We start from the raw sequence: 273,009 nt of genomic DNA on the forward strand, positions 1-273,009 counted from the left end.
GTGGCCGGGGCTCTGGATGTGTCTCCTCCTGCTTGTTCGCAGCCCCCACGCTGCTGGCGCCTCTCTGTCACACACCAACACACTGACATGTCCAGGGAAGGCAATGTGACACATCCAGAAGCTAGTCTCACACGAAATCTTAGCCGAAAGGATTCAGTATCTGGATGTCACCGAGACCACACCAGAAGCGGAAGCCATTTCTGTGTGAGTCAGCTGACCATTACCTTCATAAACCCAGCCAATGGGCGGCCCTTCGAGCCCTGCCATTGTGGTACATTTTTATGACCCTCTTTCGTCTTAGCCATAATGTAAGTTCAAGGAACAAGTATCCACCTATTTCTGCAAGGGACAGTCCCCTCGACTTCCTGTGGCCTTGGGCATAGGAACCATGAACTGCCAGCCCTTGGGACCCAGCCACTCCCTCTCTCCTGGTGGAAATGAAGATTGGATTTTCCAGACAGTGTGAGGGTGGAGCTGCAGCAGGAACAACACACAGTGTACCCCAAGAAAAGGTCAGAAGATGAGGTGGTGTGGCCAGCAGGTTCATTTCCCAGATACAACCAATCCCATCATGATGCAAACTAGAACATCCCAGCAGGTGGCCTGGCTGTGTGGAGAAAGAAACCCAAGGAGAGTGAGCACCTGACTAGATGTCCAACCTCATGATTCTTCTCGAATCTAGAAAGTTCTGGGCTCCTCACATGAGGTTGCCAGCACAGACAGCCTCACCATGGGTGGGTGGGTGGGGGTACAATTCTGCCACAGAAGGGAACAGTGGAGATTTGCTAGATGTAAATCAAACTTCCTATTTGTCCAAGTGATCCTTTTCTTCCCCCTGTTCCTATAAAGAATAGGAACTTTCTGGATGAGGTATTTCAGTTTCCCAGAATAACAGAACTGGAAGGGCCAGGCTTTTCCAGCCTCGGGCCCCTTGGAGCCTCACCCACAGCAGGCATATGTGTGCAGTTCAAAGGCAGCTGTGGCCTGGGGTGAGAAGACAGGAGAGCAGACAGAAGTGAGGGTGGGGTGCTCTGCATGGAGGGGGCAGTGAGCAGCTCTGTACTCAGGTAGCAGCCACCACTGGGGAGCTCCCCAAACCCCTCACTACTTACCACTCCTGCCCTGTGCAGCGGGACTCCCCACAGCACCGAGTATGGGGGTCTTTCTGAAAGCAGTTGTCCCAGAATGAAGCCCTGAGCCATGCAGGCAACCAGAGGAGGGGGTTCCCACTACTCCTTCCCCTCCCCCAGAAGGGACAATATGGCCAGTCCTATTCCATGGCATCCATACTTCACATACCGAGGGAGGAACTGGCTAAGATTTGGCCTTCTAGAGCCTCTGATTTGCGACCCATCTCTCACGACTTCATTGTCCCCATAGGTGACATAGATAGGTAACAGCTCAGTTTTAGAAATGGACCCTGTGGCAGAGGCTGCTTCTAGTGAGGCAGAGTAGACTGTGCCCAGCACATCTCCACCATCAGCTGGCAAGGGCAGTCTGGGGAGCCTGCTGGCCATTGTCCTGTAGGACTGAAGACCCACTGTGTCTGTGACTGAGTTGTCATCTTCTTGTCACTGGCTTTCCAGGCAGTTAGGTTCCCTTCACATCCCCTGGAGCACACCCTTCCTGAAGCTCTCTCAGATTTCCTCCCACCTCCCTGTCAGCTTTTCGCTCCCAGAGCCAACCCTAGCCACCTCTCTACCCCCAGGACAGGCTCTGGCTACTTCTTTCCTGTGCACTTTGCCACTCAAGGGACTTTGGGATCCTTTCTTTTGGGGTTTTTGCCCACCTCCTTTGTGGTTCTGTGGAGAGTGCCTGACTGGCCCAGTGTGGCCTGTCTCATTTGCCAGGAGATATGACCCACTAACACGTGGCAACTCTAACCCCCAGGCAAGTCCAGAGCCACAGACAGGTCCCCGCCGTTGGGTTGGAAGTTCTGTGTTGGGTTTACCTAGAATGCCAGATACTTGAATTGCTGAGCGCCTTCGAGTGCCCAGCTTCTGTCCACAGTATTAACAGGTGGCCATTGTCGTGAAGCCTGAACATCGCGAAGCTTGAACCTTTTATGTAACTTTTTATCAAGTCTTTGGGTCTCTCTACTTATTAATAAAGAAACAAAGAGAAACGCCTGCCTTGTTTCCTGTTCTCCAAATATTTCTGTAGTGCTTCTGGGAACAAGTTGCCGGGCTTAGCCAAGCCTGAAGTAAGCAGGTAGCATGCCACTGGCCGTGAGGGCACCTTTCCCTGCCAAGAGCCCCAAGGATGGAGGGAGATGAGTGTGGCATTTAGAGGCACATTTGGATTCTGGCTCTGCCCCTGACCTTTATGTGCATATTTGAACCAAGAGTCTGCTCTGGTCTTCAGCTGCCCGGTCTGTGAGAAGGACAATAACCACTCTTCAATTGCTCAAGGTCTCACGTCAGTGTAGTAGCCAGAAGGGCTGTGGGGACAGGACCCCTATAGGGCGACCCTCACATGGTGGTTCGAATGTGAAATGTCCCCACAGCCTCAGGTGTTAGTGCCCCAGCCTCACACTGGTGGAGCCTTTGGGAGGTGGGGCCTTGTTGGAGAAGGCGCATCACTTGGGGTAGACCTTGAAGTTGATTAAGTCCATCCCTACGGGGTGTTCGCTAGCTCGCTGACCTGCTGCTGACTCCCAGCTGCTGTGGCAAGATGGGATTGATTGATGCCCAGCCTCACTGTGCCAGTTTTGCCTGCCATGGTGGCTCTTTCTCGTGAGACTGGAAGCCAAAAGAAACCCTTTCCTCCCATCAGGTACTTATGGACAGGTGTTTTATCCCAATAAAAAAAGCTAGCCACTATACCGTCTGACATTCCTGATCAAGGACCCTGTTCCCTGCTACTGCTGTCTCGTACAGTGTGATTTCATTTCTTCATTTATTGGGCCTGGTGGGACCTTGGACGTAGTGGTATTCTGGGAGGGGGGAGGGCAGGATACCCTTTTTAGCATCACTTGAGTGATAATAGCTGAAACACATAAATTTGGGGACTGGAAGATGCACCTCATAACCCCTGGGCAGGGAGCAAAGAAGGCTGGACTATGGACTGCAGGGGGAGGGCACAAATGGTAGCTGTCAAATTTGGCTGCTGCCCATGCTCCCATTCCACAAAGACTGGGCCCTGTAATATGAACTACGGTATAAAAATAAGCTGCTCTGCTGGGCGCGGTGGCACACGCCTTTAATCCCAGCACTCGTGAGGCAGAGGTAGGTCGATCACTGTTGAGTTCAAGGCCACCCTGAGACTACATAGTGAATTGCAGGTCAGCCTGAGCTAGAGTGAGACCCTACCTCGAAAAACAAAAATAAACGGTTCCAATGAACTTTCACTTGCCACTCCATGACTCCCATTCTTGGGCTCATCAATAGCCTCCATCTTGCCAACAATTTCAATGGTTACTTCTTGGTCTTACAAGTTCATCACTACAATTGATCACTCCTTCTTCTTTGAAAACTTCCTTTCGCTGGCTTCTGGAATGCTGCCATATTTTTGCTTTTCCTCCTCTTCCTCCTCCTCCTCTCCCACCTAGCCTGCTAACTTTGGAAGCGCCTCCCCCAGAACTCGGTCTTTGGTCCGCTTCTCTTTCAAGTTCACCTGACTGATGAGCTCATCCGATCCTGAGACCAACGACGCAGCCTAGAAGTCGTCAACCTTTCACGGGATGATGACTCCCTGTTGAATCTCTTGAAACTCCTTGAGACTCATTCAGACACCCAACCGTTGGCTCAGGCACCTCACATGGCATCCAGACGAATTCCCAACGTCCCCTCCCTATGCCTGCTTCACTCAGCTTGGAGGATGGCAACTCCATGACTGCAGTTCTTGTGCCAGAAGCCCCAGATTTGTCCTTCATCCTCTCCTCTCGTACCTTATATCCAATCTGCCAGAAAGTTCCATTGACTCCACCTGCAGAGTCGATCCAGAAGTTGCTCTTTCCTCCACCTCCACTGCTAGCATTTGAGCTGAAGCTTCCAGCCTTCATGCCTGGATCTTGTCCTCCTGAAGGTCATTCTCAACACGGCAATCAGAGGTTTGGATTAGAGAGTGGCTTAATGATTAAGGTGCTTGCCTGAAAAGCCAAAGTACCCAGGTTTGATTCCACAGAACCCACATAAGCCAGATGCACAAGATGGCGCATGTGTCTAGAGTTCGTTTGTAGTGGCTAAGGCCCTGGCTCACCCATTCTCTCTATCTGCCTCTTTCCCTCCCTCTCTCTCTCTTTCTCTCTTAAATAAATAAATAATAAAATGTTTTAAAATTAAAGGTTAAAAATATGTTCGTTCAAATAACCCATACCCCCGAGCCACATGGCAAGGCCACAGAGAACAGCAAATCCCAGGCCCTGTGTCACAGGAGGACACAGGCTGATGTGAGTGATGAGCCTTGGTGATCTGTGCATAAAAACGAATCTTTTGAACCAGCACTTGGGAGGCAGAGGCAGGAGGATCACTGTGAGTTCAAGGCCACCCTACCCTGAGAATACATAGTGAATTCCAGGTCAGCCTGAGCTACAGTGAAACCCTACCTTTGTCCTAGGGGAACCAAAAGAGGCCTCTCAAAAATTGAATATTCACTAAATAAGGAGGCTGTTCACTAACAAGATGAAAACTCTAACTACAGGGCTAGAGACATGGCTTACTGGTTAAGCACTTGCCTGTGAAGCCTAAGGACCCCAGGTCAAAACTAGCTTCCCCAGGACCCACATAAGCCAGATACACAAGGTGGCGCATGCATCTGGAGTTCGTTTGCAATGGCTGGAGGACCTGGAGCACCCATTCTCTCTTTCTCTCTGGTCCATCATTCTCAAATAAATAAATAAAAATAAATAAAAGAACTCTAATTACATACAGGGCCCACTAATCCCAACACAGTTGAAGATTAAAAGCTTCCTTTTTGAAAGCATACCCAGGTGTCTAGGTCCTGAAAAGCAGTGTTTTATGGAGCCCACTGCCATTTCTGAAGAAGCTGTGCATGAATGTCCCCAGGTGTCACAGATCTCAGCATTGTCTTCATCCTGGAGCTTATTGGACATGTAGGCTTCAGCTCCACTGCAATATACTTAATCAGAAGTCACATGTGAACAAGGTCCCCAAAGATGCTTGTGCACAGTTAGTGTGAGTAGCCCTGCCCAGAGCATCAAGCTTGACATGGGAAAGAAATCCATCCATCCTTGGGTTCAGTGTGCCTCAGGGCCAAGTTTAAACGCAGCCACCAGAAGAAGGCTCATCCACAAACAGCTGCAAGAGCCTGCCTAAGGCGGTGGTAAGCTCAGAAGCGTTCTCTTGTGGTCAGCACAAGCGTTTCTTAATTATAAGAAGTTTTCCCACAAAGAGAAGTGGACTTCCAGTTTGCTTGTTTTGGATTTTGAAGCAGAGTCTCACGTTAGCCCAGGCTGACCCGGAACTCATTCTATAGTGCAGGCTGGCTTTCAATTCATTGTGGTTCTCCTACCTCAGCCTATCGAGAGTTAAAGGTGTGCACCACTATACCTGGCCCCAGTTTGTTTTTTAGTCTTGCACTTTTCTTTTGTATTCATTCATTTATGAAGAAAGAGAAGGAAGGAAGACAGAGAAAGAGAGAGTATGAGTGCACCAGAGCCTCTAGCCTCTGCAAACAAACTCTAGTTGCATGTATCACTTTGTGCATCTGGCTTTACATTAGTACTGGGGAATTGAACACGGGCCAGCCGACTTTGCAAACAAGCGTCTTTGACTGCTGAGCCATCTCTCCAGCCCTACATTTTTCTTACAGTGCAGGCAATGATGTTGGGTTTAATAACAAGATAAATCTGACCATCTGAGTGAGAAATTAATTATCCAAGCACTCTAGATGAAGAGTGGAGCACAGAGATGTTCTCATCCCTGCGATGGACACTTTCTGTGGCTGTTGGGTCTCAGCGTCATGCCAAATGATCTGTTATATGTTAACGCAAGTATCAAAGCATATTTTCTACGAAAAGGAAAACTAGGCTGAAGGGATGGCTTAGCAGTTAAGGCACTTGCCTGCAAAGCCAAAGGACCCAGGATTGATTCCCCAGGACACACATAACACATGCACAAGATGGTGTACACATCTGGATTTTGTTTGCAGTGGCAGGAGGCCCTGGCATACCCATTTTTTTTGTTTGTTTTCTCTTTCTCTGCCTCTTTCTCTCTGTTAAATAAATAAATAAATAAATAAAGGAAAGCTGAGTTCACACCCAGCAAAGAACAAACAGTACATCCTGGCAATTGTGGGTAACCTCTCACTCAATCCCAGCTCTCTGTCCAGGAGACCTAATCCCTGATAATCATGGGTGGCTCTCAAACTGTGGCCACAAATCAGTGGCTTCAGCTTCTGTGGGGAATTTGTTAGAAATGAACATTATCTGTTCTTACTCAGACCTCCTGAGTCAGAAATGATAAAGTGAGACCCAGTGACTTGTGTTTGACAAACCTTTTAGGGGACTGGGGGCTGCCTACAGTTCAAGAATCACTGAATTAAACAAATGTGGATAAAAATGAAAGTTTCCGCAGCATGGAGTACACAGTAGCTGGAATTTGTTGTTTGCAATGCGGCGGCTGGTCCCCCAGGGAAGGTGGTCTGCATCAGACTCGGGAGCGTCCCCCACGGTCTGGAGCGGAGGACCTGGCAGAGGGGCGATTAAACCTTGGCTTCGTGGAGGACCAGGAGGGGTGGCTGATACCCTGAAGTCATAAGGCGCACACCCCGCATCCTTGTGGGGAGACAGTCACATTCTGTCGCACTCTCACTGTACCACTGAGCACTGCCCAGTGTGAAAATGAATCGGCCTCTTTAATCCTCTTTTCTGCTGCCGCCCCTCTGGTCGTTTCTCAGCCAGAGAGAACGGGAAGAGGAAATGAAAGGCACAGAGATCCCGCTGCTCCAGGCAGCACTGAGACCGTTCACGGGAGGGACGTGTCCCCGAACGCCCTCCCACGACATCCTGCCTTTCTCCCAGTTCCCCTGCATGACCAAATATGTCACCCACTCATGACTTACCTAGCTCCTCCCCCACTGTGGCAAACACCGCTTGCCTCTCCGGCCTCCAACACCCTGTCCCAAAACTGGCAAGGGGGGCAGAGGAGGAAGCTCAGGATGCTGGAATAGCCCAGGGATTCTTGGACATCCAGTCACAGGGTTAGATCCAGGCTGGGATCCAGGAAGAGGAGACCTGGGAGATGTGCAGCAAAGGCGTGTGGAAGTCTTCACTCCAGTCCTGAGCCTGGGCTTTAGTCACTTAGGCTGTGTGCTAGAATACCTGGAGCTGGTGCGGGAAGCAGGAGAATCATCTTGTTGCCTGGACTAACCTCCAAAGAGGCTGGTGCAATTGGCCTGGGGCCCAGGGAACAAGACTTTACAGCTAGAGCCAAGACCATCAGCTGACGTGGTCTAGTCATGTTCCCTCAACAGTTTTGGCTTTTCACTGAGGATTGGTTCTTTCACATATCCGCGGCCTGCAGGAGGCAGTGACTGGAGTCACTGAAGGAGCAGTTTCTACCCCTTGTATGTGGTGAACGCTGAGTCACAGGCGACTCCTCACTTTTTTTGTGTGTATGGTGCTAGGGATCGAACCCAGGGCCTGGGCAAACAATCGACCACTGAGCTGCAGCTCTGGCCCTGTGTACAAAGCTAACACCTGCTATTCATTAAATGAATTCATAATTATTGCAGATATCAGCCTGCATGCCTCAAAACCCAAATCAGATTAGCTCAAACTTCCCTTCTCTGCCCTTTCTCTACTTCTCAGTCCCACAGCTTGTTGGCAGTCCCAAGGCTGCGGCAAACTTCAAATACTTTCCCAAGGTCAGAATGTCATGGTGACTTCCACATCCCCCTCTGTTCCACAGCCTCTCTTCTCAAGTTCAGCTCTGGCCTAGGTTTCTATAAAGAAAACCCACTCGGCCTCAGTAACCATTCCTGAATTTTGCTGAGAACCAAGGGATGGCCTCTCTTAATTGGCCTTCACCCATATCATGGCAGAACCTCCACAGCCTAGCTCCTCCCTCATATCAGCCCCCCTCCTTGCCCCAGACAGCCAAACACCTACCTCTTGGGTCCTCTCAACTTCAGTTACTTTCTTTTATTCTTTTTTTTTTTTTTTTTTTTGAGGTAGGTTCTCACTTTAGCCCAGGCTGACCTGAAATTCAGTCTGTAGTCTCAGGGTGGCCTCGAACTCACGGCAATCTTCCTACCTCTCCCTCCCAAGTGCTGGGATTAAAGGTGTGCGCCACCACGCCCGGCTCTTCAGTTGCTTTCTTTAGCTATCATGTCATCACCTCTTCCTAGGGTGAAATATGGCCGTCACTATTAACAGAGAGACAAAGCCACCAGCTTGCTTAGGGCCAAGGCGTTTTGCTGTGGTGTTGGTCTTATGTTGCTAAATCCAAGACAGGCCTAGGCCGATCAGGACCAACGGTGGCACTATTAGGGAGAATGAAATGTTCACCGTGCTCTGTAACAACAAACTCTAATAAATATGAAGTAGCTAGCAACTGGTGTAATCCCTGGGGGGGGACGGTTATTAAAGCATAGGCTTTTATGATTTAGCAGCTCCGGGTGGGGCTGAGAATTTGCTAGTCTGTGGGGGCGGGTCTCACTTTGTGAGTCCTGGATTAAACTGCCGAGGCTCATTAAGGAGCGCGCTTGGTGCAGAGCACGTGCGCGGTGGATTCGTGAATGAGCACCGTGCTGGGCACTTCCTGTCGGCCAGGCGCCTTGGTCCTTCCACTGCCCGGTTTAATCCTCATAACCACCCGGAGAGGTATGTGATGCTTTGCGTTACAGGCAGGGAAACTGAGACCAGGGACACCCAGAAATGACTTAGCCTAGATGTGTACCCACTTCCGATTCGAGAGCCTGTTCTCCACTTACCATCACCGAGGCACACTGAGGACGAGCCTAGCCCTGGCCATGTCCCCACACCCTTTTTACAGTTTTCCCCTCCTTTGAGGGATCTTGCGGTGCCGCGTCACACAGCCCCGCCCTCTTCCAAGTGAGCCGCACGCAGCCCAACTTCCTCCGGTGACTCAGCACAGCGTGCTGTGCTTCGGTGACAGTCACTTTCCAGAGGGTGTCTGCACGGGGCCGCCACCCAGGGCAGCCCAGGCTGTTTCCTTGGGCACCACCTTCGCTTCTGCCGCCCCCTCCCCCCTTGCTGCCTTCTCCAGCCTGCAATGGAGAGTCCAGGCTGGGAACCCCAGCGGTTAGTGCAGCAGGTGAGGCCCAGGAGTCCTGAAGCATGAGCCAGACCTGTGGCATTCTGTCCAGGGAACCAGGACAGCCAAGAGCTCCCCGTGACGGCAAACAAGTCCCTTGCTACGCGACACCATAACTGTTCTGTTGTGAATAGCACAAGCCCTCCCCTCCCGTTCGGTCCAGACGTCTGGGTCCCTCTGCGGCTGGCATTGCTGGGGTCTGAGGTGTTACCGGTGCAGAGCCGAGTGGGATGGGGACAAAGTCTCAGGCTTACAGCTCCAGCCTCGCTATGATGCTACCTGATAATCTTAGGCAAGTAGTCCAACCGCCTTGTGCCTCAGTTTCCTCATCTGTCAAACTGGTTGATGATGATGCTACTTCTTAGGGCTCATGGGCCATTGTTAGGGTTTTTGTTTTGTTTGGTTAATTTTTGTTGTTGTTGTTTTTCAAGGTAGGGTCCTGCTGTAGCCCAGGCTGACCTGGAATTCACTATGAAGTCTCAGGGTGGCCTTGAACTCACAGCAATTCTGCCTCCCAAGAGCTGGGATTAAAGGGGTGCACCACCACATCTGGCCTTATTGTTAGGTTCTTTTTAAGTTTATTTTTTATTTTAGAAAGAGAGAGAGAATTGGTGTGCCAGGGCCTCAGCCACTGCAATCGAACTCCAGACGCTTGCACATCCTAGTGGGCATGTGCCACCCTGTGCTTGCCTCACCTTTGTGTGTCTGGCTTACATGGCATCTGGAGAGTAGAACATGGGTCCTTAGGCTTCGTGGGCAAGCACCTTAGCCACTAAGACATCTCTCCAGCCCTCATTAGTTTTTTTAAATGTTTTTATTTTTATTTACTTATTTATTTATTTGAGAGAGAGATATAAAGAAATAGTCAGGGAGAGAGAGAGAGAGAATGGGCATGCCTGGGCCTCCAGCCACTGCAAACAAACTCCAAATGCGTGTGCCCCCTTGTGCATCTGGCTTATGTGGGTCCTAGGGAGTCAAACCTTGTCCTTTGGCTTTGCAGAGAAGCACCATAACTGCTAATCCATCTCTCTAGTCCCCCTCGTTAGGTTTTTAATTCAACATATTCTTTCAGAATAATGGCTGACTAACAGAAATTCTATTTAAGTGTTAGCGAGGACCTCAGGACCAAATGAACACATGCTGATTTGTTTGTTTATTTTTATATATTTGAGAGCAACAGACAGAGAAAGAAAGAGGGAGATAGAGAGAGAGAATGGGCATGCCAAGGCTTCCAGACACTGCAATCAAACTCCAGATGCGTGTGCCCCCTTGTGCATCTGGCTAACGTGGGTCCTGGGGAACCGAGCCTCGAGCCCGGGTCCTTAGGCTTCACAGGCAAGCGCTTAACCGCTAAGCCATTTCTCCAGCCCGAACGCATGCTGTTTGAATGCCTCCTAGTAACTACAGCCATCAGTTGCTGAAACTAGGCATGTGCAACTCACTGGGTTTTGTGTGGGTCACCTCCTGTAAGGTATATGGAAGAGTCAGGTGACTAGCTGAACTCCAACCTAGTAAACTGATCTAATTCGGGTCAAGGAGCAGACCGTACACTCAGCAAGGGGGCTCGGCTCACCCATGCTCTGACTGCAGCCCTGCCCTCCCTCCTCTTTCATGCCTGCCTCGCCCCTCCTTTGCTTCGGATGCTCTTTACCCCAAAGGCAGCCTTCTGTTGCCCTCTCTAGCCTGGATCATGGAGCTTGGGATCTCTCCTTGTCCATCTCTCCTTGACAATCAAAGTAACTTCAGTCAGACGTGCCTGTAATCTCAGGCAGCAGGATCATGAGTTGGAGGGCAATCTGGGCTACAATCTGAGTTCTAGGCCAACCTGGAATACATATTCTCTATGTAGAATTACCAAGGAAACGAACCTTTGAAAGCCTGCCTGTGAGAGGGTATCCAGAGAGCTGTAGCTGAAGAGGGAAGACTCACTCGCCATCCCTGGGCTAGGATACTGGACTAAATAAAAAGGAGAGAGAAAGTGGAGCCCCAGCATTTAGCTCTCCACTTCCTGCCTGCAGCCACCTCACACCCCTCTCCCACAGCTGCAGCTGCTCTCCACAGCATGACAGACAAAGCCCTCTGTGAGCCAAAGCAAACCCTTCCCTCCTTAAGTTGCTTTTGTCTGGTATTTTGTCACAGAGAAAGAAAAGTAATCAATATAGAACCTGCCTGAAAAAAAAAATACAGGGCTAGAGAGATTGCTCAGTGGTTAAGGACCTTGCTCAAAAAGCCTGATGGTCTGAGTCCAATTCCCCAGTACCCCCATAAAGCCAAATGCACAAATGGCACATGCATCTGGAGCTCTTTGGGCCCTAGCACACCCATTCATATTCTCTCTCTCTCTTTCTCTTTCCTGGGTGTGATGGTGCACACTTTTAATCCCTGGCTGAGGTAGGAGAATCGCTTTGAGTTCCAGGCCAGCCTGAGACTACATAGTGAATTCCAGGTCAGCCTGGGCTAGAGCGAGACCCCACCTCGAAAAGGTACATGTGTGTGTGTGACAAAAATTTAGTCTTCATGGAATCCAGTATCAAGAAACATAAAATTTACTAAAATATGCCACTCCCAAGGTACTCTTGTGCAGAAATAACCTGAGATGGAAAAAGTGATAAACAAAGGTGATGGTTGTACTCACAAACCACCAAAATAGTGTAAAGGACCTGAGGGAGCAATGACTGGGGAGTGGTTCAATAACCAAGATAGTACCCGTATAAGAGAAGGTTGTGCAGCTAATGTGTGAACAACATAAGAAGTGTTCATTTCCTGCCTCCTCCCCACCTGGAGATGTTATCATATTTCTTGAAATCTTTGCTTAGTGGAAACATTCATTTTTAAAAAAAAAAAAGTGATGCCCTTTTTCTACTTTAACTTCATTTCTTTGGCCCCCGATGAGACTGGACTTTTGAAGGTTTATATTTGCTACTCTTCTTGTTGCTGTGATCAAAGACCAGAATCATCTTAAGGAAGCAAAGGGCTGTTTTGGCTTGCAGATCAAGGGGAAGACCGTTATGGTGAGGCAGGTGTGGCGGCAGGAGTCTGGGACAGCTGCTCACATGCATCTGGAGTCAGACAGAGATGAGCAGAGAGGGGAATGCGGTGCTCAGCTTGCTTTTTCTGACCTCTGGACATCAGAGCCATCCATCTGAAGGTGCCACCTGCTCTGGGGGAAGGTCTGATGACCCCAGCTAAACCTTCCGGGAAATGCCCTGACAAACCCACCCACATACTGGCTCTTAGTTGATTCCTGATCTTGTCAGATTGACGAGATGGACCATCATAAGATAGATGAACTTTAATTATTATAAATTGCCTCTTTATACCTTCTCTTTAATCATTTATTAGTGATTTCACTTGTCTTATTTATTGGGCTTTATGTATTATTTATTGATCAATTGTATGTCATACTTATTTTAAAAAAAATTCTCATAGAATCTAACTTCTGTTTTCATTATATTGAGGATTTTTACCCTGTAAGCATTTTATTTTTAAAAATTCTTATTTATTTGAGAGAGAAAGAGTAATAGAGACAGGTTGGCAGGGGGAGCATGCCAGGACCTCCTACCATGCAACAAACTCCAGACACATGAGCCACTTTGTGTATCTGGCTTTATGTGGGTATTGGGAAATTGAACCCAGGCCTTCAGGCTTTGCAAGCAAATGCCTTTAATCATTGAACCATCTCTACCTCACTTGGTAGAAGTTTTTCCTCTTTTTTTTTTTTTTTTTTTTGAGGCAGTGTTTCCCTCTAGCCCAGGCTGGCCTGAAATTTACTTGGTAGCCATAGAGTGGCCTCGAACTCACGGTGATCCTCCTTCCTTTCCATCCCGAGTGCCAGGATTAAAGGCATGCGCCACCACTCCTGGCCCTTTATAGACATTTTAAATAGTAAATGTCCAAAGCTATCGTGTCCCTCTGCCCTGTGGTATAATGTTAGCATGGTCATTTCTCATCCAAATATTTTTTTCTAATACCTTAAGTTCCACTCTGCTTATTTTTTAAACTTTATTTTTATTTTATTCATTTGCAGAGAGAGGGAGAGAGAGAGGCAGAGAGAGGGAGAGAGAGAATGGGTGTACCACGGCCTCCAGGCACCACAAACGAACTCCAGACTCATGCACCTCTTTGTGCATCTGGCTTACATGGGTCCTGGAGAGTCGAACCTGGATCCTTTGGCTTTTCAGGCAAATGCCTTAACCTCTAAGCCATCTCTCCAGCCCAGTCTGCTTGACTTTTAAATAGATGACTATGCATAAAATGGGGGATGGAACTGTTTTTATCTCGTGGCAGCACGATGAGAATTGGGTAACAAGTGCACAGGAAAGCCATAGAAACAATCAATGCCACACAGCAGGCCCCTTGTTGATATTGACTACTATTCACTTAAGCTTCAGCTTTTTGGGAAATTTATTCTGGAGTGAGGTGTGCAATAGAGAGCTTCTTGTTGAGTCTGGAACACGGTTTTCCTGCTGACCTGAGCCCCCTTTGCATATTATTTCCTTTGCAAAGCTGTGAGGGAGGGTATTCCAAGATCCCCAGCTCCTCTCCCACCCCACACTCCCTGCGGGGTGCATTCACGGGGGTTTCCTAGGACACAGTGCAGGGGCAGGCCACACCAGCTGACCGTTCAGCATGGCCTTTCCCTGCCCGGGTCAGAGACCAGCGCCTCAGCACCCCCAAACCCTGCCCATTTCCCTTCCCTCTGGCCTCTAGGACCAGTGAGTTACCACTGTCTACCCCTCACATCCTGAAACTGTTGTGGCAATGAAGCCAAGGACAGCCCCCGCCCCCCACACCCAATCCAGCATGCCAAGGTAAGAATGAGGGTGCTGCTTCTTCCCACACTGGGTGGTGTCAAAAAGGTGGGAATGCTTCCCTCTCTGGAAAACACAGACAGGTGCCCTGGCAACTGCCAGTTCCTGGAGCCCAAAGGTGCAGGGTGGAAAGCTCAGGCAATGTTAATCCCTCCTGTTTAGCATGCCCCTGTGCACGAGACACATTTCTAGGAGAGGGGAGGGCATGGTATCAAAGGCCAAGGAAGGAGAGATGGATGGATGGACCTGGGTCTTCTTGTCAATAAGGCAGAACTGGACATCGGAGGGCTTATTATGCGGGTGCCGGCTCCTTGCCCTTGGAGGGCCTTGTGAGGCATTGGTGAGTATGGCATCCCTTTGCCTTGGCAGCAGCCAGAGCTTGTGTGGCAGGCTTTCACGACAACTGTCTGCATCAGAGGTGTGAGTAACTCCTGACGTGCCACAGGCCTGACCTCGGTGCGTCTGGCTTCAGTCCGGGCTGACCCCACACTAGCGTCTGAGAACATTTCCCTGGGATAATTGCTTTAACGCTATGGGCCGAGTTCCTTCGTCTGCAACCAGAACCACGTGAGCACGCACCGCTAGGGCCCGTGTGAGGCTTCGAGGAGTTCACGCTGAGAAGGGGAGCGCGCACATCCACAGGAAGCTCTCGGGTCTCCGTAGTTGCTATTTTCAGCATCACCACCCTTCTTACTCCCACTTGAGGAAACTCCGGCAGCCTGAGAACACCTGGGGAGCCTGGCCACGTCCCCTCTTACCCACCAGTGCCCTGTATTGAGTTCATACTACACATTCATGAAGCTGACGGTGAACCTGTCGAGAGCTCATGATGCAGTTGCCTAGCTCACGGTGCCCTGTATGAAGACATGGGTGCTCTGTGTTGAATTTGTAGCGCATCTGCATTGGAGTTCCTAGTGAATACCTTTTATAACAGCTTATAGTGCATCTCTTAAGAGCTCATGTGCTCTGGACAAGATTTCCTAGCAGCCTATATGAACTCCTCATGCCCTGTATAGACATCCTAGTATTTCACATAGAGCTTATTGTAGTCCTGTTTAAACTTGTAATGCTCTGTATCAAGCTGGTAGTGCAGTGATATACAGACCATAGCACACCAAGAGGGAGCTAGCGTTGCCTTTTATTGAGACCACAGTGTTGGTAGAGGCCTGCATGGAGCTCAGTGCTCCTGAACAGGGATCATGATTCACTTGTCGAGAGCTCACAGTACGATTTTACTAACTAACCTCATATGACCTGTATAGCATTGACAGGGAAACTTGTATCCAGTATGGAACTTGGTGGCCTGCACTGAGGCTTTCGTGACCTCTGTGGCCATCATGTTTTCCTGTGTGAGGTCATACTGCCTGTGTGCACAGCTCATAGTGCCCTTTGTAGAGGGCCTAGTTCCTTGTACAGAACTCATCATGCTTTGGGATCAGGTTAAGATGTCCTGTATAAATGGCATGTAGTCCTGAATTGAGCGCATTTTGCCTGGTGCAGGACTCACAGTTCACATGTGTAGACTTCTGCATTGACGTAGAGCAAATGATGGGCTGTAAGTTGATTCTGGTGTATCTGTGTGTAGAAGGTAGTGCATTTGCAGAGAGCTCATGATGCCCTCTAGAGAGCACATGTACCCCGTGCAGATCTCCCGGTGCCCTGGGGCAAAGGGACTTTTTTTTTTGTTTTTTTTTTTTTTGTTTTTCAAGGTTGGGTTTTCACTCTGGTCCAGGCTGACCTGGAATTCACCATGTAATCTCAGGGTGGCCTCGAACTCACAGTGATCCTCCTACCTCTGCCTCCTGAGTGCTGGGATTAAAGGCAAGTGCCATCATGCCCAGCTCCATAGTGCCTTTTGTTGTTCACCAAGCCCAATAGAGAGCTCATGGTGGCTTAGTGCCCTTCAGATTGCACCTCTCTGTGCTGCGTAGTGCACACATATAGAGCTCAGGGTGCGCGTGTAAAATAAAAAGCTGAATAGGGCTGGAGGGATGGCTTAATGGTTAAGGCACTTGCCTGGAAAGCCAAAGGACTCAGGTTTGGTTCCCCAGGACTCACGTAAGCCAGATACACAAGGTAGCACATGCATTTGGAGTTCATTTGCAACAGCTGAAGGCCCTGGTGTGTGCGCACGCTCTCTCCTCTCTCATAAATAAAATAAAAATAAGTTTTAAAAATGCTGAATAGGGTCCAGTATAGAATTCACAGTGCACAGTCATTATGGTCATAGCACCTTGTTTTGGAACAGTTTTCATCTGCTTTGAGATCACCTAGTATAGGCCATATACGGCACCCATCAGAGTTGATAGTGTTCCTGGTGTATGAGGCGGTCCGCTAAGAAAAACAACTGTTTCTATCTTCATGAGAAGCAGCTGCGACCACATTGAGAGAGTCCCCAGACTGAAATGCTCCTCCACAGAGGAGGGGCAGGGAAAGGTCACAGACCCTCCCTCCCCGAGACCTCAGGCGCCCCAAGTGTGCACTGTATTTAGTGATGCAGGAGGCCTCATGGTGTCTACTGAAGACAGAGTGTACAGAGGGGGAAATACACATGAGTTCCATGTACCTAGCCATCAGCAGCTGTTTTCCACTTGAGGATGTGGTCTTCCAGTGTGGCCACTTTGGGGTCTCCATGCTCCTATAAGGAATCCCTTTCCCATGCTCTGTACAAAAACCCAGTAGACTGATTTGTTCACCAAGGTAAACTTTGTTGAAATCAGCCTTGCATTTATTCGGGGTGCCCTGCCTAGAGAAGTGAGCGCTTGGGGCTTCTCCCCAGAAAGGTGTTCACACAACAGTGCCTGTATACAGTGCACATCTCTTCAGGGGTCATCATGTCACGTACAGCTCTCACAGGGCCTTGTATAAACTGCATACTGCCCTCCGTGGTGTCACGCTACACTTGCTGAGGGCTCACAACTCCATGTACATTGCTTATAGTTTTCTGCTTCCTTATCTTTGTGTTTTTTCTTTTGATCCAAGCCCAACAGACTGGCCTTTCTTATGTGTGTGTCAGAGAGAGAGAGAGAGAGAGAGAGGATTGGTGCACCATGGCCTCAGCCACTGCAATTGAACTCCAGATGCATGTGCCACCGTGTGCGCATGTGCAGCCTTGCACGCTTGTGTCACTTTGTGCAACTGGCTAGCGTGTAATTTCGAGAGTCAAACATGGGTCCTTATGCTTCACAGGCAAGGGCCTTAAACTGCTAAGCCATCTCTCCAGCCCATCTTTGTGTTTTGTACTGAGCTAATGGGGAACCTCCATAATTCATACTGCCCTTCACATAGGGTAGTGTGCTTCCACATAGCTCACACTGCTCCAGGTCGGAGAATATAACAACCTATATAAGCTCATGGTGCCCTACACAGAGCTCATAGTACCTGCACGGAGCTTAGAGGGCACATGAATAGCACTCATAGTGCACCTATACAAAGCTCCGAGTACCCGTCACAGAATCTTTACTGTCCTGCACATAGTGCATAGTGACCTCTATAATCCACATACTGTCCCTCATAGGGGTCATAAAGCTCTGTACAGAGCTACTAGAGAACCTGAAAGGGGCTCATCACGCTATGACTAGGGCTTGGAGTGCCTTGTATAGAACCTCATATAGTGCACCGCCATTGCGACCATAGTGCCTTGGGACTTCGTAAATGATACAGATGCACGTAGCTGATGCTGCGCTGCGGTAGAGTTGAAAATATAACTACATAGCCCAGTGTGCCCTGGATGAAATCCTGTCAGCACTGTGTTCAGTTCATAGCACACCTACATAGAGTTCATAGAGCCCTTTATGTACCTCATATTTCCCCTTTGTATAGCTCATGGTCCTTCTCAGCAGAGCTCATAATGACCGGAATGAGCTCATAGTGCCCTATAGAAAACACATAATGTCCTTTACAGAACTCAGATCGCCTGTTATAGAGCTCATAGAGCACCTGCCTGAGCTCATAGTGCTGAGTTTAGAGTTCACAGGGAACATGTATAGAGTTCATCATGCCGGGACATACAGGTCATAGTGCACAAGTACAGAGCTAGTGATGTCTGTACAGCATACATAGACTACTGTGCACGTCACAGTGCAGTTTATACTGCTCCTTGTGCCCTGTATGTAGGTAACAATGCACTGAACAGAACTCATATTGCACTATATTGAGCACCCGTTTTACCATATATGCCTGATGCTGCCTCGTGTACAGCTCATAGTCCATGCTGGAGTAGTTATAATTCTCTGTATAGAATCATATTGCAATGCACACAGACTTCATAATGCACTGTGCACATCTGTGCACACAGTACACACAGATGCTCACAATATACAGACCAGCGTTACCCTGTTTAGAGCATATGTTGATCTGCACAGCGCTCACAATGACCTACATGAAGCTCATAGAGGTTCATGAAGTGCCCTGTACACAGTGCGCCGTGATCCTGAACTGAGATCACTGTTCTTTTGTTGAGAACTCAGTGCAGGTTTATTTAGTGTGTAATGGGCCATGCAAGCTGACTAGGTCATTTGTATATACCTGTATATGAACTCATTGCCCCGTATAGGGTTTTCTTTTCTTTTCTTTTTGGTATGCTTGACCTGAAATTAACTATGTAATCTCAGACTGGCCTTGGACTCACAGTGATCCTCCTACATCTGCCTCCTGAGTGCTGGGATTAAAGGCACGCACCACCAAATCCAGCAGGGTTTCTGTGCCATGTATAAGCATCTGGCTTTCCTGTGTGATGCACTGTTTTCCAGTTTAATATTTGTAATGCTCTTTTTTTGTAGCTCATAGTCACTTTGTAGAGATCATTGTTTCCTGTAGGTAATTCATAGTATTCTGCAAACACACTTAGATGCCTGTACGGATCTCATATTTTTCTAAATTGAGCCTATGCTGCTCTGCACAGAGCTCAGAGTGCACCTGTATTCAGCTCATTGTGCACCAGCACAGAGAAGGTGTGCCTTACGTGTTGAGTCTACCGTATATGCTCATTGAATATAGCGCATCTCTGTAGAGCTCATGTAGAGCACATGCATCTGTATGCAGCCAGTACTGCCCTTGTGTGCAGCACATAATGACCTCCGTGAGCTCAAAGTGGCCTATACTGAGCTCATAGTTCCTTCCATAGAGGCTACTGAGCCTGATGCACCCCAACAGAGGACACAGTGAACCCGCACAGTACACACAGATGCTCACAATATACAGACCAGTGTCCCATATAGAGATCATAATGCACAGGATTTAGTGCACTATATAGATCTTACAGTAAACCAGAAAAGGACTCAAGGTGCACTGTCACTGAGGCATGGCATTCTTTTTAGAGCTAATAGGACATGCGCATGGAGCTGACAGTGCATCTGTTGAGAGCTCACAATGCAAACTCAGAGTGTCGTGGGTAAAAATCTTTCAGTTCCGTATAGAGATCTCCCTTCGTGAGGTCATTTACCCTTTACAGGATGCCGAGTGTCCCATGTGCAGCTCACAGGGCACTCTACAGAGCCTAGTATGCCTTCTGGAATTCATCCTGCCTGTTCTGGAGGTTACAATGTTCCATGTTGATGCCATGTATACAGCCATCACTCACTTCTCTCGAATAGACAATGCCATTTCTGTACCTTGTACTGGGCCAGTGTAGTGGTTTGCGTGAAGTGCTAGTGCCTACTATAGACCTCATAGGGTAGCTGTCAGAACTCATTTCACCCCTTGTAGAGTGCATCGTCCACGTTAAAACGCGCGGAGCAGTGAGGTAACAGCGCCCTCTACTGAGCTCACAGCACACTTGCCCGGAGCTCAGACTGCCCTTTTTCAGTTTCATATTCAGAGCTCACAAAGCCCTGTACATATAGCTCCTGCATGCCTGTGTAGAGGTCGTAGTGCACCTATGCAGACCTCATGTATAGAGTTGTAAAAAAAATACATAGACTTTTTTTTACACATATAATGTATTTTGACCATAATATCTTCCCATTACCATCTCCTGATGCCGCCCCATCCCCTTCCATTGAACTTTCTTCTTCTCAACTGATCTGTGGGTGTGGCACATTGGGTTTAATTAGGGTTATCTGCATGGCACGGTGGGGGATCATTTACCAGAGCACATGGGTCCTACCAGTGGGTATACCACTACATACAATGTCTCTCAACCCTCCAGCCTCCGTCAACTGCCTATAACTCCCCAGGAAAGGATGGGGACTCGTGCTATCCTCCACCATCCGTGGAAGAGTGTTAATAGGCCTAGTATTGTGTGGTATTGTGCGGGTTTACGACAGTCACTGTGAGGTCATGGATGCAAGGACCATGCCATGCCTAGAAAACAGAGTTCCCCTCATCTGACCCTTACATTATATCTGCCCCATTTTCTGCATTGTGCTCTGAGCCTTGGAGGGGGTGATATGGGTGTCTCACTTATCATTGAGTACTCCCCAGCCACTTTTTCTCAAAATTTTATGAGTTTTGAGTTTCCTCAGTAGTAACCACCATGTGCAAAGAGAAGTTTCTTCAACCAATAATCTATGAGAGGGGCTGAAAAGATGGCTTAGTGGTTAAGGCACTTGCCTGCCTAAAGTCCCAGGTTCAACTCCTCAGGACCCACATAAGCCAGATGCACAGGGTGGCATATGTGTCTGGAGTTCATTTGCAATGGCTAGAGGCCCTGGCATGCCCATTCTCCATCTGCCAATTTCTCTGCCTCTCTTTCTCAAATAAATAAAATATTTAAAAATCTATGAGAACAGCACTAATCTATGGGCATAGATATATATATACTTACAGGGCAATTTGATGGACATACACTGTATCCATTTAGCCAAACAACAGTAGTAGCTTCCCTCGTGGGGACCATGACAGCAGTGTTCTTTGTGCTCAGATAGATTCTGTTATTATATATATCTGGGGTCTTTTTTGCTTCCATGAAAATTTTAAGATTATTTTTTAATTTCTGTGAAAAATGGTACTAGAATTTTGGTTGGGATTGCATTGAGTCTGCAGATTGCTTTTGGTAGGATGGCCATTTTCACAGTATTGATTCTTCAGATCCATGAGCATGGTCTGTGTTTTCCTCAATTTCTTTCCTCACTGTTTTGAAGTTTTCATTGTATAAGTTTCTCACCTCCTTGGTTACTCCAACGCATTCTTGTGGCAATTATGAATAGGACCGTTTCCCTTATTGCTTTCTCAGTGCGTTTTTCATTGGTATGTAAGAAGACTACTGATTTTTGTGTATTAATTTTATATGCTGTTTCTTCACTAAAAGTGTTTATTAACTCTAGAAATTTTTTGGTGCAGGCTTTAGAGTCTCTAATGTATGGAATCATGTCATCTGTCAATAAAGAACAGTAGATTTCTATCTTTCCTATTTGGACCCCTTTTATTTCTCTATCTTGTCTTCTTACTGTAGCTAAAACTTCATTCACTCCATTAAATAGAAGTGGAGCAAGTGGACAGCCTTTCCTTGTTAGGGTTCTAAGTGGAAATGTTTCTAGTTTCTCTCCTTTAGCATGATGTTGACTGTAGGTCTGTCATATATAGCCCTTGTTTACGTTGAGGTATGTGCCCTCCATCCCTAGTCTTTCCCAGGTTTTTATCATGAAGTGATGTTGGATTTTGTCAAAAGTCTTTTCTGAATCTAATGAGATGAACATGTAATTTCTGTTCTTGAGTTGATTTATGTAATATATGACATTATTTATTTACATTTGTTTTTATTTTTATTTATTTATTTTTTGTTTTTTTGAGGTAGGGTCTCACTCTAGCCCAGGCTGACCTGGAATTCACTATATAGTCTCAGGGTGGCCTTGAACTCACGGTGATTCTCCTACCTCTGCCTCCCAAGTGCTGGGATTAAAGGCGTGTGCCACCACGCCCGGCATTATTTACATTTGTTGAACCATCCCTGCATCTCTGGGATGACTCCAACTTGATTGACGTGGATGATCTTTCTGATATGTTCTTGAATTTTGTTTGAAAGTATTTTATGGAGAATTTTTAGATCTATGTTCATAAGGGATTTTGATCTATAGTTGTATTTTTTGCTGTGTCTTTATCTAGTTTTGCTATTGCTATAATGCTGGCTTTGTAAAAGAAGCTAGGGAGCATTCCTTCCTTTTCTAATATATGAAATAATTTGAGAAGCATTGGTTTCAGTTCTTTAAAGGCCTGGTGAACTTCTGTAATCAACCTATGTGGACCTGAACTTTTTTTCCTTTTTTTTTTTGGGTGGGGGGGCAGGCTGGGGGATTTTTTTTACTGTTTTGAACTCATTCCTTGTTATAGATATGTTTATATATTTAAAGCAATATTTTATTTTATTTGAAAGAGAGAAACAGAGAGAGAGAGAATGAAAATGGGCACAGCAGAGTCTCCAGCCACTGCAAATGAGCTCCAGACATATAAGCCACCTTGTACATCTGCCTTAAGTGGGTTCTGGAGCAAACAACCTGGGTCCTTTGGCTTTGCAGGCAAGCACATAAATGACTAGGCAATCTCCAGCCTTGTTTACATCTTCTAAAAATCTTATCTCACTTTAACCTTGGTAGGCCATATGCTTCCAGAAATTCCTCCTCCTTTTTTTTTTTAGATTTTCCAATTTTGTGGAACATAGGCTTTTAAAGTATGCCCTTATTATTTTCTTGATTTCATTGATATCTATTTAAATGTCCCCCTTTTCATCTCTACTTTTATTAATTTGAGTCTTCTCTCTTTCTTTTGGTTAATTTGGCTAGTGGTTTGTCAATCTTGCTTATCTTTTTAAAGAACCAACTCTTTGCTTCACTGATTCTTCTTATTGTTTTCTTTCTTCATTTCTATTTTATTGATTTCTGCCCTGATTTCAATTACTTCTTTTTGTCTTTGGGCTTCTTGGTTTTCTAAGGCCTTCAGGTGCATCAGTATGCTATGGATTCGACATCTCTGTTTTTGTAATGCCAGAACTTAGAGCTATGACTTCCCCTCATAGGACTGCCTTCATCATAACTCATATTAATTTCCCTCATGGAACTGCCATTATCATATCTCATATTTTTGGTATATTGTATTTTCATTTTCTTTCAATTCTAGAAACTTTTTTTGTTTTTGTTTTTTCGAGGCAGGGTCTCACTGTGGCCCAGGCTGACCTGGAATTCACTATGTAGTCTCAGGGTGGCCTTGAACTCACAGTTAATCCTCTTAACTCTGCCTCCCAAGTGCTGGGATTAAAGGTGTGTACCACTGTGCCTGGCTTAATTCTAGAAACTTAAATTTCATTCTTGATTTCTTCAATGACGCATGCATTATTCAATAGTGTGCTATTTAATCTCCATGAATTTATGTGCTTTCTGAAGTTTTTCTTGTTTATTTCTAGCTTTATTGCATTGTGGTCAGATAGAATTCAAAGAGTTATTTTAATTTTCTTATTCATTCTGAAATCTGCCTTGTGTCCTAATATGTGGTCTATTTTAGGGAAATTTTCATGGATAGGTGAAAGAAAGGTGCATTCTGTAGTGTTTGGATAGAATGTTCTGGTAGATATCTATTAAGTCCACTTGATCTATAGTAACATGTAATTCTACTGCTTCTCTGCTTATTTTTTGTCACAATGATCTGTTGGTGATAGTCTTGTCTTGAATCATCTACTATGTTAGAATTTATCTCTGATTTTATATCTAGTAGAACTTGCTTTATGAAATTGGACGCACCTTTGTTTTGTGCCTGTATGTTTAGAGTTATAATGTTCTTTTGATGGTTTGTTCCCTTGATAAGCATGAAGTAACCTTCTTTATTTGTTCTGATTAATTTTGGTTTGAAGTCTATGTTGTCAGAGATTAGAATAGCAACACCTGCTTATTTCCTGGTTCCATATACTTAGAATATCGTTTTCCATCCTTACACCATCTTTGATGGTGAGGTGATTTTCTTAAAGACATCAAAAAGATTAATCCTGTTTTCTGATCCATCCCAATCCACATCTAGTCTGTGTCTTTTAATTTGCTTAATTGATACCATTAGTATTCAGAGTTATTATTGAAAACTGTGAGTTAGCTGGGCATGGTGGCAGAAGACTTTAATCCCAGCACCCTGGAGGCCTAGGTCGGAGGATCACTGTGAGTTCAAGGCCAGCCTGAGTCTACATAGTGAATTCCAGATCAGCCTGGCGTAGAGAGAGACCCTACCTTGAAAAGAAAAATACAGTGAGTTTAATGCCTGTCATATTGACGGTTTTGTAATATTTGGCATTTCCTTAGTTTTCATTTGTTCAGTAACTATTCTAGCATTAATTATTAATTTTCTCATGCAACCTCTTAACTGTGTTTATTCCTCTCTTCAATGGAAAGTATTCCATTCAGCAGCCATTGTAGAACTGGCTTAATTGTCATAAATTCTTTGGCCTGTTAGAAAGGAGACATAAAGGGAAGAGAAAGGAAGGGAGGAGGGTACTTAATAGGTTGATATTGTATATATGTAAGTACAATGATTGTGATGGGGAGGTAATATGATGGAGAATGGAATTTCAAAGGAGAAAGTGTGTGTGGGGGAGGGAATTAACATGGGATTTTTTTTATAATCATGAAAAATGCTAATAAAAATTTTAAAAAAATTCTTTGGCCTGCTTTTGTCACAGAAATGTTTTCTTTCTTCGATTATGAGAGATCATTTGGCTGTGAGTAATAGTTTGAGTGGCAGCTGTGGTCTTTCACTAAATACCTGAAACACATCATTCCATGCCCTTTTGGTTTTTAGAGTTTCCAAGGAAATTTGGCTGTTATTTTGTTGGACTTCCCTTTATATGTGAATTGATGTTTCTTTTGTGCAGCTTTTAATACCCTTTCTTTGTTCTGTATATTTAGTGTTTTGACTAAAGACTATGTGTGGAGTTTCTTTTCTGCTCTGCCTATTGAGTGTTTTTTTTTTTTTTCATTTGTTTATTTGAGAGAGAGAAGGAGAAAGAAAGAGGCAGATACAGAATGGCCACATCAGGCCTTCCAGCCACTGCAAACAAACTCCACATGCATGTATCCCCTTGTGTACCTGGCTTACATGGGTCCTGGGGAGTTGAACCAGGATCATTTGGCTTTGCAGGAAAACGCTTTAACTGCTAAGCAATCTCTCCAGCCCTATTTTTTATTTGTATTTATTAATTTGAAAGAGAGAGAAAGAGGCAGATAGAGAATGGATGCTCAAGGACTCCAGCCGCTGCAAACGAACTCCAGGCACATGCACCCCCTTGCACATTTGGCTTACATGGCTCCTGGGGAGTTGAACCTGGGTCCTTTGGCTTTTCAGGCAAATGCCTTAACCACTAAGCCATCTCTCTAGCCCTATTGGGTGCTTTGTATGCCTCTTGCACCTGAATGGGCACCCTGTTCCCTAGCTTTGGGGAATTTTTTTCTATTATTTTATTGAAAATATTTTCCATAACTTGGGCCTAAAATTCTTCTCCTTACATGCTCTGTATTTGTAGATTTGGGCTTTTATGGTGTCACAAATATCTCTTGTGTTCTGTTCATATGTTTATTTGTTTATTTATTTATTATTAACAACTTCCATGATTATAAAAAATATTCCATGGTAATCCCCTCCTTCCCCCCACTTTCCCCTTTGAAACTCCATTCTCCATCATATCCCCTCCCCTCTCAATCAGTATCTCTTTTATTTTGATGTCATGATCTTTTCCTCCTATTATGATGGTCTTGTGTAGGTAGTGTCAGGCACTGTGAGGTCATGGATATCTAGTCCATTTTATGTCTGGAGGAGTACATTGTAAGAAGTCCTACTCTTCCTTTGGCTCTTACGTTCTTTCTCCTACCTCTTCCACATTAGGCCCTGAGCCATGGAAGGTGTGATAGAGATATTACAGTACTGAGCACACCGGTCACTTGTTTCCAGCACCATGATACCTCCTGGGTCGTCCCAGGATCACTGCCATCTGAAAAGAGAAGATTCTCTACCAAAAGTGAGAGTTGCATTAATATAAGGGTATTAACATTAAGAGAAGTGCTTACTGGGCAGTTTGATGAGCATAGTATATACATTTAGCCAGACAGCAGCAGACATTACACACCTAGGGCTCATGACTACCCCTGTTTTAAGTTTTCAGTATCAGGGATGTATTCCCTCCCATGGAGTGGGCCTCCAGTGCAATTAGAGGGCAGTTGGTTTCCACCATGACAGATGGGTCACTATTGTACCTGTTGGCTCATTTGGCCTGGTGGCCAAATATAAGGCTTGCAGTGTCCATTGTTGAGTATCTTCACTGGTGGTATCTCTTTCTCCCATTGAACTGCATGCAGAATGGCTTCCAGCTTTCTGTCAGCTGGTCTACATGGAAGAGGTTATCAGCTCAGTTCTAGCAGGATTTCTCAGTGGCCTTGCAGCCCAAGTATGTGGAGTCTTCAGCAATAGGGTCTTACCATCTATTCCTGGTGGGACACCAAGGGCCTTGGCAATGGACTGTAATGTTTTGGGGGCATCAGGGACCTTCCTGGCCAACAACTCACTGGAAGGTATCCCATCCCTGGCACTGAAAATTTTCTAGCAACAATCTATGGCTCCTGAGTGTTCTATTGTCCAAAACCAGAGGATTCCATATGATTTATTTATGTCCTCTTAGATTTCGATTAGCCCTCCCTCCACCTTTCCTTTACTCAATCTCTTCCCCTGACATTCCCATATGTTCTTTTTAAAATACTCTTTGGTTTTGACTAGCTGATACAATTTCTCTACCTTGTCTTCAAGGTACTGGTATTCTGCCTTCCACTTGTTCTACTCAACTGGTGTGGCTTTCTATGGAGATATTTTTATTTGAATTATTGTATTTTTTTTTATTTCCAGCTTCATTTCAATTTGCTTTGCTTCAGGATTTTTATTTATTTATTTTTAAAGATGTTTATTTATTTATTTGAGAGTGACAGAGAGAGAAAGAGGCGGATAGAGAGCGAGAGAGAGAATGGGAGTGCCAGGGCTTCTAGCCACTGCAAATGAACTCCAGACATGTGTGCCCCATGTGCATCTGACTAATATGGGTCCTGGGGTATTGAGCCTCGAACCGGGGTCCTTAGGCTTCACAGGCAAGTGCTTAACCACTACACCATCTCTCTAGTCCAGGATTTTTATTTTTTTATTAAATTCCATTATCACATTCTGGTTTGACTTCTTTTTATTTTATTATTTTTATTTATTTATTTTGATTTATTTATTTGGAGCAACAGACAGAGAAAGAGGCAGAGAGAATGGACACACTAGGGCCTCCAGCCACTGCAAATGAACTCCAGATTCATGTGCTACCTTATGCATCTGGCTTATGTGGGTCCTGGGAATCAAGCCTCAATCCAGAGTCCTTAGGCTTCACAGGCAAGAGCCTAACCACTAAGCCATCTCTCCATCCCCTTTATTTATTTGAAAGAGAAAGAGAGAGGGAGGGAGGAAGGGAGAGAGAATGGGCGCTACAAGCTATGAAATGTTTTTCTTTCTTTTTTTTTTTTTGTATCCTTTTAGCTGCTAACTCCTGAGACCAACTGGCACTTGATCAGTGTGGATGGTGGTGGGCTTTCAGAGATTCTGCCCATGATACCATGACTCCATCACTCAATGGCTTGATGATATTGAACCCTTTATCAGTGACCCTGACATAAACCCTCACCCTAACCTCTCAGCTTAAACCCTTTAACACTGCCCCTCAAGCCCACTCTTGAACTATATACTTCAAACACCAACCCTCAGACTCTAACCCTAACTCAGACCCTGTACCTAATCCTGACCTATCATAACCTTTATGCATTATCTCTGAAGGCAACCTCTAACTACTCTTTGTATAACCGCATGGCCCCATGACACATGAAGCCACTATTTTATGAACCAGTGGCCCAATGTTACCATGATTCCAAGTCCACATGACCCCATGACCCTCTGAAGCTCCATGACCTTATGACACCAAGATGCCAACTTTAAGACACTGACAGGGCAGGAGAGATGGCTCAGCAGTTAAGGCAGTTGCCTGAAAAACCTAAGGACCCATGTTTGATTTTCCAGTGCCCACATAAAGCCAGATGCACAAGGTGGCCCATGCATCTGGAGTTCCATTGCAATGGTAGAGGCCCTGGTGCACCAATTCTCTCTCTCTCTTTCTCTCTATGCCTCTTACTCTCTCTCAAATAAATAAACAAATGAAATATTTAAAAGACCCTGATCATATGACCTAATGACTAAGACTGAAAATAATCCATAAACCATCACTGACACCTTAGACCTTAAATAAATGAATCTAACCATTTGCCTTAACCTTTACCCTACAATTAACCCTAACCTTATCTCTAACACTAGACTTAGCCCTCAACCCCTGAATCTCACCTTAAACTTTTGAACCCTGAACCCTGGCCCTCTAAAACTACTCGTCACCCTAGAGGTTAGAACCTTAGCGTCAACTCCAACCTTAACCCTAGCCTGAACACTAACTCTAACCCCTAATATTTTCTTATAACTAGCTATTTTATTTTTTAATATTTTTATTTATTTTACTTAAGAGAAAAAAAGAAAGAGAGAATATGGGCACACCAGGACCACCTGCCACTGCAAACAAACCCCAGACACAGGTGCCACTTTGTGCATCTGGTTTTATGTGGGAACTGGTGACTCAAACCTGGGTGTCAGGCTTTGTCAGGCTTTGCAAGCAAGGGCCTTTAGACACTGAGCCATCTTCCCAACCCATGAATCCTAATAAGAAAATAAATTACAACAAATGATAAAAGTTAGACATAATTCAAAATATTATAATATGTATATCAAATACATATTATCACATGTATATGTAAATGGAGACATGTGGGCACATGGGTGCATGTGCATGAGAGTCTCTTTCCACTGCAAACAAATGCCCATATGGGTTTATATGGACTGCCAGAGAATCACACCTAGGCCAGCAGGCTTTGCAAGCCAGCACCTTTAACCACTGAACCATAACCCCATCCCTTAAAAAAAATTTTTTGAGAACCTTAATACAGAAACATACCATAATTTGATTGCATTCCTCTTAAAAAATTTTTTGTTGTTGAGCCAGGTGTGGTGGTACACACCTTTAATTCCACCACTTGGGAGGCAGAAGTAGGAGGATCATCGTGAGACTACATAGGGAATTCCAGGTCAGCCTGGCTAGAGTGAGACCCCACCTCAAAAAATTAAAAAAAAAATATTGAGACTTTTAGTACACAAAGATACCATCATTTGATCTCATTCCCATCACATTACCCTCATTTGTTCCTCTCCCCCACCCTTATTCCACTAAGAACCCTCATTTTTCCAAATAGTCCTTCCTCTGTTTTGATGTCTCATTCTTTTTGTCTTCCTCCACCCTCCATGTCAAAATGTTCGTGGGCTCAGACCAGTGCAGGTTTTATGGGGGTACCATCAACCACTGTGGAGTCATGTCGGGAGGGCAGTGCCTCAAAGCACTCCTTTCTACGCTGTGGCTCTTACATTCTTTCCACTTTCTCTTCCATAATGTTCTGTAAGCCTAGGAGGGCATGACAAAGATGTCTCGTTTAGTGCTGAGCTCTCCACAGCCTCGTATTTTCAGCTCTGTTGACTTTAGAGTCGCCTCAGAGTCTCCGGCCATCTCCATAGACAACCGTGAGAGCAGCACTCACGTTCTTCCCACCACCTCCTCTGCTGTATGTCCTGGGCCTTGGCAGGTGTGATACAGAGGATCTGTCCAAGGCTAACCACTGGATTTTCTTTTCTTCTCACCATCCTGATGGACCTTGTGTCTCCCCAGGATTCACCACCATATGTTAAAAAGAAGCTTTACAAACCAACAGCGAGAATAGCATTAATCAAAGGGCATACTTGCATACATTGCAGAGGCTTAAGAGGCCTTATGATGGGTATAATGTCTCTATTCAGCCAAAGAACTTCTAGAGCCTATGACTTTCCAAGACATAGGCTTTTGGCTCAATTCTCAGTACCAGACATGAGTTCCTTCCCTCTGAGAGGGCCTCAAATCCAATCGGTTGATTACCCTCATAACTTATGTGCCACCATGGCACCAGTGGGTACACCTTGCCTAGCTAGTTGATTTGTGTAACTTGCAGAATCCACTGCTTGTTAAGACTGTTGATGACTTTTATCCCCCCCGCGGCCAGCATAGTGCTTTCCAGCCTTGTGGCAGCTAGCTAGCAGGTAGATTGCTTCAACCCAGTTACAGTTTGATTTGTCCTTCTCTTTTCACATTTTTTTTAGGTAGAGTCCCATTCTAGCCCACGATGACCTGGCACTCACACTGTGGTCCCAGGCTAGTCTCAAACTCACGGAGATCCTCCTAGTTCTGCCTCCTGAGTACCGGGATTAGAGGTGTGCGCCACCACGCCCATGCCCAGCTTCAGCTTGACTTTTTCAAAGTCCAGAAACTGCAGCGTGTGGTGCCTCAGCAAAAGGGCCCTACATTGATTTCTGGTGGATAACCAAGTAATTCAGCAATAGCCTAAACTCTGATCCCTAACCTGAGCCCTAACCCCCAACCCTAGCTCCCATCCCTATTTTCTGATAAACCTTTATAGTTCCACATTTTTATGAGAGAGCGAATGAGGGTGAGAGAGAGACAATTGGCACGCCAGGGCCTCCAGCCACTGTACTAGGACCCCAGATGCATGTGCCACCTACTGTGCATGTGCAACCTGATGCATGCACCTTGTGCATCTGGCTTACGTGGGATCTGGGGAATCAAACATTGGTCCTAAGGCCTCATAGGCAAGTGCCTTAACCACTAAGCCATCTCTCCGGCCTCTTTTTTGTTGTTGTTGTTGGTGTTGTTGTTGTTACAGATGACTGTCTCTCCATAAACTGGAGGATGGAACTGTCGTCACCTCGTGTCAGCACAATGCAGATGGGAAACAAGTACACAGACAGCTATGGAAACAATTCCTGGACCACCATAGGTCCCTTGTTGGTGCTATCATTCAGTATGTGGAAATTGACTCTGGAGTTAGGTGCGCAATAGGGAGCTTCTTGTCGAGTCTGGAACGCGGTCTTCCTGCCGACCTGAGCCCCCTTTGCATATTATTCCCTTGGCAAAGCAGCGAGCTGTGATGGAGGGTCAAACTTCCCGGCTCACCTCCCACGCGCACTCCCTGCCGTGCCGTTCACGGGGGTTCCTAGGACACGGCGCAGGGGCAGGCCACCCAGCTGACCGCCCAGCATGGCCTTTCCCAGCCCGGGTCAGAGATCAGCGCCTCAGCCCCCCCAAACCCTGCCCACTTCCCTTCCCTCTGGCCTCTAGGACCAGTGAGTTACCGCTGTCAACCCCTCACATCCTGAATCTGCCGTGCCAAAACTGCCAAGGCGCAAACACAGGAGGTTAAGTTCTCCCGAGTTGGTATTTTTAGCATCGCCCCGTTATTTTTCCCCATTTGAAGAACGTTTGGCAGCCTGAGAGCCCACACCTGGGAACCCGCCAGTGCCCCTCTTGTCCAGCAGATGGCGCCAACGCAGAGCGCACGCGTCACTCAGCAGCTGCCTCGCTGAGCTGGTTCTGCAGGGAAGTCCTGCCCCGCACAGGCCATGCCCAGAAAGGAGTTAACAAATGTCAGATCCCTCAGCTCACCTGTCTCTGCTCCTCCTCTGCCCTCTGGGACTGCCTAACCTTCTAGGACTGGTGGTGCCAGAGAATGTGCACCCGAGTGCGAGCCCACCACTTATATTTGCCAAATGCGTGTCCTAGGACCAGGCCAAGAACCCTTTGGACAGCCGTTCTTTTGGATCAAAAGTTCCTCGCCCTTGACTAGCTTAGCTTTTTTTTTTTTTTTAAATTAATTAATTAATTTATTTGAGAGCGACAGACACAGAGAGAAAGACAGATAGAGGGAGAGAGAGAGAATGGGCGCGCCAGGGCTTCCAGCCTCTGCAAACGAACTCCAGACGCGTGCGCCCCCTTGTGCATCTGGCTAACGTGGGACCTGGGGAACCGAGCCTCGAACCGGGGTCCTTAGGCTTCACAGGCAAGCGCTTAACCGCTAAGCCATCTCTCCAGCCCTAGCTTAGCTTTTATAGACACTTTATGACAAAGGTCAAACCCCAGCTCCTCACTGCTGACCTCCCAGACCTTCCGGAGACTTCCCCATTTGCTTGAGCGTCCCAGGTAGCTGCCGCAAAGGACATGAGGTCACCAAGAAGGACTTCAGGGACCGGAGAGATGGCTCAGCGGTTAAAGCACTTGCCTGCAAAACCTAACAACCAAAGTTCTATTCCCCAGTAGTAAAGCCAGATGGGCAAAGCGGCACATGTATCTGGAGTTTGTTTGCAGTGGCTGGAGGCCCTGGCGTATGTGCCCTCTCTCCCTCCCTCTCTCTCTCTTTGCGGGGGTGTGTGTCTCTCTGTCTGCTTGCAAATAAATAAAATAAAAAATAAACACAGTAAAATATTTTTTTAAAGGGCTTCACAAGCTCTCCCCTGGCTCCATTCTGACGAGGTTACACATACACACAGTCTTACTCTTCCCCCACCTGGGGGTTCCAATGCTCCCTCCTCAATTTTGGCCAGCATTTTCCAGCCCATGGAAGCAGGATTTGGGGGCCCATGAAGAGATGAAATTCTATAAAGATGCAGGAGATCCCAGGTCAAAGGACCCCAATTTGGGGGTTCTTATCTGAATCAACAAAGAACTGTCAAAACAGAGCTGGAGAAAAGTACATTGCAAATTATGAGTTTCATTTTGGGAGAATATGGATCCACAGGGAAGACCAGCTGACCTAAGCGAGAAGGGAATTCTCCCCCTTGCCCAGCTGGAAAGATGGAAGGGAGATGGAACACACACACACACCCCATCCCCGCCAAAGCATGAGAGCCCGAGATCCCCTTCACCCTCAAGCTCACATAGGAGGTGAGAGAAGACTAAAAGATAAGGTAGTAGCCAGCGGGAAATTGCCCACACAGAAGCAAGGACCAGGAAAGCTGTCGGGAGCCAGGGGAATGAAAAGGGACCGCCAGAGTTACACATGTGGCCAGGCCCATTTTCACATTAAGCATCCAATTAGCCTCGTCATCAGACTCACGTGTGTGTGAGGGAGAGACCTGATTGGCTGGTGGATGAAGAGGCTGAGTCAGGAGGGGCCAGCCCACCCAGGTGTGCTGAGCTGAGGAAGAAGCCTGAAGCTGCTGCCCGGGAGCGTGGCTGGCAGCCATCTTGGCCGACCCTGGGTCAGACGTGGGGCCCAGTCCTGCCCAGGCAGGCAAGGTGGTATCCGTGTTCTCCTTTGCACTCTGTCCCTGGCTGACTGCCTAGAAAAAAAGCCATTGTTTGCTATTGTGTGAGGACCATTTCTCATCATGAATAGAGCTTTCTGGGCAGATTCCAATGCACCAGTTTAAGGCCAGTAGTCTTCAAAATGGAGTCCTTGGACAAGGGCTACTCCTGGGAACATATGAAAATGTCAGTTCTGGGCTGGAGAGATGGCTTAGTGGATAAGGTGCCTGCCTACACAGCCTAACGACCCAAGTTCAATTCCCCAGTACCCATGTAAGCCAGATGCACAGGGTGATGCATGCGTCTGGAGCTCATTTGCAGTGACTGGAGGCCCTGGTGTGCCCATTCTCTCCCTCTCCCTCTCTCTCTCTCTCTCTCTCTCTCTCTCTCTCTCTCTCTCTGTCTCTGCCCCTCTCTCAAAATAAGTAAATAAAATATATTTTTAAAATGCAAACTCTCCCAAACCAAGTGATTTTAAATCTTGGGTTGTTGTTTTTTTTTTTCAAGGTAGGGTCTCAATCTAGCTCAGACTGACTTGGAATTCACTCTGTAGTCTCAGGGTGGCCTCGAACTCGCAGTGATTCTCCTACCTCTGCCTCCCAAATGCTGGGATTAAAAGCGTGCGCCACCACGTCTGGCTTATGAATCTGAATCTTTAGAGTGGGGCCTAGCAAGCTATGCAGTAAACCCTCTAGGAGCAGCATAGGGCTATTGGAAACACCCTGACTATAACACTCACTTTCTTGTCGCAGGTACAAGATACTTGACCAGAAGCAGCTATTGGAAGGAAAGGCTTGATTTCAGCTATAGCTTTGAGGGGGAGTTGCATCAAGGTGGGAAAGCATGGCAGGTAAGACAGCTGGGGTATTATTACATCTTGCCACAGCAGCAGGAAGGAAGTAGTCTCAGAGTGAGTTAGCTCTCAGCACTGGGTAAGGAAACCTCATGGTCCACCCCAGAAATAGACTGCCTCCAAGCAAGACTCCACCTCACAAAGGCTCCATCAGCTAGGGACTAAGGAGGCTTCATCACAAAATCTTGAGGCTATGGGGGACATTGTATGTTCAAACCATCACATGGCCTGCACTTGTGCCCTTTTCTGGGACTGTATGAACCCTTCCATAGATGGTGCTAAAACTCTTCCTCTGGCACTCCTGGGGTCTAATTCACAACATTCATGGGTGGTATGGTGTTCTGTCCAACCCAGTTATGGTAGGCACTTTCCCATATGATGGTGCTCAGAATTAGTGTGGTTCTAGCTTTTAATCTTGAGGAAAATGTGTAACGTTTTTGTTATAGTTGCTTAGCAAAAAACCCTGACTTATGACAGCCTAGTCCACAAACTATCAGGTTACATGATCCAGGTGTGATATTGTCTCCTTTCAGGAAGTGGGAAGTTGCCCTGGGACAGGGGATCCTGGGGAGCCCCCTGCCCTGGAGAAACAGAGGGGATGGGAGCAGCGGGGACCCACGGGAAGAAGAGACACAGACCCACTCATAATCAAACACACAGGAAAGCTTTCTGCAGAAAATGGGAACAGTTCCTTTCTTTCCCTGCTGGTCACCTTCAGAAAAAAACTCATAGTATTCCAAATTATCATTCAAATCCCACACTCGTAGTCAGAGAGGAGACAGATCTAGTCTCTGAGAAAGTGGATCAAGTACCATTGTGCAAACAGAGCTACATTCATGAGGCTGGAAGGTATTCTAAAAGATAGATTTTTTTAAATTAAAAATATGCTTAGGTTGATTAATGGCCTGCTTCAGTTAACTCTCTTGTTGCCATGACAGTATGTCTGGCAAAAGGGAGCATGGTGGGAAGGATACAGAGTGAGAGAGGAGAGAAGGGGCAGGGCAGAATACAGCCCCCAACACCTGCCTCGAGTGACCTGCTTCCTCCAGCTAGGCCCCACCTGCGAAAATTCCCAGAACCTCTTACAATAGCACCCCAACTGGAAAGCAAGTGTCCAGCCCACGAGCCTGTAGGTGACACACCGTAATAGACCCCCAAGAGGATACGCCTGACTCCTGACCTCCAATAAGCAGAAATGTGACAACAGTGAATTATAGTTGTTGTCAACTTGACAGGATCTAGGGTCGCCTAGGAAGGAACGTGTGGGCACACCTGTGAGAGATTATCTAGACTGTGCCAGCCTCTGAACACACGCATAAGGAATGACCTCCATGTCGTTAATTGAGATGGGGAGATCCACCTTAACCGAGAGTGACTTCATTCCCCTGGCTGAATAGACAGAAGAAAGCCGTTCTTTGTGCTAGAAGGTGTTATGCAAGCTGCTGGGGGAGAAGATGTCAAAGTCCTGTGCAGCTGTGGGCCCTGTGTGTTTCACAGCTAATCTGCCATGCAGGACAGGCCCGCTAGGGCCAGAGTGGCATGAATGCTATAGGCACTCACTGCTCTCTGATTGGAGTTGAGGTCGGCTTCAGAGGAGCAATTTCTTGTCTGGGAGTGTAAACCTGGCCCAAAGCATATGGCTAGGGACACAGGCGCTAGAGGGGAACTTACTACGGTGGCTGTGCTAGATGGACAGCATGTTAAACTGCCTTCTAAATATCTGCATTTGTTCCCATAGGTGAGTATGGCTTGAAGCCTTGATCACAGAATTTTCTAACTACAATGGCCGGTGGTCAATACAGAGATGCAGAGAAATAGCTGAGCATACTTGGCTACAATGTTCTCAAGCCTCAAACAGGACACCTACCCCTCCCCTCCAAGGCTCAGGGGCCCTCATGGAAAATAAGGCAGGGAGAATGTAAGAGCAGGAAGGGAAGGAGGCTGTGAAATTAGTGCTGCCTTATGGATCCATGCCAAGTAGCCATTGCACTCATGACTTATAGCAGCTGTGGTTTCCTGCGCATGAGTGAGCCTGTCAATCCTCATCCACAGGGAAAGGATGTGTAAGGTCCCACACCTCCCCCAGAAGCTAATGGCACCTCATGGTAGCTAAGAGGGGAGTCAGGCACACCAGTGGTGTAGCCACTGAGAGTTGCCCATTCCATGCTCAATGGTGTTCCACCAATGATCATTCAAACAACCCTAACTTAAGTCAGTAGGGGAAAAGGCAAGGGATAGGGAGATGATTGCTCAGTGCTTAAAAGCACTTGCTTGCAAAGCCTGACAACTTGAGTTCCCCAGTACCCACATAAAGCTAGATGCACAAAGTGGCACTTGTGTCTGGAGTTTATTTGCAGTTGAACTGGGCACTGGCATGCCCATTCTCTCTGTCTCTCTTTGTGCCTCTACATGAGTGTGCCTATCTGTCTCTTTATAAATAAATAAAAAAATATTTCCTTGAGACGCCATGAAAATAAGTTGCAGGAGAATAAGGATATTTATGAGAAGGTGAGGGATAAGAAAGAGTATTTGGGGTGGGAGGAATTAGAGAAAATACATTATGTACATGTTTGAAAATGTCTAAATGTAAAAAATTAAAATTAAAAAAGGGGAAATCTAGTGGAGCATCAGCAGTCATCAGTCTCTGAATGTGGCCAGCTTCCTCAAGTGCCTGCTCTCTTGTCTTCCCCACATAATGGCCAGTACCCTTAGAACTGTAAGCCAGAATAAACCCTTTCCTTCCTTAGGTTGCTTCTAATGAAGCATTTTGTCCCAGCAATGAGTAAAGAAATTGACACAGAAAACCGGTGCCAAGAAGTGGGGTCATTGCTGTGATAAACCTGACTATGTGGCTCACAGGACTTCGGAAGTGGTTTTTGGAAGGAATATGGAGTTTGGGACTTTGGGCTAGAAAAGCCCATGAATACTGTAAGCAGAGCTTAATGGGCCATTCTGATGAGCTTGGGAGAACAAGAATGCCAAGGGAAATGCAAATTTCAAAGGGGACTCTTATCAGGAACTGGGCTAGAGGCCATTTATGATACTGTGGCCATGAATCTAGCTGCCTTGTGCCTGTGTCTTGAGACTACCACTCCAGTTAAAGGAAGAGAGCCTAGGGGCTGGAGAGATGGCTCAGACGTTAAGACACTTGCCAGCAAAGCCTAGTGACTTGGGTTTGATTCCCCACTACCCACAGTACCCATGTAAAGCCAAATGTACAAAGTAGTACATGCATCTGGAGTTCCTTTCCGTTGGCTAGAGGCCCTGGTGTGCCCATTCTCCCTCTCTTTCTCTCTGTGTGTCTGATTGCAAATAATAAAAGATAGAAGAAAAAATAAAGAAGAGAGAGAGAGAGAGAGAGAGAGAGAGAGAGAGAGAGAGAGAGAGCACCTAAACAGACAATGCCACTGAAGTAATTCCCTTCTGAAAACAGCTGCCTAGGCAGACAGAGGCAACCACAGCTATTGCTGGAGGGGCCAGCCTGAATCTTAAGCTGGCAGTTGAACTTGGCAGCATCGTCAACCTGGAACTGCTTTTGAAGACATGTAAGATGCAAGATGGAGGAGGCCATGGAGTCCTTTGCTGTGCTGACACAGCACAACTCCTGCCTTCCCAGCAGCAGCAGCCCAGGCACCCGGCTGTCACAGCAACCTTCACTCCCTCCTATCTCCTTCCCTTCACTTGCACCCTGGCTGATCACCTGACTGAAGGACACATGGCTGAATCCACGTGTGGCTGGTCCCCATAGACTCTGGTGTTTTCAGCTTCAGCCCCTAGCAGGCAGACTCCTGCTATAGGGGGTATATCTCTGGGGGTGACTCTAAATCCAGCCTATAGGTATGCAGAGGTTTTGAGCTCTTTCTCTGCTTGCTTGTGGTGCTGGCTGTTTGGTGGTCTCTCTGCTTGGCTTTATGAATGGGATCCAGCTTCTTCTTCCATTTGATGGAACTTCCCATGGATCTGTAAGCTTGAAATAAATCCCTTCCTCCCATAAGCTGTTTCTGGTTTGGATGTTCATCCCAGCAAACTGTGGAGCTGTCTGCAACACCAAGGAAGCTTTCTCTCCATTCACTGGTGATGGTGATGGCCCCATCACCACAAAGGAACCTGGAACTGTTTTGAGGCCCCTTGATAAAAACCCAACAGAAGCTTAATTGCAAGATAACATCAATAAAGTGGATGGAACCTTGACCTTTCCAGAGATTTTTGACATTGATGGCTACAAACACTGAAGATAGAGACAGTAAGGAAGACATCTGTGAAGTGTTCCAGGTCTCTGACAAGGATGGAGATGGTTACGTCAGGACAGAGAGCTGTGTCATGTCATTGCAAACAAGACCAAAGCTAACAAGTGAAGTTGATGAAATGATCGGAGGAGCAGAGATCGTAGACGACAGGCAATCAGCAATACAGATGATGGTTGCAAAGTGAAGATCTGCCTTCATGTTCTCTTCTACCCTGGAAGAATCTAATTGAATCTTTTATGTACTTATTCTCTTGAAACAAGAGGTCATCTATTCATTCTGTTTATATATAACAAAACTAATGTCAAAACTACCTTATTATGGGCTGATGAGATAGCTCAGTGGTTAAAAGTGCTTGCTTGCAAAGACTGCCAGCCTTGGTTTGAATCCCCAATACCCACATAAAGCCAGATGCACAAAGTGGCATATGTGTCTGGAGCTAATTTATAGTGGCAAGAGACTTGTATTTATTCATATTTTCTCTCTCTCCCCCATCTTTCTCTTTCCCCTCACAAATGTATAAGAATATTTCTAAAGTATCTTTTTTCTACACACATAAAATATTAATGTATTGGTTAGTGGTACTACTTGACACTATTGGTTGGTGGGCCTGCTACTAAAGAGCAAGAAACATTCTCAGCTTTATAATATATGTGGTGGTTTGAAGAGATGGCCCCCAATAGACTCAGTTCTTTATTGTTTGTAGTTTGCATCTGCTGGCTACCTTGCTGGAGGCAATGTCACTGGGTGATCTTAAGGTGTGGTGGTGGGTTTCAGATTTCAATCTAAAGATATGCAAAGTGTGCCTAGCTGGAGTTCCTGAAGTGTGCTGTGTGCCTTTTGACTTTTTTAGGCTTGTGTGCTACTCTCTCTGTCTGCTTGGGCCTGTGAAGGCAGGCCAGCTTCTTCGTTCATTATGGAACTTGCCCTGGATCTGTAAGCTTCAATAAATCCCTTCCTCCATAACTGTGCCTGGTCTGGAAGTTCATCTCAGTGAACCTGAAGCTGTCTGATACAATATAAACTCTTATTCTATTTCAGTAATACATAAACACTTAAAGGACTCCTCAAAGCTCCATATGTTAGTGATTAATGTCATGTTTAGGCTGGCCAGTTTCTCACTCATGCAGCTTGTTGAAAAAGCACAGTCAGGCGTATGTACTAAGACTGAAAATAAAAAAAATTCAAATCTATATAAGTGGGTCTCAGTTCAGATTTTTGCAGATACTGTCATAGCTGGCTTTCTATGGAAAACAAACACATTTAAAGTTGCTTGCCTTAGCCAGGTGTGGTGGCACACACCTTTAATACCAGCACTCGGGAGGCAGAGGTAGGAGGATCACAGTGAGTTCAATGCCACCCTTAGACTACATGGTGAATCCCAGGTCAGCCTGATCTAGAGTGAGACCCTACCTCAAAAAAAGAAAAAAAAAGAAAAAGAAAAACCAAGAACAAAAATAAATAAAAAATAAAGTTGCTTGCCTTAAATACATATGCAGAAAATGTGTGAAGGAATTGGAGACAGAGAGGGGTTATTATAATGGATACCACTAAAATTCAGAGGATCCACAGGGATGATTATTATTTTTTATTTGGGGGGGGGAGAGGTAGAGAATTGGCATGCCAAGGCCTCTGCTGCTGCAATTGAACACCAGGCGTTTGCGCCCCCTAGTGGGCATGTAAAACTTTGCGCTTGCCTCACCTTTCTACGTCTGGCTAATGTGGTATCTGGAGAGTAGAACATGGGTCCTTAGGCTTCACAGGCAAGCACCTTAACCACTAACCCATCTCTCCAACCCTCCTTAGGGATTATTTTGAAAACAAACTACAATAAATTGGAAAATCTAATAGAAATGGACTAAAAGGGAATAGAACTGCTAAACAGATCAATAACAAGTAAAAAATTAAAGAAGTATTTAAAAATCTCCTGGGCTGGGCATGGTGGTGCATGCCTTTAATCTCAGCATTTGGGATGCTAAGGTAGGAGGATCGCTATGAGTTCCAGGCCAGCCTGAGACTACCTAATGAATTTCAGGTCACCCTGGGCTAGAGGGAGACCCCTTGTCGCAGTCAAATTTGAATTGCTGGTAGAAATCACCGCACCAAGAGCAGCTTGTGGGAAAAAAGAGGTTGATTTTGGCTTATAGGCTCAAGGGGCAAGCCCCATGATGGCAGGGAAAACGATGGCATGAGCAGAGGGTGGACATCAACCCCTGACCCACATAAGTCACAACAGTAACAGAAGAGTGTGCCAAACAGTGGCAAGAGGAAACTGGCTATAACGCCCATAAGCCCGCCCTCAATGATACACCGCTTCCAGGCGGCTTAATTTCCAATTGCCATCAGCTGGGGAACCTAGCATCCAGGCCACCTAAGTTTATGGGGGACACCTGAATCAAACTGCCACCTCCTCCCTTGAGAAAAAAAAAGAAAACAGTCTTCTGTGCTAGAGATAGCTCAGCATTTAAGGCACTTGCCTGCAAGCCTAATGGCCCAGGTTAAATTTCCCAGTACTCACGTGAAGCCAGATACACAGAGTAGCAAATGCGTAGGGAGTTGGTTTGCAGTGGCTGGAAGCCTTGGCACACCCATTCTCTCTGTCTATATTTTCTCTATCTGCTTGCAAATGAATAAATAATAAAATATTTTCAAAATGGACTGGAGAGATGACTTAATGGTTAAAGTGCTTGCCTGACATGTTATATGTTCTGTAGCCTAAAAATGCTGTTAGGTATGAACAGGAGGTGCTGACGTTGGCACTTGGCCTTGATGCTAAGAAACAAGTGCTGATGGAACATCATGAGGCAACAAAAGCGTTTATTGTGTGTACGGACATGTGGTGCATTACAAAAGCAGAGATTTCAAGTGCTAAGCCAACCATGTCTTCCTAGAATAAGCAAGTTAGTTATTACCTGCTATTGTTTTTATATATGACTTGATTTACTAAAATGTCTGTCATCTTTAAAAAAAAAAAAAGTGCTTGCCTGAGAAGCCAGGTTCAATCCCACATAAGCGAGATGCACAAGGTGGCACATGCATCTGGAATTTGTTTACAGTACCTTGAGGCCCTGGCACACCCATTCTTTCTCTGTGTCTGTGTGTCTCTCTCCTTCTCTCTAATAAATAAATAAAAGAACAATAAATACTTTTTAAAAGTCTCTTCTGCTTGGACTACAGTTCAATGAGACTGTTTTCCTAGCATTCACAGAGCCCCGAGTTTTATCACCAGTACTGAAACCTGGGTATGGTAATACATGGCTGTCATTCCAGCATTCCAGAGGTGAAGGCAGGAAGATCAGAAGTTTGTCATCCTTGGCTACATAATGAGATTAAGCCCAGCCTGGGTTACATGAGACCCTGTCTTAAACAAAGAAACAAACAATAAATCATTTAAAAGGCTTTCAAAGGGGGCTGTAAAGCCTTAAGTGCTAAGTCATTTCTCTAGTCCTTGATATTGCATTTTTATTATTAAAAATGGAACTGAGGGCTGATAGATTTCGCAGTGGTTAAGACAATTGCGTATAAACCCTAATGACCCTCATTCCATTCCCCAGGACCCACCTAAGCCAGATGTAAGGTGGTGCATGCATCTGGACTTTGTTTGCAGTGGCTGGATGCCTTGGCACACATGAAAACTTTTCCTAAATATTCCATCTACCCTTATGCTATATTATATACTACATATGGAAACTTCCAGTAATAATTATTTTTATTGCTTATACCCTAATTTGCCTCTTTCCCTAAAACACATTATGGATTGTTTTTTGTAAATGTTGACATATGTTGAAACATCACTTGTTCTTTTCTGTTGTATGGAATTACCTTGCACGTGGGAGAAATATCATATTTATCCACTGAGGGAATGGAAGAATGAATACCTTCCATTATGCTATTCAACTGAAAATATGAAAACTGAAAATATGAAGATTCTTGTTGCAGTCAGGTTCACATTGCTGGCAGAAATAACCCAACCAAGAGCAGCTTGTAGGGGAAAAGGTTTACTTTGGCCCCATGATGGCAGGGGAAGCAATGGCATGAGAAGAGGGTGGACGTCACCTCCTCACCAGCATCAGGTGGACAACAGGAGAGTGTGTCAAACACTGGCATGGGGAAGCTGGCTATAATACCTATAAACCTGCCCCCAAAATACACTCCCTCCAGGAAGCGATAATTCCCAAATCTCCATCAGCTGGGAACCTAGCATTCAGAACACCTAAGTTTATAGGGTAACTTGATTCAAACGAGCTCATCCCACCCCTGGCCCCCTAAACTGATAACCACATATGATGGAAAACGCAATACATTCAGTCCAACTGTAAAAAGTCACCATAGTTTTGGTTTTTGTTTGTTTTGTTTTTTTTTTTTTTTTTTTTTTTTTTTTTGAGATAGGGTATCACTCTGGCCCAGGCTGACCTGGAATTCTCTATGTAGTCTCAGGGTGGCCTCAAACTCATGGCGACCCTCCTACCTCTGCCACCCAAGTGCTGGGATTAAAGTATGCCACCATGCCCAGCACTATAGGTTTTTTTTTTTAAATTTTTAAAATTTATTTGAGAGCGACAGGCACAGAAAGAAAGACAGATAGAGGGAGAGAGAGAGAATGGGCGTGCCAGGGCTTCCAGCCTCTGCAAACGAACTCCAGATGCATGCGCCCCCTTGTGCATCTGGCTAACGTGGGACCTGGGGAACCGAGCCCCGAACCAGGGTCCTTAGGCTTCACAGGCAAGCGCTTAACCGCTAAGCCATCTCTCCAGCCCTGTTTGTTTTTTTTATGAGGCAGGGTCTTACTCTAGGTTAGGCTGACCTGAAATTCACTATGTAGTCTCAGGGTGGCCTTGAACTCACAGCAATCCTCCTACCTCTGCCTCCCAAGTGCTGGGATTAAAGGCGTGCACCACCACACATGGCTTACTGCAGTTTGTTTTTTTTTTAATCAATCCCAATGATGTTCAAACATCCATAGTCCAAGATCTTTTAATTGAGCCACAATACCAAAAAAAAATCTCCCCAAACCCATAATGGTACAGAATAAACATTCACACTGCAAAATATGGCATTGGGCATAGCAAAGATATATTCCACCAATACAAGATTGAAAACAACCAGGGAAAACAACAAACTCTGTAGCTCCAAGTCCAACAGCTCACCAGCATCAAGTCTCCAAGTCTGATAATTCTAACCAATGACAAGTCTCTGGAGTTCCAATTTTATCCCTCCAGCTAGGTTACTTAGTCCTGGAAAACTTCATCTGTGGCTTTCCCCAGCAGCCATCTTGTGGTCCTGGGATCTCCTCTGGGTCTCCACCGCGACCCGCGCTCGGTCCTCATGGCTCCAACCCATCTCCATGCAGGCAATCCTTAGCAGACCTGCTTCTCACTGCCCATGGCCATTTCCAAAATACAAAACCTTGTAGCAAATTCAATGACCCTCTCTTTCCTGCATTTCTTATACTCCATAATACCAGATAGGGTGCCAAGTTGTTAGTCTGGGGAGGGGGCCGTATAAAACATACTTTGAAGAACAGGATACTCCGTGAGCATTCAGGCCTCTTCAAAAGAATCTACATTCTTTGTTTTTTAAATTTATTTGAGAGTGACACAGAGAAGGAGGGAGAGAGAGAGAAAGACAGAGAGAATGGGCGCACCAGGGCTTCCAGCCACTGCAAATGAACTCCAGACACATGCGCCCCCTTGTGCATCTGGCTAACGCGGGTCCTGGGGAATCGAGCCTGGAACCAGAGTCCTTAGGCTTCGTAGGCAAGCACTTAACTGCTAAGCCATCTCTCCAGCCCAGAATCTACATTCTTTACATACAGACACACACAGATGTGATAAGCCCTTGAAAGGCACCAGTTTCAAAGGTACACAAAACGATGTAAAATTCTATAACCAAGTGGATGGATGGAACTGCAGTGGACCAGATGACAAGGTTTTCTTTGGACATTCAAGAAAACATAAATATGATTACCTACTATTCATACTAGCTATTCTCCAAATGAGCCATTTACACACCTTCCTTCTACAACCTTAGCTCTGCCAGTGCAAGTGTCCTATAACGACAGCGTCTGGAAGGGGCTTCTCTTTCTCAGCCTTGATCCTCACTGGGCCATCAGGAAGATGTGGTGGGCGGGGGGGGGGGGGCACAGGTACAGTCTCCAGCTTACAGTTGTTTCTAGTTCCCAGGCTCCATAAACACCCTGGTTGGTTTCCTCAAACCTACATTGTCTTCTGTAAATTATCAAATATATTCCCTTCACAATCATGTGTGACTGTACTTACTGCCACTGCTAGGGCCATGATGCAAACCATTAAAAAAAATTTTTTTCTTTTTTTTTTCATTTTTTTGATGTTGGGTCTCACTCTGGTCCAGGCTGACCTGGAATTAACTATGTAGCATTTTTAAAAATTTTAATATAGCAAATCAACAGTGGGATGGAGTCCTCAAATATTTCTCTGAAGCCTCTGAGGACTTATAGACCAAAAATAACACCTAAGGGGGTTTCCCATTTGTTCATATGTGACAAAATCACTATAATACCATGAGCTGTGCGTAGATAAAGTTGACTTGAAGAGTGTGTTTTAGAGTGAAGTTTAAAAATGATAACCATGGGCTGGAGAAATGGCTTAGCGGTTAAGTGCTTGCCTGTGAAGCCTAAGGTCCCCGGTTCGAGGCTCAATTCCCCAGGACCCATGTTAGCCAGATGCACAAAGGGGCGCACGTGTCTGGAGTTCATTTGTAGTGGCTGGAAGCCCTGGCGCGCCCATTCTCTCTCCCCCACCTCTCTTTCTATGTTGCTCTCAAATAAATAAATAAAAATTTTAAAAATAAAATAAAATAAAAATGATAACCAGGAGGGAATACATCCCTGATACTGAAAACTTAAAACAGGGGTAGTCATGAGCCCTAGGGGTGTAATGTCTACTGATGTCTGGATAAATGTATATATTATGCTTATCAAACTGCCCAGTAAGCACTTCTCTTAATATTCATACCCTTATATTAATGCTACTCTCACTTTTGGTACGGAATCTTCTCTTTTCAGATGGCAGTGACCTTGGGATGACTCAGAAGGTATCATAGTGTTGGAAAGAAGTGACTGGAGTACTGAGTAATATCTCAGTCACACCTTCCAAGGCTCAGGGTATAATGCGGAAGAGGTGGCAGAAAGAATGTAAGAGCCAAAGGAAGGGTAGGACTCCTTACAACGTGATTCCCTCCAGACATAAAATGGCCCGGATATCCATGACCTCACAGTGCCTGACACTACCTACATAAGACCAACATAACAGGAGGAAAAGATCATGATATCAAAATAAAAGACTGATTGAGAGGGGGAGGGGATATGATGGAGAATGGGCAAAGGCGAAAGTGGGGGGAGGAAGGGTATTACCATGGGATATTTTTTATAATCATGGAAGATGTTAATAAAATTTGAGAAAGAAAAAATAAAAATTAAAAAGAAAAGATAACCAATGGGCTGGAGAAATGGCTTAGCAGTTAAGTGCTTGCCTATGAAGACTAGAGACCCTGGCTTGAGGCTTGATTCCCCAGGACCCACATTAGCCAGGTGCACAAGGGGCACATGCATCCAGAGTTTGTTTGCAGTGGCTTGAGGCCCTGGTGTGCCCATTCTCTTTGTCTATATCTCTGCCTCTTTCTCTCTCTCTCTCTCTCTGTTGCTCTAAATTAAATAAATAAAACAAACCAAAAACATTAAAAAAAATGATAACCAAAGCCAGGCATGGTGGTGCACACCTTTAATCCCAGCACTCAGGAGGCAGAGGTAGGTGGATCACTGTGAGTTCAAGGCCACCCTGAGACTACATAGTGAATTCTGGTTCGGTCTGAGCAAGAGTGAGACCCTACCTTGGAAAAAAAAGATGATAACCAGTTAGGATCCAGAAGTCTCCACCCAGGAATGGAAGGGCCAGGTCCAGCAGTGCATCCTCTACCTGGTAGGATGTTGATCACGGCCATGTCACAGGATGAGGTGAGCCAGAGGCAGTCATGCCGATAAGAACACTGGGGTTCATGAAAACCAGCCAACTTGTTCATTCTTACTATAGATTAGTAATATAATAAAATGACTTTACTATTTTGCTATTTCTTTTCTTTTTACTTCTTCACATATGTTGGGGTGGAGGGCAGCACCAAGGCCTCTTGCCTCTCAAACAAATGCCTCTCAAACAAAAACCCTCTTGCTACTCATGGATGCCTTGCATGGGTGGCTGGGAATTAAACCTGGGCCAGCAGGCTTTGTAAGCATCCAGTCGAGTGAAGCACCAGGAATCTTTGAGGGCAAACATGGCCCTTGACTGGAGTTACCTTCTTGGTGATTGCAGCCTCCCAAGCTCTGTCGCTAACATGAAGAAACCTTACTGTCTGCACCTCCCTGAGGTGGTGCGACCACAGGAATGTCCTTGAGCAGAAGCCAGTCTGAAGGGTCATCTCCAAGCAGATGGCACCACCTTTAGGTGGTCCTGGGCCAGGCCATAGTCCAATGGCTAAGTCAGCAGGCTGGGGGTCTCCTTCCCTCTCAGCAGGACACCTTGATTACTGTGGCTAAGCTGCCACCTCTGCCTTCAAGAAAACGAAACTGTGCAGTGGGCTCATGTGGCCATGGGAAGGGCATGGAGGTTCCAGGCAGAGAGAGAACAGGTGCCTGGGTCCTCCTCAGGGCAGGCAGGACCTGGGCCAGCCTCTCACCCATCTGGAAGGGATCAGCTCTGGGTTCAGTGGTGACTCCTCACAAGGCTGGTCTGTAAGGACTTAATGGATGAGAGGGGTCCTGGGTGAGCCTTGGGTGCAGCCCTTCCTGCACTCTAGGGGATTGGCAACTCAGCACGGTTGTCCAGCAGGACAGCTGTAAACACTGACTCAGCCGGACCTGGGGGAGGCAAATAAGGGGAAGTAGAAGGAAGCCCCATCACCACCTGCCCCAGATTCCCTCCTCTGCTTCAGAGACCCTCGCCTGGGAGGCACACATTGGACGCACTGCCCCAGAGGCAGTGGACATGGAAGTGAATGAAAAAGCCAACCTCTGCCTGTCCACAGAGTTGTAACAGGCCAGATAAAGGGACAAACTACAAGGTATTTCAGGCAACAAGGAGAGCTGTGAAGAGGCCATCGAAGCTTTGCAAGGGCCAGGACAGAGGAGCACAGGCCCCAGGGATGGCCTGCTCTTGGACAGGAAGGAATGTGGGCGGGGAAGGACGAAAACAGAAATGGGAAATAACAGTTGAAATCAGGGCGAGGGGCTGGAGAGATGGCTTAGCGGTTAAATGCTTGCCTGTGAAGCCTAAGGACCCCGGTTCGAGGCTCGGTTCCCCAGGTCCCACGTTAGCCAGATGCACAAGGGGGCACACGCATCTGGAGTTTGTTTGCAGAGGCTGGAAGCCCTGGCGCACCCATTCTCTCTCTCTCCCTCTATCTGTCTTTCTCTCTGTGTCTGTCGCTCTCAAATAAATAAATAAAAATTAAAAAAAAAAAAAAAAAAGAAATCAGGGTGAGAAGGAGACAGTGCCCAAGCCTGCAGCACCGTGACAGGGTGGATCCCGGCTCTTCCTGTGAGGGAGACGCGCAGGAGATCTGGCAAAGGACGCGTGGGCCCTGCTCTGCTTGAACGAAGTCTCTCCACGTCGAGGTGTAGAAGTCATGGGTGAGATCCCAGGAGTGAGGGAGACAGAAGGAGCCCAGCAGATCACCCGGGGCACGGATGGGAACCCAGGCCACAACCAACACTGGAGCCACTGGCTGGGCAAAGGGGCTGCGCACCACGGTCTACTGATGCTGAGAATGGGATGGGCCACCAGGTCGGGGGGCGAGGGGAGTATGCCCCCTGGAAATGAGGCAGCCCGTGCCCTTGAATCTTCACACCTTTCCCTGCCTTCCAGACAGAACCAGCCCTCCTGAGTCCGCTTCTCCAGGCATGCTCACCCACCTCTCTGCGGCCGTCACTCCTCTGGCACTGGGCACTGAAGCCTGCCCTACCCCAGGAGACGGGAGCCATCTCTAGATGCTGCCGCCACACTCTGGACACCCTGTTCCTGCCGTTGCCTTACCAGCAGGGCACCCGGAGGTGGGTCTGCTGCGATCTGTAGTAGCTTTCAGAACAACCTCTGGCATAGGCCCCATGATGAGCACATGCTGCTGAGGACGGAGGGCTCCGGAGCCTGGGCACTCTCCTGTGCGTCCCACACAGTCGTCCCTCTGGCTTGATATCAAACAGGTTACCCTCACTTTCTTAGTATCCCCCGAGAGGACACTGGCAATGCCAGTGGTGTCTGCTCCTGAGAAGTACGCCAGCTCCGAGGGCCCCATCTCCTGGGATTCTGCCCCACTGCCAGTTCTAAAAGTCACTGGAGTGACAGGGTCCTAGGATGACTGAGCGCTGTGACTGTGGGCAGGGAAATCCTGACAGAGCATTGACCACAGTCCCTAACTCTTATCTATGAGGCTGGCATGCACTGGCATGGAGGGTAAAGGAGGAACTAGCCCAGCAGGTCCCAGGGCCGGGAGAAGTGTCAGGGGCACCTCACCTCCTGGTCAAGCTCCATCCTTCCTCCTGATCTTGAATTCTCTGACGGGGAGTTGTCAGCACACCACCTCACAATTCTAGATAAAAAGAAATTAAAAGCGGGTCTATGAGGTGTGTATGACTATAAATTTCTACATGAAAAAAGAACTCAGATCTGTCAAGCAAATTAATGATGCACTACAAAGTCACAAAAACAAGAACAGAACAGAACAACCCCAAACATAACAGAATTCATTACTAAAATCAATGAGGTGCAAACTGAAAGAATAGAAACAATCGCATTAACAAAAGGCTGATTATTTAAAATGACAAACAAAACTGACACACCCTTAACCAGACTAACCAAGAGAGAGAAGATGCAAGTTCATAAAATTAGAGACAAAAGAAGGCAAGATTACCACAGGCACCACTAAGATCGAGAGAATCACTAGGGAATGTTTTGAGAACTTATTCCACAGTGAATTAAAAAAAAAAAAAAATCTCAAAATCTGGGCGTTGTGGCACACACCTTTAACACCAGTATTTGGGAGGCAGAGGTAGGAGGGTCACCGTGAGTTAGTGGCAACCCTGAGAATACAGAGTGAATTCCAGGTCAGCCTGGGCTAAAGTGAGACCCTTCCTGGAAAAACCAAAAAAAAAAAAAAAAAAAAAAAATCTGTGAGAAATGGACAAATTTATCGACACATATGGCCCACTAACATTGAATCAAAAACATAAAACAGTAAATAGAAAAATAATGACAAAATTGAAATAGTAATAAAAAGTTCCCCAAAAGGAAAAGCCCAGGACCAGAAAGTCATCGACAGAATACACTAGATTCCACCTTGAAATAAGAAAGCGCACCAATGTTATCCAAAATATTCCATAGGAAGGGAAGGAACACTGCCAAACTCACGCTACAAAGCCCATTTTATCCTCTGATACTAACACCAGATAAAGGCACAGTAAACAGAAATAAATTTTAATCCAATTTCCTTAAAGTACATATATGTGAAACTCCTTGCTGAGAGTCCTGAACACCTCACACCCAGTAACACATTGACAAGGCAGCACTGAAGGAGTGACAGGTGAAAGATAGCTTTGTATTTTTATAGGCAGTCAGGGACATAAGCCCAGAGAGGGAACAAGGAGATGCCATTCTGTCTGTCCCAACAAAATTGGAACTTGAGTCTGATTCTGTCCTCTCCTGCAAGGCTGCCACAGACACACCCAGCAGGAACTCCAGGCTTCTTCCTCAGCTCAGCCACTGTGGGTCAGCCCCCTGAACCCAGGATCCAACAAGATCCTGGCTCCTCCTGGGTCGGTCCCTTGGGTCTATGAGGCAATTGCATCTCTCTTTATACACCTGAGTCTACTAAAAGGGGTCACCCTAATTGGATGTCTAATCCACATCAAGGGTGTTGCCCACACGGCCCAGCTGTCTTCCTTGTGATAACACCTCCCTGAGCCCGCGTGGAAGTCTGTCTCTCCCTCTTCTTAGCTACGCTGGGAATTTTGGCCTGGGGATTGACCTGCTTGCCTTCCATTTGTGTCTGTATCTGTGCTTTGGGGTAATTTCTCACTTTGATTACATGTATGGTTTTTCTTTGATCTGAGTTCTTCACTACTTCTTAACATTTGCTGCTCTTTTATTTGAAGGGGAAAAGGGTAATTATGGTCTCTCTTCCCTCTGTTCCACCTAGGCAGCCTGATTGATCTGTATTTCTTTCATCTAAACAGTGGGTAAGCGTCTCCCCTCTCCCAGCCTGACAGGAGAGGAGCCGTTACCTGTTCAGTCCACATGTATATTCTGTTTCCAAATACTTTTTGCACTTTGATTTTCCTCTAAACTCTGGGTCTACCACATGTGTGTATTTCCGCTAACTCTGGGCATACTGCTTGTGTAATTCTACTAAACTCTGAGACTAGCAAGATATAATTTCTCTAAGCTCTGGGTCTACCCACATGTGTAATTGCCTTAAACTCTGGGCTAACCCTGTGTGTAATAACTCGCTTCACTTTATTTGCTACCCATTTTTCCAGCATCTAGATTTCCCAGTCTGCTCTGGTACTTCCCCTCTGATATCCTTGCTTCGAGTCCATCCGCACTTACTCTCTGAACTTTCTCCTATGTGGAGAGGCAGGGCCGATGCTTTATGCTTGCACCAATGTTTCTTTAAGTCCTTTACAGTGGGCTTCCAGGTCCCATCTTCCTGTGTGTAACAGCTCTAGCCTCTTCCTAGAAACCAATTTTCTCTAAATAAACCTCACAATTCATAAGTTCTTCCTAAATAAACTCAATAATTCATAATGTATCCATATCAAGTCTGCTTTTAATTAGTTCCTTGTTAAACTAGGATAAGGACCCAAAAGTTGGGGTCCACAAATCTGGGGGACCGCTCTAAGCTTTAAAATCTTGTATTAGTATATCATGATCAAGATGGGTTCACTAAAAAATAAATAGATGGGGGCTGGAGAAATGGCTTAGCAGTTAAGGGGCTTACCTGTGAAGCCTAAGCACCCAGATCCCACATCAGCCAGATGAACAAGGTGATACAAGCGCAAGGTTGCACACACAACGTCTGGAGTTCTGAGCTAGGTGGAGGTCCTGGCATGCCAATCCTCCCTCTACCCACACCCCATAGAAAAAGGGAGTCATTGAAGAGTGCGAGGACGGTCCACACCCACAAACTGGTAATCAATACAGCACACAGACAAAAGACAAGAATCACATACACAACCTTGAGAAAGAATCAAATTTTACTACTTTTATGAAAATGGATGGTGTAAGGTACAGGAGAGACCAACACCATGGAGACCACTCTGAGGCCAAGATGCAAGCTTTTATTCGGGAAAAACCTGAGCAGCCAGGACTGACTCTCAGGAGTGAAGCAGTCGAGTTGAGATCACAGACAGGGGACTATATAGAGCTCTTCAGTTGGGGGAAGGTGAGGAAAGGGGAAATAAAAAAAAAACAAACTGGTTTCTTTAGGGGAGATCTAAAATAGTCAGGGTGCAACACCAGAACAGTAACCTGGTGTCCTGAAAGATAAGGGGGCAGGAAACCTAGACCTGGGGCATTGTTAGGCAAGGAAGAGACGATGGCTGAGTGGTTCCTTGAGGAATGTGGATGGCCCACTTCCTTATGTCTCTGTCGCCCTCCTGCTGTCCTCGGTGACTCCATTTTCTCCTGACCTAACATTCCAGTCTTTTGTTAATGATAAGAGATGAAGGTTAATTTTTCATGCTGACCATAAGGGCAATAATGAGTTCTTATGGGAGAGGCTAGAAAATGCAGTCGACGGATCTCTCTTCAGGGCAGGTGAGGAGGAGGCAGTTTCATGGTGGCTAGAAGTGGCAGAGTGGTGAGATCAATAGCACCATGTAGCATGTTGTTATGACTTGGTCCTGAGTGAAGCAGAGATTTCTCTCACACCATCGCTGTACTGAGCTGGCTTCAAGGCAGAGGCTGGCAGACATCTGTTATACAGAAGGTGAGGGAGATGGGCTCTGTGTGCCCTGTGAGAAGACAGAAGGGAGAATACAGGAGCTTGTTACTCTTGTCCAAATGCCAGATGTAAAGGGAGGGTGAGCATTCAGAGGTGAGAGTGAGAGGGCTTGGGGCAAGAGGAGACAGAGGGGCATTTTGGGATCAGAGGAAGAGTAGGAACACAAGAGAGTTTAGTTTGAGTGTGCCCACCGGGTTGGCAGTGAACTTATCCCTGGATGAGATAGGATAAGGGCTAAGGAATGAGGGGCCCAAGGAGTAGCTCTGATTCAGGCTTAGGCAAGTGGGAGGAGCTGGGGTTAGGGTAGGTGAAGTTAATCAGGGACAGGCAGAGGCAGAAGACTTGAGTTAATGTTAATACTGTAAGCTAGCATCAGACAGATGCCTTTGACCTGCTACTGAGGTAAGGGAGGTAGGTAAACAATGTGCCCACGAATCCAGTATCTTCACCCACCGCCTGCCTTACTGCTGAATGGAGCAGATGCAGTCACTAACAACTACTGTGTACCAAGCCCTTCACACACATCATCCCTAAGTAGCCCACAGACTGTACCCATACACATGAACATACACGACACACACACTGAAAAAAATAAAAATAGGGTTGGAGAGATGACTTAGTGGTTAAGTGCTTGCCTGTGAAACCTAAGGACCCTGGTTCAAGGCTCGATTCCCCAGGACCCATGTTAGCAGATGCACAGGGGACACACACATCTGGAGTTCGTTTGCAGTGGCTGGAGGCCCTGGCGTGCCCAATCTCTCCCTATCTATCTGCCTCTTTCTCTCTGTATCTGTCACTCTCAAATAAATAAATAATAATGAACAAAAAAATAAAATAAATGTAATAAAAAGAAAATCTGGTAACTGGGATTTAATCCCAGTACTCAGGAGACAGAGGTAGGATCACAATGAGTTTGAGGCCACCCTGAGATTACATAGTGAATTCCAGTCAGCCTGAGCTAGAGGGAGACCCTACTTTGAAAAAAAAAAAAAAGAATATTTGGTAGCAAAGACAGGAAACATAAGACCTTGGGCTCTGGGGATGAAAGCCATTGAGACTGTGAAGTGCTGTGGGATTTTAAAGGTCTACCCCTTCACTCTGAATCAGTTTCTCAATTTAGAGCTTATTGAGCACAGCCTCAAACCCTGATCCTTCATCCCTAAGTGACAGCTGATGGCACAATTCTGACTAAATGAGGTTTGAATGACAAGTTCTTGGCTGCAGCTGTTTGAGGACAAGACTTTCTACTGGAGGAGCTAGCCATGTAAAGGGACACATTCATTTAACCTTCTCTGTAATGTCAAGTGCCTGTGGGAATTATGTTACACACACACACACACACACACACACACGTGTGCGTATACATATATATATATGCATGTGTGTATATGTATGTATTTCACAAATGCAGAGAATATAAGGAAAATTCCTTTTAAATGTTCAGTGGCAGAGCACTTCCTTAGCATACACAAGAACTTGGGCAAAAGCAGCATGAGAGAGAACAAACCTCTCTGGTAATGGCATGCTGGACTACTAAACCTCAAGGTTTTCCCCAGTCGCAGACCTCCTCCATCAAGGCTCCACCTCTCTACTGCCTCTGGCTAGGGACCAAGCATTCAAATCACAGGAGACTCTGAGGGACATGTTAATCAAACCCCAATACCAAGTTTTACTGTTACTTTTTATTTTTATTCATGGCCTTCACAAAACACAATGAAAATACAGTGAACAAAATTCATTAGAGATTTGCTCTTTTTTTTTTTTTTTTTTTCTTCTCTTGCTCCTGGAAATACAGAGAGCCCTCTGGAAGTCCTGCTGGGAGAGAAAGCAAATGCAGTGGATTATGAAGAGCTCTGTTACAGTGTAATCCAATAGCCTTCTGCTCAAAACACTCTAATCCGTAAGTTCTACTACCTTAGATACATTACAGTTAATATTTGCTGTGTAAGAAACATAGCAAACTTTACTGGGTTAAGGCAAAAATACAACAATTTTTTTTTTGTTGTTAGAAGTTCATTAATCAGTATTGTAGGGTGTTTTCACATGGGCAGTTCCCATGCAAATATTTCCTGGACCACAAATAAAACAAAGTTTTAGTCAGTTGCTGCCTTCATTGACTCCGGTAGGTTTATGAAGGCTTTATGTCTATGTGTGGTGGTTTGAACTAAATATGTGCTGTGATTGTCACAGGGCAGCTGTAAGATTCCCCACATCACAACTGTGTCCGAGCAAGCAAGTACGACTATGCAAGTCACTTTCGACATAATATTTACATCACCTATTCCATGGTCTCACTCGCTGGAGCACAAGTGGGAAAGCCCATTTTGCCGCTGAAACATATTTTGCAAGAACTTGGATATTGGGTTCAATGGCTAAAGGCACTTGCTTGCAAAACCAGTCACTGGGAAGCACTGCTGGAGTGACGTGCCTTATACCTATATGTCACACACGTTTCAGGTATGTAATTGTCAGTGGAAATGTTATATTGGAGTGTGCACAATTCCCATAACTTTCCCTCAATGTATTCCAGTGGAAACATTCATACATAGCCCAGTGTGGAATCCCCATGTTGCTAGGAAATACTATTGCCTTGATGTTTTCTGTAAGTTTGGTGAAAGCACATACTATGTCTCTTTCTTTGGCTTAAAGTACTAAGTTGCATCCTTTGCCAACATTAAGTGAAATGAACCGTAGATAATATATGTTTTCATTGACCCAAATAAGTTCTGTGGTAATCCGTACTTGGCTTACTTTTTTCTTTGGGGGAGGGGGCTCACTTCTTTTATTTCAGCATTTGAAAGGCTGAAATAGGAGGATTGCCATGAGTTCAAGGCCAGCCTGTGGCTACTGAGTGAGTTCCAACTCAGCCTGGGCTAAAGGGAGACCTTGCCTCAAAAAAAAAAAAAAAAGTTTGGACTGGAAAGATTGTTTGGCAGTTAAGGTGCTTGCCTACAATGCCTAACAGCCTGGGTTCAATTCCACAGTACCCACATAAAGCCAGATGCACAAAGTGGCACATGCATCTGGAATACGTCTGCAGGGGCAACAGCAGTGGCATACCCATTATTTTTCTTTCCTTCTCTCTCTTTCTCTCTCCTCTCTTCTCTCTCTCCTTGCAAAGCAAATAACTTTAAAATTCCTTAGTGAGACAAATAAAAGAGACAAAAGAAGTCACAATGTTTCTGTAACAAGAATGTAAAAGAAAGCCGGGCGTGGTGGCACATCCCTTTAATCCCAGCACTCGGGAGGCAGAGGTAGGAGGATCGCTGTGAGTTCAAGGCCACCCTGAGACTACAGAGTTAATTCCAGGTCAGCCTGGACCAGAGTGAGACCCTACCTCAAAAAACAAAACAAAACAAACAAACAACAAAAACAAAACAAAACAAAACAAAGAATGTAAAAGAAACAGTACAGATCCTACAGATACCAAAAAGAAACAAGAATAAGCAGATTTATGCCAACACAGTTTAAACATAAGCAAAACTGAAAAATTCTTTGATAATGGGTATGGTGGATTGTGCCTGTAATCCTAGCACTCAGGAGGCTGAGGTAGGAGGATCACTGAGTTCAAGGCCACGCTAGCCAGCCTGGGCTAGAGTGAGATGCTGCCGAAAGAAAGAAGAAAGAAAGAAAGAAGGAAGGAAGGGAGGGAGGGAAGGAGGGAGGGAGGGAGGAAAAGAAAAAAAAAACTGAGAGGGAGGGAAGGAAGGAAGAAAAGAAGGAAGGGGGCAAATAAAAATTCCCTGAAAACAAATTTATAATTAGTTTAGAAAACAGCTGATTTGAAACAAGAGAAAAATCTTAAAGATCTATGAGTATTAAAACAATTAGATGTGAAGCCGGGTGTGGTGGCGCACGCCTTTAATCCCAGCACTTGGGAGGCAGAGGTAAGAGGATCACCATGAGTTTGAGGCCAGCCTGAGACTACATAATGAATTTCAGGTTAGCCTGGACTCAAGTGAAACCTTACCTCTAAAATCAAACAAACAAACAAACAAAAAACAATTAAAACCCGGGCATGGTGGCGCACGCCTTTAATCCCAGCACTCAGGAGGCAGAGGTAGGAGGATCACCGTGAGTTCAAGGCCACCCTGAGACTACAGAGTTAATTCCAGGTCAGCCTGGGCCAAAGTGAGACCCTACCTCGAAAAATCAAAAAACAAAACAAACAAACAAAAAACAATTAAATGTGAAATATAGCATCCCTGGGTTGAACCCTGGAGTTAGAGCGTAATGACCTGCAACCTGACCACTTGCTAGTTTTTGAGGGGCAGTGAGGACAGATGGATTGCCCATTTTTCATCTGGCCCTCACACTGCAGAGCCAGGTTACCAGTGGGCCTGGACTAGTCGTCACAACTTGGTGATCATGGTGGCTGGGATGGCTCCCAGGTAGCACAAGTAACTGCCTATGTGGAGACCTGAGAGATCAGTGACCTTCTCGGGTGGATAAAACTCTCCACCCCTGCGTCGAAGCTCAGGGAGGGTATGTGGGACACGATCCTATATCCTGAGAGTTACTCAACGAACAATAGGAGGAACCATCTTCAGCTGTGTAATGGACTAGACCTGACAAAACATGGCAGGCCAAAACCTCAACCATGTGTGCAAACAGAACCTTCTGTGAGCAGCGTGTAAGAAGACACTGGACACAGACTCTGTCTCTGAGTCTCTGAGGCTATGGCTGCGGCCTGAGGTTAGCAGGGAGACTTTGCTTATAGCCCCCAGGAAGAAGCTTAGCAGCTATGTGAGGTTTTTACAGAGAGGAATGGAAGGTGCTAGAAGAAAATTCACATTAGCTAGCCAAATGGGACAGAAACTAAAACTACAATTGATTTACCACAAAACCATTAGCCTTAAAAAGTTAGAATAAGTAGAGTGTGGTGGAGTGTGCCAGGAGTCACAGCTACGTGGGAGGCTGAGGTGAGGTGATGAATTAAGTCCAGAAGTTTGAAGCAAGCCAGGGCCAAATACTCACCCTCCATCTCAACCAAACCAAACCAAGCATCAAGGCTATTTCAACACCAGCTACAACACAGATGAACCTTGAGGCTGAGTTGAAACATGGCAGTCATAGGATAAAACACTGCCCTCTTCTTCATAAAAATTAGTAATTATTTTGTAGACACTTTATAAAAAAAAAACTTAATGGGGACTGGAGTACTGAGTAACATCTCGATCACACCATCCAAGGCTCAGGCTCTAATGCAGAAGAGGTGGCAGAAAGAATTTAAGAGCCAAAGGAAGGGTAGGACTCCTTACAATGTGCTCCCTCCAGACATAAAATGGCCTAGATATCCATGACCTCACAGTGCCTGACACTACCTACACAAGACCATCATAATAGGAGGAAAAGATCATGACATCAAAATAAAAGAGAGACTGATTGAGAGGGGGAGGGGATATGATGGAGAGTGGAGTTTCTAAGGAGAAAGTGGGGGGGGGAGGGTATTACCATGGGATACTTTTTATAATCATTGAAAATGTTAATAAAAATTGAGAAAAAATCTTAATGGGCTAGAGAGATTGCTTAATGGTTAAGACACTTGCCTGCAAAGCCAAAGGACTCAGGTTCAATTCCCCAGGACCCATGTAAGGCAAATGCACAAGGAAGGGCATGCATCTGGAGTTCATTTGCAGTGGCTGGAGGCCCTGGTGCTCCTATTCTCTCTCTCTCTCTCTCTCTCTCTCTCTCTTCCTGCCTAATTCACTCACTCTCTCTCAAATAAATAAATAAAAATAAAATATTTTTAAACTTATTAAAATTGCATAATCTGGGCTGGACAGATCACTTAGTGGTTAAAGCATTTGCCTACAAAGCCTAAGGACACAGGTTCGATTCCCCAGTACAAGGTGGTGCATGCATCTGGAGTTTGTTGGTAGTGGCTGGAGGGCTGGACACACCCATTCTCTCTCTCACCATGCTTTGTCTGCCCTCCCACTCCGCTCCCTCTTCCCTCCAACTCTTCCCTCTTCTATTTTGATGATCACACAACAATATGAGTGTACATAATACCACAGAGCTTAGAAAGGGCTACATGGGTAAATGTTACATTCATTTTAACTCAATCAAAAAAAATTGTGAAAAGTTATATACAAATCTATTCTTGTTGTAAAAGTCAAACCAACCAGACAAAACTAATTTTTTCCTTGACAACTTCCTCAGTCGGAGAAACTGCTTTACAAACAGTGGCACATCTTACTTGCTTCTCATAGCCACCCTATGACTGAAGTGTTACAATAATTTCCATTTTAAAGATGAGGAAGTGGAGCAGCAAAGAACTCCAGACCTTCCCCACAGTCTCAGAGACCAGACATGCTGGAGTCTCAATTTAAACCCCGGGCATATGCACTGGAGACTGTACTGCTGCCTCTCCCAGCACCCAGCTAGTCCACAAGCACTGAGATAGAAACTGCATCACCTCACAGAAGCTGCTGTCAAGAATGCCCCAGTCTGATGGTGAAGACAGACAAAAAAAAAAAAAAAAAAAAAAAAAAAAGCCCCTTCTGAGATGCAAAAGTAAAACTGGAGAGATGGCTCAGCAGTTAAGGCACTTGCTTGCAAAGCCTAACAACCAGTGTTCAATTCCCCAGTACCGACATAAAGTCAGATGCACAAAGTGGCACCTACACCTGGAGTTCATTTGCAATGGCTAGAGGCCCTGGCTTCCCCTGACTCACTCTCTCTCTGTCCTTGAAAATAAATACAAATTAAAAAAAAGTAAAACTAAGGATGTATGTATAATAGAGAATATTTAACTTTCTGTTTCAAAGGAAAGATGGGGCTGGAGAGATGACTTAGTAATTAAGGTGCTTGCCTGCAAAACCAAAGGGTCCAGGTTCAATTCCCTAGGACCCATGTAAGCCAGATACACAAGGTGGCTTATGTCTGGAGTTGGTTTGTGGGGCTGGAGGCCCTGGTATGCCCATTCTCTCTATCTGCTTCTTTCTCTCTCAAATAAATAAATTTAAATTTATTTATTTATCTTAATATTTTTAATAAAAATAATTTTAAGAAGTTGTATCTTTTTAAGATTTATTATTACTGGGCTGGAGAGATGGCTTAGCGGTTAAGCGCTTGCCTGTGAAGCCTAAGGACCCCGGTTCGAGGCTCGGTTCCCCAGGTCCCACGTTAGCCAGATGCACAAGGGGGCACACGCGTCTGGAGTTCATTTGCAGAGGCTGGAAGCCCTGGCGCGCCCATTCTCTCTCTCTCCCTCTGTCTTTCTCTCTGTGTCTGTCGCTCTCAAATAAATAAATAAAATTTTTTTTAAAAAGATTTATTATTACTTATTTATTAATTGATTAGCGAGAGAGGGAATGGGGCAACAGGGCCTCCAGCCACTGCAAACAAACTCCAGCTGCCTGCACCACCGTATGCATCTGGCTTACATGGGATCTAGAGAATTGAACCTAGGCCTTAGGCTTTGCAGGCATGTGCCTAACTGCTAAGCCATCTCTCCAGCCCCAAAATAAATCTTAATAAAATACATCTTTATTTACAAATTTTTAAAATTTAAAAATTTAAAATAAATTAAAAACTTTGTCAGGCACGGTGGCAAACGCTTTTAATCCCAGCACTCAGGAGGCAGAGGTAGGAGGAGCACCATGAGCTCAAGGCCACCCTGAGACTACATAGTGAATTCCAGGTCAGCCTGAGCTAGAGAGTAAGACCCCACCTCAAAAAACAACAAAAAAAAAAAATTTTTTTTTTTTTTTTAAGGAGAGATGATTTTACAAGGTAGCAAGCTTTGTATAAACATGAAATTGTATACACTTTTAGTCTTACATTTGTTTTTTTTGGGGGGAGGAAGCTTGAGGTAGGGTCTCGCTCTAGCCCAGGCTGACCTGGAATTCACTATGTAATCTCAGGGTAGCCTCAAACTCACCACGATCCTTCTACCTCTGACTCCCGAATACTGGGATTAAGGGCGTGCACCACCATGCCCGGCTTAGTCTTACATTTCTAATTTAGTTCTCAGCTCCCATGTTACTTCAGAGAATCCTTTCCATGTCACCCTGGTTGAAACAGCCCTCCACCCCTGCCAATCACAGTCTCTCACACCACTGATCTCATTGTCCTGATAGGTCCTTTCCTTATTCTTTGTCATCTGTCAGAGCAGGGACCTTCTCTGTCCTGTCCACCCTGAATCTCCTGTAACAAGAACAGTACCTAGCAATCAGTAAGTGTATGCGTTCCCAAGGGCTTTCTGGCCAACTTCCCACCAACTGGGTGGCTTAGAACAATAGCATGTTTTCCATTCCTTGGCTTAAAGCTGCATTACTCCAGTACCAACTTCTGCCTCCACATGACTTCTTCCCTTTCTCTGTCTCATCCGCTTCTCTCTGTGAAAATTTACCTTTTTTAAAAATTTACTTAAAAAAATTTTTTTGTTGGGCTGGAGGGATGGCTTAGCAGTTAAGGCGTTTGCTGCAAAGCCAAAGGACCAAGGTTCGATTCTCCAGGACCCACATTAGTCAGATGCACAAGGGGGCACATGTGTCTGGAGTTCATTTGCAGTGGCCAGAGGCCCCAGTGTGCATTCTCTCTCTCTCCCCCACCCTCTTTCTCTCTGTCAAATAAATAAAAATAAAATATTTTATAAAAAATTTTTTTTTGTTTATTTTTATTTATTTATTTGAGAGTGACAGAGAGAGAAAGAGGCAGGGGGGGTGCGCCAGGGCCTCCAGCCCTAATTGGCCACTTTTATAGGTTGATTGTGTTCCTCAAAAAGCTATGCTTAGTACCTGGGAATGCTTAGTAATCTTAGTACCTGGGAATCAAGTTGAGACCAGATCAGATTACCATGAGCCCTAAATCCAATGACTGACACCCTTTTAAGAAAAGGGAAATGAGGAAGAAAGCTGCCGGCACGCGTCGTCCTCGGGTCTCGCTCTCCCCGGGCCGCCGTGTAATTTTTGAACTACCAACCCGTGCATTTTTGCGGATTAATCTCGTGTGTCCTGATCGCCATGGCTCAGCTCCAGGCACGCTTTTACACTGAAAACAAGAAATACACAGTTGATGATGTTCCCTTCTCAATTCCTGCCACCTCTGAAACTGCTGACCTCAGTAGCATCATTAATAAACTACTTCAGGCCAAAAATGAGTTGCACAAGCATGTGGAGTTTGATTTCCTTATCAAGGGCCAGTTTCTGCGAATGCCCTTGGTCAAGCACATGGAACTAGAGAACATTTCATCGGAAGAGGTTGTGGAGTTAGAATATGTGGAGAAATACACCGCACCCCAGCAGAGCAGTGCATGTTCCATGATGACTGGATCAGTTCAATTGAAGGGGCAGAGGAATGGATCTTAACTGGTTCTTATGATAAGACTTCTCGAATCTGGTCCTTGGAAGGAAAGTCAATAATGACAATTGCGGGACATACAGATGTTGTGAAAGATGTGGCTTGGGTAAAAAAAGATAGTTTGTCTTGCTGGCTCCTGAGCGCCTCCATGGATCAGACGATCCTCCTGTGGGAGTGGAATGTGGACGGGAACAAGGTGAAAGCCCTGCACTGCCGCAGGGGGCATGCCGGCAGTGTGGACTCCATAGCTGTCGATAGCTCCGGGACTAAACTTTGCAGCGGTTCCTGGGATAAGATGCTAAAGATCTGGTCTACAGTCCCGACAGATGAAGAAGATGAAATGGAGGAGTCTACAGATCGTCCAAGAAAGAAACAAAAAACAGAGCAGTTGGGGCTGACAGGGACTCCCATAGTGACCCTCTCTGGCCACACAGAAGCAATTTCCTCAGTACTGTGGTCAGATGCTGAAGAAATCTGCAGTGCATCTTGGGACCACACAATTAGAGTGTGGGATGTTGAGTCTGGTGGTCTTAAGTCAACTTTGTCAGGAAACAAAGTGTTTAATTGTATTTCCTATTCTCCACTTTGTAAACGTCTGGCATCTGGAAGCACAGATAGACATATCAGACTGTGGGACCCTCGAGCTGAAGATGGTTCTTTGGTGTCACTGTCCCTGACCTCACATACAGGCTGGGTCACATCGGTGAAGTGGTCTCCTACCCATGAACAGCAGCTGATCTCAGGCTCTTTAGCTAATATTGTCAAGCTGTGGGACACAAGAAGTTGCAAGGCTCCTCTCTATGATTTGACTGCTCATGAAGATAAAGTCCTAAGTGTGGACTGGACAGACACAGGGCTGCTTCTGAGGGGAGGAGCGGACAACAGGCTGTCCTTCTACAGATACTCTCCTACCACTTCCCACGTGGTCGTGCGACCATGGATAATTTCATCACGGACGCTTTTTCTTGTTGGGATTTTGTTTTGTTTTGTTTTGTTTTTTTGAGATTGGTAGAGTCTCACTGTAATGCCATAGACACTTTATAAATTAAACTGGTAGAGAATCATCAGATTACATCGTTAACACAGAGACGGAAAACACCCTTTTAAAGTTTGCATAATGGTTCACCCTTCATAATAGGGAACATTTTACTATATTGTGTCTTTCTTTTGTGTTTATGAAATTATAGTATGTGGCCTGTATTCTCTACCTTATGTAGACTCTTAAAATTATACTGGTTTAAAATTTAAAAAAAAAAAAGAAAAGGGAAATTTGGGGCTGGAGAGATGGCTTAGTGGTTAAGTGCTTGCCTGTGAAGCCTAAGGACCACTGCTCGAGGCTCAATTCTCCAGGACCCACGTTAGCCAGATGCACAAGGGGGTGCACACATCTGGAGTTTGTCTGCAGTGGCTGGAGGCCCTGGCGCGCCCATTCTCTCTTTCTCTATTTGCCTCTTTCTCTGTGTCTATCGGTCTCAAATAGATAAAAAAATAAAATAAAATAAATTTTTTAAAGTGGCCAATTAATGTTTGAGATAACGTACTCTGCTGGTGCAATGTGATGAATTTTCAAATGAGCACTGCCAAAAAGCTCAATCTCCCTGGGTTGTACGCGTAATCAGGCAATCCAAGAATGTTTTTGTGCGATGTACTAACTAGATGTCCAAGTGAAGGAAAATAGTAGCTCTAATGTTCAGGCACAGGCTTGAGTTCATATAACTATGAATTTTAGATGTCATATAACTCAATCCCACAAATTTATGAAAGTAATATGATGACATAAAGAGGGTTTAGCCGGGCGTGGTGGCGCACGCCTTTAATCCCAGCACTTGGGAGGCAGAGGTAGGAGGATCGCCGTGAGTTCAAGGCCACCCTGAGACTACAGAGTTAATTCCAGGTCAGCCTGGACCAGAGTGAGACCCTACCTCGAAAAACAAACAAACAAACAACAACAACAAAAAAGAGGGTTTAGAAGGCTGGGCATGGTGATGCACACCTTTAATCCCAGCACTCAGGAGGCTGAAATGGGAGGAACTGCTGTGAGTTCGAGGCCAGCCTGAGATTACATATTGAATTCCAGGTCAGCCTAGGCTAGAATGAGCTCCTACTTTGAAAAACAAAAGCTTTTATTTAGAAGAGGGGGAAATCAAGTCATAACCCAACCATCCTAAGGTACTGTGCAGGAGACTTAGGAGAAAGGGACATTCCAGGGAGCGGAACCCAAAAGCCTGACACGCACACAGAAAAGGTTATGCAGTAGGGGCAAATAAGTCCCGCAGGAAGTCCACAGGTCTAGTGCTGGACGTCAGTCCTGGTGGGTGTGCATTCCTTCACAACCAACTGACCTTTTACCTTCCTCAAACAGGGCGTATTTCATATGCTTGTGACAACCCACTAAGCCAGTTAGGGCATCTGGGTGTGACCGTGGTGTGTGTGAAGAGTGAGGTGAATGGGAAGGTAAATACAGTTGCAGACTCCAAGAGCCATGGCAGCAGGTAACAAAACAGGATTGAGGCAGGAGAATGGAACAAAGAGTGAGGTTTGAAAGCAAAGACTACAAAATTAGCCTATGAAGGAAACTTGTTGACAAATGGAGTCAGGAAAACACACACACACACACAGACACACGTGAAGACGTCAGATAGAACTCGTTTAAGGAAGCCTGCACTATGCAAATGAGAGAGCAAGCCACATTATATAAATGACCTGTAAACATCCCACTCCTGACCCAAACATGGTGGTGCACACCTTTAATCCCAGCACTTGGCAGGCAGAGGTAGAAGGATCACTGTGAGTTCCAGGCCAGTCTGGGACCACAGAATGAGTTTCAGGTCAGCCTAGGCTAGATTGAGACCCTACTTTGAAACAACAACAACAAAAAGTCTCAATCATTTGGGTTATTGATCTTCTAAACCTTCCTCCTAGCTCTACCTCACTTCCTCTATTTGAAGTATGTATTCCTTTCATTAAGTAGAAACGGTATGGACACATGATGGGTTGGTACCATCATTTCCCTCTTCCCTTCCCCCGTTCCGCTGAGGGCCCTCCCCCGTGGGACTGCTGGCATTCACCATGGGGTAGAGAGTTATGAGCTGTGAGAGCAGCAGCCATTGGGGGGCAGGAGGGGTGATGCCTCTAGATATTCCCTCCCACCCTGCACCTCTTACAATCTTTCCGCCCCCTCTTCCACAAAATTCCCTGATGAAACGGAGGGTGTGTCTTAAGTCTATTTGAGTGCTGTGCTCTCAACAACTTGTGGGTTTCTGCCTTGGTGCGTTTTGAGGATCCCCGATGTCTGTGTCCATCACGCTGGCGCTGGCTGTCAGGCTCGCCATGAAGCAGCACTCTTGCTCAGCTCACCAGTTACTCAGTGGCTTCACCTGGGCCCTGGCTGATACCAGAGGGGTAGTTTTATCTCTTTGGTTCTAACTGCCGCAGGGGGCAGGGTCCCGGCAGTTCTTAATAAGCTATCCCTGCTTCTGTGACTAGCCATGTGTCTCTGTTTAATTCCCTGCTCCAGTAAACAAGACCCTGAGGGTGCCCACTGAGCTTCACATCCCCGTTACAGGGTCAAGGTATTTTCTCTGGACCTGTGCACCTGTGCGCTGCAGAGCTGGATGCCATGGGAAAGGTGCTGTGCTCTTCAGGGACAAGGCAGGCAGGTTAATGCTTCCTTGAGGGCCAGCCCCTTCTGCCTCGGATCTGTGGAGACTTCCCTGCATTCTTAACACGCATTCCCATTTCTTTATGCGGGTACTGGGGAATTGACCCCTGGGTCAGCATACTTTACAAGCAAGTGCTTTTAACCATTGAGCCATCTCCTCAACCCCAGTCCCATTTCTTTAGCTGCTGGTTTGGGCCAACCGAGAAAGAAATATCTTAAGAAATGGATTTTGGGGCTGGAGAGATGGCTTAGCGGTTAAGCGCTTGCCTGTGAAGCCTAAGGACCCCGGTTCAAGGCTCGGTTCCCCAGGTCCCACGTTAGCCAGATGCACAAGGGGGCGCACGCATCTGGAGTTCGTTTGCTGAGGCTGGAAGCCCTGGCGCGCCCATTCTCTCTCTCTCCCTCTATCTGTCTTTCTCTCTGTGTCTGTCGCTCTAAAATAAATAAATAAAAAGTTAAAAAAAAAAAAGAAATGGATTTTGTAGTGAAATAATGGGAGAAACAGTGAGTTAAATGATGTTTAACAGTTCATACCTGTAGTATGTTTTATAAACTTGAACATATGTGACTCCCAAAAGGAACTCCAGTGGTCAGCATTTCTTAGGGTGATTTCCCAGACTACCTTAGGTAACCTATGTTAAGTTAAGGAGCTTTCAGTTTCTGTTTTGGCCAAGTCCTGGAAAGCTAAAAACAAAAGAGAAGATTTTCTGACTGCCAGGAACACAACCATTACCAAAAAAAAATCAGTGCAGTGAGTAATTTTACCCATGGTGGGGGAGAAGAAGGGAGAGGAGTTAAGGAAGAAGGGGAGTCAGGGAAAGAAGAACAGAGAAAAAAAGTTCGTTTTTAATTTTATTTATTTGTAAGGAGAGAGTGAGCGAGAGAGAATGGGTACACCAGGCCTCATGCTATTGCAAACAAATTCCAGATGCACGTGCCACTTTGTGCATCTAGTTTATGTGAGAATTGAATTGAACCCAGGCCATCAGGCTTGGCATGAAAGTGCCTTAGCCATGGAGCCATCTCTCCAGCCCCCATGTTAAAAAAAATTATTTGTCAGGAGAGAGAGAGGATGCCAGAGCTTTCTGCCACTGCACATGGACTCTGCATGCACGTGCTACTTTGTGAATCTGGCTTTACATGGTGCTGAGGCTTCGAACCCAGATCATTAGGATTTGCAAGCAGGTGCCATTAACAACTGAGCCATCTCCAGCCCAAGAAAACAGTTTTCTTTGGGTTGCCATCCATCGGGCTTATAGTAGACAGCCTCAGGTCGCTGGGATGAACCTCCAGACCAGATACAGTTTATGGGAGGAAAAAGGGATTTATTTGAAGCTTACAGATCCAGGCGATGCTCCATAATGGCAGAAGAAGCTGGCCCACTTTCACAGGTCCAAGCAGAGTGCAGAGAAGCCAGAAGTCACCACCAGCACCACAAGCAAGCACACTTAGGAACTCCAGACAAAGCTCAGGCACTTTGCATATCTTTAGACTGGAATTCCAAATCCACCCCACACATTAGGATCTGCCTCCTCCAGTCATGTGGCTGTAGATCTAAATTACAAACTTTAACAAAATCCTGAATATATTTGGGGCCATCTATTCAAACCACCACAGGGCTCAACTCCAAAGTCACATCCCCATTCCTGATGTGATCTCTCATATGTGCCTACGGTGTGTGTCCTCCACAAGAGGAACCCTGAAATTACAAATTCAGTGCTCCACCTGCTCGGACGGCTCAGACAGGGCTCAACAGAATCCATGAGCTCTGCTCACTCCCAAGCACCCCAGGGGCTTGCTCCTCCTTTGTCTTTTTCACTCACAGGCCTCGTGTCTTTGCTCAGTGCCTGGCAGCTGAGCAGGACTACCTGGCCCTCTCAGGTACCCAGTCTAAGGACACAGGGAAATAAGCTCCCCACTGACTCTCTGAAGAAAGTTGGGAGACTGCAGCGCAGGTTGAAGGGCACAAGAGGGACCCTGAGCTCCGCTTGGCCGTCCAGGGGGACAAGGTCCACCTTTTACAGATGCCATTGGAGGGATCATCGAGGAGGACACTCAGGGCCAGTTGGAGGGCCCAGACACAGGGTCAGATCCTGGGCTGAGGAGCTGTTAGTTCAGACAGGCTCCCAAAATGCAGTCACCAAGGACAGCAGGGGCGACAGAGACATAACAAAGAAGGTTATCCACATTCCTCAAGAAACTGCCCAGCTATTATCCCTTCCTTGCCTCAAAATGCTCCCAGGTCATGGCTTCCTGCACCCTTATCTCCTAAGTTGCCTGCTCACTGGTCTGGTCTCACACCCTAGCCATCTGAAATGGCTAATGTTAGGAACGAAGGAGTTCTTTTCCCTTCCTCACCTTCCTCCAACTGAGGAGCCCTCTAAAGCCCACTGTCTGGAATCTCAGGTTGACTGCGCTCCGCTCTGAGAGTCAGTCCTGGCGGCTCGGGTTTCTCCCAGCAAAAGCTTTCCTCTTTGCCCGGCGGTCTCGGTCACTCCCCAACCTTACAGGGAGGAAGCCCCAAAAGCTGGCCTGTGAGGGGCCGCGAATGCCCGGCTAAATGGCTACACAAGACTTGAGGGCGGAAAATGGGTTTTAGGTGACTGTCCATGGTAAGACAGTTTCCCACGCCACTGTCAGTCACAACCGTCTGGAGCAGCACTTCGCCCACCCCAAGTGGACACTGACCCTTGCACCAGACCGCCTGCTCCAAAGACGGAGCTCACAGCCGCTGATGAGGCCTGTGGCCGGGTGTCCACGCCCCGCCCGTGCCCGCCTCCCGGGGCGGAGACTTCCCGCCTCGCGGCTCCGCCCGCGCGTTCTGCTCCCGGGACCTGGCGCTCTCCGCCCGCCGAGCGCTGGAGCTCGGAACGGCCGGGGCCGCAGGTGAGCCCGGGCGGACGCAGGTCGGGTCCCCGGCGCCGGAGGACAGATGAGCCCAGGCATCGGGGCGCGCAGGCCTGAGCTCGGGTGACGCTTTTGGAGAGGGTCAGACGGCGGCCGAGATATGCGAGCGGAGGAGCTCTGCGCCCCCGGAGCGCCCCGCGGCCCGGGCACCCACGACGGGACCCATCGAGCCCGGACCCCGGAGCTGCGCCTGTCCAGCCAGCTGCTGCCCGAGCTCTACGGTTTCGCGGCGCGCGTGCTCTTCTACCTGGCCCCGGTGTACCTCGCCGGCTACCTGGGGCTCAGCGTCACCTGGCTGCTGCTCGGAACCCTGCTGTGGATGTGGTGGCGCCGGAACCGCCGCGGGAAGCTGGGGCGCCTGGAGGCCGCCTTCGAGTTCCTGAACCACGAGCGCCAGTTCATCAGCCGCGAGCTGCTGGGCCAGCACCTGCCTGCCTGGGTGAGCCGCGCCGCGGGGGTTTGGAGGTTGAGGGGAACCCCCCAGGGAGGGCGCGCCCCCTGGCCACAGCTCGCTCGGCTCCCCCGGCTCCAGGCGCGGGGCTCCGGGACGGCGATGGGATCTGGGAGGTGGGAAGCCCAAGCTTTCACCCAGGGGTTCAGAGCCGAAGACTAGACGCGGGCGGGACACACCCAGTAGAAAAACAAGGGCGAGCAGGACTCGGTAAAGTTACTGGAGTGGTGCGGAGGACGCCGGGCGCAGCAGGCGCGCGCGAGGCCCGAGCTGCCGGGATGGAAACGGGCGGCTCTGGTCGTCCTCGGGTGAGGACCGGGGCTGGGCGGGTTCCTCCGCGGGGCTACAGGTGCGAGGGCCTGGATGCTGCGCGGGCACCTCCAGCCTCTCGCTCCGCCTGTGGGGATGGATGCTCAGGCCTGGCACTCCAGCACTCCACTTGCAAAACCCGCCTCTTGGTGGCGCAGGGCCTGAACCGAGCTTTCCAGAAGTGTCTGGTCCCAGGCATCACCTGGCTCACTTAACAAAACACGTTCCTGGCCCCACTGGCCAACTGTCCGGGTGGAACCCAGGAATGCTGAGTGAGTCTTATGATCCCGGGAGTTTGGCAAACATTGACAAGAGGAGAGTTCATTTCTTCTCCAAGGGCTGGTCTGTGACAGTCCTGCCTGTCTGTCCTCTGCACTCTTAGATTTCTTTCCCGTAGTGCAGACCCATCAGGGAAATGTCCAGAAGTCCCCAGGCCGCCCATTTCCTCTGGTTTGTATGTGGCTTGAATTATAAAATCCAGCTAGGTATTACCTCCTCACACCCGCCTGTGATAGGAACATGTAGTGTGGGTTTCAAAAGAAACTATGAGAAAGGCCTCTGCATATTTATTTTAACTTGAGGACGTAGGGAGAGAAAGAGAGAAAGAGAAATCGAGCCTTGCTTTATTTAGCTTGCAAGGGCCATCAATCATCACAAAGTACCAGAGACAGAGTGGCTTGAGAGAGAGACAGACAGACAGACAGACAGGGACAGAAACAGAGAAGGGAGGGAGGGAGAGAGGGAGAGAGAGAGGGGGGAGAGAGGCGGGGGGAGAAAGAAATTGAGCCTTGCTTTTTTAGTGTGCAAGCGCCACCATCACAAAGTACCAGAGACATGGTGGCTTGAGAGAGAGACAGAGAGGGAGGGAGAGAGAGAAAGAGAACTCGAGCCTTGCTTTATTTAGTGTGCATCACAGAGTGCCAGAGACATGGTGGCTTGAACAACAGAAATTTATCACTTCACAATTCTGGAGGTAGTATGTTCAAGACCAAGGTGTCTGCAAGGTTGACTTCTGAGGCCTCTCCCCTCTGCTTAGGTGTGACCTCTCTGCCTTCACAAGCTCTTCCCTCTATGTTCTTGTGTTCAAGTTCCTCTTCACATAATGACACCAATCATTCATTGTGTGAAGGTCCATTCTAATGACCCCATTTTGATTTAGTTACATCTGTCAACACCATCTCCAAGGGCAGTCACATTCTGAGGTCCCAGGGTTTAGAACATATGGATTTGGGGAAGGGAGACACAATTTAGCCCATAGCAGTGATATTTTATATGTGGATTGGCAGTAACGCTTTGTAAATATGAGTCCATATTTGAGGGTTGAGGAGGCCATAGACTTGCTGATAATAGCGCACAATTATAAACTTCAATGAGCATTTAGAGTGTCAGCTATGGGAGTAGTGCTTGGGGGTCTCCAGAGAAAAAATTTAAGCAGAAAAAGGAATTCTTTGGAAGGAATTTTGTTTGTCCTGGCTTCTGTGTGATGTCTGTAGAAGCTGAGGGCAGGCTTCATCTGTTCACAGCCCTTTCTCGCTGTTGAAGGGGCCCAGGGTTCCTTTACCTCTGTTGTGACAACATACATCACTGCCTTCAGATGATGACGGTAGGCCCATGAATCGTTGCTAAATAGCATCCTTGCTTCTCTCCCCTTCCTGTACTGGGGAGGCCTCTAGACATTTAGTCATGTGCAAAGGCAGTGTGTGAAATTGGACCAAGAATCAGATCTTGTGGGTGCACTGACATCCATCCTTACACACACATACACACACACACTTACACGTAAGGACAGCTCAGCTTTGAGGAAGGCATGGTACCCCAGAAACAACATGGGCCTAGGCAACAGGGAACTCAGCCCAAACCCCAAAAGAACCTCTTAAGTCTTTAACCTACAACCTGTATCTCAGGTGTGACCCAGCTGGGCATGGGCACATACAGAGGATGGTGATGGTGTCTTTCCAAGATGGCAGTCTCGGATGGAAGACTGAGGCATGGTGGATAGTTGTTGTGGGAGTTCTGGGGTGTCAGAGGCGGGAGCCTGTATAGTGTCTAGTCAGGGGTCTAACCTGGAGTGACTAACAAGCTCTTGGTTTCCATGTCAGGCTGTCAATAGACCAAGCTCTCCTTGCCTCCTAAAGGGTCTTAGCAAAGCTCTTACACCTACCTGATCAATATGGAGGGCCAGAACTTGATTCACTTTAATGTTATTTATTTATTTGAGAGGAAGGGAGAGAAAGATGGAGAGAGAGAGAGAGAGAGAAAATGTGCATGCCAGGGCCTCTAGCCACTGCAAATGAACTCCACCTTGTGCATCTGGCTTATGTGGGAATTGAACCTGGGTCCTTAGACTTCACAGCAAGTATTTGAGCTGCTAATCCATCTCTCCAATCCATTTTTAAAAATTATTTATTTGAGAGAGAAAGGCAGAGAAAGGATGGCAGATTCATTTTCAGGATTGAGGCAGTGGCACTCCACCGGGCTCTGCTGGCTGAGGGAGGCAAGCGAGGCCTGGTGGCATGGGCTGGCAACTCTGAGAGGGCTGCGTGTGCTTGGCCTGGCGGACGTGTGTGCTTGGAGTTGATGGACAGGACCAGGCAGAAGTGATGGAGCTTGGGCCTGAATGTGAAGGACCACACGCTTGGACGACTCCGCAGAAAGCGGAGTATGGGGGGCCGGGGAGCAGTGAGCCCAAGTGGAGAGACCCCAAGTGTGAAAACAATTCGAGCCAGGTTGGTCGTAGTGGGTGGAAAGTGACGCGAGACGTAGCAGTGACACACTAGCTGGCCAGTGACCTGTGGACTAGGGTGAAGGTAGGACCTGGGGGTGCTCTCTGGTGCCTGTTGCTGTGACTGGGATTCCAGACTGAGAAGCAGGTCTGGAGAGAGAGCTCACCCTTGAGTAGCTGGAAAGAGCACACAACTCAGCTCGTGTGTGGGCCTCATGCAGGACGTACGGGAGGCCTGGAGCCTGCCTGGTTGCACATTCTGCTCCCTTTCTGCTTCCCTAAGAATGGGAATTCACAGTGCTTGTAAAGTTAGGGAGAGAGGGAACCTTGGCTGTGGTGAGCAGCAACATTTGCCCAGGACCTTGGAGCATAGATAGATAAAGGGCGATCTTTACTATTCCATGTCAACCTTTTAACTTTAGCATCCCCTTTTAAAGGGTGTGTGTGTGTGTGTAAAACGCAGGAAATGGGAAATGGTTGGCTTGACATGGGTAGCTGGGGAATTGAACCCAGGCCACCAGACTTTGCAAGCAAGCAACTTTAGCCACTGAGCCATCTCCCAGCCCTTACCTAGCACATCTGTTTTGAGAAATTATCTCCTTGCGTGGGAGGTGAGATGATGTCTTATGACCGGCTTTGATGTCAGAGAAACATTTTCACAAATTACCAGATCACAAATCAATAATGGGGAGTCTGAAGTGGGGGGGAAAAAAGCCTCTTTGGTGACTGCCACACTTGGGACAGCCGCGCACGGTTGTCTCCACTGCAGTGGCCCTTGTGGGTGGGGAGGGGGCTTTCTAGTCCTCCTGCTACTACACTGGGTGCTGGTTGGAAAAGGCACCTTTCCCCAATTTGCACCAGTCTCTGTGATAGAGTGGAGTCCGGCCAGGCAGTCCTGAGACTGAGATGGCTCTTCCCTGCCAATCTGTAGCTGCCATTGTTAGCCCTGGGCTGTGCCCTTCTTTCTTTCCCAGTCAGAATCCTCTCAACACATTGCTCCAAGCTGCTGACTATAGAATTGCTTTCCTCGCTAAGCCCGTTCCCCACGTGGTTGGATAGTCTTCGAAGAGCCATCTAATTCCTGATAGCTGATTTTAGTCAAACTTCACACAGTCTGACCCTCTTCTAAGCTGCCTTCCATGGAAGATGGAGCTCAAGGGGGGAGGGGGGGCTCTTCTGATTTGAAGGGCCATGAAGGAAGCCCCGAGGATCCCTGCCTATGAATGTGGCCTGGGTGGAGAAGACAGAGGTGGCCCTGCTCCTGGCCCTTGAACCTGGACAGCTGCACACTGTCATGAGTAGATTCTCCAGTAAGGGGTTTAAACATGTGTATCCGCCTGCGACTCATTTTGTGTTGCTGGGGATTGGACCCAAGGCCTCAGGAATGCTAGGCAAGCGCTCCACCACTCAGGCATCCCCCCTTAGGTATATTTTTGAAGGAATCCACAGGCACCTCAGTAGCTGTCCTTGTCAGGGGGTGGGGACTCTGCAGCACAGCGACAGGTGACAGGTGTGAGACCCTTGAAACTACGGGTTCACTTTGTTGAACCACTCTTAGTTTCCACGTGCTGTTTGTGGCGAGCGGAATGTTTGAAAACCCCGTTTCTCAGAGCCAGAGGTAACCCCCGTGCCCACGTCTCAGCACTGTGGAAGTGGAGACAGGAGGATCAGGGGTGTAAAGCCAGCCTCAACCGCACAGCAAGTTCAAAGACAGCCTGGGCTACCTGAGACCCTGTCTTAACAAAACAACAACAAAAACCTCGTGCAAGCCAGGCACAAGGTGCTCAGCAAGGGCTACCACTTTAAACGCCCCAGTTTCCCAAGCTTCCTAATGACTTTTTCCTAATAGGAAACTAATGACTTGAGTATTCTAGGAGCAAATGTGCCTTTGGGCAGCTGGTGGGTTGCAGACAGTAGAGCAGATAGGGGGTGCACAGAGCACCCCAGGGAGGCTCCCTCGCACCAGGCTCTTCCTGGGCCTGCTTTAGTGCTCTGGAGACTCCAACTGTGGTGCCCCAGTGAGTGCTGGCCACTGGTCTGCCACGCTGACCTTCCTGATCTGCTCCCTTAGCCACTTCCGCAGCACAAGAGCGACCGTCCATCAGGACATCAGTTATTTATCAAGAGCTTCACTTTGTCTCTGCTGTGGTCTGGCTGCTGAGGAGGGAAGTCTGGGAACCCCTCCCCGGCCCTGGGACAGACAGGGTGTGTAAGGGATGAGAGCCAGTGGCTAGGAAAACAGCCTGAGGCAGAGTGGAGAGTGGAAAGAACTGTGGGAAAACTTGGCATTTGTCTGTCTGTGGTTCTGGGTGTAGCTTGGCTTGCTCTCTGGCCAGCTGATAGCCATCGATTGGCAGCTTTGTTGGGCACAATCAACCCTTGTGTACCTGGCTGGCAGGCGGAGCTAATGCGAAGTGGTAGGAAGTGCACGTTCATTGGGGGATACCTGTTTCTGCGTCTCTGTCTCCTTTTCTGGAAATAATGAAGTTTCAGCTGGATGTGGTGGCTCATGTCGTCCCGTCCTTGGGAGGTGAAGGCAGAAGGATCAGAAGTTCAAGATCATCCTTAGCTATATAGCGAATTTGAGGCCAGTTTTGGGCTACATAGAAGCCTATCTCAAAAAAAAAAAAACAAAAAAAAAAACAACCCACTAATAATAAGGGCTGGAGAGATGGATTAGTGGTTAAGGCATTTGCCTGCAAAGCCAAAGAACCCAGGTTCAATTCCCCAGAACCCACGTTAGCCAGATGCACAAGGGGGTGCACGCATCTGGAGTTCATTTGCAGTGGCTGGGAGCTCTGGCATGCCCATTCTCTCACTCTCTGTCTCCCTCTTTCTCTGTCAAATTAAAAAAAAACAATAATAATAAATAATCATGGTGGTAAAGTTGCAGGAGCTACTGTAGGGTCGGAGTGACCAACCTTTTAACATTGTGACATGACCTCATCATCTGTGAGTGTGCTGGGCCACGTCCGTAACGCTGGGGAGATGCGCGCAGACTGCGGGCCGCACTTTGGATATTCCTGCTGCGGAGAGTGTGGAGATCACGAGCCCGTCCCAGGTGGGCTTTTCTTTGTTGTCACGCTCTCCACAGGACCCACTCTCCAACCTTTCTTGCCACTCCCCACCCCAGTCTAACTGGATGTGCACTGGGAATGCCAGCTAGGACAAGTAACAGGGAAATGACCCATCCACACAAAGCAATGGGCATGCCAAGGTGCCAGCAGTGCCCCTGGAACCATCCCCTGGAAGCTTCCCTGCTGGCTGTTCTTGAGGTATCCAGGGCCTCAGTGCTTCACTTTCCTGAGTCTTCTTTCAGTAGGGGAGCAGCGATCCTTCCAGAACCCAAGCTTTCACGGTCTGTCCTGTACTGATACTTCTGTTAGGGAAGGTAAAGGCAGTGAGCTAGCCTGTGCACTCATAGATGCGTTTCCAAAGCTTCCTCCTTGCAGCCGGGTTTCAACATGAGGACTGATGGAAAACCACATGGACTTAGGGGAACTTCTTAACCTTGAGGTGCCTATAGGCTTGGGCAGTCATACAGGCGGCCAGGCAGGGTTTACTCATGTCCCTTGGGTTTCTGCCCCATGTCTTAGTGCTGCTTCATGGATTTACCATGACCTGGGCCAGGATTAGGCAAGAAGAGTGACAGGTCTGGGCCTTATTTCCTCCAAGCCCAGTCGAGGGATCTTAGGCATCTGCATGCTCATCCTCTACTCAGTCAGCAACCATTTCGGGAGGGCTTGCAGTGGGTGAGGCTGGGCCAAAAACGTGACTGGCACACAGTCCTTGCCCTCGGGGAGACAACAGAGTGAGGACTTAGACCCACGAGAGTGCTCTGTTCTAAGACAGCATAATCAGCCCTTGTGGTGGCAGTCCAAGGTGCCAAGCAGCTTGGGGAGGGATCTCCAGCAGGCCGGAAGTAGCTCAGGAAACTTTCTTGGGAGAAGAGGCACCATGGGGTTGAGGACTGTGGTAAGGGTGAGGGACTCTGGCCTCAGAGCTTCCCATAAATTTGGCCACTCGAGATGCAGATTCTGGGACAATAGTTCACAGTACCCAAGCTCACTCTGCCCCTGCTTTGCTTACAAGTGTTGCATCATTGTGAGACAGGAGGGAAACCTCTCCTACAGCCCAGATACCCGAGGATCTGAGTAATTGGGAGATCACATGGTGAATGTGAATCAGGGCCATGGGTGGGCACAGCCCATGTCTTCTTACTGTGTTGCGGCCCCTCCCCAGTGGACAGGAAGGTGTGGTGAGGTGCTCACTGACTTCCGTGGCTCCTGGCTTAGAGCTTTTCAAGCAGGCAGAGGTGGCACTGCTGTGGGACTGTCCCTTGTGGCTTTGGAGGAGCCTCTGGACGCTGTGAACTGCCCTGTAATGACCTGTGAGGGTCTCAGCCCAACTGTCCCATTCAGAGCAGCCAAGAACAGAGAGGAAGGGGCGGGCACAAGATACAGTCTTCAAGTCATGAATCCAGTGACCTACTTGCTCCAAAAGGCCCCACCTCCTAATGTTTTCATCATCTCCCGATAATGACACCAAGTCATGAAGCCACCAGTGGATTGATCCATTGGTGAGGTCAGAGCCCTTGTAATCCAGTCATTTCCCTAAAGCCTCACTCTGACCATGGTTGCACTGGGAACAAAGCCTTCCTTCCACACATGGACCTTTAAAAAAAAAAATTATTGAGGGGCTGCAGAAATGGCTTAGCAGTTAAGGCACTTGCCTACGAAGTTTAAGGACCCAGGTTAGATTCTCCAGTACCCACATACGCCAGATCCGCAAGGTGGCACGTGCATCTGGAGCTCATTTGCAGTGGCTAGAGACCCCGGGCATGCTCAATCTCCCCGCCCCCTCCCAACCATCTGCCTTTCTTTCTTTCTCAATATAATGAATAAATAAATAAAAACATTTAAAAATGTATTTATTTGCTAGAGAGAGGAGTATGGGTGCACCAAGGCCTCCTGCCGCTACTAATGAGCTGCAGACACCCATGCCCCGTTGTGCATCTGGCTTTATGTGTATACTGGGGAATTGAACCTGGCCCACTAGGCAAGCAAATACTTTCAGCCTCTGAGTCATCGCCCCCGCCTCACTCGTGAGCCTCTTGAGGGCTGCTTCCTATCCAAGCTTAGCCCCTTCCTCTTTCTTCATCCCCCTTCCCATCCTCCACACAGTTCCTCCTCCCAGCTGAGCCCAGGGGTTTCCAGCCTCAGCGAACCTAGGACACACACCGCGTTCATAGGTATTGAGGCAAAGGATCTCCCTGGCCCGCATGCTCCCCCTCAGTGAGCACCTTTATAGGGGCCAAGCGACGATCTTCTGACACATCCTGTACTCCAGCCCTAGGAGATGAGGCTTGCCCCCCTCAAGTCATATGGAGTCTCGTTTCCTGTCAGTCCTGTCTTTGCAGCTGGCGGGGCCACTCCTGCTCAAGGTGTCCCAAGCCTGTGTGCCATGTGTCCTTGAATTGCTAAGAGGAAAAACAAAAAACACAAAGCATTTCTCTGCACCACAGAGTGTTTCAGAATGCCAGAGTCATCCACCCATCCCTTTATGCATGTTGTATTTACTTTTTTTATTTTTTAGCATTTGTCCCTTCAAAATTTTTTTTAGTATATTTAGGTATATAAAGTAATGGGTTTAATTACTGAATTTTCATGCATGTGTCATTATCCTTTGTTCTCACTCATGCCTCTTCCCCAGTGGCCTTACCCTTATCCCTGTCTGGCTGGTTCCCCACATTCCCTACATAGTATCCCCTGTACTTTCAGGTCATACATGGCTCTTGCCCCTGCCTTTTATGATCCCTTTTCTAGTTTCATGACTTATATACACATATGTAAATACACACACATATACAATCTTAAACCTAGATTCTGCATATAAGAGAATATGTAGCATTTGTCTTTCTGTGTCTAGCTTATTTTGCTTGACATAATGATTTCCAGTTATACCCATTTTCTTGCAAATGGCATGATTTTCTTTTTCTTTTTCTTTTTTCTTTCTTTTTTTTTTTTTCAGAGGTGGGGTCTCACTCTAGCCCAGGCTGACCTGGAATTCACTACGGAGTCTCAGGGTGGCCTTGAACTCACTGCGATCCTCCTACCTCTGCCTCCCGAGTGCTGGGATTAAAGGCGTGCGCCACCACGCCCGGCTGATTTTATTTTTCTTTATGGCTGCATAAAATTCTACTGTGTATGTGTACTACTTTTTTTAATTTATATGTCTGTTAATGGGCCTCTAGGCTGGTTCCATTTTCTGGCCTCTGTAAATAGGGGAGCAGTAAACATGGATGTGCAGGTATCTCTGTGGTGTGGAGACTAAGAGAGCTTTTGTTGTATAATCAAGATTGTACAGCTTGGAGCTGGAGAGATGGCTTAGCGGTTAAGCGCTTGCCTGTGAAGCCTAAGGACCCCGGTTCGAGGCTCGGTTCCCCAGGTCCCACGTTAGCCAGATGCACAAGGGGGCGCACGCGTCTGGAGTTCGTTTGCAGATGCTGGAAGCCCTGGCACGCCCATTCTCTCTCTCTCCCTCTACCTGTCTTTCTTTCTGTGTCTGTCGCTCTCAAATAAATAAATAAAAAGTTAAAAAAAAAAAAAGGATTGTACAGCTTGGACTGGAGAGATGGCTCAGCGGTTAAGGTGCTTGCCTGCAAAGCCTAACAACCTGAGTTCAGTTCCCCAACACCTACATACAGCCAGATGTACAAAGTGGCATATGTATCTGGAGTTCATTTGCAGTGATTACAGACCCTGGTAGGTCCATTCTCTGCCTCTCTTCTCTCTGTCTCTCTCTCTCCCCTTGCAAACAAGTAAATAAAAATATTAAAGAAAAAAAAGAGTGTATAGTTGGGTCATATGATAGTTCTATTTTTAGTTTTCTTGAGAAATCTCCACACTGATTTCCAAGTACAAGTTTACGTCCACCAACAGTGACTACATCACATCCTGGCCAGCATTTGTTGTCATTTGTTTTCTGGATGGTAGCCATTGTGACTAGGGTGAGATGGAATCCAAAAGCAGTTTTAATTTGCATTTTCCTGATGGCTAAGGATGCTGAACACTTTGTCAAATATTTATTGATCTTCTGGGTTTCCTTTTTGCATAATTGAATATAAACCAGGTAAAAAGCTGGCTTTTATCGTTATAAACATATATGTTTACCCTTGTAGAATATCTGGAAATGGATAAAAGATAAAGTTAGAAAAACCACAATTCACTCAAGAGATCATTAGTTGTAATTTGGTACAATTCTGTGCATAGAAAGTATATGAAAAGTATTTTTATATTCACTTTTAGAGAGAGAGAGAGAGAATGGGCATACAAGAACCGAGGTCATTAGTCTTTGCAGATGAGTGCCTTAACAGCTGAGCCATCTCTCCAGTCCCTGAAAAATTTTTGTTATTGTTATTGTTGTTGGTTTTTTTTTTTTTTTTTCCCCGAGGTAGGGTTTCACTCTAGACCAGGCTGACCTGGAATTCACTATGTAGTCTCAGGCTGGCCTCAAACTCATAGCAGTCCTCCTACCTCAGCCTCCCAAGTGCTGGGATTAAGATGTGCCCCACCGTGACCAGTCTGAAAAGTATTTTTTAAACTTGTACTTTCCTTCCTCCTTATTTAAAAATATATATTCTAGGGCTGGAGAGATGGCTTAGCGGTTAAGGCATTTGCTTGCAAAGCTAAAGGACCTAGGTTCAGTTCCACAGCACCCATGTAAAGCCAGATGCACAAGGTGGCACAAGTTTCTGGATTTCATATGCAGTGGCCAGAGGTCTTTGTATTCTGTATGCCCATTCTCTCCCTCTCCCTCTCTAATAATATATATATATATATATATATATATATATATATATATATATATATATATATATTTTCTTGGCATATTGCATATATTCTCCAAAAACACAATTAAGGACAATGGTATAAATAACATGAATATGACATAAGTCACTGAGACATTTCTTGGACACTGATAATTTGGATATTTCCAAGTTACTGCCCAGTGGCCAGCCGTGGTAGGTGGTGGATCCTCCTATGTCTGTCTGGAGTTTCTCCCTCTGATCCTTCAGCTCAGGTTCCCGCAAAGCCCAAGCATGTCTCGTATCTCTCTGCTTCCCACACCCATTTGTAACTACCAATTTTAATGTCTGACTTTTTCTCCCGTCTGAATGTTCTTTGAAGGCAAGGCTACTGCTCATACATTTCTGTTTTCTCAGCTCCTGGCTCAGCACACTGAAGGTCCTCAATAAAAACCTGTTGAGGGGTTGGGGAGATGACTCAGCAGTTACAATTGCTTGCCTGCAAAGCTTGCTGACCAGGTTCAATTCCCCAAGACCCACATAAAACCAGATGCACAAAGTGGCACATATGTCTGGAGTTCATTTGCAGTGATAGGAGGCCTTGATATGTCCATACTCTCTGTCTCTGTCTGTCTGTCTCCCCCCCCCCCACCTTCTGTGTGTGTGTATATGGCTTTTTGAGATAGGGTCTCACTCTAGCCCAAGCTGGCCTTAAAAACACAACAGTGCAGGGATCAAAGGCATATACTACCATGCCTACCCTCTCTGACTCTCAAACAAATAAATGTATTTTAAAGAAACACCTGGGACTACAGAGATGGCTTAGTGGTTAAAGTGCTTGCCAGCAAAGCCAAAGGACCCAGGTTCTATTCCCCGATATCCACATAAGCCAGATGCACAAGTTGGTGCATGCATCTAGAGTTTGTGGCACTCCCATTTCTCTTTCTCTCAAATAAATAAATAAAATATTAAAAAAAAACCCTGCTGAATGATTGCCACTATAACTGTCTGCTGTGTGGAGCAGACTTTAGTCCACATTTCAGTTTCCCTGGTGGGGTCTTAGAAGTTAAACTGGATAAAGTTTTTGAACTTTTTTTTTTAAGGCAGGTTCTCACTCTAGCCCAGGCTGGCCCGGCACCCACTCTGAACTCCCAGGCTGGCCTCAAGCTCACAGTGAGCCTCCTACCTCGGCCTCCCAAGTACTGGGGTTAAAGCATGCACCACCATGCCTGATTCTTGTGAACATTTTAAAGATACTTTTTTTTTTCACTTTCTTCTGTCTTTATCAGCACAGAATAGTATTATTTTTGCACCCTTGTAAATCTGATTTGAAAGATGATTTTTTTTATTGATGGCTTCCCTAAATATAGACTATAAACCATGATAATTCCCACTCTCCATGCCCATTTCCCCCTCCCAAAACCACCCTCCAGTGAATCACTTCTTTCCAATGTCTCTGTTCTATTATGATGTAGTTACTTTTTTTCCTATTATGAAGGTCTGCTGGAGGTATTGTTATCTGCGGTAAGGTTATGAGTATCAAGGCCATTCTGTGTATGGAAGACAGCATTGACTCATAAACTCTTTCTGCCACCTCTTCCGAAATGGACCCTGAGCCTCAGATGGGGTGATAAAGATGTCTCAGTGCTGAACACTCCTCTTGGCAGTTCTTTTCAGCACTATGGTGACCTTTGAATCACCCCAGTGGTTACTACCATCTGAAAAGAGAAGCTTCTCTAACCAAAAAGGGAGAGTAGCATTAATATATGGGCATAAACATAAATGTTTAGAGGCTGTTGGGTGAGCATAATATATACATTTAGCCAGACAACAGCAGTCATTCCTCCCCTAGGGTTCATGACCTCCCCAGCCTAACCCTAGCCCTGACCCTAACCCTTACTGCTTTGGGTGACAGGCTACTGGGTGTCCATATGCTGGCCACTGATGGAATTGTGCCTGCTCAGCTAGAACAGCTGCTGGGTCTGGCTGGTTTAGACCAGTTTGCATTCAGGGAATGTGGTTAAAAAACAGCGCTGGGCAGGTTGGCAAAGCAATTATTTCTCTTAAAGCATGTTTAACAGGTAATTTAAAGCAGAACGGAAACAAATTTAAAAGGAGATGTCTTTGGGCGTGGTGGCGCACACCTTTAATCCTAGCACTCAGGAGGCTGAGGTAGAAGGATCACCATGAGTTTGAGGCCACCTTTAGACTACATAGTATATTCCAGATCAGCCTGACCTAGAGTGAGACCCTACTTCAAAAAACTCACCATGTAGTTGAGGCTGTCCTTGAACTCTTCCTGGTCTATACCTGGGCAGACTCTGCTGGGAATTTGACTTGGATTTGAACTTGCTTCACAGTAATGTCTCCCCTCAAGCTCTCATTACCTCTAGTTCATGGTCAAAAATGCCATTGTTAAAATCTGAGCCCGCTTTGCCTGAAGGCTTTGGTACAAGAACCCAAACAGTGTCAAGAATTATGTTTGCCTAGGAGCCCGCAGATGGGGCTGAAATCTATTTATACTCACCGATGTACATTGCCGAGGTCCCAGGGGCTAAGCCATGTCCTTCGGCATCTTCAGAATTGCCTCGTCCTGTTCTGGAGACACATTCTCACTGTAATAAATCAGATACGATAGTGTGTACGTTTCTTCAGGAACAAAGCTGCCTAGAACGCTGTCCTTTAGAAGCAGGCTCAGTAACAGTGTCCCTGGGTCATGGATGTGGACTGAGCAAAAATCAACAAGCTCCAAGGAATCCAGGGCTGGAGGAGTACGGCCAGAACCCCACACCTGTCTGCACCTCCTGCACCTTTCAGAGGGAAGTACAGCCCCAAATCCAGGCAAAATCATATGAATTAATACAATGAATTAATACTAATATAATCGAACTTCCAGCTCAACCTGGAAAAGCCAGTGTGAAAGATGGAGAAATGGCTCGGTAGGTAAGAGAGCTTGCTCTGCAAGCATGAGATGGGAACTTGCTCTCCAGCACTATGTGAAACGCTAGGTGTGGCTGCACAGAGCTAAGGGAGGAGACCGGAGCTCCGCATCACTGGAGCTCCTTGTTCAGCCAGTCTCACTGAAAACCAGTGAGCTCCAGGTTCACTGAGTCTCATTCTTTTTGTTTGTTTGTTTATTTGAGAGCGACAGAGAGAGAGAGAGAGAGAGAGAGAGAGAGAGAGAGAGAGAGAGAGAGAGAGAATGGGTGTGCCAGGGCTTCCAGCCACTGCAAATGAACTTCAGACGCGTGTGCCCCCTTGTGCATCTGGCTAACGTGGGTCGTGGGGAATCAAGCCTCGAACCGGGGTCCTTAGGCTTCACAGACAAGCACTTAACCACTAAGCCATCTCTCAAGCCCAACAGTCTCATTCTTGAGGGAAAAAAATAACCCAAACAGAAGACCAATAGAGGTGGCTACCTGATTTCCTCCTCTGGCTTGCACACCAGTGTATACAGAGCACACACATGTGTGCACACCCACACATCATGTATATTACACACAAGAAAGAAGGAGAGAGGAGGAAGGGAGGGAAGTCAAGAGAGTGCTGGTGAGACTTTAATGACATAGTACTGTCACTAAAGACCCAGGCTGTGACTTTGGAGCCCTCCCCAAGAGTCCTGGGAGGCAAAGGAGCTTGAGCAGGGCCCCCAGCCTGGGAAACAGTCTCCTCGTTCCTTCCCTCCCCCACCACGATCATCCCATAGCTTCAGGGAGCTTGGTACAGCTACAACCAGGTGCTTTCTGAAGCAGAATCCTGGAGGGCTTAACCATATATTAAATGAATGTGTGAATGTGTGTGTGTGTGTGTGTGTTAATACACTGCTGGGACTAGCTCTTGCTCCTCGGTGGTCTAAGAGACTGGATTTTCTGGGGAATTGGAACAAGAGATCAGTGATTTTAGGACTCTGTTCCATGGCAAGCCACCTACTTTCTTTCTTCTTTTTTATTTTTTTTGTTTGTTTTGCTTTATTTTATTTATTTATTTATTTATTTTTGGTTTTTTTGAGGTAGGGTCTCACTCTAGCCCAGGCTGTCCTGGAATTCACTATGGAGTTTCAGGGTGGCCTCAAACTCACGGCGATCCTCCTACCTCTGCCTCCCGAGTGCTGGGATTAAAGGCGTGCGCCACCATGCCCGGCCGCTTTATTTTTTTGAGGTAGGGTCTCACTTTAGCCCAGGCTGACCTGGAACTCACTATGTAGTCTCAAGGTGGCCTTGAACTTACGTCAATCCTCCTACCTCTGCCTCCCAAGTGCTGGGATTAAAGGCGTGCACCACAACGCCCAGCTTTAAGCCACCCATTTTCATCTTCTGTCCTCTCTGTTTCCTCGGTAAAGAGAGGCAAAGCAAAGGCTCTAGCTGGGTCCCTAGACAGGCCTCGGCCAATTAGTGGAGGTCAGGACAGCATCCGCCTTCTCTTTGTGCTTCAACCACTTGAAAAAGTTCTTGTGGATGGAGAGATGGCTTAGCAGTTAAGGCACTTGCCTGCGAAGCCTAAGGACCCGGATTTACTCCCGCACTGCAAATAAATTCCAGACACATGCACTGTTTTGTGCATCCAACTTTAAGTGGGTAGTGGAGATTTGATCCAGGGCCTGCAGTCTTTGCAAGCAAGCACCTTCATCCACTGAGCCATATCCCCAGCCCTGCTTCCACACTGTGGTCTGTTCTCTCCGGCCTCCGTTCCTTCTCAGTGGGTACTAGGAGATCAGCAGAGTACTTGCTGGGTTTGGGGTTAGGCAGAAGTGGTCATAGCCCAGGTGACCTGGTTCTTACATGTACCTGAGGCCAAAGGGATCAGAGAGTTTGCCCAACTTCCAATCACAGTTACAACTGGAATGCTCCCTCTGGGCAAGGAAGGGTCCTGAGCACCTTGTATGCATTGCCCCATCTCATGTTCCTGGGAACCATGAAGGTGGCAGTACTATGTCCCTTCTGCGGCTAAGAAAATGGAGCCACAGAAAAGAGAAATTTTATTTTTTATTACTAGAAATTTAATTTTAGGGCTAGGGAGATGGCTCAGTGGTTAAAGGCACTTGTTTGCACATAGCCTGCTGGCCTGGGTGTAGCCCAGGTTCAAATCCCCAGTACCTACATAAAGCCAGATGCACAAAGGGGCACCTGAATCTGGGAGTGTGTTTGTAGAGGCAAGAGGCCCTTCTGTCCTTGAAATAAATAAATACTTTTGAAAGGGCCCTGGTGTGCCCATTCTGTCTGTCTCTCTTCTATCTCTTTGCTTGCAAATAAAATAAATAAATAAGGCCTCAGCCTACCAATATTCTCCTCCCTCCTTCCATTTTTCTCTCTGGATCTCTCTCCTTGCAAATAAATAAATATTAAAAATTTATATTTATTTATTTAAAAAAATTAGAAAATGGGGGCTGAGGAGATGGCTCAGCAGTTAAAGGCACTTGCTGGCAAAGCCTACTGCTCTGGGGTCAGTGCCCCAGCATCCACATCAACCCAGATGCACAAGGCGGTGCTTGCATCTGGAGTTTGTCTGCAGTGGCAAGAGGCCCTGGTGAGCCCATACTCACTCTGTCTCTATCCCTCTGTCTCTCAAGTGAAAAAACAAGAAAAGCCATATGTGTATGGTTTTATTAAATGTGTGTATGGTTTTAGTAAAGAGAGTGAGTGGGACAAAGTAGAAAAGTGCACTCTGGTCAGACAGACCTGGAATTAGACCTGAGCTCTAGTTGGTATTCCCTAACTGGTGGTAATGGGCTACATGACTGCCGAGTCTCCACTTCCTAATCAGTAAAGGGGGGCTAATAGGAGATAAGGCAAATAGTAAATGATATGAGATGATATGGATTGTAAAAGGTTAACAACAGGAAGGAAAAAGATACAACTGGTCAATTTTGCAACAAAAGAAGGCTTGAATAGCAGGTGTTAGGCAACATGGAGTATTCCTGAAACAGAAAGGCAGGGAAGGACGTTATATGCTCATAAAGAGTAGTAATTAGGATGAGATCATGGCGCATGTATTTCATAATATAAACCACCAGGAGGAAGCAGATGAAACAGTAGCTGGGCCTGGAAATTTGAACATATCCCCGACTCCTGTAGCTCACGCAAAGAATGAACTGGAGCGGAGCTCACTGGCGTGTGTAAGGCCACAGCCCATGCTAAGAGCTCCTGACATGAGCAGGGACCAGCAGAACTGTTGGGAGTGGGGAGCCATTCCCTCATGCCAGGGTCTGCTCTTACTAATTCTAGAACTTGCAGGGCTTGGAAGGTTCTCAGGTCTCTGCTCTCCTGCAGGACTGGAGTTACAGGTGTGCATGGCCAGGCCCAGCTGTTTGATGCGGGATCTGGAGATTTGAACTGAGGAAGTCTCAGACCGCCCCCCCCCCCAAGCCCTCGTTCTTAAAATAAAAGGGGGGGGCTGGAAAGATGGCTTAGTAGGGGCCTGCAAAGCCAAAGGACCCAGGTTCAGTTCCCTAGTACCCATGGAAGCCAGATGAACAAGGTTGTACATGCGTCTAGACTTCATTTACAACAACTGAAGGTCCTGGCATGACCAATCTCTTTTTCAATCTGTCTCTCTCTGCTTATAAATAAATAAATAATATTTTTAGCCAGGCGTGGTGGCGCCTTGAGTTCAAGGCCACCCTGAGACTACATAATGAATTCCAGGTCAGCCTGAGCTAGAGTGAGACCCTACCTCGAAAAACCATGAAAAGGGAGGAGCTGGGCGTGGTGGCACACGCCTTTAATTCCAGCACTTGGGAGGCAGAGGTAGGAGGATCGCTGTGAGTTCGAGGCCAACCTGAGACTACATAGTGAATTCCAGGTCAGCCTGGGCTAGAGCAAGACCCTACCTCAAAAAAAAGGGAGGGGGGAAGGGCTGGAGAGATGGCTTAGCAGTTAAGGCACTTGCCGGTGAAACTTAAGGACCCAAGTTCGATTCCCTAGTACCCATGGAAGCCAGTTGCACATGGTGGCGCATGCATCTGGAATTTGTTTTCAGTGGCTAGTGGCCCTAGTGCTCCCATTCATATTCCTTTCTCTCTCTCTCTCCATGTGTGTATATGTGTGTGTGTGTGTGTGTGTGTGTGTACATATACCAAATAAATAAGTGCACTTAATGGCTGAGCCATCCCTCAAAACCAGCTTTTAAGCAGTTGAAGCATGTCTTTAATCCCAGCACTAGGGAGGCAGAAGTAGGAGGATCTCCATGAGTTCGAGGCCACCCTGAGAGTACATAGTGAATTCCAGGTCAGCCTGGGCTAGAGTGAGACCCTACCTCAATAAATAAATAAATAAACAAACAAACAAACAAACAAAATTGAAGTTGGCATGGAGAAAGATTTCTTCAGCAATGTCCGAATAAGGCCACTTACAATGGGAAAACAGGCTGACCGCACTACATCAGAATGGGAAGGCATGGAGCCTGAATAGTGGCTGTTGCCAGCCCTCTTGATGTCATCTGCTTTCTTGAGCAGTCACCACATGGTGGGCTCCCATGTCAGCTCACCAGGGTGAAGACAGGCATGAAGATTCACGCTGAGGGAAGCCCCCAGGAGCCTTGGGCAAAACTGGGTGCCCTGGTGGTCTCTTATTTTCTTGGACGTAATCACTGCCAGCCAGGGTCTCACACCATCTGTGGAGGAGCCTCTTGGTGCAGGGCCTCAAATTAAGTATAAGAAGCTGAGTAAAATCATGAAAATGTACGCAGCACGGGCCTGACCATTCTGTTGCTGCCCATACCTTCAGGGTAGGTGTGGATCACCTTAATGCAAGGTGTGGGCTGGTCATTGATACCTCACAACCTGACTGAGCTCCAGAATCATGCCAGGAGCTTGTTAAAAATAACTCAGAGGCTCGCCCTGAGGTACTGTGATTCAGAAGGAGCCGGGCAGCTCTGGAATCTTCTTCCAGCAGCTCTCCCGGGTGGCTAGCATTGACCTGCCAAGCTGGATCGCCTTCCAGGATCCAGGCGAAAAACAGCTCAGCTCCCAGGGGCAAAGATACACTTGGGCAGGGAATGTGGAAGGATCAACACCTCAGGTGTGCCCGGCAGCATGGGGAGTACGGTGGCTCGGGATGGAAGGAGAGGGGTGTGCGTGCAGACAGCAGGCCTGGGAGTAAAGGAGTGGACAGTGCCCGTGAGGGCCCGACTGTAGCTGGACTCTTTCATCTGAGATATCCGTCCTCTACTTGGTAAACCCAGAGGTGGGATGGGGATGAAGGTGCAATCCAGGGTGCATTCCAGAGAATGGCAGGCCATGGGCAGGAAGGCAGACAGCCCAGGATGCTGGGGCTGAGAGATCGACGGAGAGTCATGAGACGTGACTTGAGACGGAGACCATGTTGAGGCTCAGGTGCAAGTCTTACCTCAACCCGAATTCCTAACTTTTGAAGGAAAATACTGTATAGGGGCTGGAGAGATGGCTTAGCAGTTAAGGCACTTGCCTGCAAATCCAAACAACCTAGGTTTGATTCCCCAGGACCCACGTAAGTCAGATGCACAAGGTGGCACATGCATCTGAAGTTCATTTGCAGTGGCTGGAGGCCCTGACACATCCATTCTCTCTATATATGCCTGCCTCTCTCTCCTTCCCTCTCTTTCTCTCTCTCAAATAAATAAGTTAAAATAATTTTTAAAAAGTTAGGGATACTTGTGTGAATTTTCCTAGGGAGATGCAAATAAATCTGGGGTGTATTCAACCAGGATGAGGCACCAACAACAGACCAAAGACACGATTCCTTCGAAGTCTAGCTTGGCGATTTTATTGAGGTTACTTATGGGAGTGTGGATGACCTGAAGACCCCTATATCACTGGAAAATTCATGTCAGCTTGGGTAACAGCTCACAAATGCTGCATCCCTACAGCCAGCACCAGCAGGCGGTTTAGCCCTTCAGAGAGTCTGCGCTCCCCAGCAGCTGTCACTGTTATATAACCCTGGGGAGGGACATTGTGAATCTTGTTTTCGGAACTTCCTGAGACTTGTGAGGCTTGTGAACCTTAGTGGGCCTCTCTCTCCAGGATAGAAGCTTCCATTTGGAGGTCATTGCTATACACTACACATAACCCTTGAGTTTGTGGAGGCCACTGCTCACAGCTGGGGAAACCGAGGAACGGCATGATGTCCTAGGCATTTCTGAATCAGTGGGCTGGTTGCTCTCACCTCTGAACTCTCGAGGCAGTGAAACACTGTGTTCCTATGATCATACTGTTCTGTTTAACAGAAGCTAACAGGCTAGGGCCAAATGTGAACTTGGGCTTATGGGGCATCTCTGAAGCTAGGCCCCACTTGCAGGCATTTTCTTTTTTAATGTGATTTAATTTATTTTAGAGAGAGAGAGATAAAAAAAAGAGAGAGAGAGAGACAGATAGAGAAGAGAGAATGGGCACAACAGGCCTCCAGCTACTGCAAACAAATTCCAGATGCATGTGCCACCTTGTGTATCTGGCTTACGTGGGTCCTGGGGAATCGAACCTGGATCCTTTAGCTTTGCAAGCAAGTGCCTTAAATGGCTCAGCCAGCCCCAGCCTGGCTTTTTCTTTCTTTCTTTCTTTCTTTTTTAAATACTTTATTTCTATTTATTTAATTGAGAGAGAAAAACAGGCGGAGGAGATAGGCACACTAGGGCCTTCAGCCACTGCAAGCAAACTCCAGGCACATGCACCACCTTGTGCATCTGGCTTACATGGGTCCTGGGGAATCAAAGGTGGGTCCTTTGGCTTTGCTGGCCTTAACAGCTAAGCCATTTCTCCAGCCTTAGCCTGGCATTTTCTGAGTGGGCAGTAGTGTGTGGATCATGTGGGCACATCGGTGCTGCCCCTATAGGATAAGTCGCTGCGGTCCCTGGGTGGAGAGCAGGCCCCTTTCCAGCTCAGGTCCTAGGCCAGTGGTGAATCTAGTCCAGTAGGCCCCATACTCAGAGGACTGCCGCGTGTGAACATTGCTGATGTGTTATTGGTTCTGTGTTGTGCCAGGCACCTATGCACTTTCCTCTCTCCTTCCCAGCAAGACCGCAGGGGAGGGGAGCTCTGCAGACAGGTAGGCAGCCTGACTCCTACAAGGAAGGCAAGTCGTGCCGAGGCCAGCAGCAGCCCACCCTACCTAGCCCTGCTCCACCTCCTGAGCTCTCCCCGCAGCAGGCAGAGTGCTTGAGGTTGCAAACTAGAGAGCGTTAAGTAACCAGTGGACCAGGCCTGAGGGTCTCTTGCTGGGGAGGGGGAGGTTGGGGTGAGCTCCTGGGAGCTAGGTAGGGGAGAGGATCGCAAGCGTCTCATGAGGCCCCTGCAGTGATTGAAAATGGCAACCTGTGACACGTGGCTGTCACTGAGTGATGGCATTTCCTAATAAAATACTGAGTTTCTTTCTGCATAGCTAATTTTTGCATAGGATGGCTTTTCTACATAAACTGCGTATTTCCTGTTTCCTTAAAACTAATAAAAGCATGGAATTTGTGAGGAATAAACTTTGGTATTTTGGGCAGGTTGGGGGTCCCCACTGCTTGGACAGGACGTGGGGCTATTTTACGTATTTAAACTAGCAGCTTCCGAAGTCCCCCCTTCCCGTTCCCAACACACACTGCTGGCACACGGTGGTCAGGAGAGGAGAGAAACTGTCTCTACCGCAAGCTCAGAACAGGGCTGGGAGAGCAGGCTGGCTCTGAGTAGGTAAGGCCAGAGCCATAAGCTCAGTGGGTGGGTGTTGAGGGTACCTTGACCTATAAGAACGGGGAGTCTGCTGGGCATGTGGTGCACGCCTTTAATCCCAGCACTAGGGAGGGAGGCAGAGGTAGGAGGATCAATGGGAGTCTGAGGCCAGCCTGGAGCTACAGAATGAGTTCCAGGTAAGCCTGGACTCAAGCCTGGAAGTGAGACCCTACTTCAAATACTCCCCACCAAAAAATGGGGAGCCTGCTGGACCACCTGCCCAATAATAATAGAACCAAGCACACCAGGCCGCTTGCTCGGCTCCCAGGGGGATATGCAGCTCTTGTCTAAATTTTCTTTGGGGTTTCTCTTTCCTAGATCCACTTCCCAGATGTTGAAAGAGTCGAGTGGGCCAACAAGGTAAGGCATGGGTGGAGCTGGCGGACTGGATATACTGAAGGCCTGGGTCTCCCCAACCAGCAGTTCACATGTTGCCCAGTGGCCAAGCACCCAGGCAGCTCTGATGTGGGCAGCACTGTGCATGAACCAAAACCTTGGGCAGGGGCTGGAGAGTTGAATTTGTGGTTAAGGTGCTTGCCTGCAAAGCCAAAGGACCTTGGTTTGATTCCCCGGGACCCACGTAAGCCAGATGCACAAGGTGGCTGGAGGCCCTGGTGCACCCATTCTTTCTCTCTCTCTCTCTCTCTCTCTCTCTCTCTCCTTCTCTCCCCCCTCCCTCCCTCATTTTCTCTCTCAAATAAATAAATAAAAGCCTTGGGTAGTTGTTCATTTACTTGGGATGGACAGAGAGGGCCTTTCCACAGCTATATGAGTGGCAGTGTACCCCACTGATTTATTCAGTGAAGAAATTTCTTCTCGTAAAGGTTTTTTAATTTAAATAAGTTTTCTTTAATATTTTATTTGCAAGCAGAGAGAAAGAGAGAGAGAGAAGAGAGACAGACAGAATGGGCACACCAGGGCCTCCAGCTGCTGTAAACAAGCTCCAGATACATGTCCCACTTGGTGCATCTGGCTTTGTGTGGGCACTGGGGAATCAACCCCAGGTTGTTAGGCTTGGCAGGCTTAACCACTGAGCAGTCCCAACAGCCCCTTAAGTAAATTTTAAATGAATACCTGGCCTCAGCAGAAAAATTATAAAATGCAGAGAATGAATATAGAGAAAGGGGCAACCCTCAGCCAGCCTTCCCCCCCAAGACCATTTCACAAGGAGGGGAGACACTCACTAGGCAGCAGCTTCCACATTCTACCTGGATCCCAGCCCCATACAGCACCATTGGATGTACAACCTTGAGTCATCTCTGAGCTGGTTTCCTTATCTGTAAAATGGGAATAATTAAGGTTCCAGCTGGTGGTGAGTACCGTGTCCACTGAGGTCACCGTTAGGACTGGTGGCAGATCACTTAGGGAAACTGCCCCTGGGCTCTGCTGCCAGCCACCCTGAGGCTGACGCTTGCTCCATGTCTTTCTTCTGGCCCTCCCCCAACAGGAACTCAAACTTTATAGATGACAAACCCGAGTCCCACCCCTACTGACCAAGCCAAACCTGTGAGGACTCCACCTCCAGGTTCCTGACTCACATCTTAATATAACCCTGGGAGCAGGCCTAGCCCACAGTCAGGTGTCAGAAAGACACTTCTACCAGTACTAATCTAGATATGCCAAGTCCATTGAAAACTGTCCTTAGTCTCTGGGTACAAGTTGGAAGAAGCAGCTTGCTGCTTTAGAAGGAGTGATCAGGGTTCTGTGAGATAGACCAGGTATGGGACCTCTGGGCACTCCCTGTAGAGGCCTTCCTGCATGTGCCAGCCAGGTCCTCATTGCTGCAGACCCGACTTCTTCACTAAGAGCCACAGAGGCCGGGTGTGGTGGCACATGTTTAATCCCAGCGCTCAGGAGGCAGAGGCAGGAGGAGCTTGAGGCCATCCTGAGACTACATAGTGAATTTCAGGTCAGCCTGAGCTACAGTGAGACCCTACCTCAAAAAAAAAGGCGGTGGGGGGAGCTGGAGAGATGGCTTAGTGGTTAAGCTCTTGCTTGTGAAGCCTAAGGACCCTGGTTCGAGGCTCAGTTCCCCAGGTCCCACATTAGCCAGATGCACAAGGGGGCGCACGTGTCTGGAGTTCGTTTGCAGAGGTTGGAAGCCCTGGCGCGCTCATTCTCTCTCTCTCCCTCTATCTGTCTTTCTCTCTGTGTCTGTCACTCTCAAATAAATAAATAAGTAAATAAGTAAATAAATAAATAAAAACACCAAAAACAAGGAAAAAACTAAGGGCCACAGAGGCCACCTGAGGCTGTGGAAAGGGCTGTTGGGATGAAGATGGATGGGAGGCATTGGCACATGTGAACTATGTACGAGGGGTGTGCTCCAAAGACGCAGGAGAATGACAAGCCAGACAGACAGGAAGACAGATTGAGAGAGGCCTCCATGAAATCGAGGGGGTATTATGAGCCCCAGGATTCCATAACTCCAGGCTCTCAGTTATGGTTGGGAAGGGGAGGTGGAGGAGGGGCACCTTTTTACTGAGCCCCAAGCCTCCTTCCCCTCAATACCTCTAATTATGGCTGCTACTTGTCCCTGGCTACCACTGTCACCAGTCACCTCTGCTTCCTGCCTGCTACAACAGAAAGCAGATTAATGCAAAAAGTGAAACCTATATAGTCTACAGGTCAGTTAAAGATACTATATCAGGGCCAGGGATGGTGGCACACACCTTCAATCCCCAACACGTGGGAGGCAGAGGGAAGAGGATCACTATGAGTTTGAATCTAGCCTGAGACTACATAGTGAATTCCAGGTTAGTCTAGGCTAGAGTAAGACCCTACCTCAATAAATAAACAAACAAAAAAGTATCAGGGATTTGGAAGATAGGCCAATGATTAAAAGCACTTTCTTGCAAAGCCTGCCAGCCCAGGTTCAGTTCCCAGCAGCTATATAAAGCGACTCCTGGGCCAGACTCGTTTGCAGCGGTGAAGAAGGCAGAGTGCAGACAACTCTGACCTCCTCACATTGGCCCACATGCCCACTCATATGTAAATAAATAAAAGTTTAAAACATAGCGTCTCCACGTTAACTTCTTAGTTTTGATCATTGTACAGTCAGGTGCTGTATGATACCATTTTGGTCAGTTATAGACTGAAATACGATTATGATCCCATAGATTATAATGAAGCTAACAAAAAAGAAAATGTCCTGTCACCTTGTGTTTCCTCCCTTTACCTTTGCATGACTTAGGTATGTTTACATACACAAACGCTCCTCCCCGTGTCACGGTGGCCTGCAGGATTAGCCATAGCGGCATGCTGGGCAGGTTCGTGACCTGGGGCCATGGGCTGAGTGTGTAGTAAGCTAAACCGTCTAGGTTTGCATGAGTACACTCAATATTTGCATAATGACAGAATCATATATCCTTGAATTTCACAGAACATACTCATGACTACAGCACTGTTACATAAAGCCCTGACATAGTGACTGGGGGACTTGGTTCTGCACATGGCGTTCAGCCCTAGAACCTGACTCACTCTGCTGCAGAAATGGGCCAAAGGCTGCCTTTTCTGGCTACTATCAATTAAATCCACAGGATTTAATTTTACTGTCTCTTCTGCATTTTTCCTTAAGCCTTTGGTACCTGTTGCTCTGTGTGTGAACCACAGTATAGAATGAGGTTATGTTTTAGCAAGAACTAAAGAGTTGCATCTGGTTACACTTAGTGAGTGAGCATTTTCACGGTCTTCCACAAAATGTGCCAAATCTCGACCTGGGACTGGGACCCGCTGCTCTCCTTCCCAGTTGATAGGAGGATAGAGCCACAGACAGGTGGGTGGATGGTAGGCAGGCAGCAAGAGATCTGTGGGCTCCACCCCTGGGACCGGGCTGCAGAGGCCCGGGCCTTTGTCTCGAGCAAATGTGAACACGCAGTCAGGGACACAGGCCTGAGTGCTGAGCGCCGTGCCTGCTTCCAGATCATCACGCAGATCTGGCCCTACCTCAGCATGATCATGGAGAACAAGATCCGGGAGAAACTGGAGCCCAAGATCCGGGAAAAGAGCACTCACCTGCGGACCTTCACCTTCACCAAGCTCTGCTTTGGACAGAAGGTCAGTGCTGCCAGACATGCTGCGCAATCTCATCTCTGTCCCCTTTCTTCCTGCTTGTCTGTCACATGACTGCAAAGATCTCATAGGATCTCTGGGCGCCACAGCCCCCACCTTCATTCCCCAGCCCGTTGGCCTCAGTGCACAGCCTCAGCCCCTGCTCCCACTCCACCAACTCGAGTCTCCAAAGCCCTGGGGGCCATCACACAAAGGAAGCAGCAGGGGTTAGTTTCCCTCTTTCTAGAAATTTTTGGCAATTTCCAGGTAGGGTCACACACATCTTCAATCCCAGCACTCAGGAAGCTGATGTAGGAAGATTGCCATGAGTCCAAGACCAGTCTGGACTATAGAGTGGGTTTTAGGTCAGCCTGGGCTAGAATGAGGCCCTACCTCCAAAAACCAAAAACATAAATAGAAATTTTGGATATGTGCCATGGAGGAAGAGCGACTGACCGTAATTACTAACTTCAATATCAGCAGGGGTGGCCTTCCTTTTGTGATTCGGGACAATGCCACAGAACCGTTTAGGGTGTTAGGAGCGCATTCCAGTTCTATGAAGGCCAACAAAAGTTTGCGGGCAAAAAGCATGTGCCCAGCATATCTGACCTCAAGGTTCCTGTTCTAGACTTTGCTGCTGGTTCCCATGTGTGTTTTTTCTTAGGAACTTCAGTGATGGGGTGACATACCTTTCTGAGCTCCAGTTTTCTTGCATATAAGAGGACCCAATTCTGAGAGCTTTGGTGAGGTGCCCATTGGGTAGTGTTTTGTTTTCTCTCAGTGCTAGGAATGGAGCACTCAGGGTTTTAAGCATGCCAGACAAGCTCTCTCCCACTGTGGTATATTCCTAGCCCTTATTTTACTTGTTTCAAGTTTTGAGATCGGGTCTAATTAAGTTGTCCAAGGTGTCCTTGAACTCACTTTGTAGCTCAGGCAGGCCTTGATTTTTCCTGGCTCAACTTCCTGAGTACCTGGTATGATAGGCCTACTCGGCCAGGCCCAATTGCATGAGTCTTACCTTGATCATTCAAAGTATGCTCAGGGCAGGCGTGGTGGTGCACACCTTTAATTCCAACACTTGGGAGGCAGAGGTAGGAGGATCACTGTGAGTTCAAGGTCACCCTGAGATGACATAGTGATTTTTCTGGTCAGCCTGAGCCTGGAGTGAGACCCTACCTCGAAAAACCAAAAACCAGGAAAAAAAAAAAAAAAAAGAAGAAGCCTGCTCAGGCTCAGAGCTGCTGTGGTAGTATACATAATCAGTAAATTCAAGGCACTACAGTCCAGACTGCCTTGGAACAAGCAGATGTCACAAGGCCTGCCTGCTGGGAGCTGCCCACAGGTCCTCCAGAGGAAAGGCAGATTAGGCAGGACCAAGGTCCAGAGAATCTGGTTCATGTGTTACAGTCTGCCAAGACTGGCTTCTCCTGCATGTGTTGGTTCATGTGTGCCTTTCTTGTCTCAGTGACTGTGATTTCCTAACCATGTGCTTAGCACATAGTCAGGTATGGCCATGCCCTCTGTCACTAGGAGGGTGACACTCGGCCTTCTAGATGACATCATGGTAGCATGCATAGCAGGATGGCAGAGCAATGCATGAGTTTAGAATTGGAGATGAGGACTGCTGTGGTAGTCAAGGAAGACTTCCAGGAGGAAGTGATATCTGAGTTGGCTTTGGAAGACTTCAGCAGGCAAGAGCCAGGAGATGCAAAAACTGCCAAGCTTAGAGCAGAGCCTCCTCTGCCAGGCTACTCCTTTACACTTGCTGGCAAGTGATCACAAGGAATGGTTTTCACCTTGCTGGGAGAACCTGGGGAGGTTGACCAGATGTCCCAGCTCACAGGCAATTTGTCTATGACTTCCCATCCTGATTTTCTCACACCTACTAGTTCTGGCCCTGCCCACCTCCTCTCTGCCCTCTTTTTTCTATTGTAGGATCATAAGATTTTATACGATTTTCTTAGGTTCAGCCAGCTCACTGTCCACTTATCCCACCCCCTTCCTTTTCATCTACCAGTGCTCCTAGAAACTTCAGTGCTGGAATGACCTAACCTTTCTGAGCTCCAGTTTTCTTGCACATAAAAAGGAAAGGAGGGGCTGGAGAGATGGCTTAGCGGTTAAGCGCTTGCCTGTGAAGCCTAAGGACCCCGGTTCGAGGCTCGGCTCCACAGGTCCCACGTTAGCCAGATGCACAAGAGGGCGCACGCGTCTGGAGTTCGTTTGCAGAGGCTGGAAGCCCTGGCGCGCCCATTCTCTCTCTCTCCCTATCTGTCTTTCTCTCGTGTCTGTCGCTCTCAAATTAAAAAAAAAAAAAATTAAAAAAAAAAAAAGGAAAGGAGGGCTTTGGAGGAATGGCTTGGCAGTTAAGACATTAGCCTGCAAAGCCAAAGGACCCAGGGTCAATTCCCCAGGACCCATCAGATGCACAAGGGGGTGCATGTTTCTGGAGTTCATTTGCAGTGGCTGGAGGCATGCCCATTCTCTCTCTCTCTGTCTGTCTGTCTGACTCTCTTTGTTTCTCTCAAATATAATAAAATAAAATTTTTTTAAAAACTTTAAAAAAAAAGGAAAGGACTGCCAGGTGTGATAGCGCATGCCATTAATCCCAGCACTTGGGAGGCAGAGGTGGGAGGATTGCTGTGAGTTTGAGGCCATCCTGGGACTACAGAGTGAGTTCCAATCCAACCTGGGCTAGAGTGAGACTATACCTTGAAAAACCAAAAAAAAAAAAAAAAAAGAAAGAAAGAAAAGAAAAGAAAAAGGCAAGGCAAGGACCCATTTCCAAGAGCTGTGGTGAGGCAGTCTGTGTGACTTTGTCCTTCATATGGAAGCCTGATGTAGCCTAGTGCTCTAGTTCAACCCTGAGCCTGGACCAAGACCACCGTGCCTGGCACAGAGTGGGTGTGGGTGCTTAAAGATGGCTGTCCTTCCGCCCTGCAGGGTTTCCAGGCAGGCAGCATCCCCCATGTCTTGTCCCTGAAGATGAGGTCTTGAGACTAGTTGAGTTCTCATAGGTGCCAGTCAATACCCTATTCCACCCCGCAGGACCTGGGCAGTGGTGACTGAGCCACAGTGGCCCTTCCTTAGGCCAGGCTTCCACTGAGGCCAGGGTGAAGCCAGACTATGCCTGCTGATGCATTTATAATACTGAGAACTCCTACAGAAAATGCATATAAAATTAAAAGCTGTCCGGCACATGGAACGACCTTAGTTCAATTCCCAACGCCACAAAAAAGTATAAAATTTAAAATGCCAAGTGAAGATTAAATATGAGGGCTGGAGAGATGGCTTAACAGTTAAGCGTTTGCCTCTGAAGCCTAAGGACTCAGGTTTGAGGCTCAATTCTCCAGTACCCACGTTAACCAGATGCACAAGGTGGCACATACATCTGGAGTTCATTTGCAGTAGCTGGAGGCCCTGGTACGTCCATTCTTTCTCTCTCTCTCTCTAATAAGTAAATAAATAAAAATATTTTTAATATTAAATATGCAAAAAACCCATAGCAAGTTATACATTTTATGTGTTTTTTGGGTTTTTTTTTGGGGGGGGGGTTGAGGTAGGGTCTCACTCTAGCCCAGGCTGCCCTGGAACTCACTCTGTAGTCCCAGGCTGGTCTTAAACTCACAGCGGTCCTCCTACCTCTACCTCTTGAGTGCTGAAATTAAAGACATGCACCACCACACATGGCAAGTTATACATTTTAGAAAGTTGGCATGTCACACTATCAAAGATTCTGGTAAAACATTTTTAATTGCATGCTCAACATATTCCTATAATGCCTTTTCTACATTTTGGCTGCATAATCAGAGAGCATTTTCACAAACATTTTAAAAGTTCATTTTTAAATGCTACTTTCTGTGGAGTGAATAAAAAAGTTAATGGAGGGCTGGAGAGATGGCTTAGCGGCTAAGCGCTTGCCTGTGAAGCCTAAGGACCCCGGTTCGAGGCTCGGTTCCCCAGGTCCCACATTAGCCAGATGCACAAGGGGGCGCACGCGTCTGGAGTTCGTTTGCAGAGGCTGGAAGCCCTGGCGCGCTCATTCTCTCTCTCTCCCTCTGTCTTTGTCTCTTTGTCTCTGTCTTTCTCTCTGTCTGTCGCTCTCAAATAAATAAATAAATAAATTTTAAAAAAAAGTTAATGGAATATTTCCCCTAGTGGGGCTGATTACATTTTTATCTCCAATATTTTATTGAGAAAAAACTCAACCAAAAAAATTTAAACTATTCAATGAACTTCATGGAAAACTTACCATCTAAACTGTACAGATGTTAACCTTTTGCTGTGTGCTGTGTGAAACTCCCCCCTCCCCTAGGGAAACTTGAACATACATTTATTCACCCCAGAGAGCACAGGTGACAGACCAAAGCCTGGTTGCACAAAAACCAACTTTGGTGAACTGATTAATTTCTTGGGGTATATAAAGAGCATGGGTGAGGGGTGCCTACAAGAGCACGGAGACCCTGAAATAGCTGTAATATCGAGGAGTCTCATCCGGCATGAGTGTTGCTTAGATGGGGCGCCCTATCCCTTGATCTTCCACCCTGTGTGCTCTGTCTCCCCAAGAAGCCCCGGGACCTCGTGCATCATTGCATACAGCTGGCATGGGGACCCCTGAGGTCTCAGGTGGGGTTCTGATGACCTTCCCATACCCTTCTGTGGGGGAACGTCAGGAGGTCCAATCCCGAGCTTTGGGTGGTGCTCCTGTGACCTTGGGGAGTGGTTGTGTGACCCTTCAAGTTTCAGCGCTCCCAGCCTTATTCTTCTGGGCTCCCATGCTCCTCCCAGGAGAGAAGATTTCAATTCAGAGGAATTTGCAATACAACACTGTGTTTGATTTATTATATGTGTGTGCATCTGTTTCTCTACTGATCTCTATTTAAAATACACTTAATTAAATAGTAAGCATCAGTGAACTTTGACTCCAATCACTTCAGTGTGCATATTATGAACTCAGAATCAAGTGAAGTTTTGTTTTGCCTCCTGGTCAATAATAACTAGATATGAGAGCAGAGCAGAGGTGGGGGGTAAAACAGAAAGGAAATTACCTAGGGGCCCAGGTCTCGGCCCCAAACCTGCGAACCATGGCCCTAGAGCAGGGTGCTTGAGTTGCATGGGTCAGCTTCTTCAGCCAGGGACCCAGGCCCTCTCTGTGCCCATATGAAGCCACACATTCAGACAAACACTTCTTCCTCCAGGAGACTTCAATACCACCTGCCCTTGAGCTAGAAGATATTTCTGAAGTCCCTAGGTCCCCTGGGACCGTGTGGCTGTCGCACTCATCTCCTGGGCTGGGCAGTGAGTCCCCCACTGCCTCTTTCCTGCCCCCAAACCAGGGCTGCACAGAGCAGGTGTCCAGTGACTAGCTGTGGCAGACAGGGAGAGCTAGGAGGAGACCCACTGAGGGAGGAAGAGGCACCTTGGGCACAGTGGACTTCACGGTGTGCCTCAGTCTGGGACGGCAGAAGTCGTGTTTGTTGGTGGTGGGAAAGGGCTGCCCCTCCCCCACTGTGCAAACCCGCTAACCTCACCTTTTTACCATCTCTCCCAGTGCCCCCGGGTGAATGGTGTCAAGGCACACACTGACAAATGCAACCGGAGGCAGGTGACCCTGGACCTGCAGATCTGGTGAGCGCTGGTGTCTGGGGAGCAGGATGAGCTTTTGGGATATAGGACAGCTGTGGATGTGGATGCAGCTTAAAGATGGAGTGGCTTGGGTGCATCCTGGTTTGGAATTTGCAGGCCCTCCCAGGACCACATCCTCTTCCTAGCTTGGGCGTGGGTCCTTGCTGAAGAGGAGAGAGGGACGACCGGTCCCAGGAAGCCACCTCCATCTGACACATTGGCCTGACTTCCCCACCCACATCAGCTCTGGGCACTCTGGCTGGGACAGCAGAGCTTTCTTGGGCCTCGAGGGTCAGAGCAGCTGTTTCTTGGGATGTGGTTAGAGCTAGCAAGAGTGAGGAGAGGGTAAGGGAACTCTGAGTACAGATGGTGAGGCTGCCAGAGGGCTGGGTTCTGGCAACTCAGGAAAGCTCGAGTATTCAAACACGTGATGTTTAGTGCCTGTCCGGGCACTCATCCCAATGACGTTCATGATGGGCTTGAGTTAGGAAGGATCCAGGAGGTCTTCCTGGAGATGGCAGCGAGGCTCCTGGGGGGCTGGCATTCCTTTCTAGTGTCTCAGAGACAGGAGCCAGTTCTGGAACCATCCATTCCCTAAACGGGGGCTGGTCGCCAGTATGTCGTGATGGTGAAAAGTAATCGGGTGCTATTGACCCAGAGCTTCTACCATGAGCAAAAGATCGGGGCACCTTGAGGTCACATGGCCCACTCAGCCCCCCTAGTAGTACCTAGCATTCCTGTCACCCCACCCTGTCCATTCCTTCCTCAGGGGTACTGAGCATCTTTGCGACTTGTGCTGTTAGGTGCCTGTGTCCGTGTGCTCAAGTATGTTGCTGTTCTCCCTCCCCGCCCCTTCGCCTTTGGCAGAGTCTCCTGACCTAATTACCTTCAACGGAACCTATCCTGGGCTCCTCAGGCCTATCACTTGATAGGAGCCAACAGCTGACCCCAGACTCCTGGCCTGAGGCTTTGTGACCTCTGCCCACCTCCACTCCCAGTGACAACCAGGGCTGGCTGTAGCTGGATGTACCTGTGTCCTCACAGAAGAGACCCGGGCAGAGATGGGCCCGGGTCCAGTGATTGAAGGCCACTAAATTTACCAGGAGCCTCTCTTTTCAACTGAAGGTGTCATAGGGCAGGGGGTACCCAGAAACACTGTCCTCATGATCAGAGATGGGGTATGCCTGCGCGTAGAAGCGCGGGGAGGAGCCACCTCCTGAGGCATAAGCCTAGGTCGGTGTCAAGGTGGAGGTGACACACTGCGTAGCTGCTCAGGCTTGCTGGCTAGCAGTGAGGGCTGAGGCTGTACACCAGTGGACAAGTTTCCTGACTCTTCTGAGCAGTGCAACTGTCCCCTTTCCCTCCTTCCTCTGTCCTTTTCCATCTCAGCTACACTGGGGACTGTGAGATCAGCGTGGAGCTGCAGAAGATCCGTGCTGGCGTCAATGGCATCCAGGTGGGTGGGGCCCTTGACTGCGCTGCTCCAGCCCCTGCCATGGGCTCAGGAAAGCTGGAACGGCTCATGCTGAGAGTGGCCTAATGACAGTAGACGCGGGCTGGTGACGTGGAGGGGCAGCCAGCCTGCGATCGCAGGGTCAGGAAGTCCTGGGCGTCACCCACGCTGCTTGGCCTCCACCCTGGAGCCCACCTGCCTGCAAAGTCCCCGAGAGGCTTGGCAGCCTGGGGAAGTGAGGGGAGAGAGTCTCAGAGAGCCAGGTACAGGAGGTGGAAAGGCCTTGTGCCAGGAGCTGAGTCGGGGGACGGAAGTCACGTCTGAGGCCCAGCTGCCAGCACAGCCCAGATGGCTCTTGGACATCAACAGTGGTCTCACTCGTGTGGCCCCTGCTGAGTGTGGCCCCTGCTGTGACATAGAGCGGCCTGGGGTGGGTGGTCCTGGGTGTGGGGGTGGAATGGGTGTGGAACGAGGCCCCAAGTGCCTCAGATGAATGCCCAGTATGGGGAGGAGGCTGGCTCTTCACGACCCTCTGTGCCCATCAGTTACAGGGCACACTGAGGATCATCCTGGAGCCCCTGTTGGTGGACAAACCCTTCGTGGGAGCCGTGACGGTGTTCTTCCTTCAAAAGCCAGTGAGCCCGGGTCTGGGGGTGGCCAGCACCACCCACGGGGCCTCACATGCTGGGATTCAGCCCAAGAATGGACGGGGCACTTGCGCCTCCAACCTCATCCGGTCCCCAGGGCTGCCTGGGTAGTTAGGCTGGGCAATGCCCATCAGAGAAAGCTGAGCTCAGACAGGATCACACAGTGGGTCAGAGTGGAGCTGAGATAAATGCTGAACGTTCAAGTCCAGGCCAGCCTGGCTGCGTGGAGTGACACCCCTCGTGGTGGCCCTAGCATGAAGCAGCAGGCCCCACAGCCTGAGCTAAAAAAAAAAAAAAGCCTGGGCCCTCCGTGCCTCCTCTGGGGCCTGGACAGGCTGGAAGGCCTCTGCCCCACCTTCTCGAGACTTCCTGGGGGCGGAGCGGGAGGAGCTCGCTAGAGGGGCTGAGTCCTGGGCACCCAGCTCCTTGAGCCTAACAGCCTCCCTCTGCCCTGCAGCACCTGCAGATCAACTGGACGGGCTTGACCAACCTGCTGGACATGCCAGGCATCAAGTAAGTGCAGGGCGGGGGCAGCAAGACAGGAAGCTTCACAGAGACTGCACATCCTCCTGCTCTGCAGGGGGGGCCGGCGCCAAGGAAAACTGCGTGTGTGCGTGCGTGCGTGTGTGTAGTTGGATGGTGGAAGCTAACAAGGGTGTACAGCCTCTGTGAGCAGGTGCTACACCTGGAAAATACACATACACACACACATACACACACACACATATACACATACATACATATCTGCTGAAGGCTTTGCTCAGTGTTAGACTGAGGAACACTGAAGTCCCTGTCCTGGCAAGAGAAAGAAAGTGGTCAGATGAGATGTCCCAGAGGGGACCACAGGGGCCGGTGGGAGGTGAGCCCAGGTATGGAACCAGCTCCATCCAGTTCCTGGCGCCATTCCTCAGCAGACTTGGGACTGGAGAGGTTGTTCACTTCTCTGGTCTGGGCTCTTCTGCCTCCAGGCCTCTGAGGGACACAGAGGTCTGTGGGGTAGACACATAATGTGTGGACTCATGCCGGCATCTTCCTTCACTCTCCACCCCAGCCCCAGTCCAAGGGTGCTGAAAAGCCCAGGTGGTCTTTACGGCCGTGGTGGCAAGCGCATGGATGGGAGGGAGTAATAGCCCAGCAGAGGCAACGAGAAGAAGCTGGTATAGAGTTGGTCTGGTGGATGCCACCTCCCCAGGCCAGATACCCCATATACGAGGCCTGCCCCCAACTCCACGCTTTGAGGAGGAGGGCACCCGCACTGCAGGACATGCCTCCTTGGGAGTGAGGGACAGCTGAGGGGCCCAGGATGGATGCCAGGTCTCAGCAAGGACCACTAACTTGCTTGTGACCTTGCCACTCCGAATGGGGAGAATCCAGTCCTGCATTTTCATTCAAAAAACATTTACTGGTAGAATGTGCCTTTAATCCCAGCAGAAGTAGGAGGATCACCATGAGTTTGAGGCCACTCTTAGACTACATAGTGAATTCCAGGTCAGCCTGGGCTAGAGTGAGACCTTACCTCAAAAGACCATCCCCAGCAAAAAAAAAAAAAAAAAAGCACTGAGCACCTCATCCTGATTTGGGGCAGTGTCCCCCTGTCTCCCTGTGCTGGGGAGAGGGGAGCCAGGCAGAAGACATTAGCAGCATGTGGGAAGCGGGGGTGGGGGGTGAGAGGGAGGGGGATGGGAACTTAAGCAGCCAGCTCCTATGGAATGCTCAGTGCACCTCCGTGTCACTCTCCTTACACTCACCACTCCCCTCATGTCCACTCAGCAGCAGCCATTGTCACCCCATGTCAAAGAGGAGGGCACTGAGGCCCAGAGAAGGGAGCGCCTGCCTGGGGCCCAGCAGCTAAGGGCATGGAGTGGAGAGTCTGGCCCTGGGGTCTCTTCTTAGCTGCTGTGCTGCCTGGAAGCCAGGCTGGGCCTTGGCTGGGGCTCAGGGTTACAAGCAGGAAGATTCTCCTTGGGACAGGCTATCAGGGTGTTAGAAGGCCTGTGGCATGGGGAGGCAACGTCACCCCTTCACAGCTGGTCATACCTGGTGTCCCAGTGAGGTGTCAGACAGCCTGCTGGAGGACCTCATCGCTGCCCACCTGGTGCTGCCCAACCGTGTGACGGTGCCCGTGAAGAAGGGGCTGGATGTGACCAACCTGCGCTTCCCTTTGCCCTGCGTGAGTACCGGCAGCTGGGGAGGAGGGTCAGCTGGCCAGAGCTGGGTCCTGAATGGAGTTCTTAGGGGGTCATCCTTATCTGTCCTCCGAGGACATGGCAGCCCACGTTTAGAGGTTGCAGAAGAGGCTAAGCGACTTTCCTGAAGCCGCTGTGTAGGAGGCGCAGGGCCCACGTGGTCTTCCTGTGCTCTCCTGTCCCTGGTGCAGCTTGAGATCTAGAGGTCCCCGTTCTTCCCTCTGGAAGTCTCCCTTTACTGTTTGGTGATGGAAAGGGTCTTGGGGGTTTCTGGAAGAGGAGGATGTTTGCTTGAGCCAGGACTGGGACTTCTTTGGGTCCTGAGCTCTTTATCACCCAAATTCTGAGGGTGTTGCCCCTGATACTCTGGGCTTAGGCCTGGCCCAGCCAGGCAGCAGCTGTGTATTTTCCAGGGGGTGATCAGAGTGCACTTGCTGGAGGCTGAGAAGCTGGCCCAGAAGGACAGCTTCCTGGGGCTCGCAGGCAAGTCAGACCCCTACGCCAAGGTGAGCATCGGCCTGCAGCACTTCCAGAGCAAGACCGTCTACAGGAACCTGAACCCCACTTGGAATGAGGTCTTTGAGGTAAGCTCCTTGGCCTCTCTTGGCAGCCTTGATGCCTCCAGGCTTCGCCGTGGGCCACGTGAGCACAGTCATGGGTGGGCCTGGCCTGTGTGACTCTCAGCCCCGTGGGGAAGCTCTGGAGTGTGGATCTTGGGGATGGGCCACCAGATCTGTTTTTTTTTGTTTTTTTTTTTTTTTTTTTTTGGTTTTTCAAGGTAAGGTCTCACTCTAGCCCGGGCTGACCTGGAATTCACTATGTAGTCTCAGGGTGGCCTCGAACTCATGGTGGTCCTCCTACCTCTGCCTCCCAAGCACTAAGCTTAAAGGCGTGCGCCACCAGGTCTGTTTTAACTCCTTCCCCTGTTAGCATGCTACCAGAAATGGACCAATGTGGCCCCCATAGCATCCTGCAAGCTTCCCCACCCAATTTTCCCACCAAAACCAGCTTGGTTGGATGTTTTCAAAGGAAAGGAAAAGAACACCCGAGAGTCAGGCAGTCCTGCCCCGCTGTTATCCTTAGCCTCCCATACCCAAGTTCAACCACAGTCCCGAATCCTGGATAAGTGGGGGACCACATACGTACACACACATATATGTTCCAGGACTGCCTCCTAGCTGCCTCTACCAGCCTCCCCTTACACCATGCCCTGCCCTGCATATTCTCGGGGCCCAAGCATTGAAGCAGAAATAAGAAAGAGCTGGCCTGGAGAGATGGCTTAGCAGTTAAGATGTTTACCTGCAAAGCCAAAGGATCCTGGTTCGATTGTCCAGGACCCATGTAAGCCAGATGCACAAGGTGGCACACACATCTGGAGTTCATTTGCAGTGGCTGGAGGCCCTGGCATGCCCATTCTCTCCTCTCTTTCTCTCTCTCAAATAAATAAATATATTAAAAAAAAAAGAAATGAGAGAAGCCAGGCGTGGTGGCGCACACCTTTAATCCCAGCACCTGTGAGGCAGAGGTAGGAGGATCACTGTGAGTTCAAGGCCAACCTGAGACTACATGGTGAATTCCACGTCAGCCTGGGCCAGAGTGAGACCCTACCTCTAAAAAACAAAAACAAAACAAAACAGACAAACAAAAAAAGAAAGAAATGAGAAAGAGCAGCTTAGCTTCCTGGTGTCCTACAGCCCCAGGCCAGGAAACTGTGCTGGACAGGTGCCCTGGACGCTGCGTCTGAGGCAGAACAGATGGCAGCGCTGTCCCCTGAGCACCACGGCCTTGGCTTGCGTGCGCTGGCTCCAGTCCTTCCCGCCACCGTGCCTTGCAAGAGAGGAGCAAGCTACTTCCCTCTTACCGTCAGTGTTCCGAGGCACTGAGGAGGCCAGAGCTCCAAGCGGGGGTTTGGCTCCCACTGGTCAAGCCCCACAGGGCCACATGTCTCTCCTTGCAGTTCATGGTATATGAAGTGCCTGGGCAGGACCTGGAGGTGGACCTCTATGACGAGGACACTGACAAGGATGACTTCCTGGGCAGGTAAGGAGTTGAGATCTGGACTAGGGGGTCTCTTCCTGTGCTGGGGTCCATGGCCTTGGGACATTTAGAGGGCACAGCCTCTTACTGCTTCATGACCTGCAACCGTCCTTGGTCACAGACACAGTGACCTGCCTACCATTCACAGTCCTGCCACAGACATTCCCAGGTGTCTCTTGAGTCTCTAACCGTGATGTAGGCCCTAGGGAGTAGAGGACCCCAAGTTTCCACACCCACTAATAATGTACCCAGAGTCCCATTTGGAGCAGTGAGCAAGCCTGGCGCTCAGTTTTAAGGAGTCCAGGTCATAGCCCAGACCCCAAGAATGTGGGAAGGCTGAAGTGATCCTGGTGGGGTTGCTTGTCAGACCCTCGGATTTCCATGGCTGTTGGTCTAGCTGGCCCGCTTCCAAAACCCGCCTATGAAATAAAAGCACTAGCATTTGAAAAGCTGACTGCCAAAGTCTCTGGCAACATAACACCTCCTACCCTGCTAACGTGGACAGCTGCAGAGCAGACTGGCTGAATGCTTGAAGGCATTTGCTGACTGTAGAAAATTTCACAGCTTTCAAAAGCAAGTAGAACGCAGGCGTGGTGGCGCACGCCTTTAAGCCCAACGCTCTGGAGGCAGAGGTAGGAGGATTGCCATGAGTTTGAGTCCACCCTGAGACTACATAGTGAATTCCAGGTCAGCCTGGGCTAGAGCAAGACCCTACCTCAAAAAACAAAACACAAACAAATAAACAAAAAGCAAGTTGAGTGTATGTGTACTAGGCAGGTCCATCATGATATCTTGGCAAGTAGGGGATCTAGCCTTCTAGGGAAGGCCCCAGGGTGCATGTTTGCCTATGTCTATGAGAGCAGAGGAGCATGGGGGTGAAATGGTTGTCCATACCACAGAGCTGGAGCAGAGGAAGGAGTTGACCCAAACCTTCACTTCCTTGTACTGCTCAGCTTGTTTCTACAAAAATATAGTTATAAAAAGTAGAAACAATCGCCAAGAGTTCGAGGCCACCCTGAGACTACAGAGTGAATTCCAGTTCAGCCTGAGCTAGAGTGAGACCCTACCTCGAAAAACAAAAAAAAAGTAGAAACAAGGTCTAGGGAGATTGCTTGGTGGTTAAGGCACCTGTCTGGGAAGCCTAAGGACCCAGGTTCAGTTCTCCAGCACCCATGTCAACCAAGAAGCACAAGGTGGCACATGCGTCTGGAGTTTGTTTGCCTTGGCTAGAGGCCCTGGCGTGCCCATTCTCTCTCCCTCTCCATCTACCCATCCAACTATCTATCTCTATCTGCCTCTTTCTGTCTCTCAAATAAATAAAATATTAATTTTTTTTAAAGTCGAAACAAGACCTAATGGGAGACACAGTCATCAGAACAGAGCTAAGAAATAGCTCACCATCAGGTGTTATCACTGCTTATTTTTATTTTCGTCTTACTGAAAAACGTTGCAGTTTTTGCAGTGTTCCATATAGGAAGTGTGGCTAATAGTGCCTGCCACCGAGGGTTGAGTTCAGGTGTGTGTGGAGTGCACACACACACATGCCGAGTTACATAGAAATTGCAGCTGTCTGCTGGTCAACAGGACCTGTTGGTTGGGGCTGACTCCCAGTGAATGGGTTGGGGGGTGCAGTGATGGGGGAGTTAGTGAGGTGTTTTACATGCACGCCACCTATACTTGTTCCTTAGAGGAAACCTGCACCAGGTTTCAAATCAGAGGGACATTTCAACTGGTAAAATTACTGGGGAAGTGGTGCCCCTGGCATTTAGAGGGCACTGATCTGGGAAACTAAATGCCACCAATGCATGGGCAGTTTTGCACAATGAAGACCCATTTCACTCAACATGCCAGCAGTGCTTTTGTCCAGAAATCCCCGGGCAGTGTGTCCAGGCCTCTGCTTGTTTCCACTGGGGCTGGGAGGGGCCACCCTGCAGCAGGTGCCCAGTGGAGCCGCCTGGTGCCACGCTGGTCCTTCCTTCTCTGGAGCTGCAGTTGTCTCGCACTAGTACCCTGGGGTGATTGAGATCACTGTCCCGCCTGGCGTGGTGGTGCACGCCTTTCGGGAGGCAGAGTTAGGAGGATCACCGTGAGTTGAAGGCCACCCTGAGTCTACATAATGAATTCCAGGTCAGCCTGGGTTAGAGCGACACGCTACCTTTAAAAATCAAAGATCGGGCCGGAGAGATGGCTTAGCGGTTAAGCGCTTGCCTGTGAAGCCTAAGGACCCCGGTTCGAGGCTCGGTTCCCCAGGACCCACGTTAGCCAGATGCACAAGGGGGCGCACGCGTCTGGAGTTCGTTTGCAGTGGCTGGAAGCCCTGGCGCGCCCATTCTCTCTCTCTCCCTCTATCTGTCTTTCTCTCTGTGTCTGTCTCTCTCAAATAAATAAATAAATAAATAAATAAGTAAAAATTAAAAACCAAAGATCACTGTCCCAGTGGTCACACTTGGCCACTTGAGAAGGAGACCCAGGGGAAGGAGCCTCCAACCCCAGTGCTGGCTGCCTCCGCCCTGTGCTGACTCTCCTCCTGTCTTCCAGCCTGCAGATCTGCCTCGGAGACGTCATGAGCAACAGAGTGGTGGACGAGGTAGAGGCTGTGCGCCCAGTCCCCGGCCTTTCCAGGGAAGCCCCCCCCCCCCTCGTGCTGGCCCTAAGCAATGGGACTGTTTGTGCTGGGTTGCACATATGCCTGTCCTAGGGGACAAGAGCTAGATGAGGCCCAGGTAGCACCAGGGAACCCCGCATGGCCCAGGTTGGGAGAAGAGAAATCTCTCAGAGTAAGGACACCCAGTGGGGACCTCATAGCACAGGGAAAGGAAGGCTGGACCTGGGTTTTCCCACTCCACAGTGTAGCACTTCTGCTCGTCTAGGCCCAGGGTGCACCCTGTTGGGCTCAGGACTAAGCAGCAAGTCCCAGTCCCGGCGCCTCCCTCTTCCTCCCCTGCCCCACAGTGGTTTGTGCTGAACGACACCACCAGCGGGCGGCTGCACCTGCGCCTAGAGTGGCTGTCGCTGCTCACTGACCAGGACGCAATGGCGGAGGTGAGTGCGGGTGGCGGTCAGTCACTCCCTAGCAGAAAGAACAAGTGGGGGACTGAGAGCCTCACTTCCACCTCCTGTGTGCTGGAAGGGGCAGGGCAAGAGGAGGAGCTCCCGCATCTGCGCTCTGTGTGCAGGCAGAGGCTGGAAGCCCTTTCTTGCTCAGGCCCCCTCTACCCATGGCAGCCTGGTATCTCTCTCTCAGAATCCTCAGGGAACGTAGAGACTAAGAACTTTGTGTCAGTGTCTGTCATCCCAGTTCGTTGGGGAACCTACCCTGAAATCTAATACGAACCCATCATGTTGCTCACGTTTTCTGAGCCTCAACGAGAAAGCTCAGCTGTGAGAGTGCTTGAAGCCTGTCTGGAGCGGGAGGGCTGCCTGGCTTTTGCCCGAGTAAGCGTCTCCCAAACCGGTCTGTGTCTCCTGACTCCGGGAGGACCCAGTGAGGACTGTCGCCTGTTTGCAGGAGCACGGTGACCTCTCCACTGCCATCCTCGTGGTCTTCTTAGAGAACGCCTGCAACCTGCCCGTGAGTCATGCCACACCTGATCGTGCCCCTCGCTGTCACACATCTGTGTCCTACTTTAACTCCAGTTCTTGTGTTGCAGAGGAACCCTTTTGACTACCTGAATGGTGAATATCGAGCCAAAAAACTCCCCAGGTCTGCCAGAGTAAGTGAATTTGGCTGAAAAGTGAAAGGCAAATTGTGTCTCCTTTTCCCGGAAGTACCAGAGCCCCCTGTGTCTCCCGCCCCTTGGTCTGTGCACACATCAGCTGGGCTTCACTAGGTCTAACGGTACCTGCCAATTAACATGGACTCTCAAGGTGACTGTATGTCATTAGTGTTACTTGCCGTTTTATAAACAAGGCCTAGATGGTTGAGGGCCTGGGTCATACGGCTTGGTGGAACAGGAACTGTTCCATTGCATCAGGGAATGAGAACTGGCAGCCAGTGGGCTCAGCTCTGGCTTCTAGTCTGCAACTAGAAATCTTTCCCTGGGGTGATCCTGATCTGCCCCCCAGGGTTTCCAGGGAAGCCCTTTCTGTGCATGGCTGGCCCTGAGCAATGGGCCCTGAGCTTTACAGAGCTGCACACGTTCCTGTCCTCAGGGACAAGAGCTGAGTGAGGCAGCCCAGGAGGATGCCAGGTAGCCTTCTCTCCCAGGGAAGCCACTAGATGCTCCAGAGCCCGGTGAAGCTCCTCAGGGAGGGGATGGGCTCCGGCTGTCTTGCTCAGACCCTGCCGGCACCTCCAATGCTGTCTGGTTTTCCTCCCACAGAATAAGGTCAGCAGAGACCCTTCCTCCTATGTCAAGCTGTCTGTAGGCAAGAAGACCTATACAAGTAAGGTAAGACAGCTTGGTGTGTAGGCATGGGCAAGGAAAGGGGGACCCCAGCCCTTCCCAAAGAGAGGCAGATACACTGAATGCCTTGGGGGAGACACTTTGGCCCTCACAATTACCTTACAAAGGTTTTTGTTTGTTGTTGGTTTTTCAAGGCAGGGTCTCACTCTAGCTCAGGCTGACCTGGAGTTCACTATGTAGTCTCAGGGTGGCCTCAAACTCACGGCGATCCTCCTACCTCTGCCCCCCAAGTGCTGGGATTAAAGGCATGAGCCACCACACCCAAAGTCTTTATAGTTCAAGATCTAAAGACGAGAGACAAGTGAGTGACCAAAAGCAATACCTCAAAGCAGCACAGTCGGGGGTCATCTTGGGTGTGGTCTAAGGCCATGTCCTTTCCAACACTCCATGAAGTTCCCCGGGCCTGGCTGTCCCACTCTCCGCTGTACCATGCGAATCTGATCTCGGGGTAGACACACTGAGCGGAGCACGCCCAGCCAGCCCCTTCTAACCTCGCCTTTCTTCTGTCTGCAGACCTGTCCCCACAGCAAGGACCCGGTGTGGAGCCAGGCATTCTCCTTCTTTGTACACAGCGTGGCAGCCGAGCAGCTATGCCTGGAGGTTTGCTTGAAGCTGGGCTTCTGGGGAAGTTGGGAGATTTGGAAGCCAGGGGCAGCTTCCAGTGCACCTTAAACCCTTCTGGCAGGAGTCATCAGTCCCTAATGTGGGGGAGGGTACAGAGGCCCCACATGCCTCAGCTCCTCGAGACCAGTGCCCAAGGTTACTATGAAGGAGGCTGTGCAAAGACAAACCCTTTAGTTCTTTGGCTGTTTCTGCAAATGGGTCTTTACAAGCTGGGCATGGTGGTACACACCTTTCATCCCAGCACTCGGGATGCAGAGATAGGATCACTGTGAGTTCAAGGCCAGCCTGGAAATATAGAGTTCCAAGTCAGCCTGGGCTAGAGTAAGACTCTGCCTCAAAAAAAACATTAAAAAATGAAAAGATTTGTGGAGGAATTAACCTCCTTTATTTTACACATAAGCACATAGAGGCTAAATCAGTGATTTGCCAAAGATCTCATGACCAACAAGTTAGGGAGCTGAAATCTTTGAGGAGAGCTTGGGCTGAGGCTAGATGCCCCTCTGTGCAGCAGCACAGCTCACTGGTCCCTAAAGCCCTGTGGCCCTGAGCATGTGTCACTGGCTTCACACAGACCATAATCACCTCTCCTCAGAGTCACTGTTTCCTAGACGGCGATCAGGGACTAAGTCGGCCTGGCTCCATTCCAGAATAGGACTGGATGCCAATGGCGGCTGCACAGTCCGTGCCTGCTGAAGAGAGTCTAGACTCGCCGGGGCCACAGCTCAGAGGTGGCGCGGTGGGGAGACTTGTCCCTGGTTTTGTGACTGGCCTACTCCCCAGGTGCTGGATGATAACCAGGAGTGTGCTCTGGGCGTGTTGGAGTTCCCCCTGTGCCAGATCCTCCCCTGTGCCGACCTCACCCTGGAGCAGCGCTTCCAGCTGGACCGCTCAGGCCTGGACAGCCTCATCTCCATGAGACTGGTGCTGCGGGTACGACCCTCCTGTCTCGGGGCGGGAGGAGCGGGGGCTGTCCCGGGCTGCTCGCCTGCTCCGTGCCCGTAAGCGGAAAGACAGAGTCATATCTTCGTCTCAGGGCGGGAGGAGCGGGGGACGTCCCGGGCTGCTCGCCTGCTCCGTGCCCGTAAGCGGAAAGACAGAGTCATGTCTTCGTGTCGGCCATCGTCTCCTCATTGCTTCAAACACGGCTTCTCCCCCATTCCTTTGCAATCCTTCCTTCTAGAACTTTAGTAGTGGACCTTCTTTTCTGTCCTCCATGTCTCAGCCTCACCTCTGTTCCCACCTAACTTCCTCAGACCTGTCTTCCAAAGCATTGATCCTCTGCTGCTATGCCTAGTTATTTTTCCTGTGTGTGGGTTTTGTTTCTAGGGTGATTTCCTTTTTCATTTTTAATTACATCTCTTTCAAATCTACCTGGTCATGCATACATTCTCACTCCATCTTTAGTCATTTGTAATATTTACATTGCGATTTGTTGATTCTATCATCAGAGAATCTCAGTTAACTTTTTTTTTTTTAATGTCATGTGTAGTGTGGCAAAAAGGTGTGAGGGAGGCACATGTCACCCAGTTGCATCCATACCCAGTCACCATACGTAAGCCACAGGAAGATCTTTGAAGTAAATTGTGATGCTTCTTTTGTCTATTCATGTATTTTCATGGCGGCTGTCTGTTTTGTCATTTGGGGTGCACTCCTTCATGGCCTGGGTTAAAGTTGCTTTTTTTTTTTTATTTTTGGTTTTTCGAGGTAGGGTCTCACGCTAACCCAGGCTGACCTAGAAGAATTCACTCTGTATTCTCAGGGTGGCCTCAAACTCACGGTGATCCTTCTACCTCTGCCTCTCAAGCACTGGGATTAAAGGCCTGTGCCACCACGCCCGGCTTAAAGTTGCTTTCTGTTGAGAAAGTTTTAACTTCTGCTCAGTGGAGTACCTCAGAGGCATTACAGACCTCGACCTATTTTTATGTTAGTTTTAGGACATTTTTAAAAATTTTATTTTTGTTTGCTTATTTGAGAGAGAAAGAGGCAGAGAGAGGGAGAGAATGGACACACCAGGCCTCCAGTCATGACGCATGTGCCACCTTGTGCAGCTGGCTTACGTGGGTACTGGGGAATCAAACCTGGGTCCTTAGGCTTCACAGGCAAGCACCTTAACTGCTAAGCCATCTCTCTAGCCCCCATGTTAATTTTTACTGTCTAAACACACACCTGAACTCAAAATTCCTAAGGGCAGACCAATGTGGTACCCTTAGGAAAAACTTGTTTCCCTCAACCATAGTCCAAATGGAGATAGACACATCTTGTAGATCTTTGCTGGGAGATGGGATTTTTATTCTAGCTTCCTTTTTCACTGATGGTACCCCAGCTTCATGGATCTCACTTCACCTCCCAGCCTCCCATTTATTTCTGGAAACGGGATTCCCTAGACAGGGGCTTGATGATTGATGGCTGAGGAGGAAGGAAGGTTGAAACACGGCTGACTTGGAGAAGTGGAAAGCAGAGCCCATAAACTAGCTTGTCATCTGCTTCCAGTTCTTGCGCGTGGAGGAACGAGAGCTGGGAAGCCCATACACAGGACCCGATGCCCTAAAGAAAGGCCCTCTGGTCATCAAAAAGGTGGCCACCAACCAGGCTCCCAAAGCCCCACCCCAAGGAATTGACCCTCTGGATTTACCATGTCCTCCAGACTCTGCTTCTGCCACCAAGGGAACCTCTACAAACACTGACATCACCACCAGTACTGCCACTGCTGCCACCCAGCCTGAGCCCCAAGAGACATGCCCAGAGCCTAAAGGCAAGGACAGTGCCAAAGGGCTCTGTGAGCCCATGGGGAAGAAGAGCTCAACCATCACCTTCCTGACTGTCCCAGGCCCCCACTCTCCGGGGCCCATCAAGTCACCCCGACCCATGAAATGCCCTGCCTCCCCGTTCGTATGGCCGCCCACGAGGCTGGCTCCCAGCATGTCCTCGCTCAACTCCCTGGCCTCCTCCTGCTTTGACCTGGCAGACACCAGCCACAACACTGAGTATGCACCGCTCTGCTTAATCTTTCACAAAATGACCTGCATAAAAAAAAATAGTTCCTTGGATGGACAAGTAGGTTATGAGTTTACATTATCTGTGCAAGTTCTGGTTTTCTACCTATTTATTATTTATTTAGAGAGAATGAGGTAGAGAGAGAAAGAGAGAGTGAGAGAGAGAGAGAGAGAGGGAGGGAGAGAATGGGTTGCCAGGACCTCCACCTATTGTAAATGAACTCCAGAAGCATATTCATATGGTTTATGGAGGGTTCTGGGAAATCACACCCCAGTTCTTTGGCTTTGTAGGCAAGTGCCTTTACGGCTAAGCCATCTCTCCAGCCCAAGTTCTGTTTTTTTTGTTTTTTTTTTTTAACAAAATGTCTTCACAAGAGGCAACATGGTACAGAATTAAGAACATAGCTTGAGGGGGTAGTCTCTGTCTGTCGTGGTATGCATCTAGCTACATACTGTCAAACAGATGCTGGACGCAGGTTGTTAAAGGTCTCCTGTAGCAGAACACTGCCTGAATTCTAAGCATAGTCATATGACACAAAGAGTTTAGCACGTGGACTTACGTATTTAATGCCTGCCTCTTATTAAGTGCTTACCATGGGTTTAGCACGTTGTCCTATATAATTACATCATCACAATAACCCTATAGGGTAAAACATCCCATTATAGAAGTCAAATTCACCTAAGCCCCACAAGGAACGCTGACATATGGACAGATTTTTTTCCAGGGTCCATTCACGCTTTTCCCACTGAAAGTAGGACAATTCCTTATGGATAGTTACGGACACACTTGATTGTGTTCCTCATGGAGCATGCATCTCTGAAGTCTTGAGGGTGAGGGAAGAGGGCCAGTGTTTGCAGTGACAAGAAAAGTGACAAACCCTTTCTTCACAGAGGTGGGGAGTGGCGGCGGCTGGGCGAGATTCAGCTCACGGTGCGCTATGTGTGTCTGCGGCGCTGTCTCAGGGTGCTAATCAACGGCTGCAGGTGAGGGACGTGGGGGCCAAGGTCCTTTGGAAGTATCAGGTGACGATAAAGTGGCATGTGTTCCCAAGGCAGACGAGTGACATTTGAAGGCCTACAGGCCATGAGGCACAAAGTCCTCGTAGGGGCCCGTGAGCAGTCCTTCTCTGCTGGTGCTGGTGGGTTCAGGCACAACCATTACAAAATTATCTTGGGGTGCTAACAGCCAGTATGTTTTCCAGGCAGGATTCCCCAACTTCTCTCAAGTAGAAAGTACCTGGCTGTACCTCAGATGGTTAAATATATACATATGTTTTCAGAATCACATACTTGATATTTTGCCTTTAAATTCTGCAGACTTTTGCTCTTGCCCATCTACACTCCAGGGATTTTTATCCTCAGTGGCTAGTACAGATTTCTACCAAGTGAGTACTTTCAGTGTTTGAAAACCACAGCCTTTTTTTCCCTCCACAAATCAGAAACCTGACACCTTGTACCAGCAGTGGAGCTGATCCCTACGTCCGCATCTACTTGTTGCCAGAAAGGAGGTGGGCAAGTCGAAGAAAGACCTCAGTGAGGCGGAAGACCCTGGAACCTCGGTTTGATGAGACGTGAGTGAGGCATAGGCCTGCCTAACGTGATGCACCCATTCACGTTGTACTAGATACTGAGCCGTTGCTTGTGTGTCTGGCAGTGTGCCAGGTGCGGGAATGGGCCTGGGCTAAACAGAGCATCATCTGACCTCATGCAGCTTCCGTATACTTTCTAAAAATATTCTTATTTATTTATTTGAGGGGCAGATAGAGAATGGGCGCACCAGGGCCTCCAGCCACTACAAATGAACTCCAGGTGCATGGGCCACCATGTGCTTGGGTTATGTGGGTACTGGGGAATCAAACCTGGGTCCTTGGGTTTCGTAGGCAAGCACCTTAACCTCTAAGTCATCTCTCTCCAGCCCCTGTATACTTTTTAGTGAGACAAAAGGATAATCGTTTACCAGGGCAACTTATTTTTTAAAGAACAATAAAATGCTTACATTTACTGTCCACAGAAGCTAAAGAACTCCTGATAATGGAATTTTCCATGTTCATTCTCCTTAAATCAAGTCTTATTGGGACTAAAAAGATTTGAATCTGGTCTTGTTGTTTTCTTCTTTTTCTCTTTGCAATACTGAGGATTGAACCCAGGGTCTCATGCACACTCTATCAGGAAGCTACATGCCCTGCCCTCAAATTTTTGTTGTTGTTTTCTGTGTTAACTGTTAGAATGAAGTTAAACATTCCTTGACTCTAAGGACTAGCACTGCCTTCGAAATTTCAAATGCTCTGGCCTGCCTGTCCCCCTGCAACATAACAAGGCTGTCAAATGAAAGAGATCCTCTCTTCTTGTCCATGTCCTTGGGGACAAGACTGCACACAGACTCTCATCACAGTGCTTTTTAAAAAAAATTTTATTAGCATTTTCCATGATTATAAAAAAATATCTCATGGTAATTCCCTTCCTCCCCCCCCCCACTTTCCCCTTTGAAATTCCATTCTACATCATATTACCTCCCCATCTCAATCATTGTACTTACATATATACAATATCAACCTATTAAGTACCCTCCTCCCTTCCTTTCTCTTCCCTTTATCTCCTTTTTAACTTACTGGCCTCTGCTACTAAGTATTTTCCTTCTCACACAGAAGCCCAGTCATCTGTAGCCAGGATCCACATATGAGAGAGAACATGTGGCGCTTGGCTTTCTGGGCCTGGGTTACCTCACTTAGTATAATCCTTTCCAGGTCCATCCATTTTTCTGCAAATTTCATAACTTCATTTTTCTTTATTGCTGAGTAGAACTCCATTGTATAAATGTGCCACATCTTCATTATCCACTCATCAGTTGAGGGACATCTAGGCTGGTTCCATTTACCAGCTATTATAAATTGAGCAGCAATAAACATGGCTGAGCATGTACTTCTAAGGAAATGAGATGAGTCCTTTGGATATATGCCTAGGAGTGCTATAGCTGGGTCATATGGTAGATCAATCTTTAGCTGTTTTAGGAACCTCCACACTGATTTCCACAATGGCTGGACCAGATTGCATTCCCACCAGCAGTGTAGAAGGGTTCCTCTTTTTCCACATCCCCCCAGCATTTATGATCATTTGTTTTCATGATGATGGCCAATCTGACAGGAGTGAGATGGAATCTCAATGTAATTTTAATCTGCATTTCCCTGATGGCTAGTGACGTAGAACATTTTTAAAATTTATTTTATTTTTATTTTAATTTTTAAATTTTTATTAACATTTTCCATGATTATAAAAAAAATCCCATGGTAATTCCCTCCCTCCCCCTGACACTTTCCCCTTTGAAATTCCATTCTACATCATATTACCTTCCCATCTCAATCATTGTACTTACATATACACAATATCAACCTATTAAGTACCCTCCTCCCTTCCTTTCTCTTCCCTTTATGTCTCCTTTTTAACTTCCTGGCCTCTGCTACCAAGCATTTTCCTTCTCACGCAGAAGCCCAATCATCTGTAGCTAGGATCCACATATGAGAGAGAACATGTGGCGCTTGGTTTTCTGGGCCTGGGTTACCTCACTTAGTATAATCCTTTCCAGGTCCATCCATTTTTCTGCAAATTTCATAACTTCATTTTTCTTTATTGCTGAGTAGAACTCCATTGTACAAATGTGCCACATCTTCATTATCCACTCATCAGTTGAGGGACATCTAGGCTGGTTCCATTTCCCAGTTATTATAAATTGAGCAGACAGACTCTCAGCACAGTGCTTTAAAAAAATTTTTTTTGTTAATTTATTTATTTGAGAGCAACAGACAGAGAGGGAAAGAGGCAGAGAGAGAGAGTGAGAGAGAGAATGGGTGTGCCAGGGCTTCCAGCCACTGCAAACAAACTCCAGACGTGTGCGCCCCCTTGTGCATCTGGCTAACATGGGCCCTAGGGAACCGAGCCTCGAACCGGGGTCCTTAGGCTTCACAGGCAAGCGCTTAACTGCTAAACCATCTCTCCAGCCCATCACAGTGCTTTTGATGAGCCAGAGGTAGCATGTCTCATTTCAAATATTTGTACCTTGAGAACCCTTAAGCTGCAAAAGCCAGCACACTCACGCTCACACTCTGCCTCTCTCCCAGCTGCCTGACCACTCCTGATCCTCCAGCTTCCCATGTGGGCTCTTTACCCGCTCCTGCCCTCCATGGTTTTCCAGGCCCACCATGCGGGCTCTCAGGCCACGTGGGAGTATTCATTTACCTTCCCTTGGTTCTATACTTCCCTAAATGAATATCATAATTTAATAATTTACAAAAAGATGTAAAAGCCAAAATCTGATTACTGCCTCCTTTTGCTTCAAAAACCTAGAGAAAACATTTCTAGCTAGCATGGAAAGATACTACAGCCCTTGATTTTTAGTTCCCTCTTTGACTTATCAGGAATAGCTCCTTGTTGCAAAAGGCGGTAACTGTTCCATTACTGAAACCTAAGCGACTCCTTCCCCAGCTATACTTCATGATCATCAGGAAAAGCTGCAAGAAGGAATTATTCATTCTGCATCCACTCGATACCATCCTACAGCCACAGCAGACACTGACTTCAAAGAGAGGGGCTAGAGGTGGTCCCCTGAGAAGGCAGAGTAAGGGGCAGCCGCTTAGTGCAGTGTCAAGCCAGAGGTCTGAATTGCACAAACTCCAAAACAAAGTTGCCTGGGCGTCCCATCTTGGGCTAACAGCCGCTTACAGTTCCAGGGTTTGTGTGTGGTTCAGCACCCGTGAGCCAGTGTGATCCTTTCACTCTTAAAAGTCCATAGCTCTTAAGCCTGGTGTGGTGGTGCACGCCTTTAATCCCAGCACTCGGGAGGCAGAGGTAGGAAGATCGCTGTGAGTTCGAGGTTGCCCTGAGACTCCATAATGAATTCCAGGTCAGCCTGGGCTAGAGTGAGACCCTACCTCAAAAAAACAAAAAGTCGATAGCTCTTGTTTTACTGTGGAAGTAAAAAGAAACACTTAAAATTTCCAGTAAAAATATCTGTTTATTTTTTATTTTTAAAGGTTTGAGTATTTTGTTCCCATGGAAGAAGCACAGAAGAGGACCCTGGATGTTGCCGTAAAAAACAGCAGGCCGCTTGGCTCCCACAGAAGAAAGGAATTAGGAAAAGTGCGTGCACAGGGTCGTTCCTGCCCTCCCTCCGTCATGCCGCGGGTTCTAGCAACACAAGAACAGTTCCAGCTGCTACTAGAACTGACTGGGCGGCAGATACCTCATTGGGAGGATTGTTTTTTTGCATCCTTGAAACTAAATATAGAAATATAAATTAACATGCAAACCTTCTTTTAACAAATGAGACTCTATCCAAATTTAGCACTCCATAAATATGCGAACATCTGGAGCACTGTGTATTTTTATAAGAACAAGAACCTTTGATCTCAGCAGTTAAGATTTTGGGGGAGATAGGATTTTACCTAAAGTAAAAGTGGAGGGAATATAACTCCTATGAATGTGCCAAGGAGAGAGGAGTTCCCCATGGTACTTGTATAGTACTCTAGTTGTTATATTTTTAATAAACACCTTCTATGTGCACCTTTATGAAGCCCACTTCCATGAGGCAGAGAATATTGAGTTCATTTTTATAGATGGGCAAGTTCTTTTTTAAAAAAATAACTTGTAAAGTTGAAAAAAAAAAAAAAGCTAAATTGGCTGAAATTCCTGAAGAACTCCAAGTGGCAGCTTACCATTTTCTAGACAGTTCTGCACTATCCCTTTGGAGAGGCTCCATGTTGAAAGAGCCTTGCTGAAAACTCACAGTGAGACCCTTTATGCTCAGCTCAGTTTACCCCAGAATGTTTCCACGTAGCGGAGTTTTAGAAGGGACTAACTATCTGTGATTGTTTAGGTGCTGATTGATTTATCCAAAGAAGACCTGATTAAGGGGTTTTCACAGTGGTAAGTGTGCCCTTTCATTTTATCACTAGTTGGCTATGCAAGACACTCAGACAGTTGTCCTGTCTCCATAATCGCTCCCCTTTAGTACTACTTCAGCTCCTTTCGTCACTAAGACAGCAGACAGAGTAACCTTCACCCAGGCTTTGCCGCCTACAGCTCTCCAGTACCTGCAGGCCCCCTGTGAACTCTGGCCTTAACCCTGACCAGCCGGCTCCCAGAGAGGAGGGTCCGCTAGCTCCAGCAGGTCTGGTCAGCTCGCAGTGTCCCAGCCACACTTCTTTCCTTCTTATTGATTTATTTGCAAGCAGAGAGACACAGAGGGGGAGGAGTATGGGGACCTCTGCAAATGAATTCCAGGTGCATGGGCCGTCTTGTCCATCTGGCTTATGTGGGTTCTGGGGAGTCAGGCCATGAGGCTTTGTCAACAAGGGCCATCTTTCCAGCCCCACACTCTCATCTCTAACACAAAGTCCAAACCCAACTGTCTTACAGGTATGAGCTGACTCTGGATGGACAGCCCAGAAGCTGATGACAAGCTATCACCACAGGTGTGTTAGAATGTGTACACATGCATATTTTGTCATCTAAATGAGAACAGCCATTTGATGAAAGCATATATTGTGTGAACTCTAAACTGCATGAGGAAGAGGTGGTTTTGTAAATGCACAAACTGTTTCTGTTGACTGGGTTTGTTCAAACACAGAAAGGAATCATGGTATTCGTTTCTAAAAAGTTAAGACCTCCATGGTGATTTCTCACTCTGGGTGATTGTGCACATCTGATTTAGGACTTGCCTGAATCATGCAGCAGAGTGTATCCTGGGCCTGACATGGGGTCAAGAAGGTCTCTTCTGGAAGCACCTACCAGCAACCTCGGAAGCTACTGACCAAGAGAGGACACTTCTTTTGTGAAAATAAAAAGTGACCCAACCCAAAACTGCTAAGGCCCTTCTGGCTGCCACCTGTGGTCCTTGTATGCCCAGAGATATGTTCCTGGTTCTGATTCAAGCTACAGTGTTCCTAATGGCAACAAATAGGAATGATCAAGTTAAGTACTCTGGTATAGAAGGGACTGGCACATGGCATTATTCCCATGGGAAACCCAAGCCCAGGCCAAACCCTGAACTCACACAGCGAGCAGAGCACTGGCTGTGGAAAAGCCACTACCTCGTAGGCAAGGGGACTTTCTCCGCCTGCACGCACAAACTAGGAATTTACCCCATGTTTCTGAAAGATGGATGGCCCACCCAGATACCATGTTAACAGCTAAAGATGTAAGTTATTTGCCGGACGTGGTGGCGTACGCCTTTAATCCAAGTACTTGGGAGGCAGAGGTAGGAGGATCGCTGTGAGTTCAAGGCCACCCTGCGAATAGAGTGAATTCCAGGTCAGCCTGGGCCAGTGAGACCCTACCTCAAAAAAAAAAAAAAAAAAAAAAGATGTAAGTGGTTTAAACAAGTGCCTCTTAATGCATTTCACACTTTGTAAGATCAAACAGACTCTGAGGTTCCTAGGGCGACTGTCATCTCCCGCCGCTCGGGAAACACCCCTCACACACTTCCTTTATCTTCCCTGATGCTTCCTAGAACGGCAGCATTCCAGCTGGGCAGGGTGGCTCACATTTGCAAGCATGACCTGAGACTGGCCAGCCTGGGCTAAACAAAACACGAAGAATACCATGTTCTAAGTCAGTTTTTGTCAGATGACTGACTTATAAATCATCTGTGATTTCCTTTTTTGTTTTGTACAATTGAAATTCTTTATTTTGCCTTTTGTACTTCAAGTATCCTGTCTGCTACTTTAATCACGCGGTTGTGTATCAGGAATAGTCCTTATACCAGGCCCTTTCCTCTGTCAGGTCGTACTGAAGGGGGCTCTTTCTACTACCTATGTGGAGCGTCTTCCATTTAATAATTCTTAGTCCTGTAATATTGTTTTTAATATATCCTATTGCTTTATTTATTTGAGTCATAGAAGCAGACAGAGTGAGCATGAGCGCACCAGAGCCTCCCGCCACTGCATACGAACTCCTGGCAGGTGCGTCATTTTGTGCATCTGGCTTTACGTGAATACTGGGGAATCAAACCCAGGCTTTGCAAACAAGTACTTTTAACTGCTGAACCATCTCTCCAGCCCATATAATATTATTTTTAAAATATTAACATGGTATTTACTAAGGTCACATATCCTAAGCAATTACAGTATTGTTTGACACTTAAGGTTTCAGTTTACATGATAAATGAACTATAAATTACTTTTATTGTTTTTGTGCGTCTGTGGTTTGGCACATGTGTGTATGGTAGATACATGTGTGTCTGCGCCCTGTTCACATACATGAGGCCAGAGGAGAATGCGGTGCTCTCCTCTGCTGCTTTCCGGCATTGTTCCTTGAGGCAGAGCTGCTCACTACACCTGGAGCTGCAGTTCTGCTGTCGGACTGGCTGCCCAGCAAACGCAGGGATTCTGTCTGAGCGCTCAGTGCGGAGGTCACAGGTGTGGGTGGCCAAGCCTATCCTGTTACATGGGTGCTGGGATCAAACCCAGCTCCTCATGCTTGCACAACAAGGGCTCTTCCCTGCTGAGCCCTTGAATTGTTTTAATTTTTTTCCTTTCACCATTCAAAACTGTTCTAAGTTGATGTTAGTTGTGTAATAAAATTTGTTTTTGCCAAGATTTCTATTTTGAACAGCAAATTCACACAGAAAACTATCAGTGGTTGTCTAGCTCCAGAGAAGACCCTTGAAAATGGCAAAACACCAGAGAAGGATAATGTAAGCATGCTAAATATGAGAGTTGGAGAGACAGCTGAGCAGTGGAGGGCAGAGCCTGACGACCCACATTCGATTCCCCAGTAACCATGTAAAAAGCCAGATGCACAAAGGGGCACATGCATCTGGAGTTCGTTTGCAGCAGCTAGAGGCCCTGATGCACCCATTCTCACCCATCAGACACCCCCCCCACACACGGCTTGTAAATTAATACTTTTAACTCTTGTATTTATTAGTTTTTAGAGGTAGGGTCTCACTCTAGCTTGGGCTGACCTGGAGTTCATTATGTGGTCTCAGGGTGGCCTTGAACTCACTGCGATCCTACTACCTCTGCCTCCTGCATGCTGGTATTAAAGGCATATGCAACCACACCCAGCTAAACTCTTTATTTTTATTTATTTATTTGAGAGAAGAGCATAGAGAGAGAGAGAGAATGGGTGTGTCAGGACCTCTAGCTACTGCAGATTCCAGACACATGCACCACCTTGTGCATCTGGCTTATGTGGGTCCTGGGGAATAGAACCTGGGTCCCTTGGCTTTGCAGGCAAGCACCTTAACCACTAAACTATCTCTCCAGTCCATAAATAATTGTTTGTTTATTTTTATTTATTTACTTGGGAGCTACAGACAGAGAGGGAGGGAGAGGATGGGCGCACCAGGGCTTCTAGCCACTGCAAATGAACTCCAGATGTGTGCGCCCCCTTGTGCATCTGGCTAACGTGGGTCCTGGGGAATCGAGCCTCGAACTGCTAACCATCTCTCCAGCCCCCATAAATAATTTTTAAAAGCACTTGCCTGTAGGCTGGGGAGATGGCTTAGCAGTTAAGGTGTTTGCCTGCAAAGCCTAAGGACCCAGATTTGGTTCCCCAGGACCCATGTAAGCCAGATTCTCAAGGTGGCACATGCATCTGGGGTTTGTTTGCAGTGGCTAGAAGCCTTGGTGAGCCTATTCTCCCTTTTCATTTGCATGTCTCTAATAAATAAGTAAATAAAATATTTTTTAAAAGCACCTGCCTAAATATGAGCTACCCTAAAACAACTACTAACAAAGGGGGCAGACAAGAGCTACCCCTTCCAAACGTGAGGACCTAAACCATGAACAATGTTTGTTTATTTAAAAAATGATCATGGGCTGGAGAGATGGCTTAGTGGTTAAGCGCTTGCCTGTGAAGCCTAAGGACCCCAGTTCGAGGCTCAATTCCCCAGGACCCACATTAGCCAGATGCACAAAGGGGTGCATGCCATCTGGAGTTCATTTACAGTGGCTGGAGGCCCTGGCACACCCATTCTCTCTCTCTGTGTGTCTGTCACTGTCAAATAAATAAATAAAAAGAAGGAAACAACAACAAAAAAACTCCACAAAAAAATGATCAGGGGGCTGGAGAAATGGCTCAGTGGTTAAGGCGCTTGCCTGCAAAGCCAAAGGACTTCCGTCCGATTCCCCAGGACCCATGTAAGCCAGATGCCCAAGGGGCCACCTTTTTCTGGAGTTTGTTTGCATTGGCCAGAAGCCCTGGTGTGCCCATTCTCTCTACAACTCTGCCTCCTTCCCTGTCTCAAATAAATAAATAAAAATAAATGATCAAGGGCTGGAAAGATTGTTTAGTGTTTAAGGTGCTTGCCTGAAAAGCCTAGAGACCCAGGTTCAATTCCCAGTACCCACATAAGCTAGATGCGCAAGGTGGCGCATGTATCTGGAGTTCTTTTGCAGTGGCTGGAGGACCTAGTGTACCCATTCTCTCCCCTCTCTCTCCCCCCCTAACTCTGTCTCTCAAATAATTATCTAAAAAAAATAAATAAGGACTGAGATACTTCAGTGGAACATGAGACCATAGATTCAATCCCTACCACTAAAATAAGCTCATTTACAATTTTCTAAAACCACAGAAACAATCAAACACTATATTATTATTATTGTGGCTGTGATAGAGTATCCGACAGAAACAAGGGAGGATTTATCTTGGCTCACAGAGTACACTGTCCGTCGTGGTGGAGGCACATGGCTGGACCAGATGAGTCCTGCTGATACGGACGGGCGCTTCTGGCATGGCTGGGCAGGAGCTAGCTGGGTTTTAACCCTCACAACCCACCCCACAACCACCTGCTTCCTTTAGCCAGGCTCCACCGTCTCCCAAAACAGCACCAGCAGCTGAGGACTAAGTATTTAAGCATACAAGCCTAAATATTTTCAGGTTTCAACTTATTCTTCTAATCTCTACTTTCAGCCAAGACAGAGTAACAGAAACCAAATTTACCCTTCCACCTATAACCAAATCATAACAAAATCGGACAAAATACATGAAACAGTCTGAGAAACTAGTCATCAGACATGTCCACATGAACATGTTTTCCTTGAAGAAGTCAAAAATTGGAAACAACCCAAATTTCCATCAACAGTTAAAACAGGTACATTTGTGTAACAAAATATGAGATAGTAACAAGGAATAAACTTTGTTGTTTTTTTTTTTTTCGAGGCAGGATCTCACCCTAGCCCAGGCTGACCTGGAATTCACTCTGTAGTCTCAGGGTGAATTTGAACTCATAGCAATCCTCTTACCTCTGCCTCTAGAGTGCTGGAATTAAAGGCATACACCACCAAGCCCGGCTCTATTTTTTTTAAAAAATATTTTGTTTGTCAGAATGTGGGTACATCAGGGTCTTCTGTCCTACCACTCCAAACTCAACACATGCACCATTCTGTGTATCTGGCTTTATGTGGGTACCGGAATCAAACCCGGACCAACAGGTTTTGCAAGCAAGAGTCTTAACTGCTGGGCAATCTCCTCAGCCCAGGAATGACTATTAATACAAAATAGGTAAAAATCTCAAAATGTGTTAAATGAAGAAAACACAAAATCCCATTTATATATATCCTATAAGGTACAAACTCATCTATAGTAGTGGAAAACAGATCTGACCGTTGCCTTGTGAAGGGAGATAACAAGGATCAGCAAGACAGAAAACTTGGAGGGATGAATGTATCAACCTTGTATTGTGGCAGTGATGTTACATAGATAGATGTGCATCAGAAGTTAGAAGATTATAAGCTTTTGGGTTTTGTTGCTTTTTGTAAAAATTATATACTTTATGTTTAGTTCTTATGTTAATTATACATGAAAGTTGTTTTAAAATAAATGTATATTTGAAATGTTTATATTTAAATATTTCTATAAAGCAGAGACTACATGTAATGTTTTTCTAATTATAAATAATTAACATTAGATAAAAGTAGATCTGGCTGGGCATGGTGGCTGAGGTTAGGAGGGTCACTGTGAGTTCAAGACCACCCTGAGACTACATAGTCAATTCCAGGTCAGCCTGGATTAGAGCAAGACCCTACCTTGAAAAAAACAAAAAAGATTTGATTAAGAGGCCCTATAACCATTCCCATTAGTGTTACTGTCTTTTTAAGATGCCCTGAAGCACCTCCAAAGATCCCCTAGGACTCTGGAGAGTATTGTGAATTAAAATATGTATTTAGTTATTTGAGAGAAAGAGGCAGATAGAGAAAATGGGTGTGCTAGGGCCTCTTGTAAATGAACTGTAAATGAACTCCAGACACATGCCACTTCATGCATCCAGGTTTATGTGTGTACTGGGAAATTGAACCTAGGTCCTTTGGCTTTGCCGGCAAGCACCTTAACCACTAAACCATCTTTCCAGCCCTTGAATATGTTTGAAACAAAGAGTTAAGTATATGATCTTAAACTAGCTAACAAAACTTAGACATAATCTTTTAACTACATTTCTTTCTTTCAAATATTGTCAAGGCCAGGTATAAGTGGTGTACACTTGTGATCTAAGCACTTGGGAGGTAGAGGCAGGAGTATCAGGAGTTTAAGGTGAGCCTTAGCTACAGAGTTCAAAACTAGTGTGGGGGGTACAGGGATGGCTTAGTGGTAAAGCGCTTGCCTGCAAAGCCAAAGGACCCATGTTCAATTCCCCCAGGACCCAGGTCGGCCAGATACCCAAGGTGGCACATGTGTCTGGAGTTCATTTGCAGTAGCTAGAGGCTCTAGCATGCTCATTCTCTCTCTCTCTCTCTCTCTCAAATAAATTTTTTAAAAAATTAAAAAGTACTAGCCTGGGCTACATGAGACCCTGTCTTACACAAACACACACATATAATCAAGGCTTCTAAACTGTTTCACAGAATTTCATGGAGTAATTAAATCAATTAAGAGTATATTATTGGGCTGAAGAGATGGCTCAGTGGTTAAGGCACTTGCCCACAAAGCCTAATGACTTGGGTTAGATTACCCAGTACCCATAAAAAAGCTAGATACACAAAGTGGTGTATGTTCTGGAGTTCGTTTGCAGCAACAAAAGGCCCTGGCACGACCATTATCAGTCTCTGTCCTTGCAAAGAAATAAAATTTTTTTAAGTCTTTGTTTTTTGTTGTTACTTTTTAAAATTTGAAAGCAACAGAGAGAAAGAGGAAGAGAGAGAGAGAGAGGGAGAGGGAGAGAGGGAGAATGGGTGTACCAGGCCTCCAGACATGTGCGCCCCCTTGTACATCTGGCTAATGTGGGTCCTGGGCAATCAAGCCTCCTTGATTCCTGGGTCCTTAGGCTTCACAAGCAAGCGCTTAACAGCTAAGCCATCTCTCCAGCCAGATAAAAATATTTTTTAAGGAAGAGTATATAACTGAATATACAAAAAGTTTTCTACTCAGCCCTCAAGTTGTAGACTAATATTTAGAAATTTTTTAAGTTTATTTTTATTTACTGGAGAAAGAAAGGTAGATAGAATAGACATGCCAGGGCCTCCAGCCACTGCAAACAAATTCCAGACGCATGTGCCACCTTGTGTATCTGGAATGGAACCTTTGTCCTTAGGCTTTATAGGCAAGCACCTTAACCAATAAGCCATCTCTACAGCACTATAATTAGAAATTTAACTATAGGTTAGCAAAACAAAGAACGTTAAAGTTAGAAGAAACCAAGCCAGTCGTGGTGGCACACATCTTTAATCCCAGCACTCGGGAGGATCACTGTAAGTTCAAGGCCACCCTGAGACTACAGAGTGAATTCTAGGTCAGCCTGGGCTAGAGTGAGACCCTACCTCGAAAAACCAAAACAAAACAAAAACTAAGTTAGAAGAAACCTAAGAGGTTATTTTATGTTATTCCCCAAGTACAAAGCTCTTAGCTTTGAGGGGTTGTGTTCTCTCACGGTAGGCAAAGCATGGCAGAGCTGACAGCTAGGTGTCACATCTCTACAGCAGCAGGAAGGAAGTAAAGTGAGTGAACTTTTTCCCATTGTCTTGAGGTCGAGTCTTGCTGTAGCCTATGCTGACATGGAATTCACTGTGTAGTCTCAGGCTGGCCTCGAACTCACAGTAATCCTCCTACCTCTGCCTCCCAAGTGCTGGGATTAAAGGTGTGTGCCACCATGCCTGCCTGGCCCATGAGTAAACTTTTGACTACCCAGTGGGGCTGGACTAACAAACCTCAAGGCCAGCATCCAGAGACACTCCTCCCAAAGGCACCACCAGCTGCATATCAAGTATGTGCGTAAGCACAGACGCGCAGGCGGTGCAGGCATCCTGCACCCACCACCGCCCCAGGCAGCTGGGTGGCCATCTGCTGCCACTCCTCACCACCGTGCTGCTGCTACACAGAGGCCAGCAAGAGCGACACGGCTCTTCCCTGTCGGCTCTTAGAAAGGGGAGCGGAGGTGGGCCAGTGGAGCTTCTCCTCGTGGGTGTGATTAGGAAACCCGGGCTTTATAGGAGAAGCCAGCCTGAGAGCATAGAACGTGAGAGCAGCGCTCAACTGTACAACGCAGCACAGCCCACTGCCCACAGCAGGCTCGGCTCGGGGACTGGGTATGGACGAGCGATAAAAACAAGCCACTTCGGACACTGAGGTTTGGAAATTCTTTACAGAAATTTTATTTAAGCTCTCATGTCCTTATTTAAAAAAAGATACATCACATCAATATTGCAAAAGACACATTTTCTCAGAGATTTCTACCTATTCATCTATTTTACTTCATGATTCATTTCCTATGCTAACACAAAATATTCTTTTCTTGGTCCTGCTTTGAAAGGATAACAGCCACAAGGGATGTCTCAATAGAAAGTGCCAATTAATCCTTGTTAGGAAAGCAGTAGCTTCTTACTGGCTGGACTTGAAAAGTAACTGGCATTCCTTTTTGCCCTGACAAAAAGATCTCTAAACCTTCTTAAATGTAACTTTTCTATTATTTGCAATCTTTCCCCCCTTGTTCTCTTTCTGACTCATAAATCCTACCTTAAACAAATTTTAAAGCACTCAAGAACTATTCAAGAAGTTATTAAGGGACCTAAACTTAATTTATTACTTTAATAACCTAGGTATTTTCAATAAAAGAATCAAAAAGTTAATTGGATAGTGACCCAGGGCTAAGAAGAGGATGAACTCTGAGCACTAACACATTAGAACTCTTATCTTAAAATAAGGTCAATCCTATAAAATACTTAAATGTTAATGCAATTTACACAGTAAAAATGATTTGTTTTCAGTATGAAAGTATTTTTAATTTCTTTACTGCAGGTACAATGGCATCCAAGTCATCAACTTCTGAAATATAAAAGGAATTACAAAGGAAAGTTAAGTATTAGCGATAATCTCAGAGGAAATGGCAGCCTCTGTGCGGAGGCAAGCCTCAAACACAGGGCAACTATAACAACACCTAGTGACAGACTGTCACTGCCTCTCAGAGACGCTTCACAGGACATCTGTTTGTAAAAGCTGCCACTTACCCACAAGAACCTCTGACTCTGGCATTAACTTACTAAGTGATGTTGGTCACATTCATGGACTGCGAGTGCCTCCTTAGATATGGATGGGGAGGCAACTTGGTGAAATCCCAGACAGAGGCACCCCTTTCCTGGCTCTCCATCTGAGGGCTTGGGAATTGAACTTCTGAAAGAACATGGTGGCCCCCACCCTCTTGATTCTCTTAGGAAAAATTCTCATAGAGTACTCTTGGGATTTTCAGAATGAAGGGATCTGCCAATAGAGTCGTGAAACACTTCAGAGCAAACAGCAGGTGAAGGTGAACAGCACGTCCTGGTCTGGGTTATCAGACAAGGCAGTTCAGAGTCTTCAGAAGATTCTTTCTGAATCAAATTTTTCTTCCTAAAACTATCACATGTCAATGAGCCTAAGGCAGAATTCACCCTTAAGGCTGAGGGTCACTGAGGAAGAAATGGGCTTTCTCTTATCCAGATACCAGCCCCACTTATAATGACCCCAAATGGTAGTCTCAAGAAAGCTACTACTTTTTTTCTAGTGTGTTCTGCTAAGCCCTTGTTTATAAATTAATTTCCTTGACTTAAAGCATGATTCCTTGGATTTCAACTCCATCTTCCTTTAGCTTAAGCACGTGGCGATGCTACCCCACTCTGTGCTAGTTCTCTAAGCGATAGTCAGAACACTTGTCCAGATCCACTTACAAAGTGTTAAGACAGAAGAAAGGCAACAACAGAGACCAAACAACAGAGGTTTAGTACACTTCTTACATAGTGGTAAAATCAAGTTATACCCCGCCTCCCATTCTGGAACTATATTCTAAATAAGAAACCTTCCTGTATAAATGAACCTCACAGAAAACAATCTTGGCTAAAATGGGAATTTTATCGGCCAATCATGGCACTTGTATAAGAAAGACTATAAAAAGTATATTGAAGGTAGTCTCTGCTCCGGTCACTCAGCACTATTCTGTCCCTCAATATTAATGACATTGACTAATTTTAAAAAAAAGTCACCTTTTGCTAAACATTTAACTTTCTACCATTAAATATATTTAACATCAAAATTTTAGTTTTGACCAAAATAGAGAATTGACTAGCAAAGAAACCTGGCTTTCTTGGGCGTGGTGGTGCATGCCTTTGATCCCAGCACTTGGGAGGCAGAGGTAGCAGGATTGCTGTGAGTTTGAGAGAGCCCCAAGACTACATAAGGGAATTCCATGTCAGCCTGGGATAGAGTGAAACTCTACCTCAATTAAAAAAAAAAAAAAGCAAAGCTGGCTTTCTGAAGCAAATGATGTTGCTTACATGAGCCACGGTAAGGGAGTTTCTCAAGAAGCGTCTGTACATGTATTCTTGGTGAATCAACTAAAATATTTATTAATGTACAAAGTAGTACTTATAATAACTGGAACAAGCCAGGTGTGGTGGCACACGCCTTTAATCCTAGCACTCGGGAGGCAGACATAGGACCATCACTGTGAGTTCAAGGCCAGCTTGAGATGAAAGAATGAATTTCAGGTCAGCCTGGGCCAGAGCAACACCCTGTGTATGTCAACCCCCCGCCAAAAAAAGAAAGAAAAACTGGAACATAACAGTTCGTTAATGGCCATCTCAAGTATAGTAATATTTTTCTATGATTTCTGACACTAGACACAAAGCTCTCCGTGTTCTCAAGGCCATGCTGCCCAACGGTGCTGTTTTTGTTTATTCACCTGTGCACCAGAATGGAATCATTCCTTCTTCCTTTCAACAAATGTCAGTTCCTTTTTAAAAAATGTTTTATTTTTATTTATTTGACAGAGAAAGAGGGAGAGAGAGAATGGGTGCACCAGGGCCTTCAGACACTGCAAACAAACTCTAGACACATGCGCCCCCTTATGCATCTGGCTAACGTGTGTCCTGGGGAATCAAACCTGGATCCTGTGGCTTTGCAGGCAAATGCCTTAACCACTAAGCCATCCTTCAAGCCCTCCTTTTGTTCTTTATTTTGGTTTTGAGCTAGGGTCTCACTCTAGCCCCAGGCTGACCTGGAATTTACTCTGTAGTCCCAGGCTGGCCTAGAAGACACAGTGATCCTGCTATCTTTGCCTCCCAAGTGCTAGAATTAAAGATGTATGCTACCACAGCCAGCAAAGTGATTAAAAAAAGAAAAACCAACTTCCAGAGCTAGGCATACATGCATGTAAACCAACACTCAGAAGGCTGAGGCAGGATGATCATAAATTCAAGGACAGCCTGGGCTGCATGGACACCCTGTCTCAAAATTAACCTAAATCTTCCAGCCAGGTGTGGTGATGTATACTTTAAATCTCAGCACTTGGGGGTTCAAGGCCTGCCTGAGCTTACAGACTACAGAGTGAGTGCCAAGTCAGCCTGGGCTAAAGTGAGACCCTACCTTGAAAATATTTTTTTTAATTTTTCAAAATATTTTATCTATTTATTTACAAGGAGGGGGGGGGAGAGAATGGGTGTGTCAGAGCCTCTAGCCACTACAAATTAACTCAAGATGCATGCACCACTTTGTGCATTTGGCTTTACGTGAGTACTGAGGAACTGAACCCAGGTGGTGAGTCACTGCAGGTAAGTGCCTTAACCACTGAGCCATCTCTCCAGCCCAAGGAAAGAAACGTTTTTAAACATTATTTTTATTTATTTGCAAGCAGAGAGAAATAGAAGACAGAATGGTTGCACTGGGCCTTCGGTTGCTGCAAACAGACTTCAGATGCATGAGGCACTTTGTGTATCTGGCTTTACATGGGTACTGGGGAACTGAACTTAGATCATTAGGCTGTGCTGGCAAGTGCCTTAACAGTTAATCCATCTGTCCAGCCCCAAGAAAAGAAATCTTAAAAGTGGGGCTGGAGAGATGGCTTCCAGTTAAAGTACTTGCCTGCAAAGCTAAAGGACCCAGGTTCGATTCCCCAGGACCCATGTAAGCCAGATGCACAAGGTGGCGCTTGCGTCTGGAGTTTGTGTGCAGCAGCTGAAAGCCCTGGCACACCTATTCTCTCCTTCCCCCCCTCTCTCAATAAGTAAAATTTAACAATAACAACAACAAAAAAAGTGAACTATACAGCCAGTTGTGGTGGCACACGCCGGTAGGAAATCACTGAAGAGGAGGAGACAGGAGGTTCAGGAGTTCAAGGCTAGCCTGGGATGCACATTCTAAAAAAAAAGTGAACTATACAGGATAAGAAAAAATTGAGGCTGGAGAGAGGGCTCAGAAGTAAAGGTGTTTGCCTGCAAAGCCTGATGGTCTCAGTTTGACTCCTTGGTACTCACATAAAACCAGATGCACAAAGTGGCATGTGCATCTGAAATTTGTTTGTAATGGCAGATGGCCTTGGGGCACCGTATTTACTCACTCACTCTCTGTTTACTTTTTTTTGGAGGCTAAAGGTCCCACTCTAGCTCAGGCTGACCTGGAATTCACTATGTAATCTCAGGATGGTCTTGAACTCATAGTGATCCCATCTTCCTACCTCTGCCTCCTGAGTGCTGGGATTAAAGGCATGCCTTAACCAAAAAAAAAAGGAAAAGTGGAAAGAAGGAAGGCCTTCTAAGGTCATCAATTCTACTGATATTTATTAGGCAATGGGAACAGAGGTTAAACGGGATGTCATCAAATCACGACATTCTCAAAGGTCCTCAAAGTAGTCCATGCCTCTGTAAAGGCGCAATTTCTCAGTTCTGTGGGCTAACCCAGTCAATTCTACCTCCAGGGTAGGAGGGTGTTTCCAGAGCTGTCAGTGCTCTCCAGACACCTTCTACCAGATGCTTCAGGTAGGAATCCAGCAACTAAGGAACACCTGCCTCAAAGCCACTGATATCTGAACACTCAAAATTAGTTACCATCAGTAGAGTTCTTGGGACTGGAGAAATGGCTCAGCAGTGAAAGGTGCTTTCCTGCAAAGCCCAACACTCTAGGTTCAAGTCCCCAGTACCCATATAAGTGGCATATGGAGTTTGCAGTGGCAGAAGGTCCTGATGTGACCACATTCATTCATTTTTTTTTTCCTCTCTCTCTCTCAAATAAATAAATACAGAAATAAAAAGTATCATAAAGAACAGAGTTCTTACCTAAGATTTCAAGTAGATCATTAGCAAAAGCCTGAAATGCTGGAAAAAATTCCTCATGTTCTTCCAATTTGTTGATAATGCTGTTTAAAAAATGCACAGTTAGGGCTAGAGAGATGGCTTAGTTGTTAAGGTACTTGCCTGCAAAGCCAGAGGATCTCAGTTCAATTCCCCAGTAGCCATGTAAGCCAGATGCACAAGGTGGCACATGCATTTGGAGTTCGTTTGCAGTGGTTGAAAGCCCTGGTGTGCCCATTCTCTCCCTCCCTCTCTCTCTCTCTGCCTCTTTCCCTCGAATAAATAAATAATTTTTTTAAATGCACAGTTAGCCACGTGGTGGTGGTGCATGCCTTTAATCCCAATACTTGGGAGGCAGAGGTAGGAGGATCACTGTGAGTTCAAGACCACCCTGAGTCTATATAATGAATTCCAGGTCAGGCTGGGCTACCTACAGTGAGACCTTATCTCAAACAACCAAAACAAATTAATGCACCCTACCTCTGTCCCCAAATGCTGGAATTAAATGCATGCACCACCATTACTGGCTGGAACATTTTAAAGTGGAAAGAAACTATCCTGCTAAGCTAAATACAAACCTAAGGAGTGGTTACTACAAGCCCTCCTTTTTGATGAGTATTTATTCATCTAATACTTTTTTTTCCTTTTTTAAAAAGAGCATCTTATTACCACCAGTGTAAATATTGGTAAAATTTATATAATATTCCTTACATGGTGAATTTCCCATTGAAGCCTGAGGCTTCTCAGATCATGCTTTTATAGTAGTCACTGAAAACAGGTTTTTTGTTTTGTTTTGTTTTGTTTTACCAGTGTACTATTAAACACTGAGCATTAGTGGTCAATAAAACTGAGCAAAGGAGGAGAAAGACAAATAAATGGTCGGAAACATCAAATACAAAAAAACTCAAATGACAAATCACATGAGGGTTCTTCCATAATATATGGATGGTGTGGTATTAAAAACACTTCCTTTCCCAAACGTAGCGTAAAACTGGGAATGAGGACTGGGGACAGTTACTTTAAGTGTTGCTATAATGGCTGGGATGTTTTGTGTTTAAATATTTATTTACTTGAGAGAGAAAATGGGTACACCAGAGCTTCCAGCCACTGTAAATATACTCCAGATGCATGTGTCACCTTGTACATCTGTCTTATGTGGGTCCTGGGGAATTGAAACTGGGTCCTTTGGCTTTGTAGACAAGTGCCTTAACCGCTAAGCCATCTTTCCAGCCCTTGTTGTTTTGTTTTTTGAGGCAAGGTCTCATTCTAGCCCAACTTACCTACTCTGTAGCCCAGACTGGCCTCAAACTACCTCAGCCTCCAAGTTCTATGATTAAAGGCCTGGCTTCTGTCTCCGGTTTTTAGGGGTAGGTACACGTGCCTGAGACTGACCCCAGTACTTTATGCATGTTAAGCACATGTACTGTCAGCTTTTGATGTTGGTGATACCTGTTCTTCAAATAAAATAGTTACTGGTTACCTCCTAACTGAATAACAAATAGACAGTAGTCATTCAGTAATAGATTATAGGATACAATCTGAACTTCAACAGGCAGCTAAGATTTTAATTTCTCCACATACAAGCCTCCCTGGGAGCAGGCTTGTGAGCTTACAGGCCCAACAATCTATTTTCATCTTTTGTCTCTATCCCTAAGGGTGTTGGTTGTTTCAGGGTGTGAAGTTATTTTAAAAGTGCCACTCCAAACACTGAAGGTACATAATGTGGAGGTTTTGTAAGTCTTTAATTTCACCACTCCCAGCATTCTGGGATAGTTTTCAAATAAATACCTTTGGAGGTCTTCAGGTCCTAATACTTGCTTAACCTGCTGATTCACACCCTCATTAATCAGCTTACACAGTTTTCCAACTGTGCTTACCACCACACACAATGAGGATGAACTATCTGCAAAAAACAACCAAAGAACAGAATGGGATAGTTAAGAAAAAGAATTTCCAAAATCAATACATTATATGCTTCAGCTGCTGTCAGTTTTTTAAACTTTTAATATTTGTGTCGGGGTGGAGAACGTAGTGGGCACACACCTATGACTTTAGCACCTGGGTGGGTGAAGCAGGAGGGTGGGTCCAAGGCCACCCTTCGCTGCACAGTGACAGTGAGGCCAGCCTTGGCACAGGAGACCCTAATTCTACAATACACACATAAAAAAGGAGCTAGGTAGATTGCTCAGTGATTAAAGGCACTTGCTTGCAAAGCCTACTAGCCTGGGTTCAATTCCCCAGTACCCACATAGAGCCAGGTACACAAAGTGGCACATGCATCTGGAGTTCCTTTGCAGCAGCAAGAGGCCTTGGTGCGTGTGTGCATGCTCCTGCTCGCTCGCTCTCTCAATCTCTCTCTCTCTCTGTGCTCACAAATAAAAACAAAAATAATTTAAAACTTTTACCTAATTAAGCTGGGCGTGGTGGTGCATGCTTTTAATCCCAGCACTGAGGAGGAGAGGTAGGAGGATTGCCATGAGCTTGAGGCCACCCTGAGACTCCATAGTGAATTCCAGGTCAACCTAAGCTACAGTGAGTGAGACCCTACCTCAAAAAAATTTTTCCTAGTTGTTAACGTATATTCTTAAATAGGGTCCAAAACTGACAAAAGGCAGCCGGCGTGGTGGCACACACCTTAAATCCCAGTACTCAGGAGGCAGAGGTAGGAGGATCTCTGTGAGTTCGAGGCCTCTCTGAGACTACAGAGTGAATTCAGGTCAGCCTGGGCTGGAGTGAGACCCTACCTCAAAAAACCAAAAAAAAAAAAAAAAAAGACAAAAGGTAATTACCTAATTCTAAGAGTTCTTGGAGGTTTCTCACAGCATTGTTCATTTCTCCAAGCCTCGTGTACACTTCATTCATCCGGGGGTAGACTCCATTTAAAGATGGTACATCAAATAGTTTTTGAAAGTGAGAAACAATAGCTTGCAAAGCTTGAAAGTTTGGCATGTTCTTGTCCTGTCCAAAAAAGGGTGAGAAAGATAGTTCACATCTAAGTGTCAAACACGAAACATTAAAGTGAGAACACTTATGTAACTATAAAGCATACCTTTTCCTTATTTTCAACTTCTTCCAACATGATATCTACCATAAATAACAGATCTTCAACTTTGATGCCTTCGTTGTCATCCTGTTTCTTCAAGTTATGCCAAGGTACCAGTTCTGCAGACAGTGTCTTCAAGGACTTGTATAAATCCTTACAACAACAACAAAATCTACATGGTATTACCAATTTTAATAAATAGTTTGTATAGTAACAGGCAGATTAAAAATAGGTAGATAGGCCGGGGCATGGTGGTGCATGCCTTTAATCCCAGCACTTGGGAGACAGAGGTAGGAGGATCGCTGTGAGTTCAAGGCCACCCTGAGACTACAGAGTGAATTCTAGGTCAGCCTGGGCTATAGTGAGACCCTACCTCAAAAAACAAAACAAACAAACAAACAAAAAAAGATAGATAGATAGATAGATAGATAGATAGATAGATAGATAGGTAGGTAGGTAGGGCTGGAGAGATGGCTTAGTGGTTAAGGCACATGCCTGCACAGTCTAAGGACCCAGGTTCGATTCCCCAGGCCCCATGTAAGCCAGGTGCACATGGTGGCGCATACATCTGGAGTTCGTTTGCAGTGGCTAGAGGCCCTGGCACACCTATTCTCTCTCTCTCCCCCTCCTTCCCTCCCTCTCTGTCTCTAATAAATAAAAAAAAATTTTAAAAAAATAGGGAGGGCTGGGGAGATGGGTTAGTGGTTAAGTGCTTGCCTATAAAGCCTAAGGACCCCGGTTTGAGGCTCAATTCTCCAGGACGCATGTTAGCCAGATACACAAGGAGGCGCACGCATGTGGAATTCATTTGCAGTGGCTGGAGGCCCTGGCGTGCCCATTCTCTCTCTCCCTCTCTGCCTCTTTCTCTTTCTCTGTCCCTAGCTTTCAAATAAATAAATAATAATAAGCAAAAAAAATTAAAAATGTTAAAAAAACAGGCAAAGATATAATCATCTTGAATTTTTTAAAAATAATAACCAGTTTTAATCAAGTCTCTTATTTTTCAAAAAAATCCTAATTGTTTGTTTTAGAGACAGTGGACATACCAGGGTCTCTTGCTACTGCAAATGAATTCCAGACAAAGGCACTACTTTGTGTATCTAACTTTATGTGGGTATCAGGGAATCAAACTGGGCCAGCATGCTTTGCAAGCAATCCCCTTAAGCTGCTGAGCTATCTCCCCAGCCCTACAAGTCTTTTTTTTTTTTTTTAATTAGAGAGAGAGAGAGAAAGAATGGGTACACCAGGGCTTCTAGCCACTGCAAACAAACTCTAGGCACAAGTGTCACCTTGTGCTTTACATGGGTAGTGAGGAACTGAACCTAGGTCCTTTGGCTTTGCAGGCAATTGCCTTAACTGCTAAGCTATCTCTCCAACCTTAAAATAAGTCTTTAAAAATTGGGGTTTTACAGGTAAGTACTAGCCCCACAAAAAGTTACATCCTGTGTAGGTGGTATGACATTAAGTAGTGAGCTTTCACCAACACCCTGGCCCAGTGAGTAGAGTCTGATAGCAAACTGTGCTACAAGGAAAAGAAAAATTGATTATCCCAAATCTGGATCCTCTAAGCAACTATATGTTATTTAGGTAGTTATATTTTGATTTTTGATTTTTTAGTGCTAAAGGTTGAACCTAGGTCCTCCAACATGCTAGGTAAGCACTTTAGCACTGAATTACATCCCATCCCAGGTTTTGAATTTTCTAAATAATTTATTTATTTATTTGAGAGAGTAAGAGAGACAGGAGAGAGAGAAAGAGACAGATAGATAGAGAGAGAGAGAATGGGCACGCCAGGGCCTACAGCCACTGTAAATGAACTCCAGACACATGTGCCACCTTGTGCAACTTGCTCCGTGGGTCCTGGGCAGGCAAGTGCCTTAACCATTAAGCCATTTCTCCAGTCCTAGGCTTTGAATTTTTTGACTTTATATTGTTTAATTACTTCATTTTCTTAAACTCTATACATGTCCATAGATATAAACAGCTTTGCCCAATGTTAGGCCACAGGCAAGAACTCTCCAGTGCAATGGTTGTGGCAATAGGACACCGTGGATTTGTCAGAAGCTAGCACTGACACACCCCACTGTTTTGAGATAAGCAGTTTGGATTTCAGAAAATAAGGACCCTGTACAACACCTGGAGGCTTTCTATCTTGGATTTTGGGGAGGCCAACTGAACTAGAATTAGGGGACTCATAAGGTCACTATCCCTTGTAGTGGGCACTGGATAGAAAGCAATTCTTTATCCCAGGCCAAGCCCCTACTGGTAGGCTCATGTATTTGCCTGAGCTTGAAATCCCAGAGAGGAGGAACCAACTCGATTGTAGCAAAAGTGCAAGGCCTGGGGCTGGAATATGCTTTCTGGGGATCCCAACTCAGGGCCTTGTAAGCACAAGGACTTTCCCACTGAGTAGCTCCTTGGTGGCTGAGGCTGAGCTGTGGCCCTCCCGACCCGGGCCATTGTGGAGGACAGCGGCCAGGAAGTGGCTCGGGCTCCGCGTCCAGTCATGGCTATGGCCTGGAAGCCTTGCTGGCTTTGAATTTTTATAGCTATTTTGAGATGAAATCTACACACCAAAATATTCACTGGCTGGGGAGATGGTTCAGCCATTCAAGGATCTTGCTTGCAAAGGCTGGGTTCAATTCCCCTGTACCCATGTAAAGGCAGACTCAAAGTGGTGTGTATGTTTGGCATCCATTTGCAATAGGAGACCCTGATGCATGCACAGTGCACACACACGCAAATAAATTTTAAAAGTATTCACCCTAAATGCACAATTCAGTAGTTTTAATCTTTCCACAGACATGTGCAAACAAACATTTCCAGTAATAACAGTCGCATGTGACCAGTGACTAACATCTTGGACAGTGAAGCTCTAAGACACAAAGTACAAGAAATTCCCCTTTTTTCCAGCTCTTTTAGTTCTCCACATATTTAACAAGCTTCAGTTAAGGCCCATACCTCACATACTGATATGCTTAACTTTTCATCTGGCAAGAAGATAGTCACCTGTTTTAGCAATTCATAGTATTAAGTTCAATATTAAATGAATATTTTAAATTCTACACTTTGAAAAAGTCACCAAGTTGCAGCAAATGATAACCTCTGTTAACCAACACTCCATCAATGGGTGCATCTGTAAAAGTGCTCTGTGCTAACAAGCACATACAATCCTGTGACTTCCTGTTTGAAAATAACAGGGTATTACAGAGTGGACTGGTGGTACTACTTACTCAGTGTTACAGCACGTGCCTTGCATGTTTGAGGCCCTGGGTTCAACTCAGCAACACACCACAACCGCAAACACATACACACTATCACAAAACTAAGAAGAAAAGACGTTCTGATCTTTTCGGCAGTGACAAGATCATTGTAGCAGAGAGTCCACAAACGCTTGGGCTCCTCATTTGCCTACCTGGCAAATACAGAAATATTGCATGCCTTGTTACGCTGGCCTCTGGCATACTGGGGAGCAGAGGAAAAAAAATCACAGTAGACACCAGTATTCTGGTTGGGAAAAGATACAGCATGGGCCAAGGAGCTACTCAGTGGAAAAGCCCTTGCTGTGCAAGCATAAGGCCCTGAGTTGGGATCCCCAGAAAGCATGTTCCAGCACTGGGGAGAATCCCAAGGGCTTGCTGGCTAGCTGATCTTGCCAAATTGGTGAGCTCTAGGTTCAACAAGAGACCCTGTAGCAAGGAATCAGGTGAAGAGGGACGGAGGGGGCGCGTGATGTCAATCTTTGGAATCCACATGCACATGTGCACAGCACTCACACATATGAGCCCACGTACACACTGCACACGCATCCACATCTTTAAAAAGCCCCAGCATCTGCAGCCACCTTGCTTGGACCAGTAAAAGGGAAATGACAGAAGGGAGGCTGCTAAGTGGTCCCCACCTTTCCTAGCTTGCCTACCCACTATCCAGGCAGTTCTTGTCTCTCCTCAACTGTTTATTTTGGTAATTTTTTTCATATGAGATAGAGAGAACTGGTGCAGCAGGGCCTCCAAACACTACAATCCAATTAAACTCCAGACACATGTGCCACCTTGTGTGCATGTGTGACGTTGCATATTTGTGTCACCTTGTGTGTCTGGCTTACATGGGACCTGGAGAGTAAACATGGGTCCTTAGGCTTCACAGGCAAGTGCCTAACCCACTAAGCCATCTCTCCAGCCCCCTCAATTGTTTTTAAATTTGGATAAATACACATATATAAACTTTAACATTGTAGTATTTTCAGCTTAAGGTGAATATAAACTCAGCATGTCATATAGCCATCACCACTATCCACCTCTATAAAGCCTTTCTTATAAAACAAACTCCAAACTATTCAACAATGCTCCATTCCCTTGTCCCGGAGAAGCCACCATTATACCTCCTATATCTATGGTTTTATTGTTTTTAGTAGGGTCTCACTCTAGCCCAGGCTGATCTGGAACTCACTCTGTAGTTCCAGGCTGGCTTCAAACTCAGTGATTCTCCTACCTCTGCCTTCTGAGTGCTAGAATGCGCGGCGTGCACCACCACACCCAGCCTATGCTTTTTCACTCCATTATCGCGTACAGGGTTGTCACGTCATCACTGGCTTCTTCGACTTAGCTTATTGAGCTAATATTCATTGATGCTGTAACATAAGTAAGAATTTCCTTTATTTTTTTGCATGATATTCTATTAAGGGCTGGAGAGATAGCTTAGAGGTTAAGGGTGCTTGCTTGCAAAGCCTGAGGGACTGAGTTTGATTCTCCAGTGCCCAAGTAAAGCTAGATGCACAAAGGGGCACATGTATCGTGAGTTTGCCTGCAGTGGCAGAGGGCCTTAGCACACTTAACTCTTTCTCTCTCAAATAGATAAAACATTAAAAAAATAATTTAATATTCTAATAAGAAGCGGAATCCAGGGCTGGAGGGATGGCTTAGCTGTTAAGGTGTTTGCCTGCAAAGCCAAAGGACCCAGGTTCAATTCCCCAGGACCCATGTTAGTCAGATACACAGGGGGGGTGCACACATCTGGAATTCATTTGCAGTGGCTGGAGGCTCTGGCGTGTCCGTTCTCTCTCCTTCCCTCCCTCTCCCTCTTCCTCTGTCAAATAAATAAGTAAATAAAAACTAAAAAAAAAATTTTTTTAAGTAGAGGAATCCAGAGTTACAGAGATGGCTTAGCAGTTAAGGCACTTGCCTGCAAAGCCTAAAAACCAGGTTCAATGCCTCAATACCCACTTTAAGTCAGATGCACAGGGTGCATGTGTCTGGAGTCCATTTGCAGTGGCTAGAGACTCTGGCGTACCCATTCTCCCTCCCCCTCTCTCTCTCCCCCTGCCTTTCTCCTCTCTCTAATAAACAAACAAATAAAAATAAAATAACAAAAAAGAAGAGGAAATTCTCATATACTCTTCATGGTACTATAAATTAGCACAGCCATCATGGAAATCAGTATAGAAGTTCCTCAAAAACAAAAGAAAACAAACAAACAAAAAAACATTAGAACTGGGCTGGAGAGAGAGCTTATGGTTAAGGCACTTGCCTGCAAAGCCAAAGGACCCAGGTTTGATTCCCCAGGACCCATATAAGCCAGCTGCACAAGGTGGCACATGCATCTGGAGTTCATTTGCAGTGGCTAGATGCCCTGGTGCACCCCACCCATTCTTTCTCTCTCCCTCTCTTTACGTCTCTCTTTCTCAAATAAATAACATTAAAACTGTTGGGCTGAAGCAATAGCTTAGCAGCTAAGGTGCATGTCTGCAAAGCCCAAGGACCCAGATTTGATTCTCCAGGTCCCACATAAGCCAGATGCACATGGTGGGACATGCATCTGGAGTTCGTTTGCAGTGGCTAGAGGCCCTGGTGTGCCCATTCTCACTCTGTCTCTAATAAATAAATAAGATCTCTAAACAAAACTGCCACATAACCCAGCAACCCCACAGCTAGGTGTGCATCTAATGAGATAAAGGTAATCGTACGGTCAAGGGAACACTAGCACTCACACGCTCACTGTGGCTCTATTTGTAATTTCCAGGATGCAGAGTAAATGCCAGTATCCAATGACAGAAGAGTGGATGAAGTAAATATACATACACATATGAACATATATATATATATATATATATACATATATATATATGAATGTTATTCAGCCATGACAAGAATAAAATTCTGTCCTTTATAAGAATATGAAATATGAATGGGGATTGGAAGATGGCTCACAGGTTACAGGCACTTGCTTGCAAAGCATACAGGCCCAAGTATAATTCCCCAGTATCCAAGTAAAGCCTGGTGCATAAAGTGGCACAAGTGTTTGGAATTTGATTGCAGCAGCAGGAGACTCTGTTGTATCCATACTTTCTCTCCTCCCTCTCTTGGAAATAAATAAGTATACTACAAAAAAAAAATGAATGTAACTGGAGGAAATTATGTTAAATGAAATAAACCAGACAGACAAATATTGTGTATGTTCCTCTTTTTTTTTAAAGTTCTCACTTATAGATAAAAGCAAAAAAAAAAAAAAAAGACCCCACAGTGATTACCATATTCTGGGAAAGGTTTGGGGAAGGGGAATGGAATGGAGACAGGGTAGTTAATGGTTATAAAGGTGATGGTTGGACAAAATGTTTTATATAGCACAGTGGAATAACTAAAGCTGACAATGATTAACTCTGTATTTTTATTTATTTTATTTATTTGCAAGTAGAGAGATACAGACACAGAGACAGAGAGAGTGTGTGTGTGGATGTACCAGGACCTCTAGCTACTGCATACTTTATGCATCTGGCTTATGTGTACATTGGGGAGTTGAACCCAGGTCATCAGGCTTTGCAGGCAAATGCCTTTACTGCTGAGCCATCTCTCCAACCTTAACTCTGTATTTTTTTAAAAAATTTATTTAGGGCTGGGAGATGGCTTAGTGATTAAGGCTCTTGCCTGACAAGCTTAAGGACCCAGGTTTGACTCCCCAGAACCCATGTAAGCCATTTGCACATGATGTCGCATCCTTCTGGAGTTTTAAAAAATATTTTAAATATATATTTTGGGCTGGAGAGGTGGCTTAGCGGTTAAACGCTTGCCTGTGAAGCCTAAGGACCCCGGTTCGAGGCTCGGTTCCCCAGGTCCCACGTTAGCCAGATGCACAAGGGGGCACACGCGTCTGGAGTTCGTTTGCAGAGGCTGGAAGCCCTGGCGCGCCCATTCTCTCTCTCTCCCTCTATCTGTCTTTCTCTCTGTGTCTGTCGCTCTCAAAATAAATAAATAAATAAAATTTAAATATATATTTTATTTGGGGATTAGAGAGAGAAAGCTTAGCAGTTAAAGCATTTGCCTGAAAAGCCAAAGGACCCTAGTTTAATTCCTCAGGACCCACATAAACCAGATGTACAGGGGGGCACATGCATCTGGAGTTTGTATGCAATGGCTGGAGGCCTTGACATGCCCATTCTCTCCCTCCCTCTGTCTCTCTCATAAATAGACAAATAAAATGTATTAAAAAATATTTTAGCCGGGCATGGTGGCACATGCCTTTAATCCCAACACTCAGGAGGCAGAGGTATGAGGATTGCGTTGAGTTTGAGGCCACTCTAAAACTACATAGTGAATGCCAGGTCAGCCTAGGCTAGAGCAAGACCCTACCTCAAAAAACAAAAATATGTATATGTATATGTATGTATGTATGTATATGTATGTATGTGTGTGTATATATATATATATATATATATATATATATATATACACACACACATATATATATGTATGTATGTACGTATATGTATGTGTGTGTGTATGTGTATATAGATATATGTTTTTTAAATTGAGATGGAGAGATTGCCCAACAGTTAAGGCACTTGCCTGCAAAGCCTAATGACCTGGGTTCAATTCCCCAGTACCCAGATAAAGCCAGATGCACAATGTCTAGAGTTTATTTGCAGTGACTGGAGGCCCTGGTGTGCCCATTCTGTGTTCCTATTCTATCTTTCTCTGCTTGCAAATATTTGAGAGAGAGAAAGAGAAGCAAATAGATAATGAGCATGCCAGGGCCTCTAGCTACTGCAAATGAACTCCAGACACCTTATGCACCTTGCTTTAGGTGGATACTAGGGAATCGAACCTGAGTCCTTTGGCTTTGCAGGCAAGTGCCTTAACTGTTAAGCCATCTCTCCAGCCCAAATCTGTAATTTTAGATGGAGAAGATTCAATGTTCCCAACACAGAGAAATGATTTATTTGATGGACATGTAATTACCCAGGTCTGATCATTACTGACTATATACATGTATTTTTTAAAATTTACTTTGAGAGAGAGAGAGAGAGATAGCAAGAGAATGGTGTACTAGGGCCTTCAGACCCTGTGAACAAACTCCAGGTGTGTGCGTACTTGCATCACAGTGCATCTGGCTTACATGGGACCTGGAGATTTGAACATGAGTTCTTAGGCTTTTCAGGCAAGTGCCTTGACTGCTCTCCAGCCATGTATACATGTACTGAAATATCATAATGTAGTCTACATAGATGTAAAGATATATGTTCATTAAAATGAAATGTAAAAGTATTCCAGAACAGATTCCACATTTTATTTACCAATTAATCCCTCAGGCTCATCCTTCTCCTTTAAGCCAAATCAAACCTAAAGAACAAGTCTGCAATGTCCCAGACATTATAAATAACTCTTCATCTGAAGCCTCAAGGGGACTTCTACGCCTCTGACACTCAGTCTGTGTAGTTCGAGTATCAGAAGTAATGCCCAGCACCCATAAACTACCCAATGGCAGAAATAACTAATTCTAACCAACTGCGTCTTGAGTATCCTTACAATGTTCTAATTAAAACATTAAGTCTAGGCTGGGTATGGTATCAACAAAAAACCAAAGAATATATGATAATTCTATAAAGTAAATGCAAATACATTTTAATTCTCCACTTGCTAGTTGACCTGCCTTAACAGATACATAAACATTGAAATAAACTCAGCTCTAAAAAGAAAAATAATTTAATATGAAACATTACTGATTAAGATGAAAATAGGCTAAGATACTGCATCTGAGCAAGTGTAGAGCCAGGAAATCTATGGCACAGAGATAACGACAGGAAAAGAGGTGAGGGCAGAACAAGGAAGGGCCCAGCAGTACAAAGATTTTCAATGGGAAAGAGTCTAAATGTGTTCTTTTGAAGAACTTGACAGAAGGTAAACTTAATGGACATTACTTACAGCAGGTATGCAAGTCACAAAAGCGCGTTTTAGAAGCACATCTTCAGCTTTAGGGTTAACAAAATAAAGCCTCATTAACAAATCCCAGTAGACTGTAAAAGCATGTACAATATTCTACTCCTTACCTTTAGGGATGTTAGCTCATCTGCCCACCTTTCTATTATAGGAACAAGATGTTCAAATCCACAGTCTTGAACAATATCTTTATTGTAGTTTTGGGCTCCGCCTTTGCTTTGTTTATAAATTATAACTGGAGCTCTTGGATTATGAATAATGGAGTTGATGCTACATAACACCTGTAAACACAGTGATTTTAGTCAAAATGCTTCTCCTAGTCTTACAAAGTGAGCTTTGACTCAGATATGCTTGGAAGACAGCTCAGCAGTAAAAGGCACTTGCTTGCAAAGCCTGCTGGCCTAGGCTCTATTCCTGGTACATACAGAAAGCCAAATGCACAAAGTGAGATACATTACAGGAGTACTTTACATGCTAATATAACATCAGTTTCAGAGTTAAGAATTTAGGTATTAAGACCTTTACTGAGATTGACACTTGTAAATATTGTGGTATATTCTAGTACCAATGCACAACAATATGGCAATCTGATTAGCATAGTTAAACATGTAAGTTCTAATGAAAAACTAACATGAGTTTTTTTTTAATTACTTAGTATATGTTTTATTTTATTTTATTGCAAGTTAAGAGAGAGTGGATGTTTGTGAATGGGCACAGTAAGGTCTCCTGCCACTGCAAATGAACTCCAGATGCACATACTACTTTGTGCATCTGGCCTTCCATGAGGACTAGGGAATTGAACCTAGGCCATCAGGCTTTGTAAGCAAGTGCCTTTTACCGTTCAGCCATCTCCTCAACCCGTAAGATGATTTTTGAAATGAATTAGAGAAACCAAGATGATTCAGACCTAAAACAGCTACCATTATTATAATCCACATGGAGAAGAATCAGGCATCCTTATCTAGGATTTCCATATTTCCCTACTCCTGTCTCCTCATATTTAAGCTACCTAGGATGTTAAGAGAAGCTCTTATTGTTTCATAACATCAGCTGAAGCTTAAGGTAAGGATAGTTAATAATAAAGTCCCATATTTTCTAAAAAGAAGTCCTGGAAGTATAATGAGGTCTTGGTAAGAGGTGACCAACAGATACCAGAGAGTAATCAGCCAAACCAACAAAAGGGTAAAAATTTATTAGATAGAACTGAGCAATCCTTATTTATTTATTTGGGAGGTTTTGTTTGTTTGTTATTGTTTTTGGTTTTCAAGGTAGGGTTTCGCTCTAGCTCAGGCTGACTTGGAATTCACTATGCAATCGTAGGGTGGCCTTGAACTCATGGTTATCCTCCTAACTCTGCCTCTTAAGTGCTGAGATTAAAGGTATGCACCACCACGCCTGGCTTATTTGGTTTTTCTAGGTAAGGTTTCACTCTATCCCAGTCTGCCATTCTCTGTCACTCGCAAATAAATAAAAATACTTAGTCCAGTGTGGTGGTGCTTGCCTTTAATCCCAACACTTGGAAGACAGAGGTAGGAGGACTGCTGTAAGTTTGAGACTATCCTGAAACTACAGAGTGAATTCCAGGTCAGCCTGGGCAAGAGCAAGACTCTACCTTGAAAACCAATATGTATACATATTCATATATTTATACTAAAGGCGCAGGTTTTATTCTCCAGGTCCCATGTATGCCAGATGCCCAAGGTGGCTCATGCATCTGGAGTTTGTTTGCAGTGGCTAGAGACCCTGGTGTGCTCAAGAGCCAAAGGAAGGATAGGACTCCTTATAACGTGCTCCTTCCAGACATAAAATGGCCTGGATATCCATGACCTCATAGTGCCTGACACTACCTACATAAGACCATCATAAGACGAGGAAAAGATCACGACATCAAATTAAAAGAGAGACTGATTGAGATGGGGAGGGGATATGATGGAGAATGGAATTTCAAAGGGGAAAGGGGGGGGTATTACCATGGGATTTTTTTTTTATAATCATGGAAAATGTTAATAAAAATTGAGAAAAAGGGCTGGAGAGATGGCGTAGCAGTTAAGCACTTGCCTGTGAAGCCAAAGGACCCTGGTACGAGGCTCGATTCCCCGGGACCCACGTTAGCCAGATGCACAGGGGGATGCACGTGTCTGGAGTTCGTTTGCAGTGGCTGGAAGCCCCGGTGTGCCCATTCTCTCTCTCTCTCTCTCTCTCTCTCTGTCTCCCTCTCTCTCTCTCTCTCTCTCTCTCTCTGTCTGTGGCTCCCAAATAAATAAATTAAATAAACAAAAAAATTTTTTTTAATTGAGAAAAAAATATTGGGCTGGAGAGATGGCTTAGTGGTTAAGGTATTTGCCTGCAAAGCCAAAGGACCTAGGTTCAATTCCCCAGTACCCACGTAAGCCAGGTGCACAAAGTGGCACATGCATTTGGAGTTTGTTTGAAGCTACTGGGGGCCCTGGCACACCCACTCTTTTTTAAACTAGTAAATTATTTATCTGTAAGTAAATGCTCTGTAAAACAAGTACTGTTATTTTTCTATATCATATAGAAGATAGAATTTCACAGGGACTTAATTTAAGCAAAGCCAAAATCATGTAAAGCTAAAGATTTACTTATATAATAAAACAGCAACACCAAGATCAATGGAAGGAAGGAAATGGCTTAAGTGGGAGACTAAAGGATTAGGAAATCTGAAACAATACAGTATTAACAACTAGTTACATAATATTTACTTTGGACTAGATATTATAATAAAGAGAAGGTGTGTATAGGTAATATACAAATACCATGTCATGTTATAAGGGGTTTTGCAGATTTGAGTATCCACAGTATCATGCACACAACCCTTCCCAAGATACCAACCATTCTTTACCAGTAACAAGGACTACACTGAAACTGTACCCGGGGTTCATCCCCAACACCAGTCTTCTGTTAGCTATTCAATACCTGAAAGTATCTCTGGTCAATTAGGGCCTGCTGATGGCTTTCTTTGCTGGGTTCATCGTTTTTCTCCATGTCCTCAGTCTTTTTTTGACCAATAAGCTCTTGTAATCTAAAAGGGGGGAAAAAACAAGATAATATGAAATGCTTTCCTAGATATTAGATTAAAATGAACTAAACCAATGGTCCTGCTGGCCTCCCAAAAACCTTACATCAAATGTGTACATGTGTGTAAACATGCAAACAAACTTTAAGTATGTGTGTACAAAATATAAGTAATACTGTCATTGGAAAATGAAAAGTTCCTCCAAAAGACCACAAATTAGAAGGAATCCCTGGAAACAGAAGAGCTCAGACTGAAGACAACAATTTGAATCATCCTCCAACTTTCCCCAAAATAAATAAATAAATAGCATGAAAAAACTATAGCTAAAGAACAACTTGTACTCAAGGTGCTCTGACCTCAGAGGCTGCAGTCAAGGAGCAATCAGCGGCAGCAGAGCAACGGGCCCGTGCTGCGCAGGAGCATCCGTCTACTTAGACAGCACGGACCTCTCTTCACACACTAGGGTGCTGTTGCAGTCAGCTTCACACTGCTGGTAGAAAGCGCCTGACCAAGAGTAGCTTATGGGAAAAAGAGGTTTATTTTGGCTTATAGGCTTAAGGGGAAGAAGTTCCATGATGGCAGGGGAAATGATGATATGAGCAGAGGATGGACATCACTGCCTAGCCAATATACAGTGGACAACAGGAGAATGTGCCAAAAACTGGTAACGGGATACTGGCTATATCACCCACAAGGCCGCCCCAACAATACACTGCCTCCAGAAGGCGTTAATTCCCCGTTTCTATCAGCTGGGGAACCTAACATTCATAACACCCAAGTTTATGGGGGGACACCTGAATCAAGCCACCATATGTGCCAAAGGGCTGACAGCAGTCAGGCCTGGACCAACTAAGAGATGCAGAGACCAAGCCAGGTGTGGTAGCACATGCCTTTAATCCCAGCACTCAGGAGGCTGAGATTGAAGGATCGCTGTGAGTTCGAGGTCACCCTGAGACTACATAGTGAATTCCAGGTCAGCCTGGGCTAGAGTGAAACCCTACTTCAAAACAACAACAACAGTCTGTTTCTCTTTAAATTCACATGCTTGCAGCTTTAATCTCTCTTTAAAAGCCTGAAAGCCTGTTTCTCTTAAATCCTAATCTCCCTTAAATCCCACAAGTTGTGATCCCAAAATAAACTTAGTAAATCATAATTTATCCTTCTTGAGTCCATCTATTAATTCTTTATTAAAGGTAGGACAGAATCTAAAACTTAGGGTTCATAAATTTTGGGATACCCCTTCTGAGCCCCAAACCTTGCACCACAACACACATCTAAATTACAAGACACATGGCCTCCAGAGTTTGAAATACAAGTAAAAAGATACATCTGAATTTAAACGCCTAACCTTTCACCCAGATGAAAATGTTCAACTTACAATGAACTTTTCCCAAATCTGATGAATAGTACTTAAATATACAATTGAATATATGGAAACATGATTCCATAAACCAGATGAATAGAGATATTGCTCCTTAAAAATAAAAGTTCAGGGCTGGAGAGATGGTTTAGCGGTTAAACGCTTGCCTGTGAAGCCTAAGGACCCCGGTTCGAGGCTCGGTTCCCCAGGTCCCACGTTAGCCAGATGCACAAGGGGGCGCACGCGTCTGGAGTTCGTTTGCAGTGGCTGGAAGCCCTGGCGCTCCCATTCTCTCTCTCCCTCTATCTGTCTTTCTCTCTATGACTGCCGCTCTCAAATAAATAAATTAAAAATGAAAATAAATAAATAAATAAAAGTTCACTGGAGGCCTTGGGTGGTGGTGCCCACCTGTAATCTCAGTACTTGAGAGGCAGAGGTAAGAGGATTGCAGTGAGTTCAAGGCCACCCTGAGACTACACAGTGAATTCTAGGTCCGCCTAGGCTAAAGGGAGCCCCTTTCTCAAAAACCAGAATAAATAAATAAATAAATAAGTTCATTTGGAGTCTGATGCTAAGTAATATCTGAGAGCCTTCTTGCAGCAGGAATTCTAAGCAATTTGCATGTATCACCCACTCTTCTTCTAAACTTGATCAAGATGAATAAAAGCGCCGGGCATGGTGGCACATGCTTTTAATGCCAGCACTTGGGAGGCAGAGGTAGGAGGATCACTGTGAGTTTGAAGCCACCCTGAGAACACAGAGTGAATTCCAGGTCAGCCTGGGCTAGAGTGAGAGCCTACCTCAAAAAACAAAAACAAAAAAATAATGAATAAAATCTGGGGACATGGGAACCAGACCTATGGTTCACCTGGTACAACAGTAAATATCCAGCATACTAAAATACTTCTGAAAACTCTCAAATTCTGCAAACTAGAAACAAAACTACCAGCTCAGGAAAAAACAGAAAAGTAGTGTTAGAAACCAGTCTACTTAAAACTAGTGTAGCTTTGGACCAAGAACATTAACAAAACCAAAAACTTGGGCAAGGGCTGGAGAGCTGGCTTAGTGGTTAAGTGCTATCCTGTCAAGCCTAAGGACCCCGGTTCAAGGCTCGATTCCCCAGGACCCACAATAGCCAGATGCACAAGGGGATGCACATGTCTAGAGGTCCTTTGCAGTGGCTAAATGCCCTGGAGTGCCCAAAAAGAAAAGAAAAAAAACTTGGGCTAGAGAGATGGCTTAGTGGTTAAGGCATTTGCCTACAAAGACAAAGGACCCAGTTCGATTCCCCAGGACCCACATTAGCCAGCTGCACAAGGGGTGCATCTGGAGTTCATCTACAGTGGCTAGAGGCCCTGGCATTCTCTCTCTCTCTCTCTGTGTCAAATAAATAATGAAATATTTATTTAAAAAAAAACACCATGGGGGGGGGGAGTGCATTACCATGGGATATTTTTTATAATCATGGCAAATGTTAATAAAAACTGAGGAAAAAAAAAACACCAAAAACTTGTACCTCAGAAAGTTAGATGGTCTAAGTATATCTGAAGTTGCCTCAGGAGATATTAAAACTTCAAAGGCAAGAGAAAATGTCAGCTTGAGGATGCCAAAGCAATAATGATTAGAAAGGAGTCCTGAGACAAACAAGTTGTTGATAAAAATGGGCTATGAAGGGCTGGAGAGATAGCTTAGTGGTTAAGCACTTGCCTGTGAAGCCTAAGGACCAATTCCCCAGGACCCACATTAGCCAGATGCACAAGGGAGCGCATGTGTCTGGAGTTCGTTTGCAGTGGCTGAAGGCCCTGGCATGTCCATTCTCTCTCTATCTGCCTCTTTCTCTGTTGCTCTCAAAATAAAATAAAATAAAATAGAATAAACAAACAAAAAAAAGGGCTATGAAATAAGTGGAATTTGCCTGATACTGGGGGGGGGGGCAGGGACATCAAGCCATCCCCCCAGCCCCTCACCTGACTTTAAAACCTAGTTATTCACACTTAGAAGACTAAGATTCTGCAGTACCCAAGTAATGCCAGGTGTACAAAGTGGTACATGCATCTGGAGTTCATTTGCAGCAGCTAGAAGCCCTGGCACATCTTTCTCTCTCTCTGCTTGCAAATAAATAAATAAAGGTGGCTTTGTGCCAGGCATTGTGGCGCACACCTTTAATCCCAGCACTTGAGGCAGAGGTAGAAGGATCACTGTGGATTTGAGGCCACCCTGAGACTACATCATGAATTCCAGGTCAGCCTGACCTACAGTGAGACCCTACCTCTATATGTGCTTACAGGTTAAGGGTTGAAACAAGGGGCCAAACATCAAGGGTTCAAGTAAGTATGTGTGTTGGGTGACTCAAATTTTTTGCCACTCTGAGCATGCTTATGCTTATGTGAAAGTGCCATGAGGACTAACTGGAGAGTTACAAATAAGTTTCAGAAAGTAGATAAATTCAAAAATTCAGACTCCATGAATGAGCTAATTACATGCAAGTATGTGTAGCCTCACTAATATACTTGTTTTGGAGTAGTAGGTTTCCTTCTCATCTGACTTTTGTTTAAAATTTGGTGTGTTGCCAGGCATGATGACACACACTTTTAATCCCAGCACTGGGGAGGCAGAGTGGTGAGACCACATAGTGAATTCCAGGTCAGCCTGGACTAAAGTGAGACTCTACCTCAAAAAAACAAAATAAGTGCACAAATCCTTCTTGCACAAAGCATGGTGGTGCATGCTTTTAATCCGGGTACTCAGGAGGTACAGGTAGGAGGATTGCTGTGAGTTCAAGGCCAGCCTGGGACTACAGAGGGAGTTACAGGTCAGCCTGGTACTAGATGATACACTAACCTCAAAAAGAAAAAAAAAAAAAAAAAGCCAGGCCTAGTAGCACACGCCTTTAATCCCAGCACTCAGGAGGCCGAGGTAGGACTGCCATGAGTTCGAGGCCACCCTGAGACTCCATAGTGAATTCCAGGTCAGCCTGGGCTAGAGCAAGACCCTACTTCGAATAACCAAAAAAAAAAAATTCTTGTTTTCTTATTATTATTTTAATTTACTTGTAAGGAAAGAGAGATGGAATGGGTACACCACGACCTCTACAGCTGCAAACTCGAGATGCATGCACTACTTTGTGCATCTGGCCTTAGATGAATGGGTGCTGGAGAATAGAATCCAGACTAATAGGCTTTACAAACAAATGCCTTTAACCACTCCATCCCCACAGCCCTTTTCTTGTTTTCAATTAAGGTAAATATAAAGTCAAGTCCAGCACAGTTCAAAGTGCTTTGAAACCATGAGCCAAAAGTATTTCCTTTTTGTTTGTTGGCCTTGCTATATAGCCCAGATTAGCCTCAACCTGACTCAGCATCCCCAGTGCTAGGATTTATAAGCATGTGTCACCCTGTCCAGCGCAAAAGTACTTCTTTTAGGGCTGAGGAGATGGTTCAGCAATTAAAGAGTGCTTGCTGCTTAAGCAGGTCTTCCCTGGCCAGACCCACCAAGGTTACACACCCAGACTCACATAAAAAGCTGAGCTGTGGGCTGGAGAGACGGCTTAGCAGTTAAGGCACTTGCCTGTGAAGCCTAAGGACCCATGTTTGACTCTCCATATGCCAAACAAAGATGAAGCAATCACAAGGTCACATAGGCCCACTAGGTGGTGCAATCATCTGGAGTTCAAATGCAGTGGCTGTGGCCCTGGCATGCCAATTCATTCTCATTCTCATTCTCATTCTCATTCTCATTCTCATTCTCATTCTCATTCTCATTCTCATTCTCATTCTCATTCTCATTCTCATTCTCCCTCCCTCTCCCTCTCCCTCTCCCTCTCCCTCTCCCCCTCTCCTTCCAAAACAAATTTTTAAAAAAGCTGAGCCATAGATGTCTTTCACCCCAGTCCACAGTGGGGTGAGATTGCAGAATCACTGGAGCTCACTGATGCAGCTCCAGGCTGGACAAGGAAAGAAGTACGTGCACCTGTGATAGGAGAAAGACACCAGAAGTTCTCCCCTGGCCTCTGCACACATGACATGCACGTTTGCACACACAAGTACATACACCACACAATACACATACACACACACACACACACACACACACACACACACACAAGAAAATATCCCTTTTAATGTCAGACCCCATCAGCCTGGTAATTCCAAGACAAGGATACCATAAACTAGCATGAAATGAGCTGGCAGGCATAAATAAAAATAATAGAAATTTAAAATCCAAATAAAAGCTGTAGCTGATAAAAAATATAATTACTTGATGCTTTTCTTAAGTGCTCTTTCCAGTTTCTTCACCTGTTGTTTATAAAGCCTTAATTCATGCTCTGTGGGCCTGTAGAAAATAAATCAAGTTGAATATACTTAATGCAATGAAAAAAATATTTAGTAAACAATAAAGGATACCTTGTTATTTCTCACAAATACTCTTATTAAAATTCTTAAAATAATTGTTTGCTAATGAGGTGTTTACTAGCTGTGGTGGTTTGATTCAGGTGTCCCCCATAAACTTAGGTGTTCTGAATGATAGGTTCCCAGCTGATGGAGATTTGGGAATTAATGCCTCCTGGAGGGAGTGTATTGTTGGGGGCAGGCTTATGGGTGTTATAGCCAGTTTCCCCATGCCAGTGTTTGGCACACCCTCCTGTTGCTATTTTCCACCTTATATTGGCCAGGGGGTGATGTCCACCCTCTGCTCATGCCATCGCTTTTCCCCTGCCATCGTGGAGCGTCCCTTGAGCCTGTAAGCCCAAATAGATCTTTTTCCCACAAGCTGCTCTTGGTTGGGTGATTTCTACCAGCAATGTGAACTGGACTGCAACACTAGCCATTCGGTGTTCTGCTGTATAATCTTTATTTAAAGGCTTTTGTTCACTTTTGTTGTTAATTTGTAACTTTTTGTGTAACTGAATGCTATCCCAAATTCATTGTTCATTATTCTCAAGCATGCTTTAAAATTCTTACTACATATTAACAGAACCATAAATTGACAAGTTTTCAGATTTTATACTTTAATGGCTTTTCTTCATTAATGTAGAAGCTTAAGAACAGGAGATATGGTCACTGTTTTACCCCAGAACCTGAGACAGCGTCTAGCCTATAGCAGGTATTGAACAAGTATTTGTTGAGTGAAAATAACATTTTGGCAATATTCATTCATAATTACCCAGTGTCATCATATACTATTACCCTTCTGTTACCTATGTGACATATACTTTTATGTTACAGAAACTTTTTTCCCTCCCCATAACACAAGGATAAGAAATAACAAAACATTTTAAAGTAATTAGAGAATGAGAAATCCAGTGGTGTGAAACTGAAGCTCTAATACAGCAAGTAATAAAACAGTGCACATTTGGAAATCACTGAGACAATAAATTCCAAATGTTTCACTCCAAAAAACTGTAAGAATCTAAGGTGATGCTAGGTAGTCTGAGATGTAATTGTCACACTAGTCTTAAATCACATTTATTTTTTGTTCTTTCAAGATAGGGTCTTACTCTAGCCCCGGGCTAAGGTAGAATTCACTATGTAGTCTCAGGGTGGCCTCAAACTCACAGTAATCCTCCTACCTCTACCTCCCAAGCACTGAGATTAAAGGCATGTGCCACCATGCCCGGAAAATCATGTTATTTTGTACCCATAACCATATACAACTTGTTAATTTACAATTCAAAAATAAATAAAATGAGGGCTGGAGAGATGGCTTAGCGGTTAAGCACTTGCCTGTGAAGCCTAAGGACCCCGGTTCAAGGCTTGATTCCCCAGGACCCATGTTAACCAGATGGACAAGGGGGCGCACACATCTGCAGTTTGCTTGCAGTGCCTGGACACCCTGGAGCACCCATTCTCTCTCTCTCTCTCTCTGCCTCTTTCTCTGTCACTCTCAAACAAATAAATAAAAATAAACAAAATAAATTTAATAAATAAATAAAATGAACAAAAAACTATAAGTCAACATGGCTAATTTTAAAGGAAAAAGAAAAACACAATCTGCTTAAACTAACCTTCTTCAATGTACTCCTATTTTCTCATTTCCCTTGCTTGCCTATGGATTCTTATGCCTTCCCTCATTTCCCATGACAGGGAACTGACCAAAATAAACCTGCCAAATAGCTAAGTACTCAGGACCAGTTTTAGACTAAAGGGGCCAGAATGACTCAGTAAGCATTCTCTCTCACCTGCTTTCCAAATCTTTTTGGAGGTTCAGCTTTTCACTTAAAAGTGTATCCATCTTGGATCTTGATTCCTTGAGCTGATTCTGTAATGACTGAAACACATTTCAGAGTAAAATAATTTAACTTTAAGGGATTAGTTTTCTTTACAAAACAGGTATTTAATTGTACAGCCCCCTACCATCAGAAGGCCTTTATAACTTGGTAGGGTTTTCACATTTCTGTAGTCTTTTTCATCTTCTGATGGACTTTCATCTTCTTCTTCATACTGCCTATGGAAAGACAGACACACTGCATCTTATAAATCTACCTTTAAAAAAAAATCTAGCTAATGAAAATTAAGCAAATTAAAAACTGAAAATTCCCAGCTGAGTGTGGTGATGCAATGCCTTTAACCCCAGCACTCAGGAGGCAGAGGTAAGAAGACGGCCGTGAGTTTGAGGCCAGCCTGGGACTACAGAGTGAATTCCAGGTCAGCCTGTGCTAGGGTGAGACCCTACCTCAAAAAACAAAAACAACAACAACAAAAATTGAAATTTCCTATTTTTTCTCATAGAGAATGGCATAATAACACAGCACTATCCAATATAATACATATCTGTTTACTGTCTCTTTACTATGAGGACCAGACTGTTTCTTGTTCACCACTGTATCGCACTACCTGGAAGACTAGGGGCCATAAGAGAAGGTGAAACGTGTTGAATGAATAAACAAAACACAAGTGGAATAGCCACACTCTTCTTTAAAAACTACATTGTCTATATATTGCTTGTTCTTTGTTATTTATTTATTTATTTTGAGAGAGACAGAGTGAGAGAACTGGCATGCCAGGGCCTCAGCCACTGAGATCAAACTACAGACACTTGAGCCACCTAGTGGGCATGTATGACCTTGCGGTTGCCTCACCTTTGTTGGGTAATATGGGATCTGGAGAGTCGAACAAAAGTCCTTAGGCTTTGTGGGCAAGCAACTTAACCACTAAGCCATCTCTCCAGGCCCTGTGTATTCTTTCTAGTAATTTTAGGTCACAAAGTCTGTATGAAAAGTATAGAATATAAGTGGCCACACTGCACAGTGAAGACCTGTGCTTCAGACCTGTTAGATTACTTGCCATCTGCAAATATATTCACTTTCCTCCAGAAGTAGTCCTTTAATGAGAAACTCCTTTATTTCACACCTTCTATTAAAATTCTAGCTCCAGGGCTAGAGAGATGGCTTAGTGGTTAAGCGCTTGCCTGTGAAGCCTAAGGACCCCGGTTCGAGGCTCAGTTCCCCAGGTCCCACGTTAGCCAGATGCACAAGGGGGCGCATGCGTCTGGAGTTCGTTTGCAGAGGCTGGAAGCCCTGGCGCGCCCATTCTCTCTCTCTCCCTCTATCTGTCTTTCTCTCTGTGTCTGTCGCTCTCAAATAAATAAATAAATAAATTTTAAAATTCTAGCTCCAGGGCTGGAGAGATGGCTTAGTGGTTAAGCACTTGCCTGTGAAGCGTAAGGACCCTGGTTCGAGGCTCGATTCCCCAAGACCCACATTAGCCAGATGCACAAGGGGGCACACGCGTCTGGAGTTCATTTGCAGTGGCTGGAGGCCCTGGCGTGCCCATTCTCTCTCTCTCTCTCTCTGTCTGTTGCTCTCAAATAAATAAATAAAAAATAAACAAAAAATTAATAAAAAATAAAATAAAATAAAATTCTAGCTCCAGTAGTTCCTTCCTGGAGCCTTCCTGCACTACATAACCTTTCACTTCTCTCCTTGTCCACACTCATTATGCAGGCCACCCCACTGCTGTATGACATACCACTATGCCTTGTATTTTATTTATATGAGTATTATATCTATCTTCCCAACTAAGCTATCAGGACAAGGTCTCACTCTGTAGTTCCAGCTGGCTTCAAACTCATGGCTATCCCTCCTACATATCCTCCCAAGTATTCAATCCTCTATATCAGCCTCCAGAGTGCTTGGTAAATAGGCATGAGTTACTTTTTTGTTGTTTGTTTTGGTGTGTGTGTGTGTGTGTGTGTTTGAGGTAGGGTCTCACTCTAGCTCAGGCTGGCCTGGAATTCGCTATGTAGTCTCAGGGTGGCCTTGAACTCATGGCAATCCTACTTCTGCCTCCCAATTACTAGGATTAAAGGTGTGCATCACCACGCCCAGTGGCATGAGTTAGTATACATGGCTATATACTTGATTTTTCACTGATACTTTATCTCATAAATCTGCATAGTAGGTTTTACTCTAATCAACAGCCTTCTAATTATGTACTTTGTGGATATACTTGCTAATGATCCAGAGATTAGATGACACTACTTCAACAAAATGAAAAAGAAAAGCCTACTTCCACTCCACGGGAAGGAATATATGTCTGGTACTGAAAACCTAATCAAAAGTCTATGGTAGAGCCGGGTGTGGTGGCGCACGCCTTTAATTACAGCACTCGGGAGGCAGAGGTAGGAGGATTGCCATGAGTTCGAGGCCACCCTGAGACTCCATAGTGAAGTCCAGGTCAGCCTGGGCTAGAGTGAGACCCTACCTCGAAAAACCAAAAAAAAAAAAAAAAAAAAAAAAGTCTATGGTAGGAGGATTGCCATGAGTTCGAGGCCACCCAAGACTACATAGTGAATTCCAGGTCAGACTGACTGAGCAACAGTGAGACCTTACCTTGAAAAACCAAAAAAAAAAAAAAAGTTCATAATGCTATAGTACATAATTCCCACGTATAAAGTTTCAAAAGCTACAGAAACTCTCAGTAAAATTCATTCCTGGGTAATGACCTTAAAAATTGTAATATAGGGTCCCAGCACTTAGGAGGCAGAGGTAGGAGTGTCATCGTAAGTTCAAGTCCACCCTGAGACTACAGAGTGAATTCCAGGTCAGCCAGAGCTAGAGTGAGACCCTACCTCAAAAAAACAAACAAACAAAAAAATAATAGAAAGTTGTAATATAGGGGCTGGAGAGATGGCTTAGCAGTTACAGCACTTGCCTGCAAAGCCTAAGGACCCAGGTTCAATTCCCCAGTACTCACATAAGCCAGATGTACAAGGTGGCACATGTGTCTGGAGTTCATTTGCAGTGGCTAGTGGTCCTGGCACGCCAATTCGCACTCTCTCTTTCTCTATCTCTGTCTGCTTCCTTCTCTCCCTCTCTTTCTCTCAAATAAATAAATTGTAATATAGGATTATTCATACCTTTGCGTACGAATTTTTCTAATTTTAGATTCATAGTAATCAATTAGGCAAAGCAATCTAGAAAACAAAAGAATACTGAATTATTTTCAAATGGTAGTATTATCTACTATTCTCTATATAACTTCAAATTTTAAGGATAAAAATACATACAGATTATCTGGCAAGATAAAATATACTGAAATCATTCTTATACAAAACAAATATATATAATATTAATTTCATATATGTTAATTTTAAGGAATAGATTATAAATAACCGTAAATACTATACATCAACTTATTAAATGCATATTGTCCCTGTCCAAAGAATTCAATCTCTAGCAATCTCTCAGTGAAATATTTTGCCAAAGGATGCAATGCACTGCATTGTTTATAAGTGAAAAAAAGAAACTCTGGCCAGGCATGGTGGAGTACACCTTTAATTCTCATACTCAGGAGGCAGACATGGGGATCACAGTGAGGTCGAGGCCATCTTGAGACTACATAATGAATTCCAGGGCAGCCTGGGCTACAGTGAGACCCTACCTTGAAAGAAAAAAGAAAAAGAAACTCCGTCTTTCAACAGGAAAAGCTAAATAATGGACCATTTAGACTTTCTTCTAATTTACCACTGTAATAAATAATGAAAATTCACATGTTTTAATAAAGGCTGATAAGGGAAGAAACATTATATAACCATATATATTTTACTATATTTTTATAAAAAAATAAGTAATTTCATATAAAATTTCTACACATACACCATCTATGTGTTCATAAAGAGCAGATAATATCTGTAACGTGGGAAGCCCATGACGGGAGGCTGACTTGGTGGAGAGTGCTGGAACCCCAAGAGTGCATTTCTCCAGCTAACTGGAAGGACGGAAGGCTTTACTATAAAAAATGTGAAGTGTCTTAAGAACTGTATGTTTTACCTGATTTATATATTATGCAATATATATGTACTAAAACATCACATTATCCTAGTGATAGGGACAATTTTATGTACCAGTCAAAAACAAATTTTAAAAGCAGCTTTAAAATTAGGAATTTAGGCCTGTGAAGCCTAAGGACCCATGTTTGACTCTCCAGATCCCATGTAAACCAAGATACACAAAGGTGAGGCAAGTGCAAGGTCTCACATGCCCACTAGGTGGCACAAGCATCTTGAGTTCAATTGCAGTGGATGAGGGCCCAGGTGCACCAATTTTCTCTCTCTCTCTCTTAAAAAATATGTGTGTGTGTGTATAATTTCATATATGAAATTAGGAATTTATTTAAAATAAAAAATAAAATAAAATTAGGAATTTATTTTATCTTAAATGTTTAGGTTTTTTTTTTTTTTTTTTTTTTTTTTTGGTTTTTCAAGGTAGGGTCTCGCTCTAATCCAGGCTGACTTGGAATTCACTATGTAGTGTCAGGGTGGCCTCAAACTCACAGTGATCCACCTACCTCTGCCTCCCGAGTGCTGGGATTAAAGGTGTGCGCCACCACGCTGGGCTTTAGTGTGATTTTTAATGATTTCTAACTTCATTCCTCTAAATAGCTCTAGGGCAAAGTATATATAGGATGAGCAGGGAAAACATCAGGAAAAAAAGGAACCTCTTCTAGTTTACAAGAAATATATAAAATCAGTTTTAGAAAATGAACTAGCTACATTACTATATATGCAAAGCATTACTGTTTATCCAAGACTGTATGAGGAACTCGTCTGCAGAGATGGGCAAACACCCTGTTTTGAGTGACAATGCGCTCTTCTTCCTCCTTTGTTAATCTGTAGATATCCTTTTGCAAAGAAGCAATAGTCTCTTCTAGCTCTATTCGTTTTTTCTTGTAATGCTGGCATTTTGACTGTAAGAAAAAATTAAAACTATAGTTATGATACTGACATGGTGACAACTTCAATAACAATAAAACCATAATGTTGTATAACCACCATATAAATCTTTTTTCCAAAATTAGACACAGGTTCTAAAATACTTTAGCTTAACATGTTCATAGAGATACAAAATAAAGAATTACAGCAGAACAGCGGGCGTGGTGGCACACGCCTTTAATCCCAGCACTCGGGAGGCAGAGGTAGGAGGATTGCCATGAGTTCAAGGCCACCCTGAGATGACAGAGTTAATTCCAGGTCAGCCTGGACCAGAGTGAGACCCTACCTTGAAAAACAAAACAAAAAAAAAATTAAAAAAAAAAATTACAGCAGAAAACTGAAACCAAGTAGTAAAATAAAAATTCCAAAACTAGAAAATGCAATATCCAAACACAGAAGAATGAAAGATAAAGAAATACAAAATGCATAGAAAATTCAATGATAAATTAGAATAAGAGTCCTGGAAAAGTATAAGGATAGATTGAAACAGAAGCAATATATGAAGACATAATGGTTAAGAATTAACCAAAAGTTAGTGGTGTGATGATGCACGCCTTTAATCCCAGCACTAGGGAGGCAGAGGTAGGAGGACTGCCATGTATTCAGGCCCAGACTACAGACTGAGTTCCAGGTCAGTCTGGGCTGAGTGAGCCTCAGCAGGAGGGGAGGAAATTCACCAAAAGTGGGCTGGAAAGATGACTCAGCAGTTACAAGTGTTGCTTGCAAAGCCTGGTGGCCTGGGATCAATTCCACAGTACTCTCATAAAGCCAAATGCACAAATGGCTGATGCATCTGGAGTTCTTTGCAGCAGCAGGAGGACCTGGTATGCCCATGCTTTACCCTCCCCCTAAATAAATAAGTATTATTTTATTCACCAAAAGTGATGAAAGACATGAATGTACCAATTAAGAAATGTTATAAAATCCAAAGAGGAAGATAAATCAAAAGAAAATTAGTACAGACAGAAAATAAAACTATTCTTGGTCTGGAGGAATGGCTCAGCAATTAAGAGGCTTGCCTGCAAAGCCAAAGGACCCAAGTTCAACTCCCCAGGACCCATGGAAGCCAGATGCACAAGGTGGCACATGCATCTGGAGTTCGTTTGCAGCAGCTAAAAGACCTGGTGCACCCATTTTCTCTCTCTACCACTTTCTGTCTCTCTCATATATATATATACACACATACATATATATGAAAATAAAATGATTTTTGCTAGGCATGGTGGTGTACACCTTTAATCCCAACACTTGGAAGGCTGAGGTAAAAGGACTGTTGTGAGTTCAAGGCCACTCTGAGACTACATTGTGAATTCCAGGTCAGCCTAGGCTAGAGTGAGACCCTACCTCAAAAAACCATGTGTGTGTGTGTGTGTGTGTGTGTGTGTGTGTGTGTGTGTGTGAGTGTGTGTGTTTTTCAAGAAAAACACTAAGTCAAACAGAGAAAAGTACATGTTCTTCAAAGGAGCAACGAATAAACTGGTAACTGAATTCTTCACACAAGCAATAAAAACAAGAAAAAAATGGGTATTTTTAGAGCTGAAGTAGAATAATTACCTACTTATAATGCTCTATCTAGGGGAGGAAACTCATAAAATAAAATGCAATATTGGTGGTTAGAAAGTATATGAAGAAACTACAACTTGAGTCAGGGCTGGTGGAACAGCATCTGGAAGGCGAAGACATTAGGATTATAGATCAAGGCCAGCCTGGGCACACAGCAAGATCCTATCTCAAACACAAAAACAAAGAAAAGAAAGAAAGGAGAAAAGTGAAACATACTTATCATAAAACTCAGTAATTCAAGTTCTTAGTATTTACTCAAGAGAAATAAAATCATGTCTCCTCAAAACTTTGTACATAAATGTTTACAAGAATTCTATTAGTAACAGCCACACGCCAGCACAACTCAAATGTACAGCAACAGAGCAGTGGGTAACACTAGTATTTCTCAGTTGCAGAGCCCAAACCAAAGTAACGCCATGACAGACATTAAAGATATTACTAGGCCTAAGTTCCTGTTTCCCTGCAGGGCCCAAATTGCTGACACAGCACTTTGCAGTTACTGGGAAAAACCACCACAAACTGCTCAGTACCCAAAATAATCCCTGTAATGGGCCAATCAAAAAGGACCAAGTAGATGTTATACATTCCTGTGGCTCTTGTGACTATAGATAAATTTGCCAAACGGTCCTTAGCTACTATGTAACCATTCAGCTTGCAACATCTATACTCTTGCTAAATGTCAACCAATCATGTAACTGCTACATTGGAAATTCCCCTTTTCTTTGTTTGAACCTAATAAAAGCTCCTTCTTGATGCCATTTGGGGCTCTTGGACGGACCCACTGAGTTGGTAAAGTCTGGAGCCTGAGTTTAAGCCCAAACTAAAGCTCTTTGCTGTTACATACTTGTCAAACTCTCCTGGTGGTCTTTGGGGACTCCATGATCTGGGCATAACATCAGTAATAGAAAAAAATAAGCGATTTGCACAATAAGGCATATTAGATTTCTGTCACTGTATCAAAATAACTGATGCAACTAACTTTTTAATAAGATACTAGGGAGCTGAGCATGGAGGCCCACACCTTTAATCCCAGCACTTGGGAGGCAGAAGTAGGAGGATTACCATGAGTTTAAGGCCACCCTGAGACTACGTGGTGAATTCCAGTCAGCCTGGGCTAGAGCAAGACCCTGCCCCTAAAAACAAAAAGAAACTCCCCCCAAAAGAGAAGAAGAAGAAGAAAAGAAAATAGGAAGATTGCCGTGAGTTCAAGTCCACCCTGAGACTACATAGTGAATTCCAGGTCAGCCTGATCTAGAATGAGACCCTACCTTGAAAAAACAAAACAAAACAAAAAGAGTAAAAGAAACTGCTAGGGGTTGGGAAGATGGCTCATTGGTTAAAACACTTCCCTATGAAGCCTAAGGACCTAGGTTCGACTCCCCAGAACCCACATAAGCCAGATGCACATGGTGTCGCATGCATCTGGTGTTCTTTTGCAGCGGCTGGAGGCCCTGGTGTCCCACCCCACCCCCCTTTCTCTGTCTCTGTCTGTTTCTCTCTGCTTGCAAATAAATAAAGACATTTAAAAAAATTTTTTTTAAAAACTGCTAGAGATAAACATAGGAATACACTACAAGTTATAGGTCTATGCAATAACCTTTTTGAGTAGACTCCAATAGCACAGAAAATAATACCAAGAATCAACAAATGGAAATTAAAGTTTCCACACAGCAAAGTAAACTATCAGCAGCGTGAAGAAAAAGTATACAGAATGGGAGACTATCTTTACCAGCTAAACCCCAGACAAGGGGTTGATATCCAGAATATGTTAAAAAACTGCAGGGGCTGGAGAGATGGCTCCATGGTTAAAGACACTTGCAGGCAAAGCCTGCCAGCCCAAGTTCAATTCTCCCACACCCACATAGAGCCAGACTGAAGAAGTGGCCCAAGCATCTGGTGTTCTGTTTACAGCACCAAGAGACCCTGGTGCACCCATCCATGCATCCATATACACATTAAATAATTTTTTAAACTCAGTTTTTGCAAGTGTCAAGTTCTAGATTCCTATTGGATATCCAACAGAAACAAAACAGCCAGCTGTGCGTGTAGAACAAGAGCAGAAGTCTGGATTATAGATAAAGATCAGGGCTGGAGAGATGGCTTAGCGGTTAAGCACTTGTCTGTGAAGCCTAAGGACCCCGGTTCGAGGCTCGATCCTCCAGGTTCCATGTTAGCTAGATGCAGGAGAGGGCACACGCGTCTGGAGTTCATTTGCAGTGGCTGGAAGCCCTGGCGCGCACATTCTCTCTCTCTCTATTTGTCTCTTTCTCTGTCACTCTCAAATAAATAAAAAAAGAACAAAAAACTATATAGATAAAGATCAGGAAGCCATACACTGAATGGAGATCACAAGAGACGTAAATAAAGAGTCAAAAATTCCAGGACTAAGTGCAAGAAAATTCCAACTGCAAGAGGTTAGGGAAGTGAGAGGAATGAGCAGCAAAGGACTTACAGAATGACCAGTGCTGTGAGAAAGAAACAAAAACTGAATGTTCTGAAACAAATAAAGAAACTTTCAAAATGGCAGCAGTAGTATGTCAAGTAAGGTAAGGGACATAGTAAGTGGAAAAATATATTGATATTAATTTCTCACTTGTACATGAACTGTCTTTCCCTCAATAATAACTCCATACACTTGATCTCTGCCACAGACATACACCACAAAGAAATACAGATGTCAATTGGAGCTGTGACCAGTTTTAGCACCAACCACCATCTAAGGAAACAGAGCTCCACACCTGTAACGCCTGGTGCTCCTTCTGAAGATCTTTAATTTCTCTCTGCTGCTGGCAAACTCTGCTTAGGGATTCATCTTCTAATTCACCAATTTTGGATCTCACACTCTCCATAATTTGTTCCAAGTCATTAGCTCGTTGTTCCTGGTGGGCTGCTCGGCTTTGTTCTACTTGAAGGTCATTCCTAATGAACATACACAATTCTTTCCTTACTTTTAAAAACAAAGCAGGGCTAGAGAGATGGTTTAGCAGTTAAGGCACTTGCCTGGAAAGCCAAAGGACCCAGGTTCAATTCCCCAGGACCCATGTAAGCCAGATGAACAAAGTGGCACATGTGTCTGGAGTTTGTATGCAGTGGCTGAAGGCCCTGGTGTGCTCTTTATCTCTCTCTCTCTTTCCCCCCAACCTCTCAAATAAACATTTTTTTAAAGGTCTTTATTTAAAAATAAAAGAATAGGCCAGGCATTGTGGTACACGCCTGTAATCCCAGCACTTCCGAGGCAAAGGTAGGAGGATCACCGTGAGTTCGAGGCCACCCTGAGACTACATAGTGAATTTCAGGTCAGCCTGGGCTAGAGTGAGACCCTACCTTGAAAAAACAAAAGTTAATTAATTAATTTTAAAAAGCAGATTGCCAAATAGACCCTCTAACAACTTACTTTCTAAAATTTCTTCACATTCTTATATTTTTGGTTTGATTTTGAGCTGAATGAAATTCAGTGCCTTGAGGACATAAGCGGGTGCTATACCACTGAGCTTCACATTTCTATCTTATAACAGAAAGTAACAGAAGAAATGGAGGCTACTATTATATATCTATGATAAGTTTTACCAAAAGATTTATCTATTAAAAATTTTTACCTGTTTATCTATCATTGTTTTAAATTTTAATACTGAATGAAAGTGAAAAATTCCATTTCAAGATCCTTTTCAAGGTAGTTATTTTTGGAATGCATATGAACAATGCACAGGAACCTTTCCCCATTTTCTTACTTTAGCTGCTGATTCGTTTCGATTAGCTCCTGTATCATGCTCTGTTGACGGGCTGTTTCTTCCATCAGCACTTTCAAATTCTGCCTCATTCTTTGTGATGACTGTTTGTCAAAAACGATGAGATCTATATTTTTAAAAACATAAAGTATAAGCTGGGTGTGGTGGCTAACGCCTTCAATCTCAACACTTGGAAGGCACAGGTAGAAGGATCACTGTGAGTTCTAGACCAGCTAGGATTACAGAGTGAGTTCCAGGTCAGCCTGGGCTAGAGTGAGACCCTATCTCAAGGAAAAAAAAAAATAGATAGATAGATAGCATTTTAAGATTAAAAATTTTAAATGGAAAAATGGGATTTTTGCCCTGTAGAACAACAAAGCAGGATTTTTTGCCCTATAGAACAAAAACAGATGCTTACCTTTAAGATCTGATCTTTTGATTAGGCACAGAGGTTTTAAGCCGTGTGTCATCAACAGCGCATTTATGCTTTCCCATTCTGCTTCCTCCTGCTACAATTATAAGCAGAGAGAAGGATCAACTTTAAGATATGAACAACCCCCTCATGTTTTCATAACAGAACTTTTTTTTCAAGACAGAGGCACAAAGTAGAGCATGCATCTGGGGTTGGTTTGCAGTGACGAGAGGCCCTGCCATGCCCATTGTCTTTCCATTTGCCTCTTTCCCTCTTAGATAAATAAATAAAATATTTTTTTAAAGAGAACAGAACTTTTTCTCCAAAAAAAAAATATGCCAGGCATGGTGGTGCATGCCCTTAATCCCAGCACTGGGGAGGCAAGGTGTAAGATTACTGTGAGTTCAAAACCACCCTGAGACTATATGCTGAATTCCAGGTCAACCTGGGCTACAGTGAAACCCTACCTTGAAGAACCAAAACTATAAAAATTAAAAAAAAAAAAAAAGACTGTAGGGCTGGAGAGATGGCTTAGCAGTTAAGTGCCTGCCTATGAAGCCTAAGGACCCTGGTTCAAGGTTCGATTCCTCAGTACCCATGTAAGCCAAATACACAAGGTGACACACACATCTGGAGTTCATTTGCAGTGGCAGGAAACCCTGGTACACCCATATTCTCTCTCTCTCTCTCTCTCACTTGCCTCTTTCTCCACTCTCTCAACTAGATACATTAAAAAGATTTTTAAAAGATTTTAAGTATGAAATGATTGTACTCAATTAAAGCCAGTGTACTTACTTGGACAGCAGGTTCTGGCAGAACCACCTTGAAAGATACTCTCATGCTCTCTACCTCTAATTTTAAATATATAATTGCATTTTAATCTTGAAGAGGGAACTCTAACTTCACAAATTCACAATGGGAAGAGATAACAAATAGAAGAAAAAGTAACAAGGATTTACAAATTAGAAATAGAGCCGTGCGTGGCACTCGGGAGGCAAAGGGAGGAGGATAGCTATGAGTTCAAGACCACCCTGAGAATGCAGAGTGAATTCCAGGCCAGCCTAGACTACAGTGAAACCCTACCTCGACAAAACAAAACAACAACAACAAAAAGAAATAGAGCCAGGTGTGGTGGCTCATGCCTTTAATCCCAGCACTTGCGAGGCAGAGGTAGAAGAATCACTCTGAGTTCAAGGCCACCCTGAGACTACATAGTGAATTCCAGGTCAGCCTGGGCTGGAGAGAATCTCTACCTTGAAAAAAAAAAGAAACCAATGGAACCAGCATCTAGATGTCCTTCAACTGATGAAGATAATGAAGATGTACATTTACACAATGGAGTTCTATTCAGCAGTAAAGAAAAAGGAAGCCGGGCGTGGTGGTACATGCCTTTAATCCCAGCACTCGATTGCCGTGAGTTCGAGGCCACCCTGAGACTCCATAGTGAATTCCAGGTCAGCCCGGGCTAGAGTGAGACTCTACCTTGAAAAACCAAAAAAAAAGAAGAAGAAGAAGGAGAAAAAGGAAGTATGAAATGTACAGGGAAATGAATGGATCTGGAAAGGACTATACTAAGTTAGGTAACCCAGGCCCAGAAAGCCAAATGCCACATGTTCTCTCTCATATGCGGATCCTAGCTACAAATGTTTAGATTTGTGACTTGGAGTAAAAGCCATTAGTAGAGGCCAGGAAGCTAGAAAGGTGCTCTAAGGGAGAGGGGAGGGGAGGGCTCCAAGGGAGGGCATTTTACACATGTAAGCAGAGGACTAGATTACTGGAGTGGAATGGTCTAAGGTTCAGGGGAAGGGACTGAGTAAAGAAATGGTGGGAGGAGGGTTAATCTGCAAAGCCATGCCTCCAGCCCAAAATTTAAGATGTTGAATAAGCCATATGAAAACCTACTTCTTTGGATAATGGCATACCTAGAAGCCATAGATTATTACTAGAAAAATTTCAATGCCAAGAGTGGGATACCTTCCAGTGAGCTGATGGCCAGGGAGGTCCTTGATGTCCCCAAAACAATATAGGCCAATGCCATGACTCTTGGTTTCCCACTAGAACTAGACTGTAAGACCCTTGCCAGGCATGGTGGTACACACCTTTAATCCCAGCACTGGGGAGACAGAGGTAGGAGGATCACCATGAGTTCAAGGCCACTGTCAAACTACATAATGAATTCCAGGTTAGCCTGGGTTCGTGCGAGACCCTACCTCAAAAACAAAACAAGCAAGAAAACAAACAAAAAAGTAGATTGTAAGACCCTGTTTCTTAAGACTTCACATGCTTGGGTTATAGGTCACTGAGAAATCAAGCTGGAGCTGAGCTAGAAACTTCCTCCCTGTTGACTACTTGTAAGAAAACTGGAAAGAGCTATGCTGCATGCAGCCCTATGGAAGAGAGAAATTATCAACAATGGCAAACAGCAGCGGACTCTGCAAGCCTTAATATTAGCCAGATAAGCCAAATGTGCCAACTGGTGCAACAGTGGCATGTCTGTTATGGCAGAAACCAACTGCTCTCTAATTGAAGGGGAGGTCTGCTCCACAGGAGGGAATATATGCCTGGTACTGAAAACTTAAGTCAAAAGCCTGGGGAAGTCATGAGCCCTAAGAGAGTAACACCTGCTGTTGTCTGGCTAAATGCATATATTATGCCCACCAAACAGCCCTGTAAGTAATTTTTTAAAAATATTTCATTTATTTATTTATTTGAGAGAGAGGCAGAGAGAGAAAGAGAATAGGCACAGTAGGGACGTAGCCACTGCAAACAAACTCCAGACGCACATACCACTTTGGGCATCTGACTTATATGAGCATTAGGGAATTAATCCTGTCTCCTTAGGTTTTGCAAGCAAGCACCTTAACCACTAAGCCATCACTCCATCTCCCTGTAAGCACTTTTTAAAATGTTTATATCAGCTCTCTCTCCAGAACTGTGATAGCAAAACTTCTGACTCTTTATGCTGATAAGACTTCCCTCCCCCACCCCAGCAGTCATGCCAGGGTGGGAAGGGACACTTCTTATTTTATTACTGTCTTTATTATTTTCAGAAGCACATGCCTTTTTTTAAATCCCTTTTAACATTTTCTTTTAAGATCCATGTTTGTTTGCATAGGCTCCTAGATTGCATGGCGTACCTTCCTTCTCGCCACTTTACCTTCCCTTCCTCAACCTTTTATTTGAATAAAGTTTTGTGTTTTAAAAATAGGGCTGGAAAGATGCTTAGTGGTTAAGGCGCTGGCCTGTGAAGCCTAAGAAGCCATGTTCAGCTCTCCAGATCCCACATAAGCCAGTTGCACAAAGGTGAGGCAAGTGCAAAGTCACACATGCCCACTATGTGGCACGTGCATCTAGAGCTCAACTGCAGTGGCTGAGGCCCTGGAGTGCCAACTCTGAGTGAGTGTGTGTATGTGTGTTTGTGTCTGTCTCTCTGTCTCTCTCTAAATTTTTTAAATTAATTAATTAATTAAAACATTTATGCCCATATAGTAATGCTACCCTCTCTTTTGGTTATGGAAGCTTATCTTTTCAGATGGCAGTGACCATACTCAAAAGTCACCATGATGCTGAGAAAGTGACAGTGCGGTGCTCAGCACTGAGATCTCTGCATCACACCCTACAAGGCTCAGGTCCACTGCGGAAGACGAGGCAGAACGAATTGTAAGAGCCAAAGTAAGGGTAAGACTGCTTACAATGCAACCTTCCAGACACAAAATGGCCTGGATATCCATGACCTCACAGTGCCTGGCACTACCTACACAAGACCTTCATAATAGGAGGAAAAGATATGACTTCAAAACAAAAGAGAAACTAACTAGAAAGGGAAGGGGATTCAATGGAGGGTGGATTTGAAAAGGGGGAATGGGAGTGAAGGGAGGAAATTACCATGGCTTTACTTATGGAAGCTGTTGATAAAAAGTTTTTTAAAAATTAAAAACAGAGATGAGTTAAGAAATAGTATTTAGGATTGGAAAGATGGCTTTCCCTCTCACTCTCTCAAACATTCCAAAAATTCACTTGGAATCACAAAAAATCTTGAATATGTAGAACAATTTTGAGCAACAAAAATAAGGCTGGTGGTATCACCATACCTGATTTTAACCTATACTACAGAGCCACAGTAACAAAAACAGCATGGTACTGGCACAAAAGCAGACATGTAGATCAACGGAACAGAACAGAGGACCCAGATGTAAGTCCAGGTAGCTATACCCACCAGATATTTGACAAAAAAAGCCAAAAATGTTCACTGGAGAAAAGACAGCCTCTTCAGCAAATGGTGCTGGGAGAACTGGATATGTATCTGTAGAAGGATGAAAATAGATCCTTCTCTCTCTTCATGCACAAGAATTAAGTCCAAATGAATTAAAGACCTTAATATCAGACCTGACACTCTGAAACTGCTAGAGGAAAAAGTAGGGGAAACCCTTCAACATATTGGTCTTGGCAAAGACTTTCTGAATATAACCCCAATTGCTGAGGCAATAAAACCACAGATTAACTACTGGGACCTCATAAAATTACAAAGATTTCGTATGGCAAAGGACACTATGAATAAAGCAAAGAGGCAACCTACAGAATTGGAAAAAAATCTTTGCCAGTTATACATCTGATAGAGGATTAATTTCTAGGATATACAAAGAACTCAAAAAATTAAATAATAAAAAGTCAAACAACCCAATTAAAAAATGGGCTATGGAAATAAAAATTAAAAAAAAATAAAAATAAAAAAATGGGCTATGGAACTAAATAGAGAGTTCTCAAAAGAAGAAATATGGATGGCATATAAGCATCTAAAAAAATATTCTACATCCCTAGTCATCAGAGAAATGCAGATTAAAACTACACTGAGATTCCATCTCACTCCTGTCAGATTGGCTACCATCATGAAAACTAATGACCATAAATGCTGGCAAGGATGTAGAAAAAGAGGAACCCTTCTACACTGTTGGTGGGAATGCAATCTGGTCCAGCCATTGTGGAAATCAGTGTGGAGGTTCCTAAGACAGCTAAAAATAGATCTACCATATGACCCAGCTATAGCACTCCTAGGCATATATCCTAAGGACTTGTCTTTTTTCCTTAGAGATACTTGCTCAACCATGTTTGTTGCTTCTCTATTCACAATAGCTAGGAATTGGAACCAGCCTAGATGTCCCTCCACAGATAAATGGATAATAAAGATGTGGTACATTTACACAATGGAGTTCTAGTCAGTGGTAAAGAAAAATGAAATTTGCAGAACAATGGTTGGAACTGGAAAGTGAGGTAACCCAGGCCCAGAAAGCCAAACACCACATGTTCTCTCACATATGTGGATCCTAGCAACAAATGTATACATTGTATGTGAGCTGGAACCAAAAATAGGTAGCAGAGGCCAGTAAGCTAGAAAAAGCTATAAAGGAAGGGAGGAGAGGGAAGGACTTAAGGGGCTGAAGGGATGGCACCCATTCATTCTCATTCTTTCTCTCTTTCTCTCCCCTTCCCTCTTTTTCTGTCAAATAAATAAATAAAAATAAGATGTATTATATACATATATATTAAAAAAAATATGGCTAAAGATACGGCTTAGTGGTTAAGGTGCTCACCTGCGAAGCCTCAGGGACCAGGTTTGATGCCCCAGAACCCATGTAAGTCAGATGCACATAGTGGCACATGCATCTAGAGTTCATTTGCAGTGGCTAGGGGACATGGTATGCCCATTTTCTCTCTCTCTCTCTCTCTCTCTCTCTCTCTCTCTCTCTTCTTCTGTCTCCCTCCAATACATAAAATAATAAAATTTTTAAAAATAAATATAACATGAAATAATAAAGTTTTCATTAATAGGATAAATATTGTAAATATTGTACATATTAAGAAATTTAAGCCATGACAGCACATGACTGTAAAATCAGCACTCAAAAGGCAGAAGCAGGAGGATTACTGCAAATGTGAAGCCAGCTTGGTCTATATAGTGAGTTTCAATACTGCCAGGTCCACATAGCATGACCTTGTCTCAGAAAACAGTAACAGCAGCCGGGTGTGGTAGCACATGCCTTTAATCCCAGCACTCAGGAGGCAGAGGTGGGAAAATCAGGATGCAGAGGTAGGAGGATCGCCATGAGTTTGATTGAGGCCAGCCTGAGACTGACTACACAGTGAGTTCCAGGTTAGCCGGGGCTAGAGCGAGACCCTACCTTGGAAAACCAATAGTAATAATAGTAGTAGTAGTGATAGCAGCAGCAGCAGCAGAGCCAATTTGGGGAACATAGTACAAATGAAAGTACTATTATTCTCCACATCTAAATGTCCCTCATATAATAAAGCAAAAAAACAAAAGACCATCCACTGAAAAAAGGAACAAGTTACTTCTGATGTTTCTTGAGCAACACTATAGTCCACAGGCAAAGAAATCTTTCCTTTGGACTGCTTCCACTTCCCACTTTATTTATTTATTTTCTTGGTTTTTTCAAGGTAATGTCTTGGTCTAACCCAGGCTGACCTGAAATTCACTATGTAGTCTCAGGGTAGCCACAAACTCATGGCAATCCTTCTACCTCTGCCTCCCAAGTGCTGGGATTAAAGGCATGCACCACCACACTTGCCTCTTTTTTATATGCTTCCCTCTTGCCCCCAACTTTTCTCTCTTATACCTAGGCCTTCTGATCATATAGGTTACCTGCTTGGTGAAGCCAAAGGATCCAGGTTTGATTCCTCAGGACCCACATGAGTCAGATGCACAAGGTGGTACACACGTCTGGAGTTCACTTATAGCAGCTAGAGGCCCTGGCATACCCATTCTCTGTCTACGTACCTTTTGCTCTCTCTCTCTCAAATAAATAAATAAAAATATTTTTTAAAAAACAGGGCTGGAGAGATGGCTTAGCGGTTAAGCACTTGCCTGTGAAGCCTAAGGACCCCGGTTCGAGGCTCGGTTCCCCAGGTCCCACGTTAGCCAGATGCACAAGGGGGCGCACGCGTCTGGAGTTCGTTTGCAGAGGCTGGAAGCCCTGGCGCGCCCATTCTCTCTCTCTCCCTCCATCTGTCTTTCTCTCTGTGTCTGTTGCTCTCAAATAAATAAATTAATTTTAAAAAAGTTCTAATATCATAAACTCATAAAATTTATATCAAATTATACATATTATTTATCTGGTGCCTCTGGAATTTTCTTCATAGAAAGAATAAAGTATCTGTTTATAAACACTGAAAATAGCAGGGGAGGGCATCTTCCAAAATAGGTGCTGCAGAATCTCGGTCTAACGAAATGATCAAATTCATGTTAAATAAGAAAGAAAATGTCATATGCTAAATCCTCCTTTTGGTGGAAGATAAGGTTGTGAAATCTTACAGCAGTAAAGGTATCTAGCAGTCCTTAACCCAAAATTCCCCAAAGTTAATTAACCAAAGAATACTGTTAAAGCCAGAATTTTCATACTTGTAGATTTAACATCTTAACATGCTTTGAGAAACAAAGGCCTGAAATATTTCAAGGCTACCTTCTTTTCAGCCATGAGTCTGCTGGATAGCTGACTGGATTCCTGGGCTTTTGGGGCTGCTGGAGACATAGTTTCTTTTGTAGAATTCAAAGAAGCAGAGCTCGGCAATAAAAAAATTTGAGTTCCCTAAATGAAAAAAGAAAAAGTACAAGAGAAGTTAAAAGAAATTACACTTAAAAGAATTCACCAGGTGTGGTGGCACATGCCTTTAATCTCAGTCCTCGGGAAGCAAAGATAGGAGGATAGCTGTGAGTTTGAGGCTAGTCTGAGACTACAAAGTTCCAGATCACACTGGGATAGAGCAAGACCCTACCTTGAAAAACCAAACAACAGAGAATTCACTACTCTTATAGGGAAAAGTAGTCACCCTATGTCAAAACTTTATGATTTCCCATATAGTAGCTTCCTTCCAGATTTATTTGAATAACTGCATTGTGGTAGTTTAAATGTACATTCCCCATTGACTCAGGTGTTAAAATTACACTTGTAACTTGGATCTCTAGCTGCTTGGGTGGAGGAGGTGTCACTGGAGCATGATCCTGGAGTCCAGCCCTAAGGTTTCACTGGGGGTAGATCTGAATTCTAGCCTAAGGATACGCAGAAAGGGTATGAGCTCGGGCAGGGTCCCTGCTTGCTGCTGCTGGATGTTTACTGGCTGCTGGTGGTTTCTCTCTGCTTGGATTTATGACTAGGAGCCAGCTTCTTCCCCCATTGATGGATCTTCCCCTGGATCTGGAAGCTGAAATAAATCCCTTCTTCCCCTAGACTGTCTGGTTTAGATGTTCATCTCAGCAATGAGAAGCTATCTACTACACCTACCTTATACTGTTCTCCTCTGAAAATGAAACATTCTAGGATTTATATATATGCAGGGTAAGAGCAAGAACTATTTGTTTAACTCGATAATGTGAAAGGTATTGATAACTATGACTAACAATCTAAAAGAACTGAGTCTAATCCACAGTTACCCATCAGTCTAACACTTCATTGGACTCTGTGGTGGTTTGATTCAGGTGTCCCCCATAAATTTAGGTGTTCTGAATTCTAGGTTCCCCAGCTGATGGAGATTTGGGAATTAATGTCCCCTGAAGGCAGCGTATCATCGGGGGTGGGCTTATGGGTATTATAGCCAATTTCTGGCACACTCTCCTGTTCCTGTTATCCACCTTTTGTTGGCCAGAGGATGATGTCCACCCCCTGCTCATGCCGTCGTCTTCCTCTGCCATCATAGCGCTTCCTCTCAAGTCTGTAAGCCAAAATAAACCCTTTTCCCCCACAAACAGCTCTTGGTTGGGTGATTTCTGCTAATAATGCGAACCTGACTGCAACAAACTCCAAGGATAAACAGAGCACATCACTTTGTTAGACAGTCTGTAATTTCTAAGCAGATCAGAGGGCAGCAACAAAGGATTCCGTTTGGCACATGTAAAGTTTATAGTTACTCTACCATTCTAAGAAAAAGAATGCTCTTGGATTCTTGAGTATAGAGAAAAGATTCCTACTTTCTAGAAACAAAATCACACATATTCACTAGCAGCACAGAACTTTGGAGCTTGAGAGGGCTTTGGAATCTGTTTCATTCCAAATCTCCTAACTGTTCATATCTAACAGAAAGAATGTAGAAGGAGCTTCCCAATTCAGGAAAGAGTGGTCTGAGAGGGACAGGAGTGGCCATTACAAGGAGCCACCAGCCAACCACACATGCCGAGGCCAGACACATGAGGGTAGAGTGATACTGTCTCTGCTAGACTCAGGATGCTTAGTATACAGGTTATCATCTCATAACTATTCCCCTCCAAAAGAAACCATGGCATCTTAAAGAAATGATTGAGCTGGGTGTGGTGGTGTATACCTTTAATCCCAGGACTCAGGAGGCAGATATAGGAGGATCAACATGAGTTTGTGGCTACCCTGAGATTACATAGTGAATTCCAGGTCAGCCTGATGAAAAAAAACGATTGATTTCAGGGATGGTTTAGTCGTTAAGGTGCCTGCCTGCAAAATCTAAGGATCCAGGTTTCATTGCCCAGTACCCATATAAGCAGTGGCTGGAGGTCATGACACTCATTCTGTCTCTCTTCTCTCTCTCTCTCTCTGCTTGCATATAAATAAATAAATAAATAAATAAATAAATAAATAGAAAGAAATGATTGATTTCAGATCTGGGACAGAAACTGGTATCAGATAACAAGGGAGCTACCAAGAACTATTAGCAGGGCTGTGGTTAAAGATGCTTGCTTGTAAAGACTGCCATCCCAGGTTCAACTCCCTAGCAGCCACATAAAGCTGGGTGCAAAAAGTGGCATTCATTTGCCGTGGCAAGAGATCCTGATATCCATAGCCCATGCCACGCACATGCACATACATGCAAATAAAAAAAATTGAGACAAAGAAAAATAAAAATAAACTACTAAGGCCCTGAAAGAAACATGGTAGTGCATATCTGCACCAATACTTTGAGGAAGAGACAGAAGGATCAGGAATTCAACATCATCCTAAACTACTCAAGAGTTTGAGCCTAACAGGTAAGAACTGTTAAAAATGTTAATCTCGAGCTGGAGAGATGGCTTAGCGGTTAAGGCATTTGCCTGCAAAGCCAAAGGACCCCGGTTCAATTCTCCAGGACCCACGTTAGCCAGATACACAAGGGGGCACATGAGTCCCAAGTTTGTTTGCAGTGGCTGGAGGCCTTGACGTGCCCATTCTCTCTCTCTCTCTCCCCCTCTTTCTGTCCAATAAACGGATTGAGAGGGGGGAGGGGTATGATGAAGAGTGGAGTTGCAAAGGGGAACATGGGGGGAGGGAGGGAATCACCATGGGTTATTGTCTACAATTATGGAAGTTATCAATAAATTAGAAAAAATTCAATAGCAAAAAGAAAGTAAATATAAAATGAGTATTGGAGATTAAAAAGGAGGAGGAGGAGGAGAAGAAATGAATCCCAGCCGGGCATGGTGGCACACGCCTTTAATCCCAGCACTAGGGAGGCAGAGAGGTAGGAAGATTGCCATGAGTTTGAGGCCACCCTGAGACTCCATAGTGAATTCCAGGTCAGCCTAGCCTAGAGTGAGATCCTACCTTGAAAAACTAAAAAAAAAAAAAAAAAAGAGATGAATCCCATCCTGGGCTAGAGTAAGACACTGTTAAAAATTAAAAATAGGACTAGGCATGGTGGCACACGCTTTTAATCCCAGCATTTGGGAGGCAGAGGTAGGAGGATTGCTATGAGTTCAAGACCACCCTGAGACTATATAGTGTATTCCAGGTCAGCCTGAGCTAGAGTGAGACCTTACCTCAAAACAATAACAACAAAAGAAAAAGGACCTAGGAGTGGTGGTGCACATTTTAATCCCAGTGCTCGGAAGGGAGAGGTAGGAGGATCGCCGTGAGTTCGAGGCCACCCTCAGACTAATTCCAGGTCAGCCTGGGCTAGACTGAGACCCTACCTGGAAAAAACAACACAAAAAAAAATTTTAAATAGAGCTCAAAGCTGGGTGTGGTGGCATACCCCTTTAATCCTAACACTTGAGTGGCTGAGGTAGGAGGATTACAGAGTAAATTCCAGGTTAGCCTGAGCTAGCGTGAAACCCTACCTCAAAAAAACAAAAAAAAATTAAAAATAGGGCTCAAGAGATGGCTTAGCATAGTAGTGTCTTGTTTTCCCAGGAAAATGTTCCTGTCTGTTAAAATTCCTAAGGAGAAGTCTTTTCTACCATAATAAACATACCCAGCCCTTCCCCCATGATAAAAAGAGAGATGGCTTAGTAGTTAAGGTACTTTCCTGTGAAGACTGAGGACTCAGGTTCAATTCCCCAGTACTCACATAAGCCAAAATGCACAAAGTGGTGCATATGTCTGGAATTCATTTGCAGCAGTAGGAGGCCTTGGCATGCCCATTCTCACTCTCTCTCAAATAAACTAAAATATTTTTTAAAAATTTAAAAAGATTACCTTTAATCCCAGCACTCGGGAGGCAGAGGTAGGAGGATCACTGTGAGTTCGAGGCCACCCTGAAACTACAGATGAATTCCAGGTCATCCTGAGCTAGAGTGAGACCCTACCTAGGAAAAAAAAATTAAAAAGATTAAAAGTAAATGATAATAAAAATACTTAGCCCACAGGACTACTGGGGAGTTGAAGACTTAATATATAAAGTACACAGAGCAGTGGTTGGCACACAGCAGTGTAGAAGTGGTTATTAAGAGTTGGTGGGCATCGATCTGTGTTGTCTCAGTTACTTAACCTCTTTGAGCTTCAGATTTCTTACCTAGTTTGAACTATTTACTTCACAGGATTAGCAGAAGGTCCAAAGGAAAATATGTAGTGTTCCTACTACAGTACTCAGTAAACATCAGATCCTTTTCAAGTCATCTGGAACATGAGACATACCTCAGCCATAGTATATTCTTCTTGCACTTTACACTTGGTTATTCAAGTTAATCTCAATGAAATGATCACCAAATGAATCTTCAGCCCAAAACTGGATCTTCATCTAGGTTTCAAAAAGATACAAGTGGAGCTAGAGAGATGGCTCAGCACTTAAGGCACTTGCCTGCAAAGCCTAAGGATCCAAGATCAATCCCCCAGCACCCACGTCATACAGCCAGATGCACAAGGGGGCACACACATCTGGAGTTCGTTTGCAGTGGCTGGAGGCCCTGGCATGCCCATTCTCTCTCTATCTGCCTTGTTCTCTCTCTTTCTCTCTGTCACTATCAAATAAATAAACAAAAGATATTTTTAAAAGATAGCAGTCAAAACCCTAAACTGTGTAACTCATTAGTAAGAATAAACCTGAGTTACCCCAAAATCAGGCACCTGTAGTACAGACAAGAACTGAATCCGAGCCTAGAGAACCGCAGCAGTGTGAACCATCTAAAGCTTCCATCCAAGCCCACTCGCTTCTCCTCTTTCCCTTAGCTTTCTCCTCACTGCTTTGTGGAAACATTTACTGGGGATCCAATCTATAATCATCGGTGGCTTCAAAGATGGCATACTACTTGCCAGACACCCTCAGACAAACTACCACTGAACCCTCAAAAGCACTATTCCTCATTTGTACCTGCGTTCAAGTCCTCTTTTTCAGAGGTTTTGTCTGTGACTTCTGTACTGTTCTTAAGCGACTTACACCAAAATCAGTAAGCTTTCCAAAAGTAAATATTTCAAGTTACTATAATAAATTTACAAAGCTGCTGAGCATGGTGGTGCACACCTTTAATAACAGCACTCAGGAGACAAAGGTAGAGGATCACATGAGTTCGAGGTCAGCCTAGGACTACAGAGTAAGTTCCAGGTCAGCCTGGGCTAGAGTGAGACCCTACCATGAAAAAAAAAAAAAAAAAAGAATTCAATCACAAAGCTTTCAAATAATCTCTTTATTAATGCAAATGTGTCAATAATTTGTGTAGCTTTTCCTCAACTTTCTGTTATTACAAAACAAGTTTGGAGCTTTGAACATCATAGGAAGAGACCAAATGCTTCCCAGGGCCATGATGGAAACTGTAGTATTACAGTCTCATAACATACCTGAAGTATGACCATGGAGTGAGGGCATGGGGAAGCAGAAGGTTTATACATGACAAATTCAAGTATAAAAAATCAAAAACACACATTCTCTCTCTCAAATAAATAAATTATTTCTTTTAAATTTGGGCTGGAGAGATGGCTCAGTGATTAAGGTGCTTATCTGCAAAGCCAAAGGACTCAAGTTTGATTCCCTAAGGCCCACATAAGCCAGATGTACAAGGGGGTGCATGCATCTGGAATTTACTTGCAGAGGCTGGAGGCCCTGGCATGCCCACTTTCTGCCTATTTCTCTCTCACATACAAATAAATAAATGAAAAAAAAATTATTTAAAAAGCAAAAACATGGAAAGCCAAGTATGGTGACACATACCTGTAATCCCACCACTTGGCAGGCTGAGAGAAAAGGATCAAGGGCTGGTGGAAGGACTGAGAAGATGGCTCAGTAGTTAAAGATGTTTGCTTGAAAAGCCTGCTGGCCCAAGATTCAATTCCCCACTACCCATGTCATGCCAGATGCACAAGTGATGTGCGCATCTGGAGCTCACGTGCAATGACAAGAGGTCCTGGCACACCTACCTTCCAGCTCACTTTGCTCACAGATAAAAATAAGTAAGACAATAAAACAGGTGGGAGGAAATTGTTTTGGCTTTGGAGACTGCTCTTACTATGCAATCCTGGTTGACCTAGAACCTACTATATAACCCAGGCTGGCCTTGAACTTACAGTAATCCTCCTGAGTGGTAGGATTGAGTGCCAGCCACAATACCTAGCAGAATAATCACATATTCAGGACAATTCATGTTTCCCAAGAGCTCTTTATTAAACTGTCCAGTAAAGGTCTGAAAAATCTATTAAATATAGCATACACTAAAATTTAATTATTTTTAGCTGGCTGTAGTGCTGCATGCCTATAATCCCAGCACTTGGGAAGTAAGGGGAGACAGAAGAAGTGCAAATTTAAGGCCATCCTCAGTCACATACTAAGTTTGAGGCCAGCTTGAGCTACATGATTCCCTACCTCAAAAACAAAGCAAAAATTAATAACAAAAACTCTATTCCAAAAATGTCACAACTTGTTGTTTAATGTTCCAAAGGAAAAATGGAATCTCCTACATGGAGTCAAACTGTTTTGAACCAAAACAAAACAAAACCTACTTTTGAGATTAAAGAAAAAAAAAGCCAATAAAACACCTTCCCCAGAAGGTCCATGCATGCCCAAATCCACTTGACAATCCTGGATATTTAAAAAGATAAACTTATAGTGAATTCCAGGTTCACCGGGGCTACAGAGCGTGACCGTACCTGAAAAAAAAAAAAAAAAACAAATAAAATAAAATAAAACTGGCGTGATGGCGCACGCCTTTAATCCCAGCACTCGGGAGAGGTACGAGGATTGCTGTGAGTTCCAGGCCACCCTGAGACTCCATAGTGAATTCCAGGTCAGCCTGGGCTAGAGTAAGACCCTACCTCGAAAAAACAAAATAAATAAAATAAAATAAAAGATAAACTCATGTGGGCTGGAGAGATGGCTTAGTGGTTAAGCGCTTGCCTGTGAAGCCTAAGGACCCCGGTTTCAGGCTCGATTCCCCAGGACCCACGTTAGCCAGATGCACAAGGGGGCGCTCACATCTGGAGTTTGTTTGCAGTGGCTGGAGGCCCTGGCGCGCCCATTCTCTCTCTTTCTCTGCCTCTTTCTCTCTCCGCCTGTCACTCTCAAATAAAAAAATAATAAAAAAAAAAAGATAAACTCATGTAAAGGATTCAAACCAATGCCTGCACTGTGATGGCGCACACTTTTAACCCTAGCACTAGGGAGGCAGAGGTTGGAAGATCACTGTGAATTCAAGGCCAGTCTGGAACTACAGAGGGAGTTCCAGGTCAACCTAGGCTAGAGTGAGACCCTACCTCAAAATGAGTAAATAAATAAGTAATAAATAATGGACACCCTTCCTGATCGTCCTCTGCCTTAAAGGTGTCTCAGCCATCGGACATTTTCCACATTAAAATCAGCAGAGCATGGGCTGGTGAGATGGCTTAGCCTGGGAAGCCTAAGGCTCGATTCCCCAGGTCCCACGTTCATTTTCAGAAACTGGAGGATCTGGAGCGCCCATTCATTCTCTCTCTCAGTGTGTGTGTGTGTCTAATAAACAAACAAAAACAAATCTTTAAAATCATCAAGCAGGTCCCGCCTTGGCGGCAGAGCTGGCCCTGACTTCGGGAAGCGCGGGATAAACAGCAGAGTCCAGGGATCTACCTCCCGCAGAGGAGGCTCGTCTCTCCCACCCCAGACACCCCGCCCTCTGGGAGCCCCTTGGGGATGGAGTCATCGCGGGACGCACAGCTCGCCCCAAGGGCAGCCCGGCTCCGGGCTCTCAGTGACGGCCCGGCTAACCCTCGCGATAACCGGGCGACGTGGGCACCACAGCCTGCTCCCACGCGTGGGGTCACGGCGCGCTGAGGGGCAGCCGGGACCCGGTCCATCCCAGCCCTGCGGCCACGCGAGCCCGACTCAGGCGGAGCCCCGGCGTCACTCACCCTCGGCGCCTCCGCCGCAGTCCACCAGCAGCCCCCAGCAGCAGCCCGCCCAGCCGCGGCCGCCTGGCCCCGCCCCCGACATCTGGCCCCGCCCCCGCGACCGTTACCGCCGCAGAGCGAGGCCGGCCAGTCGAGCCGGAGCAGTCGATGGCCCGCCCCGCTCTGCGCCAGGCGGTCTGCGGTGATTGTTTCTGTCTGCCTGGCTGCGACCTTCTGGTTGGCTTCGCTTCTGGGGGCGGGGCTTCCCGCCGAAACAGACGCGGTCTTTGGTTCTGTGGTGGGCACGCTGGCACCCCCTGCTCTCACCTCCCAGATGTGGTCGCTGGCGGCATCTCACGTAGCCGGAAGGTGATCGCCAGGTCCGAGCTACCTGCGTTGCCCAGTCAGCCTGCGCTCATTGCACCGCCCTCTCTTGCTGAGATGCCCGTGGGCATGTTCCACAGGTTCCAGACCTGGCTAAGCGTCATGTAGACTGGCTTTTTTTTTTTTTTTTTTTTTTTTTTTTTGCGGGGGTGAGGGGGGAGATTTCCAATAATTTCATCCTCCCGCTGTGCATTTTCGAATGTCTACCCAGAACTGTGATGCCTGACTGAAGATGCTCAGCCTAGGATGTATATACTCTCAAATGAATACACAGTAAGATATAGTCTGACTAGAAAGTTTATGCAGGCCTTTAATCCCAGCACTGGGGGGGGGGGGGGCAAAAGTAGGGGGATAGCCGTGAGTTTGAGGCCCTCCTAAGACTACATAGTGAATTCCAGGTCAGCCTGGGCTACAGTGAGACCCTACCTCGAAAAACAAAGCAAAAAGGGTTATAGAAAAGAATGGAGAGTTGCATAAGGCTATCACTAAAGTCTCCCTAGACCAAGTGGGATACAACCCCTGCTGCACCCTTGAATCACCGCAGGTGCTTTGAAAACTTAATATACAGCCCTCTGACCAATTAAATTGAAATCAGACAAGGCTCAATGATCCAGAGTTTGTAAAGCTCCCCAGGTGATACCAACATGCAGCCAAGAGAAAACTAGATAGATACAAGATTAAACATTTGGGAAGTGGAGACAAGTAGATCAAGGAGTTCAAGGCCATTCTCAGCTAGGTAGCAAATTTGAGCCCAGCCTGGCCTATCTGAGGCCCTATCTAAAGAATGATTCTAGGGCCTGGAGAGATGGCTTAACAGGTAAGGCACTTGACAGCAAAGCCAAAGGACCCAGGTTCAATTTTCTAGTACCCAAGCCAGATGCACAAGGTGGCACATGGGTCTGGAATTCATTTGCAGTGGCTAGAAACTCTAGTACACCCATTCTTTCTCTATCTGCCTCTTTCTCTCTCAAATAAAATATTTTTAAAAAACTTGTGCAACTCAAATCCAAAGCACTTTCATGTGTTGCTCACAAGTTCTCAGCAAGCTTTAATTATTTTTTTGGCTGTAATTAAATTCAGGCCCCTTTGATACAGCTCATTTATGTCCTTCCAAAGAGGATAAACATAACTGAAAACAGTTGCAAATGTAATGAAATTTGTGATAGGTTTCTGGAGGAGATCTAAGTGAGTTGCATCATGGGAGAGACACAGAACCGCCTTATGAAATGTTCTATGTCAATGGGACTTAATATAGGAGGTGAGGGCTTTACCCCTTCCTGCCTTCTCATGGGCAAGTGTTCCTCATACTAACCCCTCTTACCTTCTCTTAAAATAATCTCAAAAAAAAAAAAAAAATCCAGGCATGGTAGTACACACCTTTAATCCCAGCACTTGGGAGGCAGATGTAGGAGGAGTGCCATGAGTTCAAGGCCAGCTTGAAACTACATTGTGAATTCCAGGTCAGCCTGGGTCAGAGGGTGACCCTACCTCAAAAAATAATAATAATAACATGTCTCTAAACTTAAAAAAAAAAAATAGGTGGTGATAGGTAACTGCCAACAGATTTTCAAAGGAGATATAACATGGTAAAATGTTTATTTTGTTATCTTCAATTTTCTTGCACCTTAATATACAGGATTAAAAAACCGGGCTAGGGGCTGGAGAGCTGGCTTAGCGGTTAAGGCTCTTGCCTGGGAAGACAAAGGACCTAGGTTCAATTCCCCAGAACCCATGTAAGTCGGCATTTGGAGTTTGTTTGTAGAGGCAGAAGGCCCTGGAGCACCCAGTCTGTCTCTCTCTTTCTGTCTGCCTCTTTCTCACAAATAAGTAAATTAAATTAATTTTGTTTAATAAGGAGTTAAATTAATTTCATTTAATTTAATAAAGGCATGTGCCGCCAGGTCTGTTATAGATTATTCAAGAAAAAATCAAAGCTGGGTGTGATAGTGCACGCCTTTAACCCTAGCACTCGGGAGGCAGAGATGGGAGGATCGTTGTGAGTTCAAGGCCAGCCTGAGATTACATAGTGAAATAGTGAATTCCAGCTCAGAAACCCTACCTCGGAAATAAAAAAAAAAAAAAAAAAAAAAATCAGGTGGGTAACATGGCAGCATATTAGCCACACCAAAACAGCCTAGGGAGGGAAATAAACAGAAACACAGCAAAATACCCTCTTCTACTGAAAAGTGAAGGTGTATAAGTTATTGTCAACCACAGCAGAGAAGCAGGAGAGACCAAGACCTTCCAGAAAGGAGGAAACCAGCCAGAATTCCTGCAAGGTGCCAGCAGCCCTGATCCACAGATGCAGAGCACCTGGAGGAGAAACAAGGTGAGGGATTTTCCACTCACATCAGCCTCCTCACGAAGTCAAGAAGCCTGAAGGAGAAGTCATCAAAGACCAGCTGAGTAGCTGCTGAAGGAGAATACAAACAGGACCAGCTGAGCAGCTCTGGTACAACTCTAGGCACTCTGAAAAGTCTCCCAACCGTCAGGGCCTAAACATTCAGAGAACTCATTCCCCCCCAGCTGCCCAGCACCTACAGAGATCAAGGTGGGAACTCAGCATTTGTGACATTGGAAGCCATTCCAAAAGGTAACAGGTCCTACTTATACAGAGCCAGGAAAGGTTATGTGTTAGATTTGAATAATACAGTCTTTTTATTATTTTTTTTATTTATGTATTAGATGTAGAGGGGGAGACAGAGAGAGAGAATGGGTACACCAGGGCCTCTAGCCACTGCAGACGAACTCCAAATACATGTGCCATGATGTATAGCTGACTAACGTGGGACCTGAAGAATCAAACCTGGGTCCTTAGGCTTCGCAAGCAAGTGCCTTAACCACTAAGCCATCTCTCCAGCCCTGTTCTTGATTGGCTTTACCCTTCTTAAATAAGCTGTATTTTGGTGTTGACTATTGTTGCCTTTGATATTTTCTGATTTTTAAGGCCTGTGTCTTTTTCTGAAGTCACAATTGGGGGCTGGGACTGACGGGCCCATTTAAGACTAGAAATCTCAACCCCAAGTTGACAGGATTAAGGGCGTGGGGCATCACACACTCTTAAGAGACTTTGGCTGTACTAGATTATCTGTTTAGTTTCATCCCCATGCTTGTATAAATACTCTGTGCTGGTTTTGATTTAATGTCTATATTGCTCAGTTGAATTTTAGAATTTGCTTCACCCAGTCTACCAAGGAAGTAAAGGATCGCTACAATGAAAACTTTAAAACACTCAAGACAGAAATTGCAGAAGACACTAGAAAATGGAAAGACATCCCTTGTTCTTGGATTGGAAGAATGAATTATCATGAAAATGTCAATCTTACCAAAAGCAATCAACACATTTAATGTAATCCCCACCCAACTTCCAATGACAAACCGAGCATGGCGGCACACACCTTTAATCCCAGCACTCAGGAGGCAGAGGTAGGAGAATCGCCATGAGTTTGACACTGAGACTACATAGTAAATTCCAGGTCAGCCTGAGCTAGAGTGAAACCCTACCTCGAAAACTAAAAAGAAAGAAAGAAAGAAGGAAGGAAGGAAGGAAGGAAGGAAGGAAGGAAGGAAGGAAGGAAGGAAGGAAGGAAGGGACGAAGGGAGAAAGAAAGGAAAAGAAAAGAAAAGAAAAAAAAAAGAAAGGAGATTCCAATGGTATTCTTCACAGAGATGGAAAAAGCAATCCTAAAATTCATTTGAAAGCACAAAAAAATCTCAAATCTTTAAAACAATTTTGAGCAATAACAATAAGGTTGGTGGTATCATCATACTTGATTTTAACCTATATTACAAAGCCATACTATCAAGGACAGCATGGTACTGGCACAAAAAATAGACATGTAGGTAAATGGAACAGAATAGCAGACCCATATATAAGTCCTTGTAACTACAGCCACCAGATCTTCAACAAAAATGCCAAAAAAGACAGCCTCTTCAGAAATGGTCCTGGGAAAACTGGATATGTATTTGTAAATGGATGAGAACAGATCCTTTTCTCTCCATGCACAAGAATGAAGTCCAAATGGATCAAATACCTTAATATCAGACCTGAAACTCTGAAACTGCTAAAGGAAAAAGTACAGGAAACCCTTCAACATATTGGTATTGGTAATGACTTTCTGAATATAACCCTAGTTCCTCAGGAAATAAAACTGCTGAGCAACCACCTGGACCTCATGAAATTACAAAACTTTTGTACAACAAATGACACTGAATAAAGCAAAGAGGCAAACTAGGAATGGGAGAAAATCTTTGCCAGCCATACATCTGATAGGACTCAAAAACCTAAATAATAAGAAACCAAGCAACCCAATTAAAAAATGAGCTATGGGGCTGGAGGGATGGCCTAGCGGTTAAGGTGTTTGCCTACAAAGCCAAATGACCCAGGTTCGATTCCCCAGGACACACATTAGCCAGATGCACAAGGGGAGAGTGGGCACACATGTCAGGAGTTTGTTTGCAGTGGCTGGAGGCCCTGGCATTCCCATTCTCTCTCTCTCTCTCTCTCTCTCTCTCTCTCTCTCTCTCTCTCTCTTTCTTTCTCTCCCTCCCTCCCTCTTTCTCTGTCAAATAAATAAGCAAAATTTAAAAAGAAGAAAACTCAGTAACAGAGGCCAGTAAGTTAACAAGGGGATATAAAGGGTAGAGCAAAGGAAAGAGAGGGACTTAATAGGATGATGTATATATGTAAGTAGAAGAAGAGATTAATGGGGGTGGAAAGGCCTAAGCAAAGTCAGGGGAAGAGATTGAGTAAAGGAAAGGTGGTTGGAGAGCTAATCAAAATCTATGAGGGTATGAGTAAGTCAAATGGAAGCCTACTTTTTTGGACAACGGAATACCCAGAAACCATAGATTGTTACTAGAAAATTTTCAGTGCCAGGGATGGGATACTTTCCAGTGAGTTGTTGACCAGGGAGATCCCTAACGCCCTCATCATTACAGGCTGTTGCTGAGCCTGTTGGTTTTCCACCAGGAATAGATGATAAGACCCTATTGCTGAAGACTCCCCATGCTTGGGCTGCAGGGAACAGAAAAATATTGCTGGAGCTGACTTGAAAATCTCCTCCATGTACCCTCTGGATGGGAGCCCCAAGGAAACCTCCTGTGCAGGGTCCGTGCGCTCTGCTAGTCCCACCCTCTCCTCAGCCGAGGTGACGGCAGAGGCAGAAGAGAACTGCAGCCCGCTTCTCACTGGAGAGGAAAACTTGTGATCGGCTTTGCGGAGAAGGTTCCACCTTACGCTCATAGTACATTATCTTACCATGTGCTAGGATATCACATTCAAAAGGACAAAAAAAATGTAAAATACTTGAATGCGCTTATATTATAACATTAATATTATTGAGAGTATCTGCTTTCCAGGCTGAAGTGATTCATTCATTATTCTAGTCCTGCTTTCATCCTTTGTAATTTGTGGTAATTGTGCTTTTCTTTTTAATACAAAAAATTGTATAAAAATAAAAATTTGGAAAGGCAAAAAAAAAAAAAAAAAAAAGAAAATCTCTATGTAGACCAGCTGACAGAAAGCTGGAAAAAGCCATGCTGCATGCAGTGCAATGGCAGAAAGAGAAATCACCAGTGGAGACACTCAACAATGGACACTGAAAGCCTTAAAGTTGGACAGCTAGGCCAAATGAGACAATGGGTACAATAGTGGCATGTCTTATGGGAGAAACCAACCATTCTCTAATCTGACTGCAGACCCACTCCCTGGGAGGGAATACATCCCTCATACTGATAACCTACACCAGGGGTAGACATGAGCCCTAGGACTGTAGCATCTGCTGGAGTCTGGCTGAATGTATATACTATGCTCACCAAACTGTCCAGTAAGCACTTCTCTTAATGTGCTTACACGTATATTAATGCTACTCTCACTTTTTGTTAGAGAAGCTTCTCTTTTCAGATGGCAGTGACCTTGGGATGACTCAGAAGGCACCATGGTGCTGAGAAGAAGTGACAGAGGAGTCAGCGCTGAAATATCTCAATCACACCTTCCGAAGTTCAGGGTCCATTGCAGAAGAGGTAGCAGAAAGAATGTAAAAGCCAAAAGAAAGTTAGGACCCCTTACAACATGCCCTCCAGACATAAAATGGCCTGGATATCCATGACCTTGCAATGCCTGACACTACCAACAGAAGACCATAATAGGAGGCTAAGATGATGACATCCAAATAAAAGAGACTGAGAAGGGGAAGGGGTATGATGGGAAGTGGAGTTGCAAAGAGGAAAGTGGGGGGAGGGATGGAATTACCATGGGTTATTGTCTATAAATATGGACGTTATCAAAATTAACAAAATAATTGGCTGGACTGAAGAAATGGCTTAGAGGTTAGGCGCTTGCCTGTGAAGCCTAAGGACCCCAGTTCAAGGCTCGATTCCCCAGGACCCACATAAGCCAGGTGCATAAGGTGGCACATGCAGCTGGAGTTGGTTTACAGTGGCTGGAGGCCCTGGTGTACCCATTCTCTCTCTATCTGCCTCTTTCTCTGTCACTCTCAAATAAATAAGTAAATAAATAAACAACAAAACTAAATAATAATGGGGGGATGGCTCATTGGGTTAAGGTGCTTGCTGGCAAAGCCTGATGGCCAGGGTTCAATTCTTCAGTAGCTACATAAATCCAGGTGCACAAGGTGGTACATGCATCTGGAGTTCGTGTTCAGTGGCAAGAGACCCTGGTGTGCCCATTTCCTCTCTCTCATTCATCTTCTCTCTCCTTGCAAATAAATAGAATAGAAATTTTTATTTATTTAAAAGCAACACAGAGAGAGAAAGGGTGCACCAGGGCCTCCAGCCATTGCAAACAAACTCCAAATGCATGTGCCACCTTGTGCATCTGGCTTACATGGGTACTGGGGAATCAAGCCTCGAACCAGGGTCCTTGGGCTTCAAAGGCAAGTGCTTAATGGCTAAGCCATCTTTCCAGCCCCAGAAATATATATTTTAATTGGGTTTGGCCTGAGAGATGGCTTAGCAGTTAAGGCACTTGCCTGCAAATCCTAAGAACTCATGTTCGAATCTCCAAGTCCCACGTAGGCAGACCCACAATGATGCAAGCATGTAATGTGGCACATGGGTGCATGTATCTGGAGTTTACAGCAGCTGAAGGCCCTAGTGTGCCCATTCTCTCTCTCTCTTCCTCTTTCTCTGTCAAAATAAATAATTTTTTAAAAAATCTGGGGGCTGGAGGGATGGCTTAGCAGTTAAAGCATTTGCCTGCAAAGCCAAAGACTCAGGTTCTATTCCTCAGGACCCATGTTAGCCAGATGCACGAGAGGGCGCACGCCTCTGGAGTTCATTTGCAGTGGCTGAAGGCCCTGGCGCGCCCATTCTCTCTCTCTCTCTCTTTTTCTCTGTCAAATAAATAAAAATAAAAAATATTTTTTAAAAATTGGGGGCTGTGCTACATGGAAGGGAATACATCCCTGATGCTGAAAACTTAAAACAGGGGTAGTCATGAGCCCTAGGGGTATAATTTCTGCTGCAGTCTGGCTAAATGTATATACTATGCTTATCAAACTGCCCAGTAAGTACTTCTCTTAATGTTCATACCTATATATTAATGCTACTCTCACTTTTGGTAGAGAATTTTCTCTTTTCAGATGGCAGTGACCTTGGGATGACTCAGAAGGCATCATGGTGCTGGAAAGAAGTGACAGGAGTGCTCAGTACTGCAAGATCTCTATCACACCTTCCAAGGATCAGGGTCTATTGCGGAAGAGGTGGCAGAAAGAATCTAAGAGCCAAAGGAAGGGAAGGACTCCTTACAATGTGCTCCCCCCAGACACAAAATGGCCTGGATATCCATGACCTCACAGTGCCTGACACTACCTACACAAGACCATCATAATAGGAGGAAAAGATGATAACATCAAAATAAGAGAGAGACTGATTGAGAGGAGGAGGGGATATGATGGAGAATGGAGTTTCAAAGGAGAAAGTGGGGGAGGGAGGACATTACCATGGGATATTGTTTATAATCATGGAAGTTCTTAATAAAAAATTTTGGAAAGAAAAAAATTGGGGGCTGGAGAGATGGCTTAGCAGTTAAGGCATTTGCCTACAAAGCCAAAGGGACCCAGGTTCAATTCCCCAGGACCCATGTTAGCCAGATGCACAAGGGGGCACACATATCTGGAGTTTGTTTGCACTGGCTGGAGACCTTCTTGCGCCCATTCTCATTCTCTCTCTCTCTCAATTAAATAAATAAATAAAAATAAAAAATAACTGGTTCCCAGACTGGGGAGGTGGTGGTTAAAGGTACTTGCTTGCAAAACCTGCTGGCCTAGGTTGGAATCCACAGTTCCTACATAAAATCAGATGCAGCTGGACATGGTGATGCATGACTTTCATCCCAGCACTTGGGAGACAGAAATAGGAGCATCACTGTGAGTTCGAAGCCGTACTAAGACTATATAGTGAATTCCAGGTCAGCCTGGGCTAGAGTGAAACCCTACCTTGAAAAGCCAAAAAAAAAAAAAAAAAAAAAAAAAAAAAAAGCCAGATGCATAAAATGGCACATGAGTCTGGGATTAGTTCATTTGCAGTAGCAAGAGGTCCTGAGGCATTCATCTCTCTCATCAATCAATAAATATATAAATAATCTGGCTCCCCACTATTGCTGTATTGCTAAATGGATCTGTTGTCACACTGCTTCCTAAATACTTATCATTATACCCACAGATCAGTTCTACTTTCAGCCCTGGCCGGAAAAGCTTTTGTAAAAATTTCTTTATTTGGGCTGGAGAGATAGATGACTTAGCAGTTAAGGCGCTTGGCTGCGAAGCCTAAGGACCCACGGTTGACTCGGCAGGTCCCACATAAGCCAGATGCACAAGGTGATGCAAGGTTGCATATGTGCACCACATGGTGCACGCATCTGGAGTTCGATTGCAGTGGGTGGAGGCCCTGTGGTGCCAATTCTCTCTCTCTCTCTCTCTCTCTCTCTCTCTCTCTCTCTCTTTCATTTAAAAAAAAAAGGCCAGCCTGTTGGGCTTGCCTCAAAAAGAATTATTTTACCCTCTACCTTTCTCTCTCTCTTTCTCTCTCTCTCTCTCTCTCTCTCTCTCTCTCTCTCTCTCTCGGCATTAGGAGGTGACTAGTGCAGAAACTTATAACTCATCAAGTGCTGAAAAGAAGTGGCTGATGATGTGATTGGCCCTCATACGTATATATCGCTCCCTCCACGGCCCAGGGGACATCCCAGGAAATAGAAAAGAAAAAATGACAAGGCCTTTGCATTCATGAACTCACAGCAGCTGTGGTTACCTGCACAAGACCTGTGCAGGATGACGTGTAGATGAAGGGACAGTGAGCATTCTGTTACGGGTAGAGGTGGGCTTGAGAGGCCACGCCCCGCTCAGAAATTAATAGCTGCTGGTGGGGGTGGGAAGGAAGGAGATCATTCTTAGCCACTGGGAAGGGGATGAGAAAAAGGAGTGCAGTGGAACTGAGAGGGATAAAGGAGGGTAATGTAGGGTATAATGATCAAGATGCAATATATAAGAAAATGTCAAAAAGTTAAAAAAATCACGGCTTTTTCTTTTGTTTGTCTGTCTTTTGGGGTTTTTTGTTTTGTTTTGTTTTGTTTTTTCGAGGTAGGGTCTCACTCCAGCCAAGGCTGAACTTGAATTCCCTATGGATCTCGGAGTGGCCTCGAACTCACAGTGATCCTGCCTACCTCTGTCTCCCAAGTGCTGGGATTAAAGGTGTGTGCCACCATGCCTGGATATGTTTGACCGTTTTTTTTTTTACAGGTAAGGTCTCTCTCTACCCTTTGTGGTCCTGGAATTCACTTGGTAGTCCCAGGCTGGCTTCGAACTCACAGTGATCCTCCTTACCTCAGCCTCCTGAGTGCTGGGATTAAAGGGGTATTCTACAACAGTAGGCCACTGCTTTTTCTGAATTCCACAAATGAAAATGAGCTGAGTTTTCTATTTCTCCGTTTCATAAATTCATGATCTAAAACTATCATCTCTTTCCACAATTAAAAAAAAAAGTATGGGGAGGGGGCAGCTGAAGAGACGGCTTAGCAGTTAGGCGCTTGCCTGTGAAAGACTCTGGTTTAAGACTTGATTTCCCAGGACACATGTAAGCCAGATGCACAAGGTGGCACATGCATCTGGAGTTTGTTTGCAGTGGCTGGAGGCCCTGGCGCGCCCATTTTCTATCTGCCTCTTGATATCTCTGTCTGTTGCTCTCAAATAACAAAAAACAAACAGCAACAACAACAACAACAACAAACTTACAGATAGAGATCCAAAACATTTAAGGGGAAAATCCACCTTCCACACCCTTGAAGGGAATTCTCACTCCAAATTTCAGAGCTCTACCATTATCATTGCACATTATAGCCACATGGTGTCGCTATTGACAGTCAACTTTTTTCAGTTGGTCAAAAAATGATAGTCTGTGGATAGTCAAGTCCCAAAAGGGCCAACAGGGATCTTCAACAGAGTTTCAATTGAGATCTCTCACCTGTTCGCTCTACTGGCTTAGGAATTATTATCTTCAAGCCCATACTCAAGCTTCCTTTAGGCAGGCGGGGGTCTTTGTGTGTTTGAACTGTTTGTGTCAGTTGCAAACGTGTCCTCACATCACCTCAACCACCTGTCCTTTCCTGGATACTCACATTAACAATGGCTAGCAGATTTTCATTTCAGATACCCAACTTGCAAACAATCTTCCTGCTTGTCTTTTTCAGGACAACAGAATGCCCTTAGTCAGTCTTCTGAGAACAGCTGCCCTAATTGTGATCAGTATGCAAGCATTATTCAGTTAGAATTATTTGGACTCAAGTAATTTAAAAAAGCACCTGAACTTGTCTTTTTAAAAATATTTTTGGTGCTGGAGAGATGGCTTAGCAGTTAAGCGCTTGCCTGTGAAGCCTAAGGACCCCGGTTCAAGGCTCAATTCCCCAGGACCCACGTTAGCCAGGTGCACAAGGGAGCACAGACATCTGGAGTCCGTTTGTAGTGGCTGGAGGCCCTGGCGCGCCCATTCTCTCTCTCTCTCTCTCTCTCTTTCTCTCTCTCTCTCTCTCTCTCTCTGCCTCGTTCTTTGTCTGTCGCTCTCAAATAAATAAATAAAAATAAAAACCAAAAAAACATTAAAAAAATATTTTTGGAGCAGGGCATGGTGGCGCACACCCTTAATCCCAGCACTTGGAAGGCAGAGGTAGGAAGATCACATTGAGTTCGGGGCCACTCTGAGACTACATAGTGAATTCCAGGTCAGTCTGGGCTACAGTGAGACTCTACCTAAAAAAGCCAAAAAAATAAAATAAAGCAATAAAAATAAAAATATTTTGGGGCCAGGTGTCATGATGCATACCTTTTTATCCCAGCACTTGGGAGGCAGAGGTAGGAGGATCACCTTGAGTTCGAGGCCACCCTAAGACTACATAGTTAATTCCAAGACAGCCTGGGCTAAAATGAGTGAGACCTTACCTCAAAAAAAAAAAATAAATAAATAAAAAGGAAGAGATGGCTTAGTGGCTCAGGTGCTTACCTGTGAAGCCAAAGGACCCAGGTTCAATTCCCCAGGACCCACGTAAGCCAGATGCATAAGGGGCGCATGCACCTAGAGTTCATTTGCAGTGGCTGTAGTCCCTGGCACACCCATTATCTCTGTCTCTCTCCTCTCTCTACTTGCAAAAACTAAATAAAATAATTTTAAAAATATTTTGATTGTGGCTTTACCTCCCCTTGCCTCCCTTATGGTGGGAGCTCTCTGTACTTCCTCCTCTTCTCTTTTTTTTTTAAAGTAGTTTTTGTTTTTAATTTTTATTTATTTTAGAGAGAGAGAAAGAGAGACAGATAGAGAATGGGCATGCCAGGGCCTCCAGCTGCTGCAAACAAACTCTAGATGCATACACTACTTTATGCATCATGTGGCTTACATGGGTCTGGGGGAATCGAACCTGGGTCCTCTGGCTTAACAGGCAAGTGCTTGCAAATAAATAAATAAATAAAATTTTAAAAATACATATGTATGTATGTAAATATTATTATTACTTTTTGCAGAAAGAAGAAGAATGGGCGCACTAGGACCTCCTGCTACTGCAAATGAACTTCAGTTGTATGTGCCACTTTGTGTATTTGGCCTCATGTGGGTACTGGGGAATCAAACTCAGGCCATCAAGCTTTGCAAACAAATGCCTTTAACTGCTGAACCATCTCTCCAGCCCTATATTGTCTTAAACAATAATAAATACATTGATTATCTCACAGAACAGAAATCCCAGACACAGGTAGATTTTGGGATTGGTTAAATCTGTAGTTTAATAAGTCATCAAGGCCCAGTTGCGATAGGTCTCTGACTCAGTTGTAAACACAGCAGGCTTGAAGCATGCTAAAATGCACTTCCAGGGCTGAAGAGATGGCTTAGCGGTTAAGCACTTGCCTGTGAAGCCTAAGGACCCCAGTTCGAGGCTTGGCTCCCCAGGTCCCACGTTAGCCAGATGCACAAGGGGGCGCATGTGTCTGGAGTTCGTTTGCAGAGATTGGAAGCCCTGGCGCGCCCATTCTCTCTCTCTCCCTCTATCTGTCTTTCTCTCTGTGTCTGTCACTCTCAAATAAATAAATTAATTAATTAATAAAATAAAATAAAATAAAATAAAATGCACTTCCAGCTGGCTACTGAGGGGAATCAAGACAACATACTTTCTTTTGCCTTAGAAACCTTTCCCATTTTGCTTTTATTTTTGTTTTGTTTTGTTTTAGAGGTAGGGTCTTGCTGTAGTCCATACTGGCCTGGAATTCACTCTGTAGCCTCAGGCTGGCCTCGAATTCACAGCAATCCTCCTACATCTGCCTCCTGAGTTATGGTGTTAAAGGCATGTGCCACCACACCTGATTTTTTTTTTTTTTTTTTTGAGGTAGGGTCTCACTCTAGCTCAGGCTGACCTGGAATTCACTATGTAGTCTCAGGGTGGCCTCGAACTCACGGTGATCCTCCTACCTCTGTTTCCTGAATGCTGGGTTTCAAGGCATGCACCACCACACCCGGCCTTTTATGGTATTTTTATTTTTATTTATTTACTTGCACATAGAGAGCATGAGTGCCCCAGGGACTCCAGCTACTGCAAATGGACTCCAGACACACGTGCTACTTTGTGCATCTGGCTCCAAATAGGTACTGGGGAATCAACTCTGGTTGTTAAGCTCTGCAGGCAAGTGCCTTAACTGCTGAGCCATCTTTCCAGCCTGTTTTGGTTTTGAGCCAATTAGGTCTACCAATACAAGTTATTTATTTATTATTATTTTTTAAATATATAGAGTCTCACTATAGCCCGCTGACCTGCAATTCACTATGTAGTCTCAGGCTGTCTCAGGCTGGTCTCAAACTCAGTGATCCTTCTAGCTTTGCTTCCTTAGTGCTGGGATTAAAGGCGTGCACCACCACACCTGGTAAATATATATATATATTTGTTTGAGAGCATATGAACATGCCAGGGCCAGATGCATGCTCCGTTTTGTGCATCTGGCTTTTATGTGGGTACTGGAGTATCAACCCAGACCAACAGGCTTTGCAAATGAGAGCATTTAAGCACCAAGCCATCTCCCCAGGCCCCCTTTGTGTCTTGATCAATAATTACCTAGAATACGCACAGACGGCTGAAGCCCAAGTCATTGGTTTCCCAAGTACTGTGCTTCTTCCTTTGGCACCTAGCCAGTAGTCCCGCTGAGCAATACTGCAAAGGCAACACGGACATTTCAAATCTCTAGTCATCACATATCCACAGGGGTTTTTCCCTTATGTTTTAGTCTTCATACTTACAAACTAAGTTTGAAAATCAGCCAATCTATTAATAATTCTCTTTTTCATCAGAGGTCTGAGGAAAGCATAGACTACTGTGATGGAAGTGTGTTTAGCTTCTCTCTTAAACCAGTGGCATCTATGAGCAAGTTGGGAGAGGCAGTTGAAGAAATTGAATAGCATCTGGGTATTTCCTGGCAAACAAGGAAACAATCTCAAGACGAGAACAAAGTCAAAAGCTGGATCAGTCTGAACAAGTATGTTTCATATATAAGTTCAAGACCTTTCATGGGTTTTGTTCAGACATGATTTTTCCTGCCTCATGGTCCTGCCAGATAACAAATGACCGTTTCTACCACAGATGTGCTGTCCCTGTGCAGTAAACAGGTAGAAAATGAAGCCCAGGGCTGGGGAGATGGCTTAGCAGTTAAATGTGCTTGCTTGCAAAGTTGGCTTGCCCAGAGGAGTTCAATTCCCAAGCCAGATGTAAAAAATGGTGTGTCTAGCATTCCTTTGCACTGACAAGATACCCTGGGACAGCCATACACACACACACACAGAAAAAGATAATTTTAAAAATAGAGCTTAACTTCTCTTTAATATATATATATATATATATATATATATATATATATATATATATATATAACCTTATATGAATGCTACTCTCACTTTGGGTAGAGAATCTTCTCTTTTCAGATGGCAGTGACCTTGGGATGACTCAGAAGATATCATAGTGCTGGAAAGAAGTGACTGGAGTACTGAGTAACATCTCGATCACTCCTTCCAAGGCTCAGGGTCTATTGCGGAAGAGGTGGCGGAAAGAATCTAAGAGCCAAAGGAAGGGTAGAACTCCTTACAACATGCTCCCTCCAGACACAAAATGGCCTGGATATCCATGACCTCACAGTGCCTGACACTACCTATACAAGACCATTACAAGAGGAGGAAAAGATGATGACATCAAAATAAAAGAGAGATTGATTGAGATGGGGAGGGGATATGATGGAGAATGGAATTTCAAAGAGGAAAGTGGGGGGGTGTATTACTATGGGATACTTTTTTTAATCATGGAAAGTGTTAATGAAAAATGAGAAAAAAAGAATTTAATTTTTAGCATACTCTAGCACAGACAGTGTTTTTAATGTTAACTGAATAAAGTTAGGTTAAATGTATGAGAAATTGAAATGTAATAAATTAAGCATATTCTTTAAAAAAAAAAATAGAGCTTAGTCAGCCATGGTAGTGCACATCTTTCATTCCAGCACTTGGGAGGCAGAGGTAGGAGGATCATTGAAAGTTCGAGGCCAGCCTGACTACATAGTGAATTCCAGGTCAGTCTGAGCTAGACTAAGATGCTACCTCAAAAAATAAGACAAAACAAAACAAAAATATCTCATAGCAGAATTCTTTGTAATAACCTCAAACTAAGACTGTGAATGTGTCCTACAGCAGAAGGGACTACATATGAATTGTAAGTCATAAAAATCAAATATTGTACAATAATAATAATGGCAACAGCAAGCTGCATACCCATGGTTAAACTTTGAACATGTTACACTGAGTGACAGAAACCTAACCTAAAAAGTAGGCAGCATCACTCTAAAGTGAGCTAATAATTTGGGTGAGGTGGCACACACCTGGTCCCAGCACTCTGCAGATACAAGCAAGAGGAGTAGAAATTCAAGGCTAGCCTCTGCTACACAGAAAACTGGAGGCCAGCCTGGGTTACATAAGACACTGTCTTGAAAAAATGGAGGGCTTTCTAGTCTCTGAGATCATGGAACATTAGTTGAGGGAGACTCTTTATTAGCCTGGAACTTTGAGCAACTCTGAGGAAGGCAAAAGTAATAGGCGACATGATTGGTAATGAGAATTTAACCTTTGCATTTAAGACATGGAGATGTTGGGGCTATTTGTTACTGCAGCATAACCTAGCTCACATGGTAGCCCAACAGTGAACATCAGGTACACCCTGCCCACCAGTGGTAGGCTGAGCATCCTATAGTGGTGTTGGCAGTGGTGGTAACTTAATTAACCATGACTTTATTTCCACTTTTGCTGTGTAACTAACTTCTCCTGGCTCTTGTCTATGTTATGAAGTTGTTTGGGAACTATATCTCCTTCCAGTAAATCCTTTCCTTGCTTAAATCACTCAAGGTAGGGTTCTGTTGCTTACAATAGAAAAATAAAATAACCTTGGCAAGTAAAAAAAAAAAAAAAAAAAAAAAGAAAGAAAAGAAAAAAGAAAAAATGGAGGGCTGGAGAGATGGCTCAGCAGCTAAAGACACTTGCAGGTAAAACCAGATGACCCAGGTTCAGTTCCCCAGTACCCATGTCAAGCCACACATATGAAGTATAATTCATTTACAGCAGCAGGAGGCCCTGGCATGCCCATCTCTTTCTCCCTCTCCTTTAAGCAAATAACAAAAAAATAAATAAATTTAATGATCAACAAATGATTGATTACAGAGGGACACGGATAACCTTCATGGAGGAGGAGAGGGTCGCAACCAGAAGGGTAGCCTGTAGAACTAACATCAGTGTTCTTTCTTGACCAATGTAGTCAAATGTGTGTTTATACTATAATACATTAATTTTATTTAAATATTCTTAACTTTTCTGGTTTTGGGTTTTTGAGGTAGGGTCTCGCTCTAGCTCAGGCTAACCTGGAATTCACTATGTAGTCTCAGGGTGGCCTCTAACTCATGGTGATCCTCCTACCTCTGTCTCCCAAGTGCTGGAATTAAAGGTGTGCACCACCATCAATCTCAGTTACAGAGTAAGATCCTATGTCAACAGAAGAAGGGGGATGAAGAGATGGCTTAGTGGTTAAGGCACTTGCCTATGAAGCCTAAGGACCCAGGTTAAATTCCCCAGTACTCACATAAGCCAGATGCACAAGGTGGCGCAAGTGTCTAGAGTTCTTTGCAGTGGCTAGATACGCTGGCAGGCCTATTCTCTTTTTCTTTTTCTTTTTTTTTAAATTATTTTTATTTATTTATTTACTTGCAAGGTGTCTTACTTTTTTTTCCCTTGATGCACTTTTTTTTAATTAACAAATTTCATGATTATAAGAAGTACCTCATGGTAATACCCTCCCTCCCCCCACTTACCCCATTGAAACTCCATTCTCTATCATACCCCCTCCCCCACTCAATCAGTCTCTCTTTTACTTTTGATGTCATCATCTTTTCCTCCTCTTATAATGGTCTTACGCAGGTAGTGTCAGGCACTGTGAGGCCATGAATATCCAGGCCATTTTGTGTCTGGAGGGAGCATGTTGTATGGAATCCTGAACTTCCTTTGGCTCTTACATTCTTTCTGCCACCTCTTCCGCATTAGACCCTGAGCCTTGGAAGGTGTGATAGAGATATTGCACTACTGAGCACTGCGGTCATTTCTTTCCATCACCATGATACCTTCTGAGTTGTCCCAAGGTCACTGCCATGTGAAAAGAGAAGATTCTCTACCAAAACTGAGAGTAGCATTAATATAAAGGTGTAAACATTAACAGAAGTGCTTACTGGGAAGTTTGATAAGTATAGTATATACATTTAGCCAGACAACAGCAGACGTTACACCCCTAGGGCTCATGACTATCCCTGTTTTAAGTTTTCAGTACCAGGGATGTATTCCCTCCCATGGAGCAGGCCTCCCGTCCAATTAGAGGGCAGTTGGTTTCTACCATGACAGACGTGCCACTATTGCACCCGTTGGCTCATTTGGCCTGGCTGGCCAAATATAAGGCTTGCAGTGTCCACTGTTGAGTATCTTCACTGGTGATATCTCTTTCTCCCATTGAACTGCATGCAGAATGGCTTCTTCCAGCTTTCTGTCAGCCCTATTCTCTTTTTCTACCTGCCTCTTTCTCTCTTGCAAATGAATAAAAATTAAAAATTAAATTAAATTAAAAAGCTGGGCATGGTGGTGCACGCCTTTAATCCCAGCACTGGGGAAGCTGAGGGAGGAGGATCACTGTGAGTTCAAGGCCACCCTGTGACTATATAGTGAATTCCAAGTCAGCCTGGACTACAGCAAGACCCTACCTCAAAAAAAGAAAGGAGGAGGATGAGGAAGAGGAGAAGAAGGAGAAGGACAAAGAGAAGAAAAAGAAAAAGAAGGAGAATGAGGGGAGCCTGGCGTGGTGGCACATTTAATTCCAACATTCTGGAGGCAGAAGTAGAAGGACTGCTGTGGGCTTGAGGCCAGTCTGAGACTACATTGTGAATTCCAAGTCAGTCTGGGCTACAGTGAGACCCTACCTCAACAACAAACAAAAAGGAGGAGGCAGAGCTGGAGAGGATGCTCAGTGGTTAAAGGTGCTTGCTTGCAAAACCTAATGACCTGGGTTTGACTTCCCAGTGCCCATTTAAGGCTAGATGAACAAAGTGGCCCTGGCATATCTATATTCACATTCCCTCTTTCTCTCACTTGTTTTTTTTTTTTTTTTTTTTTCAAGGAAGTATCTCACTCTAGCCCAGGCTGGCCTGGAATTCACTATATAGTCTGAGGCTGGTCTCAAACTCACAGTGATCCTCCTACCTCAGCCTCCCAAGTGCTAGAATTAAAAGCATATGCCACTATATCCAGCTCACTGTCTTTTTGTCTGTCTCTATCTCTCTTTCAAATAAATGAATAATAAATCAAAATATTTGAAAGTGAGAAGACACATTTTTTAGATGCTGGGGATTGAACCCAGGCCTCTAAACACAATAGGTGGATACTGTACCACTAAGCTATGACCTCAGCCCAAGAAGACATTTCCGAAAAACTTTGTCCAGTAAAACTACGTAATGTTGGGCAGGAGAGAAGGCTCAGTTGTAAAGGCAGTTGCCTGTAATACCTAATGACCCAGGTTCAGTTCCCCAGTAACAATGTAAAGCCAGATGCAGAAAGTGGCTCATGCATCTGGAGTTTGTTTGCAGTGGTTAGAGACCCTGGACTGCCCATTCTCTCTATCTCTGTCTGTTTCTGTTTTACTCTGCTTGCATATACATTTTTTAAAATTATTTTGTTTCTCAATTTTTATTAACATTTTCATGATTACAAAAAATATCCCATGGCAATACCCTCCCCTTCCCCCTACTTTCCCCTTTGAAATTCCATTCTCCATCATATCCCCTCCCCATCTCAATCAATCTCTTTTATTTTGATGTCATGGTCTTTTCCTCCTCTTATGATGGTCTTGTGTAAGTAGTGTCAGGCACTGTGAGGTCATGGATATCCAGGCCATTTTATGTCTGAAGGGAGCACTTCTTTCCAACACTATGACACATTCTGAGTCATCCCAAGGTCACTGCCATCTGAAAAGAGAAGATTCTCTACCCAAAGTGAGAGTAGTATTAATATAAGGGTATAAATATTAAGAAGTGCTTACTGGGCAGTTTGATAAGTATAGTATATACATTTTTCCAGACATCAGCAGATGTTACACCCCTAGGGCTCATGACTACCCCTGTTTTAAGTTTTCAGTATAAGCGATATATTTCCCCCCATGGAGCAGGCCTCCAGTCCAATTGGAAGGCAGTTGGTTTCCACCATGACAGACATGCCACTGTTGTATCTGTTGGCTCATTTGGGCTGGCTGGCCAATTATAAGGCTTGCAGTGTCCACTGTTAAGTATCTTCACTGGTGGTATCTCTTTCTCCCATTGAACTAACTACATGTAGAATGGCTTCTTCCAGCTTTCTGTCAGCCTGTGTACATGGGGGAGGTTATCAGCTCAGTTCCAGCAGGATTTCTCAGTGGCCTTGCAGCCCAAGTATGCAGAGTCTTCAGCAATAGGGTCTTACCATCTATTCCTGGTGGGAAACCAAAGGCCTCAGCAATGGCTTATAATGTTTTGGGGGAATAGATTTTTTTTAAAAAAAGAATAAAGACTACAAAATGTTAATTTAATTTCTTTTCCCTAATCATCATAGAACAGCTCTGAGATGGTTTTCCCATCATACCCAATGCCGTTATATTTCTCCTGAGGATTATCCTCTATTCTCCAATACAGGACTTTTTAAATGTGTTCCATGTAACTCAGTGGTAGATGCATGCAACAGTCCCTGGGTAAAATCGCCAGAAATGTCAAAGAAACAAATACATGGAGCTGGGGAGATAGGTCAGTGATTAAAGGCACTACTTTCAAAGCATGCTGATCTGGGTTCGATTTCCTAGTACCCACATAACACCAGATGAACAAAGTGGCATATGCATCTAGAGTTCATTTGTAATGGCAAGAGGCCCTGGCCTACCCATACTCTCTCCCTCTCTCTGCTAGAATTTTTGTTGTTGTTGTTTTGTTTTTCAAGGTAGGGTTTCACTGTAGCCCAGGCTAACCTGGAAATCACTATGTAGTGTCAGGGTGGCCATGAACTCACTGTGATCCTCCTACCTCTGACTCCCAAGTGCTGGGATTGCCACCACACCCTGCTGGAAAATAAATTTTTTAAAAGTGGAGGGCTGGAGAGGTTATTCAGTGGTTAAGGTATTTGCCTGCAAAGCCTAAATACCCAGGTTTGATTCCCCAGTACCCATTTAAAGCCAGATGTACAAAGTGGTGTATGCATCTGGAGTTTGTTTGCAGTGGCTGGAGGCCCTGATGTGTCCATTCTCTCTGTCTCTCTTCTCTCTCTCTCTGCCTGCAAGTAAATAAATAAAGTAACATAAGTATTCATAAAAATTTTGTAAGTTAGAAAAAAAGACAAATACATTAAGACTTAGAAAATACAGCATGTCTGCCATCATTTATAATGATGTGATTTGTGAAGTAAAAGACCCAGAAAGGAAAATGGAGATATATCCACTAATATCTTACTCTATTGATAAAGCCAGGAAGCAGGTTTCACTGTTGAAAATAATCACTGGAAAGACATGATGACAAGCTTGTAATCCACACTGCTGTGCTTCTCCAGAAATGACTAAGCTGGAACTATTAAGACGACATAGAATGTGAAGGAAAGCGTCTTTACATGCAACCGTGACTTCCGCACGTACTTGTATTTTTCCTGTGAACTAATAGCTCCTGCGAGGAATGTTCCAGTTCTGGTGCTTAGAGAATATTTACATGGTAAAACAGTATGCTTACCAGCTGCCTCTCTATCCTCTGTCCCTGCTCCTCCTTTGCAAACTGAAGGAGACAATTCAGTAGCATAGGAAATAAAAGTAGTTTGTTTTCAAGACAAAGTGCCTTGAGTTGGCTTAGGTCCAGTTACAGAAAAGCAGGAGACACTGGGTCCCAGTATCAACAAGGCAGCAAAGATACCAGCATGTCAAGATTGCCCTCTGACCTCCACACAAAAGCATACCCATACACACACACACAGACATACGCATACACGCAAGTAAGATTAAAAAAATAAACATAAATCAGGGCTGGAGAGGTGTTCTGAATGCTAGGTTCTCAGCTGATGGAGATTTGGGAATTAACGCCTCCCGAAGGCAGTGTATTGTTGGGGGCGGACTTATGGGTGTTATAGCCAGCTTCCCTTTGTCAGTGTTTGGCACACTCTTTCTCCTGTTGCTGTTGTCCACCTGATGTTGGCCAGGAGGTGATGTCTACCCTCTGCTCATGTTGTCCTTTTCTCCTGCCACCAGGGAACTTCCTCTCGAGTCTGTAAGCCAAAATAAACCTTCTCTCTCTCTCTTTTTTTCCCCCCACAAGCCGCTCTTGGTCAGGGATTTCTGCCAGCAACGTGAACCTGACTGCAACAGCAGCGCGTGCATCTGGAGTTCATTTGCAGTGGCTAGAGGCTCTGGCATGCCCATTCCAGCCCCACCTCTAATAAATAAATATAATTTAAAAACATTTATTTAAAAGGACTAGTGGGGCTGGAGAGATGCCTTAGTGGTTAAACGTTTGCCTACGAAGCCTGAGGACCCCGGTTCGAGGCTCGGTTCCCCAGGACCCACGTTAGCCAGATGCACAAGGGGGCGCACGCGTCTGGGGTTCATTTGCCGTGGCTGGAGGCCCTGGCGCGCCCATTCTCTCTCTCTCTGTCTGCCTCCTTCTCTCTCTGTCACTCTCAACTAAATAAATAAAAACGAACAAAAAACATTTTTTTTTTAAAAAAAAAGGACTAGTGAAGCTTCATCAACATCTAAATGGCTTCTGGGTTTGAAGTGAAAGAAAATGCCTGTCTAGTGGAGTTACTTGTGCATGGTTACTGCAGTAACAGAAGGCCGTGGTCGTTGCTGCACATGTGCCGGATGGAGTAAAGGTAACGTGTTTGAGGTCAGAGCTGAGAACCTTCAGCCAGAGTAGGGGTTTTGGCTGGGGAAGGACTATCTTAGAAAAACATTGACTGCAGAGGAAGGGGCAGAGAGAAAAGATAGAATAGAGAAGTAGCTTACTCATAACTGATGGCCCAAAACAGAGTATTTTATTTATTTATTGTTAAAAATATATTTATTTTTATTTATTTACTTGACAGAGAAAGAGGGAGAAAGAGAGAGAGAGGGAGAGAGAGAGAGAGAGAGAGAGAATGGGCGTGCCAGGGCCTCAAGCCACTGCAAACGCACTCTGGACACGTGCACCCCCTTGTACATCTGGCTAATGTGGTAATCGAACCTGGGTCCTTTGGCTTTGCAGGCAAATGCCATAACTGCTAAGCCATCCCTCCAGCCCTTATTTATTTATTTTTAATAAGAGAGAGCACAAGAGAAAGAGAGACAGAATGGGCATACCGGGGCCTGTGGTGGAACTCCAGACATGTGTGCCACCTCAAGTGCATGTATCACCTTGTGCATCGGGCTTGCATGGGTTCTGGGGATTCCAACCTGGGTCCTAAGGCTTCGCAGGCAAGCACCTTAATGGCTAAGCCATCTCTCCAGCTCCAAAACAGCACATTTTAATGCCCCATTGGAGTAAAGGCTCACTTTACATTTAATCCTAGTTTGTGACCCAACTCCTGGATTCTCCAGGACATGAAATTCAGCACTTTAGTACTAAATGACACTCTATTCAGTAGGTGTCACATGAGACTGAAATATGTTCCTACCTGCATCCTAACTTGGCAAAAGGATCCTTCTAGGTATAAGTTGGAAAATGCCTGAAGCTACCAGGTAGTGGGAGAGGTGATAAGACTTTTCCCCTCGGGCCTTCAGCAAGAATGTGGGCCTGTGAGAGCTTGGTTTTCAGAGGTTAGGCCCTCAGAATTGTGAGATAAGAAATTTCTGTGGTTTATTTCCTGTTGCTTTTTATTAGTTTTGCTTGTTTTGTTTTGTTTTACTTTGTTTGTCAGTGATGTGGATTGAACCTAAGGCCTCCCGTATGCTAGGCAACTACATCTCCAACCCTTCTTTTCTTTCTTTCTTCCTTTTTTTTTTTTTTTTTTTGGTTCTTGGGTTTTTTGAGGTAGGGTCTCACTCTAGCCCAGGCTGACCTGGAATTCACTATGTAGTCTCAGGGTGGCCTCTAACTCATGGTGATCCTCCTATCTCTGCCTCCCAAGTGCTGGGATTAAAGGCATGCACCACCATACCTGGCCCCAACCCTTCCTGAGACAGATCACACGTAGCCCTGGCTGGCTGCATATTCACTATGTAGGTGAGGCTAGCCTTGAATTCCTTCCTGATTCTCCTACAGATCCACCTCCCAGCATGTGTCATCAAGCCCACCTCCCAGTATTTAAAAAAATATATATATGTATATATATATATTCTGCTTGCAAATAAACAACAAATAAAACATTTAAGATTAATTTTCTCTCCTGACTTTCACAATTCAAAAACTGGACAAAGTCCATGTAACTTTGATTTTATACTTGGGCAATAGCCAATGCAGGACAGCGATCGCAGAAAGAAGCAAGAAGTGAGCCCTATGACAGCTCGAGAATTCTACCAAGTATATTCTGAAACCTAGAACAGGAAGGAAAATTCTCAGCAGTCCATGACGGTCTCTGCTTATTGAGAAGAAAGAAAATGGAATTCAGGAAGTCTGAGACGATGGAAGTAGTGAGTCAGAGTCCCAAAGAGGAAGGAGCTATTCAGAAAAAGAACTCCACAAATGAGGGAGGCCCTTTGAGACTCCACTGAGCACTGAGTTTTTTGCCTAGGAAGTTCTTTGCCTAGGAAGGAACCCCATGAGCACAGGCAAAAACCAGCTGTGCGCTATGAGCCAAACAGGCCCAGAACTCACACAGAATGCTCCAGTCAGAGTAGACGGTCCTCATTGATCACTCTCAAGATTCAACAGCAGTGTTGAATTGAAATTAAAGATTATGTTGGTGCACGCCTATAATCCCAGCACTCAGGAGGCAGAAGTAGGAAGATCATTGTGAATTTGACACCAGCCTGGGTGGGACTAAAGAGGGAATGACAGGTCGGTCTGGGCTAGAATGGCTCAGCAGCTAAAGGCATTTGCCTTTAGCTTACCCAACAGGCATGCAATTGCAGCAGCAAGATACCCGGGCACATCCACACACAAATAATGTTTTTGTTTGTTTTTGAGGTAAGGTCTCACTCTAGCCCAGGCTGACCTAGAATTTATTATGTAGTCTCAAGTTGGCCTTGAACTCCTGGTGATCCACCTACCTCTGCCGCCCAAGTGCTGGGATTAAAGACATGTGCCACCACACCAGGCTTATTTTTGTTTGTTTTAAGGTAGGGTTTTGCTCTAGTCCAGGCTGACCTGGAATTCACTATGTAGTCTCAAGCTGGCTTCAAACTCACAGCGATCCTCATACCTCAGCCTCCCAAGTGCTGGGACTAAAGGTATATGTCACCAAACCTAGAAGAGAGAGAGGAGTAAATGAATGGGCATGCTAAGATCTCTAGCCTCTGCAAATGAACCCCAGATGCATGTGCTACTTTGTGCATCTTACTTTATGTGGGTACTGGGGAATTGAACTTGGGTGCCTAGGCTTTGCAGGCAAGCGCCTTAACCACTGAGTCATCTCTCCAGCACACTGAACACTTTTTTTAATGAAAAGGGATCTAAACTGCCGCCCAAGTAACAGAGGGTCTTGCAGGACAGATCTCCACCCCCTCCATGAGGAGCATCCCATGATGCTCCCCAGAAATGGAATAATGATCTCATGGGAAGCAAATTGTTCCTGCTGAATGACTCTGGTGGTAACAGCCTCTCCAGCACCCCTTGCAGAAACAGAACTGAGGTCATGCTCACTCAGGCCACTGGCCTGACCACAGAAACCTCTGTCAACTGCGCATGTCTCAACTCCCTCCTTTTCCTCCCTTTCCCATGAGCTCACAACTTGGGAAAGACTTTAGGTCACTGAGTCTTTTTATCTGCTCTTTCCAATATGGGCACAGATGCTCAAAGTGGCACATGCATTTTGCAGTGGCAAGAGGTCCTGGTTTGCCCATTCCCTTTCATTCTCTCTCTCCCTCTCTCTTTCTCAGTCCCTCTCATAAATAAACAAATAAATATTTTTTAAGAGAGAGCCAGGCATGGTGGCACACAACTTTAATCCCAGCACTCAAGTAGCTGAGGTAGGATAGGATTGCTATGAGTTCAAGGCCAGCCTCAGACTACAGAGTGAATTTCAGATCACCCTGGGCTACAGTGAGACCCTACCTCAAAAAAAAAAAAAAAACAAAAAAAAAAAGAGAGAGAGAGAGAGAGAGGGAGAGAGGGATTCCTGTTCAAATCCGAATAGACCAAAGAAGCCAGGCATGGCGGCACACGCCTTCAGTCCCAGTGCCTGGAAGACTAAGGCAGAAGGATAGCTGTGAGTTCAAGGCCAGCCTGGGGCTATAAAGTGAGTTCCAGGTCAGCCTGGGCTAGATGGAAATCCTACTTAAAAAAAAAAAATTAGGGGGCTGGAGAGATGGTTTAGCGCTTGTCCGTGAAGCCTAGAGACCCTGGTTCGAAGCTCGATTCCCCACTACCCACGTTAGCCAGATGCACAAAGGGGTGCACGTGTCTGGAGTTCATTTGCAGTGCCTGGAGGCCCTGGTGTGCCCATTCTCTCTCTATCTCCCTTTTTCTCTTTGTGTCTGTTGTTCTCAAATGAATAAATAATAATTTTTTTTTTTTTTTAAAGCCAGGTGTGGTGGCACACATCTTTAATCCCAGCACTCGGGAGGCAGAGATAGGAGGATTGCTGTGAGTTCAAGGCCACCCTGAGACTCCATAGTGAATTTCAGGTCAGCCTGGGCTAGAGTGAGACCCTACCTTGAAACACCAAAAACAAACAAACAAACAAACAAACAAACAAACACCTTTAAAAAAACAGGGCTGGGTGTGGTGGCGCATGCCTTTAATCCCAACACTTGGGAGGCAGAGGTAGGAAGATTGTCATGAGTTCGAGGCCACCCTGAGACTACACCCTGAGTTCCAGGTCAACCTGGGCTACAGTGAGACCCCACCTCGAAAAACCAAAATAATAATAATAAGAAGAAGAAAGAAAGAAAGAAAGAAAGAAAGAAAGAAAGAAAGAAAGAAAGAAAGAAAGAAAGAAAGAATGGGGCTGGAGAGATGGCTTAGTGGTTAAAGGCTTGCCTGTGAAGCCTAGGGACCCCAGTTTGAGGCTCGATTCCCCAGGACCTATATAAGCCAGATGCACAAGGTGGCACATGCATCTGGAGTTCGTTTGCAGTGGCTGGAAGGCCCTGGCGTGCTCATTCTCTCTCTCTATCGCTCTCAAATAAATAAAATAAAATAACAATGAGCAGCTGGAGGGATGGTAAAGTGGTTAAGGTGCTTGTCTACAGAGCCTAACAACCTAGGTTATATTTCCCAGTACCTATGTAAAGTCAGATGCACAAAATGGTGCATGCATCTGGAATTTGTTTGCAGTGGCTAGAGGCCCTGGCATTCCCATTTTTTTCCTCTCTCTCTCTTTTCTCACTCTCTCTCTCTCTCTGCTTGCAAATAAATAAATAAATAAAAATAAAATACTGGGGGCTGAAAAGATGGGTTAGCAGTTAAGGTGCTTGCCTGCAAGGCCAAAGGACCCAGGTTAAATTCTCCAGAACCCATGTAAAACCAGATGCACAAGGTGGTGCCTGTGTCTGGAGTTTGCAGTGGCTTGCAGCTCTGGCATGTCTATTTTCTCTCCATCTGCCTCTTTTTCTCTCTTTCAAATAAATAAATAATTTTTTAAAAATAATGGGTAAAAGCCTAAGAAAGCTGAGTGTGGTGGCACATGCCTTTAATCCCAGCACTTGGGAGGTAGAGGTAGGAGGATTGTGAGTTTGAGGCCAGCCTGAGTCTACATAGTGAATTCCAGCCTGGGCTAGAGTGAGACCCTACCTCAAAAAAAAAAAAAAAAAAAGACAAAATAGTGGGCTGGGGATATGGCTTAGCAGTTAAGGCATTTGCCTCAGAAGCCTAAGGATCCAGGTTCAATTCCCCAGGACCCACATCAGCCAGATGCACAAGAGGGCTCATGTGTCTGGAGTTCATTTGCAGTGACTGAAGGCCCAGACATGTCCATTCTCACTTTCTCTCTATCTGCCTCTTTCTCTCTCTCTCAAATAAATAAATAAATAAATAAATAAAATATTTTGGGGGCTGGAGAGATGGCTTAGTGGTTAAGCACTTGCCTGTGAAGCCTAAGGACCCTGGTTCGAGGCTTGATTCCCCAGGACCCATGTTAGCCAGATGCACAAGGGGGCACATGCGTCTGGAGTTTATTTATAGTGGCTGGAAGCCCTGGCATGCCCATTCTCTCTCTTTCTCTCTGTCTGCCTCTCTCTCTCTCTCTCTGTCACTTTCAAATAAATAAATAAATAAAATGAACAACAAAAAAATTTAAAAAAAAATAAAATATTTTTAAAAACCAAAATAGTAATAATAATAAAAATAATAGTCAGAAGAAGGGACTGAGGAGATGGCTCAGCAGCTAAAGACACCTGCTTGCAAAGCCTGCTGGCCAGCACTCAGCACCCAAAGTCAGACAGAAACAGTGGCCCAAGCAGCTGGTGTGCATTTGCAATCCCATCCATCTCACTGAGCTTCAGGCAGACATGCCATAGCAGCCTCTCAAAGGAAGCCATTCTCTCCCTATTTATTGGTTTCTGTCTCAACCCTCCCTTCCCTCGCCACCCACAGAACCAATAAGTACACAGCTGGCTGCACCATCATCAACATCCCCTTCGCGTTTGGAGACTGTTGTCATCGAACTGTGATGCTGCTGGCGGCAGCTCTGTGAGTGGGCCTCGTGGTGTTTGATTCAGGTGTCCTCCATAAGCTTACGTGTGATGAATGCTAGGTCTCCAACTGATGGCAATTTGGGAATTAGAGTCTCCAGAGGAGGTGTGCTATTGCAGATGGACTTGTGGATGGTATAGCCAGCTTCCCATGGCCACTGTTTGGCACACTGTCCTGCTGCTATCGTCTACCTGATGTTGGCCAGGAGGTGATGTCCACCCTCTGCTCATGCCATCTTTCCTGTGCCATCAAGGAGCTTCCCCTTGAGTCTGGAAGCCAAAATAACCCCTTCCTCCTATGAGCTGCTGTTGGTTGGGTGTTCATCCAGCCACGCGGAGCCGACTGCAAGAGTTCTTAACTGGAAGCAGCTGCGTCTCAGAAGAGCAGCAAGGTCTGAGACTCTTCTGTGGGTGACATCTGGTCCTGTCATGGGTGGCTACTCCGTCACACTGCCTTGATCTACAATGACTGCTCCTCCAAATCCTTTAATACTTTTTGCTTATTTTCACGAACTCTTTTCTGGGGAGAATCCAGCAAACATTGGCTCCCCTGGGTAGGACATCTCCGACAAAAAAAAAAAAAAAAAAAAAAATGTTTGCCTTGATGAACTCATGAATCTACTGGGCTTTGGTGCAGCCTAGGGGAGACATTACTTACAGGAGCATAGAGACCCAAAACCACTGAATTGAAAAGTCTCATCCCAACTTGGATAACAAGGTCCTTGTGGCTAGATGGGTGGTGCTCACCATCCCTTAATCTTTCCCCATCTGTACACTCTATCTCCCTGCTGAGGCCACAAGACCTCATGCGTCATTGCACACAGCTGACACACTTTATCTGAGACCTCAGGTAAGGGTCTGTCTTTCCCCACCCCTTTTTTCCTTTCTTTTTCTTGTTTTGTTTTGTTTTTTAAGATAGGGTTTCACACAAGCCCAGGCTGACCTGGAACTCACTATGTAGTCTCAGGATGGCCTCGAACTCATGGTGATCCTCCTATCTCTGCCTCCTGAGTGCTGGGATTAAAAGCATGCCCACCATACATGGCCCCACCCTTCTTTTATTTTATTTTATTTTTAATTGTTTTATCTTTTTATTTATTTATTTATTAGGTACAGAGGAACAGAAGGAGAGAGAATAGGTTCACCAGGGGCTCTAGCCACTGCAAACGAACTCCAGATGCATGCACCACCTTATCCATCTGGCTAATGTGGGACCTGAAGAATTGAACTTGGGTCCTTAGTCTTCGCAGGCAAGCGCCTTAACCGCTAAGCCATGTCTCCAGCCCTATTTTTATTTTATTTATTTATTTGTATTTTAGTTTATTTCAGAAAGGGAGAGAGAAAGAGAGGGAGAATGGGCACACCAGGGTCTTCAGTTGCTGCAAATGATCTGCAGATGCATGCACTGCCTTGTGCATCTGGCTAATGTGGGACCTGGAGAATTGAACCTGGGTATTTAGTCTTCGCAGGCAAGTGCCTTAACTGTTAAGCCATGTCTCCAGCCCTATTTTTTATTTTTTTAAATATTTTGTGTTTTAATTTATTTCAGAGAGGCAGAGAGAGGGAGGGAGAATGGGCACGCCAGGGTCTTCAGCTGCTGCAAAAGAACTCCAGATGATCCTGGGGAACTGAACCTAGGTCCTTTGGCTCTGCAGGCAAGCGCTTTAACCACTAAGCCATCTGTCCAGCCCCCACCCCTTCTTTTTATGGAGTAACATCAACAGGCCCAATCTGTAGTCTCTCTTAGGTTGTCACAGTCGCTTGTTTTTCTTGGAGGATTGTGTCACACAACAAGCTCTTCTTGGAGTGTCCAGACTATGAGCAGGAATGCTCATGAGGTGAAGAATCCATATTTATAACCAATACATTTTGAAAATATTTATTTATTTGTTTATTTATTTTTAGAGAGAGGGAGAATGGGTTGCAGTCTGGTTCGCATTGCTGGTAGAAATCACCCAACCAAGAGCAGCTTCTGGGAAAAAGAGGTTTATTTGGCTTACAGGCTCGAGGGGAGGCTCCACGATGGCAGGGGAAAACGATGGCATGAGCAGAGGGTGGACATCTCCCCCTGGCCAATGTAAGGTGGACCACAGCAACAGGAGGGTGTGCCAAACACTGGCAAGGGGAAAACTGGCCATAAAGCCCTTAAGCCCGCCCTCAACAATACACTCCCTCCAGGAGGCATTAATTCCCAAATATCCATCAGCTGGGAACCTAGCATTCAGAACACCTAAGTTTATGGGGGACACCTGAATCAAACCACCACAGGTGCATTAGGGTCTCTTGTCATTGCAAACAAACTCCAGATGTTTGTGTCACTTTGTACATCTGGTTTCACATATCTACTGGCAAATCGACCCTGAGCTAGCAGGCTTTGCAAGCAAGCACCTTTAACTGCTGAGCCATCTCCCCTGCTGTTGCACTTAGCTTCTCTTTGCTGGCAGAAAGCACCTGACCAAAAGAAACTTGTGGGAGGAAATGGTTTATTTTGGCTTCCAGACTTGAGGGAAAGCTCCACAGTGGCAGGGGAAAATGTAGAATGAGCAGAGACTGAACCTCACCCTCTGGCCAACATCAGGCAGACAACAACAGCAGGAGAGTGCGCCAAATACTGGCAAGGGGAAGCTGGCTATAACATCCATAAGCCCACCCACAACAACATACCTCTAACAAGGTTCCAATTCCCAAATTACCATCAGCTGCTGATCAAGTATTCAGAACACATAAGTTCATAGATGACGCCTGAATCAAATCACCACACCTGCCCAAAATTTTTTAAATTAATTCTCTGGTAGGCATAAAAAGAAATGAATTTCGCTATCATACATGCACGTGCGTGCACGCGCGCGGGATTATAATTTGCTCTTATTCTCCCCTCCACTGCACTCCTGTTGTTGCTAGGACAAAACACCTGACCAGAAGTGGTTTGTGAGAGAAAGAGATTTATCTCAGCTTACAGTTTCAAAGGGAAGCTTCATCATGGCAGAGAAAGGGTGGCATGATCAGGGAAAGGACTGGACATCACAGCAGATGGCAGGAAGTAGCAAGAGTGAGCTAGCCTGAGCACTAGCGAGCTGGCTAATAAACCTCAAGGTCTTCCCCCAGTGACACACCTCCTCCAGCAAGGCTCCACCTCCCAAATTGTCACCAGCTAGGGACCAAGTTTATGGGGAACATCTCATTCAAAACATCACACATCCCAACGTCCCTTTCTTCCCCTCTTGCTGGTACCCTTCTTCTCCCCAACAACAACATATATAAAATCATCACTGGAGCCGGGCATGGTGGTACATGCCTTTAATGCCAGCACATGCATCTGGAGTTTGTTTGCAGCAGCTAAAGACCCTGGTATTGCCAGTCTCTCTCTCTCTCTCACACACACACAGTCATAAATAAATAAATAAATGTAAAATTATATATATAATTGTGGGGCTGGAGAGATTGTTTAGCAGTTAAGGCTCTTGCCTGCAAAACCAAAGGATCCAGGTTCCATTCCCCAGTACCCACATAAACCAGATGTATAAGGTGGCCCATGCATCTGGAGTTTGTTTGAAGCGGCTAGAGGCCCTGGAGCATCCATTCTCTCTATATATCTGCCTCTCTCGTTCTCTCCAATAAATAAATAAAATTACATATATGTTTTTTAAAAGCACTTGAAGGGGCTAGAGGGATGGCTTAGCGGTTAAGGCGTTTACCTGCAAAGCCAAAGGACCCGGGTTTGATTCCTCAGGACCCTCATTAGTCTGATGCACAAAGGGGTGCACGCATCTGGAGTTTCTTTGCAGTGGCTGGAGGCCCTGGCACCCCAATTCTCTCTCTCTCTCCCCCTCCCTCTTTCTCTGTCAAATAAATAAATAAAATAAAAATCATTTAAAAATAAAATAAGTGAAAGAGCTTGAAGGAAGATACTCTACATTAGTGGATAAAGCTTCTCCTAAAAGCCCTAGGTTTTTAAATGGAAAGACCAGTGTGCCAGAGGTGAGATGCTCCCCTGTGAGTTGTTGGTCAGGTAGGCCACAGAGGTCCCTGCAACAATACAGGCTGTGACCCTTTCTCTTAGTTACCCAACAAAGGGAAGATGGCAAGTCCCTAGTTTTGAATTTATCACATACAGGAACTAAGCTGGAAGCTTCTTCCCTACTGGCCAGCTTTCGCAGTGCTGGAAGGTGCAAGGCAAGCTGCTGGGGAAGAAGAGTCACGGAAAACCCTACACAGAAGTGAACCTGCCAGTTCTAAAACCAGCCAGCCAAGCAAGACGGCCCCTGGCATCATGGTGGCATGACTGTTTTAGGGGTAACAAACTGCTCTTTGATTTGATTTGATCTGTTCTGTGTGTGTGGGGATTCATACCTGGTACTGAAAACCTGGTCAAAAGTCAGTGGCTACAGTAGCCATAGTGGCCTTGGGGAAACTTAGTATTGTTGTTATGCTAAATGGACAGGTTGCCAAACTGCCTTCTAAAATATTTATGTTTGATTCTGGAGAGTGGACACGGTGTTAAAGGCACTTGCTTGCAAAGCCTGATGACCCAGGTTCAATTCCCCAGCACCCACGCAAACCCAGAGGCACAAAGAAGTGGATGCATCTGAAGTTTGTTTGCACCAGCAAGAGGCTCTGACATGCCCATTCTCTCTCTCTCTCTCTTTCTTCTTCTTTCTCTGCCTTTCAAGTAAATAAGTTAAATAATTTAAAATATGTTTGCAGGCGGCGCCCACTGTGTGAAGCTTAGCAGAGCTGGGCGGCCGGGCGACGCCGGAGGGGTCTGGAGGGGTCTGCGGGCACGCAGGGCCGAGCTCCGGACACGTGTTCTCTGCCGGTGTCCCCCCGCGCGCCGGGACAGTTGACTCGCGATCCCAGACCCTAGCAACTTCAGCAACTACCTACAGATCGATGAGGAAGAATATCGTGGCACACGGGAGCTCACAAAAGAAGGGTTTGTGACATCTTCTGCCTTGTTCATGGTCACTTGGATCATCTTTTACACTGCCATCCACTGTGACTGATGCTGCGCAGCTCCCTGTCCACTCCAAAGGAACCTGGTGATGACAGCGCAGAAACGAGCTTGGGCACCCCTGCCATGTGGAGCCTGCAAGACCCTTGTTTCCTGGACCGAGGATCAGTGTGTTGGGCATGAGTGTTTCCTGCAAGGGTTGTGACCCAAAACTTTTCAAAGAACCGTTGTTGCAGTCCGGTTCGCATTGCTGTTAGAAATCACCCAACCAAGAGTAGCTTCTGGGAAAAAGAGATTTATTTTGGCTTACAGGCTCGAGGGGAAGCTCCACGATGGCAGGGGAAATCGATGGTATGAGCAGAGGGTGGACATCACCCCCTGGCCAACATAAGGTGGGACACAGCAATAGGAGGGTGTGCCAAACACTGGCAAGGGGAAACTGGCTTTAATACCCATAAGCCAGGCCCCAACAATACACTTCCTCCAGGAGGCATTAATTCCCAAATCTCCATCAGCTGGGAACCTAGCATTCAGAACACCTAAGTTTATGGGGGACACCTGAATCAAACCACCACAACCGTGCACCTCTGGGAAAGTGTTTCTGAATTTGTCCATCACCAACCGCTTTTTCTTGGATACCATAATGTAACAACCATTTGCCAAGTGGAGCTGCTGTTTAATTTGATGCACATCTGGATCCGGATGAAACATTAAATTGTCCTCCTTGATTCTCTGTCAGGTGTACAGTTTGTAAACTATCAGTGGCATTTCAAGTCCTCTGAAAACAGCATGGTATTACATGAATGATCCATAGCACATACAAGCAGAGTTTCCACTGTAGGATGTTTTCAGATAGTTGAATAAATAAATCTTTAATGGGAAAAAAATATGTTTGCAGGGGGCTGGAGAGATACTCAGTGGTTTAGGCATTTGCCAATGGAACCTGATGGCCCAGGTTTGATTTTCCAGTACCTACATAAAGACAAATGCAGAGGGTGGCATATGCATCTGGAGTACATTTGCAGTGGCTGGATGCCCTGGTGTGCCCATTCTCAATCTCTCCTCTCTGTCTTCTTGCAAAAATAAAAATTTTAAATTATATATTTAATATCTAGCACACCTTCCAAGGCTCAGGGTCTAATGCGGCAGAGGTGGTAAGAGCCAAAGGAAGGGTAGGACTCCTTACAACGTGCTCCCCCCAGACACAAAATGGCCTGGATATCCATGACCTCATAGTGCCTGACACTACCTACATAAGACCATCATAAGAAGAGGAAAAGATCATGACATCAAAGTAAAAGAGAGACTGATTGAGATGGGGAGATGTGATGGAGAATAAAGTTTCAAAGGGGAAAATTGGGGGAGGGAGGGTATTACCATGGGATATTTTTTATAATCATGGGAGTTGTTAATAAAAATTTGAAAAAAAATAATATAATAAAATGAAATAATATATCTATACCTATATACTAGTGCTCTTAGCGTCCATCAGAGAAGTTTCTTTTGGCAGTAGGCAGAGGTTAATGCAGAGCCATACATTTAGCCAAAGTACTGAGAATATGTAAATATTATATGTACAGTCCTACGTGGGAAATCTATATCATTCCTTCCAAGGCTTAGAAAACATAGCAGAAGAGGGGGCTGGAAATCATGTGAGAGCCAGAGGTCAGGGAGGAGTGCTACAGAACCTTGTTGTCTAGACATGTAATGGACATTTCACTCATGAACTCTCAGAAGTTCTGATTTTCTTTATTAAAAAAAAAAAGTCTTTGCCGGGCATGGTGGTACATGACTTTAATCCCAGTACTTGGGAGGCAGAGATAGGAAGGATCGCTGTGAGTTCAAGGTCACCCTGAGACTACATAGTGAATTCCAGGTTAGCCTAGGCTAGAGCAAGACCCTTTCTCAAGAAAAAGAAAGAAAGAAAGAAGGGGGGGGGGGAAGGATGGAAGGAAGGAACGAAAGACTGTTTATTTGCAGAGAGAGAGAATGAACATGTTAGAGCCTCTTGTTGCTATAAACAAATTCCAGATGCATGTGCCACTTTGTGTGTTTGGTCTTATGTGGATACTAGGGAACTGAACTTACAATTAGGCTTTATAAGAAAGTGTCTTTAGCCGGGCATGGTGGCACATGCCTTTAATCCCAGCTCTTGGGAGGCAGAGGCAGGTGGATCACCATGAGTTCGAGGCCACCCTGAAACTACATAGTGAGTTCCAGGTCAGCCTGGACTAAAGTGAGACACTACCTCAAAAAAAACAAAAAAAAAAAAAAAAAAAGAAGAAAAGAAAAAGAAAGAAAGGAAGAAAGTGTCTTTAGGGGGCTGGAATGATGGCTTAGCAGTTAAGCACTTGCCTGCAAAGCCTAAGGACCCATGTTCTAATTTCCAGATCCCATGTAAGACAGACACACAAAGATGAGGCAAGTGCAAGGTCACACATGGCCACTAGGTGGTGCAAGCATCTGGAATTCAATTTCAGTGGCTGAGACCCTCCTGTGCCAATTCTCTCTCTCCTCTCCCTCTCTATAAAATAAAGAAAAAAGAAAGTGCCTTTAGGCCACCCTGAGACTACATAGTGAATTCCAGGTCAGCCTAGGCTAGAGCAAGACCCTACCTCAAAAAATAAAAAATAAAAAAATAAACCTTTAATCCTGCAAAATATTCAAGATGAATTTAGAAGCTGCTCTCTGACATCATACAAAGGTTCCAGTACTGTGATGTGGATTTTGGAAGCATTGTTTTCTTTTGAACCCTGAGTGATAAACCAGCTAAACCCGCAGCATACTTTGGCAAGTAGCATAAAGTGTGCTTTGGAAGTCACTCCCCAGCTCCCACAGCCAGGGAATTGGGGTAATTATCTACTGACTCCCAGCAGGCATTGGTGAAGACTACTCCCACAGAGTGTTTTCCAAGGGGTAATGGCTCTCTGTGACCTGGAATTATCACATATTGATCTTTAAAGATATGGCATGCCTTTAATCCCAGCACTTGGGAGGCAGAGGTAGGAGGATTGCCATGAGTTCAAGGCCACCCCGAGACTGTATAGTTAATTCCAGGTCAGCCTGAGCCAGAGTGAGACCCTACCTCAAAAAAACAAAAACACACAAAAAAAGATATAGCTAATCAGTGGACAAGCCCAAACACATTCTACAAATGGTTCATGAACCCAGATTGGCTGGAACTTTACTGCCTGAGGTGTCAGAAGCTCCAAGCCCAGCTTCTGGGAAATCCTCCTGTCCCTACTTCCCATCAGCATCAGCATCAGCATCACCATCACCATCACCATCACCATCACCATCACCATCATCTTCAACATCACCATCACCATCATCAACATCAGCATCACCATCACCATCATCATCATCACCATCATCACCATCATCACCATCAGCATCACAATCAGCATCACTATCATCACCATCAGCATCACAATCAGCATCACCATCATCAACATCAGCATCACCATCAGCATCAGCACCATCAGCATCAGCACCACCATCACCATCAGCATCAGCATGCTGGGATTAACAGAATCCCACCAGTGTCACCTTGGGCCTGGGGACTGAATACAGGTGCTCCAGCTTGAGTAGTAAGGGCTTTATCCACTGAGCCATCTCCCTAACCCAAAAACTTTTAATGCTTATGAGATTAAATTAACTTTGTTTTCTGTTGTTGCATTTTTGTTTTTTTTCCTTTGGGGATAGGGTCTCTCTCTAGTGCAGGTTAGCCTCCAATTCATGGCAACCTTCCTATCTCAGCCTCCTGAGTGCTGTTGTTACAGGTGTGAACCACCATGCCTGCTCTCCCGGCTGTACTTCTGATGTCATATCTAAGAAAGGAATCAGGGAAGCTGTCCTGTTTACAATAGTCATAAAAAATAAGTATCTTGGAATATTGCTAGCAAAGAAATGAAAGACCTATACAATGAAAACAAAAACACTGAAGAAAGAAATTAAGGAGGACACGAGAAGATGAAAAGACCTCCCATGCTCATGGCTTGATGAATTAATGTTGTGGAAATGGCCATCCTATCAAAAACAAAATACAAATTCAATGCAATTCCAATAAATATTCCATCAACATGCTTAGAATGAAAGTTAGAATAAAATAGCCTCAGAATTTATATGGAAGCACAGAAGGACTCACATAGCCACAAATATCCTCAGCAAAAGAAATACTTCTGGGTGCTGGGGAAATTGCTTAGCAGTTAAGGCATTTGCCTTGGAAGCCTAAGGACTCAGGTTGAATTCTCCAGGACCCACATAAGCTAGATGCACAAGGGGATCACATGCATCTGGAGTTCATTTGCAGTAGCTAGAAGCCATGGGTGCCCATTCTCTCTTTCTCTCTACCTCTTCCTCTCTCTCTCAAGTAAGTAAATAAAATATTTTTAAAAAAGAAATACTCAAAGGGGAAAGTGTGGGGGTGGGGAGGGAGGGAATTACCATGGGATATTATTTTATAATCATGGAAAATGTTAATAAAAATTTAAAAATTAAAAAAAAGGAATACTTCTGGAGGTATCATCATACCTGATTTCAAGATATACTACAAAGCCATAGTAATGAAACCAGCATGGTACTGGAACAATAACAGACATATAGATCAATGGAACACAATAGAAGATCCAGGTCTAAGTTCAAGTAACTACAGCTACCTGATCTTTGACAAAGGGGCCAAAAACGTGCACTGGAGCCTTTTCAACAGATGGTGCTAGGGAAATTGGATAGCCACATGTAAAAGAATGAATTTAGACTCATTACTCCTACCCTGCACAAAAATCAACCCAAATAGACCAAGAACCTCAACAAAAGACCTGAAACTCTAAAATAACTAGAAGAAAAATTAAGGTCCCCCCTCCACTTCTACATAAAGTGATAGCTGGGCATGGTGGTGCATGCCTTTAGCCCTAGCACATGGGTGGGGGGCAGAGATAGGAGGGTCACTGTGATTTCAAAACCACTCAGACTACATAGTGAATTCCAGGTCAGCCTGGACTAGAGTGAAACCCTACCTCGAAAGCCAAAAAAAAATAAAAAAAATTTAAAAAGTACCTTACTTCTACATAAAGTGTTATTGGGGTTTGGATCAGATTGTATTCGATCTATAGATTGCTTTGAGTGGATTTGACATCTTTTTTTAATTTTTTTTTGGTTTATTTATTTATTTGAGAGCAAAAGAGAGAGAAAGAGACAGATAGAGAGAGAGAGAGAGAGAGAGAGAGAGAGAGAGAGAGAGAGAGAGAGAGAGAATGAGCATGCCAGGGCTTCCAGCCACTGCAAACGAACTCCAGACACGTGCACCCCCTTGTGCATCTGGCTAATGTGGGTCCTGGGGAATCGAGCCTTGAACCGGGGTCCTTAGGTTTCACAGGCAAGCACTCAACTGCTAAGCCATCTCTCTAGCCTGGATTTGACTTAATAATATTGTCTTCCAATATATCAACACAAGATATCTTTCCATTAAAAAAAAAGGAGGCCTTTAGGAGCTGGACAGATGGCTTAGCAATTAATACACTTACCTGTGAAGCCTAAGGACCCAGGTTTGATTCCCTAGAACCCATGTAAGCTAGATATACGTGGTGGCGTATGTGTGTGGAGTTCCTGGGGAGTAGCTAGAGGCCCTGGTGCACTCTCTCTCCCTCTCTCTTAAATAAATTGAGATATATTTTTTTAAGTGGGGCTGGAGAGATGATGGCTTAGCGGTTAAGGCACTTGCCTGCCAAGCCTAAGAACTCATGTTTAAATCTCCAGGTCCCATGCAACCAGACTCACAGTGATGCAAACATGCAGTGTTGCACATGTGCACAAGGGGGTGTGGAGTGTTCACAGCAGGCTAAAGGTTCTGGCATGCTCATTCTCTCTCTCTCTCTCCCTGCTTCTTTCTCTCTCTGTCTCTCAAAATTTAAAAAAAAAAAAAAACAATTTAAGCGCCTTTAGGGGGCTGGAGAGATGGCTCAACAGTTAAGACGCTTACCTGAGAAACCTAACAACCCATGTTTGATTCCCCAGCACCCAAGTAAAGCCAGATGTATAAAAGTGGCATATGCATCTGGAGTTCGTTTGCAGCAGATGGAGGCCCTGGCACACCCATGCTTTCTGTCTCTTTTCTCTCTATCTATCTCTGTTTGCAAATAAATAAAAAGAAGATGCCTTTAACTACTGAGCCATTTCTCCAGCCCCTGCAGATACAGTTTTCTACACAAGATTAAGACGATCAACATTCCGTTATGGATGAGGGAGGGCTTCATGAGAGTCCAGCTCTCCCCGAGCAGTTCCTGGCAGTTGCTGGGGCAGAGGGAGTCATATTCTTCCGTGGTGTAACCACTGTAAATTGCCCATGCTCTAGCAAGTGAGCCCCCAGGAGGCAGAGGTAGAAGGATTGCTGTGAGTCCAAGATCAACCTGGGCTACAATGAAGAACCTATCTCAAAAAAGGGGGTGGGGGCTGGAGAGATGGTTTAGTGATTAAGGCACCTGCCTGCCAAACCTAAGGACCCATGTTTGACTCTCCAGATCCCGTGTAAGCCAAATGCACAAAAGGTGGGGCATGAAGGTTGCCCATGCCCACTAGGTGGCACAACCGTCTGGAATTCCATTGCAATGGCTGAGGCCCTGAGCCAATTCTCGCTGACTCTGTCGCTCTAAAAATATATATATAATTATAAAAAGATTTGTGGCCGGGCGTGGTGACACATGCCTTTAATCCTAGCACTTGGGAGGCAGAGGTAGGAGGATTGCCATGAGTTCAAGGCCACCCTGAGATGACAGAGTTAACTCCAGGTCAGCCTGGACCAGAGTGAGACCCTACCTCAAAAAAAAAAAAAAAAAAAAAAAAAAAAGATTTGTGAATGAAGGGTATCAAAGCTCTCTGAACTTGCTGTTCAGTTTTTTTTTTTTTTTTTTTTGGTTTTTCAAGGTAGGGTCTCACTCTGGCTCAGGCTGACCTGGAATTCACTATGTAGTCTCAGGATGGCCTTGAACTCTCGGCGATCCTCCTACCTCTGCCTCCCGAGTGCTGGGATTAAAGGCGTGCGCCACCACGCCCGGCTTTTCTTTCTTTTTTTTTTTTTTTTCTGTTCAGTTTTTATACAAACCTATAACTGTTTTGGAAATAGAGGTTTTGCTTGCTATTAGTGGTACTATGAACTACCCTGAGGCCTGTACATGATAGACAAACACTGGACTACACTCTCAACCATAACCTGGGCCTGGGGATTTGAACATGAGTTCTTAGGCTTTGCAGACAAACGCCTTAACCACTAAGCCATCTCTCCAAGCCCACTTTCATTTTTATAAACATATCGATTTATTTATTAGAGAGAGTACAAGAGTGCACCAGGGCCTCTAGTCACTGCAGAGGAACTCTAGAAAAGAGCCAATGTGGAAGTGAATACTCATTTCTCATGTTGCATGGAGCAAAAAATGTGTTCCTGTTGAGCTCTGTCCAAAATTAAAACATGAGTTAAAAGAAAAAAAAAAGAGCCGGGTGTGGTAGTGCACACCTTTAATGCCAGCGCTCCAGAGGCAGAGGTAGGAAGATTGCCATGAGTTCAAGGGACTACATAGTGAATTCCAGGTCAGCCTGGGCTACAGACCCTACCTGAGAAGAACTTAAAAAAAGATGACTCTGGCTACTGTGAAGAGAAGGGTTCATAAAAGTATGGGAAACACAAGGGGGACTAGAAGCTTCCAAGATTGCACAATTGTCACTAAGTCCTGTAGAGAAGAAAGATTCCAGCAGATGTGAGGGGCAAGAGTCTGGCTGATAAAATGGGATGGAGGTGGGGGGCTGGATAGATAGCTTAGCGGTTAAGCGCTTGCCTGTGAAGCTTAAGGACCCTGGTTCGAGGCTTGATTCCCCAGGACCCATGGAAGCCAGATGGACAAGGGACACACATGCATCTGGAGCTCGTTTGCAGTGGCTAGAGGCCCTGGTGTGTCCATATTCTCCCTCTCTCTCTCTCTCTCTCTCTCTCCGTCTCTGTCTGTCTCTCTCAAATAAATAAATAAATAATGAACAAAAAAAATTAAAAATAGGATGAAGGGAGCAAGATAAGGAAAAGTACAAGTGAACTAGCTGCGGACTAGCTGGGCAAGGCCTGGAGAGGAGCGGGATTGGGTGGGGGAGAATGTTCCCCTTCCCTTAGGGTATCTGGTTTCAGTGTGGTTAAAGGAAGAATTCGAGCTGATTTAAGGTCTCTGCAGTGTAAGCGCCGAGCGTGAGTCTGGTGCCGGTGGACATTCTGGTAACCACTTGGCTTCCCTTGGGAATGCTGTCTCCTCACTTCTTTGCCTAGACAGCTTTGGGGCCTCCGCGCAGAGAGTGGCTGCTGTAATTAGTGTGGCGAAGTTGAAAGCTGAAACACACCCAGAGGAGAAAATTGAGTTCAACATGTAGGAGACTCAGCTAAACAGTTCCCCCAAACCGAACTCCATTAGCCAGTCTGCAGCAGATCCCCCCGCCCCCAGGCTGTGGGAGAGCTGTTGAGCTCCTATGGGAGCATGGAGGAGTAGCCAGAATTGCCAAATTCAGCCCAAACTGGAGGAGCAGCTGGTCTACTGTATTCCCTTGCTGGCGGGATGTAGTCCAAAGTCCAGAAGGAAACGGCTTCCTTAAGACGATCATTCACCTGCCCTGGCTTGTGGAAAATTGCTTCGCTGGACTTTGGAATGGACTGGCCAGCAGAAGGAAGAAGGGTGTCCAGCAAGCTCTATGGGGGCAAAGGACAGGCCAGCACAAAGGCAAGGACAGGGCACTCAAATGGCCTGCCTGGACTGTGCTCAGACCCACTTAGATTTCCTGTGTTTTTCAAATGTCTTCACGTTCCTCCCTGGTGTCTCCTCTCGGGAACCACAGCATAGTATGTCTTCCCAACCAATGGCACAGGCTCTGCAGTTTAACTGTGAGTCAATGATAGTCCCCACCAGGTAATCTCTTTTTTCCTTTCTTTCATTCTTTATTTATTTGAGTTCCAACCATGCATGATACTTAAGGACATTATTGCAGGAATCCAAATAAGAGATGATAGAGGGCTGGAGAGATGGCTTGGTGGTTAAAGGCACTTGCTTGCAAAGCCTGACAGCCTGGGTTCAATTCCACAGTACCCATGTAGAGCCAGATGTACAAAATGGTGCACACATTTGGTGTTTGTTGTTCCTGTTGTGTTCACTGTCTGTCTCTCTCTCCACTTTATATATGTATATGTATGTATGTATACACATACACACACACACACATATGTGTGTGTGTGTGTGTGTGTGTGTGTGTGTGTGGTTTTTTTTTTGTTGTTGTTCATTTTTTATTTATTTATTTGAGAGTGACAGAGAGAGAGAAAGAGACAGAGAGAGAGAGATTGAGAACGGGCGCGCCAGGGCTTCCAGCCTCTGCAAACGAACTCCAGATGCGTGCGCCCCCTTGTGCATCTGGCTAACATGGGTCCTGGGGAACCGAGCCTCGAACCGGGGTCCTTAGGCTTCACAGGCAAGCGCTTAACTGCTAAGCCATCTCTCCAGCCCATGTGTGTGTGTGTTTTGAGGCAGAGTCTCATTCTAGCTCAAGCTGACCTAGAACTCATTTCATAGTTTCAGGCTGGCCTCAAACTCATAGTGATCCTCCTACCTCTGCCTCCTGAGTGCTGGGACTAAAGGCATCCACCACCACACCTGGCAATATACATATATAGATACAAATATACATATACATATATATATATTAATTAATTAAACGAAAAGATGGAAACTTGCAGTAGGGTGACAGCCAAAGGGAGAGGTGATTGACCAGGCATGGTGGCACACACCTATCATTCCAGCAGCTGAGAGGCTGAGACAGAAGTGTCCGAGGCAGTGGGCCAGGAGCAAGAGACACAGCTCCACAATGCTGCCTGCAGCAGCCCATGGACTTCTTTCCAGAGATCTCTGCTCAGATGAAGCCAGGATTCTTCACTTTGCATAATAGAGAATTTCAGGAAGAGTTCTTATGAAACAGAGATGGAGTTTATTAAGAAAAGACTTAGAGCCGGGCGTGGTGGAGCATAAATCCTAGCACTTGGGAGGATCGCTTTGGGTTCAAGGCCACCCTGAGACTACATAGTGAATTCCTATTCCAGGTCAGCCTGGACTAGAGTGACATCCTACCTCGAAAAACCAAAACAAAAAAAAAAAAAGAAAGAAAGAAAAAACCACTATTAGCTGGGCATCATGGAGCACACCTTTAACCCCAGCCTCTGAAGGCAGAGATAGGAGGAGTGTGTGTGTGTGTGTGTGTGTGTGTGTGTGTGTGTGTGTGTGTAGTAATTATTTTGGTGAATTCTGAAGTCACATCTCAAAGGGGGGGGGTGGGCTAAGGAACATAAATGGAATCATAGGGTGTGTCCTGGAGTGTATTGCATAGGGTTACAACTGATAAAGAAAAATACTACTGTCACAAGGACTACATAAGGACTTAAATTTTTCTGCCAGGCATGATGGCGCACACCAGCATTTGGGAGGCTGAGGTAGGAGGATCCTCGTGAGTTCAAGGCCAGCCTGAGACTTCATAGTGAATTTCAGGTCAGCCTGGGCTAGAGTGAGACCCTGCTTTGATAAACAACAATAAACAAACAAACAAACAAACAAAAAAACCTTTCCTCCAATGAAATGCTTTTTGGTTGTGTGCTTTGTCCCAGCAACACGAAGATAATTACAATACTTATTGTCAGCACTTTGACAAGTTTTGCATTTCCCCAGTCATTGCTGCCCACTGCAAAAAGAAGCTTCTCTGACCAAAACTGAGAGCAGTACTCATCTTTTGGCATAAACATAATATAAATATTTTTTAAATATTTTATTTCTTTATTTATTTCAGAGAGAGAGGAAGAGGCAGAGAGAATGAGCACACCAGGGCCTCCAGCCACTGAAAATGAATTCCTGACGCATGTGCCCCCTGTGCATCTGGCTTACATGGGTCCTGGGGAATTGAACTGGCGTCCTTAGGATTCACAGGCAAACACCTTAACCACTAAGCCATTTCCCCAACCCTAAATATATAGAGAGCAATTTGATGAGTACCACATATCCATTCAAACAGTAATGGCTTTCCTCCTAGGGTATACTAGCTTTTCAACCATAAGCTTTTGGCTAGGTTTTCAGTACCAGGCATGAATTCCCTCCTATGGGGCAGGTCTCAGAACTAGTCAGAGAGCAGTTGGTTATGCCCATAGCAGTCATGCCACTATTACACCAGCATGGACATAAATATGATGAAGGCATCATGCTGAAATTCTTGCATTTTTTGAGATAGGGTCTCACTCTAGCCCAGGCTGACCTGGAATTCGCTGTTTAATCTCAGAGTAGCCTTGAACTCATGGTGATTCTCTTACCTCTGCCTCTAGAATGTTGGGATTAAAGGCATGTGCTACCATTTGCAAGCAAGAGGTATGAGAGAGAGAGAGAGAGAGAGAGAGAGAGAGAATGGAGCACACCAGAGCCTCCAGCCACTACAAACAAACTCCAGACACATGCTCTACCTTGTAGATACTGGGGAATTAATTGAATCTGGGTCTTTAAGCTTTGCCAGCAAGTTCCTTAACTGCTGAGCCATCTCTCCAGCACTAGATGATTTTGTGTGTGTGTGTGCATGTGTGTGTGTGTGTGTGTGTGTGTGTGTGTGCGCGTACGCACGCGTGTGTGTATCAGCATTGAGTGTCTTCCTCATCTCTCTCCACTTTGTTTTTGAGGACACATTTCTTACTGAATCTGAAGCTTAACAATTTGGCTAGAATAGCTAGCAGCAAGCCTCAGGAATCCTCCTATTTCTGCTGCCCCAACACTGACATACCTGGCTTTAATTTAGTTTCAAGTTCTCATGCTTACACAGCAAGCACCTTACTGACTGAGCCAAATCCCCAGCCCCATTTATATTTACTTGAAGCAGAGTCTTCTTTTTATAAAATATATGTTTGTTTATTTATTTATTTAGGAGAGAGAGAGAGAACGAGGTAGATGGAAAGAGAGAGAATGGACATGCCAGGGCCGTTAGCCACTGAATGAATGAACTCCAGATACATGCATCACCTTGTGCATCTGGCTTTGTATGGGTACTGGGGAATCAAACTCTGGTCCTTAGGCTTTGCAAGAAAGCACCTTAACCTCTGAACCATCTCTCCAGCCCTGAAGCAGAGTCTCCTATAGACCAAGATGATCTCAAATTCACTATGTAGCTAAGGATGACTTTTACCTGATCATCCTGCATCCAACTCCCAAATGTACCATTGTATTAGCTACTTTTCTTGGTGGCATGGGCCACTATATCCAAGTAGAGCAGTTTTACTTTTTATTTATCTGTTGTTATTTTGTTTTTTATTTATTGTTTGTGTTTATTTATTTGTTTGTTTGTTTGTTTGTTTGTTTGAGGTAGGGTTTCACTCTAGCCCAGGCTCACCTGGAATTCATTATGTAGTCTCAGGGTGGCCTCGAACTCACAATTCACCTACCTCTGTCTCTTGAGTGCTAGAATTAAAGGTGTGTATAACCACACCCAGCCAGCCTTGTTTTCTTTCTTTTAGACAGGTTCTCATGTATTCCAGTCTGGTCTCAAACTATGTGGCAGAAGATGACTTTGAACTCCTGATCCTCCACCTCAGACTCCTGGGTGATGGAAGATATGTACCACAAAAACCAGTTTAGAACAGTTTTGGAATCATAAAAAAATTGAGATAGGGCTGGAAAGATGACTTGGTGGTTAAGGTGCTTGTCTGTAAAGCCTAACAACCATGGTTCGATTGATTCCACAGTACCCACATAAAGCCAGATAGATGCACAAAGTGATGCATGCATCTGGACTTCATTGCAGTGGCTAGATGCCCTGGAATACCTAGTCTCTCTGTATCTCTCTCTCTCTCTCTCTCTCTCTCTCTCCCTCTTTCTCTGCTTGCAAATAATTTTTTTAAAATGGGGCCTGGGCTGGGGAGATGGCTTAGCAGTTAAGGCACTTGCCTGTGAAGCCTAAGGACCCAGGTTTGATTCCCTAGTACCCACATAAGCCAGTTGCACATGGTGACAAATGTGTCTGGAGTTTGTTTGCAGTGAATAGAGGCCTTGGAGTACCCTTTCTCTTTCTTTCTTTCTCTCTCTCTCTCTCTCTCTCTCTCTCTCTCTCTCTCACCATATATATCTGCCTCTCACTTTCTCTCAAATAAATAAAATGTTTTTAAGTGGAGGTAAAAGTACACATAGATCCCATTTGTCTCTTGACCCTGACCACAGGCAGCCTTCCTCCATGATCCTCACCCCATCACAGTGGTACATCTGTTACCTTCCATTGACATATCATTATCACCTAAGCCCATAGTTTAAACTTGGCCTCAGGCTGGGGAAATACTTAGCGGTTAAGGTGCTTGCCTGGGAAGCCTAAGGACCCCAGTTTGATTCCCTAGGGCCCATATAAGCCAGATGCACAAGGGGGAGCACGCGTCTGGAGTTTGTTTGCAGTGGATGGAGGCCCTGATGTGCCCATTCTCTCTCTCTCTCTCTCTCTCTCTCTCTCTGTCTCTCTTTCTTTCTGCCACTTTCTCACTCTGTCTGTCACTCTCAAATAAATAAATAAAAATAAACCAAAAAAATCAATAAAATTGGGCCTCAGTCTTGGTGTTTTGGACCTCAAGAGTTTGGACATGTGTCTGTCACTGTAACATTACAGCACCACACAGAACCGCTTGGCTCTCAGAAAACTGCTGCGTTCTACTACTTGGGCCTATGAACCCCTAGGCCTGGAGGCCGCTGATCTCCTCACTTCCTCTATAATTGTGCAGGACTTTTTGTAATTTTCCAGCAAGTCACATGTTTGGAATCATCAGCTTCTGCCACTTACTAAAATGCACTACAGTTTCCTCCATGTCTTCTCATGCTTTCATATTTTCATTTTAGTACTAAGCAACATTCCATTCGTATGAATATACAACTTACTCAATCACCTCTATACTACAATAAAATATAATAATCTTGGTTGTTCACTAGAAGTTTTTTTTAAATTTTTTAAATTTTTATTTATTTATTTGAGAGCGACAGACGGAGAGAGAAAAGGCAGAGAGAGAGAATGGGCGCGCCAGGGCTTCCAGCCACTGCAAAAGAACTCCAGACGGGTGCGCCCCCTTGTGCATCTGGCTAACGTGGGTCCTGGGGAATGGAGCCTTGAACCAGGGTCCTTAGACTTCACAGGCAAGCGCTTAACCGCTAAGCCATCTCTCCAGCCCTCTCTAGAGGTTTTTATTTTATTTTTATTTTTATTTTTGGTTTTGCAAGGTAGGATCTCACTCTAGCCCAGGCTGACTGGGAATTCACTATGTAGTCTCAAGCTGGCCTGGAATTCACAGTGATCCTGCTATCTCAGCCTCCTGAGTGCTGGGATTAAAGACATGTGCCACCCCACCCAGCCTCTAATTATTATTTTTTTTCTTTTTTGAGGTAGGGTCTCACCCTAGCTCAGACTGACCTGTAATATACTATGTATCCTCAGGGTGGCCTTGAACTCATGGTGATCCTCCTATCTTTGCCTCCCAATTGCTAGGATCAAAGGTGTGCGCCACCACGCCTGGCCTCTAGATGGTTTTTAATATGTTTTTATTTATTTACAAGCATAGAGAAAGAAAGAGAGAGAGAGAGAAAGAATGGACACACCAGGGTCTTTTGTGCATCTGGCTTTTATATGAATACTGGAGAATCAAACCTGGCCAGCAGGCTTTGAAAGCAGTACTTTAGCCACTGAACAACGTTTCCAGCCCATTTTCTGGATGTTTTAAACATATTTTTCCCATCTTTGGTACTCACAGCTTCCCTATGTTGGTTATTGGGTATAGTTGGGTATAGTGTTGTTTGCTGGGTAGAGTAGTTCACATCTGTAATCCCAGTACTTAGCAGGCAGAGGAATGAGGATTGCTGCAAGTTCAAGGCCAGTATATTCTACATCATGAGTTTTAGGCTGTTCTGGGCTAGAGTAAGACCTTCTTTCAAACAAATAAAAAACAGAGAGCATACGGATATAAATGTTATTATTTATTGTTTTTTTTTTTTTTTTTTTGAGGTAAGGTCTCACTTTAGCCCAGGCTGACCTGGAATTCACTGTGGAATCTTAGGGTGACCTCAAACTCACGGCGATCCTCCTACCTCTGTCTCCCGAGTGCTGGGAGACAAAAATGAGACAATCAAGCCAACAAAAGAAGAAGGTGGGGCTGGAGAGAGGGCTTAGCTGTTAAGGAGTATGCCTGCAAAGCTAAGGACCCAGGTTCAATTCCCCAGCTCCTGCATAAGCCAGATGCACATGGTGGTGCATGCGTCTGGAGTTCGTTTGCAGTGGCTGGAGGCCCTGGTGCACCCATTCTCACTCTATCTTTCTCTTTCCCTCTCTCTGTCTCAAATAAATAAAGAAAATAGATAAATGTTTAAAAATTTAAAAAAAGAAGGTGAAGAGAAATTGAAAAAGATACCCGATGTCAACCTCTGGTCTTTAAACACACACACAACTGCATGTGCACCCACCCATAACTGTACACCCGCCCATACAAAAGTATGCATGCATCCATGGACATATGCAGGCGCACACAAACTGCCCACTTAGAGAGCAGAAACTCAAATTGGCCATTGAACCATCTTAAGTGGAGTTTAATTTGAGTTTGAAGCCAGTCTGGGTTCTATTAGGTCCTGTCTCAAAAGCAGACCAACAGCTGAGCATGGAGGTGCACACCTTTAATCCCAGCACTTGGATCACCGTGAGTTCGAGGCCACCTGAGACTACAAAGTGAGTTTCAGGTTAGCCTGAGCTAGAATTCCATCCTACCTCGAAAAACCTTTAAAAAGGTAAAATAATAATAATAATAGAAATAAAAAATAAGTACATCCCTGGCAGGAAGCTACAGGAAGTGGGGACAAGGAAATCCTGAGCAATGAGAACTACCACTTTGGCTGTTTCCTCACGGTGACCACATGAGCTGCTGCTCCTTCCCCAGGATTTCTCGATTCTCTTTCCTTCCAAGGACGAGAATTCCCATGTCTATAGATCAGAAGTGTGCCATGCCCACCTAGAAGGAGATCCTAATCCAAGAACACATTTGCCCTTTGGAGACTGGTGGCTTTTCTAAGCAATACTGCACCAGGAATCTGGAGCTCAGAGCTCAGAACGCTGTTTTGCTTCTGGTGCTCTTAGAGGCTGTGTGTTTAGCATACTTCCTCCAAAAAATTCCCTTTTCCAGGGAATGTGATGAAGTCACTTGCTTAAGGATGACAACTCTCAGAGTTTTGCAAATATCTGTTCTGTGCCTGCTACGCATTGCCCTTCGGTCATCTTGATAGATTAGTGAAAATCTGCCTTTTATGAAATATCCTTGCAAATTACCATGTGGTTCTTTGCATCACAGCAAGCCAAGCAAAAATATGACTGTGTGAAGCTGGAGAGATGGCTTAGCAGTTAAGGCACATCCTGCGAAGCCTAAGGACCTAGGTTTGATTCTCCAGGTCCCACGTAAGCCAGATGCACATGGTGGTGCATGCATCTGGAGTTCGTTTGTAGTGGCTAGAGGCCCTGGCACACCCATTCTCACTCTTTCTCCCTCTCTGTCTCTAATAAATAGATAAATAAAAATAAATCTTTAAAAATGTGCTGGTGTGGGCTGGAGAGATGGCTTAGCGGTTAAGTGCTTGCCTGTGAAGCCTAAGGACCCCGGTTCGAGGCTCGGTTCCCCAGGTCCCATGTTAGCCAGATGCACAAGAGGGCACACGCGTCTGGAGTTCGTTTGCAGAGGCTGGAAGCCCTGGCACACCCATTCTCTCTCTCTCCCTCTATCTGTCTTTCTCTCTGTGTCTGTCACTCTCAAATAAATAAATAAAAATTTAAAAAAAATGTGCTGGTGTGATCGCCACTCGAGGGAAGTATGTGGAAATGAAACAATTCAATAAGGAAGTAAGTCTGCCAGGTGGGAAGGTGGGCAGGGCATGAATTTCTCTTTCATTTTTTATTTTATTTATTTCATGTCAAGGTCATTTCAGAGAGACAGACAGAGAAAGTGTGAGTAATGGATGTACTAGGGCTTCCTGTGGCTGCAAGCAAACTCCAGATGAAGGCGCCCCTTTATGTCTCTAGCTTTATGTGGGTACTGGGGAATTGAACTTGGACCATCAGGCATTGCAGGCAAGTGCCTTTAACTGCTAAGCCATCTCCCCCACCCCTCATTGTCTCTTAAAAACTTTTATTTATTTATTTATTTGAGAGAGAATGAACACTCCACAACCTCTTGCTGTTCCTGAAAACGAACTCCAAATGTATGTGCCACGTTGTGCATCTAGCTTTATATGGGTACTGGGGAATCAAACACTAGGCTGGCAGGCTGTGCAAGCAAGTGCCTTTAACTGCTGAGCCATATCTCCAGCCCCTTTAAAAAAAAAAAAAGGTGTTTTTGTTGTTTATTTTTTATTTATTTATTTGAGAGCAACAGACAGAGAGAGGAATAGGCAGATAGAGAGAGAATGGGCATGCCAGGGCCTCCAGCCACTGCAAACACAAACAAACTCCAGATGCGTGCACCCCCTTGTGCATCTGGCTAACGTGGGTCCTGGGGAATCAAGCCTCGAACCCGGGTCCTTAGGCTTCACAGGCAAGCGCTTAACTGCTAAGCCATCTCTCCAGCCCTCTCCAGCCCTTTATAAAATTCTTTTTGAGACAGTATCTCATGCCGTCCAGACTAGATGTGATCATACCATGTAGCCAAGGATGACCTTCAGGTTTTTTTGTTTTGTTTTTGTTTGTTTGTTTTTGTTTTTCAAGGTAGGGTCTCACTCTAGCCCAGGCTGACTTGGAATTCACTATGTAGTCTCAGGGTGGCCTCGAACTCATGGCAATCCTCCTACCTCTGCCTTCCAAGTGCTGGGATTAAAGGCTTGTGCTACCACACCTGGCTCCTTCGATTTTTTAAAAATATTTTATTTATTTATTTTAGAGAGAGAGAAAGAGGGAGAAAGAATGGGTGTGCCAGAGCCTCTAGCCATTGCAAATGAACTCCAGACACACATGCACCCCCTTGTGCATCTGGCTAATGTGGGTCCTGGGGAATTGAACCTGGGTCTTTGGCTTTGCAGGCAAGCAAGTGCCGAAACCACTGAGTAATCTGTTTTTCTGGTTTTTTGAGGCAAGGTATCACTGTAGCCCAGGTTGTCTTATCTCTACGATGTAGTTTTAAGGTGGCCTCAAGCTCACAGAGATCTTCCCATTTCTGCCTCTTAAGTGTTGGGATTAAAGGTGTGTGCCACCATGCCTGGCTTTTTATTTTTATATTTTGCTTTTGTAAGGTAGGGTTTCACAATGGCCCAGGTTGACCTCCCTCTTTAGTCTCAGGCTGGCCTTAAATTCACAGTGATCCTCCTACTGATGCAGGATTTTGGGGTCCAGGAGGGATCTCCCAGAATTTATGAACCCAAGGTTTTGAGTCCTGTTTTACTTTTAACTAAGAATTGATAAAGATGGGCTCAAGAAGGATAAATTATGAATTGTTAACTTTTTTGAGGGGAAGATCACAAATTGTGGGGTTTAGGAAGCACTCTCATGTGGAAACAGTGCATAGTTTTTAAGGTTTGTTTAAGAGAAATTGAGGGGGCTGGAGAGATGGCTTAGCGGTTAAGCGCTTGCCTGTGAAGCCTAAGGACCCCGGTTCGAGGCTCAATTCTCCAGGACCCACGTTAGCCAGATGCACAAGGGGCGCACGCATCTGGAGTTCGTTTGCAGTGGCTGGAAGCCCTGGCGCGCCCATTCTCTCTCTCCCTCTATCTGTCTTTCTCTCTATGTCTGTCACTCTCAAATAACTAAATAAAAAATGAACAAAAAATTTAAAAAAAAAAGAGAAATTGAGGGAGTCGCAAGCATGTGCGCTTAAGAGAAACTGAAGCTTTGAAAGTGAGGTTAAAGCTACTGGCATGTAGAAAGCGGGATCCAGAGCTTGTGTGGGGAAACTTGAGAAGAACCCGCCCGTGGTAGACTCAGAAACGAGAGGACAACCATGCATGCAACCAGAGAGAAGTTAGCCCTGCTACAAAGCACAGACAAGCAGGAAAGCCATCCAAGCCAAGAAACAGGTGTATGCTCTTTCCCCACCCCCACAGGACCAGGCTGGGTGAGGGAAGCCAGACTCACACATATCCGTCTGACCCTAAGAAAAGAGGGAGGCAGGCTGGGCAGAGAAATAGAGCTGAGCTGAGCTAGATGGAGTTCCTTTTTTTGTTTGTTTCATGATTTTTGTTTTTTGAGGTAGGGTCTCAGTCTAGCCCAGGCTGACATGGAATTCGCTGTATAGTCTCAGGATGGCCTCAAATTCATGGCCAGCCTCCTACCTCCGCCTGCTGAGTGCTGGGATTAAAGGTGTGTGCCACCACATCTGGCTGGAGAGTTCCTATTTTTTTTTAATTAAAAATTTTTATTAACATTTTCCATGATTATAAAATATATCCCATGGTAATTCCCTCCCTCCCCACCCCCACACTTTCCCATTTGAAATTCCATTCTCCATCATATTACCTCCCCATTACAATCATTGTAATTACATATATACAATATCAACCTATTAAGTATCCTCCTCCCTTCCTTTCTCTACCTTTTATGTCTCCTTTTTACCTTACTGGCCTATGCTACTAAGTATTTTCATTCTCACGCAGAAGCCCAATCATCTGTAGCTAGGATCCACATATGAGAGAGAACATGTGGCGCTTGGCTTTCTGGGACTGGGTTACCTGACTTAGTATAATACTTTCCAGGTCCATCCATTTTTCTACAAATTTCATAACTTCATTTTTCTTTACCGCTGAGTAGAACTCCATTGTATAAATGTGCCACATCTTCATTATCCATCTGTTGAGGGACATCTAGACTGGTTCCATTTCCCAGCTATTATAAATTGAGCAGCAATAAACATGGTTGAGCATGTACTTCTAAGGAAATGAGATGAGTCCTTAGGATATATGCCTAAGAGTGCTATAGCTGGGTCATATTGTAGATCAGTCTTTAGCTGTTTTAGGAACCTCCACTCTGATTTCCACAATGGCTGGACCAGATTGCATTCCCACCAGCAGTGTAGAAGGGTTCCTCTTTTTCCACATCCCGGCCAACATGTAAGTCTACCTTGTCAGATATTAGGATAGCAACCCCTGCTTGTTTTCTAGGCCCATTTGCTTGAAACACCGTCTTCCAACCTTTCACCCTAAGGTAATGTCTATCCTTTGTAGAAAGGTGAGTTTCTTGGAGACAACAAATTGTAGGATCCTGCTTTTTAACCCAGTCTGCAAATCTATGTCTTTTCGTTGGGGCATTGAGGCCGTTGATATTAAGAGATATTATTGAAAGGTGTGTATTTATGTTTGCCATTTTTTTTTTTTTTTTGTGGTTCTGGTTCTACCTGTGCTCTCTTCTGTTAACTAGTATTTGAGTATTGCTTGTTTTTTCTAGGTTCCTTATATGTGTGCTTTTCCTTTTCTTCAGCATGGAGGATTCTATCAAGTATTTTCTGTAGAGCTGGTTTTGTCTTCAAATACTCCTTTAACCTGCTTTTGTCATGGAATGTCCTTATTTCTCCGTCTATTTGAATGGATAGCTTTGCAGGATAAAGTAATCTTGGTTGACAGTTGTTATCTTTCAGAACTTGGAATATATCACCCCAAGCCCATCTGGCTTTAAATGTTTGTGTTGAAAAGTCTGCTGTAATCCTGATGGGCTTACTTTTGTAGGTAACTTGATTTTTCTCTCTAACTGCTTTCAATATTTTTTCTTTGGTTTGTGTGTTTGGAAGTTTGATTATAATATGGTGAGGAGAGGTTCTTTCCAGGTTTTGTCTGGCTGGGGTTCTAAAGGCTTCCTGTATCTGCATTGGCACCTCTTTCCCTATTTGGGGAAAATTTTCTTCTGTGATTTTGTTGAAGACGCCTACTATGCCTTTGGAGTGGAATTCTTCTCCTTCTACTATGCCCTGAATTCTAATATTTGATCTTTTCATAGTATCCCGAATATCTTGAAATTCCCACTCATACTTTTCTATAAGTTTGTCTTTCTCTTTGTTGGAGTGTGTTAGATCTGCCACCTGGTCTTCTAGTTTAGATATTCTGTCCTCTCCTTCATCCATTCTACTGGTGAGATTTTCTACAGAGTTTTTTATTTCATTAACTGTGTTCTTCATTGCTAGTAATTCTGACTAGTTTTTCTTTATTATTTCTATTTCCTTATTTATGTCTTGTATTGCCTTCTTTATTTCATGAAATTGGTGTCCTGCGTCTTCTTTGATTCCTTTGATTTCCTCTTTAAGTTCCTCTTTGACTCCTTTGATTTGTTCTCTGACTTCTTTGAGCATATTTACAATCATTCTTTTGAAATCTTTTTCAGGCATTTCCTCTAACTTGTTCTCACTGGAGGTCATTTCTGATGCATTAATACTTTTAGGTGGATTTATATCGTCTTGCTTTTTAGTGTTTCTTGTGTTATGATGTATAGATTTTTGCATCTTGGATTATGTTAATGCTTGGATTTTCTAGCTAGCTGGGTATTCTTAGCTGTATCAATTGATTTGATGTTATATATTTTCGGGTAGGAGCTTAAGGTGTTAGATGTTGCTCTTAATACTCTGAGAGTATCTACAAAGGTGCTCCTAGGGGTTGAGTTTCCCTGCTATGGGAGTATTCAAGTAGGCTGAGTGGAATAAAACACCGGTAGATTCTAAAAGTTAACTAAACACTGTAGACATTCACTCAAAAACAACCCCAAGTATGTATGCCAGAGTAGTTATTATAACAACCAGATCCTCTATCAACACAGAGGTTAAGATTTCTGGTCTGTTGAGGGATCTCAGTCAGCTTGTGACCAAGTGAGACCCTTCCCTGGTGCAAACCCAGTTACCTTGGATGAGTTTGGTCTCAGTCAAGTTGCTGCCTGGGTCGTCGGGCTGCTGTTCTGATTTCTGGAGCTGGGCACTTGCTTTTCCTGCGGGGCAAACCAAGCCTGGCAGCTGTGGCCCTGCAGATCAGCACCCCCGCTGCTGGAAGTGCTGCTGTGAAAGCTGCCTCTGGTGGGTCTGTCAGCAGCTGAAGCTGCTGCTGCTGCTGCTGCTGTAGCTGCCACTTCTGGAGCCACTGCTGTTGCTGAAGCTGCTGCTGCTGGGTCTGCTGTTGTTGCCACTCCTGGGTCTGCTGCTGCTGGGGCCGCTGGTACCGGTTCTGGAACTGCTGATGTTGCTGCCGAACTCTGCTCCTGCTTGGGTCCCGCTGTCAGCCCAAGTTGGCGTGGCCGGGTCCTGGACCGCTGCTCTGTTCGCTGGAGCTGGGCTCAGGCGGTGGGGGAGGGGAGGGAGCCGCGGCTGCTCTGGTTCTCGCTGTTCCACGTGTTCTTCTACCTCGAGGTCTGCTCCTCCCTTGCTCACTGCCGCTCTCCCTTCATGTTTCCTGAGTTGCGGAGAGCACGGTATGAGGGGAAAATCCCGCACCTGGCTTTTCCTGCGGCTGGAGCCGAGCATGGCGGCTTTCTGGTGCCTCGCCACTGCCGCGGTTGGTGGAGCTGCCGGAGCCGCTTTTCCCGCCTGTGCGGGCTCTGGATGCTCTGGATCTCTCCTACTTCTCCGCTGCCGCTTCAGTTTCCTATACACCTCACTTTTTAGTAAAAGTGTGTATTTTGCTGAGGTGTTTTGGTCATTTTTCCCCACAGGCTGCTTTGGTGTGGTACCTACGCCGCCATCTTAACCGGAAGTCCCGATAGTTCCTATTTTTATTTGTGTGTGTGTGTGTGTGTGTGTGTGTGTGTATGGGAACACCAGGGTCTCTTGATACTGCAAACGAATGCCTGTCCAGCTTTATATAAATGGCTAAGGAATTGAACCACAGGTAGGCAGGTTTTGCAAACAAGCACCTTTAACCACAGAGCCGTCTCCCACGCTCTGACCTTCAATTCTGGTCCTTCTCTCTCTACCTCCCTAAGTGCTGGAATTATAGGCATGAACCACCATGCCGGGTAGTGTATAAATATATATTCTGTATATTAATCTCTTCTGACAATAGAGTTATATAAACTTCTCAGGTTTACACAATAAAATGTAAACTCCCAATAATTTTAATCCCTGGCTGAAGAGATGGCTTAGTAGTTAAGCGCTTGCCTTGGAAGCCTAAGGACCCCGGTTCAAGGCTCGATTCCCCAGAACCCACATTAGCCAGATGCACAAGGGGGTGCATGCATCTGGAGTTCGTTTGCAGTGGCTGGAGGCCGTGGAGCCCCCATTCTCTTTGTCTCTCTCTGCCTCTTTCTCCCTCTGCCTGTTGCTCTCAAATAAATAAATAAAAATAAACAAAATTTTAAAAAAGAATTGAAAAAAATTTTTAAAAAATAATTTTAATCCCTCCGACAATAGATTCACTTAAATTTCCCAAGTTTGCATAGAGAAATGTAAGCTCCCAACAATTTCTGGCCCATTGTTGTAGGCCAAGTATTCCAGGACACTGACCCTGACACACATTTCTGTGTGGTCACTTACTAGGGAGGTCCCTAGGCACATCTGGAAGCAGTGAGGAAGGCAGGATTAGGCAGGGACAGATATCAGCCTGCCATGCAGTTGCTACAGAGGTTTCAACAAGCCCTCAGGGAGCTGTGAAGCTAGGCCCTTTAGAACTGTCCCAAATTAAAGCAGAGATGACATGCATTTGTAACCCCCCAAAAAGCAGACATTGGATCCAATCCACCTCTGGGAAGAATGGTGGCTTCAACTTGACAAAGCAAAACTTGATAAAGCTGATGATAGTGTCTCATGAGGGGATAGGCAGAGCTGTCAGCAGATATCAGTCTTGGCAAATGGAAGGAATTACTGGTAATAAAGAGGGGCTCTTGTAAAGTGCTCACCTAGCACATGTAAGATTCAAGGTTTGATCCTCAGCATAACCAAAAAGAAAGAAGGGAGGGAATTACCATGGGATATATTTTATAATCATGGACCAGAACCACAAAAAAAAAAAAAAAATGGCCAAAAAGAAAGAAGGAGGCCCAGAGGGATGGCTTAGTGGTTAAGGAACTTGCCTTAGAAGCTAAAGGACCCAGGGTCAATTTCCCAGGACCCAGGTAAGCCAGATGTACAGTGGCACACATGTCTGGAGTTTGTTTGCAGTGGCTGAAGGCCTGGCACACTCATTCTAGCCCTCTCTCTCTCAAACAAATGAAATAATTTTTTTCTTTTTTTGTTATAAAATAATTTTTAAAAAGTTTTTAAAACTAAGAAGAAGAAAAGACGTATGATGCTTTGATTCCCAAACCGCCTCCCTCCACCCCCCTCCAAGAACAAAAATTGGCTCATTTTTTTTAATGAGAAAAAGAGAGAGAGAATTGGCACACCAGGGCCTCCAACCACTGGAATCCAACTCCAGATGTGTGCGCCACCTTGTGCACATATGTGACCTTATGCAAGCATCACCTTGTGTATTTAGCTTATGTGGGATCTGGGGAGTTGAACATGGGTCCTTAGGTTTTGCAGGCAAGCACCTTAACCACTAAGCCATCTGTCCAGCCCATGGATCATTTAAAAATATATATATATATATATATATATATATATATATATATATATATTTATTTATTTATTTATTTGCAAGAGTACAGAGAGAGAATGAGAATGAGCAGACCAGGGCTCTTACAACTGCAAACAAACTTCAGGTGCATGTGCCACTTTGGACAACTGGCTCTGCATGGGTACTAGGGAATCAAACCCGAGCTGACAAGCACTTTTAACTGCTGAGCCATCTCCCTATCCCATCATTTTGTTGCTGTTGTTTATTCAAGGTAGGGTTTCTTTCTAGTCCAGGCTGACCTGGAATTTGCTATGTAGTCTCAGGGTGGCCTCAAACTCACGGTGATACTCCTACCTCTGCCTCCTGAGGGCTAGGATTAAAAACATGAACTACCATGCCTGGCTCAAAAAAAAATTTTTTTTATTTAAGCTGGAGAGATGGCTTAGTGGTTAAAGTGCTTTCCTGTGAAGCTTAAGGACCCAGGTTTGATGCCTCAGTACCCATGTAAGCCAGATGCACAAAGTGAAGTGATGCATGTGTCTGGGGTTCATTTGCAGTGGCTGGGAGCCCTGGTGTGATCATTCTCTCTCTCTCTCCCTCTCTTCTCTTATGCTCTCAAATAAATAAATTAGATATTTAAAAAAAATTATTTATTTGGGCTGGAGAGATGGCTTAACAGTTGACTCCCTTGCCTGTGAAACCTATAAACCCAGATTTGATTCCTAGGACCCACATGAACCAGATGCACATGGTGGTACATGCATGTAGAGTTCATTTGCAGTGGCCAGAGACCCTGGCATGCCCATTCTCTCTCTCTTTCTCTAATAAGTAAATAAAGATAAAATATTAGCAGCTGGAGAGATTGCTTAGTGGTTAAGGTGCTTGCCTGTGAAGCCTAAGGACCTACATTCGACTCCCCAGTACCCATGTAACCCGCTGCACAAGGCAGTGCATGCATCTGGAGTTCATTTGCAGTGGCTGCTGGCCCTGGTGTGCCCATTCCCTCTCTCTGCCTCTTCTTCTCTTTCTCTCTCAAATAAATAAATAAATGAAATGTTTTTGTAATAAAATGTTAAAATTTATTTCTTTATTTGTGTACTTATTTATGTGTGTGTATACTGATACACCAGGGTCTCCTGTACCTTTAACCAATGAGCTATCTTTCCAGCCCCATGAAACACAGGTCTTGAGGGATACATACTTAACTCCTTGTTGCTTGGTATGATGGTGAGTGTTTGAATCCTAGAATTGGGAAGGCTGAGGAATGAAGATTATGATTGTGAGGCCATCCTGGTATACACAGTGAGCTCAAGGCCAATCTGAGATACATAGTGAGACCCAGTCTTAAAACAACAAAATGGGCTGGGTGTGGTGGCACACACTTTTAATCCCAGCACTTGGGAGGCAGAGGTAGGAGGATTGCTATTTGAATGCTCTACAGCTTTTCTTGCTATTGATTTGTAGTTTGATTGCATTGTGGTCAGATAGAATGCAAGAAATTATTTCAGGGAGGAAATACATCTCTGATACTGAAAACTTAAAACAGGGGTAGTCATGAGCCTTAGCGGTGTAACATCTGCTGATGTCTGGAAAAATGTATATACTACGTTTATCAAACTGCCCAGTAAGCACTTCTGTTAATATTCATACCCTTATATTAATGCTACTCTCACTTTTGGTAGAGAATCTTCTCTTTTCAGATGGCAGTGACCTTAGGACGACTCAGAAGGTATCATAGTGTTGGAAAGAAGTGACTGGAGTACTGAGTAACATCTTGATCACACCTTCTAAGGCTCAGGGTCTAATGCAGAAGAGGTGGCAGAAAGAATCTAAGAGCCAAAGGAAGGGTAGGACTCCTTACAACGTGCTCCCTCCAGACATAAAATAGCCTGGATATCCATGACCTCACAGTGCCTGACACTACCTACACAAGACCATCATAAGAAGAGGAAAAGATCATGACATCAAAATAAAAGAGAGACTGACTAAGATGGGGAGGGGATATGATGGAGAATGGAATTTCAAAAGGGAAAGTGGGCGGAGGGAGGGTATTACCATGGGATACTTTTTATAATTATGGAAAATGTTAATAAAAATTGAGAAAAAAGAAATTATTTCAATTTTCCTGTATTTGTTAAGATTTGCTTTGTGTCCTAATATATGGTCTATTTTAGAGAATATTCCATGTGCTGCTCAAAAGAATGAGTATTCTGCAGCATTTGGATGAAATGTCCTGTATATATCTGTTAGGTCCATTCCTTCTATGACCTCATTTAATCCAGATACATCTCTGTTTATATTTTGCCAGGATGACCTGTCAATTGATGAGAGTGGGGTGTTAAAGTCACCCACCACCACTGTGTTTGGTGTTATCTGTGACCTTAGTTCTAATAGCGTTTGTTTGATGAATTTGGGAGCCCCCATGCTAGGTGCATATATGTTTAGGATTGTAATGTCCTCCTGTTGGAGTGTGCCCTTAATCAATATAAAGTGACCTTCCTTATCTTTCTTAACTAATGTTGGACTGAAGTCTACCTTGTCAGATATTAGGATAGCAACTCCTCCTTGTTTTCTTGGCCCATTTTCTTGAAACACCATTTTTCATCCTTTCACTCTAAGATAGCGTCCATCCTTTGTAGAAAGGTGAGGTTCTTGGAGGCAACAAACTGAAGGATCCTGTTATTTAACCCAGTCTGCAAACCTATGTCTTTTGGTTGGGGCATTGAAGCCATTGATATTAAGAGATATTATTGAAAGGTATGTATTTATTTTTACCATTCTTCTTGTTTTGTAGTTCTGGCTTTACCTTTGCTCTCTTGTATTAACTAGTATTTGAGTATGGTTTGCTTTTTCCAGGTTCCTTATATGTGTGCTTTTCTTTCTCTTCAGCCTGGAGGATCCTTTCAAGTATTTTCTGTATAGCTGGTTTTGTCTTCAAATACTCCTTTAGCCTGCTTTTGTTGTGGAATGTCCATATTTATCAGTCTATTTGAATTGATAGCTTTACAGGATAAAGTAACCTTGGTTGACAGTTGTTATCTTTCAAAACTTGGGATACATCACTCCAAGCTCTTCTGGCTTTAAAGTTTGTGTTGAGTAATCTGCTATGATCCTGATGGGCTTGCCTTTGTAGGTAACTTGATTTTTCTCTTAACTGCTTTCAATATTTTTTCTTTGGTTTGTATGTTTGGTAGTTTAATTATAATATGGCGAGGAGAGGTTCTTTCTAGGTTTTTTTTGGTTGGTGTTCTAAAGGATTCCTGTCTCTGCATTGGCATCTACTTCCCAATTTGGGGTAAGTTTTCTTCTATGATTTTGTTGAAAACGCCTTCTATGCCTTTGGAGTGAAATTTCTACTATGCCCTGAATTCTTATGTTTGATCTTTTCACAGTGTCCCAAATATCTTGAAATTCCCATTCATACTTTCCTATTAGTTTGTCTTTCTCTTTGTTGGAGTGTATTAGTTCTGCCACCTGGTCTTCTAGTTTAGATATTCTGTCCTCTCCTTCCTCCATTCTACTGGTAAGATTTTCTACAGTTTTTTTTTTATTTCATTGACTGTTTTCTTCATTGCTAGTAATTCTGACTGGTTTTTCTTTATTATTTCTATTTCCTTATTTATGTCTTGTATTGAACTCTTTATTTCATTAAATTGGTTTCCTGTGTCTTCTTTGATTCCTTTGATTTCCTCTTTGACTTTTTTGAGCATATTTATAATCATTCTTTTGACATCTTTCTCAGGCATTTCCTGCAACTCATTCTCACTGGAGTTCATTTCTAATGGATTAATACTTTTGGTGGATTTATATTGCCTGATTTTTGCTATTTCTTGTGTTATTATATATATATAATAACCATATATATATATATATATATATATATATATATATATATATATTTGCATCTTGGATTAATTTAATGCTTGGATTTTCTAGTTAGCTGCAGTATTATTAGATGTATCAATCAATCTGATGTTATATATCTTCAGGGCAGGAGCTTAAGGTGCTAGGTGTGGCTCTTAAGACTCTCAGAGTGTCTACAAAAGTGATCCTAGATGTTGGGTCTGCCTGCTATGAGAGTATTCAAGTAGGCTGAGTGGAACAAAATACAGGCAGATTCCAAAATTTAACTAAATAATGTATACACTCAATGAAAAACAGCACAGAGTATTTATGCAAGAGTAGGTATTATGATAACCAGATCCAACAAAGTCTCAATCCCTTAGGATGTGTGTTGTCCCACACCCTTAATCCTGTCAAACTAGGAGGTTAAGATTTCTGGTCTGTTGAGGGTTCCAAGTCAGCTTGTGATCCAGTGATACCCTTCCCTAATGAACAACAGAAGAGGAGACAAAGCCACTGTAAATAAGGAAGCAACAAATAACGAGTCCAAAATATACCTTATTTAAGAATGGCAAATCCGATCATCCATCAAATTTAACATATAATTTGTCCTGATATGGAAGGTGCAGTTAGCACTTGGGATTCAAGCCTATACACCAGGCTTTTTTGGTAGGTACTGACCTGGTGTAATCCCAGTTACCTTTTGGGATGAATTTGGTCTCAGTTTTGCTGCACTCCTGCTTGGGTCCCTCTTTGGTGTGCTGTGGGTTCAAGAAGGCTGGCTGGGTTGCTGGGTGGCCGCTCTCATCACAGATGCTGTGATCTCCCTTCCCCAGGTCTCTGGTGCTTGCGCTGGTGGTGGGGAAGGGGTGGTGTTCCTCTACCTTGTGATCTGGTCCTCTGTTGATCACTGCGGTCCTCCCTTCACATTTTTTGCGTTTGTAAGGCGCTCAGGTGTGGGTAGAAAATCCCCTCACCTGGCTTTTCCTGTGGCTCAAGCTGAGCGGTGCAGCTGTGGCCCCGCCGACCTGCTGCCCCCACTGCTGGAGCCATTTCTGCCTGCGTATGTGGGCTCTCGATGGCTGGATCTCTCCTACTTCTCTGCTGCCATTGGTAATTTCCTATACACCTCACTTTTTAGTAGAAGAATGGATTTTTCTGGTGGTTTTTTTTTTTTTTTTTTTGGCTTTTACTCCCCTAGGATGCTTTGGCGTGGTTTCTACACTGCCATCTTAACGGGAAGTTCAAATTAAAAATGTTAAGACTGTGTTTATGAATTTATAAACACATGCATTTTCACACAGTTACATATTTATTGGTCCTTTTATCACTTCAAGAGAATAATAAGGTATGTATTGCTCTATTTCTGTCTTTATTTGGGTTAGAGATATTTCCATGTTGATAGAAATAACTCTGGGGGGCTGGAGGGATGGCTTAGCAGTTAAGGTATTTGCCTGCAAAGCCAAAGGACCTTAGTTCGATTCCCCAGGACCCATGTTAGCCAGATGCACAAGGGGGAGCATGTGTCTGGAGTTTGTCTGCAGTGGCTGGAAGTTCTGGCGCACCCATTTTCTCTCTCCCTCTTCTGTCAAATAAATAAATTAAAATAAAATATTTTTTAAAAGAGAAATAACTTTTTTTTGTATTTTTAGAACAATGGCAGAGCTGAACACAGTTGGGAGTTGGAGGTAGGATGATCAGGATTCAAGGCCAGCCTTGGCTACAGAGATTTCCAGGGCACAATGGGCTACATGCAACTGTCTCAAAAACAAACAAACAAACAAACAAAACCAGCCAGGCATGGTGGCGTACGTCTTTAATCCCAGCACTTGGGAGGCAGAGGTAGGAGGATCACCATGAGTTTGAGGCCACCCTGAGACTCTATAGTGAATTCCAAGTCAACCTGAGCTACAGTGGGACCCTACCTCAAAAAATAGGGGGTGGGGGGGCTGGGCATGGTGGAGCATGCCAGTACTCCCAGCACTCAGGAGGCTGGGAAATAAAGATTGCCATGAGTTCAAGTCCAGCCTGGCCTACATAATGAGTTCTATGTCAGCCTGCCTATAGGACCTTGTCTCAAAAAATTAAACAAAACAAAATTGATAGTTTTTATTATATAAAAGACCCAACTTGCAACTAAAGAAACTTGGGAGCTGGAGAGATGGATTAGGAGTTAAGGTGCTTGCCTAGGAAGACTAAAGGCTAGCAAACAAGTGCCTTTGACCACTGAGTCATCTCCCCAAACCAATGCTCACTTTTACCTCAACTTAATCTAGAAAACCCCTTACTGGCATGCCTAGAGATTTGTTTCTATGGTAATGTTAAATCCTATCAAATGTCACACTATTCAGATCTCAAAGCCCTGGCAGAACTTGATTGGCCAAGCTTCTTTCACACTCCAGGAGGACAGTAGGAGAAAGCTTTTATTGAAAGGATTTTCCAAAGACATCTGCAGTTTCTGTCATGTGAGAACAGATCTCTGAATTAACTAGTTTATTTTTGCTCCAGAATTACTAATGGTGTGTATACAAAGATGAATTTATCCACGTCAGGTTTATGACAATCCTCCTGCATTAGCCTCCTAAGGATTGGGATTACAGACATGCACTACCATGTCTGGCTGCGACTCATACCCTTGATAGACATTTATATTTATTCATCTATAAATCACAGTCTGGCTTTTGAAATTTGCCATTGTCTTTTTTGTGGTGCTGGGGATCCAACCAAGTCCTTGTTCATGTCAGGTACATATTGTACCAAACAACCACATCCCCACTCCTGTCCTTATCTTTTCTTTAGTGACTGTATAGCCTGGGTATTCATAATGTTTGGATCATTTTGTGTGTTTCACATATATTTGCTTTTTAAAAAATTTTTGTCGGGCTGGAGAGATGGCTTAGCGGTTAAGTGCTTGCCTGTGAAGCCTAAGGACCCTGGTTCGAGGCTCGGTTCCCCAGGTCCCACGTTAGCCAGATGCACAAGGGGGTGCACGCGTCTGGAGTTCGTTTGCAGAGGCTGGAAGCCCTGGCGCGCCCATTCTCTCTCTCTCCCTCTACCTGTCTTTCTCTCTGTGTCTGTCGCTCTCAAATAAATAAATAAATAAAAATTAAAAAAAAAAATTTTGTCATTTTTGGTTTTTTGAAGTAGGGTCTCACTCTAGCCCAGGCTGACCTAGAATCCACTATGTAGGCTCAGGGTGGCCCTGAACTCACAGTGGTCCCCTGCCTCCCAAGTGCTGGGATTAAAGGTGTGCACCACCATGTGTAGCTAAAAAATATTTTGTTTGCAAGCAGAAAAAGAGGGTGGGGGAGTTCCAGAGCCTCTAGCCACTGCAAAAGAACTCCAGCTACGTGTGCCGCTTTCTGCATCTAGCTTTAAGTGGGTACTGAGGAATCGAACCCAGGGCATTAAGATTTACAAGCAAGTGCCTTAACCACTGAGCCATCTCTCCAGCTGTATTTATCACTTGCCTTCTAGTTTTACTTTCTTTTTGTGTATGTTTCCTCTGATTCTTCTTTCTTTCCCTTTCTTCCTTCCTTCCCTCCTTCTTTTGTTCTCCTTTTCTTTCTTTTCTTTTTTCTCTCTTTTTCAAGACAACCCATGCTGGTCTTGCAGCTGAGGATGACCTTGAGCTTCTGATTCTCCTGTCTCTGTTCTCATCTCCCAAGTGCTATGAGGCAGAGGTAGAAGAATCACTATGAGTTCAAGGCCACCCTGAGACTAACAGTGAATTCCAGGTCAGCCTAGGCGAGAGCAAGTTCCAACCTCCTTGAATACCGCCCCCCAAAAAAAGAAAGAAAAGAAAAGAAAGGAGAACGCAGCAGCAGCAGATGCAGTGACACATGCCTATAATGCTAGCACTGGGGAGGCTGAGGTAGGTCACCATGATTTTGTAGCCTGGTCTACATAGTGAGTTCCAGGTCAGCCTGGATGAGTGAGATTCTGCCTTTAAAAAATAACGAGGGTGTTGCTGGAAAGATTGCTTAGCCTACAAAGCCTAAGGACTCAGGTTCAATTCCCCAGAACCCACGTAAGCCAGATATACATGGTGATGCATGCGTCTGGAGTTCATTTGCAGTGGCTTAGAGGCCCTGGTGTGCCCATTCTCTTTCTTTCTCTCTCAAATAAATAAAAATAAAATGTTTTTTTTTTTTTTGTTCATTTTTTATTTATTTATTTGAGAGTGACAGACACAGAGAGAAAGACAGAGGGAGAGAGAGAGAATGGGCGCGCCAGGGCTTCCAGCCCCTGCAAACAAACTCCAGACACGTGCGCCCCCTTGTGCATCTGGCTAACATGGGACCTGGGGAACCAAGCCTCGAACCGGGGTCCTTAGGCTTCACAGGCAAGCGCTTAACCGCTAAGCCATCTCTCCAGCCCAATAAAATGTTTTTAAAGGGGGAGAAAGAAAGAAAAGAAGGAAGGAAGGGAGAGAGTGAGAGAGAAAGGAGAAAGAACAAAGAACAAAAGAAAAAGAAAGGAAAGAAAGAAAGAAAGAAAGAAAGAAAGAAAGAAAGAAAGAAAGAAAGAAAGAAAGAAAGCAAGCAAGCAAGCAAGCAAGCAAGCAAGCAAGCAGGCAAGCAGGCAGGCAGGGAAGCAGGCAGGTCTAGGGATATAACTCAGTGTGCTTGTCTAGTATGCATGAGGCCCTGGATTAAACCATCAGCACTAAAAAAAAAATAAGGATGTGGAGGCAAGAGGATAAGAAGTTTAAGGGCATTCTCAAACAGTGAGTTTGAGGCCAGCCTGGAATACATGATGAAACCCTGTCTTACAAAAGAAAAAAGGAACCTGGCGTAGTGGCACACGCCTTTAATCCCAGCACTCAAGAGGCAGAGATAGGATCGCCATGAGTTTGAGGCCACCCTGAGACTCCATAGTGAATTCCAGGTCAGCCTAGGCTAGAGTGAGATGCTACCTTGAAAAACTAAAAAGGAAAAAAGGACTGGAGAAATGGCTTAGTGGTTAAGGTGCATGCCTACAAAGCCAAAGGACCCAGGTTCATTTCCCCAGGACCCATGTAAGACTTCACAGTGGCTGGAGGTCCTGGTGCACCCATTCTCTCCCTTTCTCTGTGTGCCCCCCCACCTTGGAAGGAAGGAAGGGAGGAAATGAGATCACCCAGGGTGTAAAAGCACTGCTGTTCAAGCCTGATGACCTGAAGGTGAATCCCCAGAGCCCATGTAAAGTGGGGTCCAGCAGAGGTGTCTGGAGTCTCAGCCTTCATATGGTCAGATGGGAGGCAGAGACGAGAGATTCTTGAAGCTTCCAACTAGGTAGAAGGGCTGACAAAAACCAGAAGGAAATTATCCTCTGACCTGCACATGTCTCCTGTGCCATGTACACAGCCACTCTCACATACGCACGCAGGTGAAGGACAGAGCGAGGAGACAGCTGAGCACTCCACTTCGTGACCGTCAATGCGGTGTGACCCGCCGTCCCCTTCACGCTCCTGCTTGCTGCCTTCCTTCCCGGTCTCATCAGAGTGGAAACTGGACGGAACCCCTCCCTTGGTCAAGCAGGTGCTGTGTTGCAGCAGTGGGAACACACCGAGAGGAAAAACACGCTGTCTGGTCTCCATGAACTGAAAATGAGTCAGAGCCCGAGACATCAGAGGGAATTCCGTGTCCCTATAGTTGACTCAGAAAAGGACACTGGAGTTAAATTCTTTCATTATGTATTTACTGAGCATACATTGGCTGAGTGAATAGTGCAGTGTATAGATGTTTACACATATCTGTTTCATTTAGCAGATAAATTCAAAACCTTTCAAGAAACTTACTCAGGGTCACACCCTCAGATTAAAAGGGCTAGGATTCAACTGGACAATCAGTCAGGGTTCTCTAGAGAAACAGTACTAGATAGAATGAATTGTATTAACAAGTGAATTTGGGGGGCTGGAGAGAAGGCACAGCGATTAAGGTGCTTGTCTACAAAGCCTAATGTCCTGGGTTCGATTCCCCAGTACCCACATAAGCAGGTAGCACATGCATCTTAAGTTTATTTGCAGTGGCTGGGTGTCCTGGCATACCCATTCTCTCTCTCTCTCTCAAATAAAGAAACAAAACCAGATGCACAAAGTGGTGTATGCATCTGGAGTTCGTTTGCAGCAGCTGGAGGCCCTGGTGTACCCATTCTCTCTCTCTCCTATTTCTCTATGCTTTCACATAAATAAATAATTTTTAGGTGAATTTAAAGGGTTGGAGAGGTAACTCAGCAGTTAAGAGACTTGCCTTCAAAGCCTAACAGTCCAGGTTTGGTTCCCACAGTAGCCAAATAAATCCAGATGCACAAAGTGGTGCATGCATCTGGAGTTTGCAGCCGCTGGAGCTTTGGTCAGCTCCCATTCTCTCTCTCTCTCTCTTCCTCTCTCTCTCTCTCTCTCTCTCTCTCCTTGTAAGTAAATAAATAATATTTTTTAAAAAGGATCAGATGTCCAAGGCTTGCAGGTGTGATGTCTCATACCGATAATCCTAGCAGGCTGAGTTTGAGGCCAGCCTGGCCTGCAGAGTGAGTTCTATGTCTGCCCAGCCTAGAATAAGATACTGATAGACAGAGAGAGAGAGAGAGAAGAAATAGAGAGAAAGAAAGAAGAAAAGAAGGAAAGAAAGAGAGAGAGAAAGAAAGAAAGAAAGAAAGAAAGAAAGAAAGAAAGAAAGAAAGAAAGAAAGAAGGAGGAAAAAGGAAGAAGATTAAGGGCATTCTCAGCTCAAAAACAACAACACAGAGTTTAAACTGGGCGTGGTGTCGCACGCCTTCAATCCCAGCACCTGGAAGGTAGAGGTAGGAGGATCACTGTGAGTTCAAGGCCACTCTGAAATGACATAATGAATTCCAGGTCAGTCTGGACTACAAGGGAGACCCTGCTTAAAAAAATAATAATAATAAAGGGCTGGAGAGATGGCTTAGTGGTTAAGGTACTTGCTCACAAGGTTTTAGGATCCAGGTTTGATTCCCCAGGACCCATGTAAGCTAGAGGCATGTGTGTATGGAGTTTGTTTGCAGTGGCTGGAGACCTGGTATGCCACTCTCTCTATCTGCCTCTCTCTCTCTAATAAATAAAATTATTTTAAAAAATAAATAAATAGGGCTGGAGAGATGGCTTAGCGGTTAAGCACTTGCCTGTGAAGCCTAAGGACCCCGGTTCAAGGCTCGGTTCCCCAGGTCCCACAAAACTGACAAAAACCAGAAGGAAATTATCCTCTGACCTGCACATGTCTCCTGTGCCAGATGCACAGGGGGGCGCACGCGTCTGGAGTTCGTTTGCAGAGGCTGGAAGCCCTGGCGCGCCCATTCTCTCTCTCTCCCTCTATCTGTCTTTCTCTCTGTCTGTCATTCTCAATTAAATAAATTTAAAATAAATAAATAAATAAATAAAATGCAGAACCAAACCAGGTGTGGTGGCACATAACTTTAACCCCAGAACAAGAGAGGTAGAGGTAGGAGGATTGTCATGGGGTTTGAGGCTAGCCTGAGACTACAGAGTCAATTCCAGGTCAGCCTGGGCTAGCATGAGATGCTACCTCAAAAAAAAATGTAGAATTAACTTTATTTTATTTCAATTTGTTTGTAGTGCCCATGAATATATTGCTAGCTAGAAGAGACTGGCAAGGGAGATTCTCAGGACAGAATGAGGGAATACCCACGCTGCACATACACCCATGCACACACACACACACACACACACACACACACACACACACGCTCCCTCTCTTTCCCTCTCTTTCTGTCTCTCTCTCTCTCTCTCTCTCACACACACACACACACACACACACACACGAGAATGACCCTTCATCAAAGAGCCACAAACAGCCCATAGAAAACTGAGATGTTTGAGGTATTTGGAATATATAATGTTAATAAGAAAGACTCCTGGGGCCGCCAGGCATGGTGGCACCCGCCTTTAATCCCAGCTCTTGGGGGCAGAGTTAGATTGCTGAGAGTTCGAGGCCACCCTGAGACTACATAGTGAATTCCAGGTCAGCCTGAGCCAGAGCGAAACCCTACCTTGAATAAACAAACAAACAAACAAAAAAGACTCCTGGGCTGGAGAGATGGATTAGTGGTTAAGGTGCTTTTGCCAGCAAAGCTAAAGGATACAGGTTCAGTTCTCCAGTACCCACTTAAAACCGGATATATAGGGTGGCCCTGGTGCACCATTCTCTATCTATCTGCTTCTCTCTCTCTCTCTCTCTCTCTCTCTCTCTCTCTCTCTCTCTCTGTGTTTGTGTGTGTGTGTGTTTCTCACTCAGATAAATAAATAAAATATTAAAAAGAAGAAGAAGATTCAGGCTGGAGAGATGGCTTAGCAGTTAAGACACTTCCCTGTGAAGCCTAACGACCAATGACTCACCAGGTCCCACATAAGCCAGATGCACAAGGTGGCACATGCAACAAGACAGTGTATGTGTCTGGAATTTGATTGCAATGGCTAGAGGCCTTGGTGCGCCAATTCTTTCTCTCTCACTCACTCATTTGCTCTCACTCTCTCACATTAAAAGAAGAAAAAGAAGCCAGGCGTGGTGGTGCATGCCTTTAATCCCAGTACTTGGGAGGCAGAGGTAGGAGGATTACCATGAGCTCGAGGCCACCCTGAGACTACAGTGAATTCCAGGTCAGCCTGGGTTAGAGTGGAACCCTATCTCAAAAACAACCAAACAATAAATTAATTAATTAAATTAAATAAATAAAAAAGAAAGAATCACCACCATGGTGGTTCATGCCTTTAATCCCAGCACTCGGGGGGCAGAGGTAGAACAATCGCCATGAGTTCAAGGCCACCCTGAGGCTACATAAATTTCAGATTAGTGGGCTACAGCAAGACCCTACCTCCAAAAACAAACAAACAAAAAAATTGACTCCTGGTTCTAAACAAAAGAAATCCAACTCAACTAGCTTAGACACCCCTCAGGAAGAGCCCAGAGGCTAATGAGAAGTAAAAGGCCCTCTCGTCTCTGTTCTCTGGTCTGTATGTCTCTATACGTCTATTTTCTCTCTCTCCTCTCTCTCTCTCTCTTTTTCAAGGTAGGTTTTCATTCTAGCCCAGGCTGACCTGGAATTCACTATGGAGTCTCAGGGTGGCCTCAGACTCAGCGATCCCCCTACCTCTGCCTCCCCAAGCGCTGGGATTAAAAACGTGCCACCACGCCCAGCTTCTATTCCATTCTGTCAGACAAGTTTCTACAAGTAATGGGAGTGCTGTTAACACTTTTCAGACCCTATGCCTTGACTACTCAAGTACCAATTCAAACCACCTGCTGCAGGACTGTGCGCTGGGCAGGTGACTTTGCTTCCCTGAACGTTGCATACGTAACCTAGCTGAATTTCTTTCCCGCCCAAATTTTGTTTATGTAATGACAGGATGCCCTTAGGCCAGAAGTTCCTCTTCAAGTGGGCTAGTCCAAACTGGTTTAGATCTAATATGTGTGCCAAAGTGACAAAGATATAAGCCCTAACTCCACTATAATGTCATCTGCATGCCACATGACACTCCCTCCAAGCACCAGTTGACAACTACCATGATAATGAATGAATGAATGAATCAATCAATCAATCAAACACCATAGAAAGGCTGGAGAGATGGCTTAGTCACTAAGGCACTTGCCTGCTCAAACCTTAAGGACCCAGGTTGGATTCCCCAGTACCCATGTAAGCCAGATGCACAAGGTGACACATGCATCAGGAGTTTCTTTGCAGTGGCTAGAGGCCCCAGCATACCCATCTCTCTCAAATAAACAAATAAATAAATAAATAAATAATTTTTTTTTTTAAAAAAGAAGCAGTTTAAGAAAAAACAAAACACCATAAAAGTGCCAGGTGTGGCGGTGCACACCTTTCATCCTAGCACTTGGGAGACTGAGGTAAGAGGATTGCTGTGAGTTCAAGGTCAGCCTGAGACTCAATAGTGAATTCCAGGTCAGCCTGGGCTAGAGCAAGACACTAACTCAGGAAAAAAAAAAAAAAAAAAAACTAGAAGTGAGGGCTGGGGAAATGGCTTAGCAGTTAAGGCATTTTTCTGCGAAGCCTAAGAACGCCAGTTTGATTCCCCAGGACCCACGTTAGCCAGATAGATGCACAAAGGGGCACATGCATCTGGAATTTGTTTGCAGTGGCTGGAGGCCCTGGCATGCCCTTTCTCTCTGCCCCTTCCTCTCTCTCAAACAAATAAATAAAATATTTTTTAAAAATAGAAGAGAGCAACAATTTCTGAATTTATTGTAAGTCCATAATGTAATCTTTGTAAGTTTTTCTCAAAAGATATGTTTTACTGTAACCTGTCACCAATGTAAGTTGATTTTGGTAAACTAAGTGCTTTTATATTTGAAGTCCACGTGATAAAGCCTGTGAATGGTCCTCAATATTGCTGACTCTCAGGCAACTACTAGAATAGGTTATGGCATCTAGAATTAGAGCGCCTTGTATTGTCTGCTTTTAAAGTGCCCCGGAGTTTTAAACTGGAAACGTAAGTAACAGATTATCTTGTCAATAGAAGTGACGTTCGTTCTCCGTCTATCAGTGTGTGTGCCTGGTCTATAGGACTATGTGAGCAGTGTGAGCCTTCAGGTCAGTTCTATGCACAACCGTTCACCAGCCGCTGCTGCTGTGGTCCCCCGGGGCCGCCCTGCTGTGCTCCGACGTGAGCTCACGCTGACCAGACAGGCCGCAAGGACAGACTGACTGCGCTCACAGTACCTCTGCCACCAGGGTCACGTAGAGATGACCACTTGGGGATCTGTGTTTGCTGTAAAACTGCTCAGTACTGCAAAGCTTCTGTGGTTGTGTGTTTAACTCTCAAACTTGCAGAATACAGTAAAGTGAAAACAACAAAAAATAGAAGTGAAAGATGAAGACCAACCTGCGTGTTGTCCTCTCACCTCCACATATGCATCTTTCTTAAAATATAGATATTTCCAGCCATTGTGGAAAACAGTGTGGAGGTTCCTAAAGCAGCTAGAGATTGATCCACCATATGACCCAGCTATAGCACTCCTAGGCATATATCCGAAGGACTCATCTCATTTCCTTAGAAGTACGTGCTCAACCATGTTTATTGCTGCTCAATTTATAATAGCTGGGAAATGGAACCAGCCTAGATGTCCCTCAACAGATGAATGGATAATGAAGATGTGGCACATTTATACAATGGAGTTCTACTCAGTGGTAAAGAAGAATGAAGTTATGAAATTTGCAGAAAAATGGATGGACCTGGAAAGGATTATACTAAGTGAGGTAACCCAGGCCCAGAAAGCCAAGCGCCACATGTTTTCTCTCATATGTGGATCCTAGCTACAGACGATTGGGCTTCTGCGTGAGAATGAAAAAACTCAGTAGCAGAGGCCAGTAAGTTAAAAAGGAGATATAAAGGGAAGAGAAAGGAATGGAGGAAGGTACTTAATAGGTTGGTATTGTATATATGTAAGTAGAATGATTGAGATGGGGAGGGGATTTAATGGAGAATGGAATTTCAAAGGGGAAAGTGTGGGGAGGGAGGTATTACCATGGGATATTTTTTATAATCATGGAAAATGTTAATAAAAATTGAGAAAAAAATAAAAATAAAAAAGAAATAAATATATATATTTAATTATTTGAGACAGAAAGAAAGAGAGAGAGAGAGAATGGGCACACCAGGTTCCCCTAGCCACTGCAAACAAATTCCAGATGTATGTGCCATCTTGTGCATCTGGCTTACGTGGGTACTGGGGATTCAAACCTGGGTCCTTAGGCTTCACAGGCACCTTAACAGCTAAGGAATCTCTCCAGCACCTTTTTTGTTTTTGTTTTTATTAGCATATAATGACTTAAATTTATTTTTCTGCTTTACATATTTTTTTACTTTTTTTTCAAGGTAGGGTTTCACTCTAGCTCAGGCTGACCTGGAATTTACTATGTAGACTCAGGGTGACCTCAAACTCACAGCGATCCTCCTATCTCTGCCTCCCGAGGGCTGGCATTAAAGGCGTGTGCCACCACACCCGACTAATTTATTTATTTATTTTTATTTTTAAATTTTTTTTGGTTTATTTTTATTTATTTATTTGAGACAGAGAGAGAAAGAGGCAGAGAGAGAGAGAGAGAGAGAATGGGGACGCCAGGGCTTCCAGCCACTGCAAACGAACTCCAGATGCACGAGCCCCCTTGTGCATCTGGCTAATGTGGGTCCTGGAGGAATACGAGCCTCGAACCGGGGTCCTTAGGCTTCACAGGCAAGCGCTTAACCGCTAAGCCATCTCTCCAGCCCTAATTTATTTTTTTTAAGTGACAACTTCAATTTCCATAATTGTAAACAATATCCCATGGTAATTCCCTCACTGCCCCCACTTTCCCCTTTGAAACTCCACTCTCTATCATATCCCCCCCCCCATCAGTCTCTCTTTTATCTTGATGTCATGATCTTTTCCTCCTATTATGATGGTCTTGTGTAGGTAGTGTCAGGCACTGGGATGTCATGGATATCCAGGCCATTTTGTGTCTGGAGGAGCAGGTTGTAAGGAGTCCTAACCTTCTCTTGGCTCTTACATTCTTTCTGCCACCTCCCAGCTACATTTTTTTAAAATATTTTTTGTTCATTTTTATTTATTTATTTGAGAGTGATAGAGAGAGAAAGCGGCAGAGAGAGAGAGAGAGAGAGAGAATGGGGACGCCAGGGCCTCCAGCCACTGCAAACGAAATCCAGATGCCTGTGCCCCCTTGTGCATCTGGCTAACGTGGGACCTGGAGAATCAAGCCTCGAACCAGGGTCCTTAGGCTTCACAGGCAAGTGCTTAACCGCTAAGCCACCTCTCCAGCCCTCCCAGCTACATTTTTAAAAATCTTTTTTATTGACAGGTTCCATCATTATAGATCATAAACCATGACAACTCCCTTTCCTCCCCTCTCCCTCCTTCCTCTTCTCAAACCTACCTTCCATCATATCCCCTCCTCCTCTCAATTAGTATGTTTTATTTTGATGTCATCATCTCTTCCTTCTATTATGAGGGCTTGTGTAGGTAGTGCCAAGCTTTGTGAAGTCATAGATATCCAGGCCATATTGTGTCTGAAAGGCTGCATTGCAAACAGTCCTCCCCTTCTTTCCGCCACCTCTTCCACAGTGGACTCTAAGCCTGGGAAGCTGTGATGGAGATGTCTCAGTGCTGAACACTCCTCTGCTTCTTCTTCTCAGCACTGTGGTGCCTTTTGAGCCTTCCCAGTGGTCACCACCATCTGAAAAGAGGAGCTTCTCTAACCAAAAGTGAGAGTAGCATTGATATATGGGTATGAATGTTAAGAAAAGTGCTTACAGGGCTATGGTGAGCATAATATATGCATTCACCCAGACAACAGCAGGCATTACTCCCCTAGGGCTCATGACCTCCCCTGCCATAGGCTTTTGACTAGCTTTTCAGTACCAGGCATATATTCCCTCCTCTGGAGCAGAGTGGGCCTCTGGTCCGATTAGAGAGTGGTTGGTTTCCCCCATAACAGACATACTGCTATCGTACCAGATGGCACTTTTGGCCTAGCTGGCCAATCTTAAGGCTTTCAATATCCACTGCTGTTTATCACCATTGATAACTTCTCTCTCCCACTGGTTGCATACAATGTAGCTTTTTCCAGCTTTATGTCAGCTGGTCCACAGGGAGGAAGTTTTCAACACAGCTCCAGCTTGATTTATCAGTGACCTGCAGCCCAAGCCCATGTGCATAGTGACTGATGTGCACACTCATGAATATTTGCACTTACATGAATACATGCATACCCCACAAATAAATAGACACATACCATATGCTGGGGCATAGTTACTAGTGTTTGCCTCACACTGTTTGTAATCCCAGTAGTCATTTGGAAGTGGCCAAAGTCAAAGAAAATATCTGCCACTTCTATTCTTGGCCAAACATCAAAGCCTCCTTCATGTTTATTTTTATTTATCTACTTGAGAGCGACAGACATAGAGAGAAAGAGGCAGATAGAGAGAGAATGGCGTGCCAGGGCCTCCAGCCACTGCAAACGAACTCCAGATGTGTGCACCTCCTTGTGCATCTGGCTAATGTGGGTCCTGGGGAATCAAGCCTTGAACTGGGTCCTTAGGCTTCACAGGCAAGCTCTTAACCACTAAGCCATTTCTCCATCCCTCCTTCATGTTTAATTAGTACTTGGTCTTGTTATCAGTTGTATTAATTCCAAAAGGAAAAAAGAAACTACACAACAGTGGAAAGGTTAAATGTTTTCTATGAGTGTAATAATTTTTTTTTTCAAGGTAGGGTCTCACTCTGGTCCAGGCTGACCAGGAATTAACTATGTAGTCTCAGGGTGGTCTCGAACTCACAGCGATCCTTCTACCTCTGCCTCCCGAGTGCTGGGATTAAAGGCATGTGCCACCATGCCCAGCAATAATTCTTTTTTTAATATTTTATTCTTATTTGTTTGAGAGGGAGAGAGGCAGAGAGAGGAAGAGAGAGAAGGAGAGAGAGAGAGAGAGAGAGAGAGAGAGAGAGAAGGAGAGAAGAGACACACCAGGTCATCCAGCCACTGCAAAGGAACTCCAGACATAATGTGCCACTGTGTGCATCTGGCTTACATGAGTCAAACAGGAATCAAAGCTGGGTCCTTTGCCTTACAGGCAAGCACCTTAACTACTAAGCCATCTCTCCAACTCTGGTGTAATAATTCTAATCAGCTTCTGTTCTTTCTGGTTATGATGACATGACTGTTTCTAAGGTTTAAGAAAGACTGTGGGTGAGATGAGGTTGATCAACTCCTCTGTTTCCCTCATCTATATTAGCAGCAATATCATTTTCCTCTATGGGTACATTCTGCTGACTAGAATTTGAGTTTCGTTTTGTTCTCATTTGGTGGTATTTTTTTTGCTTTTATTTTATTATTTGATGGTATTTTGATTGTTTTGTTGTCTGTAACACTGAGGATTGAACCAGGGACCTTGTGCAAACCAAAGAAGCTCTACCACTGAGCTATATACTGAACCCTTGGTTGTAGTTAGTTCTACTATCTACCTTACCACTTATCTTATTATATGTATCATGTACCACCATGTTGTAAACTTCAAAGATACACATTTTTTTTTATTTTAGAGAGAGAGAGAGAATTGATGCACCAGGGCCTCAGCCACTGAAATCAAACTCCAGACACTTGCGCCACCTAGAGGACATGTAAGACCTTGCACTTGACTCACCATTGTGCATCTGGCTTATGTGAGATCTGAAGAGTCCAACATGGGTCCTTGGGCTTCATAGGCAAGCACCTTAACCATTAAGCCATTTCTCCAGCCCCACAAAATATTTTATTTATTCATTTATTTTTAGCTTAAAAATAATGATACGGGTCTGGAGAGATAACTTATTGGTTAAGGCACTTGCTTGAGAAGCCTAAGGACCCGGTTTGATCCCCAACCAAGTACCCACGTAAGCCAGATGCATAAAGTGGCACATGTGTCTGGAGTTACATTTCCAGTAGCTAGTGGCCCTGGTGCACCCATTCTCTCCCTCTCTGTCTATCTGCCTCTCTTTCTGTCAAATAAATAAAATATAAAGAAGAGGAAGAGGAGGAGGAAAAGGATGACAAAGAAAGGCATAAAGGCTCACACCTTTATTCCCAGGCTGAGGTGGGAGGAACTCTTTGAGTTCAAGGCCAGCCTAGGGCCTTGAGTGAGTTTGTAAACTGAGCTATAATAAGTTCCTGCCTCAAAAAGAAAGAAAGAAAGAAAGAAAGAAAGAAAGAAAGAAAGAAAGAAAGAAAGAAAGAAAGAAAGGAGAAAGAAAGAAAGAAAGAAAGAAAGAAAGAAAGAAAGAAAGAAAGAAAGGAAGGAAGGAAGGAAGGAAGGAAGGAAGGAAGGAAGGAAGGAAGCAAGCAAAAAAGCAAGCAAGCAAGCAAGCAAAAAAGCAAGCTGGGCGTGGCAGCACACGTCTTTAATCCCAACACTTAGGAGGCAGAGGTAGGAGGATCGCCATGAGTTCGAGGCCACCTTGAGTCTCCATAGTGAATTCCAGGTCAGCCTGGGCTGAGTGAGACCCTACCTCGAAAAACCATAAATAAATAAGTAAATAAAATTAAATTAAATAAAAAATTTTAAAGCCAGGCATGGTGGTGCACACCATTAATCCCAGCACTCAGGAGGCAGAGGTAGGAGGATCCCTGTGAGTTTGAGGCTACCCTGAGACTACAGAGTGAATTCCAGGTCAGCCTGGGCTAGAGTGAAACCCTACCTCAAAAAACAAAAAAAAGAAAAGAAAAGAAATAGAAAAGAAAGAGTGATGAGTGGCTGCATCTTCTACAGTCTCAGCCCATCGTGCTGGCCCCTCCCTACCTCAACAGCTGCCATAGGCCACACCACCTTACTGCAAAGCCAATGAGCTAATCCACCTCCCAGCCGGCTTACAGGGCGACTACTGTATGCGTGGTCACTAGAGCAATATTTCCAGTGGAAAAGAAAAGGACAAAAACGCCTCAGCCCTGGGCAAGCTGGCTTGCTCAAGTGCATTTTTCTCTGACACTTCTCAGTGGAATAAAACCCATCACTTTACAAGCAAGTCTTCTTCTGGTCCAGGTGATCCCTGGCAGGCACCAGGCCAGTGTGAAGTGCCCTGTGCCCAGTCTCAGAGGCTTATGGAAGACAGGAAGCAGGGCGGTTTAGTTTTGCAAGCAGCGTAAGGCCACCCTCTGGAAACCGCTCTGCCCTTCCTTCCTGTGTCTACGCCTGGTCACTGTTCTGCTTACCACCTTCCACGCTTCAAACTTGAAGACAGTGTCTGTGTCTTTTGCACATTGCACATTGGCATCACATACCAGGAGACAAAGGCTGGTGATAAGGAAGATAAGTACAAAAGAACAAAGGACAAGAAGGAACTCCCCCCAAACAGAGAAAAGTTTTCAGCATCCTCTCCCTGAACTAGGAATGACCATGGCACAGGGAAGCCCATGATCACTTTTATTTTCTAGTTTTGTTAGCTTCTGATGTGGAAATTCGAGTATGCTAATCATCTTTAATAATCATTCCAATTTTTTGTAGTTTTAGACCCACTCTTGTCTTCTGTTTCTGTGAGGTAGTTTATTAACAAAATTAATTCCAAGCCAGGTATGGTGACAGGTACCTATAGCGTCTGCACTGGAGCAGGACCACCAGGCACTCAAGGCCATCTTGGGCCACATAGTGGGTTCAAAGCCAGTCTGAGCTACAGAGGAAGACTCTGGGGGCCTGGGGGTTATAGCTCAGTCGGTAGAGGGCTTGCCTAGTATGCATGAAGTCACTGATTTTAATCCCCAGCATGGCATAAACTGGCTATGGTGATGCACACCTCTAATGCCAGCCCTGGGGAAGTGGAGGCTGGAGGACCAGAAGTTCAGAGTCATCCTTGGCTACATAGTGAGTTTGAGGCTAGCCTGGGAAATATGAGACCCTATCACAAAAACATGCCAAGCCGGATGTGGTGGCGCATGCCTTTAATCCCAGCACTTGGGAGGCGGAGGTAGGAGGATCGCCATGAGTTCGAGGCCACCCTGAGTCTACATAGTGAATTCCAGATGAGCCTGAGCTAGAGTGAAACCCTACCTTGAAAAACAAAACAAACAAACAAGAAAGCAAACCAACAAAAACAAGGTAGGGGAGGTACATACATGGTGTATCTGCTGATTCTGGCCAAAAGCCACTCTTCTCCAGGTGGCGCAGAGATCTGCATCAGAGGTTGGGAGACTCAGCTGTCCCCCACCACACACTGACCTGCTCAGAGCACACAGGAAAGTTCAAACCCAAGTTTATAGGGAGCTTCCCCCTGAGCACAGTGGCCATGCACAGCTCACCCCCACGTGAACTTGCTGCACCACTTTAGGACATCTCTTACATTAACATATACTATCATTAACCCCCATATTGTTCAACGTTTCCCCAGCTGTTGCCAAACTGACCTCATTTCCTGCCTAACTACCCTCATTTCCGCTTTTGCTGGGGGTTACTAAACAGGATCGTTTCTGAGAACACTGCTGACAGTGTGTCTGGCTTTTGCAAGAGAGTTGATAAGGTCTCATGGCCCCTCTGTGGCCAGGAGGTCAGGACAGTCAGCGGGAGTCGCAGCTGACCACATGATTCCTTCTGAAGGCCTTTGAGGGCCCAGGGGCTTTGTTATGGGAAGTGAAGAGGTGAACCTAGAATACAAATGGATGTGGGCATGAAAAATATCCTCCCAGACTTAAAATAAGGACTCCAGGGCTGGAGAGGTGGCTTAGCGGTTGAGGCGCACGCCTGCATAAGCCTCAGGACCCTGGTTCGATTCTCCAGGTCCCAAGTAAGCCAGATGCGCATGGTGGCACATGCGTCTGGAGTTCGTTTGCAGTGGCTAGAGGCCCTGACATGCCCTTCTTCCTTCTCTCCCTCTCCCCTCCTCTTTTTGTCTCTAATTAATTAATTAATTAATTAGCCAGGAGTGGTGGCACACGCCTTTAATCCCAGCACTCTGGAGGCAGAGGTAGGAGGATTGCGGTGAGCTCGAGGCCACCCTGAGACTGTGTAGTAAAGTCCACGTCAGCCTGATCTGCAATGAGACCCTACCTCAAAAACAGTAATTAATTAACTAATTAAAATAAATGCAATTAATTAATTTGTAAGATAAGGAGTCCATTCACTCATTAATTTAGTGTTTTTTGTTTGTTTTGTTTTTCCAAGGTAGGGTCTTGCTCTAGCCCAGGCTGATCTGGAATTTACTATGTAGTCTCAGGGTGGCCTCAAACTCACCACAATCCTCCTACCTCTGCCTTGAGTGCTGGGATTGAAGGCATGCACCACCAAGCCCTACCTGGATAATCTTAATGTTGACGCTACTAAGAAAACATCCTGAAGCCAGGCATAGTGGTATGTGCTTCTGGTCCCATGCATGGAAGGATGCTGGGCAACAATGCAAAACCCTGAAAAACTGCCTCTAAAAAAGAAAAGGGGGCTGGAGAGATGGTGTAGTGGTTAAGGCGCAAAGGACCCAGGCTTGATTCCCCTGTACCCATGTTAGCTGGATGTACAAGGTGGTGCATGTGTCTGGAGTTTGTTTGCAGAGGTTAGAGGCCATGACATACCCCTTCTTTCCCACTCTCTCTATCTCTGTCTCATGAATAAATAAATAAATAAATAAAAAGAAAGAAAGAAAGTTGAGCCAGGTGTGGTGGCACACGCCTTTAATCCCAGCACTCGGGAGGCAGAGGTAGGAGGATTGCGGTGAGTTCGAGGCCACCCTGAGACTCCATAGTGAATTCCAGGTCAGCCTGGGCTAGAGGGAAACCCTACCTCGGGGAAAAAAAAAATTTGAAAAGATACATAAATAAAATGAAAAAAAAAAAAAAAGAAAGAAAAGGAAGGAAGATGCGGTGGAGGGAGGAAGAAAATAAAGGGAGAAAGGGGAGATTGGTGAATGTGGCTCAGTGGGTAGAGAGCTTATCTAGCATGCAAGAAGCACCGGGTTCCATACCCAGGTGATGCCGACAGGGAGCTAGAAGTGGGAGGATCACGAATTCAAGAACATCCTTGACTATATAGTGAATTTGAGGCCAGCCTGGGCTACATGAGTGCCTGTCTCAAGAAAAAGAAGAGAGCCAGGAATGGTGTTACACACTTTTAATCCCAGCGCTCGGGAGGTTTAGGCAGGTGAGAGAGACAATGAATACCAGGAAGACAGAGGTCAGAGGATCACTGTGAGCTTGAGGCCAGCCTAGGACTATAGAGTGAGTGCCCGATCAGCCTGAGCTACTGTGAGTCCCTACCTCAGAAAAGAAAGAAAGAAAGGAGGGAGGGAGGAAGGAAGAAAGGAAAAGAAAAAGAGGAAGAAGAAGAGAGAGAGAGAGGTATAGTTGCACATGTTATAATCTCAGCACTCAGGAGGTGTGGAGGCAGGAGGATCAGGAATTCAAGATCAGCCTTAGCTACCTTACAAGTTAGAGGATAGCCTGAGCTATAGAGGACCTTCCAAAAAAAATTTAAAAAGGAAGAGGAGCCAGGAGTGGGGGTGCATACCTTTAATCAAGCACTCCAGAGGCTGAGGAAGGCTGAGAGGGGAGGGACGCCTTGAGTTAGAGGCCACCTCTGAGATTCCATAGTGAAGTCCAGGTGAGTCTGGCCTTGAGTGAGACCCTACCTTGCAAAACCAAAAGCAGGAAGAGGCCCAGGCTGGCGGTGAGGGGCAGGGAACCAAGCTGAAGCAGATGGAGATTCTATGACGACTATGTGAGCGAGCAGCCCAGGCACACCACAGCGGAAAATGGAAAGCAGCAGCTGGTTGCCCCAAGTTTCTTGGCAGTCTGAGGAGGAGACTTGCTTGTCCCTTGCTGGGTTTTTAGGTCCAGCGCTGTCTAAGCAGTATGGTGGCGCTGTCTGTGACCCCTGGCCTACGGCTGGAAAGTAACCTTTAGGAAGGGGGCACAGGCAAAAGCACAGCAAGCAGAACTGGTTAGCTGATGCTGTATCAGATTCATTCCTGCGGTTCAGTGGAGACTTGGACAATGAAAAATAAAAGAAAGGAAGAGAAGGAGGGACGGGGAGAGAGCGAGGCATGGTGGCACATGCCACTTTGGAAACACTCTGGAAGCAGAGGCAAAGGGGCATGTATGTCTGATATTTGTTAGCAATACTGAAAGACCCTGGCATGCACATGCACACACACATGTACACACACATGCACACACAGTACATACACACAGGCATGTGCACACACACACACAGGCACATACACACAAACACATACAAATAAGGAAGGAAGGAACACGCAAACACATACACACACACACACACACAAATAAGAAAGGAAGGAAGAGGGGCTGGAGAGATGGCTTAGTGGTTAAGGCACTTGCCTGTGAAGCCCTAGGACTCAGGATCAATTCTCCAGGACCCACATTAGCCAGATGCACAAGGGGGGGGGCATGCATCTGGAGATCATTTGCAGTGGCTGGAGGCTCTGGAGCACCCATTCTCTCCCTCTCTCTTTCTGCCTCTTTCTCTCACTCAAATAAATAAATAAATAAATTTTTTAAAAAGGAAAGGAAGGAAGAGTTTTGTTTTTGTTGTTGTTTTTGGTTTTTCGAGGTAGGGTTTCACTCTAGTCCAGGCTGACCTGGAATTCACTATGTAGTCTCAGGGTGGCTGTGAACTCATGACAATCCTCCTATCTCTGCCTCCACCATGCCTGGCTTGATTTTTGTGGGTTTTTTTTTAAATCCCCCTTAGCTGGGCATGGTGGTACATGTCTGTAATGTCAGCACTCTGGAGACACAGGGAGGACGATTGAAACAAGTTCAAAGTCACAGGAGTTTCAGGCCAGCCAAGGCTACAGAATGAGGCCTTCTCTCAAAACAAACAAACAAAAACCCCCAAACTTTTAGTGCAAAAATACCAAAACTGCCTGGTGTGGTGGCACATGCCTTTAATCCAAACACTTGGGAGGTAGAGGTAGGAGGATTGTGGTGAGTTCGAGGCCACCCTGAGACTCCATAGTGAATTCCAGGTCAGCCTGAGCTAGAGTGAGACAAAAAAAAACCTTGGCTAGAGATACGCGATGCAGCTTATTGGTAGAGTGCTTCCCTAACATGAACAAAGACCTCAGTTTGATCCCCAGCATGGCATAAAATCAGGTTTGTGGCACATGCCTGTAGTACCATAATCCCAACATTGATGAAGTCTATGCAAGAGGATCAGAAGTTCAAATTCATCCTCAACTACTTAGCTAGTTTGCAACCAGACTAGGCACATAACACCTTGTTTCAAAAGCCATTTAAAAAAGAAAGACCAAGGGACTGGAGGGATGGCTTAGCAGTTAAGGCACTTGCTTGCAAAGCCAAAGGACCCAGGTTCGATTCCCCAGGACCCATGTCAGCCAGAGAGGCAGGCACAAGGTGGCACATGCATCTGGAGTTTGTTTGCAGCTGCTGGAGGCTTTGGCATGCCCATTCTGTTTCTCTCTCTCCCTCTTTCTCTGTCAAATAAATAAAAGTAAAGCATTAAAAATAAAAATAAAAAGAAAGAAAGAAAGGGCAAGGGTGGGTGGCACACACCTTTAATCGCAGCAGAGGTAGGAAGTGTGTCATGAGTTTTAAGGCCAGCCTAAGCTAAAGTGAGACCTACCTTGAAACCTATCCTTTTTGGTTTTTCGAGGTAGGATCTCACTCTAGTCCAGACTGACCTAGAATTCACTATGTAGTCTCAGGGTGGCTTCGAACTCACAGCAATCCTCCTACCTCTGCCTCCCAAGTGCTGTAATGAAAGCCATGCACCACCATGCCCGACTCTCAAAAAAATAAATTTAAGGGGCTGGACAGGTGGCTTAGCAGTTAAGGCACTTGTCTGTGAAGCCTAAGGGCCAAGGTTTGCTCCTCCAGTACTCATGTAAACCAGATGTACAAGGTGGCACATGTGTCTGGAGTTTGTTTGCAGTGGTTAGAGGCCCTGGCATGCCCATCCTGTCCCTGGCCCAGCTCTCAAATAAATAAATAAATTTAAAACTAAACTCAACAGGAAGGCTCAGCAGTTATAGGTGCTTGCTTGCAGCAGCAAGAGATCCTGGGATGCCCCCACCTACATACATGTAAATAACTATTAAGAAAGAAATGAAAGAAAGGGAGGCAGGGAAGGAAGGAAGGAAAGGGAAAGGAAGATGAAAGAAAGCAAGTGATACCTAAACTTTCTAAAAATTTATCTCTGGAATGCCAGGTCATCTTTTTTTAACAGCCATCATGGAACAAAGTCAGTGCCTAAAGCTATAAGGCCACACAGTGTGTTCCTAACTTCATCCTAGGAAGAGAAAGAGAGAAGACAGAGAGAATGGTGAGATTCACTCCTAGTGAAGAAGAAGGCTCAGTCAGCACATTTGCCTTTGGTTGAATAAGACCAAAGATTGTTCGTTCAAAGTCAGCAGACCGCAAAGGTTGGCCAGTTCATTGACAGGATCCCAGTTTAAACACACCAACTGACAGCTGCAGACGTGCAGCCTGGACCTTTCCTTCCTGGGTCTTTAATTATCCACCAGTCCTTCTGAAGCAAATAGCAATGACTACAATAGTCATGTGAGCTAGAGCTGACCAAAGAAAATCTTTAACTTTTATTTATTTGCGTGTGTGTGGGTGTGTGTGTGTGGTGTGTACATGCCAGGCTGTCTTGCCACTGCAAATAAATGCCCATCTGGCTTTAAGTGGAGGCCAGGAAATTGAACTGGGCTCAGCAGGTTTTACAAGCTAGCATCATTAGGCACTGAGTCATCTCTCCAGCTCCTGATCAAAGACGTTTTTGTGTTACTTTAAAAATAACTGCAGAGGTCTGGAGAGATGGCTTAGTGGTTAAGGCATTTGCCTGCAAAGCCAAAGGATCCCTGTTTGATTCTCCAGGACCCACATAAGCCAGATGCACAAGGGGCACATGCATCTGGAGCCCTGGTGCACCCATTCTCTCTATCTTTCTTTCTCTCTCTCTCAAATAAATAAATGAATGAATGAATGAATATACTTTAAAAAATAGCTGCAGGGGCTGGGGAGATGGCTCAGCAGTTAACAGTGATTGCTGGCAAAGTTTGCTGACCTGGGTTTGATTCCCCAGTATCCACTTAAAGCCAAATGTACAAAGTGGTACATGAGTCTGGGGGTCCTTTACAGCAAGAAGAGGTACTGGCCCACCCATCATCTCTTTTTCTCTCTCCTTGCAAATAACTAAATCAATAACTGCATTCAGGGCTGAGATATAGCTCAGCTTATAGAGTTCATACATAGTATGCATAAAGGTTGGAGTTCAGTCTCCAGCACTGCATCAAACCAGGCACGTAATCCTTGGAACCAGGGGTTGGGGATGTGTCTTCGCGGTAGACTGTTTGCCTAGCATGTGTGCAGCCGTGGGTCTGATTCCCCAGGACCCCATAAAATCATGCATAATTGTGCCTCTCAGTCATCCCAGCACTTGGGACATGAAAGCAGGAAGAACAAAAGCTCAAGGTCATCCTTGGCTGCATAGCAAGTTTAAGGCCTTCCTGGGCTACAGGAAACCCTGTCTCAAAAACTGGGCTGGAGGGAAGGCTTAGTGGTTAAGGCATTTGCCTGCAAAGCCAAAGGACCCAGGTTAGATTCCCCAGGACCCACGTTAGCCAAATGCACAAGGGGGCGCATGTGTCTAGAGTTTGTTTGCAATGGCTACAGGCCCTGGTGCGCCCATTCTCTCTCTCTCTCTCTCTCTCCCTCTTTCTCTGCCAAATAAATACATAAGTAAATAAAAATAAAATATTAAAAAAAAACTGATGGCTAACAAAAACTGATGACTAACCCCACAATGCACAATCCATATTCCCCAATGAGGAGGGTCCCTGTGTGTGTGTGGGGGGGAGAGTACAGGGAGGAGGTTAGCAATGGTACCAACATGACTGTATACAAACTAATAGCTAATAAAAAAACCTGGGCCAGAACAGTGGACACTGCAAGCCTTATGTTTGGCCAGCCAGGCCAAATGAGCCAATGAGTGCAATAGTGGCACATCTGTCATGGTGGAAACCAACTGCCCTCTAATTGGACTGGAGGCCTGCTCCATGGGAGGGAATACATCCCTGATACTGACAACTTAAAACAGGGGTAGTCATGAGCCCTACGGGTGTAACGTCTGCTGCTGGCTGGCTAAACGTATATACTATGCTCACCAAACTGCCCAGTAAGCACTTTCTTAATGTTCATACCCTTATATTAATGCTACTCTCAGTTTTGGTAGAGAATCTTCTATTTTCAGATGGCAGTGACCTTGGATGACGCAGAAGGCTTCATGGTGCTAGAAAGAAATGACAGGAGTACTCAGTACTGCAATATCTCTATCATACCTTTCAAGGCTCAGGGTCTGTTGAAAAGAGGTGGTGGAAAGAATATAAGAGCCAAAAGAAGGGTAGGACTCCTTACAACATGCTCTCCCCAGAAACAAAATGGCCTGGATATCCATGACCTCACAGTGCCTGACACTACCTACACAAGACCATCACAATAGGAGGAAAAGATCATGACATCAAAATAAAAGAGAGACAGATTGAGATGGGAAGGGGATGGAGAATGGAGTTTCAAAGGGGAAAGTGGGGGGAGGGAGGGTGTTATCATGGGATATTTTTTATAATCATGGAAGTTGTTAATAAAAAAAAATTGAAAAGAAAAAAAAAAACTGGGCCGGCATGGTGGTGCATGCCTTTAATCCCAGCACTCAGGAGGCAGAGGTAGGAGGATTACCATGAGTTTGGAGCCACCCTGAGATTACAGAGTGAATTCCAGGTCAGCCTGGGCTAGAATGAGACCCTGCTTTGAAAAACAAAAACAAACAAACAAAAAAAACCTTGAAAAAACAAACAAAAAGAAATCAAAAGACACCTTCAGGGCTGGAGAATTGCTTAGTGGTTAAGGTACTTGCTTGGAAAGCCTAAGGACCAAGGTTTAATTCCCCAGTACCCATGTCAGATGCACAAGGTCTGGAGTTCATTCGCAGAGGCAAGAGACCCTGGCATGCCCATTCTCTCTCTCTCTCTCTCTTAAGGTTTTTGTTTTGTTTTGATTTTCTTCCTTTTTTTTTTTTTTTTTTTTTTACCAAGGTAGAGTATCCCTCTAGCTCAGGCTGACCTGGAATTCACTATGTGAATCCTCCTACCTCTGCCTCTCAGTGTTGGGAATAAAGGCTTTCACCACCATGCCTATCTTCAGGAATTTTTTTTCTCTTATTTTTACTTACTTATTTATTTATTTGAGAGCAACAGACAGAGAAAGAGGCAGTTAGAGAGAATGGGCCACTGCATATGAACTCCAGACACGTGCACCCCCCTGTGCATCTGACTAACGTGGGTCCTGGGGAATCCAGCCTCGAACTGGAGTCCTTAGGCTTCACAGTGCTTAACCGCTAAGCCATCTCTCCAACCCGAAGAATTTTCTTTTAATAGGATGTAATTATAGTATTTTTTTTAGAACTGAGTTATACTGTTATGACAGTAAAGAGGTGATTTGGGGGTAGGGGTAGGTGGAAGGCTAATTTAACTCTCATATAACAATAATAGACTGAAAAGGTAACCTTCCTAAATATCTGGGTTGTACTTTTATATGACAAACTATTCATTAGAAAATGAATAATCACAACTAGGTGTGGTGGCCCACAGTTGTATCTTATCACTGGGAAGGTGTATTAGGAGTTCAAGAGGAGCCTTGACTCCCTGGTGGCCTCTGAATTCCCCTTTATTCCCAGCTCCTTGAGATCTCTGTCACAAGAAGTCACAGGAGGGGCTGGGGACGTAGCTCAGTTGGTAGAGTGCTTCCTCGGCCCCTCATAAACTGGGCACGGTGGCGGATGTCTGTAGTCCTAGCACTTGGGAGGTGAACGATGTTCAAGTGTATCTTCGATCCACAGTGTGTTTAGGCCAGGCATAATGGCCCAAGCCTTTAATCCCAGCACTCAGGAGACTGTGGCAAGAGGGCTGTTGTGAGTCAGAAGCCATCTTGAGGCTATAGAGTGAGTTCCAGGTCAGCCAAGGCTAGAGTGAGATCTTATCCCAAAAACAAAAATCAAACAAACAACAAAAATAAATAAATAAATAGATAAAATTTAGGGCTGGAAAATGGCTCAGCAGTTAAGGCACTTTCCCATAAATCCTGACAACCCAAATTCAACTCCCCAGTACCCACGTAAAGCCAGATGCACAAAGTAGTGCATGTATTTGGAGTCTGTTTGCAGCGGATTCAGGCCCTGGTGTGCCTGTTCTCTCTCTGTCTGTCTCTCTTCTATCTCTCTGTGCTTGCAAGTAAATAAATAACAAAATAAAACCCCAAACAAACAAAAAAAAAAAAACTAACATGAGCCCAGTGTGGTGGCACACACCTTTAATCTCAGCACTCGGGAGGCAGAGGTAGGAGGATCACTGTGAGTTCAAGGCCACATAGTGAATTCCAGGTCAGCCTAGACTAGGGTGAAACCCTACCTTGAAAAAAAAAAAAAAGAATTAACATGAGATACACAGAACATGAATAGAAGGTAGTTTATCAGAGTAGCATCATTACAGGGTTTTTTTTCCCCCAGAACTGTAAACTGAACCCTGAACCCCAGACTCACAAATGTCAGGAAAGTGCTCTACCTCTGAGCTAAATCACCAACACCTATCCTTGGAATTTGCCATCCATAGGACAATCCTGGAACTGAGCCCCAGATAAGGGAAGGGTTTACCACAAATCAAGTGTCTGAAACAAGAGAAATTTGTTGATATGGTGGCACACCCCTTTAATCCCAACACTTGGGAGGCAGAGGTAGAAGGCTAGCTGTGAGTTCAAGGCCACCCTGAGACTACATAGTGAATTCCAGGTCAGCCTAGGCTAGAGAGCCATACTTGACCTCGAAACCCACCTCCCACAAATAAATAAATAAATAAATGAAAAGAAAGAAAATTTATTCTTTCACAGTTTTGGAGTCCAAAATTCAAAGTGTTGGCAGTGTTGGTTCCTCCTAAAGTCGTGAGAAAGAACCTATAACATACCCCATCCCTAGCTTCTGGTTTTTCTCTTTCCTTCTTTCTTTCTTTCATGTGTATATGTGTGAGCTCATGTGAGTATGGGTATGTATACACATGCAATGTGGAGGCCAGAAGTCAAAGTCATCCTCACTGATTGAGCAAGACATATCTGCGTGCACGTGCACATGCACACACACACACACACACACACACACAGAGCAAAGACTCTTGGCAACCATCAGAAGCCAACAGAAACACAGGCGGCTCTTCAATAGACACTTTGGATGGAGCAGGATTGGCCACCAGCTTCATTTCCGACATCTAGTCTTCAGAACTGTGGGAGAAAGGCTCAGCAGTAAGGAATCTCGTCCACCAAGCACCTTGGACTCAGTAGACACACACCAGATGACTGGATGCAGCAACACGTGGGCAAATGAATAGTTGCTGAAAGTGCGGGACCAAAGCTGGCACGGTGGGCTGGAGAGACGGTTCCCTGATTGAAAGCATTCTCTGTGCTTCCGGGAGGACCTGCGGCAGCCTGAGAGACTGCTGGACTTCCATCCCTAGGACCCGCATAAACCAGCTAGGCATGGCCATGTACGTCTGTGGTGGTTTAACTCAAATGTCCCCCATCAACTCATGTGTTTGGAGTGTTTGGTTCCCAGCTGGTGGCAATTTGGGAGGTGGAGCCTTGCTGGAGGAGGTGTGTCACCGGAGACCTTGAGGTTGATAAGCCCCAGTTTCTCTGTGCTGTCTCGGACCACTCTCTTGCTGCTATCTTCCATCTGCTGGGGCAAGAAGTGATACCCAGCCTCTGCTATATCATCTTTGCCCTGCTTCATGAAGCTTCCCCTTCCGATTGTAAGCCCAAAATAAACTTCTTCTCCCAGCAGCTGCTTTTAGTTGGTGTTCTGTCCCAGCAACAAGAAGGCAACTATACACACATCTGGAGCCCAAGTCTTGTGGGCGCATAGATGGGAACACTGGCAAATTTGAGGAACACTAAGAGACTCAGGCTCAAGTAAGAAGGAACAGAAGGGTTAGAGAGATGGCTTATCAGTTATGGCACAGTGTAGCCACCTAAATTTGATTCCCCAGTGCTCACATAAAGCCAGATGCACAAAGTGGCACATGCACCTGGAGTTCATTTGCAATGG

At 45.1% G+C, this 273,009-nt stretch overlaps 2 protein-coding genes and 1 pseudogene across 3 annotated transcripts; 2 read left to right on the top strand and 1 right to left on the bottom strand.

Moving 5' to 3' along the window:
* The first annotated feature begins 61,301 nt into the window (after positions 1-61,301).
* On the top strand, positions 61,302-68,304 carry LOC123455515 (annotated as a pseudogene).
* Esyt3 (extended synaptotagmin 3) lies at positions 68,281-121,430 on the top strand. Its single transcript, XM_004664362.2, has 24 exons — positions 68,281-68,686; positions 90,533-90,574; positions 94,136-94,270; positions 99,813-99,889; positions 101,276-101,342; positions 101,885-101,974; positions 102,444-102,499; positions 104,036-104,156; positions 104,586-104,756; positions 106,130-106,212; positions 108,748-108,796; positions 109,162-109,251; positions 109,718-109,780; positions 109,860-109,922; positions 110,532-110,600; positions 111,129-111,215; positions 112,020-112,169; positions 113,730-114,223; positions 115,124-115,216; positions 115,672-115,803; positions 119,257-119,362; positions 120,099-120,148; positions 120,641-120,696; positions 120,936-121,430. The coding sequence occupies exons 1-23, from the start codon at positions 68,348-68,350 to the stop codon at positions 120,675-120,677; spliced, it is 2,664 nt and encodes an 887-aa protein (XP_004664419.1). The 5' UTR covers positions 68,281-68,347; the 3' UTR covers positions 120,678-120,696; positions 120,936-121,430.
* A 7,357-nt stretch (positions 121,431-128,787) lies between these two features.
* On the bottom strand, positions 128,788-182,909 carry Cep70 (centrosomal protein 70). 2 transcript variants are annotated; one of them, XM_045137014.1, is made up of 18 exons: positions 182,849-182,909; positions 179,177-179,279; positions 174,788-174,913; positions 167,319-167,409; positions 166,904-167,027; positions 165,914-166,094; positions 161,418-161,587; positions 159,759-159,815; positions 156,755-156,845; positions 156,580-156,668; positions 154,659-154,733; positions 148,942-149,047; positions 146,115-146,285; positions 136,802-136,948; positions 136,542-136,710; positions 135,541-135,655; positions 133,738-133,817; positions 128,788-129,481 (listed from the first exon to the last, which is right to left on the bottom strand). In XM_045137014.1, the coding sequence occupies exons 2-18, from the start codon at positions 179,183-179,185 to the stop codon at positions 129,420-129,422; spliced, it is 1,863 nt and encodes a 620-aa protein (XP_044992949.1). In that variant the 5' UTR covers positions 179,186-179,279; positions 182,849-182,909; the 3' UTR covers positions 128,788-129,419. The 2 variants fall into 2 exon arrangements, with proteins under 2 accessions (XP_044992949.1, XP_044992950.1); XM_045137015.1 differs by lacking the exon at positions 179,177-179,279 and having other exon boundaries at positions 182,849-182,899.
* Between the last annotated feature and the right edge of the window lie 90,100 nt (positions 182,910-273,009).

This window comes from Jaculus jaculus, chromosome 17 (genome assembly GCF_020740685.1).
Source record: "Jaculus jaculus isolate mJacJac1 chromosome 17, mJacJac1.mat.Y.cur, whole genome shotgun sequence".
In the NCBI taxonomy this organism is placed as follows: domain Eukaryota; kingdom Metazoa; phylum Chordata; class Mammalia; order Rodentia; family Dipodidae; genus Jaculus; species Jaculus jaculus.

Bases quoted from the DNA above. Each gene is read 5' to 3' on its own strand.
- Esyt3 (XM_004664362.2), top strand. From the start codon at position 68,348: ATGCGAGCGGAGGAGCTCTGCGCCCCCGGAGCGCCCCGCGGCCCGGGC. The intron at 101,343-101,884 runs GTGGGTGGGGCC...TGTGCCCATCAG, and splicing joins CTGGCGTCAATGGCATCCAG to TTACAGGGCACACTGAGGAT. The intron at 119,363-120,098 runs GTGCGTGCACAG...GTGATTGTTTAG, and splicing joins GAAGAAAGGAATTAGGAAAA to GTGCTGATTGATTTATCCAA.
- Cep70 (XM_045137014.1), bottom strand. The intron at 161,588-165,913 runs GTGTGGAGCTCT...TTTTTCTTACAG, and splicing joins AGGAGCACCAGGCGTTACAG to TCAAAATGCCAGCATTACAA. The intron at 133,818-135,540 runs GTATTTATTTGA...TTTTTTAAACAG, and splicing joins GGACCTGAAGACCTCCAAAG to CATTATCAACAAATTGGAAG.